Source organism: Podarcis tiliguerta (assembly GCF_965153285.1).
Source record: "Podarcis tiliguerta genome assembly, chromosome: Z".
NCBI classification, from domain to species: Eukaryota; Metazoa; Chordata; class Lepidosauria; order Squamata; family Lacertidae; genus Podarcis; species Podarcis tiliguerta.
The window spans coordinates 45,774,068-46,017,860 of NC_139553.1; the positions used below are offsets into that span (position 1 = coordinate 45,774,068).

Sequence of the window (243,793 nt, forward strand, 5' to 3'; positions counted from 1 at the left end):
GCAGCAGAGTTTGATCCCTGCCCACACTGTGTGGCTCCCATTTTGAACTAGGGGTGGGGAGCCTGTACCCCAGGAATCAAAAGTTTAGAAAACATCTCCTGAGCGTACAATAAGAAAGCATCAGTGAAGAGCAGCACCCATCCAATCAGTCAAAATCACGAGCTGCATTGTCTAGGAAAAGGAAGTGGCTGTATGCACACCATACTTTTAGAGCACATGTTAAGCACACACATGCACACACAGACTGTCGTTTACCCATCACAGAGGTACAATTCCCAGCATCCTTAATAAACTACAGTTCCTGAGATTCTTTGGCGGAAATCATGTGCTTCTCATGGTTCTTGAAGGGGGGGAATAAGATGTTTGAATGTCTGGTGTGTAAGCAGCTTGTGATGAGGCAGATTTGCAAAGCACATTAGTGAAGAAAAAGGCAGTTTAACTGCATATGATGGCAACCACTTAGATCAGAAGAAATGGGGGGAATGAGGAGAGAGAGAAAGCATTCTGTTAGAATATTTGCAGCCCATCTTTTTGACTATTTCTTTTTTAAACAACAACAACAACAAAGTTTGTTTGAACTCCAACGAAGAAAAATGTGCTTTGACATCTAGAACCATAGGACTCTCTACACAGTCTGGCTCACAAAGGCAGACTGTCCAATCTGAGTGTTTAATTTGGAAGCCCACAGCCAAGCCATCTTATGGGCTCAGAGGAAAGACTCCAATTGGCATGCTTGCGGTTCACATGACAGTCAGTGTATCTCATCTGGCCCTGCATGCTTTATTTATTTTTTACTTGGAAACAGTATCTGAGGGAAGGGCAGGGGAAGGGGAGAAGGATGACCAGGATCAAGTCCACAGAAAGGAGGAGGAGTAATTTCACCTCTGTGATGAAATCCTGGCAACACCCCTCCCCAAAAAGCTGAAATTTTTGTTGGAATAGAAACTCTCATTGACGTCAACATCACATAAATAATTGGTCAATTTATCAAGCATGTCACTTGGCAAACTGGTCAAAAAACAGGCATTCAAGCTAGGCTGATCTAAGAGATTCTGGTGCTCAAGGTAGAAAAACCAAATGGCACCATTCTCCTGCAACTAAGATGGACATAAGTATATCCCAGCTGAACCAGGCCAAAGGCTATCTAGTCTAGCATCTTACATTCCACACTGGCCAGCCTAATGTCTTCAGGAAGCCCACAAGCAAGCCATGAGAGCAGTAGCCTCCTCTTGCTGTTCTTCCTCAGAGATTGGTTTTCAGGAGCATCCAGGGGCAGAGGCAGCTGGTGCCCCTTGGAAAGGCAGGGACACCAACAATTGGTGGCACCAAAGCCAATGATAGGCAGATAAATCTGTATTTGTTGCCATCCTCTTAGAACTAAAAGGCAACTCTGAGAACCACCCCATGAACCTGAATGCAGTGGAAGCTGAATCTCCACTAACAGAAGGTAAATCTTGACCTGCAGGTAGATTCTTGGTGATTGGCGACAGATCCGGAAGAGTTTTTGAAGGTGAATGTTGGCAGAGTCAGAATAAAACAAAGCCCTGCATAGATTAACAGTGGACCTTCCTCCCAAAGGAGGCAGCGATGGCCACCAACTTGGATGGCTTTAGAAGAGGATTAGAGAAATCCACGGTGAAGGAGCAGGCTATTGAGGGCAACTAGCCACAATGACTATGTTCTGCTTCCGTGGTCAGAGGCAATGATACATCTGAATACCAGCTGAAGGAAACCACAGGCGAAAGCTTGTGGAGAACTAAAAGAATGGAATCATCTGTTGAAAGGTCTCTGTGCTCAGTTCTTATACTGAAAACAAATTCTTGGGCTGAGCATGCGTCCAAAAACACGCTGAGCACTAAGTATGTCTGTCCCCCATTGCCTGGAGTCACTATGTTGCCCTTGGCTCCTGTTGGTGGCTCTCAGAATTTCTACTGAAAACAAAGTCAATTCCACAAGCCTGAAGTAATGCTAACACTAAAGATCAATGTGGAGCATGATCCCATGTGTGTTATCCTGCCAAGATTCATTGAAATAAACAGGAGCGACCCAAGATTCATTTCACTGGGGCATTCATTTTAGTAGAGGTTTCAATGCAATGCCTTTGCTATCTTGGAGGAAGCCTCTTGGGTCGGCACTAGTGTCATTGTGATGTCGGGTGATTGACATCCACCCACCTGCCGAAGTTGACCCATGATGGGTAGGGCTGACACAGATCTAGCTCACTAGCAGTGAGGGTGGGGGAAAGTTTGCTACCCCTGTTCTGCACTGGGTAGGGTCTGCACTGTACATTTACAGCAGCGCCATTCCTCTTTAAAAAAAAACCAACCCATTGCTCCCCACAGATAATCCTGGGAACTGTAGTATATTTAAGGTGCTGAACATTCTTAGGAGACCTCCTATTCCCCTCACAGAGCTACAGTTCCCAGAGTCCCCTAGAAAGAAGGATTGATTGTTAACATAATCTGGGAATTGTAGCTCTGCGGAGGGAACAGAAGTCTCCTAATCAAATATTACGTTAAATAGATTATTCATAATCCTGTTTGGAGGAATGTAATCTGAATTCTGAAATACTGTTCATCGGGGAGGAGGTTAATTTGTATTTATATTTTAATCAATATTACTTTCGCAATACAGTTTGGTGTTGGAAAAATAAAAATTAGTAAAATTTGAAAGGGGTGAAGGGATAACAGGATTAGAAACATAAGAAACTCCTTCCTGGAATAAGTTGTTGGTCTATCTAAGCCTGTTTCCCACACTGGCCAATCGGATGCTTCCAGGAAAGGTAGTATGATGTAGTGGTTAGAGTGCTAGGACTGGAACTGGGAGGCCTGGTTTAAAATCCCCATTTGGCCATATAGCTCACTGGGGCCCCCAGGCCAATCACTCACCCTCAGCCCAACAGCCTACCTCACAGGGGTGTTGTGAGGATAAAATCAGGAGAAGTATTTGTGCCGCCTTGCACTCCTTGGAGGAAAGGTAGGAAAAATATGTGTCATAAATAAATAATGAAGGGTGCAAAGTTGCCAGGCCTTTCATGCTGGGTGTGTTTTAGGACAGTGGAGGAATTCAAATTGGTTTGCATTTTTAAAAAAATAGTAACTAGCTTTCCAAATAGAAATGCGGACCAAATCACAGATATCTATCAAGATTTGTACTTCTCTGAATTTTGCAGTGCTGTTTTCCAACAAAACAAAAGGTACAGAAACGAATTTGCTACAGGAAAATGTGGATTAGAATGCCTATATTGGTGAGTTTAATGGTATTAAGAGCAGTATAATAGAGAAAATTGCTTGCATAGATGTGCATGTTACTCGAAACAGCACCTGAATGTGTTTATTAGAATAAATTTGTACTAAAACATTTCACAAATATTTTATTTCATTTCGAAAACATTTGCAAATTGCTTCAGAAATGTGGAGATCTGAGAGAAACTGAAACTGACAGTTTTGCCCTTTCCTTATGGCAAGCTACACCTCCCGAAATCTCCCCTGTACAACCATAGGAAGGGCTATAGCAGCTGCCTTAAACTGAAATCAGACCTCTGGTCTATCTAGCTCAACACGGTCTACAACAAGAGGGCACTACCCCCCCCCCACACACACAGGTGCTGCTACTGAGCAAAAGGGTATCAAAGATCCAGGCACACAGGATTCCTCCCAACTTGTGGGTGCCTGGCACGTGTGCATGATGTCACACAGCAAGAGGAGGCCTGACAGGGCCCACTGCGCCCTCCAAAAGGCCGCAGCTGTGAGGGGCTCTGTCAGGTCATCCTGCAGCAGCAACAGGCTCCATAGGGCCTTTCGGGGGACACAAAGGGTCCCTTTGGCCCTGCTCCCACCATGTGGGCTGCAGAATATTGAGGGGGCCTGACCCCCTTATAGAAAATTGGTGGGGCTTGTCCCCCACAGCCCCACAGAGATGGTGTCCCTTAATAAGAGAGCAAGGGTGGAGCCCATGCTGTAGAAGACCTTAATATACTGTGAATGAAAGCTAGGGATCACATTATAGCAGGCAAAGCTCTATGCAGTAATGTCTACATTGGGAGAACTGTGCAGTAAGATGCTGGTTAATTTTCATAAGTGCTTAACATTTGCAAAGCGATCTGGAAACTTGGAGAACCGAACTTAAAAATGGAAAAGTGAGAAACAGAGAGAAACTGAAATGGACATATTCACTCGTTCCTCCTCAGGGGTCCCCTGTAAGAGGGTGAACAAAAATATAGGGAGGGCAAGACTGTTGCCTTCATACAAGCAATGCTAGAAGCAAAATTTAGGCAGAATCAATTGCAAGCTTCAAAAAATTGTGCAGAGTTACTGACTGGAAAGCTTGGCAGAATATTTGAATTCAAGGATAGCAACAACCACAGCAATCTTAGTTGCCTTAACCCATTATTATTTTTAATATACTGTTACTTTATCTATACTTCATTTCAAGTGCATTGATTCACCAAAGAGAGAAAAACAAGAATGCAAATATCACTATTAAACAGAAGTGCAAACTTTTTCTTTACTGGTAAGGTAAGCATTAAATAATCGCCCTCTTGTCACTTTTCAGAATATTATTGCCGTAATCTCTAAAGTCTGCCTTTTTATTTTTAATGGTCCAAGCTTATTTACTAATCTTCAAAGGACCTTTATTTTACCTAGCGTAGCAATGCAATCCATTAGAGGTCGCAACCCCGCAGGAAATATGGGTTGCCACGGTAACACAAAATGGCCGCTCCAAAGTGGAAAGTCTGTCATTCTCTCCTACTGAGTAATGAAAACAACAACAACAGGAGATCCTATATTTTGTAAACAATTTTGTGCTTGCTATTTGAAGCCCCCATATTGATCTGGTTTTATAGAAAAGAATATTACATCAAGGTGGAGTTTGTGCGGGGGGGGGTTGGAGGGAGGGCATTTCTTAGATCGTAAAAGCAGGATTAAAAAACATTGCCAGACATTTCACAAGTCTCTTGATATCACCAAACAGTAAACATTTCAAGACTCCCAGAATGTTACATTTCCAAAGCCAGCATCCAAAGAACCGTGTGATTAGTTCTGCACATTCAACAGAGTTTTTGAAGTCTTGGACAGGAGCTCCATGTGGGGTCATGGTAGACCCTCACAGCTAAATCCAGCCTATGGTCACTTCTGAAAAAACTTGCTTATTGCACATTCATCTTGAATTGTTTGCACCAGGGGCCCCAACCTGCACTATTCATTTAAAGCCATATCATACCACTTTAAACACTCATGGCTCTTATTTAGATCAATTCTGATCTTGGCTGGTTAAGACTCGATACATCAAATTTAAAGAGCGGCTGGCTGAAACTGTAAATCAACTCACTTCCTTTTGTTGAAAGCAGGCAGTTAGCAGCTCACTCATGAAGAAAACTACATGTATCTTTAGATGGGGCTGATTCAGCTACTTTGAGGGCTGTTTCAAATCTTAAGCTATAAAATTAACTCTCACAAGGCATTGTGATGGCCTCCAACTTGGCTGGCTTTAAAAGAGGACTAAACAAATTCCTGGAGGAAGATAAGGCTACCAGTAGCTGCTAGTCACGATGACTGCATTCTGCTTTCACCATTGGAGGCTGTGAATACCAGCCCAGGGGAACACAGGTTGGGAGAACATTGCAGTTGGGCTCAGGTTCCGCTTGTTGACAGGGTATTACCACATTCTCACCACAACTCAGACATCTTAGGAAATGGGGACGGGGGAGTCACGATACTCTCCTCGCCAATATCCAGAGATGTGATTTGCTCTCTTCTCTAGCCAGGGCCAACCCAAGATAAATGGCAACTCCAAGCAAAACTGGAAATGCCACCCCCTTGCCACTGCCAGGCAAAATGCAGTCCCTCCAACAGCCGGGAGGGGTGGTGCCACTCCCTGCCCGCTGCTCACTGCCAGGCACAATGCACCGAGCCTCCGCACACATGCCAGTACCTCCTCCTCCACAGTACCCTCCCTTCTAGCTGTCTGGAGGCTGCCACCCTGAGGCCACTGCCTCACCATGGGTGGGCAGTCCCTGACTGTAGCTGAAACTGCCATATGGGACACTTTTTAAGGAGGGTGCACACCAAATGGTTTTTGTAAGTCCTTTCTAAGTAAGACAGTTCCAGGATGATGGTGAAAGGAAAGTATGAGCATTACTGCCTTAAGTCCAACCATTGGCACACTCCAAGATTTCAGACAGGAGTATCTCCCAGTTTTGTCTGGAGATATTGGGGACTGAAGGTCCAGCCTTCTGCACTGCACAGCATGTGCCTTCCCATGACACTACAGCTTGGCAAACCCTGTACATTCAAACACAAGTATGTATTCTAAATACCAGTTGCAGGAAACGTCAGGAGTGATCTTGTGCTCAGGGTTTCTCAGAAGCATCCAGTTGGCCACTGTGAGAACAGGATGCTGAACCACATGGGTCATTGGCCTGATCCTGCAGTGCTCTTCTTACATTCTTAAGTGCATAAAGGTAAAGGTAAAGGTACCCCTGCCCGTACGGGCCAGTCTTGACAGACTCTAGGGTTGTGCGCCCATCTCACTCAAGAGGCCGGGGGCCAGCGCTGTCCGGAGACACTTCCGGGTCACGTGGCCAGCGTGACATCGCTGCTCTGGTGAGCCAGAGCCGCACACGGAAACGCCGTTTACCTTCCCGCTAGTAAGCGGTCCCTATTTATCTACTTGCACCCGGAGGTGCTTTCGAACTGCTAGGTTGGCAGGCGCTGGGACCAAACAACGGGAGCGCACCCCGCCGCGGGGATTCGAACCGCCGACCTTTCGATCGGCAAGCCCTAGGCACTGAGGCTTTTACCCACAGCGCCACCCGCGTCCCTAAAGTCTTAAGTGCATACAAACCATGAAAATGTTCCAAAATGTACACTCCAATTTCTTTCCAAGAAATAAACAAGAAAGAGGGATTTATAGCAAGGGATGGATCCCAGAAAATAGGAATTGTCTCTGATAAAGAAGTACAGGTTACTGTATTTTTCGCTCTATAAGATGCACCAGACCATAAGACGCACCTAGTTTTTGGAGGAGGAAAACAAGAAAAAAAATTCTGAATCTCAGAAGCCAGAACAAGAGAGATCGCTGCGCAACGAAAGCAGTGGTCCCTCTTGCTGTTCTGGCTTCTGGGGTACCTGCACAGCTTGCATTCACTCCATAATACGCGCACACATTTCCCCTTACTTTTTAGGAGGGAAAAAGTGAGTCTTATAGGGCAAAAAATACGGTACGTTGCTGAATGTGTAAGAACGGCAGTCATTTCTCTGTAAAGTGCCCAGAGTGTGCCCAGATTCCATGATTATGGAAGCTAAGCAGGTGTGCTTCTGGTCCATCCCTGAATTGCTGACCATCTCAGAACCTGCATGTCCACTCCCTTAGTGCCCATTAGGGAAGTAAGATAGAATGTGCATGTAAAAAAAGAAATAAAGGCACATAAGAAGCACAATATGCCCCATTGCATTTCCAAAATCGCATTTAAAAAAGAAACAGCTGTGCTACCGTCCATTCATGAACAAGCCGTTGCCTCAGAAACCAGGGCAGGGCAGGTTGTTGGAGGGGGAAATCAGTGCAGTATAAAAGATAAAGAAGGAGACGGGCTGTAGCTCAGTGGCAGAGCATCTGTTTTGCATGCAGAATGTCCCCAGTCCCTGGTATCTCCAGATATGGCTGCCTGCCTGAAACCCTAGAAGGCCACTGCCAGTCAGTGTAGACATTACTGAGCTAGATGGAACAATGGTCTTGCTTAGTATAAGTCAGCTTCCTGCGTCCCTAAGGCAGGGAGCAACCCAGTCAATTATCCTTGGTGGGGCTATAGAGGTATCCCCCCCACACACAACCATACTACAGTGCCTCTATTTTCAGCTATGATGTGTTGCAGGGTGTGGCCGTGTTGTAACAATCAGAGAGGCTTGGACACTGCTCCTTGGGGATAAGGATGGAGAGGCCAGAAGGTTGTCCGAGTGTTTTATCTGCAAAATGTTGGTGGTTCTGCATTTGTCAATGGATGAACTGAGTTTGCACACCATAAAATAGTTCTAAATCTTATTTTTGACACTTTTGTGTGAGGCTGCTCTCTGGTGATGTATAGGTTTTGATTCTTGGGGGGGGGGGGGAAGCTGGCAGGGGAAGGGTGTGTGGAAATGTGGTTTTAATTTATTGGCAGAGGTGCCACCTTTTAAATGTAAGGTGAGTGTTTCGTCATACTGAGCTTTGAAGACAAGAAAGAAAGAAAGAAAGAAAGAAAGAAAGAAAGAAAGAAAGAAAGAGGAATCTGATTTAAATTGTAGATCCTGGCATGAAGATACATCAAGCTCATGTATCAAATCAATTCTTCAAGTTGAAAAAGAAGGGCAATTTTTGTGTCAAAATGTGGCGAGTGCAACAATATTTGGGGATATTGGAGTGTTGGTTCTTCTTCTGCAAAGTAAAGGAACTCTTATGATTTGACTGATGGGTGCTGTGAGTCAGTAAAAGGTGAGAGATTTGTTCGATCTGAAGACAAACCAGAATATGAGGATACTGCAAATTAGGTCTAGTTTACATGCTGCCCTTTCGTCTAGATTTTGTGAATCACTCTGAGGTGTTTTGCAATCAAGCAGTATATAAATTTTACAAAATAAATAGATAGAAAATTTTTAATGCTATAAAGGAAAAAGTTGCAGGAAACTCCATATTGCCTGTCTTATTTTAATGCAAGTGAATGCAAGCCTAGAGCAACCCATTTCCTGTCCTTTTTTGGGTGGGGGAAGGATTCCCATTTGTCTCCATTGTAAATCATCTCCTTTCGGTGTTCTTTTTAGGGTAGGGAAAAGGAATCACTCTGCAGTTTGATAGCTAAATCAAGACCATAAAATGACAACTAGTGTAAAAGACAACTGAAACCAACTAAATGTGGTTTCTAAGCAGCCTCCAGAATGTTCATTAAAGAAAATAATAACCTTTGTGGAACATAAATATAATGATCTGTTTTGGCTATCTGAGAAACCAGAAAATATTCTCTCTCCTGTATGTCTAGGTGGTGTATTTTTCCCACCCTAACTCTGCTGCAATTTCCCTCTGCTGTTTGCGGCTTGATAAAAATTCATAGGGTAAGGTAAACATCTTTTGCTATGGCTAGCAGGGTCACAGAATCACCTGTAAAGAATTAGGTCACAAGAAGGATCAGGAAATGCGACTCGCTGGACTTAATTAGAGGCTGCAACTGAAAACCCTTAAAAACAAAAACAAAAAAAGCTTCTGTTCTGATTCAAAACTGCAAACTCCATGTTCTGTCATTTTTTGGGTGTTAAAAAACAAATGAGTTGGTTCATTTTTATCTCTCCCCCCAACAAATTGTTACTTAGAAAACCAGCAATTTGTGTCTGGATATATATCATATATTTCACAGTATCAATGCAAAGATATCACAGGTCCAATCCTGCCCTAGATGACGGATGTGTTGAAGCTAACTTCTAACTTCATTAATGTGGGGCCAAATCATTCTGTGCATTATTTCAAATTGCACATGATGGATGAATGAGTTTTCTTTCCTTTTCCTGACTCATCACCGACCCGCTCACACCCTGCCATATATGCACATTAAACACCGAACAAATGAAAACGACATGCAAAGTTAACAGTGTTTCCGCAGATTGTTACCCCCTTTAAGGGAGAATAAAATGACATTATTTATTTATTATTATCATTGTGCAAATATTTTTAAACATCTCTGCAGAGGCCCCCAATGGTTATTCATTAGAGGCCATAATCATTTTTAGCAACTCCCTGGGAGCACTAATATCCATATTAAATTAGGAAGTGTTCAGCATCCTGAAGATACAGGAAGCATTTGATCCTCCATTTATGTCAAACTGCATTAAACCTCTCCCCCTAAAATAGTTTATACATATTCCCCCACAATAGCTGTTTAGGTTTTTCTCTTTTAAAATGAAGACTTTCACTTCCAGCAGCATTGCCGGTAGTTGATGGAATATCTGCATTTTATTACTACAGTTTATTTGCAAACCCAAGGCCTGCCAAAGTGCTGATCTGCATATTAAAACAAAATATACAGTAAGGTACAATAAAATGCCATGAATCAATCATTAAAAAAAGAAAACACCACAGGACATCAAAATCACAACACAGAAGGAGAAAGCCTTTCCAAACAAGTGGCTTAAAGCATGCTCTCACCTGCCCTACTGCCCCCCACAAATGTAGGGGACAGAAACCCAAACAAAGAGAAATACTTTTTTTAAAAAAGGCTTACCCCTACTAGAAGAACCAAGGGTGCTCTGAGTATGATTTACTGTTACACATATCTGCGTTTCTGTACATCTTAGCCCCCAATTTTAAGTCTCCTCAAACAGTATATGCACATAAGCTTTAGAAAAAGAAAAGGAGAGATTTAGTTAAGTGATCATGCATCTAATCAGACTTTTTAACAGCAAGGCACTCACGGTGGAGACCAATGTGGTGCTTTTTAGCTGGGCAAGGCATCAACTGCAAGCATAGCAGCCCGTTCCAAATTTCTGGCCTTTAACTCAGAGCCATATTGCATTTCAGAAACAGCAGCGGGATCACTTCCAGGTTTCTCCTCTGCTGTCTGCACTCACATTTGAGAAGGACACAATGTGTAACCAGATATATTTACAGCCAGAATTGTGGGGTTTTTTTATATAAAGAGAGTGAGAGAATTCTTTAAACCCTGATCATAAACACATTGTTCAGAGGAGGATTTCCCAGTGTTTTGTGATCTCAACCACTGAGGGAGTCCGACTTTGAAGCAGAATGTTTCAGGGTAAGGTGCCAGCAAGTGGGGACTTTGCCCTAAATTACAGAAAACGTAAAAGTGCAAAAGTGGTGTGGATGAGAAAAGAGCACTGCTGGATCTCACCACGAAAGGTCCATTTCACTCAGCGTCGTGCTTCCCACAGAGGTCAATCCTGTAGGAAGTTCTCCCCCAAGCGAAGCAAATGGCAGTCTTCTTGCATCTTTCCCTACCAGTGGGGCTGCAGAAGGAGAATTTGCCACTGGATAGTCTCAAAATCCATTTGTGAAGGATGTTTAGAAAGAGAGGGGGAAAGAAAGAAAATGCACCAGCTGTACGTAATATTTTCAAAATAGTTTCAGAAAAGCAAAACATGTCCCTGTTTTTCCCCACCACAGAGAATCTGGGAAATGTGAATCCTTGCTTGGCTACACCTGGGGCTAAGAGGCGCATAAGGGCTCTTCTAACTGTGGCTGAACATAGCAGCCAAACAGCAACATCAGGTGTCACAACCAGCACGAAAAATGATCAAGGAGCCTTACATGATGCAGAGGCTTTATAGTCTCTCGTTAAGCCCAAATGCAAAAGGATCTTGACTTGAAATTAAAATCTTATTTAGAGTTCTTCTTGAGTTATTTTATTTTGTTTCCATTATTTTGCTATCCTTCGGGGCTAAGCAAAATCAAGCTGGTATCTGTCCCAAACTCTTAAACCTGGACAGTATACCAGTTCTTATTCAAGGAACAAGCCCAGAAATGTTAACCAGTCAATGCAAGCCCCATAAGAGCTGTGCAAGAACAATTTTTTGTATATTTTATTGTGGCTCGTGAGAAGGGGAACTACTGGCATATCATGCCCCAAAGCAGAATTGCTATCCTATATGATAATGGCATGGGTCAGAGTGTGGAATTTTGCCCAATAACTGTTGTGATCTAGCTGCTACGAATTTCAGAGGTGTTTGTACTGAGCAGTGAATACTGCCCAAAATGAATAAATAAGTATGTAACACGGAGGCAGGAAGGTGGAAACTCATCCTTAAAATGCATCAAGAATATACAGTAGGTTCTGATTTTAATTAACCAGCAGTAGAGGAAAATTGGGTTGGATTTAAATTGCAGGTTGCACCCAACACAACATCCATTAATTTCAAGCAGTTTTTCAAGAGGGATACAGTTCAGGATGCAAAATGTAGGAAGCAGAATCAGCACAAACCTATAGACTATCCCAAAAAGAAAAGATTTTTTTAAAAATATCCTTGGCCTTTCTCTTATGAAATGAAGACAATTTAATATATTTCCACCTGACCCCCCAACCCAACCCCCGCACGCACGCACTGAGGGGAAGAAATGTTCACAGAAAAGTATTTCCTTCTTTCACCTTTTTTAGGGAAGCCAAATTTCACCCCAAATGTTTTTGATATGAAATGCCTTTGTATATTCTATGACTGGGGAGTTTTGCATTTGGGCAGCAAATGTTTGATGGCCTTTCCAGCACGTTATTTAATCTGAATTTTCATGCAATTGATTTCTATGGCCTTTGTTGTCAATCCTTTTGCATCAAAAGGACCCGGAAGTACTTAACATGAAAGTATAAGTCGTGTTTTCCTGGGACTGGCAGATATTTTAGCTAATATTCAGAACAACAATTTATAATTGTTACTGCAGAGGAAATTCATGTTGGTTCAGCTGATCAACAGTCAATACGATTACAAACCTAAAAGTAATTTGAATAAACCTCAAATTGACAATTTAGGACCTAAGAGGCAATCTGCTTACGAAAGAAAAACACAGAATAATCTGTCTTTTTACCAGCTGCACTGTGGTCTGAAAGAAATCAGGAAATATCCCTGTGCTCATTATAAGTGTGCTATATCCATTTCATAAACTTGATATAGTTGACTCAGCGAAAGAACAAAGCTAATCATTTTACAAATGTAGCAGCATGTTCATTTTTTAAAAAAACACCTAAATAAAACTTATTTATTGGCTTTATATTTTGTTAACAAATCAAAATGCATTCTATGTAATCATCCCTCACCAATAATAACCACATCTTAAACGCTAGATTGCTGATGAATTATATGCATTTGGAATAATCAGAATTTTAGGTTTCAGAAACCAGTTTCTCCAATTTAAACAAAGAAATTAGGTATATTAATTTCAATTGTTAATGTAAATTTGTTTAGCCTTTCTTCGTATATTAAAATAGATAAGGATGTAATGGGGGGGGGAATACAAGAAATAAGCATTGGCTTAGGATGCAATATTAAATGGTAACATTTAAATGAGAACCACTTTATGTATCTCAGGTCATCAAACACATTTCAGAACTTAAAATGCAGGGTTCTTGTTCTCCCCCCAACATACAACCACATACACATACCTATGTGAAAGATACTGGGAGTAATGAAATTGTTATCATTTTAGCTTCATCTGGCATAATGAAAAGTGAAAATACAGGGGCACATTCAAAAAGATTCCTATTTCGACTAAATAGAACAAGCAAGAACAAAGTATTGCCTCTATGAAGGAAGACAGATCCCAGTACCAAACCTTGGAGATTTCCTATCAATTCACACAAAGACAATGTTATAACAAAAAACCTTAAGTGTAGCTACTCAGAATGGAGGCAGGGTACAAAATGGTTGCTGTGTTCGACTGTTAACTAGGAATAACACACTTTCAACTTTGGATTGTCACAACTGTTCAGTTCTAATTAGCACAATTTAAAAAGTAAAAAAGAGAAAGAAAGAGATTTCCCTCATAGTCAGTATGATTTCCTTTCGAATGTTCCACAGTAAATCATTCCCGTTTGAGAAATCATCACATTGATAATGACATCTGCCACTACACTGAAGAAGCAGTTAACACATATTTGAAACAGAAAGAACAAGAACATATTAAGACAGAGAGAAAATGGGTCCCAACTCTAAGCAATTAATTGCAAGCTAATGAAACTTTATTTTAAAGTGCCTTTAAAACAACAGCCCATTCTCATGTTCATTTCCCCCTCTGAAGCAAAACACACTCAGACTTTGCTGTTTATAAACTTGTAACAACTTAATAAGATAACTTAATAAAACACTTACTTAAGCATGCAGCTGCTTTGAATAAAAGAGTTGTTCCCCATATAAAAAACAACAAACCTTTAGAGACTTGTCTCAACTTTTACTGTGATTTCACACACCCACACACCCAAACAATAGCTAGAGAAAATGAGAAGTCAAGTCAAATATTAAACTTTAATTTAATGGCTCAAAGCAACACAACTTTTGCTCTTTTTTTCCTTCAATATTCTGGTGCCCCCTTTTGGCCTAAACTGCTCAAGACATTTTCTATTTAAAAAATTAATAATATACAGTAGTGTTTAACTTGTGAAGTCTTAATTTAGACTATTATTGACCCATCCGTCCATTGTTCTCCAGTCCTATTAGAAGCGACTTATCGACCATACATTAAAACAAAATTCTCCATTTGAAGTTCAAAGGCAGGTTCTCCCTTCTCTGATTAGGGGGAGGAGGAGGAGGAGGAAGCCTCAATACAGCTTTAAGAGCAACATTCCTTTTTTCCTTGATAGAGTTTACAGCAAACCACATAAAGGACACAAAATTGCCAGTCTTTACCTTGGCTACAGTGCATTCAGGAAGATAAACTGATTCCTTGTTGCCAGGTGTTTGGGTTCTACATATACAAAGCGGGAGGAGGAAGAAAAAAAAGACTTTTGAAAAGGTGTAAGAAATTCCTAGTGGTTAGATCCGGAGCTTCCCATGAACTCTGACATATTTGCCAAGTGAGCCTTAAAAGAACTATTCCTTTTTTAAAAAAAATAAATATTAAAAAGTCAAGTTTAGAGAGTTAAGCAAAAACAAAACAAAGCCCTAAAAAAAGGTGGGGTGTTGTTGTTGTTTAAAAAAAGAGAATCTCCCATAAACTTGAGGCTGGTTTCTTAAGAGGCAGTAATTATGTTGAAGAAGAGTAACAAGGTCTTTCCACGTTCAACACTGCTGTTCAGAGAGACAGACTCATTTCCTGCCGGGATATTGAGTTCCACTATCTGAAGGCCCAATCAAGTGTGAAGTACAGTATAGTTTTAGGCCAGACTGAAAGGGAAAGGGTTGGCTACTAGCTTAGAGCATGACAACTTTCATGGATTAGTTCAGACCCTATTCTGTTCCTTGAAAGGGTATCACAGCATGAAGAAAGTTCTCAATGCACTACACTTTAATAGCGGAGTAGCTGACCAAAAGCTTCCTTTCGGTATCTATAGAAACAGCCCGGCCAAAATTTGAGGCAAAGTGAAGAATCTTGAGCTAGGGTGCTCTGTTTACTCTTCATTCATAAAGAGATTCCATCTTTGATTTTGGAGAGGAAGGAATTGGGGAGTGAGGATATGGGAGTTACTCCACACACACACCTCTCTCTCCACACACACATATCCAAAAAATCCGTATTTTGTTGTTAGTTGCCTGCTTCCACAGCTGACTTAACACATGCAAAGTCTGAGCAAATTTATTTATTTATTTTTAAAAGAGAGAGCTTTCTGTGTACTTGGTGTTTTACCCAAAGTCCTGGCACAAGACCGCAAGTATGGGTGGAGGGGGTGGAGGAAGAATGAGGGGGATGGAATTAATCCCGGGAGAGAAAGAAAAGAATAGAAAAGAAAGAAGAGGGATTTCCTGAGTTTGTCCTTTTTTCTCCTCCAAAACCAGCATCAAAAGAGAACAACGCTCTATCCTGAAAGATTGCAAAACATTCAGTATAGGCAGCATTCGCCATCTGACTCTGTAAGCACAGTTATTATAGAGTTCATGGGCTGTACCCAACTACATTTTACTCAGAGTAGAACCCACTGATATTAAATCATTCGTTTCAGGGGGTCTACTCTGAGTAGGAACAGCATTACTTACAACCCCATGGCTATAACATCCAGTCTAGTTATTATAGTTTTGTTATTATTATTACTTTTCCTCTTTCAGACACCTCCTAACTTGTATAACGTCTTGTCCGGTGAAGAGTTCTGTAGAACTGGAAAGCTGGCCAAATTTCTGTGACCATTTTTGGCTGGTCCTAATAAAGGCATTGCTCAGTTATGGACTTTACAGGTGTAATTCTTCCTACTGCCCCCCCCCCACTGCCTCCACTTTACAAAAACCCTTTCAAATTTTCTGTGCTGAAAGGCAAATGGCTGTTTTTGTTTGTATGTTTGTTTGTTTTTCTTTTACATTATCTTCCCTTCTCTAAGCATCTAATAGTTAGCCATTAGTTACTAAGGGCACTTCCAGATTGTCGCTATTTTGGGACAGGATTCTGCAACAAAATGCTCTTCCCTCCGACTTAAAAAAACAGAGCTTTTGCAAAAAGCAAAAGGATGGGGCAATGCACTGGAAAAGGTAGGATAAGACTTTTTTGATGCAACATTATCTAACCTCCCCACAAACAAATTGGAATGGATGTTCAATAAATAGCTGGTGTTGTCTAACCTCCCCATGAGCTTTGTGCAAACAGGACGAACACTCAAAAAACAGGTCATCTGGAAAAAAAACTAAACTCTCCAACATTTTTCTAAGGGAATCTTTGGGTAGACCTTTGTTTCCATACAGGAGCCATTTATCGTGTCCTGATGCAGAAGGGAAGCATTTATGGATGCTTAATCTGCAAACAGGTTGTTAGCAAACAGTGCTGCTGTTGTTTTTCGGCTTATCGGTATCCCACCCCCACATGTACATGCAACAGGAAGGGTAAATCCGGACAAACAGAGGAGGGAAAATAGAGGCTGTCATTTTAAAGCTAGTGATATCATGTAGAATATATATATATATATATGCATAAGCAACACCAATCCCACAATAACCCCCCACCTAAAACCATTTGAAGACATCACATCTTTGTCCCCCTTGGCATCCTATGTTCAAAGAAGTATCATATCATTTTAAACAGTCAAGGATTTCCCCAAATATTCCAGCTGAGAATTTATTCCCCAAAGAAAGCTACAGTTCCCTGGGAAGAGTGATTGGTTGTTAACCAGGGGTGCCCCACCCTGTATAATCCATCACAAGACACACACCATCTGAATGGCAGTGCCCATCAACTTGGGGGGGGGGGTGCTCAAATATTTTATTGGGGGGACCGAAGGGACCTCAGCCTCTAGGCGCTGGCTCCTGTGTTTTTAACCCACTCTGAGAACTGCAGCTCTGGGAGGGGAATAGCAGCCCTCAGCCCCCTTAACAAGCTTCAATTCCCATGATTCATTGGGGGAAGCCATGAGTATTTAAAGTGGTGTGATAGTGCTTTAAATGCATAGCATAGATGAGCCTTTGTCTTTGGGGACACCTTCTATACTGGCCCCACTGGAGGACAAAGAGGAAAATATTGTTCAATTATTCTCAGGCATCAGCTCAATAACATCATAGGATACAGTTCTATGCAAGTACTCAGTTATGGCTGTGATGAGTATGATCGACAGGGCTGGCCCAAGACATTTTGGTACCTGAGCCAAATCTCAAAATGGTGTCTCCCTGCCTGCCAGGGAAGAAGGGGTGAATGAAGATCTACCTCAGGAACAAGGGGGAAATAAAGATCTACATCAGAATCTGCTGCCCCTGTGGAACCTGCCGCCTGAGACAGTCACCTCACCTTGCCTCATGAGTGTGCTGGCCCTTGTGATCAAGCATTCCTATTCCTTACAGCAGGTCCCCCCCCCAAAAAAAGAAAACCCCTAACCCAACAACAACACCACAGCTCCACCTCCTTTCAGTGCAGCTTGTCTGCACCTTCCCCTTTATAAGATTGCCAATTTATTTTGCTTGATTGCATATTGTTTCAGGGACTTGTGAATCATGTTCCCACCCTGTATTCAAAATGGCATACAGAGCAGTTGGATTTGAACAACTTTGTGCTATTAAAATGTTCAGAACTCGAAAGCACCAACTCAATTTGCAGCAGCAATTAAATAAAAGAAACACAAGGCTTCAAAGCTCTGTAAAAAGCCTTGTTCAACTAAGGGCACTTCCAAGCTCACAATAATTTCAGATGGGATTTGTATAGGGTTTTGATTTTGAGGTCTTTGCACAACAAGCCCACTTGGCCTCCTCCAAATTGGACTTGTTCTGCAAGGAAAGTGAAGGGGAAATGTCCCAGAAAGTGTGAGATAGCAATTGCTTGGCACAACATCCTCTAACCTCCCCCAAAACAAATAATATTGTCAAGAATAATAGACTCAATAAATAATAGCTGGCAGCCTCCCAACTGTCTACCAGCTTAGCACAAGCAAATCAGGATGAATTCTCTACAAGAACAATCCACATCTGGAAGCAGACCTTGTCCCAAGCGTTTGGCAGCAGGAAGCATTATCTTGATACAGGATGCTCTCAGAACATGTTGGGAACCAAATCTATCAAGCAACTATCCTTTCTTGTTGATCTTGGATGTCTCTCCCCTGCCATGTTCCGTCGAGGGTGACAGAAGACCCCAAACTGTCTGTGGCTGCCTGCAGACTTGGGCCACTTTCAGACAGCCTTTTCAACAAGCATTCCTTCTGATTTGCTTGTGAGAAGGTTTGATGATGATGCTTTCAAGCAAGTATTGCCCCACACTTTCCATTGCATTGCCCCCTTCACGTTCCTTACGTCAAAGAGTCTTATCTATAGGAGAAGAAGCAGGTTTGTTGCACAAGACCTCCAGGTCAACAATAATTGCATAACCTGAGTTTGCCATTACAGTACAGGGATTGAATGCTACCTGAAGGTAGCAGCAGTCTAGAAGTGCCCTTAAAGTCCTCCTGGGAAAGTATAGCGAGAGCTCTGCTGCAGGTTTGCAATGGGTTTGTGTGCCCAAATGCGAGAGGCACACTCACAGGCTCACCACCTCAAGCCGTATGAAATATGAAATTGCTGACATGCAGTCATTGAACTGAGGCAGGGGTCAGCAAACTACATCCCCCGGGCTGGATCAGGCCCACCTGGGTCCCAAATCCAGCCCGCGCTGTGAAGCCAGAACCCGCCATGAAGCCAAGATTCCTGGCAATGGCGATGGGAGGAAGAGGGTGAGTGGCGGTGGCTCTGCCAATCAAATGCCGCGCCTGGTTTACCTCAGTGGCGTTTGATTGGTCTGAGGTCAACCAGGTGTGGCGTTAGATTGGCAGAGCCGCCGTCTCTTGGCCTCTTCCTCCCATCGCTGTCACCGCCGCCCTGGTGCTCCTGTGGGCCAGAGAGTGGAGCAGATAAGCTCCCTCTGCCTACCTGCTTCACAAGAAGCATCAGCATCAGCGGTGGTGGTGGCGGTGGCAGCCCCTGGGAAGGTAAGTGCGGCACCTTCTTTCTCTAGGTGGGGAGGAAGCCTGTTTTGTGTGCCACCACTGCCAGCCCTTTGGTGAATGAGGAAGGCAGCAAACCGAGAAGGGGGCTGGGGGTGGGGAGGAGGACTATTTGCCCCCCTTGCAGTATACATAGGAATTCATTTTTTTAAACTATATAGTCTGGCCCTCCACAAGGTCTGAGGGACAGTGGCCCCCTGTGGAAAAAGTTTGCTGACCCCTGGACTAAGGGGACTAAGCTAGTCCCCTAAATGTTCCCCTGGTTCCTCCTTCCCATAGCCCAGGAAGCTTCTGCCCAGCTTAGGGACGGAGGCACAATGCTCATGTACATGACGCCACAACGTCACATGCCCCTTGCAAGCTTGCACCTCTGGCCCCAACTGTTCCCCTATTAAAAAATTCACCTCATGCCACTGGGGCACAGTCAGGGCTGGCCCACCCATTAGGCTTGGTGAGGCAGTCGCCTCAGGCTGCAAAGGGTGAAAGATTTGGGCCCCTGAGGTGCACAATGATCACCACCTCTTGAGCTTGTTATCCAAAGAAACCCTCTGAGAAGAGCAGGGCTGCTGCTGCCACCACCTGCTCCTCTCCAGATTTTTTCTCCCCACCACACTTAGCACACTGAGGGTTTCCCTGCACCATCTCCAGTCACCTCAAGTGGCAGCAGCAGAAGAAGAGGTGTGGAGAGGGAGAAGGAGGAGGCTGCAGGAGGCAGGGATGGCAGGTGCCATTTTATGTTTTGCCTCGTGGCAAAATGTATTGGGGACATTTCAGGAAACCCTCCTTCATGTGACCATTAGGGTTTAAGAATAATGTTCCAGACAGTCCATGTGGAGAGGTGCTTAGAGCACTGGCCTAGAACTGGGGACTTGGTTTCAAATTCTGGCTAAGTCAAGAAGCCTGCTGGATGACTTTGGACCAGTGACTATCTCTCAGTCAAGTCTACCCCGCAGGGTGGCCATGAGGAGAGAAATGGACCACATAACCCTCCATTAGTTTTTTTAAAGGGTAGTGGGATATTTTATTTTTTTATTTGTTGCATTTATATACCCCGCCTTCATTAACTCAGTCCTCGGGGCAGTTCACTAGACACATACTCATATCTGGTTCTTCTGGGTATTCAGGGTTACATTCCACCAAATCCTTACTCATGTCCATTAATTTCAATTAAATTTTATTCTAAGTGGCATAGCGGATTCAGCAGCCAATTCTCCCCTGCCTCCCTTTTTTGGGGGGAGGATATTGAGTGTGTTTTCCTTGGGGGTTGGGGGGTTGGGGAGGCATTCCCAGGAGATTGCAGGCATTAAATTTCATTTTGTTGTTTCTGCCTCTTTTATTTGTCAAGCTAAACAGGGGCCAGAATCTCGCACTCTTGCATAGGGGCATATTTAGTGTGGTGGTTCCCCCTCTCCCCTCACTAAAACCATGCCATGCACTCTTTATTCCCCCCCCCCTTCTGCACACAATCTCTATTCAAAGGGAATATTACACCTGCCTCCTTGCAGCCAGGAGGGTTTTTCTTCTCCTTGCCTTCCCTCCACTGCAACTGGGGGTATCTGGGCTTGGACACAGAGGCCCTTTTCTCCTCTTCATCTGCAGAGATCAGTAGATGCCTCCCACAGCGAGCAGCTCAAGGTCTAGATTGCCCCACAATGCTCTCCTCTGGCCTTTGTAGAAAGCACTAATCCTGAGTCGACTCAGACCCAGAAATTCTTCACACAGAGAATTGGGAGGGGGTGTATTTCCTCCCCCCTCCCCCTCCCAAACTTAATCCAGCTTGCAGGCATTGATGCCCTTTAATCACAACCCCAGCTAAGATATCAACAATCATAAACTCCCCCAGGAAAGGACTCAGCTCAGTCCAGACCCCCAAACGCCCAGTCCTCGGACAGTGAAGCAGACGCTGACCAGGCCACATGGTAGGACTCCCGGCCCTTATCCTGGTGGTGAACCTACTTGATTCACACTTTTCGAAACAATACTGATCCAATGCACAGCTTGCTTTTGAAATCTGCACTTCCTTGGAGTTTGCATTGCAGTTCTACAGCTGCAGGATGAGGGCAGAAATCAGAGAATAAAAGAATCACAGAGTTGGAAGGGACCACAAGGATCCACTACTCCAATCCCCTGCAATGTGGGAATCTTTTGCCCAGCGTGGGGCTCGAACACACAACTCTGAGATTAAGAGTCTCCTGCTCCACCAACTGAGCTACATGTCCTAAAGTAAAGTGTGTGTAAAGATGCACCTATTACTGAAAGAAGCACGCGCGCATACACCCACCAATGCATTATACTAGTGGGTGGTGGGGAGATTGCTTTGCACACAATTCAAGGACTCAGCTGCTCTCTCTTCTCTTCTTTTTTTCTTTCTTCGTGTGAAATAGTATTGCTCTGAGAAAAAGAATGCTAAAAACAAATAAAAAGGTACCTAAGAGTGGCACAAACCACCAGGTGTTCCAGGAAGAATGGTGTAAATTTGTAACATATTTAGAGACTTATTGTGTACATATAAAATCACTAGCCGGGCTGAGATAAAACTCACTATGTGAAGGAAATTAACATTCTAATAGGGACGAAAGTGAAAAGTTAGGTTAAATATAGGATGGAGATGTTATAAATGTGCAAAATAAGATTAAAACAGAAAGAAGCCAGAAGAGGGATGGAGGGAAGTCGCAGCTCGGCAGAGCAAATGATATAATGATGGTTATGTAATGGTAATATATAATGGTTGTATACTTTTGGAAAATCATATGGCAAAAAAAAGGAGTGGCACAAACCACATATGGCAAATGTGGCAAAAGAAAAGTTAACTCCAGAGTTCCAGGTCTTGCGGGAAGCCCATGTAAGTTGTTGTAAGTGGTGTTTATTCATGCACAAAACAGAAATTCTGCAAAACAGCACATCATGTGTCTGGTGTAGCCGTGACTTTCAGTTTTAGGAGGTGGGGTGTATTTTCCCCAATATAGCCTCGGGTTAAGAATTTAATTCGTTCCAGAGGTCCGTTCTTAACCTGAAACTGTTCTTAACCTGAGGTACCACTTTAGCTAATGGGGCCTCCTGCTGCCGCAGCCCCACCACTGCGCAATTTATGTTCTCATCCTGGGGCAAAGTTCTTAACCCGAGGTACTATTTCTGGGTTAGCAGAGTCTGTAACCTGAAGCATCTGTAACCTGAAGTGTCTGTAACCCAAGGTACCACTGTGTTCCAAAGGTTCTCGTCCCAAAGCATAAGGTCCAAGCCCCATTATGTTTTCCATTTCTGTATGATGGGGAAGCATGCAGTGGCCAATATAGAGATTACTAGATCATTTACCATAGTTCTCATGGACCACCCAGTGCTGGCTGTAACTTACTGGTGAAGCACATGCTTTGCATACAGAAGGCTCCAGGCTCAATCCCAGCATCTCTAGGTAGGACTGGGCATGTCCCCTGCCAGAAACCCTGGACATCTGCTACCAGTCAGTGTAGACAATGCTGAAGTAGATGGGCCAAAGGTCTGTCTCCATATAAGGCACCTTCCTATGTAGTCAGCTAGATCAGATCAAACATTTATCTAATCCAGCAAAGTGACTTCTCCAGACAGCAGAACAACTCTTCTTTTCTTATCTCTGCAGTTGCAATCTCCTGGGTGACACGGATGCTGTTGAATGTGCATGTGTACATCCGTTTCCCTCCCTCCCACCCTCCCATCTGCATGACCCAGGGCACTGGCAACAGATGCTACACCACTGCTTGCAGGGACCAATTGCCAGTGGTGGTCAGGACTGGAGGCAAAACTGGGCCGAGCAACCAATATAGATTTTACCTTTGCACAGTATGCTAGTTTCCACGCACACTCACGCAACCTTTTCTACCCTCCATCTTGTTAAATATATAAGCTCAATATGCATAAAATGTAACATTTGTATGCATTGAAGTTTGAATTTTTTTTGCAAAGGTCTGAAAAACGGGGGTTCACTCTGGCAAAGGCACCAGAAAAGTTTGGATGCTTCAGTTTCAGTATTCAAGCTAACTGATTACTTGTTACTGGAAAACCACGCAGAGTTATTTCTCACAGCAGGAAAGTGAAACCTGAGAACTAAGTGTTTGGCCAGTGATGGAGCCAGTAACAGTAGTAGCTAAGTTCTGTGATATTGAACAAGCAAGTTGCTAAGGATCTTTCTCTGGGACCAGAGAAAGTAAAGTTCATTGAAGTGTATTAAGGACCTAAAGGAAGATGGGACTGCCCTGCTAGTTTGTTAAAGAGCAATGTGTTACTTTGTATCATGTAATGTTTATTTGTAACTATTTTAAGGCTGTTTCCAGCAAAGTTTTGAAACTTGTTTTGTGGTGCAGAGCATTCATTTCTACTCTGCACAAGGTCCAGATTAGGGATTCCATTACAGCAACTCTTAACACATCCAGACAAGCAAGAGGCATATCAAAGTTCAAGAAAACAGGGGTGCCAACTTGAATAAGATATAGTGTGGGGGCCCAGGTAAGCCCCACCCCACATAACTGTTCACATGACACAGTGCGCACGCACCATTTGAATGGCAATGCACATAAACTTTGTGAGGGCCCAGCCCCCTCAAATATTTTATTGTGGGGGCCAAAGCCCCCACAGCCCCTGGGAGTTGGCTCATATGCAAGGAAACATTCCCCAGCCAGACAGAAAACAATAAAAGAGAGCAAGAAAGGGGGCTGGTGAGTGCTGTGACCTGGTGAGCTGAGGAGGGGGCCAGGCCTGGGGGAGCCAAGGGCTAGTCAGAGAAGCTTGGAGGGGCCCATGTGGATCCTGTGCCTGAGATTCCCCAACCCTGATTTAGGATCAAGGCTTTAAGGAACTGCTGGGTATGGTCTGAAACACAGCACAGAGTAACTAGCACCCAGCACTACGTTTCCTCAGTGCTGCCTTCAGGGCTTCCTTGCACATAAAGTCATACCTCGTCTTGCATTTGCTTCATGATATGTTTTTTCAGGTTGTGTCCCACGGCGACCCGGAAGTACCGGAAAGGGTTACTTCCGGGTTTCGCCACTTGCTCATGCGCAGATGCTTAAAATGATGTCATGCACATGCGCAAACGTGGCAAATCGCAACCCATGCACGCGCAGACGCAGGTTGCGTTCAGCTCTGGAACAGATCCCATTTGCAACCAGAGGTACCACTGTACTAGTCTAAGATACACAGAAACCAACAGAATGCAAAAACTGGCTCAAAGGCCATCAGATGCCTCTGAATACCACTTGCTGGGAATCACAAGAGGGGAGAGAGGGCTGCTGTACTGCACTCCTGCCAGCAGGCTTCCCATTAGAGGCATAGCTGAGCAGTAGAGCAGTTGCTTTGCATGCAGAAGGTCCCAGTTTCAATCCTTGGCATGTCCAGGTAGGGCTGGGAGAGACGCCTGCCTGAAACCCTGGAAAACCACTGCCAGTCGGTGCAGACAATGCTGAGCTAAGTGGACCAGTGGATTTGACTCAGTATACAGCAGGTTCCTATCTCCAAGGGCACCTGGTAAAAGCCACCGTGAAAGCAGGATGCTAGACTATATGGGCAGGGCTCTTTCTGCATTAATGTTGTCTTGAAACAAACTTTCTGTTACAGGGTTGTTGTTGTTTTCCACTTCAAGGGGCATGGGTTTCTTAATGAAATCCTTTTTATGCTTTGCATCTGAAATGTCAAATTGAGGCTTTTCAACATTTTGTTCCTCTGGCTTCAGCCATGAAGATACCATCAGTCAAAATGTCACAGTTTTGAAAGAGATCTTTTTAAAAACAACAACAACAACAACCCATTCAAAGCCAGAGTGATCATCCTATTTTGTTTCATTCTGGAGACAAGGAAAGGCGTGTTGCTGTTTTGTTTTGCTTAAGTCACTGTATCTCTAGATCTTTCCCTATATTTTAGGGAAGGCCAGACACGAAATGCTGAATGCTTTTGGGTTGTGGGGGAAGGAAGAAGACTTCTCATTTATAGTACAGAGGGAATTCTTCAAGACCAAGATGAGATGAGATTGTTTTCAAAGCTGCCCAACTCAGTGTTGGTGATAGAGCTTGAAATTAGTTTCACAGGGTTTTTAGTCTCACACAGAGTTGGTGCGGCAGGTACCAGTGCCATTAGGCGCCTCATCACACACACAATCACATAATTCGTTCTCACCATGTGCTGCATCAATGCTTCTTTCTGGCTGAACCTCCCTTCCACTGCAGCTCCAGGGTTTCTGAGAACCCAGAGCTCACTCTCCTGTGGGCACAGCATGGGTTGATACAAGAGGCTGGGACAATGCCAGTGAGAGCTTTTACTGCCTTGGTGCCACCTGCTTTCCTTCTCAACTTCATCGATCCGAAACCCAGAGCACCATGGTGGCATAGAGACTCCAAAACACAAAAAGGGGTGGGAAAAACCCCACAGGTTGATAATGGACAGGCCACGGGGGTTCCTCTTTGTTCTCTACCTAGGATGCACGTGGTGAAAAGATTCTGTTCACTATTGGACACAAATATAGGAGCATTCCCATTCTTAGAGGTACCAAGAGATGGTGTCTTCCTAATGACAGTGGAGGAAGGAGATCCTGTTTTCAACCTGTCCAAGAAAGCACATTAGTTTCCTCCCTGCTAAAGTTTCACAGGGAGATGTGGCAATTAAGGATATATGCTAATCTGAAAGTTCTTCCTTGGTGTGTTGTACGACAAGCACACAGAGTGCAAGAGATTGAGTGTTTGTGTGGGGGAGGCTCGGTTAATTTCATTGTACACAGGTTCTACATTGACAATAAATGTTGTTGTTGTTGTTGTTGTTTTTGTTGCCGCCTTGGAACTGGGGTGTTCATACCCAGTTTGCCAGCAAACTGTTTAAGGCTGCCTCAGGTATGCAGACTGTCAATATTTTGAAGGATGGATTCAAGTGCATATTGAGAATTTAGGTTTGTGGAGTTGAAGTGGATTGAAGTGCTCTTGTCGCCCTAGCACAACAAATCCACCTTTCCTTTTTTTAAAAAAAGGCTTTTGTGATTTGGAAAAGTCGCAGGGAAATGCACTGAAAAATGTGGGAGAAAGGAATGGATGCAAATCAGGATGAATGCAATAGGATGCTTATTGTCAAATAACCACCCCATAAACTAATGAGAACAAATGCTCAATAGAGAGTGGGTGTAATCTAACCTCAGCATAAGCTTTGTGTTTTCAAATCGATATGAATCGTTTGCAAATCAATATGAATGCTGAACAAAGGTTGTCTGGGGGAGCCCTATCCAAGCCTACGCATCTACGGTGATACCCAGTGTAGAATTTGGATCCATGACAACAGGTGTAGGGCAGATAGAGACACCGCAGGCAGCAAATCCCCCACCCAAAAAGCAGGGTTGAAATCACTACTCATCAGCTGATGGGCAGAGAGCTCAGCTCTGCTGCACCAGCTCCGTGTACACCTACAACACAAAGAGCTGTGCCATCCAGAGCCAGGTGCAAATGTTGGCTCAGGGGTTGGAGCCCAATATCAGCTGAGCTCCAAAATTCACCCCTGGTAAAAACCAGCATAAGTGAGAACAAATATACAAACTGTGAATTAGAAATTTGAACACTAAACAAAAACCCTCCCGCAGAACTGCCCAAAAATCTGGTCAAAGGCACCCAATTGAGAAAATTATTATTTTGAAGGAGGTCCTCACAAGGGTAGCCATGGCAGAGAATTTTTCTTCTTCTATTTTTTTTAACCCTGTGTTTTTTATTACTCTCGTTAAATTGCTGGGATCCAGAAACCCTTTCTGATCTACTGCATATCAGCTGGTAGATCCTGATCTACCTTGAAGCCAGCCCTGCATTACAATCAACCTGTCAAGATGTTGCAGGCTAAAAAACGGGGGGGGGGCTCAATTACTCTAAATGCATCCATTATACCATCACAGTGACCATCTCTGCAGACCAGTCTCATCAACTGCCATTCCAGAGCCTTAGCTCTGTTGACCGTCAGTCCTCCATGGCCAATGAACAACCGGCTGGGAGGATGTAAAGAGTGGCATAGTCCTTTTTTCAAAATATTTTGCAAATAAATAGTGAGCGGTAGGTACTCCTTTAGAACACACATTCCACTTTCTCTCTCTCTCTCTCTCTCTCTCTCTCTCACACACACACACACACACACACACACAGGAAAGAACGCTTCTTATTTCTAAGGTGGTATTCAGCATGCATGCACTCTTGCAAAACTAACTGAAGGATATTGATTTGGAAGTGTAATTTTTGCATGTATGCAAATGTTAATTAATTGATTGATTTGCCCAATTCACACATGAGGATTTATTTATTTGGGTGACAACTTTAGTTGAAGTGCTTCCCCCTCTTTCTTTCTTTTTTTACTTTCTCTTTTCCACGTGTTGATTGAAAACAGACAAAGAAAAGAAACAAACCTGATTGCTTTGCATCTGATTCAAAAGAGACAATTAAAAAAAAAAAGACATTCACACAGAAGTGCTTGAAACACCCCCTTGTAACAAAGTGAGCCCCCATTTGTTTGAATGCAGGACAAATTCACAACAGTTTCCTCCAGCCAAAGCCATGAAGATATTTATATATAATTTATCTTTCCAAGTTGTCATCCTGGCAAAAGACCTCATGCTGTGCAGCAAGATTCTCTTGCTACTTAAGAGAGAATTACGTGATTAAATTGAGACCTGAAAAGTATTGAACAAGTGCGGGGGAAGAAAAGGTTCCCTCTTAAGGCCTTAATGAAGTGGGCTCCGGGCTCCTCCAACATCAACTTAGCCTTGTGTACTTTGTTTTCATTCTGGTTAATCACCGGCCAAAGCTGCAGTGCGGACCACCAGTTCCCAATAAACCATAAAAGGCAGATCAGAAGGCATTGTTCTTTTCTGCAGAGCTTAGCAGACAGCCGCTGAATTAAACCTGTTCAAAGTCAGAACACTCAAGGAGAGGAAAGAGGGGCCATAGACGGCTGTGGGGATGGGGGCGGGGGGCGGGGGAGGTGGGATCTGAAAAGTACATTAATGTCTTAGGACATAATTGATGGTGCCCAGTACAAAAGAACCAAGCTGAAGCCTCATGCCGTCGTCAAAAATTAAAATATTGGACGGCAACCGCAATTTGGGAAATCAGGGCAACAGCAGCTACCCAGCAAACTGTTGCAAGAACGTTGCTCAGGGAGGCTGCACTGTGATTGTTTTGTTTTTGTTTTTTCTGTAGGGCAAAGAGACGCATCACTCTTTATAAAGAAACAAAGGTGTGTATCGCTTACTCCCCCCAAAAAGATTGAGGAAAGCACATGCTAATCTTGCCAAACACAGGTTTTAAAACCTGTGTTTGCCAAGATAACAGGAGTGCAGGAGAAGAGGTAACTGAATGAGAGAATCAGCAGGTGGATGAAGGGACTCTAAGATGCTCCCCTCCTCCCGCAACTGGGCTGGTTTTGGATTCCAGTCCACCCTGGGGGGAGTGTTAAAGCAACTGGGAAATGGGCATGTGCAGAAAGAATCTGTGTGACAGAAGAATTAAGATGTGCTTCCTACATGCCATGTCTCCCCTCCAAGTGCCCTCACTGCCCCCTGAAAATGTCCTTGCTTTGGAAAGAGATAACTGCTCTTTCAGAGTGTGAGATCTATTGCTGCTCATGACACTCATTCTTTTCTCTGCCCACTACAATCAATCCCAAATAGTTTGTGCATGTTCTTTGTAGTGCCACAAACCCTGCAAAAATTTAAGGGGTAGTAACACCAATGGGATAAAAGTGCATGACTGGACAGTCACTGTATGGAAGTGAATGGGGGTTACAGTCTCAATCCAGGGGCGTAGGAAGGGGGGCAGTGGGGGCAGTCTGCCCTGGGTGTCATCCCAGAGGGGGTGACAAAATCCCCCCTGGGCGGATCACCGCCATGCCGATTGCTGCCCCCACCAAGTGGACCACCGCCATGCCGATGGCCCCCGTGGGTGGATCACCCTGCCCAGGGTGCACGGTATGTGCGCCACTCCAGGTGCCCGAGCGGCTAGATCCGCTGCTGTCTCAATCCAGTCCAGATCTCCAGTGTCTTGTTTCATTTGGCCCAACCCCAGGTTAGAAACAGGAAAGAAATTTAGTTCAGCCCACATTTTAGTGCAACCTGACCTAATTTGCACTCCCTAAAACAATGTGCAAATCAAAGTCCAGCTGCTCCTTGAAATTTGTGCTTCCCCAAATTTTGTGAGGCAGTTCTCCAACCAAAAATTGTAGCAATAGCAAAGCCACACAACAGTAGCTTCCTGGCCATGGAGTCACTGTTGCTTACTCAAATGGGAGAGGTGGTGGCCCATTCGGGGCTGTGCTGGCATAGTGGCAAAGCCAGTCTGGCACTCCCACCGGTGTCCATGCAGCCCCAACCTTACCACCGCCTCATTCTTCCCAGTACGTGCCAGCAACTCCACAGCCAGGAAGCTGTTGTGACTCCAATCCAGCAAGTGAGCCATTCCTGCTTTGCACTGGGGCTCCCTAAGGGAGCTGTAGCTTCAGCAGTGAGCAGCTCAGTCTGACTCTGGGTGCTTATATGTGAGTGGAAGGCTCCACCCCTTCTGGCTCTCAGCCAGCCCTTGAGCCATACAGGTACTCCTCCTGGGCAGCCTCCTGGGCTCTGAGCTGACTTTCATGGAACTCTTGTCTGGTTTACCTGTGGCCCTCAGGGTATTGAGGGGAGCCTGAGGTTTGACCACTCCTGTCTGGGAGCATCAGGAGCAAGACAACATTAAATAATGCTGTGCAAGTTGCAGCTAACTCTTTATTAGCAAAAACGCATTCCCCACATGAGTGTCAGACCTAATGAGCTCAGCAACCCATCTCCAAGAAGTCTTGCCACCATGAAGCACTTGCTGAGGCTGAAGGTCCCCACCTCCCCACAGCTGTTTAAGTCCCTTCCTCGCCAGGGCTTTTCCCAACCAATCGGAAACTGTGTCTACTTGTCATCAATCTCTCCTCTGCCCTTTTCACTTCTGGTTCTGGGATGCAAGTGGGGAGGAGATCTTGTTGCAGCAGGAGGGGGAGACACCTGTGGCTCATCTCTGCCTCTTGGTCTTCCTCCTCTCGTGCTTCCAATTCTGAATTTGATTCTGGACTCCTCTCTGCCACTGACTCTCCCAGCTCACTAAGCCCTGTTACCGGTTTAGCTTCCGACACCTCCTCCTCCCAGTCTTCTCCCTCTGACTACTCATCATTGTCCCACCACCAATTCCCCAGCTCTGAGACATCTTCCCCTGGGAGTGCCCCACCATTCATCTGCGCCCAACCAGTCTATGACATGGACTGGGAAAGGGCACATCCCTTCTCACTACCTGAGGCAAAAGGGGAAGGCACCACCCTGCACTCCTGCAAAGGCTTAGCTTGCCAGGGTTATGCAGCTGCCCCTTGGATTCCTCTGCCTGAGGCAGCCGCCTCAGTCTGCCTTATGGACAGGCTGGCCCTGGGCCTTGGTTCACTGGTAAAGCACCTGCTTTGCATGTAAAGGTCCCAGATTCAATCCCCAGTATCTCCAATAAGACTGAGGGAAACATTGGAAAGCTGCTGCCAGTCAGTGTAGATAACATTGAGCTAGAAGAACCAATAAACAGCTTCCTATGTTCCTATGCTTTGGATCCAAGGGCTCCTCACAGTTGCTGCCGATGTGGTTCCAAGTCTGGGCAGGGCTGAACCTGGAAAAAAGAATGTGACCCTCAATTAATCAGGGATGCCTTTTCAGTCGATCAAAAAGCTTTGAATCTAACAGATGAATTGAGTAACTGAATCCTGGGAGTAAGCCCCATTGAAATCAATAGGAGTTACTTCTGGGCAGACACAGCCAGGGTTGTGCGGTAAGGCTGAGATCCATCTAAGCCAGCGGTTCTCAACCTGTGGGTCCCCAGATGTTGTTGGACTACAACTCCCATCATCCCTGAACTCTGGCCTTGCTAGCTAGGGGTGATGGGAGTTGTAGTTCAACAAACATCTAGGGACCCACAGGTTGAGAAAGGCTGATCTAAGCCATAAGCATGATAGGCCCACTGACATTTACGGGCATTCTCCATGTATAGCTAAACACTGAATATCATCCTATGCGTCCGTGGTCCTAATTGCTATCGAACCCTTTGTGAAAAGAAGCAAACTCATTTCTCCTTTCTCCTTGAAGTCCCAAATCGGTGCCCTTCCCCATTCCATCTGCCATTCCCACTGGATGTGCTGCCACCTACAGGGCAAGGGTGGATCAACAGCCCAAGCTGACTCCCATCGCCAGAGCTGGCAGGTGTCTCTTCCACGTCCCAAAACAAAACCTGTCCAACATTGGCAAGCAACTGGAGCCATAACATGATTGCATGCCAAGAGCAATTGGACCTGCATCAATGGAGACTTTGCAGCAATGCAGTGATCCCCAATAGGTGGAGTTGTGAAAGGCCAAAATGCTTCATGAGCAGGCTCACTGCTCGCTGTACGGATTGCCTTTTATAAAGCTGGGGGTTTAAACAGTGGGATAAAACAGGAGTGGGCAACCTTGGGCCTGGGAACCACATAGGGCCATACACTCTCTTCAGCCACACCACCCCTGCTTCATACCATCCTTGAGTGTTTTTGCCTGGCTGAACTGTGTCCTTGAACTCTGATCATGCCTCTGAGATCAGAGGGGGTGGGTGGGTGGAAGTTTAGAAACTAGCAACAACAGGCTGCATCAACAAAAGTCTAATGTCCAGATCAAGGGAAGTAATAGTCCCACTCTGTTCTGTCTTGGTCAGGCCACACCTTGAATACTATGTCCAGCTCTGGGCACCACAATTTAGGAAGGATGTTGGCAAGCTGGAAGGTGTGCAGAGGAGGGCAACCAAGCTGATCAAGAATCTAGAAACCAAGCTTTATGAGGAACACTTGAAGGAGCTGGGTATGTTTAGCCGGGAAGAGGGGAGACTGAGAGGAGATCTGATAGCCATCTTCAAATATCTCAAGGGCGTTACATGGAAGAGGGAGCAAGCTTCTTTTCTCCTGCTCTGGAGGGTAAGACTCGAGGCAATGGCTCGAGATTCTGACTAAACACCAGGAATAACTTTCTGACAGCAAGAGCTGTTTGACAGTAGAATGGACTCCCTTGAAAGGTTGTGGACTCTCCTTCCCTGAAGGTTTTTAAGCAGATGCTGGGGGGTCATCTGTCATGGATGCTTGAGTTGAGATTCCTGCATTGCAGGAGGTTAGACTGGATGACCCTCGGGGTCCCTTCCAGCTCAACAATTCTATGATTCTATGATTGGCAGCAGCTCTCCAGGATCTCAGTGGGGTCTTTCACAGCCCTACCTGGATAGCCAGGGACTGAACCCAAGACCTTTTAGACACAAGGCAGATGCTTTACCCCTGAGCTGTGGCTCTTTCCCAAGGTCCTCCTTAGCAGAGAAGCTGCTGACAATAATTCCAGCATGGAATGCGCCAAACTCTCCTTGGGAATGTTTTTATGGCTAAAGCTTGAATGCTGCAAAGTCTTAATTTTCTCACTTTCAGAGAGAGACTTCCCTCTGTCAATCCCCTCATATTATTACAATTAAGAAGACATCTTTTCAAAGGCACCAACACCTCGTGTTGAGCAGCCAATACACTGCTCATATCCACGCTACACAAAGCACATGGCTTCTCACAAAGAATCCTAGGAACTGTAGTTTGTGCAGGGTGCTGGGAATTATAGCTCAGCAACAGCTCCCTGGATTCCTGGGGCAGGGAGATCTACATGCTTTCCATGTATGTTAACTGTGCTTTAAATGTATGCTGTGGATTTGACCACTGTTTAATAACTTTTGCCAGACAGCAAAGTTCAGATTTGTTCGCCCTGTGCCAAAACTATGAGAGCGCCGTAGGAGATATTCACTCTCCCAGGTCTTTTTGCTGATGCACATATTGAACAAAACCAGTCACTTCCAAACAAAAGGAAGCTAAAGATCACAGCAGATCACTCCTGCCTACCTTCTGCCATCATATCAGGAGGAACATCGATGGCTGAGTTGAGGGAACTACAAAAATTCAACAGACCAGCTAAGCTGTGTGGCCATTAAAAAGAAACCCATCTAGCTTCCTTTTAACAAGTTCTTTTCTCTTTAATTGAAGACTATTCCTATCATGTATTCCTCTCTTTCTCTATCGCTCTCTCACCTGCACTGCATCTCCATGGGATGGAGGGGGGGAGGTCGGGATGCGGGGAGGGGTCAAAAAACAAAACAACACCTCTCCTTGATTGCTTTTAACTCCAACATTTGGAGTGGAACTCTTTCACCAAACTCTGCTGGCTGTGTGACTCAAAACGAAGCTTCTCTCTTTTCACTCCTCTCTACCCTTCTCCTCCCCCCCCCCCAACTTCTTTTTTCTTTTTCTCTTTTTTTCCTTCTCTTTTTTTTTCTTTTTTTGTTCTCACAAGAAAATCAATTCTCTTGAAGAGCTCCTTAATCCCACTTTTGCAATCAACAATTGCCACTTGTATATCGCTCTAATAGATTAAGAAGTGGGATGATGCGGTTGTCTGGTCTAATTCAACCCTATTCAGGTAACCGCCAGCCCAAGGCACTTTGTACTGGCCGGCTCAGAACACTACAGGAAGACTTTTGCTATCATAATTTCCTGTGGCGCTCGGCGCTGCCCCTACTGAGTGTCCTGAATTACTTTGAATTAGGCCCGACAACCACAGAGACCAGAAATACAACGAGCGACAATAACCAAGTCTTTGAGCTTGACTCGCGCGGCTTAGAGGGGTTCTTTTTTTCCCCTTCCTCTTCTTCTCCTCCTTCTCCTCCTTCTTCATTCGCCCTTCTTCTTTTTGCATTAGGGGCAGAAAGGAGGGTTTTTAAGACGCACATCTATTTAGAGCGACAGCAACCTGCCATAAATCAAGGGGGGGAGTAGGGGAACCACAATAGAGAAAACAGTTTAAGTGCGTGAGAGAGAAAGTTGAAGTGGAAGGAGAAAAATTAATCAAAACAGTTCGGGGGGGATTTCCCCCCCTAAAAAAAAACTTCATAGTTAAGGGCCTGTGAAAAATTTCAGGCCTGTAGCTTCACCATGGCAACAAGGGAGCAAGCACATACAAGTGCGGGGCAGGGTGGGGGCCTGTTGATTGCAGCTGAGGAAAAATGCCAAAATCATAAAAGATTTGGGGGTGGTTTTGTTTTTGTTTTTTAGATGAAAGAAACATGTGGATGGGCATAATTTTGTATTCATATGTGAAAGGTTCACCAGTATCAAGGGCACACAGACTCTTCCAGACAGACTCCTCCTGCGTTTATTAATTTATAAGAATCCATTATTGGTTAGAAGTTGCTCTGAAAAGGCGAAGCAAAATTGAAATATTCTGACTTGGGAGCATCTTCTTAAACAAGCAACTTGGTGTCTTCAGGCACACACAGAAATAGGTCTGAGTCATAAAACAACCACTACAAAGAAGCTACGGAGTCAAAAACCCACACAAAATATTGGCAGGGCTTGTGTCATTTACCTCCCTTCAGAAATCCGCTGATGTGTTTGTTTGTTTGTTTTAAACTGCATATACTCTCTCATGGACTATAAAGTTTTCTAAGTTGATGCAAACTCACCCCCTTCTTCTTCTTCTTCTTCTCCTCCTCCTCCTCCTCCTCTCAATCTCTTTTCTTTTATAATTGCCATGGCCCCTTCATAATTACCAACATGGCAAAAATGAATGAAATCTAAATAACTATCGAAGGTTACTCTTCTTAAGAGTTTCAATCGCTGTTCCTATTCTTTTACCTTTTCTGTGTTCCAAAAATAAAGGGAACAAAGGGGGAGCCCCTGCCGATTCAAAACCAGCAGAACAGAGAAACAAGAGGGGCGCAACTGCTCCCTCATGCATGACTGGGATTAGGATAAAAGCAGCAAAGACTTCTGAGAAAAAGAGAACAACAAAAGAGACAGGAGTACTGACAAAACTACGACTTTCTCCCCCCACCCCCTTGCTTTCCATGGAGAAAAAGTGAGGGGCAGAGAAAGGAAAGGCTTGCAAATTATCATCATCATCGTGATCGTTGTTATCCTTGATTCGGATGCTGATGATGAAGAATAACTGGTGCAATAATTATAATTTTTGTAATAATTAGTGGAGCCTAGGGAGATGCTTTATACTGAGTCAGGCTGCTGGTCTGCCTAGCTCAGTACTGCAGCAGGGTTTCAGGCAGGAGATATTCCCAGCTCCACCTGGAGATGTTGGGAATTGACCCAGAGACCTTCTGCATGCAAGGCAGTCACCCTACCACAGAGCTAAGTCCCTTTCCCTTGTCCCTGACTTATTCTTATAGCATATTGTTTTCCCCTCCAATATCCTGTCATGCATTGAACTTTGTTCTTTCCTTTTTTTAAAAAAATGAATATTCTAGGTTTTGTAATTCTAATGAAAAGGAATGTAAGAAGCTTCCCTAGGTTGAGTCAGATTCTTGATCCATAGAATGGTAGTGTTGGAAGCAACTACAAGGGTCATCTAAGTAATCCAGCCCCCCTGCTACGGAGAAATCTTTTGCCCAAAATGGGGCTCACAGCCCTAGATTGAGTCTCATGCTCTCCTGACTGAGCTGTCCCAGGGAGAGATCATATAGCTCAGTATTGTCTACACTGTGAGAGGCTCTCCAAGGTTTCAGGCAGGGGACAATTCACAACCCTACCTGAAGATGCAAAGGATCAGACTTGTGACCTTCTGCACACCCAGCAAATGTTCTGCCACTAAATTACAGAACTGTGGATTAGGAAGTCACAACTCACCTCTGCCATGAATTTACTCAATACCATTAAGCAAGGTCTCAGCCCTCCCCATCTGCAATATGGAGGGTGTTAATATTGGGTTGTCATAAAAGTTGCAACTACATCAGTTTTCCTTAACCTCAGGTCCCTAGATTAGGGATGGTGCCATCAAGTCCAGCATCCTGTTTCGGACCAGTGGCCCACCAGATGGCAAAAGGGAAGCCTCAAAGCAGTATTGTTTAGGTTGGCTGGCAAAGTCTCTCCATGACTTCAGGCAGGAAGTCTTTCCCATCCCTGTCTGGAGATGCTGGGGATTGAAACTGGGACCTTCTGCATGCAAAGCAGATGCTCTGCCACCGAGCTACAGCATTTTCCCAAAGATGACAGGGATGCACAGTGGTTAGAGTTTCAGGCTAGGACCTTGGAGACCAGAGATCAAACGCTCTCTCAGCCATGAAACTCACTGAGTGGCTTTGGGCCACTCTCCTTCTCAAACCTGGCCTAGCTCATATTGTTGTTGTGAGGGAGAGGGGGGACCACGTATGCCACCTCAAGCACTTTAGAGAAAGAATGGGAGAGAAATGTAACAGCAACAGTCATCATCTGGGGTTGCTCCTTCCAGGTAAGTGTCCTTTAAGGTTACAGCAGGAATTTATTGAAAGCCCTACCATTTATTGCATTTCCGCACCCATCTGCAAAAATGTGTCGTGGGCTAGTTGTGTACTTGGCATTGTCCCTCCGGTTGCCAAATCCTCTGCAGATAAAACTCTCTAGAATCTCATAACGGATCGGCAACCAGAAAGTCAATATTTCAGCAGATTCAGGAGATCACTGAAGTCCAGAGAGACTAGGCCAAGAGGAAGCATATTGATTTTCCTTTCGAGGGGAAATTGACCGGCAAAGAAAAGCTTCGTCCATGCCCATTTAAATCGGGACGGTCTTGGTTTCCTACCAACCTGCAACTCCCAAAGGCTGTTCCTGATGAAAACAACAAAGAGTCCTTATGGCACCTTAAAGACTCACAGATTCATTGTTGCATAAAGCTTTTGTGGGCTGCAGCGCACTTTGTCAGATACATGAAGCTGTTGAGCTCAATTGGCAAAATACAAACATACCCAAAGGGGAGGGGCGGTGGTGTAAAGAGCGGAGTCAAATGGTCATGAATTGCAAGAGACATAATCAGGGACAGTCCTAGCCACAGTTCAGTTGTGTGGTGGAGAGATGCAGTCACTATAATACAACCGCTTCCATGTAGACATGGCATAGTATCTGATTTCAGAAACTGCCTGAAGTGTTGAGCTAGGACCGGGAAGATCCAGGCACAAATCTCCACCTCATTCTTTAAGATCAGGGGTGGGGACCTTGTGGGCTCCAGAAATAGCTTTTGGATGCCAGCTTCCATCAGCCTCTGCCAGCACAGCCAATGACCAGGGGACACAGGAGTTGTGGCTCCTAGAACATCTAGGGAGCCACATCTCCCACACCTTGACTTCAGTCTCACCAGGTGACCTTGGGCCAGCTGGCCTCTTTCTACTCCTCAGCCTAATCCACTGTGCAGGGCCACTGTGAGGACAAAATTGCTGCACTGAGCAGATCCATGAATGGCACACACAGAGGTTGCTGAACTATAACTCCCATCATCCAAGAATATTGATAAGGTGGCTGGGGGTGATGGGAGTTGTAGTTCAGCATCCTCTGGAGGCCCAAGGTTGGAGAACACTGCAATAGGTTGCTCCAGGTATCATAAAATATGGAAATTCCTCACTCCTGTGAGACAGTTGTACACTCATAGAAATAAATTGTTCATTGGACTAAAAGGACAAAGATAAGATAATCTGGTAGCGTTTGTTTGTTTGTTTGTTTGTTTGTTTGTTTGTTTGTTTAATATAGTAAAGGTAAAGGGACCCCTGACCATTAGGTCCAGTCGTGACCAACTCTGGGGTTGTGACACTCATCTCGCTTTATTGGCCAAGGGAGCCGGCATTTGTCCGCAGACAGCTTCCGAGTCATGTGGCCAGCATGACTAAGCCACTTCTGGCAAACCAGAGCAGCACACGGAAATGCCGTTTACCTTCCCGCCGGAGCGGTACCTATTTATCTACTTGCACTTTGATGTGCTTTCGAACTGCTAGGTTGGCAGGAGCTGGGACCGAACAACGGGAGCTCACTCCATCGCGGGGATTCAAACCGCTGACCTTCTTATCGGCAAGCCCAAGGCTCTAGTGGTTTAGACCACAGCGCCACCCATGTCCCATTCAATATAAGTACAGGCAATATACATCTTACACTTCACTTATGCAATTGCAGCTTTGCATGGATGGGGGGGGGTAAATAAATAAATGGAAGTGGGGGAAACCCACTGTTCCCTGCTCTCCAGTTATTTATTTTCCTATCGCACCTGCACACCCAGCGGGTTTCCTTCCTTGCCAGGCTCTGGAAATATCATAGGAGGGTCCTGCAAAGCTGCCAAAGAATCTTGTGCCTACATATATTCCTGAAGAACATATGCAAAAATGTGCTACATCATGGGACATTGCTTTGCAAAAAATCTGCATTACATTGGGCAAAAAGATGTAAAACAAAATTGCATTAAGAAAAAGATGTAAGACAAAATTGCATTAAGAATGGGCATCTTTGGCAAAACTCACACAAAATGCTGGTGAATTTTCATGAGGGTGTGTGTTTGTTTGTTTGTTTGTTTGTTTGTTTGTTTGTTTAAAAAATACAAACTAATGTGAGGAACTGAACTTGAAATTGGAAAAAGCGAGGAAAATGGGAGTCACTGCAGTTGACAGATTCACCCACCCCACTTCCAGGGGTAAGTATAAGCCTCAGCAAACAGAACCAGTCAGCTGACTGGTGTCTGTAAGCAATGAATATGTATGGCCTGAAACATGGGAATGCACAGCTGTCCCTCACAGAACCTCTCAGCTTTACCAGAGAAAAAGACCAGGGATCCTATGTGAGGCTCGCATCATTTTCCTGCGTGTTTGAAACTGAGTGTGCATTTTAAGTGGCAAGTTCACCTATATTTAAATGAGAGCACTCTTGTTAATTCAACACCCATGTCAAAGAGCGGGTGCTATAGGCTCAATACAGGTCCAACGCCTTTCTTTTTTTTAAGATCCTCGCTTGCACATCCCTCAGTCTCCCGTGTGTTGCTCAGGAAAGCATCACCTGACCAAGAAGTGATACAGTTGAATGTTTCCAAGACTCTCTCAAGGTTTCTCGCATTACGTCATGTGGAAAACACAGTCTGGAGGGGGGGAGTATCATGGTATCTTGAACCCCCCGAAGGCAGCTTACTGCATGTTTAATGGTTGGTAAACTGACAGTTTTTTACACACTGTGATTCTGATGTGATTTGAAATTCACAAAATTGTTGATTACAAATCAAGGCCAGCGAAAGGTCAACGGATGCCCCAGATGGCTCCAGAGTGTACCAGCGCCTGCCTCTCTGCTCCAGTGCTTTGAAATAGGCACAGAGGAAAAAGTCAATTGTCCATTTGAATCAAATCCCCACCTGGATTTGCGACGTGGCGTGCGGAGGTCTTGCAGAGTCGGGAGTGCTAAGAAATGGAGTCTTGTCGATGTCCAAATGTGCCTTCGTGCAAACAAATTTGTGCGGGGTGGGGGGGACACCCACGCAGCAGTGTGCAAGGGGAGCGCTGTGCTGGCAGCGAAGGCCCACGGGTGTGGCAGGGATCCAAGATGGCCAATTTTCTTCTCGCCAAAGGCACAGAGAGCGCATCGCATTTCATCGGGCACACAACTGAAACATGCAAGCAGAGGGAGTGACTGAGAAGAGAAGGTCGCCAAAAAGTCATACGTGCCATGAGATTCTTGCACCAGGTGGAGGGTACAGCGTGGGCAAGTGGTACAGCGGCCACAAACCCAGCTGTGCTCCACATGCCTGCAGAAGACACTTGTCAGAGGCTGTAAGGGGTGCCCAGGGGCACTGGCTTTGCTTTCCTTTTATAACAACTGGACAAACTCAGGGAGAAGTGAGTGCATCGCGGGTAGGAATGTGGGGAGAAACTGGTTCATCTGGCAATTTGATGCAGACCTGCCTCATTTGCATTTCCCAGAACAATGGGCAAACTGAATTACACCTGTCCTTCCAAATTCCCAATTCTCTGAATTTGGCAGTGCAAATATCCAGCCAAAAGATTTGTCTAAAAAATGCATATGTTAGAGGAAAGTTCACATAATAATGCATATTTTATTGAAAATAGCACACTGGATGAATATTGCTTACATGTGGGGCGGGGGCAAAATGTCATACAAATGTGTATACTAGAAGAAATGTGTACATTTTCATGAGGCTATATTATTAGTAGTATTACTAGTATTATTAGTATTATTAGTATTATTAGTATTATTAGTATTATTATTAATCAAACTGATGCAAGAAGGTGACAAACCACACTCAAGACTAGGGAAATTCAGAAAAGGAAATTGATGTATTTCTTCAGCCTTGTTCACTGTTTCATAGCAACCTTCGCTTACCCTCTAGATGGCTTGGACTACAACTTCTATCATCCCCAGGCTGCATAGCTAATGGGGAAAGATGATGGGAGCATTGAGATGGGATCTCTGCTGCCGTGTACCAGAGAGTAGCACCCAAATGAAGCAGGCCATACTGGGCCTTATTATTATTATTTCCCCAGATGTCATGGGATCCACAGCTCCCATCAAACCAGATCATTGGCTGTTCTGGCTGGAGCTGATGGGAGCTGGCATCCAATAATGGTATCTGGAGGTTGGGGAAGGCTGGCATACATGAAATGAAACTGCCTTGAAGGCCTATCCATTCCAGGTGGCATCCTGACTCCCAGCCTTTTTCCATCCATGGTTGTCACCTCCACTTATGGACAGCTCCATCCAGCAGTGACACTGCTAAGATGCCAAATATCTTGGCCTATCATCCCTATTGTGGAAGCCTAGTTATGGGGCGGTGGAGGAAAGCACTGGTTACATGGTGGTGACTGAAAGGGGTCCTCACCTCATGTTCAGAAACCCTCTTTATTATCACAACTGGCTCCCTGTTCATTTCTGAGCCCAATTCAAGGTGCTCTCACTAGTGTCTCACTGGTCCTAAGAAATGTCTGAATGACTGCCTACTTTCCTCCAGGCTTCATGGGTGTTAAGATCAGCAGAGAGAAACCTCTTGCTAGCTCCACCACCCTCAGAAGCTCAGGAGAGGACAACCTCTGCGACAGCGTCTAAGTACAGAATTCCCTCCCCACAGAGATCTCTGAAAACTTCACTATACAGCTTTCAGCAAATGCTAAGGACACACCCTGGCTCTTGACACCTGAGGTGTATGGGGTTTGTTTTTTTAGCTCCCACCTTATTTTTATGATTCTGAGTTGTTTTGACTGCTTCTAATTTTGAATTTAAAATTGTTGCAACCTGCATGCTGGTGACTGTTTGGTATTAAATTTAATATTATAGTAGTTAGTCATAGTAATAATAGTATTTCATTATTGTTATTTCATGTTGTCTTTTAAGGGCAAGTCCCTTTCAGAGACGATATTGGAAGCCGCCCAGAGAGCAACCTAGTCAGTATTTATTATTATTATTATTATTATTATTATTATTATTATTATTATTATTAATGAATTGCTTCCCATGAAGCATCTCAAAAGGATTTCACAATGCAATAAAAACTTACGGGATACAATCACTTATTCATTCCCCTCCCCAATATTAGTACTTTGGCTTTTCTTCAAGGGGTTCAGGGCCAGTTGCCTCATGACAGACCTGCAAGGTAGGCTAGGAACAAAGTCAACTGGGGAGCTGTAAGTTCTGAAGGGACTTGAACCCAGCTCCTCCTTCTTTCCCAAGTCCAAGTCTCCATCCACCATGGCGGCTCTCCCCCAGTCTGGCACACTGCACCTGTTTCCCAGTCAGCTGATAAAATGAGATAATGGGTGAAAGATTAACATAATTAGCTGGAAAGATAAAGGTTTTCTCTTTAATAGTGTTTCATTGCCATTTATCTGTCTGAACAATATTCCAAATTAAAATACGAAAAAGAAGCCTACTAAGCGAGCGAGCAATGAAGCTTTCTTCCTGGGAGAAGCTGTCAGAGTTTATGGGTATTCATTAAAATCCTGCCTTAATTGCTCCCTCATCAGCTATGAATTTTAAGAAGCTTAGCTACTAAGTGTTTAAATTCCGTTTATTGACAGAAAATAGAATATTCGCTAATGACTGCTGGGTGATGAGTCAGTATTATCGTGCGTAGTGCTTGCTTTACATACCCGTACAAAGGATGCTGGTTTCAAGATTTCACCCTTCCTGATGAAAGCCATCGCTGTGGGTAGTCAGTCTGGAGAGCAAAGCGCCCAGACAATTTGAGCTGACTGGAGGAGGCCTCCTGCCTGTTTGCAGAAACTGAAGCGCCCTCAGAAAGAAACAGGATGGAATGGAAAAAATGCTGAGTGAGTCCTAGAGAAGGGGCCTCTTCACCTGTTACACAAGCAGGTGTGTGCCTGAGACTTTCTGAGAGTACACCTAAGTGTGACGGTTACAAATTGTGAGCTTGTTATGACGGATGGCTGCTCGGTTAAAGGAATCTGAGCCGACCACTGGGTTAATTAAGAACATAAGAAGAGCCTGCTGGATTAGACGAGTGGCCCATCTGGTCCAGCATCCTGTTCTTACAGTGGTCAACCAGATGCCTGTGGGAAACCCGGAATCAGGATCTGAGCACTGGAGCAACTCTTCCCTCCTGTGGTTTCTAGCAACTGGCATTCAGAATCGTTGCTCCAACTATGGTGGCAGAGCATAGCCATCACGACTGGTAGTCATTGGGAGCCTTCTCTTCCATGAATTTGTCTAATCCTCTTTTCAAGCCATCCACATTGGTGGCCATCACTGCCTCCTGTGGATGAGAGTTCCATAGATCATCTTGGCATAAAGAAGGACTTTTTCTCTTTTTTTTTAAGATGATCTTTATTTAAAATCTGGAAGACGGAAGGAGGGAAGTCAGCTCTTGAGAGCAAGAATAAATGTAAAATGTAATGTAATATGTGTATGTATAGTATGGAATTATAAGAAGGACTTTCTTTTAGCTTCACTGGATTTCCACGAGTTCCAGTGTTATGAGAGTGGGGGGATCTCAATTGAGCCATGCGTAATTTTATAAACTTCTATCGTGTTGATTCAGTTTGCATCTGAGTAAAACAATTGTTCTGAAACAAGCTGAATATTATTACTTTCTTTGACCTTAGTTGCTTAGGAAGGTGCCTCATACTATTGCCAGACTCATGAAGAGCTGGCCTGACCATCATAGGTGCCAACTCCAGTGGGAGCCTGGGCGCCCGAGCACCCACAAAATTCCACCTTAAAGGGGCTGGGCACCCACAAATTTCAGTGCCAGGGCCATGTAGGCTGCATGGCCCCAGGCACACACAGTCATGGGGCCAAGTTGGCACTCCTGTTGACCATTGTTCAAAGGGAGGCAGTTGCCAGGCTGCATGGGGAAGCAGTAGCTCCCTCAGTCACCATTCACTCATTCACAGGCTAGGTCCCCATGTTTCTCAACACTTGTGTCAAAGCCAGAGTTAATGAAGATGGCGCAGTGTTTGAGAGATGGGGAGGGAGTTGCACTGGTTTAAGCCTGGCTGCGATCCTTTGTTATATGGGTTGTTAATGTTGTTGTGCAAGCGTGGTTTATGTATGAGTAGCTGGTTGATTGTTCAAAACGTCTTTATAAATGACTTGGATGAAGGAATAGAGGGGATGCTCATCCAATTTGCAGGTGACACCAAACTGGGAGGGGGAGCTAATGGCGCAGAAGACAGAATCAGAATTCAAAATGATCTTAACGGATCGGAGAACTGGGCGCGAGCTAACAAAATGAACTTCAGTTGGGACAAAAGTCAGGTTCTGCACTTAGGCAGGAAGAACTAACTGAAGAAATTTAAGATGAGGACACCTGGCTGCCAGTAGTACATTTGAAAAGGATTTAGTGGTCTTAATGGACCACAAGCTTCACATGAGTCAACAGTGTGATGCAGCAGCAAAAAAAAGAAGGGGGGGGGAGCTAATGCTATCCTAGGCTGCATCCACAGAAGCAGATCAAGGGAAGTGGACTCTCCTTCCTTAGAAGTTTTTCAGCAGAGGTTAGGTGGACATCTGTCCTCGATGATTTAGCTGAGATCCCTGCATTGCAGGGGGTTGGACTAGATGGCCCTTGGGGTCCCTTCCAACCCTAAAATTCTATGATTCCTTGACTGGAGCAGTCTTTTAGTTGATTAAATCTTTATAAGCCAAATCTAATTAATCCGTTAAACCTGAGTTTGGAGAAAACACAGAGGCCACGTTTTTGTTGTTGTTGTTACAAAATGTCCTATAATAAATAAATAATGACCTTATCCGAAGAAGAAGAAGAAGAAGAAGAAGAAGAAGAAGAAGAAGTGATACTCTTGCCTTAACTGTTCTATTGCAAAATATATTTAAGTTTGAAAGGGGAGGGGATTTCTAAAAGAAAAGGGGGGAACCTTGCTACATTTGTTCACTGTTGTGGGACAAACTTTCTCAGGTTACTTGATGTATTTATGGTCCTCTGACTTCTGAAAATATGACCAGCAACAGGTCATAATTCTCTGGTGTGTGACCCTCCATTTTTCATCAGTGACCCAAACATATGAGCTATTGTGAAGAACTGTGTTGCGGGGGTGGGTTCCCTACCAAGTCCTCCTTTGAGACATATTTATTGAAACATTTTTATGACCTCTCAACGATGGTGTGTAATTTAAAGCTGTGGTTAGGAACTTGACTTTTAAGCAACAGGCATTGATCACTCTGACAGGGTTCCATTGTGAAGGAATCACATTTTCTCAAATGAGTCATCCTCTGACAATATCTTACAAAATCCCCCCCCAAAAAAAATCTCTCAGAAAAGGGGAGGAAGGGAGCAACCACCAATTTGCAAAGGAAAGGAGGGGAGGGAGCGAGGAGGGTTTTCAATTTAAAGGCTTAGTTTGAAGGTGAATCCAAAGCTTTAACTTTTGCCTTGGGAGCCGTTAGCAAAAAAAGGTAACCACTTCAGATGGGAAAAATGTGTGAATTTAATTAATGTTTTCTAAACAAGAGAAACAGTTTTAAAAGAGGGGGTTCTTTAAGCCATATGAGACCAATGTGTTGACTTATCAATGCAAATTTAATTAGCCCAATGCCAAATGCCCGTCTTCATCTAATTATCACATTTATACAAAGCTATTTTCACATCACTCTGAGCCTCGAAATGTTTTGTCATACAATCCAGCCCATTATTCGGGTGCAAAAGTCCACTTATAATAAGCCCAACATGCTCCTTTACTGGAGCAACTTTCAGGCACCGAAACTTTTTTAATTGAATGCAGGAGAAGTGATTAAATGAAATCTTTTCAGAAGGCCGTTCTGCCGTCATCAGAGCCTCCCAGCGCAAGCAACGTTAACCAAGGCTGAGCTCAAGTTACAAACGATCAAGGGTCCTGGAATTCTTTTTAAAAGCACACACATACACACGCACACCATTTGGAGTTGTCAAAGGCTCAGGATACAAAGTATTTTGGAGAACAGGAGCACCTTCACACATATATACATGTAGAAGTGCAACATAGTAGAAATTTATAAAGTGATGCATCATCCAGAAAGTGGATAAAGAAAAGTTTTCCTCCCCCTCTTATTACACTAGAATTCTTGCACAGAATTCCAAGAGGTGAGAGTGTTGTTGCACTTGGGTTCTGCTTTTGCATATCCTGTAGGCATCTGGTTGACCACTTTGAGAGCAAGATGCTGGATTAGACGATCCCTTAGCCTGATACAGCAGAAGGATGCTCATTGCATCTCCTCTGATGCCAAAATTCATTGAGGTCATCACCTGAGAGATTTTAAGCAAGTGCTGTGAGTGCCAATCACAAAGCGGCTGCAGAAAGAGCAGGAAAGTACCACGAAACAGTGAAAGCATACTCCTCTCTCATCAATAGAACAACGACAACTGCATCGGCCAATGCTGCAGTTGCTCTTTGCCTCTCTCTTCTGTTCAGAACAGAATGGGTGGTGAGTGTTAGGTCCTGTCATCCAGTGAAATGTGGGCATGTTTAAAAGGAGAGGTCTAGTGAGCGCAAAAACAAACTTGAGCGGGAAGAGCAAGTTCCTCATGTGCCTGGAAATTTTTGATGGGATATTTACTGAGACCTTTTGTGGGCACCGTAAGTAGGTATTGGCAGGCACCCAGGCACCCCTGGCCCGCTGCTGGGGTGGGGCATGGGGAACTGACTGGAGAGGCTGACCCAGAAGCAAGCTTTGAAGTGCAGGGGAAATCTCCAGGTGACAGTACAGCAACCCTCTTCACTGAGGAGGGATTTGAACCCAAGACTCTCCACACAACCTTAACCACTGAATCACATGGAAATATCAAGCAAAATGCTAAAGGAGGAAGAGGGTGGATCAGGGATGTACATAAGCCACAAATCTGCTATCTTGTATTAAAAGCTCTAATTTGTCTTGCTTGTTTCCCATTCTGTGCATTCGTGCAGAGACAACTGAAAGAAACCATGAGTCACTCCCTCCAGTAATGGCTTTCTTGCAGTTTCTTGCCCTTTAGTAGGTTTCCAGAGCACCACCTCAGATTCCTGTGCATCAATGAAGCTATTATCCCCATTTGCAGCTGTTCCCCTGTTGTCTGTAATATTGTCTCCCTTCCCCTCAGGATTTAGTTTAAAGCTTTCCTGATCAGGTTTGCAAAGACTTTTAGCAAACACATTCTTGCCCACCCCCATGAGGTGCAACCCTTCTCACCAGGAGTTCTTCCTCAAGAAAGTGGAGACCATGGTCCTGGAAGCCATACCCTTCCATACGACACCACCTGTGCTGCCAGTGGTTTACTGCCAGCATTTTCCTCTCTCTTCCTGGGTCACAACCTTCAACAGGGTGATGGGGGCGGGGAACCCACCAGTGCCCCAAGGCACAAGCTTCCTACCCACTCTCCATTTTTCAGACTCAGAGGGTTGCAGCTGCTGAGTTTTACTCTGAGTAGACCCACTGAAACTGGTGAGCATGGCTAACTTTGATCTATTAATTTCAATGGATCTACTCTGAATAGAACTTAATTGGTAGGAACCCAGAATTTGGAATACCTGGGCAAAGTGGAGTTTGTTTTTATTTTATGTTACTAAGTATGGTGTGTGCACACTTCAAAAATAAAGGGCTCTTGTCAGGCGTCTCATGTTTACCCATGGAACATCACTTTTCTGGGTGATTTTTATTTTTGTTACTTTGTTTATCTATATCACCTTTCCTCCAAGGAGCAGGAGCTGGAAAAAAACACTTCTCCTCATTTTATCCTTACAGCAACATCCTGCGAGGCTGGTTAAGCTGAGGGGCAGTGGCTGGACCCCCAAGGTCGCATCCAGTGAGTTTCAGGGCCATGTGGGGATTTGAACTCGGCTCTCCCAGGTCTTAGTCCAACGCTGTATCATAGTAATACTGTTCATTTCCAAACCTTTTGATTTGCAACATGGAGCCTCCAACTTCCCTTGGTTTGATATTGTGATCAAGCAAGCCTAAGCCTAAGCAAGAAATGTGGAACAGGCTGTGACAAAAATGAGGAGGCTATAATGTTTTTTTAAAAAAACAAACAAACAAAACCTGGATTCCCTTTCAGCAAATGGTTGGACAAGGCTTCAAGTTTAAACAGAAGGCTTTTAGAAGCAGCCTCGGCTTTAATTACAGAGGAGCGCCCTCTGCTGGGAGAAACAGCCCATCATTTGAGCGCTCTCACTGTCACAAAAGTCAAGCCTTTCTGCGGGACTCAGCACTCTCATCCTATATATTTCATATATAATTAGCTAAAACAAACACTTCTAAGGCTGCGCTTTATTGGTTTGTAAGCTGCAAAGATGGGCCTGCATGAGAAAGGAAACGAAAGTTAGCAGCGGGAGGACGAGGAGACGGCATTCACCTCGTGGCTCCTGTTCCACATCTGCCATTCAGTGTGAAGCTGTGTGGCTGTGGGGACTGTGGAAGTAGCATGACTTGTGTGCACACGCTGTACCTTGAAATCACATTTTAAAGCACATTGTTTCCTTCAGAGGATTCTGGGCACTGCAGTTTGTGAAGGGTTGTTGAACTGCAACTCAGTGTGGGTCAACTACAGTTAGCTACAGCAATCATTTTTTAACCCTGCAACAACGACTATGCCTGCTTCTGCTAACAGAAATTAAAGAATGTAAAGACTGGAGTCCTTTCTCTCTCCCCCCCCCCCCGCCCCCAATTCATTTTTACATGTAAAAAAAGGGAGGTATTCGTTTCTCCCTAGCCCAGAGAGTTGTAAGGCAATCTGGCCATTTCCCCTAGTTTGCAAATGATTCCAAAAAGCAAACAGGGCTGCAGCTTGGCTTTCCATGCATCTGACCCACACAGGCTGAGCTGGAGGCACTAGAGTAGAACACTGATCTCCCTGGCATTTTCTTCCTCCATCTGTTAGTTCCAGCTGATGAAGCCACTCCATGAACCAGTCACCTGAAGGATACAGCCCCACCCCTCACCACCTGATCGCATCCCTGTAACTTCGTTTCTCACAGGGAGGGAACCGCCAGAAGGCCCTCGGAGCTGGACCTCAGTGTCCAGGCAGAACAATGGGGGTGGAGATGCTCCTTCAGGTATTTCTGGGCCCAGAAAAAAGAGGTAGGACCACAAAAGGGAGAGAACATGTCCCCCACCCCATGTAGTGCATTCAGCATTGGCGAGCATGAGGCCATGCAAAGAAGAGCTGAGCAGAAGGAATGAACAGTCTCTCATGTGTTCTGGATTTTTTTAGGGGATATCTTCTGAAATGCCATAGGAGGCCCTGGCCAGCACACCACTGCCCAGGAGCACTGCCTTGGTGGCCTCTGTTTTAAATACTGTTATTAGATTAGCACCCACCATGTCTGTTAAATGGTGGATCTCAGAATGGAGCCAAAATGAGCCCTACTGTTGTGCTCTGCTGAAAGATTTGCAGGTAGGGTTTTTGATTTAAAGAATAACTGGCTCTAGTGCATTGAAGTATCGTGTCTGGGAAGACCCAGGTTCAAATTTCCACTCAGTTGTGAAACTCACACACTTAAGGCGGTCAGTGCTCTCAGCTTTACCTTCCTCACTGGGCTGTGTTGGAAGATAAGATGTGGGTGGCAGGAACAGGGAATCAGAAGTCCTGAGCTTCTTGGATGAACAGTAGGGCAGGAATACAAATAAATAAATCTGGCAGGACAGCAGAAGAAGCAAGAAGAATGTGGCAGGTCAGAGGAACCACAGGAGAAGGAACGTAGGTCAGTGGCAAAGCACATGGTTTGCATGCAGACAGTCCTGGGTTCAATCCCCAGCATTGACAGTTGAAAACATTCTGGGTAGCAGGCCATGGGAAAGATAATCTGCCATGTTCCTGGAGGGCTGCTGTGACTCAGGGAGGACAATGCTGAGCTAGATAGACAAACAGGCTGCCCTGGTGTAACACAACTTCTTGCATTGCAGACTGGAAGTGGCATGATCCGACCATTGCCAAAAACCCTGTTTGTGCTGCCTCTTTGCAGACAGCCATCTCAGCTATCCAATGGGACAGTTTTTAACATTTGTGGACTGTTAAAATAGTAAGCAATTGGCAAACATATTTGTTGCCCCATCAGCTCCTTTGCACAAAGGCACAGTCTTGTTCTTTGCCTAACCTTTAGCTCTCCCAAAGTGCAACTTCCTGTGTAACCAAAAGCAAACGTGCGCGCACACACACACACACACACACAGAGAGAGAGACTAACCACTTCCACCTTCTTTAACAATATGCCACTTTGAGTGACATACACACTGGTGGAGCTTGCACAGGGCCCTTCATGGCTGAAGGTCAGCTTGCTGCCGAGAGCTCAGGATCATTGTGATTAGGTGGTGATTCTGGGTAATCTTCTTACAGGACCACTCCACCCTATCAAGCTTGCCTGGATTTCTAAGCCACTAATTTCCACAAGGCATCTTACTTCCATATGTGCACCTTCTTAATATCTGATTTGATACTCCCCAGAAACAGGCTTGGCCTGGTCAAACTTTGAGAGGCCTCTTTCTACCAGCTCAAAGGAATCTTGGGGCAGATGTTTCAGTGCCCCACCAGCAACACCAGACCCTCCTGACCAGAAAATGTAATTGAAAGAAAACCAGGACCAAATATGCTTGCAACCCATCCACCCTCTGTGCTTCTTGCATTAGTGCCTGTGTAGTTGGCTCCTCTACCACTGAACTCCCTGTTCTGATGGCACGGTTGCTTAATGCCAGGTTGGTTCAGAGCAAGACTTCACTCATTCACAATTGGATCAGGAATTAGGGTGCCAACCTGGCATTCATTGCCAAGATCCCTGTAAGCCAAATCTCGCTCAGCTTTCTCTGCCTGAGTAGTCAGTGCAAGGCTAACCAGATTGGGGGTCAGGGAGGTGTTGCTGTAGCCCACAGGACATCCATCTTCAACATCAGGAAATGATTCTGCCCTGGAACTGGACTTGAGGGCCTGAATCTGGCAATCGGCCATAGAGACAGACTGGGGGTGCTGCTAGTATAATACTCTGAGGTGGAGTAGGAGGAACCCAGGGTGGTTGTTTGGGGCAACTTCAAGATTCCCACTGAGGTTGCCTGTTGGTCAGCTCAGGACCTTGTGGCTTCCATGACGAGCATGGAACTGTCTCTGGTTGTCATCTGCCCAACACACAGACTGGTTGTTGCCCCTAGAGGCACACAACTGGATCCCAAACAATGTGAACTAGGCTACCTCTGGAAATGCCTATCCTTGTCTTTGTGGGATGTATCCAGCCTCATATAACCAACATGCTTAATTGTGATTAATGCATGGAAGGGTTAAGACCATAGAGTAAGCTGTCCTGCCAGGCTTAGCTAGGTCACACATCTTGGCAGCCCTCCCAGGAAGGAGGGAGGGCTTCCCCCAAAGGATCCTGGGAGTTGAAGTCTGTTAATGGTGCTGAGAGTTGTTAAGAGACCCCAGTTCCATTCACAGATCAGAGTTTCCAGGGAAGAGGGATTGACGGTTAGACCACTCTGGGAATTGTAGCTTCATGAGAGGGGAATGGGGGTCTCCTAACAACTCTCAGTGCTGCTAGCAAACTACATTTCCAGGGGTTCTTTGGGGGAAGCCATGATGGCTGAAAATGATAGGCTACAGTTTCAAATGTATGATTTGGATGCAGTACTTAATAGTTGGCTCTCCCCATCATTGACTCTGGTTCCACCTGTGCTTGTCTTCCCTGCCTTCTGCCCTCAGCCCCAGCCACCACTGAGAAACTCACACCAAAATAACTCAGAAGCGGGGCTTTAGATGGCCGGCCCTGTTCTGTGGAGCAGCATCCCCTGTTGAGACACAGCAAGCACCCACTATTTGTCATTTCCAGAGTGAAATGAAAACACTCTTGTTTCAACGAGCTTCTCCAGCTTTATGGATTGTTGTTGTTCTTCTTGTTGTTGCTGCTGCTGCTGCTGCTTTGAAATCTATCTTGGTTGCTTTTGCAATTGGCCACAGCATCTGGAGACAATCAGTCAGATACCATATCCACAGCAGTGACCAGAGGAGAAATGACTGCTCGGAGGGGCACAGGAAGAAGAAACGCCACAGTGTACCTACATCAGCACAACCGGACACCTGCATCTGCCCCAACTGCAACAAAACATGTCTCTCCCATATTGGTCTCAACAGCCACAGCAGGAGCAGCAGCAGCAACAACAACAACAACAACAACAACAACAACAACAACAACGTATATTGGATTTGTTTTATGGATATAAACTTAGAGGTATTTTGTTGTTCATTGCTGTATACTTTTTCCTTAATGACGCAGTATAGACATTTTTGCAAACAAAACAACTAAACGGAACCACTTCACACTGCAGCATTTTGTGTAGGTTTCACAAGATACTGATTGGCTCCTACCTCCCAATGAGTTCAAAGGCCCTGGACTTACTAACAGGTACATTGAATTACCTGTTTCTCCTAATGTTAGTACTTTCATACACATTTGTTGCATCACCAACTTCAGAGAAGTGCTGATTTAAAAATAAATAGCTGTGTTTTGGTTTGCATATTGCATTGGGGAGGGCAAATTAGGTAGATTCGTATTCAAATGCAAACCAAACTGAACTCCCCACCCCACCCCATTCTTAATAAATATCTGTTATTTGTGGCTTTCGGTGTGCTGTTTTTCTTGGGGAGGGGCTGTAGCTCAGTGGTAGAGCATCTGCTTTGCATACAGAAGGTCCCAGTTTCAATCTCCAGCATCTCAAAGGATTGGGAAAAGATTCCTTGGCCCCATAGGAAACAACCTGGGGGAAACAACCTGGAACCCTGGGGAGCCTCTGCCAGTCAGTGTGGGCAATACTGAACTAATGGTCTGACCCAGTGTAATTCATCCTCCTATGTTTCTGCAGATGTGTTGCTCCAGAAGTAGCGCACATGACCTGCGTTCTGAAGGTCCCAGGTACAATCTCCAGAATCCTCAGGTTCGGGGTGGGGGGTGATATCCCCTGTCTGAACTCCCTGGGTGTTGCTGCCAGCCTGTGTGCTCAACACTGAGCTAGATGAACCAATGGCCTGGTTCAGTATCAGGCAGCTTCAGCTCAGTTTGCGGACCCTCTTAATCTCAGGGGTTCAAGCCCCAATGTGGGGTGATAGTTCTCTGCATTGCAAGGGGTCGGACTAGAGGATCTTTGTGGCCCCTTCCAACTCTGCAATTCTAGGATTCTCTATTTTTAACTGCCTACTGTGATTTGTGAGCTGCTTTAGAAGAAGACGTACTAAAGGCCAAGAGATTCATTTACTTAGGCTGTGTGCACACTTTGCCTTTACTGCACATTCAAAGCACATTCTTCCCCTCAGAGAATTCTGGGGCACTGCAGCTGACCCCTTACAGAGCAAACAGTTCCTAGCAACAAACTACAGTGCCCAGAATTCTTTGAGGGGAAAGCTGTGCTTTGAATGTGCGTTAAAGGCAAAGCATGTACACATCCTATAAGAGTAAGGTCAAAAGCAGGCTCCCACGACATGAACAAGACTTCACCCTTCATCAATTCCAGGGTGTGAAAAAAGCTAGATGCATTAAACCCCATCTTCATTAAAAGCCAAGCAGGAGTGATTGAGCAGGGAATATGGGCTCGGCGGCTCGCTCCTCGCGTGACGACTTTGCTCTGTCTCCGCCAGCGACCAAATGGCACCTTCTTGGCAAGCAGCCACTTAAATCCAGGAGACCATCTGCCTGCTGCTGAATCACACTGATCCACCCCCCTCCCCACCTCAACCCCACACGCTGCCCTTCCCAGGGTAAACACATGCAGGCAAGATGGTATGGGAATGGTGTTTTTAACAGAAGCAATTAGTTTAATCCTGGATTAAACTGTTTAAATGCCAGCTTGTTTGGAGCAAATAAATAAATAATGCCCCCTTGCACGCTGGTGCACGCACACGCCCCTCTCTCTAACCCTTCCAGCTTTCCTCTGAGCACACTCCACAGTGCAGGCCCATCCAAGAAATACTATGACTTCTATGGCTTCTGAGCTTAATAGCAGCAGGTACCATGCAGGCACCACAGCCAGCATATAGGTTTATGGGGGGGGGGGGTATGATTTGGGGGGAGGGGTTGTCTTCTGTGGAAAGAGGGGACAATTGCAGAAAAACTAGAACTCATACACAGATAGCAGCACCATGTTTCATTTCATTTTAAAAATTACTGCATTGCATTTGCCTTTCAGCAAACAATTCGGTTAAAAGACGCCATGTCTGTTTTCTCCTCGAGTAAAAGAGCTGCTCCCATATATTTAAAGCAAATTAATCCCACCCACCCGCTTGCAAAAGAACCCTGGGAACCGTAATTTGTTAATAGACAGTGTGAGGTAATGGTTAGAATGCTGGGCGAGAGCCTGGGAGACCAGGGTTCGGATTCCCACTCAGCTGTGAAGCTCCCTGGGTGACGCTGGGTCACTTGCTCTCAGCCTAACCTACACCACAGGGCTGTTGTGGTGATAAAATGCAGTGCAGGGGAAGAAGTCTGTAGGCCACCTTGAGCTCTCTGGAGGAAAAGCAAATGTGGGAACTGTAGCTCATTGAGGGGTAAACTATAGTTCCCAGGATTCTTTGAAGAGTGCTTTAAATGCATGGTGTGTATACAAACATAAAAACTGAATGCCCTGCATTTCCTTCCAATTTGCCAGTCATATTCAAATATCCACATTCAGCATTTAGGCCTGCGTATGTTTACTTGGGAGTAAGTCTCCCTGTGTTTCATGAGGTGTGTGTGCCTCTAGCAAGTGTGTTTAGGACTGCAGCTATAACTAATGAGCCGTACAGCCACAGGTTATATTTTAGGTAGAAACCCATCCTTGGCTTCCACATGTCCTCTCCAACTAACCTGATCTTGAACTTAAAGGCTCCTCCCTCTCTCCTCCCCCCAATACCTTTTGTACATTTTTTTAAAAAGAGCAGAGTGTGGGGGGGTGCTAATAAGATTCACCTCAGTGGAAATTCTGCAAAGGGTAATCCATTAATATCCTGGAAGCACTTTAAGAGATTTTATAGGAAAGAGGAACTGAGTTAGCGTACATTAACAATACTAGCTGATTATTACTTTGATCCCTGCTCCACAAATTATGTTTATTCCCTTGGAGTGTGTGTGTTTAAAGAAATGTTTTATTTCTGCCTCTCCCTCCCTCCAATATTACTTCTAAAGCTTTTACGGGGGGGGGGGAGGGAGGAAGGAGAGTATATGAGAGAGAAAGCTGGGTGGGATGCTTATTCACAAATAAAAGAAATTGCCTGTAATTTGTGGTGTTCCTTTTGCTATTACTGGAAAATTTGCATTTGAATAGGGGCTCTTTTTCCTCTGCAATCCAGCTTCACCTTGATCCTGCACTATAATCGCCCTCCCTCGTTTATGAAATCACAGCAGGCCGCCGTAGAAATTATGTCACACATTCAGCTTTATAGATTCTGCTGCAGGTGAAAAAGGGATGCTAAATTGTGCAGGGCGGAGTTGGGGGGGGGCCTTCCCTTTGTCATTCCTATATGAGAATTAACGATTTTTAACAAGCCCTGTTTTAAATATATATTTTTCAGCTTCTTTGTAAAGGCATTGTAAAAGTAGAGATCATCTTCCACCCCTAGGGATTACGCTGTTACACGTCCTAAATATCAGAACAATACTCGTTTCTGTAAAATAGGGGGGGGGGGAATGCAGTAAGCTCAGCCGTTCTCTATGCTCTGAATGCGGTCCCATGTGCGCTATGCATTCAAAGCAGGAGCATGCTGCTTTAAACAGTCATAGCCCCCCCCCCGACCCAAAAGAATCCCAAAGCTGTAATTTGCTGAGAGCTGCAAGGAGACCCCCCTATTCCCATCACTTGGCTACAATCCCCAGAGTCTCCTGGGATTGTTGAACCGCTTTAGGCAGCGGGATCTGCAACAAAATATTGCAGTGCGGAGTGTTCCTGTCTGCCAACCATTCCATTTTCTGCAAGACCTCGTTTCATTCCCACTCCTACCAGCACCAGATTTAGGGCAGTGCAGGCAGTTTGCCCACACAGCCAAGAGGGCTAATTAATAATAATAATAATAATAATAATCCTTTATTTATACAGGTACATACTGAGAAGATCCATAATAGAGCAACTGTACACAATTTTGAAATAAGAAATATTTTGCAGGCAACAAATTTTGTCCTTGCTCTGGGTGCCATATTACCAAAGTCCTCCCCAGTTTTCCCCTCCTCCCCTAACCATCTGTCAGGGGAAGCTGCCTTATACTGAGTCACGTCACTGGTCCATCTACATCTGTACTGTCTACACTGAACAGCAGCAGCTGTCTGGGTTTTCAGGCAGTGCTATCTCGCAGCCCTGCCTGAAGATGCAGGGGATTGAACCTGGGACCGATGCTCTACCACTGACCCATAGGGCTTCCTTCCCTGTGGTCAGTGAGCACACACTGTCGTTTCTGGGCTGTTTTGGGGGCTCCCTTGTTAGAGCTCCTTATCCCCCCCACCCCAGATAAAACCCTGTACTTCTGCAAACCCCCAAGATCCTCCATGTCTGTTGATTCCTCCCTCTTCCTGACAGATTACGCCATTTTATCTATATTGACTTCGTATACATGGGCACTCAAGCCTGAGACATCAGAAACAGAGGGAATTTCATATATAACAGAGGGAATCACTGTGGTGTAGTGGTTAGAGTGTTGGACTTAGGACCTGGCAGACCAGGTTTCAAACCTCTACTTGGCCAGGAAGTTCACGGGGTGGCCTTGGGACAGTCATTGGGCTCTAACCAGTCTTGTAGAGTTGTTGCATGAATAAATGAAGGAAGGAAAGAACCATGGGTGTAGCCAGGACTTTTTTTGGGGGGGGAGGCCTTTTGTTGGTGGGGGGGACAGAATCTCAGTTAGCTATGTATTTCTATTGATTTTTATTGATTTGGGGGGCAACTGCCCAACCCTGCCCCCCCCCCCCCAGCTACACCCATGGAAAGAACAGTGTATGTCACCTTGAGTTCCCTGCAGAAAAAGTGGGATATAAATGTTAAGAGTAATAGAGTATAACTGTCTATTGTAGCGATTTAAAAGAACTTTCAGAAGGCTGATGATTTGCATTCTGAATGTCCTTTGATCCAAGTTCTGAAGTTACCCACTGCCATGAGATAACTCATTAACAGGGAGAGCAAAGGATAGCACAAAGTATATGGGGCAGTGGATAAAAAAAGGCCAGCGCTACAGAACCCTAGAAGCAAAAGTCAGAAGCGGGTACTAATTGGTAAGGGACAGTTTTGTTCTCCAAATGGAATTCACATTTCTGAAGTTTAGCCATTGCTGATCCAAACAGATGAACACTTTAATGATGCCGCACACTGGAAGTTAACATGTTCATAGCAATACAGTCATCTATGAATGGATGTGATCCCCTGGGACTGGTTTTTGGGGAAGCATGCCATCTAATCTAACGGGGTGGCATGGAGTAGGGGAATGCTGAACATTAATTCTGCTGCGCTTTCCACAAATAACAACACAGAACAAATGAGCCCAGGGCTGCAGTCATCAGGTGGTAACTGCAACATCCAATGAGGATATGACTGTCAACAATTAAATTATAGCCAGGTTAAACCCATTTAAATTAATGGACATAAGTTAGTTATGTCCAGTAATTTCAATAGGTGTACTCTCAGTAGGACGAACATTTGGGCAACACCCGTGGGACCATGATTTCCAAATGTTCTCAATAACTTAAGAGAGTTGTGGGGCATCCATCTTTCTTGACAAAGTGGGCACATTTGGAATTTTGAGAAAGTGCCATGGGCACCAGCCACAAAATGGCAACCCCAGAAATACAGGAGCAACACGGGCTGCCCCCACCTGCTCCATCAACTTCTCAGCAATGGGAAAGCCATTACTCACAGGGAGTAATTACTATGCACCTTCCTTGAACAAAAGGAACAGGGATGTCCAGCCATAGCATTCAAGGTAGGTATGATGGGGGGGGGGGTGTTTAACACAGAAATGCCAGGCCAGTGTGTCGGGAGGGGAAGCTGTGCCTGTACTGCGGTGGGAGTGGACATTACGCCCGGTCCTGTCCCGAGAAGATGCCAGCCGCAGGGAAACCGCCAACCTCGGTAGCTGAAGGGCCTGGCAACCTGGGGTCCCAAACCATGCAAGAGGGGCCCACACCAGTGGAATTGCAACATCTCATGGTTCCGGTGCGTCTTTACCCTCCAGGTGGGCCCTGGATTCTTACCCATGCTCTGGTAGATTCGGGGGCAACCCGCTCCTATATGGACGCTGCCTTTGCTGCTCATCATCAGGTGCCACTGCAAGACTCCACCATCAGAGAACAAGGGACTACAACAAGTGTTTCTATATTCAAATAATACCTTCAGTGAAGTTGGCCGTTCACACATTTGGCTTGAAAGGAAAAGCTGAGCCAGAGAGAGATATATACCTATGTGTAAAGTCGCATGGTTGCATCAGGACTAGCATGAAATCCACCATCCGTGACAAGGTGTTGCTGCCACCACCAGGAGCCCTGAAATTAGGGCTGTTACATGCTCAGAAATCCCAGCACAATGAGACGCACTGGATTATACCCAAATGCAGCCTGAAATTTAATGCAATGTATATTAAGTAGTTGCTGCAAAAATGTAGAATGATTAAATATACTGCGTTTTAGGAGTCGATTACATATGCTATGATTGTAGTAATAGTGCATTCAAACATTTATACATGTTGCATACAATTATACATTACTCACCAATCCAGACTAAAATTCTAGACATTTCCTTCTTCAGAATAAATGAGCACCGTGTTGTTGAGGGTGGGCCTTGTGGACATGCATATATGATGGTGCATTCTACGTTGTAAGTGGAAGGGATGGTATGATAGTGATTGGAAGGTATACTACGTGTACTGATGAAATTACGACAAACTTGATAGAACAAAGGAAGAAGTACTAATTGCAGAGAAACTTTTAAAAGCAAGACTCCAGCCTTCTCCCTACCACCTGTAACACACAGCTCAGAGTTACTGTGCATTGTTATGGAGAGGAAAAAACCCCGATCCTTAATCTTTGTGGAACCAAATTGCTCAAGAGTTCGACCGCCAGCTTTCTTCTTTTTCCTCTTCTTCTTCTTTAGCCCTTTCCAAAGGTAAATTTTCCCTATTTTCCTCCTCTGCAATTGGCACCAAAGGCAGAGCAAGCTGTGTGTTTTACCCATTTGTGCGGGTGCCCTCGAGTGATAACGACACAAATGTTTTCTGAAAAGCAACATTACTAGTAAACTACCAGTTTGGTTCCAGTACTGTCATTTTCTCACAATTTTACGGTTAAGGTGTGCTTCTTCTCTCCTTCACACACATCCCACACACCCTCCCAAACCTTCTGGTAGAAGTTGCAATTTCAATGGGAGCCTTGATTCCATACACGGTTATTTGCCCATTATTCTGTGCCTGAAAAGGAGAATTCCCTGGAGATGTTTTTTTTAAAAAAAGGAATATATACGATCTCCAGGCCGTATAGTCTAAGGCATTTTGACAACGGCTCCATGGCCTTTCAATATATTAAGATGCCTGTCAACAAACAGCACAGGAGGGGGAAGTAAAGCAAAACACAAAAATATGGCCAACGTGCACAACTGATTAATCTGGCTCTTTATGGAACAACCCAGGGGCGCCCTCTGCTTCGCTGTTGCAATAAATCTGTGTTTTCAATGCAGCGAGTCAGACGTCCAAGTGTTTTTCCTCCAGTTGAAAACAGACAATAAATCACATTGGCTACTACAGATGCTTATGTCAACTATAAATCCCTGGCTCCATCACTGCAGAAGGGCGGACCTTCCTAGCCGTATGTAGTAAGCCAAAACAAAAGGAGGGGAACAGAGGAGAGGGTAGTAGACCTTTGCATGTAAAAGGTTCTGGGGTTTGATTGCTGGTATCTCTAGGTAGGTGTGGAACCAGGGGTGGAGAACCTATGGCCCGCCAGATGTTATTATTTATTATTTGTTTATTAAATTTATATACCACTCTTCATCAAGAGACCACGGGGTGGTTTACAACATGGAACACATAATAAAAAGGACACCACCACCCACTTTAAAAGGCCATAGGTTGCTTAACAGCCAAAGGCCTGGTTGAAGAAGAATGCTTTTGTCTGGCACCCAAAGATATGTTAGAAAGTCATCTGTCAAGCCTCCCTGCGGAGAGTCTTCCACAACGGGGAGCCAACACAGAAAAGGCCCATTCTCATGCTGCCACCCTCCAGAACTCTCATGGAGGAGAAACACAAAGAAGGGCCTCAGGTGATGATCTTAGGGTCTGGGTCAACTTCCATGTGAAGAGGCGGTCCTTGAGATATTGGAGTTCTGAGCCATTTAAGGGTTTATAGCTGAGCACTAGCACTTTGAATTGGGCCTGGAAACTAACTGGTAACCAATGAAGTTGGGCCAGGATTGACATTATAGTGGTACTTCGGGTTACATATCCTTCAGGTTACAGACTCCACTAACCCAGAAATATTACCTTGGGTTAAGAACTTTGCTTCAGGATGAGAACAGAAATCGCGCAGCAGCAGCGCAGTGGCAGCAGCTGGAGGTCCCATTAGCTAAAGTGGTGCTTCAGGTTAAGAACAGTTTCGGGTTAAGAACAGACCTCCAGAACGAATTAAGCACTTAACCCGAGGTACCACTGTATATGCTCAACTCGCCATGACCACTGCCACGCTTTTTGAGGCTGATGGGAGCCATAGTTCATCAACATCTGGAGGGCCAAAGGTTTCCCACGCCTCATGTAGGTAAACACTGCATTAGATGGACGAAGGATCTAACTAGGATAAGGCTGCTCCCTGTGATCCTTTTATTACAATATATAAACAAATGGTTTTGGGACTTCAGCAAACTAACTAACTCAAGGTAACTGATGAAGCAGCCACACACCAGTCTGTTGGAACTGTGCAGCTTTATTCAAAACAAAGACAGCGTGGTGTTTCTCCTCCTGCCAAGAGATCTGCACTTGGCACTAAATGCTTGTACATTTGTATAAGGTGACCAGCTAACCTGCAAAGGAGATGCAGACTATTATGTACAGTTGTACTTAAATGTTAAGTTTTTTAAAGTCACATTTTTTTTACATAGGATTCTACCGGACGGTCCTATACTGTGAACAGAATAATCAAATAACTGTGTAAAAAGAGAAGTAGCAAAGTCACAAGAAACCCCAGCTTGGGAGAAGCAAAGTGCGCAACACACACGTTGTTCTTTCAGCTGCAAACAATAATAATAATAATAGTAATAATAAACAACTTGGGATGCAGCATTTGTAAAAAGTGATAGAAGTCAAGTTCTCTGGGAGTGTCCAGCATTCCTTGGGTCCCATTCTGCTTTTTGGTGCCAAGATACCAACTCTGCATGTCTATTTTTAAGGTGTCATGTTTATCCCAGTACATGGTTAATATATATATCCATTGACTTGCTGGATATGTTCAAGAGAAACATGGAAGATCTTCAGTCGACTTTCACAACGCTGTAAATCTTACTAACGAACCAGAAGCACGCAAAAAATCCAATCGTTCCTAAAAAAGAAGGAGAGAAGTTGAGATGTTTACATGCTCCTGGAATGCAAAAGGCGCCCTTCCTGAACAGGGTGAAATGCTGGGTAGTTCTTGTTACACCACCTAGCACTTTGCTCAGGTAACTTTCTCTTTTGTCAGAGAATGGTGGGCTAGAGGGAGTGTTGGTTTGAGTTTGCAAGGCACATCTTACCTTCTTAAGCAAAACCACATGCTCAGGATCGCTTAACATGCACATCAATTACGTGAAAATTGTTAAAGAGATCCTGAGTGTGAAAAGTTGCCTTGAAAACTTAAGTCACATGCAGGGATTATCTATTTAAAATAATAATAGACCGCGTAAGGCTGTAGTTAACTATCCTCGCTCAAGAAGAAACAAAACTCCTGTTAACCTAGCAGCCAAATCCAAGCTGACTATCCACTGTATTGTTCACCCAACATTTTCTCAGTGGCAATGCCACTGGCCTAACCCTGCGACTCACTACCCAGAGTCACTTCTGGGAAGCTGTGAAGAATGTACAGTACACCACTATGAGAATGGAGACAGAAGGACTCAAGCCAATCATTCTGGACTCATAGTGTTCTGTGAGCCTGAAGAACAGCCCTGCTGGATCAGGCCAGTGGTCCATGTAATCCAGCATCCTGTTCTCACACTGGTGAACCAGGTGCTTCTGGGAAGCCCCCAAGCAGAGCCTGAGTGCAAAAGCAACTCTCTCCTCCTGCATTTTCCAGCAACTGCAATAAAGCAGCTCCCAGAGTCCTGGAAGGCACATGGAATTGCCTGCCTCTTTGTGCACCGACTCTATGTTACAAACGTGCCTGCAAACGTGACATGAAGGCTTGCAACATGAATCCTGCTGTATGGAAATTCCTTGCAGATGGCCGCAGTGCCTGGAGACAGTCAAGTTGTGCATCCATAGCAGTGACCAGAGAAGGAATGCAGAGAAAAGAAACGCCATGGTGCATCTGCAGCAACACAACCAGGCCCCTTCATGTGCCCCACCTGCAACAACACATGTCTCTCTCCTGTGTCAATCTCTACAGCCACAGCAGGAGCTGTAACTCTCCTACTGTTTGACTTTCCCCTGAAGGTGCACTCTTCCATTGTCTCCCAAAACAAACGGATGCCAATAACAGTATGCGCACTGAGGTCTACCATGGTTGAGCATAAAGCCAGAATTCCAATACTCCAAATAACTACAAAGCAATGCTCATCACATGTCTTGCCTCCAGGTATACACCAAACATGAAGAGGGAGTGGAGACGTGCCCTACTGGACACACCTGAGCTTGATTAGTTATGCCTGCCAAGAGGTACTTATGTGTGTGCAACAGTCTTCATGCATGCATCTTCCATGTGATCAAGGGCTCATGCACAGCTAGGTGCACACAGGTGTCTCTCTGCAGGTATTCAGCTTAGCACGAATTCATTGGAAAGAGGAGCACAACGACGGAGGTGAGAGGACACCAGACTGGGTCCCAACTCCCTTGCCACCCTGTACAGAGGTAGATGGCTCTTTGCACCATATGTGGACATGGCAAGAACACAACGACCTACCCCACATTCTTTTCAGGGAAAGGACATAGCTCAAGCATCTGTTTTGCACACAGAAGTATCTGGGTTCAACCCCCAGCATCTCCCGGCAGAGCTGGGAGAGACCAGTAACTGCGATCCTAGAGAGTCACTGCCTGGGTAGACAATACTGAGCTAGGCATGCCAACATTCTGATTCCTGCTACTTAAAATTTACTACTTAAATTTTGCATCTGTGGCCACTCTTCTGAGCTGCCTTGTTTTTAGGGGTGCGGGGGGGGGGGGTGTTACTGGTTAAGGGGGGGGAAGAAGCATTAAGAAATAAACTCTGGTTGCTGCCTGTTTCCAAGACATTCACATTTCTCACAGAACTATCTCTATCGCAAAGGCATCCCATACGCCTTTCTAGATAGCAAGCCATGAGAGAAGCACAATGGCTTTGCGAGCACCTCCTTATGAACTGAATCCTTATGCATGCATTCAGATTAGGCAGGTCAGTAGCTGCTGCTAACCAAAAGAAGGCACCCTTACAAAGGAAAAATAAAAGGGTTCACCCTGACCCTCTCCCCCTGCAAGCACTGCTGCCCTCTTCCCCACCACCACGACACACCTGGCTTGCTATTCTAGTCCCCTCATATTGCCACTTCTCTCTTTTTCCCCAGTTAAGGCCTTTTCCCCCACAGCCTGCTATTATGTTCTGCAGATTACCCTCTTCCGCAGGGTTTGCAGCTATCATCCTTTCAAACAGTGGGGGGACAGCAGATTTACTGCGCTTGATAGGAGATCATACGCCAGCCACAAAAGGATATTTAATTCCTTTATGGGCTTGACATCTCAAAGTCTTTCCAGTCTGCAGTCGATTCTCACTCCTCCCCACTGTGTGAGGGACTCCTATCTGGCGCTAGTGTGACCTCTGTGGCCTCTCGGATCTCACATTTAAAATTTCTGTTTTCTAGGGATCCTCAGATGGATAGATGGAGAGTTAGACAGACAGAGGGCATATAAACACACACACACACACACACACACACACACACACACACAAACACACACACTCCCCATGCGCACATAAGCATCAAGGAGTTCAAAAAAAGTATTTCCAATTCCTAGATGTTCCGACAGGCTTTACACATATTGCACTGGTGGTGAAAGATCTGCACTGGCTACCTATTAGCTACAGAGCCAAATTCAAGGTTTCATTGTTGATATTTAAAGTCCTAAACAACTGGGGGAGGGCAGCATAAGGGCATAAGCAGAGCCCTGCTGGATGAGGCCAGTTACCCATCAAGTCCAGCATCCTGTTCTCACAGCGACCAACCAGCTGCCAATGGGATGGATATCTAGCATAGCTTTCTTCTAAAATGATAAAATAAATCTATCTTTTTATTTTAGGAAGTAATGGGTGCATTATAACCTTCTGAGCTAAGAACACTCACTGAATCTGGGAGGGGTAGATTTGGGGTGGGAGGTAACCTCTCCTCTCACCCCTGGTAGTTCCTTGAAGAGCTTTAGATGGAACCCCAGAACTACACTTCCTCGCAATGAGACAATTCTAGCCTCCCTTAGGACCAAGGCTCTACAAACTCCCTTGGGATCCTACCATCTCAAGCAGAATAAAACACAGCCAAGAGTCTATTGGTGTTCCAATATAAACTCAAGCAGGCATAGGGAGGAGAGAGTGGATAAGAGAAAAGTTTTACTCCTTATAGAATACTAGGAACTCAGTAAAGCTGAGTGCTGCAAGACTCAGAGCAGGCAAAAGGAAGTGCCCCCCCCCAAACAATACAAGTTAAACTATGAAACTTGCTTCCACAAGAGATAATGATGGCCACCAAAAGAGGATTTGACAAATGCATGGAGGATAGAACTATCAACAGCCACTAGTCACGACGGCCATCTTCTCCCTACACTTGGAATATCCGCTGCTGGGAACTGCGGGTGGAGCAAGTGCTCTGGCACTCAGGTTCTGCTTGTGCGCCCCCACAGGCATTTATCTGGGTTGCCACTGTGAGATCAGGATGCTGGACTAGATGGGCCATTGGCTTGATCCAGTAGAATGTGTCTTATGTCACAAACATAATGCATTCCCAAGCTGAAGTTGAAGATTTAGACAAGTTCGAGCAACAGAGAGCCTGTGGATCTTAATACATGAATAATAAAATGGGCATTCCCATATTAATTATTTGGACTCAAAGTCAAAGTGTGGCTTCCAAAGGCTCCATCAAGGTAAAGAGCAAAGGTCAGAATTCCACCACTGCAGAATAACTGCAAACCAAGATCTCCTTTAGCAAAACCACAACGCCAGCGATTTAGCGATACGGTAGTGACTGGAAGGAAACTCAATAAAGCTGTTCAGCTATCCAAGTTCAGCCGTCCTTGCCAACACCAAAACCTGTGATCAATTAGTGCAAGCAAAAGAAATAATTGGAAACACAGGTCAAGAACAAAGCTGCATTCCCCACTCCCCGTGTTTTTGCAAACAGAGACCCTTCAACGCACCTCTCTCACTACAGAGGTAGCTGTCCAAATCCAACCTCCAACTTAAAAGTGCCTGGCTGACAAGGCTGTTTTGCATTATCAGTAGCTTTCACCAAGTGAAACAGGATGTTTTCCTAAATAAAAGCATTTTATGGAACATAAAATACCATTCTGATAGCTCATAGTAAACTGTCAGAAGGGTTCCTATCTTAAAGGTTACAGAATGACGTGAAGAGCAAGGAGGCTACTCTGTGCAGCTTGTCAGACAACACGGGGGGGGGGGGGAGGTGGGAGATCCATTAAGTTGCTCATGTCCTCCACCCAAAAAAAATTAAGCCTGGAAAAAAGGCCTTATCAGGAGAAGAACACCTTTTAAAAGCAGAACACCACATATCTCTTACATGGCATTTTATGGAACACTAGATAGTAGGATTTATCAGAGGTGAATATACTAGAATAAATGAACCACTTGCTCTCACCAGTAAGGGAGTTCTTGTTCTTTATCTGAAGAAAATATGGAATTCCTGAAGATGGAATTTAAGTTTCATGAAGCAAGTAAGTCCCTCTCCAGTGGTTGATATCTATTATTATAATTGTGCATTGCCTTTCAGCCAAAAACAAATACAAAATTCATAATAATAAAAACAAACCAGGAAATCCCCCAGGGCTATCTGGGAAACCATTAGATCCATCAAACTCTGAGAGCCGATTATCCTCATAGATCCCTCACCACTGCGGGGGGGGGGGGGGCGTGCTGAGAGCCTAAATCTCATCAGAAGTGGTGTGACCATGACAAGGGACTGATATCAATATTCGCTACTTTCAGATCACCCTCTTCCTGCCCAGCCAAGAAAACAAGGTCCAGAGTGTGACCTGCCCCATGCATTGGATCAATGACATGTTAGAGCAGCCCCGTGCTTGTTGTGGCAACCATGATGTCCTGAGCCACCTGCTTTGGCCTGGACGCTGAGGTCCCTCCACACTGCTTCATTCTCAGTGATACAGACTAGATCAGCCTCCTCATTCCCAATCAGATCAACAGCAGCAGCACCGCGGACCTGAGGGCTGGCTGATAAGACAACCACAACTCCCCAGATTTGAGGGAGCCACTAACTGCCTGTGCCCCTCACCAGGCTTGCCCCACACATGGTATCTCCCCCTTGCCTAGAACCACTGCAGTTGGGATTTCCCCTGCTCTCTTCAGCTCCTCTCTTTCCAGGAACACCTTACCTCCCCTTAATTTAGAAAAGTGGGGGGGGGGGACCCAAATTATTTTTAAAAAAACAAGATAAAAAGCAGTCAAAACAAATTTAAACATTTTAAAACATTAGGGCAAGGCCACCCCCAGAGAAAATAATGTTACGGGGATGGCGCTTGCCTCTCCCTGATGCCGCTCCCTATGAAGGGGGCAGTGTCAGCCCCTACTCCCCTGGTAGATTCAGCCCAGGTGGGTTCTCAGTCAGCCAGCCAGCAGGGGGTGGAACAGGGCAGTCTTCCCTCTGCTGGCCAGAGGTGCAAAAATGCCTGCTTCCTCAAGAGGAGGGGGAATTCCAGTGGCTGTGGAGGTGAGCCAGATGAACAGCTCTCTCCTCCATTGTTGATCTCTGGCTGCTGCTACCCCTGAGAGTGAAGTGTCTTGGGACTGAAAGGGCAGGTGGCTGGGAGGCTAATCATGGGTGGAGAAAGAGCCAAGGGCAGTTGGTGCCAGCTACTTCTGCTTTTGTCCCATCTCCTCCCTGCTAAATTCCACAAGGAGAAACCTGAGGCTAAGGAAGACAAAACTGACAGCCACACAGACCACCCACACTGCTTGTTGGTGGAGCCTGGTAAAAAGGTGGGGCAGCGTCCCATTTGCCCTAGTGGTCCAGCCTACACTTCCGCCCTCTGCAAATCTAGAGAGGACACTTTTTTCAATGGAACATTAGCTAAACTGGAGGATTCACTGCACCACACTGAACAAGGGGTTCGTGATGTAGACGGCAATGCCTTCTAGTTACAGGCCTGAGCGGAGGGAACCAGCTATTTCCAAACCATGTATTTACAGGGACCACTTCTCTAATTAAAACACCACATTGAAAGACAAGCACACATCTGGTAGCAGATTCTCTTCCTCATAATCTTGTCTGGATTACACCCCTCCCTCCCCCTTTATTGCATTATGGACATCACTCTAATAAATGTCTGAAGCAGCCTGTTTGTCCAAAGTGTCCTTTCTTCTAGAAAGGGCACAGCATTCATGTATCTCTTGCCGCAACATTTTGCAAGCCAGAGCCTCTGTCACTAGCTCTGGAAGCTCTGAGTGCACGAAGAATGCAAAGGGCATGATATTGCACAAAAAAAGGAGGCTCACCGGGCAGGATGCATCCCAATGAGGTTCGGCTGGAAATCTCATGTGTATGCATATGAATTGTGAATGTCTGCACAGTGTTTATAGCCAAGCTACAAGGTCAGTCAATTCCCTTTTCCATAACATCTTGGTGTTGTGTGAGCACGCATGAGATTATGGGTTGTATCCAGTACAGCAGTAAATTAAAGTCATTCAGTGGTATACCTGTTTCATCGGAGAAATGCTTTGCGCTAATGAAACGCTGCTGCGCAAGAGAACGGACAAGCTGGTTGCTGGTAACTCTGTTGCACAATATACTGTCCAATGAGTTTCCGCTAGATAAAAGAGTTGCATTTTATTCCTCTGTTGCACAACTTTGCAACTCACCCATATGCTAGTGCAAGAGCCTTGGTGGTAGTACGCAGATAGCACTGGATACAGCCCCAAATACACACACACACACACACACACACACACACACGTGTATATATGTTAGGAGGGCTTTTTTATGAAACATCCCAACCCTATTCCCACCAGTCTGGTCAGAGAATCGTTATGTTTGGCACTCAGAGACGGTCCAACGCAGTGAGGGCTGTTTCTTCCTTGGGTGTGCAGACATGTACTTCCAAACTTGTGGCACATCACTCTAGCCAAATAAGCAGCCCAGAGTTCATTAACAACAAAGGAGGAGCTCTGCTAGATCAGACCAAAGGCATACCTACTTCAAAAACCTATTTTCGACAGTGAATAACCAGGTGCCTCCCGGGAACCAAGAAAGCACAATGACCCTTCACCCAGAGGTGCCTACAGCTACCATGACTAATAAACCTTGACAGACCTCTCCTCCTCCACCGAGTGATAGGCATGTAGGCCTGTATGGTGGTGTGGTTCGAGAGTAGGAAGAAGACCTGGGAGACAAGGGTTCAAAACCCCACTCAGCCCCAAGTTCACGACCTCTTAGCCTAGCCCACTGCACAGAGTTGTTTCAAGGATGAAATGGGGGGGGGACCATGTACCCCACCTTGAGCTTCCTGGAGGAAAGGTGGGACATAGGTGTTAATAATAAAACAAGTAATTCCTTTTTAGAGCTATTCAAGATGGTGGCCATTGCCATAGTCTTGTGGCAGAAAATCCCACAAGTTAACTATGTGCATTTTACTGCCAGTCACTCTGCATTCCCCAATTTTATATACAGATGTAGGAACAGCCTTGCTCACTGAAGTGCTGCCCTGCCGTAAAAGTGTTAGATGGGATGTTTCAAACCACCCCCATCCCCAAGCCAAAGCATCTTCTCTAGTCAACATGCAGGCTCATTTTATTATGCTCAGACTAACATCCCAACCTCTTCTCTTTGATCTTTTGTTCTCCCCCTCCTCTAAAAACCATATGTCAGTAATGCAACAGATCAGGAACTACTTCCAGTCTGCATGCGCTCTATAGAAGTACTCTGTGCTGACATGGAGAAAAGCTGCATTTTTATATTTAGTGTGTTTCTTGGTTCCCCACCACCAATGACCATAACTCAGTGGTGAAGTATCTGCAAAGGATCGTAGGTTTCATCCCTGGCATCTCCAGCTACAACTGGGAAAGACTTCCGTCTGAATTCCTGGAGAGTCACTGCCTGTCAGTGTATACAATGGTTCATAAGGCAGCTTCCTATGTTCCTAGGTAATGTCGCAATACTTGAAATGAGTCTGTCTATATTGCATTGCACCTGACTTCGCAAACGTGCATTTAATGGAGAGAGAGAGAGAGAGAGAGAAGAACTCAAAGCTCTGGACAATTGCAAGAAAGCAAAAAACAGAATATATCCTGCACTCTGGCAACATATGTGTGTGTGTGTACGCACATTGGTTTTCTGCAGCCAAGAACTGCCTACATCATACCGCTTTCAATCACCACACAGTGGGGGCTGCTTTCGGAATCTGGAATTCTAAACACAATTTACCCAGGAGATCAAAACTCAATTTTGAAAATGGCATGAACTCACAAGTGAAAATGATGATCACAAAACAGAGGGTGTTGAGTAGCCACCTGCTTCCAACTAAATGCAGCATTTTCTTCTGTGTCCAAGCACGTAAGAAGGACAGTAATCATAAAGCTATCCCTGCACAAAATATACCCATTCACTTACCATATTATTACCCGGAGAATCATACTGAAAATTGCTAGCTACAAATTTAGAAGAACAGAAATAATAATTGCAAGAAGCAGCGTGGTATTAGGCCAGCACAACGAGGTCCTGTGTTACCCTCATGGGCTATTGGGGGAGCCCCAAAGACACCCAAGCTAGGGGCCCAGAAGGGGTGGGAGGGGGTGAAGAGTCAGACACACAAATCCAGGCACTGCCATCTCACCCATAAAACCACTTGTCTTCTGTGGAAGGGTAGAGCACCGTCCAGCCACATTCTCCTTCAGTGCTCTGGCTCCTGTTGCCTGGGCATGGGAACCCAGTTAGGATCACTGACTGGCAGCAAGGAAAAGACCTATAGCACAAGATGGCACAGGGCTCTGCTCTTTTGAAGGTCCCAGGTCAAATCCTGGCAGTCACAGAGCTGTGGGAAGCCCCTCCCCTGAGATTTCAGAGAGATGCTAAGACCAGACCAACAACGCAATGCTGGATGGAAGACACCTCAGCAAAGGAACTTTCATATAATGTAGGGATGGGGGATCTTTTTCAGCCAGAAGGCCACATACCCTAAAGGGGAATCTGCTTTGCCCCACCCTCCAGCCCAAGGAACCTTCAGGAGGGTGTTGCTGCTGGAGGAACAGCTGTGAGTGGTGAGAGACCCAGTGTTGGCCCGCAGGTAAAGGCTTTCCCCACCTGCCTTGCTCCGCCCTCCAGCCCTTGGAGCTTTCATAAGAGAGCTGTTTCCAGAGGAAGAACTGTTTGCCATCAGGGGGTGGTTGGTTTCACCTGTGCAGCTGCACCTCCAGCCTGAGGAACCTTTGGAAGGGGAGTCTCTGGAGTATGAACTTAGCAGTGCTTAGTTTATTTTTTGGCTGCTATTTTGTTAAAGATGTTTTATAGACTACAAATGCTGTATTGATTTGTTCATCATATAATATGACCTTTGCTTTTAATTGTGATGTTTAGCCCATTTTTTAAGTTGTTGCTTTGTTAACAGTGTTTTATGGATTGTAATTGTTCCACCGATTATTTGTTGATTATTGTATACGACTCACGCTGTACGTGGGATGTTCTATAATGTTATTGTATTGCTATTTATTGTTTTTAAACTGCTTTGGGATGCGTCAGAATGAAAAGCAGAATAGAAATAAAATAAATCAGCTTTCTGGGAGCCACATAGCAATGCTGGATTGGACCTGATGCAAAAGTGGGCAGAACAATGGACATAACTTACTGAAGTTCAGTAAGTTATTTTCCACTCATGCAAGCCACAGGTCTACACACACACACACACACACACACACACACACACACACTTCATTCCCCCTCTTACAGGCACGCAAGAGACATCATTATCATTCACGGACACATGCCAACTAGGCAAAAGCACTCAAAGGGGGAGCATGTTCTGGGGAGAGATGAGAAGGCAAAACAGAGAGGTCTGGATATCATGGTTGCTTTGTATTTTCCATGGTACTTGTTTGGTCAGACTGCAACTATTCGGTGAGTACAAACCTCCAACCCAAAGTCTGAAGGATAACCCATCTTCCTTCTCACAAGCTGATTACCTCCTCTTTTTCATGGTTTGCCAATGGTGCAAACCAGGAATTGCCTTCAAGCCATGATCAAAAATGTGGTTTGAAAGTGGGTTTGCAAGCCACAGTTTGGAGACAATAATCAGCACTCAGAGGGCTAGAACAGGCAAGCAAAGTGATATGTTCCTAAGCCTCCAAACTGTGATTGGCACATGACGTCTAAACCAGACCTTACTGCGAGAACACACAGGTGTAAACTTTGCCACGGCACATTTAAGCCTCACTGCCCTTCGTATCAAGGAGATCAGGGCCGACATATCTGACTATTTTAATCCCTTTCAGCAGCAGCTGTGACAATTTCAATTATCATTTCCTATATGAAAAGGATATTTCTGATTCCAGCAATTTATATCACACAAGCGAAACTGAAATTGGCAGCTAACCCAAGCTAAACCCAGACAGGCATTAGCATACTGCTTTAGTTCAGAATTAAAACATTTTTTTGTTTTAATGCTAGAATTTATTTGGGGTAAATTATAGGGGGGGCATCTGGAACTTGCCTGCAGAGCTGTGGACTTAAAGAAGGGTTTAGCTGGGAACACCAATTCCCATATTTACTTACTAATACTTTTAAATTGGTGAGATTAAATCCTACTCGCTTTCTACTTCCATCCGACTGAAGACAGCTAAAGAAGAAATCCTTCTGCAAGGCCACAAGCAAGGTTGAGAAAACCCTTTAATGAAAGCTTCCAGGAAAGCAGCCATGTTTGCTTTTTTATGCAAGGGAGAGTAGGGACACAGGGAGCTGCCTTATACAGATTCAGACTACAGTATTGGGTCCATTTAGTTCAGTAATATCTACACTGACTGGCAGCAACTCTCCAGGGTTTTTCCAGACAAAAGGCTTTTCCCAACAGCCCCACCTTTAACAGACTGATTTCCATAATTCTTTGGTGGAAGCCCCATGCTTTAAATATATGTCGGGAAGGTGGTTGATGCCTTTGTGCTCTGAGTGGGTCCCATGTGTCACGTACTAATCGCACCCATACTCCTATGTTGTGCCCTCCAGATGTTTTAGACTACAACTCCGAACATCGCTGACCATTGGCCTTTTGTAGTCCAGATCATATGGCAGCCACCCAGATAGAGAAGGCTGTTTAAACCCATATTCTGCCATACTGGGACTTTAAGATACCAGGGGTGGGGGAGAAAGGAAGAGCTTGCAGCTGAGTAGTAGAGTATGAACCCTGCAAGCGGAAGGCCTCACCTTCAGTCCATAGCACCTCCTGTTCAAAGGATCACAGGCAGGACGACTCACCTAAGGCAGAGGGCAGAGAATCCTGACTTGCATGGAACCAAAGTCTAGCTTGGTACGAGGTGCCTTCGCATATGTTCCTATACATAAAACATATCTCCCAACCCTGAGACGCTCAAAGACTTGAGAAATTGACTCACCAGTGAAAAGGAAGAAAATCAAGACCATGATCATTGTATATCCGAAGTATAAAATGGTGCTGGCAGTTCCTGTGATCTGAAGTTTTGAGAAGAAATAATGGATGGCGTAGATGAAGAGATAGACGGCGGTGAAGCTGCTGGTTAAGAATGACCTCCACCACCAATGATAATCCTAGAGGCAAATCAAAAGAGGTTGAGAGGCAAGGAAAGCATGAAAGACCCCCCCCCAAAAAAAAATGCTTCCCATGCTTATTTAGTGGACCAGCCTTAAGCTGTCCTTGCACCTGTCCACACTTACTAGTCTGAACTATGCTTTATTAGATTTGTTTCCCAGAATTCTATTTCACAAATTCCTGCAGGACAAATCTGGCCTACCAAGCCGCTTCCATGGCCTGCCAGCCCCTGCAAAATCAGGTGCTTCTTTGGTTTGCCCTTTTCTTCCTCCTCCTGACACTGTCCTGTTGCTGCATCTTACCAGCCAAGAGAACTCGCATCAACACTGCCGTGAGAGCAAAGTGCTGCAAAGGAGAGGCGAGATGAACAGTCTGTGCCACATGTTTTTCTCTGTGGGAATGTGTCTACATGTAAGTTTGGGTGGGTGAAAAAGAGAGATGTGTGCCTGCGCATTTTAGAGACAGAGAAAAAGCTGATCACCCCCAGCCTAGTGTCATTTGACCAAAGAGCTGTTCTTCTTCACAGCCCAGATGCACAACAAACGGTTCAGAACCCAGTTTGTGGCTCACCCATGTTATCTAGAAAACTGAAACTAATTCCTACACTTAAGAGCTTATTTGCATGGCAGGCCTCAGGTATCTTTACTCAATGCAGCTGGTTCCACAAGGCATCTGTTTGCAGCTTGCCTAAACCCCCCAAATCTGTCTACCACAAGTATGAGAATGGAGTGTTATAGACTGTCCACATAACGAAGCAACATCTCTCTGACTCCGCCACTAATATCAGCACCAAGATAAAACACCACCACTTTTATATTACACAATCTGCATACATTTGCATGACTTTTTTTCTGCTGCTCCTGCAGGTCATGGGGAGGAGTTTAGTGCAATCCACCAAAGCTTTGACCAAAATCATCTTTCAAAATCATCACGAAGCCTATACACTTTCAGAACTAATGTCACATTACACTCTCTTCCCTTTAGTTAGGGGCAAGAACCAGACTTGCAATTCTTTCTTTGACTAGCTAAACTTCGGCTTTCATGGTGCCCTAGATAAAAAGTAATTTTCAGGATGGAGCTACTTAGCAAGGGAACGGGACACAAAGATGGCAAATGTAACAAGGGGACAACAACCTATGCTTTTGGGGTTTTTTAATTCCAGCTGGTATGCAGATGCAATCGCATCTTGATGATACATTACAAAGACTGATTTGGCACTGAAAGCTGCAGCAGTCTGTTACGTTGGCAACAGCAAATAGAAAGGAGGGGATCCTCAGTTTCACTCCCCACCCCTTGGCATCTTGGCCTACTGCCACCATGCAGAAGTGTTATCCTCTGCCGCTACTCCTAAACAGTTGCCCTCACAGCCAAGCTGCTTATTCCACAGAAAGGAATCCAGGCTTCCCAAGCACAGCATCACCCACTTTCCCTTCCTACCAGCAGGTCTACTATGCACAGCTGGCAGCCACAACATGCATAAATCTTTCCAACACAATGGGGCACCGATGCACCAGCAAGCTGCAGGTGTTGGCTCAGCCTCCCTGATGCTGCCAGCTGGTGGCTGATTCCCGTCCAGCGACATACTAAGCTTGGCAATGGAAGTGGCAGGTCAGTTTTACCTCGGCACATAGATGAAAATAGCACAGCAAGACCGTTGCTTCTGAGCATGTAATCAGGAGGATGATAAAGACTAGGAACAAGAAGCCAAACATGTAGTACATCTGGTGAGACCTGGAATGAGAGAAGTCACTGGGTCAACCTTCGCCCAAGATCTCTGCACCCACCCTCCTTTCTCAAGGTTCAGCATCGTGAAGGCCTAACAAGGATTGCAGGTGGCATGGTCACAGCAGGAAGAGTTCCAGCCCGCCCCGGTTGGTTAAAGACTGCAGTTCATGATATGTTTAATGCCTGGCAATTAGGCTGTGGTTTTTGAGAATCCAAAGCCTCAAATTCTCAGCCAAACAAGTTTCCCTCTGTCAGGTTCCCACCTCTCACCTACCTGAACTCAGAAGCCTCTCTCTATCACATACCAACTTATGCACCTGTGCTTCTGAATAAGTTGCTGTTCTGTACATAGATTACCAACTGGAAGGCAATGGGTCCAGAACAGTGACTCAAACAAACACACAACAGCTTCAGGGTGTGATTCAATTTTAGAACCACTTTCTAAGTATGCAAGATCCTCTCTGGCTCCTTTCGTGGCTCAACTGAAATTCTATATAAAACATTCTATGGGACTTTATAAATAAACTTCCAGAATTGGATAACATCAACTACTGAATGATATATTTGTTAGTTTGGATGTTGCTACATTGTAAAATATATTCTTTTTTCCCTGAGCTTTTTGTTCCTTTTTCAAGTTTTTTTGAGGTCTCTCCCCTTTTGGAGGCATTTGGGAGCTGTATTTCAGCAACATCTGTATTTCATTGCACTCTCTTCCCTTCAGTTGGGGCAAGATCTTTAAGGGATCTGCACCCAGACTAGCGGCTGCTGTTTTGAAGAACAAATGAATGACCAAACCCCAGCAGGAGGCAATGGGAAGGAGGCAAACCCAGAGCAGTAAACCATGCAGAGAGCCAGCAGGCAACCTCTTCTATAGATGGGTGCTTTGGGCCCACACAGCAGCCTTTCTTCATTTAATTATTTCTCACAAAGAAACAGCAGTGTGCCTGGCATGTAGCTTGGTAATTTCGAATTCAGAAAAGGGGGAGATACTCACCAAATGCTGTTTAAAATGAAGAAGAGCTGGATAAAGATACATCCAAAGGGGAGGATGCCTCCCATGATGATGCCCGGAAGAGGCTTGGTGAAAAAGGACTGCTCCGGGATTTGACGAGGAATCTGGTTTGTACGCACCGGGTGCTCAATGGGCTAGGGAAAGTTTAAAAAAAAAAAACACAATTAACATGGCAGACACATCTAAGGAAACAGCAAAGCCACATTTAAAAGGTGCAACGATTTCAATATGTAAAAATATGATTATTCTCACAACAGGGAATAATTATGGCTAATGCACCCATGTACTTGGAGGGCCATTTCTGATCTGAGTGAAAGACCACTGTGTAAGAAAAGCAGTCCCAAATCCAGAGATGTCCTCTCTTTGCAGAAGACCCCCTCAAAAACTTTCCATGGGCTGCTGTAGTCGAAATGCTACAGCCCGGATCTTCTTTAATTCATGCTGCAGCACAACACAGTGGCGCTATACCGCAAGAAGTCTTCTGGCAGTGATTGTGCAAAGGTTGCCAAACAACATGAATATATTTTCTCCTGCTCGTCATCCTTTAGACCCAGGTCCATGGGTTCAGGAAAGGAAAGGAATTCTCAAGTGGTATAATAAGGAGCTTTAAATATGTATATATATAATAAACTCTACTGAATTTCTAACTCACCTTCTCCTTGAATCCAAAGTATGCACCGACAAAGGTTAATGGGACAGATATTCCAAACCACATGGCCAAGATAGCAACCAGAGTGCCAAAGGGAATAGCAGCTGAGGATCCTTTCACCCAAAGAATAAGGTTCATTATGAAGAAGTCAGCAAAGACAATTCTGAGGGAACAGAAGATGACCAGATTCAATGTTGGCATGGCGTTCCTAATTTAAGAACCTAACAAGAACCCAGATGGATCAGGACAAAGGCCCATCCAGTCCAGTAGCCTGCTTTCACAGTGACTAACCAGGTGCCTCAACAGGAAGCCCGCAACCAGAACCTGAGATAGCAACAGCTACTCTCCCTTCCTAGTACAGTGGTGCCCCGCAAGACGAATGCCTCGCAAGACGGAAAACCCGCTAGACGAAAGGGTTTTCCGTTTTCAGAGGTGCTTCGCAGGACGAATTTCTCTATGGGCTTGCTTCGCAAGACGAAAATGTCTTGCGAGTCTTGAGAGATGTTTTCGCTCCCCACCCCCTTTTTCTAAGCCGCTAATAGCCTTTTAGCAGCTAATCGGCTAATCCCGTAAGCCTTTAATAGCCGCTAATAGCCGCTAAACCGCTAATAGCGCTAATCCGCTAATAGGGTTGCTTCGCAAGACAAAAAAACTGCTAGACGAAGAGACTCACGGAACGAATTAATTTCGTCTTGCGAGGCACCACTGTATTCACAAGCATTACTGCTTCAGACTGTGGAGGCAGAACCCTGAGGTTCCCCAGCCCTTTCCTAACCAACAGGTGCATGTAAGGGCCCTTCAAGGGAAGGAATTCATTCAGCATCTATGCCTGCACCAATATACTGCATCCTACAGAAGCCATAGATTCACTGTAGCACAGCAGCAGCAGCTGAAACCACTACCGTGCAACAATCAGAAGGGAGTGTCAGTTGAACATCAGCTGGCTTCAGGCAAGGATGTTGCCACACTCTGCAGCCTGGGACTCATTGCAAAAGCATTCTTAGAGCCAAAGGTACAATGTTCCATGCACTGCCATATTGGACCAAAAGCAAAGAGGAAGCCAATTCTAATTAATTCATACAAAAATTATATCTTTCTTTTTTAGCCTGGAATATTTAGGGGGCAAATGTCATCTAATCTCCTGCAAGATGGATATCCTTGCAAACCTATCACTGTTGTGTATAAAGGCAGGTTGTTGTTGTTGTTGAGCTCTGCGTAAGCAAAGCAAAGCAAATCTCTCACTCCTCCAAAGGGAGAAGGGGGTTGGGAGCGGGGAATCCTGCTAGTCTACAAATTCTCAAAATCAATCCAGTGTACGTAACTGCCTCGGGCTGTTTATGGCATTATGCAAATTTTCTGAACTAGCACAGCATAATCAAGACATCTGTTCTTATTTTGTGCTCTCCCCACCACCCCAGGCAATTATTCAACTTCTATGAAATGGAATTTGCACACTGGAATTTAAACTATCAGCATGGTATTTTGCCATTTTGGACTTTGCCAAGATAGTCATCTAGATGACAGCCAGGATGTACATTTCTGGTTGGGATTTCTGGTATCAGGCTATTTCGCACCCTGCTGCCAAACAGTCTAATTTCTAGTCCACTGTCTATTGATATTTTTTAATTTTGAAATGAAAGAGTTAACACAACCATGCTTCCTAAGACCACCAAGTCCCACATGTCAGCTTGCAAGCAGAAACACTGGCAACACTGCCCTAACCATAGTTTGCTCAATGCAGAAGTGACTCTTAACCATCTCAGCATTGCTGATGTGGTCCAAACAAAAGCAGAGCAATATGTTTAGAGATGGCTGGGCTGAAGGAGTTGCTGGAAGGAAGCGTAAAAAGGTGCCACCCAACCGCCTCAGGGACTCCCACTCCAGATTTAGGTAGAGTTTACTCCTTAGCCTTTTCTCCTCCCAAAGATGTCCCCCAAGGCAGCGGAGGTTTTGAATCAGATACTCTTGAATTATTAGCTAATAATAGCTAATAATAGACTAAAAGCCAATGCATGACACCATAGCTTGAAGAGTTTGCAAACCACAGTTAAGTTTTGCTTCAATACTAAGCAAACCACAGTCAAGGCACTCAAGACTTTCCAAAGATAGTTAAAAAAAGGAGAGGGATTTTAAAAACAAGGTGAAACAGGAATATCAATGCACTTACAAACATGGGGATCTGGTTCATAGTTATATGCACTCAAGAACATGGAAATGAAGAGGAGCTGAATGTGTACAACTGGATTAGATTACAACTGGAGTAACTGAATATGCACACTTCTTCAGATACACTGAAACAGAAGTCACCAGACCATTATATATAATGGGAGGGTGGGTGGGGTTTTTCTCAGGAGGGTAGTAGGAGACGGGTGATTGACTCAATGGGTATGGTAAACCTGTTGACGTCTGGTGACTTCTGTTTCAGTGTATCTGAAGAAGTGTGAATGCACATAAAAGCTTATACCAAGAACAAACTTAGTTGGTCTCTAAGGTGCTACTGGACAATTTTTTATTTTTTTTATATATTTTGACTGTGTCAGACCAATGCCTACCTGAATCTAGAACTGGAGTAACTGTCAGTCATGTGAGGTAAGAAGCATAGGCCTTTGTGCATATTAACCAATTTGCAATGCAGAAAATGAGTTTTATAAAAAGAAAGGTGTGAGGAATACTAACCCTGGACACAACAGAGCTGTCAGCAACACATTTGTCTTCCATTTTTCACCTCTAAATGCTGAGAAGAGGAGAAAAAAGTAATCACTACATTTAACACATTTGAAGTAGCTGGAAGAAATTTATTTATTTTTAAGTCTCAATAATTTTAACACTAGATTGCTCACCATAGTACTATGAACTGCTCTGAATCTTCCCTGCTTATAGAATCTGAACCCCAAGGAGTGCTGATAACGATCCTCTGCCATAATTCAAACCGGCTCAATATCCTGCTCATAATTGACAGCCAGGATCCAGGAAAGCTTTTCAGGCTCTCTCCCCACCTATGTACTTGTGTTACATTTCAAGCAAACCTCCCCATGTTTCACAACCAATTTGCAAAGGGTCATGAGAAAGAGAGAGGGCACTGCAGTTCAGAAAAGGAGTGGGGAGGTAAACACTGCTAAGAACACCATTTTCTTATTCTGTTACCTCTTGGTCTTTCCTGTCCCTGCTAAACCAGTGAAAAATCACTGGCAGTTCCATTCTACAAAGGCAGAAGAAAGGCTAAGAGATTTGACCTAGGACAGCCAATCAAGGGCTGGGCAGGAACCACCCTTGGCATTCCACTTCCAAGTATGATCAGTGGAGGTGAATGGGGGCATGGCCCCCCTCGCCCCCAGCCAGCCCACACTTGCCTGCCTTCAACATATAACCAACCCAGGGGGTGGTGCTGTCTGTCGGCTTCCTTAGCCTCAGTGCTGCCCTTGTAGAATTCAGATGGGAGGAGCATGATTACAGAACTAGATTCAGCGGGCTCTGCCAGTCATTGGCTCTATCTCTGCCTATCATTGTCCGCCTACTGTTGCCCCCCACCTTCCGCCCTACCAGTCTCAATTGGGTACCACCGGCCACTGAGCACAATCTCTGTGGTTTCAACAACAGCCTGGCAACATTCCATTACACAAGGCTTGCACTTACTTTTGTACATCCGAGCAGATACATAGCCTGCTGGGGTCCCCAGCAAGACCCACAGCACGACAGCACAGGTCATCAAGGCCCCCCTGTTGGCTGGCGAAAGAAATCCAAGGCAGGCAAGGACTGAAAGTGTCAACACAGAGAACAAAAGTGTGTTACAAAAGAGGTTCCCTGATGTAAATTGGTGCAATGTTCCAAAAATACAAATGTGCCCCCAGGGTTAAAACTTTCAAAACACAGGGTGAAGACATTTCCTATTTGTCCAGGCGTTTAGATCTTGAAGTATATGATTTTCCAAGATATTTACCAACTGCTTGTTTTACTGTATTTCAACTGCAATATTGTGGCTTTTAGTGATGGGAATTTTTTCAATCTGGTTGCTTTATTGAACTGCTGTTAGCTGCCCTGTGCTCTATAAGGAAATAAGGGCAGGATATAAATTAAAAATAATAAATGCGCCCACCCAAAATCGGAATGTAAGGAGTTGCCTTATGCTAGGTTCAGACCATTGGGTCCATCTAGCTCAATACAGGTATCTCCCCACTAACGCAACAGTCAACGTTCCTGGGTACCGTGCATATACATGAAATCGCATTTAGTGGGGAAAGCCATCTAAGAAGCCAAACTCTGCCAAACTCCACCACAATTGCTCCCTCCAAACTTCCTTTCTCAAACTCCAACTTTCCACAGGCCTCAAAGGTCGATGCAAAGGCTCATGGGGTCAAAGCTGTAAAGGCCCCTGAGATTGCTACCCATTTCCCCACTCTTCTTATGCCATATTTGCAGTTTCCTGCTCTTTTCGGGCTGTTTCTGCCCCTTTCCAGCCATTTGTCAAAGACAAGAACAACTACCAGACTTTTAGAAGACATCTGAAGGCAGCCCTGTTTAGGGAAGCTTTTAATGTTTAACAGACCACTGTATTTTAATATTTTGTTGGAAGCCACCCAGAGTGGCTGGGGAAACCCAGCCAGATGGGCAGGGTATAAATAATTATTATTATTATTATTATTATTATTATTATTATTATTATGCAGTTTAGAACAAGTTATTTAAATATTTCCTGTGCCACACTTGTACACAGTTGTGGGGAGATAGCAGCTCTCCAGGATTTCAGGCCGGGGGCGGGGGGAGTCTTACAGCCCTGCCTAGAGACATGAGGGGGCCTTCTGCATGCAAAGCAGGTGCTCTACCATTGAAATAAGGCCCTCCCCTCACCCACCAAGCTTTTGAAAGGGGTGAGGAACCTGTGGGTCTCCAGCTATCATTGGACTGCAACCTGTGTCAGCCCTGACCAATGGCCACAGCAGCTGGGGCTAATGGGAGTTAGGAGCCCAGCAAGCTTTTGGAAGGCCAGAGGTTCCCCATCCCTGTTTTAGAGCAGCTTTATGTTCTGTGGGGAATCCTTTCCCCACGAGAATCACCTGACAAGGAAGACCCACTGCAGGACCCCAGTACACTGCAGAGGCTTCTGGGACATGCATGGGAGCACTAGGCAGCCTCACTGAACTGCTGGGATGGCTCGGTTGGCGGAGCACAGGGCTGCAAATCTCCAGGTTGCGGGTTCGAGCCCTACTCTGGGCAAAAAAGATTCCTGCATTGCAGGGACTAGATGACCCTTAGGGTCCCTTCCAACTCTACCATTCTGCGGTTCAAACTGAGGGTACAGATGATCAGTATTGATAGCATGGCTTCTTCTGAAAGGGAAAGCCTGCTTGCCAGTACTGATCCTCCCAACCAAAGAACCCTTGGCAAGCTCCCAATGAAAAGAACCATGGAATTGTAGAATTGGAAAGGACCCTGGCAGCCATCTAAATCCAACCCCCTGCAATGAAGGAATCTCAGCTAAAGCTCAGAGTTTCCTGAAACAACAAACAACGAAATACTCTGCCTTAGAAAACTGTACCATTCCTGTCTTTCTTTCTTTTGTGCGTGTGAGGGAAGGGTTGCAGCTAAGCAGTACACAGCGTTTGCTTTGCACAAAGAAAGCCCCAGGTTCAACCCCGCTGCATCTTCAAGTAGGACTGGGTATGCCTCCACCTTAAGCCCTTGACAGTCAGTGTAGACAATCAAGCTAGATGAAACAATGGTCTGACTTGGAATAAGGCATCCTCCTAGGTGACTAGTCCACAAGATCTCAGTTGGTTTTGTGACTACTCAGCTCCACTGTGCTTAACAGTAGGGTGATGAGCTTACGCAATTTTTAAAAAAAAATATTTTCTCCTGATGGCTACAGCTGCTGCCTCAAAGTATCTGTCTTCCCAGCAGCCAGCTGTCCCCAGGTTTACATGGGGTGGAATTGCATATGCAAAACAGGCAGCACAAGAACACATAGGAAGCTGCCTTATTCAGAGTCAGACCACTAGTCCCTCTAGCTCAGTTCAGTGAACACTGACTGGCAGTAGCTCTCAAAAGAGCCACTGACTATCCTTGCAGACAATGCTGAGCTAAGTGGACCCAAGGTCTGACTCGGCATAGGGCGGGTAAATATTAATAATATTGGTAATAACATAAACACAGAGAAAGCCAATATTGCATAAATAACGATGATGATTTCAGCCAACCTCCTGCTACTTACATAAGGTAATAAATGTCATTATGAAAATCTGCGTCCCTTGCCCCAGGAAGACAGAGAGCAGCATGCCCTTCCTGGGGGGCCTGAACACATCTCCATGGACCAGCTTCCACCCAAACTCCTCCTGGGCGTCCTCCTGTAATAACATCTCTTTATTAGGCATACATCATGCAACAGTGAATTAGTACAAGCCAGACGTGAAATTCACTTTCCTAGCCTGATTATCTTCCAGGTTTTGTTTCTGAAGGGGACTAATTGCATCAGCGTTGTTACTCACTGGTTTTACAACTCCCTAATGGACTGCTGGTTGGGGGTGGGGGACTTGCGTGTGCAGAGGATGTAGATATATTAAGAAACGCTTATGTTGAGGAGGAGAAACAAACATTAACATGCTTAGCTAGAGTGCTGCAATGTTAATTGATATTAAACAAAAGATCATGTTCAATTTAAGTGGTATCGCGAGCACTCAACGCATTTATCCATCTTTGTCTTCTGTTGCCTAACAAGCCAGTTTCAAATCTGACATGAAAGGAAAGGAAATACCATGCCACAAAACCAAGGCCTAGGTTCTATCAGGTGTCAACTCCTGTGGTTTCCACACACTATAGGCTGGCACTATAGGGAGCAACAAGGCAGCGGAATAAAACATGAAATCAAAAACGCTGTTCCAAATCAAAGATGCTGTTCTGCACCCCCAACACTGCTGAAGCATTCGATTCCCTCTTTTTCATCTGGGGTTAGTTACTGCACCAATGTGACCAAATGTTAGCTTAAGTTCTCTAAACAGATCTTTGTGGCAGAATACTCCTCCCCAAAACAAGTCACCCCTCTTTTCAGTCCATATTGTTAACATCCTTAACTTTTCTTCTTGTTCCCAATGGCAGAGAACAACACCTTCAAGGCAAAGGTTTAGTGGCAAACTCTCTTTTCCAAGCTCAAAATTCCCTTTCAACTCAAACATTGTGCAATGTATCTCAAAGCACTCGGCAATGGGCATCTCCATTTCTGTCCAGTTAACAAAAGCCAGTCTAGAAAAAGGAAGTGCCAACACTCACTTAAGAAATACTTGAGGACATATTTTGCTGAGCCTCCATGATGAGATAGCTCAGGGGAAATTATTTTTAATATTTTTAAAGGGTTGTTCTGATACTGTTAAAAAAAATGTTTTTCTAAGATGCCCCAATGAAGGCAATTCATCTTTCCAAAATGCACTGGGAGAAATAAAACATATTGGCAGTTTGCAAACATGTTTTTATTTCTCTGTTTCCACCTGTAGCAATGCATACACGTGATACACCACATATGTTCATGGTATATGCTATCTTTTTTTAATGGTGTATGCTATCTAAAGGCAAGGGAACCATGCCTGTTTCCCTTCAAAACAACAGTTCCAGTCAAAAACAAGTACATCAGAATTTCAATCAAATAAAATTCATTTTCTTAATCAACTGAGATGCATTCAGTCAGATGAGAACCCCACGTCAAAATACCAGGAGTCCTCTACGCGCCAAAACAGAGGGTATTACCTATCTGGTGGAATTAAAGAAAATGAGGTGAACATTTTGGACTCATCCACACAACTTGCTTACTGAGCATCTGTCCATATTTGCTGATAAGCAACTGGTTTGACTGGAGGCCTTTCTGGAAAGTGTGTGTTAGTCAACAGGCCACACAGCTATTCTGAGAGTAACTCCTCTTTCTCTAACAAATTTGTAGTTGGGGAAAACAATGAAATAGAAGCTCAGTAACTTTTCTTCACTTCCCTATCATTACCAATGCAAGCTACATTCCTTATTGAAACGTGGCCTGGGAATTGTTTCTTGCCCTCTGCAATCTTGTTCCTGCACTAAACAAAGACACTTTAGGTAGGGAAAACTTTAAGAAGGATGTTGACAAGCTGGAAGGTATGCAGAGGAAGGAAACCAAGATGATCAAGGCTCTGGAAACTAAGCCTTATGAGGAGCGCTTGAAGGAGCTGGGTATGTTTAGCCTGGAAGAGAGGCGACTGAGAGGAGATACAACAGCCATCTTCAAATATCTCAAAGGCTGTCACATGGAAGAAGGAGCAAGCTTGTTTTCTCCTGCTCTGGAGGGTAGGACTCAAACCAATGGCTTCAAGTTACAAGAAAGGAGATTCCGACTAAACATCAGGAAGAACTTTCTGATGTTAAGAGCTGTTTGACAGTGGAACGGTCCCCCACTGGAGGTTGTGGACTCTCCTTCCTTGGAGGTTTTTAAGCAGAGGTTGGGTGGTCATCTGTCGTGGATGCTTTAGCTGAGATTCCTGCATTGCAAGGGGTTGGACTAGATGACCCTCAGGGTCCCTTCCAACTCTAAGATTCTATGATTCAAGGACTCAGGCACCCAGCAATTCTTCAACCCTCCAAAGGTGGGCACTTTCCATAGAAGGGAGTGGCAGGACACATTCTACTCTATGTAGCCTTGGTTGGAATCTTGGGAGCCAAAGACCTGGGAAGCTGAAAGGAAAAGCTTCTATGGGGTTGGTTAAGAATATAAGTTTAAGGTTCCCCAACATATGAGATTTAGGTGTCTAAATCACTGCTCATGCAGCAAATCTGGGAAATTTAAGCCATGATTAAACTCCCCCTGCAAAGAGACAATGCAGCAAAAAATATTTTCCCTAGAAACCTGAGACATAGAAAGTTCTTGCCGCACCAACACTGCTGCCTTGAAAGCTTGATAGTGTCTTGCCAGAGAAGAAATCAAATTACCTAAGCAAAGCATGAGAGCTGAGCCCCTGATTTGTTTCATATGAAGCAAGGCACTCCTCACCTTGGGAAAGCAGGATTTTTGTAAGGCTGTTCATTACTTCCAAATGACAGCTGATGGAAAGTCTGTATTTTGCAGACTTTTGTTTTAATTAGCTAAGTAAATACAGCCTATTTGCTTAAAGTTTTAAGAGCTCTTCACTGAGGCGGCCACAGGAGCCACTTCCCAAGCAGACCACCTGTAGCTTTCTAGTGAGGCGCTGGGAAAATGGAAAGACAAAGGAAAGCAAGAAATGCCTGGCCTTTAGGAATATGGCTCCCAAGGAAGGCAAGAAATGGTTGCTGCAGAAGTGGCAAGAGTTCCTCTGTCACCTCCCTCTCAGCTCTGCATCATCTGTTCTCCTTCTCCCACAAGACTAGAACTTGGGTTCTTCCAGTTAAGCTGAAGATTCAGGGCAGGCAAAAGGATGTACTTCTTTCACGGTGCAACTATGGAATCTGTTCTCCCTAGGGGTAGCCATGGCCACTACATTGTATGTCTCTAAAAGATTAGAGAAATCAGTGTAGGTCAAGGCAATGAATGGATGGTAGCCATATTGCCTAGGTTCCACCTCCACTGTGGAAGGCAGAATGCCTCTGAATACCTACTGCTGGGGATCAAAATTGGTGAGAATTGATGTTGCACTCATGTTCTGCTTGCAGGTACCCCAGAGGAATCTTTCTGATCACTGTGAGAAGAACAGGGTGGTGGACTAGGTGGGCCTTCGGCCTGGCCCAGCAGGGCTCTTCTTGTGTTCTTGTGTTAAGGTGGGGAGCAAAGTGCACATCTTTTCTTTCCAGTGTTGCACCAGTTACAGCGGCACATCTTGCCCTCAACCGTGAAAGAGGACTGCTATGCTAGCCTCCCAGACTTCACAAACCTACTCAGAATCCCCCTTGCTCCAAGGGGCCTTGCAGCACCGGCACATTAGTACAGCTCTGCCCCACCCCTCCATTTCAGAACTTAAAAAGGCACCCCATTTTACTTACCGAGGAGTCGATCTGGTTGTATCTTGCAATATCTTTATGCAAAGTCCTCAGAAGGATCATGGCAACCATTCCAGACAAGAAGAGCACAATTACAAGGGAATTCATAATGCTGCAAGTGAAAAGCAAACCCAGAGATAGTAAACCGATCCCATGTGGCATCAGACAAAATTCTTAAGTCTATGATGTGGCACTGAACACTCCAAGCCCAGGGCAGGAGATCAGTGGCAAAACTAGCAGCATTGCAAAAGTGATTAGAAACTTTAAATAGGATTAAATAGTCAAAACTGAACAAGGGACGGTGCTATGATGAACTGCTTGATGAAAAGTATTTTAGGTTGGGTTTTAGGTTTCAGGTGTTGCCCTGAAATCTCCAGGCAGGACTGGGAAAGACTCACGACTGAAACCCTGCAGACCTGCTTTATGACAGGCTCTTATAATATTTGACCTATGCCTTATAACACTACACTAAGCATTTCATGATTAAAATATATGTATCAGAAGGACACGTGCATATGAACTTCATGCCCCTTTGAACTCCAACACAAACCATGATTTGCACTAAACAGAGTTTACATTCTAACCCATGAAGTGGGCTTCCAAGTACAGACAAGCCACAGTTTGGTCATTTCGCATCCAGCTGCACATTGCAGATGGTATCTCAAACATCAGACACCAAGTGCCTAGGACTTGCCGATCGTATGGTCGGCAGTTCGAATCCCCGCGGCGGAGTGAGCTCCCGTCTTTCGGTCCCAGCTCCTGCCCACCTAGCAGTTCGAAAGCACCCCTAAGTGCAAGTAGATAAATAGGTACCGCTTTATAGCGGGAAGGTAAACGGCGTTTCCATGCGCTGCGCTGGTGCTGGCTCGCTAGAGCAGCTTCGTCACGCTGGCCACGTGACCCGGAAGTGTCTTCGGACAGCGCTGGCTCCTGGCCTCTTAAGCGAGATGAGCACGCAACCCCCGAGTCGGTCACAACTGGCCCGTACGGGCAGGGGTACCTTTACCTTTAACAAACCAGTGTCTGGTTTTTCAAACTGTAGTTTAATGGTTGATACACGCTTACTTTGCACTGTGTGCCTCAAGACTGAGAAGAGGTTTCCTCTTTATCGTCATATTTTTTTAAAGGGGAAGGGGGAACTCAATCCATATTCACTGTGAGCTTTTTTCCTTAACAGTAAATACTAACTTCAGAGATAAAACTCCAAAGCAAATCACATGACAGCATTAAAAGAATGTGATCAACTGTAACATCTCAGAAATTCTCTGAAACGAGAAGATAAAAGTAAAATGTGCCGATTGCTTTTCTTCAGGATACAGAAGGCACATTCTTTGCATGAAACACAATACTTCGAGCAGCTCCCAAGAGGGCCAGTCCTGAGAAAAGTAAGTCCACAAATGAAAACATGAGACGTTGGCTGGCTTGAATGCTAGCTGCCTTCTTTCTAACCACAAGTTCCAATTCCCAAAAAATAAAGCAAGGTTCAGATCTTCCAAGTTTTGCTGCAAGCTATTTCTTTCAGAACTTTCAACATCTCTTACCTAAACCACTGGATGTTGGTATGGGGCATGGATTCCAAGATGTAGTCCCATCTCGAAGCCCACTTAATATTGTTGTTCTCCTGCATAGAAAAAGTATGAGATGAACAATAGAGCACTTCTCAGAAAACAAGTCTTCATACATTTAATTATCACTGGCTAAACTAACCCATTGGGTAAGCTAACCTGGGAGTAGGTGCAACTGTGTCTGTTAGCACCAGAAAACAAACCACTAGCTGTAACCGAAAGCTAAAAGGAGGTCTCAATCTATGTGCTCAAGAACTGTCCTTTTCTATAGAGAGGAATGTGCAATGGTGCTGCATAGAAAAATCTCTGATAGATAGAAGGGGGGGCAGTACCTGCATATACTGAGTTCAGTGTGGACACTACAGCTACTGGTGCAAGGTGATTTACCTGTAAAAGCTGATACTCCCACAGGGCACAACACATCTTGTGCTTTTTAATGAAGTTAACGTTACATACCCAAGTTAAATTAAGTCTTCTTAAAAAGCCAAATATTGACAGGCAGTTCATTCATGTTGTCAAATTAAGAGGACCGAGTGGCTCAATGGAATGGTAACAGGATACAGAAGCTTGCACTTCAAGGTCATGGGTTCAAGTCACATTCCATTTGGAAGGAAAAATGAAAGTTGTTAGCCCATGACGGCCATTTGGCTGCCTGGGCAAAAGCTAGCTAATGGTCTCCGCCGACTTCCTTGCAATACAGGTGTCTTGCATCACAAAAACCTAACTTTAATTGCCACCCTTTGGGGTTAGTCTAAACACAGCTATTGGGATTGGAGCGGATATGGAAATCAAGCTACTAAGCCCTCTCTGCAGTTGACCATGCTGTGTCATATTCAATCAGGACTCTCCTCTAAGCAGGCTGTCAATCAGTCGTTCAGTGCCAACACCAACTTTTCATTAAGAGATTAAAGCAGAGTCATTCCTTCCACCCCAATTTGGATCAGCAACTAAATGCGTGCTCAATATAGACTAAGCAACTAGAAGAGAAGGAATTGTTCCTTTGTGGCGAAAAGGCTCCCAATCTCCCTTAGAAAAAAAAAATCCAAGGTTATTCTTGGATAGCACATGGTATATATTAATCATAATCATGAAAAACAAGATCTATTTGGAGAAATATCAATCAACTATTTATGTCATTTGTAACTGAGTGCAGTGTATATTACGTGTTCAACTGTGGGATGTTTGTACGATTACTTATACTTCAAAAATAAAAAATGAACTACGTTAAACAACTTATAGGGGTTTCAGGCTAGATAGACTAAACTCTGAATTTAAAGTAAGTACCCAGGTTGCTCCCCCACTGCCTATAAAAACTGATAATCTGAACCATTTTAAGAAATTATAGCTGCAAAACATCTCTCTTGTACTTACTTCAAATTTCACAGAGTAACTGTAAATCAGATTCAGCTTGCTGTTAAACTCTGCAGAGATTTCCATGGGGGGGCCTTCACAAGACAAATTGTTTATATCCGTTTGTTTATAACTACAAAGATAAAATATAGTTTTATCACACATGATGATGCAAGAACCTTCGTTGCAATTTTTACAGATTCACTGACATAGTGTTAAATGTTTTCGTTTTTCTGAATCAATTTGCCTGAAGTGCCAAGTGTTCTTCAGAGTCCAGAGACATTTTGTGAATTAAACACACATTGCAAAAACCTCTCCATGAACAAAAACAATGAATATGGCTTCTGAGCACAAAAACAAGTCTGAATGTAAACTCCAGTGTTGTTTGGGGGCTTACTCCTTCAAACCACAAGCTAGCTTTATGCACCAGCCCCAAAATCCAGGGTCATAACACATGCTACTTCCCCCCCTCCAAAAAAAAGTTTATTAATATTCGTATTAGATACACTCCACGTAAGACGCCAAGAACCAGGCATTCCAGCATACATGCCAGGTATAATATGATCATTTCACAATTGTCCCCCACACTGTGTTGACTAATTCAAGATGGGTAGCCAAACGCAACCTGAAGAAAGTGAGATCCAAGAGGATCCGCAGAATCAAGAGCAGCGTTATAAGGTTAAGGGCCACTTTGCAAGTTACCAACTATCAATTTTTCCTTAAGAATTCGGACATTGCTATGTTATGAAGTACCAGCATCCCCTCCCACCCAGCACAACCCAAGAATACATAAGACAGCTATTGCACAACTGAGGAACCTTGAGCACCCCAGATGTTGTGGGACTACAATTCCGAACATCCCATACCATGCCGACTATAAGCCTAGGAACATAATGGCCCATCCAGTCCAGTATCCTGTTCTCAGAGTGGCTAGCCAGATGCCCATGGGAAGCCCAAAACAAAAACTGAAGCACAAGAGCATTTACCCCTCCTGCATTTTCCAGCAACTGATATTCAGAAGCATACAGCCTCTGGCTGTGGAGGCAAAGGATGGATGCAACCGGAGGACCACAAGTTTCCCATCCCTGATGTATCAGCTGCTTTGTTGTGATAAATTGCAGTGGAAAAGACACTTGAGCCATTTTTCATGTATGGCAATTGAAAGCAGCCTGCGGAATTTACTTCTGCAAGAAGACTGGGAACAGACCCCAAAGCAAAGGAACAGATCCCCAAAGCATAGGAATACAACTTGCAATTTATTTATTTATGTAGAAGAATCTGCAGCAAACAAAGCAATGGGAAGACATTTAAGTTACCCTGCAGCTATGAATTCAAAGGGCAGCTTTTAAAATTATTATTTCAAGACCAGGTGAGTTTTGTAACAACTTTCATGTTGTGTGAACCTAACAATTTGCAATGTGAGAAAAAAGAGGTCTGGACGCCCTGAATAACCTGCAACTGACTCATTGTGCCCCAGTTACAACACCTGCCCATGAATTGGGGGTTCCTAAACATGAAGGTATGCCCACTGAAGAGGTAAATGGGATTGAAATCTTAGGATTCCCTGACAAATAAGAGAAGTATTAATATCTGCATATTAATTCCATGCAAACAACTCAGCCTAAGGTTGTTTGATTTACCATGAACAGAGCTCACATACTTCTAAAGAGCAATACAGCTGGAAAAGGGTTCGCAAGATGCAACTTTCACCATCCCTGCAGACCTGCAGAAAAAGCAACACCTGTGGAGCTGCTTCTGACATCAGAGAGTTGTCAGAAGGGAAGGGAAATGACCATGGTAGAATCTGGACCACGTGGCTCCTAATGCGCATTACCCATCTGGTATCTGGTATCTAGTTCACACCCCTTCCCCATCATTCTGGCAAGGAGCTTCAAGACACAGGAAGCAGACCAACTAAAGGGGCAGGGAGAACAGAGCAGAGTTTAACCTAAGGAGGCTACTCTTGAGGCTGAGCCCTAGAAACAATGCTCTCTCAACAGTCCTCCAGGAGCTGTGGGTCAGCACCGACAGCCTGGGAACAGCTACTATAAGAGCTCTTTTGGACCCATTATACACTTACAGATTTCAACCCTCTCAGTTAATGTTTTGCTGCCAGTTATTTCCTTGAAATAGCTGTAAAACAAGGCTGGCCAATTTTAGTTTTATTTTTAGCCAAGCAGCACATGAAAGCGGAGGGTGTGACCACTCCACAATCTTGCACGCACGTTCTCATGACACACGTACAGCCCACCCTCCTCAGCTGACACATGCAGATTGGCTGGGGGGGGGAGGTATTGCCCCCACCGCCATTTTTGATCTGATGATTGGGATATCTGCATTCCCACCAGGGCACAGAGCTTTGCCCAACCAGCATTGCATCTAATTTATTTTTGGTGCTGCTTCCAAAACTGGGGAGCCAGAACATGGTATAAGGCAGCTTTTCGTGCTCCTGGTTCAGCTTGCTCAGGATTGTCCACAATGACTGGCAAATGGTATTCCAGAATTTCAGACAGGGAGCATCCCCAGCTCAACCTGGAAACACCAGGGACTGAACATGACATCTTCTGCTTGCAAAGCACTGTCACTGAGCTATGGCCCTTTCCCAGTTTGCTGGGGTGTTGGATCAAACAGTTGAATATCTCCCCACTGCTGTTTAATGCTAAGTTTCCAGAATGCAGAGCTTAAAAAAATAAAAGCAATCTTCATTGTGATTTGAGAAGCCTTACAAGATGCAACTCCATCCACATTTTGCCAGCGGGACGCGGGTGGCGCTGTGGGTAAAAGCCTCAGTGCCTAGGGCTTGCCGATTGAAAGGTTGGCGGTTCGAATCCCCGCGGCGGGGTGTGCTCCCGTTGTTCAGTCCCAGCGCCTGCCAACCTAGCAGTTCGAAAGCACCCCCGGGTGCAAGTAGATAAATAGGGACCGCTTACTAGCGGGAAGGTAAACGGCGTTTCCGTGTGCGGCTCTGGCTCGCCAGAGCAGCAATGTCACGCTGGCCACGTGACCCGGAAGTGTCTCCGGACAGCGCTGGCCCCCGGCCTCTTGAGTGAGATGGGCGCACAACCCTAGAGTCTGTCAAGACTGGCCCGTACGGGCAGGGGTACCTTTACCTTTACCTTTACAAGATGCAACTCCATCCACATTTTGCCAGCAGTGCCCTCCCGCTACTTGCAGAGCAGGTTCAATGCCACTGACAGCAACACAGGAGAAACACAGGCCAGGTCAAGCTCAATTCCAAAGGAAAGGGCTAACTTTTTCACTCTAACCCATCTCCTTCCCTTGGAGCAAAGTAGATCAGTACTCTTACAAGGAACTACAGGACCACCTAATGGAGGGAGAAAAGATTGCAGGCATTGCAGGTGAAGCAACCCGTATTTTCAAGCACCTCGAACCATTCTCTTACAATATATCTTCAGACTACGTGTGGCAGCAAACATCCGTTTTGTGATGATAGATAGATAGATAGATAGATAGATGATAGATATAGATAGATGATAGATATTGTAGATACACACAGAAAGAATGTGTTTCAACCTCTTTTTGAGCACAAAATCTCACGGTGCCTCCCATAAAGACAAACACTAGAGAATGAGAAATGGGTAGAAACAAGGCAGTGAAAGAAAACTTAACTATGCCCCCTTGTGGAATGCATTACCCCAAAACAGTTATTGCAAGCCATTCAGGAGGGCAGTGGTTCCCAAACCCGTTTTTTCCCCACCTGAAAATTGCTGAGACTCTTGGTGGATCACTTAATGATTTTTCTGCCTTGTTGTAGCAATCATAATGAGCTGTACTAAAGGCTGTGTGGTTTTTAATTACATTTTCGCAGCTTCCCCTCCTTCTTATATAATGCATTTGGATGCATTCCATAGATTTCAGATTGCAATACAATAAGAGAAATAAAATAAGCAATCGAAAATACCATTAAAAATCAATACGAGTATTTGGTGCAACATGCTGGTTGACTGACCAAACCCAAAGAGCGCTCGCTATTAGTTCCTCATCATCCTGGAAAAAAGGGAGAAGTGGAGTGGCACAGGATTCTGTGTCTTTATAAATGACTTGAACCAAGGAATTGAGGGGATGCTCATAAAACCTGGGAGAAGTAGCTAATGCCACAGATGAATCCCAGATTGGAGATTGGAGAAATGGGCCAAAACTAATAAAAATGAACTTCAATAGTGATAAATGGGGTTCTGCACTCAGACAGGAGGAACCAGCGACACAAATATAAGATAGGGGACACCTGGATTGCCAGTAGTACAAGTGAAATGGATCTGGGGGTTTTAGTAGACCACAAGTTTCACATGAGCCAACTGTGTGATAAAGCAGCAAGAAAAGACCTGTGAAAAAATCAAGAGCTTCTGGAACACAGTGTATCATGAGCTTAAAAAAATGTTTAAGTATAACTTTATGAAAAATACAGAAGCTTTTCTACTAGGGATAATGGACACAGGCATAGCAAGAGAAGATCAGAAAATATTCCTCTATGCCACAGGAGCGGCAAGGATCCTAATTGCTAAAAACTGGAAAAAAGAAACTGTGCCAACAAAAAAGGAATAAACTGTTAGAGTATATTGAACTGTCTAGATTAACAGAGACCACACTAGAGATCACACTAGACAAAAGTTTCAAAAAGCAAGGGGGAAATGCAGAGAACAATTCACAAAACAGTGCCCTAAAATACATACCTAGATTTGTTTTGATTAAAGTCTGCAGGAAACTTTGTGGATATTTAAAGTTATAACTAGAAAAAACTTAATAATTATTCATAAAGGACACAGTTTATAAGAAGTAAATAAGGAGGCCAGATACAGGATAAAGTAAGTCTTCTATTTGATTGTTTGTATTGTTGTATGTTATGTTCACTGTATGTTATGTTCATGTTTAATGTGTTTGGGCGGTGAGGGGTTGTGTTATGTTGTAAATAAAATTCCAGTTTTGTTTTTTTTAAAAAAAGCAGCAAGAAAAGCTAATGCTCTTCTAGGCTGCATCAACACAAGTATAGCATCCAGATCAATATACTGCTCTATTCTGCATTGGTTAGACCACAACTGGAGTGCTATATCCTGTTCTGGGCACTTCAGTTTACAGATACTGACAAGCTGGGCAAACAAGATGATTGAGGGTCTGGAAACCAAGCCTTATGTATGAGAAACGGTTGAGGGAATTTGGTATGTTTAGCCTGGATAAGAGAATACTAAGAAGAGATATGATTACCATCTTCCAACATCTAAAGGACGGTCACACAGAAAACAGAGCAAGCTCGGAGGGTGGGACCCAATCCAAAGGCTTCAAGCTACAAGTAAGAAGATTGCAACTAAACATCCAGGAAGAATTTTCTGACAGCAACAGCTGTTGGACAGCAGCATGGTCTCCCTCGGGAGAATGTGGACTTTCCTTCTTTGGAAGTTTTTAAGCAGAGGTTCGATGGCCAGCTGTCATGGATGCTTTAGCGGAGATTGCAGGGGGTTGGCGTAGAAGAACCTTGGGATCCCTTCCAACTCTACAATTCCATAATTCTCTAATGAATGTGCTGTCTCCCACCTTCAACCACAAATCCACAGGCACAGCACAGACCACCTGAACAACATTGAGGGTCCAACAGTGGTCCACAGATCACAGTTTTAAGAACCACCACTGTACGGTAAATTCAAATCGTACATCCATTGAGCAGATTTGAACAGGATGAAGAGTGTTTTGAGTCTGCACTTCCTTAAGGACAGATTTTAACAGATTAAGTATCCAGCATAAGCGGGAAAGCAAACATATATATGGGTAAAGAACAATGCAGGAGCACAAAAAGTGGAATGCTCCGAGGGACCTCTCGCCGCCTCCTTAAAGCCTGAGTAGACTCTGTGAATGCAAAGGCTTGAAGGAAAAATAAATAAATGGAAATCAGGGAACTGTGGGCTTCCCCTACTCTCCATTTCTTTATTATTCCCCACCTGCGAAAGGTCGCGACTGCATAAGAAAGCAGGTGCATGTTGCAGGCGTCTTGTTCTGCTTAGCACCCCAACACCAAATAGAGCAGGTAACCAAAACGGAACTCAGTACGAATAGTATCTGCCTGTGAACTGACACGCCGTAAATTGTCAAGTGCCCAGCAGTTACCTTTTGGGTTCCAAGCGAGCTGTAACCAGGCGAGCTCCGAGCCAGTTCTCATTCTGCGCACTGTGGTACGTGATCGTAATATCAACGTGGTTGAAAAGATAGTAGGTATTCTTCTTGTTGAACTCAGACTGGGGGTGTGGGGGAGAGAAATAGAGCCATTAAATGCCTAAAAAGGATTTATTATTATTTTCAGTATTATTTATTCAAATTTTTAAATACAGCTTAATTTTTTTAATAAAAAAGAAGAATCCCAAGAATTTTAGGAATTCACCCCTCATGGAGCTACAATTCCCAGCACCCAGAACAAACTATAGTTTCCAGGATGCTTCAGAAACAGTCATGCGCTTTAAATGTGTGGTGTATCTTGTGTCTGTATCTTGTGTGGATAGATCCAACCTTTGGAGTCGCACTGAAGGTTCAAGGAAATCAGAAACAAGTTCCGGAAACACAGATGCTTTTCTAGGAAGCACTACCCATTTCATTCACTCTACACTCTTCTCCTCCATTCAACTGTTCAGGCTCTACTTTTTCATGCACCTCCAGCCTTACCCAATAACACACACTGTTAATTTCCAATGCAATATGTAAAGCAGCCCTTTGTTTCTGGCATATAAAGGGTGGGCTTTGGAATAGTGGCTGCAGTTCCTCTAAGAGAACAATGGCCTTTTCCAGGCTAATGCAATAAAGCTGATGACTCTGGGAAGTCTTCTGTAGAAACTTTAGGAAGAGAAATGACAATTTCAGAAAGCTGCTTCAAGTACAGTGATACCTCTGGTTACGTACTTCATTCGTTCCGGAGGTCCGTTCTTAACCTGAAACTGTTCTTAACCTGAAGCACCACTTTAGCTAATGGGGCCTCCCGCTGCTGCCGCGCGATTTCTGTTCTCACCCTGAAGCAAAGTTCTTAACCCAAGGTACTATTTCTGGGTTAGCGGAGTCTGTAACCTGAAGCAGCGTATGTAACCCGAGGTACCACTGTACTTTTATTTTTTATTATTATTTATTATTATTATTATTATTATTATTATTATTATAAAAACCTACTTTGGAGAATGAGTCTCTCAATCTCTGAAAACCTACCGACAAATATATTTAATTACACTCTCACTACTTGACGCTGGTTATCTGCTGTTTACTTTTCATGGACGCAGCTCCAAAGCAAAGGAAATAAAAATGCACTCAACTATCCTTGCAAATTAAACTTTTAGTATACATCCCCATCAATGTGTTCCCCTGTGACCATCATTGATTGCTTTCTTGGTCCTATGCCTTGTTAATAATAATAATAACATGCAATAATATCTTTATAGCCAATGAAATTTGCCACTGTACAAAGAGACATTAAACAGCCCTTTCTTCCTGTAGATATTCCAATGCCCAGCAATACCTACTGAGAATTCTTCTGCAAGACCTGAACCATCATCGCCTAATTCTCACATTACTTGTGGGCACATAATGCATACTCTGGGATGGGCAGAACAACACACAGGAGCAAACAACACAGCATCTGAGCTAGCCATGGAATCAAAACTGCTTTTCTATTTTACGGCCAAACTGTTCCCAAGTGAAAGTGCTGGGAAAGTGAAATGTAGCTCTGCTCAGATATTTTAGGTCAACCAGAGACCCTCTGGCAGTTTTAGACAGATGTTTTAGGTATCTGTCATGTTGGCTGCAGCTGATGCCAATATCCAGAGGGCACCAGACTAGCAAAGGGTGGTTTTGGTTCCATGACGGAGCGAGCTTTGAACACCTAACAGATCATCTCATTCCATATAGACCCCAATCAAACCCTGTGTTGCAGGAGAGGGAATCCTGCAGCTACCATCTTATCAGGAGGTCTGTTCTGTACCATATTGTTAATGGGCCTATTATGTGGTGACGCCTACCCTTTGGGCCTTTTTCCCATTGCATATGGCCCTTGTGGTCTCTTCCAACTCTATGATTCTATAATTCTATGATTCTAGATGCTGTCTCTGTTGTCTTTGAGGTGCTTGTTGAGGACTTACCTCTTTCACCAAGCCTTCTAAGTGGAGTTTTGTTATCTCAGTTGGCATCTCTGTCAGATTTGAAACTGATTTTACATTATTGTTTAACTATTATATGCAAAAAAAAAAAAATTATTTTATATATGTAACTGTTTTACATGATTTTACAGCACAGTGGTACCTCGGTTTAAGAACAGCCCTGTTTACGAACAATTCGGTTTACGAACTCCGCAAAACCGGAAATAGTGTCCCGGTTTGCGAACTTTACCTCCGTCTAAGAATGGAAGCCGAACAGAAGAAGGGCACCAGGGGTGGGAGGCCTCATTAAGGAAAGCATGCCTCGGTTTAAGAACAGTTTCAGTTTAAGAATCAACTTCCGGAATGGATTAAGTTCGTAAACCGAGGTACCACTGTACTGTAAATTGCTTTGAGGTCCTTCATAGGAAGCAATTCTTAAATGCGATAGTAATGATCGTGATAGGAACATGGGAAACTGCCTTATACAGAGTCAGACCATTGGGTCCATCTAACTCAGCACTGCCTACACTGGCTGGCAGCAGGTCACCAGGGTTTCAGGCAGCAGTCTCTACCAACCTTATCTGGAGATATGAGGGATCGAACCTGTGACTGTCTGCATGTGAAACAGATGCTCTACCAGTGAGTTATTGTCATTCCCAGCTGAGTTACAGATGCTGATATTCTCTTGTCTACTTTCTTTATCTTTATCTTGTAATCTGTAGCCTACATTTATTTTTAATTCTCTTTAATTAAAGGCTCTCATTGATTATTTAATTTTGGCTATGTTTAGAGGGCCAAAAATTCAATCAAAATCAAGAGTCAGCAAGTGATAATCAACTGAGCCCTTCAATACACAGCTGGCAACCAGTCCAAATAAACATGCTCAGACTCATCCTTCATGACACACATTTTGTATTTCCTTCCCCCATCATATATCTTCTTAATTGTTCAGCAGGAGTTTTTGCACGTACCGACAAGGCATGTCTCAGGCATAACATTTGCACAACCAGCTAAACCACCATTTAGTGCAGGGGTGGGGGAACTTTTTCAGTCTGAGGGCCACATTCTATCATGGGCAATATTCCAAGGGCCACATGCCAGTGGTGGGGAGGCAAACAAGATTAGTGCAGCATGCACGAGGAGGAAAGAGCCGCTGTGAAGCTTGGGCGCATACACTCCCCCTCCTACTCCACCCATGACAAGGAAGGTGATTTTTGCAATGTATAGTTTCGGTTTCCTGAATCTTGGCTTATCATGTAACGTAACCAAGTAACTGCAGTTTATTCCCAACTATGGTCAATGTCAAAGACAAGCCACCCATCTTGCTAAACCATGATTTAGTGTGACACAAAAACACAGCCAACGCCAAGCCACAAGAATTCAAGAGCAGCTCTGCTAGATAAGACGAAAGGCCCATCTGGTCCAACATCCTGTTCTCACCAGATGTCTATGGGAAATTTGCAAGCAGGACGTGAGCACAACAGCATCCTCTCCATGTGTGCTCCCCAGCAGCTGGCATTCTGAGCGTACTCTGGAGGTGCTATGCAGTCATTGTGAGTAGAAGCCACTGACAGTCTTATAATCCATTAATTTAGCTAATCCCTTTTAAAAGCCATCCAAACTGGTGACCATTGTTACATTTCGTGGTAGAGACTGCCTTTTGTTAAGCATAGTTTAGACTTCATGCCATGGTTTGTGTTCAAAAAGTGCAAGCATGCTAAAGAGTCTTACTGTTTCGCTTTCCCCCGAGAATTCCCAGGCGCTATACCACACAATAGCCACTGAGGGCAGAGCAACATCCCAATCACTGTTTTCCTGTTCAGTTTTAATGCCAAGCCACTTTGTTCAAGCTCTGCTCTGCAAGCCAGCTTCATCCAATGGTTTCCAGGGTTATTTGGTGGCCGCTTCTAGACCACGTTTTGAAGGACACTGTGAGTTCAGACACTGCTCCAAGGTTTGGTGCTGCATCTCAACCTTCACGGGATTCTAAAAAATGCCAGAGGTCTATATCTAATACCTTATCAGAAAACATTAAGGAAATGCACCCTGACCACTTACATTTATAGTGCAGGAATCTTTAGCTCTGCCATCTGAAGCCACGAAGCATCCAACTGGAAATCCTGGATTACAGAATTTATGTAATTCTCCAAAATCGTAGCACCAAGTCACTGGCATGTTATCAATAATCCTATACAAGAAAAATTGCATGCAGATAATTCTGTTAAGAGTCAGAAACGCCCTCAAGTTTATTGTCACATTTGCTTTTAAAATGCATTTTAGAATTGCATGTGAATTACTTCGCTCTCTTTTATGAAATCAGTATTGGACAAAATTTGGGGTATCTTTCAAATCTCGATAGACAATTTCCATTCCTTCCTTCCAGAGACTATTGATTTCACAGAATGTTATGGACTCACCAGTGATGCTGGTAATTCAACCGCATTCCTTTCTTCAAGAATTCCAGCTTGTTTTTGTCATTTGCATTCTCCGGGTCATAAGACTTCATACAGGCCACTTGGCATTGTTGGTTTTTCTTAAATGTAAACTGATATAAGCAGAGAAGTGTTTTAACATTTTTACTCCATGCAGTTGGAAATGACACATTTTCTTTCATTCAAAATTACACTTTTGTAATCATCATTAGACCAACCCTTAACTTAAAAGGTGCCATTTAACATCTAAACACCTTTATGAATTCTGTGCAGTTTTATTTTATCTTCACTGCTCCCAAATTGAAATCTCTTCCCTCCTCCTGCTCCCCCAAACACACAAACACACCCCTGTGCAAATTCCAGGTGCAATGCATGCAACCATATAGGTATTTTCAGAGAATCCTTGCTTTCCCTTTCAAAAGCAAGTTTTCAATCCCTAAGCTAAAAAAGGAAAACACAAAATTAATTAACTGATTTTTTAAAAAAAAAATACAATTAGAAGGCCATGGAAGTTACCCCACAACAAAAAATTCTCTGGGCAGGATACAAATAAATACTTTTTTAAAAAGCTTTAAACACAAAATGAGGGACATAAAGCCACATCTAAAGCTACTCAAAGTACAACAAGTAATAATAATAATAATAATAATAATAATAATAATAATAATAATAATTTATTATTTGTACCCCACCCATCTGGCAGGGTTTCCCCAGCCACTCTGGGTGGCTTCCAACAAAGACCAAAAATACACTAAAATGTCACACATTAAAAACTTCTGAATATCAGTTAGTTGTTTATTTCTTTGACATCTGATGGGAGGGCATTCCACAAGGCAGGCGCCACTACCGAGAAGGCCCTCTGCCTAGTTCCCTGTAGCTTTGCTTCTCGAAATGAGGGAACTGCCTGAAGGCCCTCAGCTTCAAGAAAATGGCTTCAGGAAAAAACGGGGGGTGGGGAACTGGTTTTCCCCCCATTTGGGGGGGGGGGTTCAGGCCTTCCCATCTCTACTACAGACCAAAACAAACAAGCCTTCAGCATTTAGCCACACACCACACACACAGAGTCATCCAAATCATACTGAAAAGTTGCATGAACCTTGTAGGGCGATGATGCTATCCGCTCTCCAAACAAGACTTGTCCAAGATTTTCTGAAGGCCTTTTTTCTTCTGCATCTTGACAAAAGTCAAAACTATGAACAAACAAAGAAGAAGAAGGTTGTTTCTACTCTGCATTACAAGAATTGCACTTGTAACTAGGTTCTAATCTAAATCAAGCATGTGGTGTGCTGTTCTTTGACTACACCTCTCATCATCCCAGACCACCGGCTATGCTGGCTGGGAAAGATGGCAATTGGAGGCTGCAGGTTCCACGTCCTTGCCCTAAGCGTTTTTTAACTGATGGATTATGTTGTAGATACAACACAAAACATGGTTTTCATTCATTATAGTTCTAATGCCAAACCATGATGTATATCCTTAATGTACAGGCACATCATGATTTCTGTACTAACTCTCTTCACCAACCTTCACTGAGAACACCTTCCCAAGCAGTAGGCTCTGACAGGGAGTAACATCCCAAACCACAGTTGGTTGGTTTGGATGCAAAGTTAAACCACAGTTTGCCAAAACCATAGTTTCAAATCACGGTTTCTGGTCACTCATAAACCACCGTTTGTCAGATGGTGTTGGCTAGACCCCTAAATCATCTCAAAGCCAATTCTGCCCCTATCATTTACCCATGCAAACTATTCCAAAGAAGTTTTACCATTCAGTTAGCAATCATCTGAACACTCTGCAAATTAGATGACACTTTGCTTAAAAAAACTTTTTAATGGGGAAATGCAAACACTGGCTTAATGGTATCTGGATATACTTACGCATCATATTCATACGGTAGAACTGATTCAACCGAGTCCAGTCTGTTCACAAACAGCTCTATTTTTGACTAGAAGAACAGAAAAGCTGATTTAGACATTTTGAGTTGAATGTAATAATCCAAGACAGAATTTTTAAAAAGTTATTAAAGAACATTAGAGCATTCTCCACACTTAACAGTTCTAAAGAAGTTATCCCAACACTGTAATCCTAAGCATGTTTACTCAGAAGTAAATCCCACTGAGTTCAATGACTCCTACTCACTAATAAGTGTACTCAGGATTTCTGCACAATGATGTTATTCTAAGCAGGTTTAACAGGAAGCAAATCCTATTGAAATCAGTGGATCTTGTGCCCAATAAATACAGTTAGATCAGACAGTAAATTTAATTATTTCTGTGTGCAATCACAATGAGTCAAGTCCAATACCTGAGTGCTTAGGAAACTGCCAAGCCAATCAGGCCCTTGGGACTCTCCCCAAGCCATGCTACGCACTCCTTAAGTGCTCATGCCTGGCTGGAATAAGTGCCTTTATTTCCATGGATGCACAAAAGAGAGGCAGTGCAGGCAAATGAGGCGGCACCAGGCAGGCTCACTGTTGGAAATGCTATCCTATGTGCATACTTTACCAGCCAACCGAGCCACACCACAACCCCAGGCTAGGGATGGACAATCTAAGGATGGACAATTCTAGGCTAGGGGTGGACAATCTCTGACCTTTCAGATGCTGCCAGACTACGACTCCCACTACCAGCCATGCTGGCTGAGTCAGATGGGAACTGGGAGCCCAAAAAGCATATGGAGAGCCATAGGTTCCCCATCCCTGTTCTTCTGCACAAGCAGCATCTTGTTGTATTTATTTGTGCGCTCCCACAGTTAACTAGCAGGTCATTTGTAAGCATTCCCATTTCAGACAGACTAATGAGCTTCAGGGATCATGTCAGAGGGACTACGCCTCTGAATACCAGCTGCTGGGAATCTCAGGGGAGCAGAGTGCTCTTGTGCTTGGGTCCCACTTGCGGGTTTCCTACAGGCACCCTGTCTGCCACCATGAGAACAGAATGCTGGACTAGATGAGCCATTGGCCTGATCCATCCAGCTGTGCTCCGATGTTCTTATAAGCAGAATTTTCCTTGTGGGCCCAAAGCAGAGACATAATTTGAAACGAAGTCTTCCAATCCACCTGACCATATAATGCCTCTCGTGAAACCATGATGCACAGAATTTACATTGGCATAAATCTGAAGCCAGAAGTAGCCTGGGAATAAAAGAGGGGGAAACCTCAAATAGGTTTTTTTGGGGGGGGGGGTCACGTGGCTCCTTTTCCCCTGGTACCAGCACAACCAGTTACTCTCGCTGAATTGCTGTAGTAAAACAAATACAGCCTTGCTTCCTGTATCAGTAGCATACAGAGGAAATTCAGGTAGCTTATTAAAGGAAAGTAATGAAAGGAAGAACCAGGATTTTTATTCATATATTCATAAGCTGCCCTTCAGCCAAGTTTCTGAGGTGGGTAACAAAAAACAAGATAAAACACATAAAGACAGTAGGTAACAATGCTTTAAAAATATGTATTAAAATATTCAGTTCCTTAAAGAACTGATTGCTACAAATAATTATTTAAATTCTTAAATTAGTCTATGTAAGGGGGAGAGAGAAGGTAAAGAAGCCCATTCCACCAATTCTGCTGAGACACCTGAAACTTTTGGTTCCTCCTCTCCCTAAACAGTTTCTCCTTTTCACCTGATCCTTACAAAAGCTCTGTAACTAAAAACTAGCACCTGAGTGTGCTCCCCCCCCCATCCCTTTTCTTACTGAGCCGCGTCCTTTACAATGAAAGCCTGAATGCTGGCACTGCCTTGTTATCAATCTTTGTAAGCTGCTTTGGAAGATTTCTCCAGCTGAAGAGCAAGGCGAAACACTTCAAATAAATAAATAAATAAAGCAAGCAAGCAAGCAATGGTTAAGGAACGCCACCTCAAGGCTTCACGGCAGAGACAAGATACAAACTAGGGAGTACCAGATTCAGTCTCTCAGCAACTACACTACCTCTCTCATTTAACAGCCTGGCCACTGCCATCCATGTCTAGGTAACCTCCAGATTGGATTACTGCAATGTGCTCTATGTGGAGCTGCCCTTGAGGTCAACCTGGAAACTGCAGCCAGTGCAAAATGCAGCAGCTCCTTCACTCTCTGCAGCAGAGTATCCCCATCACGTTATGCTGCTGCTGAAAAAATTGCACTGGCAGATAATCAACTCCACGGGAAGGCTCAAAGGGCTGGCTTTGAAGTACACAGTCTCATACAGCTTGGGACAAGGATACCTAAAAGACCATCTCATCCCTTACATGCCCAAGCCATCACTGTGTTCTGCAAAAGAGGACATCCTGCAGATAGCATCCTTTCAGGGGGGCTATTCTATGCAATGTCAGTCAGGCCTTTAGTGTGGTGGCACCTCCCCTTTTGGAACTCGCTCCCATTACATCTCAGATAGGCACTTTCTCTATTGCTTTTTCGGCACCTACTTGCCTCTTAAAACAAGCCTTCCAAGTGGAGGCTGTTATCCCAGTCAGTGCCTATATTGAATCTGAAATAGTTTCTATATAATGCAACTGCTTTATATATTGCTGCAAAAGTTGGATGCCACCACCCCTCACTCTCAGCTGAGTGGTAGCAAGATTCCAGGAGGTTCTAAGAACTCACACAGGATCTGTGTTTCTTTGAGAATCAAGACACAGCACAAGCTGTCTTGGCTTTAAGAAATATGTCATTCACATATTTACACCCAAGTTTAGTTGGAGGGAGTCCAGACCTTACAGTTTCTTCTTTTACTTCTTTGGCAATCACTCCTTAGCCAAGTAAGATTGTCTTCCATGAACACAATCTTAATAGTGAGCCCATAACTGACTGTGGAGGCCAATTCTGGATCCACACGTCCTTCCACAGTGGTGATATAGGTTTCCAGGCAGGAGTTGATCACGGTGAGGATTTGCCAAACATGCCTTCCTCTAAGCACATTTCTCCCTTTCATCCTGAGTTCGAGCGTCTTCAAAGTCCATGACATCTTTCGTAAAGTCTGTTCTCCAGCTGGAGCACTTGTAGGCCAGTGTTTCGCTATTATCGCTATTTATACTACATTTCTTTAGATTTGCCTTGAGAGTGTCTTTAAACCTCTTTTGTTGACCACCAGCATTGTGCTTTCCATTTTTAAGTTTGGAATAGAGTACTGTAGTTGCTTTGGAAGATGATAATCAGGCATCCAAACAACATGACCAGTCCAACAAAAAAGCAATGTTGAAAAATCATTGCTTCAACACTGGTGATCTTTGCTTCTTCCAGTACACTGATATTCGCCTGTCTTCCCAAGTGATGGGTAAAAATTTTCAGGGACACCGTTGATGGAATCTTTTGAGGAGTTGGAGATGGCATTTATAAGTGGTCTATTTTTCACAAGCATACAGTAGTACAAGCTTTGTAAACAAGCATTTTGGTTTCCCTGCAAATGTCCCGATCATCAAACACTCTGCACTTCAATCAGGAGAGAGCTGTGCTTGGCTTATCCCCAGCTAGCTGTGTAAAGCTGCCTGGGCTTGTGATCCTAAAATGCTTGGCTTTTTAATTAACCAAACCTTGCTTCCTTTATGAACTTATGAGTTTGCTCAAATTCTAGCTCTTTACTGCATCTAGAGCAGGGGTCAGCAAACTTTTTCAGTCCACTGACCTTGTGGGGGGCAAGACTATATTTTGGGGGCGGGGAAAATGAACAAATTCCTATGCCCCACAAACAACCCAGAGATGCATTTTAAATAAAAGCACACATTCTACTTATGTAAAAACACCAGGCAGGCCCCACAAATAACCCAGAGACACATTTTAAATAAATGGACACATTCTACTCATGTAAAACACGCTGATTCCCAGACCACCCATGGGCCGGATCCGGCCCCCGGGCCTTAGTTTGCCTACCCATGATCTATTCTAGAGGTTATGGCAAGTCTCCCCCTCAACCAAACTCATAGCAACATGTTCTTACCACATTGTGAAACCACTTTGAGATGTTTCACAGGAAGCAACTGATAAATAAAATAACAATAGCAATAATAACAACAGAGCTGTGTGAGGTAAATTAGGTTCAGAAAAGGGCAACCAAGTGCAATTCCCCTATGAAGAGAAGGTGACTTTTGGGACTTTTTAGTTTAGAGAAAAGGCAAGAGCTGACATGATCGAAGTGTATAAAATTATGAATGGCATAGAGCAGTGATGTCCAACTTGTCAGCACCAATTGACAGGTAGACGCCCAGGTGATAGCGGTCGATTGCAGGATTAAAAGCAATGCATAATGAATGTTTCCGCCCCGCCCCCCTCGCTCTGTCCCTACGGCATGTTGTAAGTGCGATCCTTTTTAGTCTTCTTCCAAAGTTAGTTGGCTTCATTGTTTTGTGCAGTTGTTAGCGTCGTAGTTAATGGTTAGCCTCCCCCCCCCCTTTAAAAAAGCTCAACAACTTTTGCCTCTCTCAGTTTTTTTTTATACTGGGACTTTCTTCCTCTCTCATAACACTGAAAGTCGGAAGATTCAGGATAGATAAAAATGCTTCTTCACGCAGCACGCAGTTAAACTATGGAACTCGTTCCCACGGGAGGCAGCGATGGCCACCAACTTGGAAGGCAATAAAAGAGGTTTGGACAAATTCAGGATAAGTCTATCAGTTGCTCCACCCCCACACTTGGAGGTAATAATTACCGTATTTTTCGCCCTATAGGACTCACTTTTTCCCCTCCAAAAATGAAGGGGAAATGTGTGTGCGTCCTATGGGCCGAATACAGGCTATCGCTGAAGCCTGGAGAGCCAGAGGAGTCGGTGCGCACCGACCCCTCTCGCTCTCCAGGCATCAGGAAGCTCTGCGCAACCCTAGGGAGCCTGGCGCACACATGAAAAACTTAAAACAAATCCTTATTTCCTGATGAATAGCCTTTGGACTATAATGTAACTTAAATAGAAAACTATCTTTAGAAAGATTTTTCCTCCCAAAGCATTTTAAAAATCCGATTTAAATTTTTAAAAATCCAATTTAAATAAAAAAAACCTATTTAAATTTAAAAAATCCCATTTAAAATTTAAAAATCTGATTTAAAAAAAATAATCATTGATTTTTATCCACTCTGTAAAGCACTGTGCACACCTATGTACCCTGAATACATTTTACTTATTAAATTTGTATACTGCCCTTCATCCAAAGATCACAGCCTGGCTCACAACACAAATATACAAAATGAGAACACAAAATACATAAGAAAACAAGCACAACAAACCAATAACCCCCCTCCCACAAGCACATTTAATAGTCCATAGAATGTTAATCAGCCAAAGGCCTGTTTATAAAGAAGTGTTTTCACCAGGTGCCTAAAAATACATAATTAAGGTGCCAGGTGAGCCTCCCTGAGGAGAGCATTCCTCAAACAGGGAGCCACTGCAGAAAAGGCCCATTATTGTTTTGCCACCCTCCTGACCTCTCATGGAGGATGCACATGAGAAGGGCCTCAGAATGATCAAAGGGTCCCAGTTGGTTAATATGCCATGGGAAGAGGTGAATTGGGCCCAGAAACTACGTAATTGGCAGCCGGTTCAGTTGAACCAGGATTCATGTAATATGCTCAAGGTGTTTTGCCCCAGTGAGTAACCTGGCCAATGAATTCTGCACCAGCTGAAGTTTCTGAACAGTCTTCAGGGGCAGCAATAATAATAATAATAATAATAATAATAATAATAATAATGCATTACAGTAATCAGTAAACAGTGGATTGTTTTGTGGGAGCCAATTGAAACTAAATCCTTCGAAGACAGAGGTCCTATGGCTAGGTCGGGATGGCATGGGGATGAGGGACCAACTCCCTTCTCTTGCGGGGGCCCAATTAGTGTCATTGCCTTCCGTTAAGAGTTTGGGTGTAATCCTTGACGCCTCCCTTTCCATGGAGGCACAAGTTACAGCAACGGCCAAGGCGACATTTTTCCACCTTCGCCGCATCAAGCAGTTGGTCCCTTACCTTTCCCGCCCCGACCTGGCCACAGTGATCCATGCGACGGTCATCTCCAGGTTTGACTACTGTAATTCGCTCTACGCAGGGCTGCCCTTGAAGCTGTCCCAGAAACTCCAGTGGGTACAGAATGCTGCAGCGAGGCTCCTCACGGGGTCTCTGCCATGGGAGCATATTCACCCAGTGCTTTTCAAGCTGCACTGGCTCCCGATAGAGTACAGGGTCAGATTTAAGGTGCTGCTTTTGACCCTTAAAGCCCTCCACGGCCTAGGACCCTCGTACCTACGGGACCTCCTCTCCTGCTATGCCCCACGGAGAGCCTCAAGGTCCATAAATAACAACACCCTAGTGGTCCCAGGCCCTAAGGAAGCTAGATTGGCTTCAACCAGAGCCAGGGCCTTTTCAACTCTGGCTCCGGCCTGGTGGAACGCTCTGCCTCATGAGACCAGGGCCCTGCAGGATCTGATTTCTTTCCGCAGGGCCTGTAAGACAGAGTTGTTCCGCCTGGCCTTTGGCTTGGAGCCAGTTTGATTCCCTCCCTCCCTCTCTTTCTTTTTTCTTTTCCTTCTCCTCCTGCGATGAGGCTACATTTTAATATTTTAATGTTCCATTATTTTAATGTTGTATTTTACTTTTGTTTTTAAGTTGTAATCATTCATCTTGTTTTTATTATTGCTTGTAAGCCGCTCTGAGCCCGGCCTTGGCTGGGGAGGGCGGGGTATAAATAAAATTATTATTATTATTATTATTATTAATCCAGCCTAGAGGTTTGCAGAGGACAGACAACGGAAGTTAAGCTGTCCTTGTACACACAGGGGCACAGCTGGACAAATGGGGGCAAGCGCCCAGAGCACAAGCAGTCGCCTTGGCTGACCCAAGCACCTTGCCCATGGCTGACCAACTGAAACTCATCCAACACAGCAGGACTGGATGGTGCTCTGGACACCCCTTGAGATTCATCTGCTCTAACAGCAGAGTCAAAGTTCCCGGGGGATGCAAAAGCGATTTCACCCTTCAAAATGCTTTGCAAACTCCTCAGGAGAGAACTCCATCCTTCCTGCCGACTCCTTCAGACCAGACTGGGTAAAAAAAGGGGTCCTGCACTACCCGGAAAAGCTCTGCCAGTCAAGCTCCCAATGTGTGCGTGTGAATTTAAATGCTCGTTCTATCGGTATTTAATGATTAAAAAAACAACAACCATCGTTTCCTCCTAGGTTCTCATCTGTTTCTGCTTTTATCGGTAAGATGCCTTGAGCCCCTTGTCAGGGAAAATGAATATATTATAGAGGAACATATATACACATGAATTTACTACTACTACTAGGTATGAATTATTTGGGTTCTTCCCACCCAGGAGAAAAGCTTAAGAGGGGGTGTACACCTGGGGGAAGGGGAGGGGCTCGGTGTGTGCCCCCCTCCCCCACCCCGAGGAAGGGGCTCCTCCTCTCGACCCCCCTCCCTCTCTCCCACATACCTTGCATCCGGCTTTCTCGCCTCCCTCGTCGCAGAAGCTGACAGGAGCCAAGCCCGGCAGGTAGAAGGCGCCGCACAGGGACGCCCAGCCCCCCAGGAGCAGAACAACCAGAGGCAGAGGCGGCGGCGGCGGCGCTCTGCTCCTCATCGTGGCGGCTCCGGCTGTTTCCCGCGACCACCGGCCGGCGACCACCGCTCTTTTGCTAGGCACTGAGGGGAAAGGGAAGCCCAGCCGGGGTGGAGAGAGCGCACGCGCAGGAGGAGGGGGAAGTAAGCGCTCGGGCGGGGCGGGCCTTCCTCGGCGGCCTCGTCACAATCGCCTTGCGCTCGAGGAGTAGGAGAAGGAGGAGCGGAGGGGAGTGTGAACACGTGACCAGAACACAACGCCGCCGACGCCATCTTGGGTGAGGGCATCTTGCCCCGCCCCCTTCCTTGTCCAAAACCTTTGCGACGAGAGAAGGGTGGAAAGGGGGAGGAGCTTTCTTCCTCCCACCCCCACACCGCTTACGTTTGCTTTCTTTTTTTGCACAGACTGGTATAATTTTATACAAGATATAAATATAGATATGTGTGTGTGTGTGTGTGTGTGTGTATTGCAAAATTATTTAAAATTACGCACCGTATAATTATTTACACAAATATTAACATGCTAATACTTAGGTGTCAAAATATAGTATATAATATATAATAATACATGTAGGGGAACCATGCATTCTTTCCTGAATTTATTGGAGCAAGTATAAATAAATGTGATAGATATACTGTATAGAAATAGGCACATTTAAATTGTACGTATTTACTGTATTTACATAGATGTGTATGTGCATATACGTATCTATGGCCCATTTAACATCAACTGTCCCATAAGTGAGAGGAAGAGAAGGCATGTCAAGACAACATCCAGCATCTGCTCCTGACTGATTTGTTTTGTGTGTGTGGTTTATAATGTACCTGCTGCCTTTTACAGTGGTACTTCGGGTTAAGTACTTAATTTGTTCCGGAGGTCTGTTCTTAACCTGAAACCGTTCTTAACCTGAGGTACCACTTTAGCTAATGGGGCCTCGCGCTGCCACCGCGCAATTTCTGTTCTCATCCTGAAGCAAAGTTCTTAACCCAAGGTACTATTTCTGGGTTAGCGGAGTCTGTAACCCGAAGCATATGTAACCTGAAGCATATGTAACCCAAGGTACCACTGTATAACTCTTAGTTAATAAAATAATTTCTAGGTGGGCAGTCAGTCCTCTTACCAAAAGGAGCTACTAGTCATGATGGAGGCTATGCTCTGCCACTGAGTGCTCTTGTGCTCAGGTCCCATCTTGCCTGGTTTCCCATAAAGGGCACCTAGTTGGACACTGTGAGAACAGAATGCTGGGCTAGATAGGCCATTGGCCTGATCCAGAAGGCTCATCTGAGGTTCTTATGAGCTTCTCACCAGCAGATGCCTGACATGACATTATCTAGCCAAAAAAAGGCACATCACATGTTTACCTAGAAGCAAGTGCCACTGCACTCAATTGGGCTTACCCCCAGAGACATGTGCAGTCTCATAATGAGAAAGTTAAGTATTTGTTTAAAACTTTCCCACACCACAATTAAAATCAATCTTATTTGGACTGCATCTTGCCACACACAAGCACACACACACTTGTGAGTGTTGAAGAAAAGCAAACACATTCTAGTTTACACATGTGCTACTCGAAGCCCCACAAGGGCACTGTTTGTCTTGCAATCTAGCCAGCATTTGTTTGTAGTCTTTGCTTCGTTTAAGTGAATACCACCCCAAAAAGTGGACCCATTTATTGTTTGTTGTTCTCTCCCAGTTTGTTGAGGCAAGATGTCTGCCATCTCTCTCTCATCTCCACTCATCCTGCAAATAGTTCCTGCGTGAATAAATCCTTTGAATTCCAGAGTAAGCAATCTTTTCAATCCAATTCACCCAACCTGCAAGATCTGCTAACACTGATGCCCAGCAGCAGGCATTCAGAGGCATACTGCTTCCAACAGTGGAGGCAGAGCATAGCCTTCATGGCTGGTAGAAATTGGTAGCCTTATCCTTTGTGAGTACAGACCTAAGGATTCACAGGACTGGGCTGTATGAAATTAAGAATTAGGAACCAACTCGAGGCATCTGGTGATGTGGATGTTATTAAGATGCTAAAAGGAATGTGAGGTACTGCAATCCTAGTCATGTCTACTTAGCAGCAAATCCCATTCAGTTTGGGCTTACTCCTTAGTAAATGGATATCAGACCACAGCTTTAGTCTGGACGGTGATTCTCAGTATCAGTTGCTGGTAACTACTGGACAGGATAGTACTTTGTGCTTGCAGGTTTCTCACTACATGCCACATGTACTTATATATGCAAACATCTAGTTGGACTAGATGAACTAGATCAGAGGTCGGCAACGTGCGGCCTATGGGACGGATGCGGCCCACGAAGACTGTTTTACCGGCCCCCAAACTGCCCCCGAACCGAGCCACCCACTTGGCGAATCCCCTGCATGCTGCACTAAACTCACTGAGCGGCGCAGGAAATCGCATCTACGCACACACAGGTACTGAAAATCACGTCTGTGCATGTCCAGGCACCGAAAATCACTTCTGCACATATGCGATTTCCGGCATCTCACTGCGCCAGTCCGGCCCACGGACAATCTCCGTGGGAGTGATCTGGCCCACGGCCGGTAAACCTTTCCGACCCCTGAACTAAATTGGCCTCTTCTAACTCTACAATTCTATTCTGGGGTGGGGGAATGATACTAATATATACCTGCCAGCCAGTGAAGACTAGTCCATTAAGGAAAATGGGGCAATTCCCCATTAATTTCAATCTGGTCTCAGCTAGCCCCCATCATCCTGTCGTCTTACTTAGGGGAGAGGAGTTTCAGCTTCCTCCTCCATACAAAACTACGGTGTAACTCAGTGGTTTTCAACCAGTGTGCCGTGGCACCCTGGGGCACCTTGAAGGATGGTCAGGGGTGCTGTGGGCAACACTAGTCTTTGTCCCTCTTTCCTTCGCTCCCTCCTCTGATGCCCTCTCACATCTCTGCTTCCCAAAGGCTTGCACAGCTGTTTATTGCAGCAGCCCTGGCTACAAGTTCCGCAGGTGAATGGTGTCTCTGGGGCTGGCCAGGGGGTGCTGGTTGCCAGGAGCTGAGGTGGCCTTGGAGTAAGCAAGCAGGCGAGGGAGCCAAGCCAGCTAGTCCACCAGCCCTTGCTGTTGGGAATGGACAGACAAGTCCCAAATCGCTGGGGACACCTCTCTTGGGGGAGGGGGCAGCTCAGAGACTGGGGTGGCAGCAGCAGCTGCCCAGAGGACTCCCAAGGAGAGGGGAGAGGAGACAAGGCTCCACAAGGGAGGGTGTTCAATAAAGGGTGAGAGGCTGCCAGCTCTTCAGGCAAGGGGTGACAGAACTGGGCTCCTGAGCCCCACAGGGGTGCAGCAGAAAGAATGTAGTTGGTCAAGGGAGCTGCGGACTCAAAGAAGGTAGAAAACCTCTGGTGTAACTGCATAGTTCTGCACAGAACTGTTATAGTTCTGGTTGCCTCACCTCAAAAAGGATATTGTAGAGCTGGAAAAGGCTCAGAAAAGGGCAATGATCAAGGGGATGGATTCCTTCTGGTAGCACCTTACAGACCAACTAAGTTTGTTATTGGTATGAGCTTTCATGTGCATGCACACTTCTTCAGATACACTGAAACAGAAGTCACCAGACGCTTATATATAGTGAGAGGGTGGGGAGGGGTATTATTCAGAAGGGTGGTGGGAATGGGTGATTGGCTGATAGGTGTGGTAAACCTGTTGATGACTGTTAACGTCTGCAATTGGTTTTACAGGAATAAGCAAGGGGTGAGATGGCTAAAAATAGCTTTATATATGTATAATGTATGTGTATATATGTATAATGAGATAAGAATCCAATGTCTCTATTCAGACCAGGTCTCTCCATGGTTTTAAGTTTGGTAATAAGTTGCAATTCAGCAACTTCTCTTTCCAGTCTATTCCTGAATTTATTTATTTTTGTAATAAGACAGCTACTTTGAGATCTTGTATAGAATGTCCTGGGAGACTGAAGTGTTCTCCTACTGGTTTCTCTGTCTTGTGATTCCTGATGTCAGATTTATGCCCATTTATCCTTTGGCGTAGGATTTGTCCTGTTTGTCCAATATAGAGAGCTGAAGGGCACTGCTGGCATTTGATGGCATATACAATGTTAGAGGGACGTGGGTGGCGCTGTGGGTAAAAGCCTCAGCGCCTAGGGCTTGCTGATCGAAAGGTCGGCAGTTCAAATCCCCGCGGCGGGGTGCGCTCCCGTTGTTCTGTCCCAGCGCCTGCCAACCTAGCAGTTCGAAAGCACTCCCGGGTGCAAGTAGATAAATAGGGACCGCTTACTAGCGGGAAGGTAAACGGCGTTTCCGTGTGCGGCTCTGGCTCGCCAGAGCAGCAATGTCACGCTGGCCACGTGACCCGGAAGTGTCTCTGGACAGCGCTGGCCCCCGGCCTCTTGAGTGAGATGGGCGCACAACCCTAGAGTCTGGCAAGACTGGCCCGTACGGGCAGGGGTACCTTTACCTTTACCTTTACAATGTTAGAAGATGAGCAATTAAATAGTCCTGAGATGGTATGTTTGATGTTGTTGGGGCCAGTAATGGTGTTGTCCGGGTGTATGTGGCAGCAAAGTTGGCATCTGGGTTTATTGCAGGCTCTGGTACCAGTGTTAAGTCTGGTTGCTGTATTATTGTGGGTGAGGAGTGCTTTAAGATTGGGTGGCTGTCTGTAGGCAATGAAAGGTCTTCCTCCCAGAGCTTGAGAAAGAGAACTGTCATTGTCTAGGAGATGCTGTAGATCTCTGATGATGCGTTGAACTGTCTCATTGCCTACAGACCTTTCATTGCCTAACAATGTAACAGTTTTTGAGCTATCGAAAGCAGGTAATGGGTTTTTAATATAATAAGTCCATTGTTCTTGCAGCAGGCGGCCGCTCAGCTGTTTACTCAAGCGGGCAAAAGCTCGAGCTGAGCTACCTTGCAGAATGGTAAGAGAAAGGCAGTTTATGAGGGAAACGTGTCTGTCCACTAGAGGCCGCTATTTGCTTACACGCTATTGGCTGACTGTCAAATTTCAACACTCCTCATTGGTCCTCATGTGGTAACATGCAAATACAGAGTTCATTCACAAGCCTTTGTTTGTATTGGTACAGGTTTCAAGTATAAGAAGGAAGCCGAGTCTTTATTAACAAAATATATGTTATGCTTGGTGCGACGATCTATGTAAAGGGCTTTCTTGAGCTCATTGCCTCATGCCCTAAGTGTGTGTGGAGGGTTTTCTGGGTATGGTAAGACCCGAAACGGAACTGGGATCTCGCTTGTGTGCCCCCCCCCCGCCAGTAATTCCGTAACAGCTGCCCTTTCGGAGATAGATTTGCTTAAGGTTCTGAAAGAACCGCAAATCCTTTCTCCGCACCACTAACGTTCTCTAATCACATATTCTCCCTCACCCAGGTGTTGCATCTGCACATATTCAAGGAAGGTGGCTGCGGTCGGGGAACGGGAGTAAGCTCTAAAGGCTAAGGCACTACAACCAGGGTGTTGGGCAGTACAGCACAAGAGTGCAACATGGATTTAGACCAGGCAAACTCAGCCCTCCAGATGTTTTGGGACTACAACTCCCATCATCCCTAGCTAACAGGACCAGTGGTCAGGGATGATGGGAATTGTAGTCTCAAAAAACACCTGGAGGGCCGAGTTTGCCTATGCCTGATTTAGACAGTGTGCAGCACAACAAAACAGCAATATACATAGTACAACCACAACTACAGTAAATAAGATCCATTTAAGGAGTTGCCTGAGCCAGCCTAGTTTGGTAACCAATCCCGTAAATTATAGTTCAACAACCCTTCATGTTTTATGTCCGTTAGTTTTCCCGCTCATTCATGTATGGCATTCAAATATCCCATAATGTTCAGGGATTGGGCTGTCACATAGGTACAGCATTCTGAACCAATTAAGGCACATGTTCCGCCCCAACCCGCAAGCAAAAAATGAAGAGCAAGCCTGTTCTGTAAGCTGAGCTGTCTTACCTCTAAGAGTTCCATCACCAGAGATTCTGTGATTTGGTTGCTTTCCTGAATAAATTTCTTTCTTTCTTTAATATAATCTTTATTAGTTTTACATACTTTAAATACATGTATTACATTGTACATTTATAGTTTGCTCCTGCAAGCTGACTTCCCTCCTTCCTTCTTCTGGCTTCTTTATGTCACTTCTAATTTTTCACATTGTATTTATCCATTCTAAATGTTATTATTCTGATTACGCAATTGTCTGAGAATTGTCTATGAGTGTATAAACCCTTTTATACATACAATTTTTATTTTCATATTGTGGTTGTCTATCCATATACTGGATTTTGAAGGGGCAGAGGAACCAGAGACCAAATTGCAAACATATGCTGGATTATGGAGAAAGCTAGAGAGTTCCACAAAGACATCTACTTCTGCTTCATCGACTATGCAAACGGCTTTGACTGTGTTGACCACAGCAAACTATGGCAAGTTCTTAAAGAAATGGGAGTGCCTGATCACCTCATCTGTCTCCTGAGAAATCTGTATGCGGGGCAAGAAGCTACAGTTAGACCTGGATATGGAACAACTGATTGGCTCAAAATTGGGAAAGGAGTATATGCGAAATCATCATGCGAAAGACTGGGCTGGATGAATCCCTAGCCGGAATTAAGATTGCCAGAAGAAATATCAACAACCTCAGATATGCAGATGACACAACCTTGATGGCAGAAAGTGAGGAGGAATTAAAGAACCTTTTAATGAGGGTGAAAGAGGAGAGCGCAAAATATGGTCTGAAGCTCAACATCAAAAAAACAAAGATCATGGCAACTGGTCCCATCACCTCCTGGCAAATAGAAGGGGAAGAAATTGAGACAGTGAGAGATTTTACTTTCTTGGGCTCCATGATCACTGCAGATAGTGACAGCAGTCACGAAATTAAAAGACGCCTGCTCCTTGGGAGAGAGGCGATGGCAAACCTAGACAGCGTCTTAAAAAGCAGAGACATCACCTTGCCAACAAAGGTCCCGTATAGTTAAAGCCATGGTTTTCCCAGTAGTGATGTATGGAAGTGAGAGCTGGACCATCAAGAAGGCTGATTGCCGAAGAATTGATGCTTTTGAATTATGGTGCTGGAGGAGACTCTTGAGAGTCCCATGGACTGCAAGAAGATCAAACGTATCCATTCTTAAGGAAATCAGCCCTGAGTGCTCACTGGAAGGACAGATCGTGAAGCTGAGGCTCCAATACTTTGGCCACCTCAGGAGAAGAGAAGACTCCCTGGAAAAGACCCTGATGTTGGGACGACAGAGGATGAGATGGTTGGACAGTGTTCTCCAAGCTACAAACATGAGTCTGACCAAACTGCGGAAGGCAGTGGAAGACAGGAGTGCCTGGCGTGCTCTGGTCCATGGGGTCACGAAGAGTCGGACACGACTAAATGACTAAACAACAACAACAACATCCATATACTATTTGTAAATACATTTGGTTATATTGATTACATTGTACTTTTTGTGTTCCAATAAAAATATTTGTGATAGACATTATGAGGTTTATTTCTATTCTGCTGGTTTTTCTATTTCATACAAATCTTTCCTATGTACACCATAAATTTCTTCCATTCTTTTTGAAAAGTTTCATTGCCCTGTTGTCGAATTTCCCCAGTTAATTACAGTAACTGTTTCTGTGGACTGCATTACCTTCTGTTGCCAATCTTCCACTGTTGGCAATTGCTGTTGCTTCCAAACCTGTGCTAGCAATAATCTCGCTGTTGTTGTTGTTGCGTATAATAACAATTTCTGATCACTCTTTGCAATTTCTTCTCCAACCATACCTAACAAAAATGCTTCCGGTTTTTTCTGAAACGTGTATCTGAAGATCTTCTTTAATTCGTTATATATGTTATCCCAGTACGTTTTCACCTTGTCGCATAGCCACCACATGTGAAAAAACCCCGCCTTCTTTCACCCCACATTTCCAACAATTTTTACTTCCTTTTTTATACATCCTTGTTAGTTTGGTTGGAGTGAGGTACCACAGATACATCATTTTTAACAGATTTTCTTTTAATGGTGTACATGCTGTGAATTTTAACCCTGTATTCCATACTTTTGACCATTTTTCATATTCAGTATTATGTCCTATATCCATTGCCCATTTGGTCATAACATCCTTAATTTCTTCATCTTTTGTGTGCCATTCTAGTAGAAACTCATACGTTTTAGACAATGTTTTTATATTATTTTGTAGTACTGCAGTTTCTAATACAGTGCTACCTCGGGTTACATACGCTTCAGGTTAAGACGCTTCAGTAAATTGTCTTTTATTTTATTTATAATATTTTGGCTTTGTTTTTTCCTTAATTGCCAAGCCAGCAGTTTCCCAGTTTTGTTTCCTGATTGAAAATGTTGTTGTTTAAATACTTTTAATCCTTTATGTTTCATGTTTCCTTTAGGTTGGTGGGTTTTTTAAATGTTGTTTCATATATCCCCACTAGGGGTCGTATGTTACCTAATAAACTCAATAAATTTGTTCTCTTAGCTGCTATTCCCCCTTCCACCAGCGGACGTCTCTGAACTCCTTTCCTTAATTTCCTCTTAAGTACCTTTTTTAAATGTTCCTTCCTCCTTATCTAGATGGTTTTCTTATATTGAATCTCCCCACTTAGAAAATGCTACCCATAATTAAATACCCAAGAACATACATAATAATCACTAATTTTCAGGTTACAATCTGACTGCATCTAACCCCATATATCCCCCGGCAGTTTGTCTCCTCCAAGTCCTGGAGAGATCCTTTCTTTTTTAAAAAATAAAAAGACATTGAGCACCCCCCCTCTAAGTTCTTCTCTTTCCTCAATCTTCAGCCTCTTATTCAGTTTTCATTTACAACCTCTGACTGAGGCAGTGGGGGGGGGGGTCGGGCGATGCACATCACACATTTACTGGTTCAGTATCTTCAGTACGGTCTTTACAATGTTTTCAACAATGGTATAGAGAGAGGGTAAACCGTTGCCCAAAGTGATATTCCGAAAACTCCTCAGCAGGGATACAGTGGTACCTCTGGTTGCGTACTTAATTCGTTCCGGAGGTCCGTACTTAACCTGAAAATGTTCTTAACCTGAAGCACCACTTTAGCTAATGGGACCTCCCGCTGCTGCTGCCACTGCGCCGCCAGGGCACGATTTCTGTTCTCATCCTGAAGCAAAGTTCTTAACCTGAAGCACTATTTCTGGGTTAGCGGAGTGTGTAACCTGAAGCGTATGTAACCTGAGGTACCACTGTACAAAGTTCCAGACCTCTCTCGGGTACGCTGAGTTTCCTGGGCATTCGAAACATTGCCTTAAGTCCCCCAGTCAAATTTATTTCATCCACCTTTCATCTATGCCTCCTTTCCCCCCTTAGGGTACTGGGACTCTTTCCCCCTTATTGCTCACTTCTGGAAGCAAAGGCTTGGAGAAGCATAGCGTTGGGGTAATCTGGCTGCCAGTTGGCCCATGGCCTCCTTCAATGCACTGGTGAGGTCTGCGTAAGTCCTAGACTGAGTGATGTTAGAGACAGTCACTTGCCCTGTGATCAAGATGTCAAGGTTTATGTCACAGGTGCTTTTCCCAACAGGGGTTCCTTCCCCTGCGAAGAGGTGGCAGAGGGGCCCTTTTGTGGGTCCCATCAGGTATTGATGGGTAAGGTTCAGGGCTGTCAGGGTCCAGGAAGTTATGTCCCCAGAGGAGTATTTGTCCAAGGTCACAGCCACTGCTACCAAGGGCAGGCCTTGCCTCTGGTGACTTGGTGTGTGCGTGGAGATCCAGCAGTTGGGGCAGGGAGCTTCTCTGGCCACCTTGCTCCACATTTGAGTATTTCCTCCTGGTCCCAGGAGCAAAGAAGATATTGCTCCGGGTACAAAGGGGTTGGGCCAAAGTGCAGTGCCTAGGAGATGCAGAGGGTCATTGGTTTTCAGAAGTCTAATGTCCTTGGCAACCCCCCGCACCTCTGAGGCCCGGTGTGGTCCACTCGGAGTTTTGTGCAGCCCCTGCAGAGTGAAGCCAGCCTTCCAGGTATTCTGGCCCTTCCCAGTTGTTGGTTACTCCAATGTCCCAGAGGCAACAACATTGCCGTAGGAAAAGTCCTTGTAGGTGGGTTTTCTGGGGCTGAGAGTCCATTCAAAGGCATTGGAACCCCAAAATTAAGTTCTCTGGGGGGTGGTTGGAATCTGTGTAGATGTAAACAGCTCCCGCATTGTCCACCTCTGTCCAGTTTGGGTGCTTGGTAACTTCCCCTTGGCTGTAAAGGAAGTAGCTACCGTTCGTACATCGCAGGCGATTTTGTTGATTATCCAGGGTAAAAATGGCAGTACCCAGGCGGATGTAATGTCTGTCTCGTATAAAAAGTTCCCAATATTGAGTTCCTTGGAGCTGGGGTGTCAGTGAGTGTCTGAGCAAGGCTCGTAACTCAGGCTGACAGTAGTCAAATTCCCCCATTCAATCCATGTTTGACTTGCCCCCGCAGTCTACAGTGTCATAGTCAAGGAAATTGTTGTCCGTTTGTAGACCTGGGCATAAGTCCAAGGGGTGTGCATATGTGAAGTCCTGTTTCTGCATGATTATCTGTGCTGGTGTGAAGTTCTGCTCTGCATACTTTTATTAATTAAACTGATTTTATGTTGCATTTTGTGTGTATTCGCGATGTCATTTGTAGACCCAGTAGGTGGTGCTGTGGCGCTTGAAGGTATTTTGACAGTTTGTGAACGGCAGAATATTGACAGATCAAGTATACGGCAATGGAAAGTCAGACAGAATAGAAAATATTTTGGCTACATTCTTCCAGTTACATTTTTCTATTCTAGTTACATCTCCTAGTGTAAGAAAACACCTTTTAGAAAGATACAAAAGGGCAATACATTTGATAGAGTCCACAGTTGCATTCCTCAGCTACGTTCTTTAGTGGTATTACAGCGATACAGAAGTAAAAGATACAAGTAAAAAGATGTATTCTTTGTTAGCATAGAAATACGCAGCACTGAGAGGTTCATTTATTAACTCCCCTCTCTGATCAGCGCTTCTCTTATGACAACATACTGTATTCTTGTGCTGATTGAGCCCTCTTTCTTTCTTTCTTTCTTTCTTTCTTTCTTTCTTTCTTTTTCTTTCTTTCTTATGCACACACCCCAACAGTTCTCCAGAGCAAGCTGCAACACACCCACCCACCAACGGTTCGCCAGAGCAAGCGGCCCTCCTCCTATCTGAAAAGGCCACGCCTCTCTTGCCTGGTGTGTCCCTGCTTGCCCCGCCCCTTCTTTTCACGCCTACATCCGGGCTTTCTGGCCTCGAGACGAATGTGCTGACGTCAGATATATATAAGGGCCCTCGGCTCCTTTGTTCCTTCTCAGTGCGCCGTTGCTGATCTGCTGGCGGTTTGGAGGTAAGCTCGCGCGGGGGGGGGGGGGGCGAGAGAGAAGCGCACGCGCGCACGCCTTTCGAATCGCCCGCGCTTTACTGTCCACCTCCTACACACACCGATTGCTTACACCGGCGGCAGTGAGGGTGGGGGGGAGATTCGCCTTCTGCGATCTCCCGTTTATTCCTTTTTGATTCCGCACACGCCTTCTCAACGCCCGTTCCTCTCATTCATACGGAGGCGCCATTTTAAACCGTGAGGGAGGGGCGGGCGGGGGCCGATTGCCGCCTTGGGCCAGCCCTGAGGGGAAAGTGAGCCGGAGGGGGAGGGGAAGTGGGGCTGGGCTGGGAGGGAGGGAGGGAGGGTCGCCAAAGCCGCCATTTTGCGGTCGCCTTCAGCCCCTCCTTTGTGGCCCCCTCCCCTTTCTCCGAAGTGCGCATTGCGCGCGAGGGCGCCGGGTGGGCGCTGGAAACCGCGACTGCGCAGGCGCGACTCGTTCTTTTCTTGCGTCTTAATGGAATGCGCTTTCACCCCCTCCCCTATTCTTGGCGGTCTCAGCGTCGCGCATGCGCGGCCGCAGGGTTACCTAAATGTGGCCTTTTGTCATTTTGGGTATATTCAGTTGCTTGCTTTTCTTTAATTTCCGAGTTTCCCTCCCCCCTCTCTATTGTAGCCAAGAAAGGCTCTGAGAGCGGCTTATAAAATCACTACTATAAAAGCATAAATCTCTGGTGGCAGCCGCTGTCCTTGGGCTTAAGAGTCTAAAAATAAATTTTAAAAGGTGTAGGATGGAGGAGGGGAGAGCAAACGCCTCAAGTGCAAGTTTGGGGGAAGGGCTGTAGCTCAGTGGTGGAGAATCTGCTTGGCAGGTAGGAGGTCTCCGGTCCTGTCCCCAGCATCTCTAGGCAGGACTGGCAAAGACCCCTGGAACCCTGGAGAGCAGACAATACTGAGCTGGATGTACCAATCAGCTTACTGTGTTGGACCTTGTTGAACAGAGTTTTTTTAAATCCTGAAAGTTCCTCACTGAGCCTTTAGCCAATAATGTTGTGATGGTGGAGTATAGAAACATTGCAAAGCATACATAGTGGTGGTCTAATATATTCAGAAGTTACTTGTTTATATTATTGTTTAGTGAACTGATCGATAGAATTCTGAATGTATTCCTTGTCTCAATAAAGGGGCTAAGTAGTTTCCCCGCCTTCCTTTTAATGGGGAAAAAAAAATCAGGTGGGGGGACTATACTTAAATATCCCTGTGGGATATTTCTGTGTAATATACCAAAAAATAATGCAAATGGATACGAAAAGATGTAAGGAAGTATAAGATAACATAAAAAGAAAAAAGTAACAACTATTAGTACAACAGAAAAAAGAAATGGTAAATACAGTGGGAAGTGATGGGGGAGTCTTATGTATATGAATAAGAATGTATGGTGAAAGGAACTGTATAAGTTTGAATAGATTTTTATTAGTATATTTGGACATACCATACAAAAGAATGTTTTGTTATTAATCAATTTGAATAAAGTTTTCAAAAAGCAAAATAAATAAATATCCCTGTGGGAGACAGCTCCCTTGGTAGTAACCACTGTGGTGCATTTTCAACCTTTTTCAGTTTTAAAAAACCATAGGGGAGTTGTTGTATTTTCTTCCCCTGTGAATGTTTCCTTATCTTAAATTAGGTTTGCTTTTTTTTTTTTTTTTTTAATTGTAACAGTTTCTTGCATTAGAGCTTTTGCTTGCAGGTAGTAATTAAAGGGCCATTGTTCTGGATTTTGGGGCACCGTGTTTGTAGTGTCAATATTTGTTCTCAATTAGATGCGTTTCAGCAAGCCCTTGGTCACCACAGAAATGATGCTGCCATTTCTGTTTAGCAACTAAGGGCATGGACAAGCTGATAAGAACCATCAAGCCCTAATCAGATTTTTCAACATCTGCATATTGCTGTCTGAGGAATTATCCTGTTGTTTTGTCAAATATTTCCAAAGGACCCAAGCTTCTCCCATTTCAAGTTGAATGTGTGTTGTTCCAGATCCCAAACTGTGTCAAAATGGTTGAAGCAGATCGTCCTGGCAAGCTGTTCATTGGTGGGCTGAACACAGAGACTAATGAGAAGGCTCTTGAATCTGTCTTTGGCAAATATGGCCATATAGTAGAGGGTAAGCACACAGCCTTTTTAGGGCATGATATTAAGTTAAAGGTCTGCTTTGATGAACTTAACAGCTTTGATCAGTTGAAGTGATAGAGCTTATACGTCCTCTAAGAAGTTCTGAGCAGGCTTGTGTACAATTTGGGATACATCATTCTATGATGAAAGTGGAATAACACTTTTGTCTTTCTTCAGTTCTCCTTATGAAAGACCGTGAAACCAACAAATCAAGAGGGTTTGCTTTTGTTACCTTCGAGAGTCCAGCAGATGCTAAGGATGCTGCCAGAGATATGAATGGAAAGGTAGTAACTAATGTGTTAATTGCAGAGTGTCAAGCTGAGGGTGATTGGATTGATTGGTTGACAGAGTTGCTTTTATTCAGTTAATGAGACAAGTTCAGTGATGTGTTATAATGGAGTGAATGCTTGGGTAATAGCATTTAGGGAAGCTAAGGGAATTTGTTTAAGGATGTTAAGGGTTAGCTTTAAGACAAATAAAGCCTGATGGCATATTTTCTTCCAGAATGCTAGTACGGGCATTCTATGGGCTACTCTTAAATTAAGAACGAAACTGCTCAAGAACTGCCGAAATAATACAGCATTGTTTTCCTGATTGTGATGGCTCAATCAGTTATTTCTAGAACATACCTGTAGAGACTGTTACTTTTTAATAACACGCACATCATGGCAAAACCTTGGTTTGAATACACTTGGAAACTAAAGATCTAGAAGAATTGTATGTAAACAAATAAGATTGACATACTGAAAGCATGTAGCCGTAGAATATGGGTGTTCAATTTTTAAGTTGACCTTGGTTGGTTAAATCCTTGAGTGGTCTACAAAATGTGGTTAAAACAATATATTCATTTTTAAAATTAGGTTTTTTATCTGCATAATACCAAACCAAATGTATTTGCCAGAAACCAGAGCAGGGATAAGAACTAAGGCACTCTGTCCTACAAAAAACATTTGCAATTAATGCTGAGTTAGATTCCTTTGTTCAGTCTTTAGACGGAAGATCAATTAAAGTTGAACAAGCTACCAAGCCATCGTTTGAAACTGGTAGACGTGGGCCCCCTCCCCCTCCAAGGAGCAGAGGTCCTCCAAGAGGTTTTAGAGGCGGAAGAGGTGGAAGTGGAACACGGGGTCCTCCTTCAAGAGGGAGTTATTTGGGTATGTGTGTTTTCCCATGTGTAATTGTGCAACATACAAGCCACTGCATAGAGAATGCTGGTTTACAGCTTACTCTCAAAATCAAGACACAATTAGGACTGTGCAATACCTGGTTTTCAACATTCTTATACAGTGGTACCTCGGGTTAAGTACTTAATTCGTTCCGGAGGTCCGTTCTTAACCTGAAACTGTTCTTAACCTGAAGCACCACTTTAGCTAATGGAGCCTCCTGCTGCTGCGGCGCCTCCGGAGCACAATTTTTGTTCTGGTCCTGAAGCAAAGTTCTTAAGCTGAAGCACTATTTCTGGGTTAGCGGAGTGTGTAACCTGAAGCGTCTGTAACCCAAGGTACCACTGTATATCAGCAGCTAAATATTGTGATATACTGATACATTCCAAACATCATGATATATGTCAGCTGCTGCTTTTCTCCACCTTAGGAGAGGAATAAACAGCCTAGATACATATTCAATGCCCTGCAGCTAAGTAAGGCCCCATATTGCCTTAAACTGCTTGGCTGAGGGGCAAGAAGCCCCTCAAAATATCTGAAACAGATACTGCTTCAGATAATTTACCAATATATCACCCAGCTCTAGACATAATACAAATGATGAATTTCTGGTGGTTATTTTACCCTTTTTGGAAGTTTGGAAAAAGATTACCGTCCTGCTATTTCACAGGATGAATGCTGTTCTTGTGTTTGATGTACTCAGGTATAGAGATGAAGCGAGCGAACTTGTAGGCTTGCTTAAAACATTGAGGTGTATTTTGGAAATTGGTCCAGGGGTTAATCTCATGTTAAGCAAATTGGTGATAAGCCTTCACTGAAATTTTGCAAGCTTAGGCAAAAGTTATTCAATCGGTGTTTTGATGTTGTTCCTCAGTGTTTTGATGTTTTTTGATGTTGAAACAGTTTATACTGCTCCACACAGTTGGTTTTTTTAATGTCTTAAACAAAGGTGAGTTTCTTAGTATTTGCGTATAAGCTATTGGCAGCGATTTTTGCTGTTTATAGCTGTCCTGCATTATTTGCTGTTTTGAGATTAAACAGTAAATAGCAATTTGAATCTTTTGTAGTCCATGGTCTTGCTTTGTTGAACTCCAAATTTTAGAATCGAAGGTTTGATTTGATTGATATTTGTCTTCTACTTTTCCCACAACAAATGTTGAGCTCAAAGGGGGTCACAAAATTCATAGTAACATTAAAAAACAAGTATTGCAATCCCTGTAATAACAAACACAGCAGCAAATAAATAAACAACAAGTTCATTAAAATAGAACAATAAAATCATAGTAGTTCAAATTATTGGAAACAGCTGCTGAGAATCAGTTCTGTTCCAAATGACATTCTTTCTTGTAAGGGACAGTGCACGTATATTCTGTGTGCATCATGGGTACTGCCACAGTAGTACATTGTGCTCCCAGTGAGGCAGATCTGTCTGAGGAATCCTGTTTCTGTTATCTACCTGACACATTGCTGCTGTTTTAGGTTCTTCTAGAGGCCCTCTACCGATGAAAAGGGGTCCACCCCCACGTAGCGGTGGCCCACCACCTAAAAGACCTGCTCCTTCTGGACCTGTTCGTAGCAGTAGTGGAATGGGAGGCAGAGGTAATTTTTTTTTATCACTTTGTTGCCAAACAGCATGTAAATGTAATAAAGTATTTTTTTATTGTCCATTGCATGGATCCACAAATTTGTGGTGGTTGGAGAAAGGCTTTTACAACTGTGCTGAGTTTTACTGGTACTCAGAAATAGCAAGGTAGTTGTGCTGCTTCCAGGACCCTCCAGCAGTGCTAAGTTGGGAGCAAGTCCCCGCTAGTGTCTCTGTGTTAGGGCAGATATCCCTTGCTGGATTAAGAGGTGTGAATTGACACTCCTTAGTTATGCTGGATGACTGCGGTGTTCAGCATATCTCCACATGTGGGTCGTATGCAACACATTTGAAAAGGATTCTTGAATTGTAGAATATGGGCTAAATACTCACTAGTCAGCCCTTGTCAATGTATGCTTAGTTTGACTAGGCCTCTGTTTAGAAGAACTGAAAGCAACTTTACTTTCAGTATAATGTAGGACTTTGCTATCTCTTCATCTTGCTGATAGAGGTTTTATTGAATTTAAACCACCACAGAAAAGTTTGATCCAGTATGGTGTGGTCTTATCTCAAGGTAGGAACAACTTTCTTTACTAATACCTTGTTTTCAGAAGGCTTTATTTCAAAAATATTTCATTTTCTGCTTGATTACTTAAGCACCCCTTTCACGTGGTAGAGACAGTTATGGAGGACCGCCACGCAGAGAACCACTGCCATCACGAAGAGATGTCTATTTGTCTCCAAGAGATGATGGTTACAGTACTAAAGACAGGTAAAATCAAACCCTGTTGGATATTTTTCAGATCAAGGAACTTAATTATTGAACTTAATGCATTTTGATTGCAGAAGCAGTGATTTAATGGAAAGGGTGTAAGGGGAGCACATCTCTGGGACATTTTTTGGACTGGGCGTGTCCCATCTGTCTGGACAACCAGACAATTGATTTGTTCTGGCAAATCAATGAGATAATGAGGCTTTTGGCATTTACTGTTTATGAACAATTTGTTATCTGCATAAAGGAAGAATGAGGAGAATCAAAGTGGCCGGCTATTTTAATTGAATTTGTACTTAATGCTAGCCATTTAAATTGTGGCAAGTAATTGTAGAATTGGTTGTATTTCTTATTTAAAGCTAAATGCTAATCAGAGATGTTAACTCAGGTTTCTGCAACCTAAGTTTAAGATGCTAGTGGCTACACCACCTTTTGAAGTTCAGTATTCTATGACTTGTCAGCCAAGTCTAATTAGATGTTACACTACGTCTCCTCCACTGGTGGTAGGGTGTCGTCTGCTGCTGCATTAGGACTTTGCTGGAGCATATGGCTGTGAGCTGTTATGAGGAGCTCCTGCACTTCACTACCGGAAAAAATACTTTAGTTTTCATTTCCATAGCTATTCAAGTCGGGATTATCCAAGCTCCAGAGACACAAGAGATTATGCCCCACCGCCAAGAGATTATGCCTACCGTGATTATGGTCACTCCAGTTCACGTGATGAGTACCCCTCAAGAGGCTACAGGTAGCTAATGTTCGATTTTGTGTGTTGTTGAACAAATCTCTCATATTCCATTAACAAGCTAGTCAAGCTCATTGTTCAATTGGCAAGTTCCAGAGACACAAAGGAATATACTCCACCTCCAAGAGATTATGCCTACCGTGACTATGGTCATTCCCGTTCACGTGATGAGTATCCCTCAAGAGGTTACAGGTACTTAACGTTCACTTTTGTGTATTCTCAAACAAATCTTTTAATATTTCATTCAACAAGTTAGTCAAGCTTATGGTTCAGTTTGCAGTGTGCCTCTTTCTACTTGATTCAAACAATAAGCCCAATAATATAACAAGTGTCTTGTGGCACCTTGAGCAGCTTCATTATGTCAGAAGGTTTGGTGGACTACAGTCTTTTTCATCAGACACTTTTGAAGTCTTAGCATACCTACTTGCAACTAAGGATAATACTTCATGTGTCAGGTGAAGTGGAATGTGGTCCATGAAAGCTTATGTCATAATAAATCTTTATATTTAAGGTGCTACAAGAACATGTATATCCCTCTTACGTTACAGAAGAGAAACCAAATCTCCATACCTCACATGAACAATTGTTGGCTTTCTTGACGCAGTTCTAAAGCCACTAGTGAGCCATGTGAAGGTGAATAATGTAGGTCTATGGGAAGCTATATGTCATTATTTTCTAGAGCACCATCTATGTTTATCAGGGATGGGGCAGATTTCAGGCTTTTGGAATATACTTTATTTGAAACTAAAACCTAGGAATCTATTAACAGGAACCTAGTGTAAATGATGTACTTGGAATTAAAGAATTTTGAGCCCAGGAGTTCAACTGAACAGCGCTCATGTTCTACGCACAGATCCTTAATGGTTGCCACAACCGTTCTACATTTTGCTGCTATAATTGGGAATCACAAATCTTTTCTGATCTACTAATAGATCCAGATTTATCTTCTGACTACCACCCCTGATAGTCATGATGATCTGCAAAGAACAGCTTTGGCTACTTACCCCAAGCGACTTACGTAGAAACAAAGGAAATAGTGGGGAGGGTAACTGAGGCAAGGATAGATAGATCTTTGATTATTTTAGTTATGTGTACTTAGGCTGAATCAGGCAGGGTACTGGGACTAAAGGGTGGGTCATCTCAAAACCACTTGGATGGGAGACTACTTGGGAACCAAATCTAAGATTCTTTTGAGGAAGAACAGGGTATAAGTGAAAGGGCTACCTTACTCTGTGCAAAACTCACCTAGCGATTGCCTGTACTAAACCCCAGCAGTTATTCCTCTTACAGTGATCGTGATGGCTATGGAGGGCGTGACCGGGACTACTCTGATCACCCAAGTGGGGGCTCATACAGAGATTCCTATGAGAGTTATGGTAAGTGCTTATTTTGAAGGTCTTAAGGGACTCAGTAGGCTTCACTCTTGACTTAATAGACTGCATCTACTTAAGTGGGGCATTGGCATTCTGGGCTTGTCCACTGCAGTGAAAATACACCGGTACTTCATTTTTAACAAAATGATTGAATTACAGTTCCCATAAACTAACGAAGCAAAAGTTCAACTGTTCTGAAATGCATCTATCACTGGAAAAAAATGGTGGAATTTCTGCTGTAAAAATAGCAAGCTGTTCTGGAATAATCCCAAAAAGAGCTGCCTTGAGAAATATCATCGTCTTCAAACAGCCTTTATTTCGTTCACTATCCGATACTCCCCTGCCAAATGTCCCAACATGTGAGATTATATTAAAACTTTCAGTTAATACAAAAGAGTAACAGACACCATTGATACAAATTCTTTTAAACTCAGATGTAAAGTTGTGGTGATATGATTTATAGTGTTGTCCTATTACCTGACCATTGAACCTGCAGGTAACTCACGTAGTGCTCCACCTGCACGAGGGCCCCCTCCATCTTATGGTGGAAGCAGTCGCTATGACGATTATGGGAGCACCCGAGATGGGTATGGTGGAAGTCGAGAAAGTTACTCAAGCAGCAGAAGTGATGTCTACTCAAGTGGCCGGGATCGTGTGGGAAGACAAGACCGAGGCCTCCCCCCTTCAATGGAAAGGGGTTATGCTCCTCCACGTGATTCTTACAGCAGCTCCAGCCGCGGAGCACCCAGAGGTGGCGGCCGTGGAGGGAGCCGCTCTGATAGAGGCGGAGGCCGAAGCAGATACTGAAACCTTTTAAAGTGCTGGACCAAATCAGTTTTTTCCTCCAACAAATGAAATGTGGAAATTCTTTCCTTACTCCAGAGGACTACTGAAACATATGTTTTTATCTTTTTTATTGTTGCTTGTTAAGTTCCCCTCCATTACTTAATGTTTTTTTGTGAGGAGAAAGTAAACTTGTTTTAATTTCATTTCAAAATTGTTAATATTTGTCTCAGAAAGCAGATGTTAATGTATGACATTTTTAGCCTGTGTACTAGTGTTGTAACTTTTTAAAGTAAAGGTTAACCCTGAAATGCAACGCTCTCACCTCATCCATGAAACCGGCAACCCTAAGGCTTCCCGTACAACGTGCAGCCATCTAAAATGGCCATGGATCGTTCTACACATGCAAACATGTGCCTTCTTTCTAGCAAACCCATTTTGGCTTTTGGAGGGTGGTGGGATGTGTGCCAAACTAAAATGTTAAAACATCCTCTCCATGCTGAAATGCACACAATGCTCCAAAATAGAAAATTTCTTCAGTCTTGTATAAAAATTCAGGATACCATTCAGTCATTAAATCAAAACGACATACGGATAATGCTGAATGTACGTTGTTCCTTTCTACATATTTCATTTGGGAATTTGCAAGAACATCACCCCCCAAAATAACATATTAACCTGTAGTAATCAAGCTACAGATCTGTAAGTAAGAGGTTTGGCCAATTCCATCAAAGAAGCTGCAAAACGGTACTTGCTCTTACTGTTTCAAATTTTTGCAATCCTGTAGTGTCTCATTTTTAAAGGAACATCTTTGACTCCAAAGGCAAAATGGAGAAAATAAGATAAGCAAAGAAGTCTTTCTCTCCAACTTCTGAAAGGCTTATGGCTTCATATAAACAAGTTTCAACTTTCAGCATTCCACAACAGATTTAAAGCATCAAATGCGTGTGAAACAGCAAAGATGGTAAGCAAAGCAAACTAGTTTTTCAGTCTAGTCAAACTGAAACCAGAACTACTGTCCTTAAATACGGTAGGACATGCTGTACATCATGGCAATGGAAGCTTTTAAATTTTAAAGCAGCACCCAATGGAAAAACTGCTGGATAGCCTTAGGCGAAGCCTTACAAATTCAACATAACCTTATCTTAGATGAAACTGTATGGCACAAAGCTTTTGAAAGCAACACTAAGAAAGCAACTCACTGTAGACAAACATTTCTTTAAAGGGTTGGGAGGGGTTATTTTTTGCCCACTATGTTTCAATGAAGAACTTAAAAAACAACAACTGCTTGTACTATACTATACTAGGAAATTAAAATGCTAACAAATCAGAAATTGGCTTAAATAGCCAAAATCTATACCAGCTTGGGGAATTTCAGACAAGCCGTTAATACGAACCTGATGTTTAGTTGGATGCCTGACTTCTTTGTACTAAGTCGGGTGGGCAGTTTTGATACAAATAGCAGAACCTGTGGCAAGTTGTCATGACCCAGGTGCAGCCAGGAAGTCCAAAAGATGCTCTTGAAATGTAGTAAGACTTGAAGACCTCCAACTAAAGTTCTGCTATAATCCTCAAAACATATGCCAGTCAAGTTATGGATTTACCATGAAAAGCACCATTGGAAAGGAAATGAGAATCCATAAGCCATTCCAGTTCATTCCAATCCAGTGAACCTTCCACCTCTCAAACTTAAAGCATTAGCGCTTGAAGCAGGTTAATTGGCAAACACAGGGGTTCTTGCTGTGTTTCTGGGGGTGGTTAGGGGCTTGGGCAGTTTGTGCTAGAATAATTTTTCATGCCTGTTTTAATTGTTGCAGGATGACTGCTGTTTTTAAGATGTGACCTGGTGCATGGCAGTGCTGGTGGACAACATGGGTTTCTACTCTAATAGTACAACAGGTAAGCTGTGGATGGATGCAATGTTAGCAATACTTCATACTTTTTGCAAATTAAAGATGGGCAGATAGAATGTACAACTTAAATTGCTGATACCTTCAGTGAAATTTGTGGTGAGTTCTTGGCTGCTCAATTTGGGTAAATAAATAACCACCCTGTTTTGGAATCTAGCCTTTGCAAATTTCTGAAGGAAGAGGAGAGAATAAACTAGATATATTTTAAAGGGAAGCTGCGAATGGCATTTTGGTAAAAGAATATGCAGATGCCACTGATACAAGTTCAAACTTTGGAGAGGCTCTGCTAGGAATGGTGACTTCAATACCAGTGTAAATGAGTTAAATATGCTGTCAGGGTTCAGTTCACTTGTTGCCCTGATACCTGGAATGCCCATAATGGTGGCATAGAAAGCTGTAAACTTTAATCTCTGATGAAAACTGGTTAAAAGGTTTGACCAGGATTTCAGACATGCTGTTCAGTAGTCTTGGGAGTATTACTATTTTTCACCTTCCACATACATCCCAAGGTGATGTATGAAATAAAATAAAAACAGCAGAAAAATAGCAAGACGTCCGTGGCAAAGACATAGTCATCCATCTAGGGAAGCTTGCCGGAATTAAAAAAAACAACACTTCAGTTCTCTCTCTCCCCCCCCCACCCCACCCAAAAGGAAAGGTAGTGGGCAGATGCCATAGCTCAGGCACAGGCAAACTCTGCCCTCTAGATGTTTTGGGACTACAACTCCCCTTATCCCTGACCACTGGTCCTGTTAGGGATGAGGGGAGTTGTAGTCCCAAAACATCTGGAGGGCCAAGTTTGCCTAGGCCTGCCATAGCTAAACAGTTGCAAAAAACAAACATTAGCAGTGAGCAGAATAAGAATTCAGCAGTCACATTGCACATAATAAGGATCCTTGAGTATCTAATGTGTTTGGCTTTGGCTGTATTAGAAGAAGCCTCTTCTATCCCTTAAGGATCATGTGCCCGCTTCTGACTGTAAAATAACACTTGATAAACATAGCAGTTTATACAGTCTGTATTTTGAGTTTGTTATCTGCATCAAAGCATACCTATGCATGACTGTCCCTGAGCAAATCATAGTTTTTTGATAACTTGCTTTTGAGACACAGCTAATGTTACTCTTTTCATCTTAGGTACAAGGTTAATTGTGGCTGACATTTGAGGAATGGATGCCCATGGAGAATGCAGCTGCTGAGCAGCTTAAATATGTCTACAGTGTTTAATGAAGACGTTTCAGAGGGAAGTCAGATCTTAAATGCCAGTGTCAGTCATTGCTGTGAGCATTGGATGTTCAGAGAAGAGAAGAGGAAGAGGCCTAAATGTCAGAAACAGCTGGATACAGATTGTTTGTGTCCTCTTACAAATACTGTGTAGCAAAAGTTGTTGGCATGTAATGTGCTACTCTGGCAGTACAATACTATATGATCACATCTTCTGGAGGAGTTTGGTTCCAGTGGTTCCATATATACGCAAAAACACTTACTCTCTAGCCTGTGGAACTCCCACATACTTGAGCATCCCGGGGTTTCCAGAGCTGGCATGCCAAGAGGGCTTCAACACCCCCATCCCAAGCAAGGCAGAGAGCCTTTAACCCGATGCAAAAAAGAGCTCCCTGCCTTGCTTACTTTTCACTTTGCAGGATTTCAACCAGGAGTCTTCAACCATGTATGTTTGGTTATTGAAAATTTTAAAAACAAAGTTTGTAAAGATTGCTCAAATCCTGCAAGTTAAATGCTTGTAACATTGTATTTGAGTCTTTGGTATGAGGCAAGCTGAAGTGTTATCTATGATAGATGTAGGATAATTTTTACAGCTTGGCAAATTAATGTTTAGAGCTAGAAGGCAAATGAAATAAACATGCCTCAGGCATTCTCTAGAGCATTTTCAGGAAGCACAAAATTGCATGTGTTTTGAAAAAAGGGGTTCTGAAAAAGGTGTGAAGATTTGTAATGAAGAAAACTTGGGGTGTCTTTCTTGTGGTTCCAAGTGAGCTACTGTTACAGATGTAAGAAGTTGCCTTGTTCAAACAGACATGTCAACCAGAAAAAGGTCCCAACCCCAAAATGGAGATTCTGACAACTTTAAAGTTCCACTAATCAAGATAATTGTATTAAATCCATTGTTGGAATAAAAATGTTCATTTTTTCTAATACTCGTTTCATTGTTTCAAAGTTGTTTGTCTTCTAAATGGGGGTACTAGTTTCAGAATGAAGCACAGTGCCACATAGGCCGAACTCAAATGGATGGAGGAAATTTAGGGAGCGCACTAACCTCAGTGAGCCAAGAGGTCTGAAAGAGACTTCTAAACTTCTCCTGAATTTGGAATGTTGGTAATTGCACATTCTGCTAGACACCCTTGGGAGCATCAGATCTTGCTCGGTGGAGGAGGCGAGGCCCCTGTGTGTGTGGGGGGGGTCTCATACACATTTTTAAGCCCTCATACTGAGCTTAACTTCTGAAGAAAGCTCCAGTGATGGGCAAGAGAAGGCCTTTTGTAGCTCATGCTTTGTCTGAACCCCTTCTTACAGCTGCGAAAGTAGAGAGGAGCTTGGAGGTTCAGTGCTTACATGAGTGTGGCTCCACAACATTTGCAGCCTGTCCTTAGACAAGAATTGAGCTATAGTGCTGCAGCAGAGGAGAGTCCCAAGAAATTGACTACCCAGACAATCTTAGCAATAACTACAGTACTGATGCTTGAATTCTGGTGGAGACCAGCCAGGTTTAATGTAGTCAGCACTACTATTGTGGAATTGTAAACTGCTTGCTGTTTTTGAGGGGGTAACTGAAGAAAGGAAGACAGAGCCTGTTGCTGTTTTAAAAACAGTTGTAAGCAACCATTAGATGTGCCATGTGCATTACAAGTAGGATGTGCTGCTGCTAAGCTGAGAAATGTGTTGCTTAAAAGGCAAAGGAAGAAATCCTGTTAGGAAAAAATGGTGTTGACCAAGTCTATAAACACTTTAAAACAATTTTGCATCAATGCCATCACACTTCACTAAAAACAGGTTTTGCAATATATCACATATTGCCCATGTATTTGGGACTGTCCTAGCAATAAATTATTTGCCCTTTTCTAGCTTGTAAAGACTCATAAGTCTAGACATTTCTACACATCTCCATCCAGGCCTACAAGAGAAGGCTTTGTTCAGCCATGCATTCTAGTATAAAACACTGGAGAACAGGCCGGGTGAGAGTCTCAGGGGGTGCATAGGTCTGAAGGGCCACATTCAGTTCTTGGGTTTGAGGTTCCCACCCCTGGTTTAGGGTAACTGGATCTAAAGAGCAATTATCTGTTCATATTTCTACCTTGCCCAGCATATTTAGTCTGGGTTTGAGTTCCCCTTTAAATTGGGATTAAGGTAAAGGTACCCCTGCCCGTACGGGCCAGTCTTGACAGACTCTAGGGTTGTGCGCCCATCTCACTCAAAGAGGCCGGGGGCCAGCGTTGTCCGAAGACACTTCTGGATCACGTGGCCAGCGTGACATCGCTGCTCTGGCGAGCCAGAGCTGCACACGGAAACGCCGTTTACCTTCCCGCCAGTAAGCGGTCCCTATTTATCTACTTGCACCCAGGAGTGCTTTCAAACTGCTAGGTTGGCAGGCGCTGGGACCGAACAACGGGAGCGCACCCCGCCGCGGGGATTTGAACCGCCGACCTTTCGATCGGCAAGCCCTAGGCGCTGAGGCTTTAACCCACAGCGCCTAATTGGGATTAGGTACACATATTTTTGCATTATGTGAATGTGCACAGGTAGATGCATTCTTTACACACTGGGCAAGGGATCTCTTGGCCTCCAAATGTTGCTGGACTACAACTTCCATCCCTAGTGATTGGCCATGCTGGCAGCTGTAACCTGTCATGGGAGCGGAGTTCAACAACAAACCACTAACCTGCATGTGTGGTGGCTTATGCAAAGGAATACCTGCTGAGTTTGCCCTCAAGTGCAGTCAATAGTGAGTTTGAACCAAAGCTGTCCGATAGATGTTTCCTGTGTCCACACATTACAATTTTAGGGAGTATACAGTAGGAGCGGATATGTTGACTTTAAATGCAAATTTTGTGTGTTTTGTGAGCTGATGCCTAAAAAACATACTTTATTTCAAACTTAAACAGAATTACAGCTGCCTTAAATATAGTTTCTTAAAAGATGGCTGCTGTCTTGAAAGTTATAACACTTCTTTAACATTTCCTGTACAGGTCTATCTGCTGAGCAGAACAGAGTGAGAATGAAGTGACAGGGACTGAGGTAGACTTCCCTGTATCACCTCAGGACTGCAGGCGGGGGACCACATTTTTAATTGATTCCTGCATTTAAAGAGTTCTGCATTTAAAAAGCTAGTGCAGCAAGGCTGAGGCTGAGCTTAACTTGCTTGCAGCGAGATTTTTATTATTTTTGCACAGGGGAATACTCAAGGGCATCTCCCATGATCCCCTCTACTGGCTCATTCTGCTGCAAGAGTAGTCAAGGTCTCTGTTTTATGTTAGGCGGCATGCAAAGTAAACATTTGAGAGATGCAGGATAAGAGCACCTCTATACTTACAGCAAAACATCCGTCGCAAAAGCTCTTCCCCTTCCTACTTCTTCTGAAGTTATCGTAGAAGACCAGAAACTATCATGCAAATGCGCACAAACCTGTTCCGCCAGTCAGAGAAAAGTCTGTTTCTGGTAACCTCCCCCTACCCCCCACAATCAATCCATTTGTGGCTTTAAGTGCAGAGCAGTAAGTACGGTAACCTCTGCTGCTGCTCTGCTCACTCCAGTAGAAGCAGGAAGATAGAGTCACGGATGTGGGTTAGGCATCGTTGCATGCAAGATCTGCAAAGCTGAAGACACTAAATCTTCAACCATGAATCCAGAAGAGCAAATCGTAACCTGGCTGATTTCTCTGGGGGCTTTAAATTCTCCCAAAATGATTATTGACGACCCTGTGCAGTTCCTGAAAACGTCTCTGAAAGATGGGGTCGTTCTGTGCAAACTGCTTCACCGTCTTCTTCCAGGATCTGTAGGGAAGGTAAGACCATGAAAGTTTATTCTGGGCTTTGTAGGAGAGGTACCATTTGGGAGTGATCCTATATATTTCCCAGTGCCCTGCTGCAAGGATGTGGCCATTGCTTTAAATCTGAACCCCTGGTTCTTTCCAACAAACTTTAATATTTGCAAGAAGAAAAGAAAGTTGATGATGATAGGCATGCAGTGGTTGCCTTACTCTGCTAGTATGGGAGCAACAACAGGCCTGCTACACTAAGACAACAAGCCCCAGACTGCATAGAAGCAGCCAATGCTTTGTCAACTGGGTTAAAGCTGCTGTCAGAATCAGCCACCAGAGTGACTAAGGTGTCTTGGCATAAAAAAAAATATGCTTTTCATAACAGCAGTTATGAAACTTTGCAATAGCCCTGTAAAGTAGGCTGGTGGTGGTGTTGTTATCTCCAAATTGCAGAAAGGAGGGTGGCAGTAATGCAGCTGAGAAAACAGTGGTTTGCCTATTTCTGTCTATTGATTTCATGGAAGGTGGTGATATGAGAATTTGAGACATAAGCATCTGCTTTATAACGGGTCACATTATTTCCTCGACCAGTAGCTTTCTGGGGCCTCTGGCAGAGACGGCTTTCCTAGTTCTGTTGCCTCTAACTGACTAGGCTGAGGGATCCCAAATGCAACTGATCCCTCCCTAGAACCCACTGATTGGACACAGCGGTGAACCCTGCTATGGAAGGAAATTGGCTTCTGGGAGGATTTCAGTAGGGGCAAATGTAAGGTTCTACACTTAGGTAAGGTGTTGGATTAAACCCTGTGGAGGCCCCTAGGCAGTTGAAATCTCGGGGGTCCCCTTCTTGTTGGCGTAACATGGAACTAAGAAAGCTTGATTGTAATTTTCTTTCAAGATCAAATCAATAATTATTTTGATCCATTGTTACAGGGCTCGTACAAGGCATGGGGCTTATTGACCAGTGTCTATTCTGCCCATTTGGTAATCTGGCACTGGTTAGACAGGAAGAACCAGTTGCACAGATCACCTGGCTTGTAAACAGTACATGTGAAAAGGAGCTGGGGATCTTAATAGACCAAAAGCTTCACATGAGTCAAGAGTGTGATGCAGCAGCAAAAAAACCTAATGCAGTTCTAGGCTGCATCAGCATGAGTATAGCATCCAGATCAAGATACTTCTCTATTCTGCATTGTCATACCACACCTGAAATCTTGACAAGCTGGAAAATGTGCAGAGGAGGGTGACCAAGATGATCAAGAGAAATCAAGATGATCTGGAAATCAAGCTTTATGAGAAGCAGTTGGGGGAAATTGGTATGTTTAGCCTGGAAAAGAGGAGACAGAGAGGAGAAAGGATAGCCATCTTCAAATATCTCAAGGGCTGTCACATGGAGGAGGGAGGAGCTTGCTTTCTCCTGCTCCAGAGGCTAGGACCCAAACCAATGGATTCAAGTTACAAAAGATTCAGTGAGAACTATCTGACAGTAAGAGCCATTGGTAGAACAGACACCCACAAAAGGTGATAGACTCTCCTTCAGTGGAGATTTTAAAGCAGAAATTGAGTTGGGATTCCTACATTGCAGGGGTGTAGACTGTGGGACCTTTGGGATCTTTTCCACTCTACAATTCTGTTATTCTATGAACTAGCCCCAGCTAGACATGTGAGAGTGCACTTTAAAGTTCCTGGCTGTACTTTTGCAGCCGTCTCTCTACCAGCCCTCATACCTGATGTTGCATATGATGATGACGTATAGGGGTTGGGCAAATCTTGTCAAATCCAGGTTCTGTCGATTTATCCTTCTTCCATTCTTGAGTTCTGTTCTCCACATTTCCATATCTGTTTGTAATGGTAAGAAATCCTTTTGAAGTCCGCCTGGAAATCTGCCGACTTTGTACTGTGGGTTTGTCCTAATAGACACACTTAATTACTTAATTCGTTCCGGAGGTCCGTACTTAACCTGAAACTGTTCTTAACCTGAAGCACCGCTTTAGCTAATGGGGCCTCCTGCTGCTGCTGTGCCGCCGCCTGATTTCTGTTCTCATCCTGAAGCAAAGTTCTTAACCTGAAGCACTATTTCTGGGTTAGTGGAGTCTGAAACCTGAAGCGTATGTAACCTGAAGCGTATGTAACCCGAGGTACCACTGTATAATGCATTTTTTGTATTTAATAAAATACAAACGCAAGAAATAAAAATTCATGAAATTCTGAAGCACATTTTACACCACTATGAGCAATGTGTACACATGGTTGTGTTTACGTTTCAGAAAGTGCAACTTAGGTAGGTTCACCTTTAGACATGAACTGAATTAAGATTTATTCACTGTTCCTAGCTGTGTGTGGCCCAGATAGAGATAGGTGAACAGGCTCCCAGAGCAAATTGGGACTCCTACGGGACCAAATGCGGCTCATGGCTGGAGGTTCCCACTGCTGGTGGAGACAATATTGAGGCAGGTGGACCTCTGGTCTTGAAGCTTCATAAGTTATTGATCTGTATTGATTGCTTCCTGTCCTGGTTTTACCCTTTTAAGGGCTATGGACAAGGTTACCCGAAGGCCTGCTTACCTCCATATGAATCTGGCCAGGCACCAAAATCTTTCCATGGAGGTTGTCCTTTGTGTTTTCCAGATAGGGACTATTGCTCTATGGCAGAGGATTCCTCCCCCCCCCCCATGTATATTGTTAACTTATTTTCATAACGTGTAAGAAGCAATAATCAACAAAATACACAGCCACACTATTATCTCTTTGAATGGCACACTGTGAGAAGTTGTGCACATTTACTGAAATCACCTTAAGGAATCAAAGAATGATTGGAAGGGATCCTGAGGGTTATCTAATCCACTCCCCAACCCCGTGCCCAACACAGGGCTCAAAACCATGACCCTGTAGAGCAGGGGTGTCAAACTCAAATTCATCGGGGGCCGCATCAGCAGTTTGATCACCCTCAAAGGGCCGGTTGTATCTGTAGGACTATGTGTCCACTCTTTATTATCATAAATTATTGTCACTGCATTCAATTATTGATAATAATAAACAGCATCATGAAGCAAAAATATTTCCTGTTTGAAAACAAATATATTTACATCACTAAATTCTGAGCACATTAATTCTACATGATATATTGTCAAATTATTATAATGGCCACAGATCTTCAAATTCTAAAAACAAAACTTTGATCCCATGCAAGAAAACAAGGTTAGGGCAACTTTAAAACAATTTTAATGTCCAGTCGTTAAAAATATAGCAAAACAGGAAGGGGATGCACAAAACTAATAATTAAAATGGGGGGAGGGAATGGAAAACCTTAGCATCATGGGTGTAGCCAAGGGGGGCAGAGGGGTAGCTGCCCGTCTCTAAATCAATAAAAATCATTCCCTCACTTTCCTCCGCCATGAATACGGAGAACTTCGTGGCCAGCGAGAGGCTCGTGACGCGGCCTACGTGCGGCAGGGGTCGCAGGGGCGCCGCGCGCATGAGCTCCGCTTGCGGGCCTTACTGGAGCAGATAAAAAGCTGGGCTCGTCATTTCTTTCCCCGCTGAGGGAAAGCGGGAGTGGGGGCGTTGCTTCGTCTCCAGAGGCTCCGCCCACCCGCCTGCCTGCTTTTCAGGCCGCGCATGTGCTGAAGAGGCGGCTTTCTTGTGTAAAAAAAAAAGAAGTGAAAATAAAAGGTGAAGGCTGGCGGCCGGCGGCGGCTACACGGGCCACATGACGAGGTCTGGCGGGCCGGATTTGGCCCGCGGGCCTTGTGTTTGACACCCGTGCTGTAGAGTCTTATGCTGTATTGGCTGAGCTATTGCAGAGACAGATCCCTCCGTAGATCACCATGCATTGATTGTGGATGTAATGCATGGCCAGATCCATTTGCATGTGTAATGAAAAGCAATACCAATTGGTGGCTCTATGGCAGAACTGACGCTTTGCATGCAGGAGGTCTTGATGTGGTAGCAAGTGATGTGATGGGCAAATTCCTGGCCTGGTAAAAGGCAGCTGCCTATGCCTTGCAGTGGCACCGCCAGGGCAAGACTTTGGAGCGGAGTCATTGAGGTCACTCTTCTGCAGAATGAGCAGGAAGTATCCTCCATGCAGCAGGACTGGTGGCTTGCCACATTTTGGAGTTATGCACATTGCCATCCAAGAAGGAGTCCTCCATAAGGCCCCCCTTATGTCCAAAGCCTAAAATTATCTCACTGCACTGCTCTGTCTTGCCGGTATGTTTGCAACCATATGGCTCAAAAGCTCTAAGGGATTCCAATGACCCAAAGGGCCTTGTGCACACAGAGAGACACCTGGGTTCTCTTCTACGAGTCATTTGTCATTTTGTGCAGCCCTCAAAACACTTTTGTGACTGACTGTGGCTTAGGGCCCTCGTATTTACGGGACCGCCTCCTGCTCTCTCCTGCAAAGGACCTTAAGGTCCATATAGTTTAGAGGTCCCGGGCCCTAAGGAAGTCAGGCTATCCTCCACCAGGGCCAGGGCCTTCTCGGTGATGGCTCCGACCTGGTGGAATGCTCTGTCCCATGAGACCAGGGCCCTGCAGGATTTAACCTCCTTCCATCGGGCCCATAAGACGGAGCTATTCCGCCTGGCCTTTAATTTGAATTCAGCCTGATCTTTTATTTCCCTTCTCTTCCCTCCCCCTCCCCTTTTATGAAGATTACCTGCTCTGAGACCCCACAGCTAATTCTCCCCTGGCCTCCTCGCTGGCCCAAGTTGGACAAATTCAGCCAGCTAGCCCTGGGGATTATCTAATGCTTATTAGATGGATTTACCCTAAATTGATTTCTGAACTTTGAATTTTATTGTTATTCATGTTTTTATACTGTATTTTATGCTGCTTTTACATTTAAGTGTTTTAAATTTGTTGTTAGCCTCCCTGAGCCTGGTTTTTGAACCGGGAAGGGCGGGGTATAAAAAAAAATATTATTATTATTATTATTATTGATGCAATCAAGTCGATTGTGATCGTAACAGTGCAATCCTCAACAGCGATCCCACTCAATGGAATCTACTTTCCAGTAGGTGGGTGTCATTAGGACTGCAGCCTAAGCACCCTTAAAAACATGAGACCCTATGCATGTTTGTTTGGACATACTTCCCACTGTATTCAGTGGGGCTTACTGGTTTGAAAAGTCAGAAGGGTCATGGCTGGTCCTGCAGTCGGGGTACCCAAACCCATTTTTAAAGAAAATGATTGTGGTCCATTTAACAGCAGCCCTCTCCCTGCAGAGGCTAGTGCTGCAGAAATGAATCCAAGAGGCAGGGAGCTTGAGGGAAGGAATAGATCAGGGTGGGTAATCAGATATATTTTTCTTAATACACATCCTGTTTTCCTGTTTTCACCAGCTGTGTCACTAAGTATACTGTCAAGGCAATTTTGCAAAGCACCTGGCTTTGCAGCCTTATCTCCTTCTGCATCCCAGGGCAACTGCGTAGGATGATTAACATGAATGAAAAGATGAGCTGTTGCTGGCTGGTAGGTAGGCGCTGGGTGCTATCAGATCTCCAAGTGTCTCCAGTTTCCAGGGACAATCCAGATTTACAGAAGCCTTCCCGGTTTCTGATTTGATCACGGAATGTCCTGCTTTTTCTTAGGAAGTCCCTATTTGCATCAGATAAATATATTGGAGGGTATGGTAAAGGTAAAGGGACCCCTGACCATTAGGTCCAGTTGTGAACGACTCTGGGGTTGCGGCGCTCATCTCGCTTTATTGGCCGAGGGAGCCGGCGTGCAGCTTCCGGGTCATGTGGCCAGCAGGACTAAGCCACTTCTGGCGAACCAGAGCAGCACATGGAAACATGGTTTACCTTTCCGCCGCAGTGGTACCTATTTATCTACTTGCACTTTGACGTGCTTTTGAACTGCTAGGTCAGCAGGAGCAGGGACAGAGCAACAGGAGCTCACCCCGTTGCAGGGATTCGAACTGGTGACCTTTTGATCGGCAAGCCCTACAGGGTATGGTGGGACATCCCTATTTTCATTAGAGAAATGTTGGAAGGTATGGTAGGATGTCCCTATTTTCATCGAAGAAATGTTGGAGGCTATGTATTTTTTGCACATGATCCGTGTCACTGGCATATCAGAGGGTCAAGGACATCTTCTATAGAACTGCAGCATGCAGAGGTCTAACAGACACCACCTATGTGGCACAGGTAAAGTCTTTCAGCAGCTGTAATGTTTGGAAATGCAGCAGTTCAGATGGCAGTGGGGAAACAAGGCAATGAGATTGGAGTTTGGTGGAGAATAGCACATATAGCAGCAGCCTAAGCAACATTAGAGTTTAAACACTCACAAGCCCCCCTCCCTATTCCAGCTGTACAGGAGGATCTGTGGGTCGCAGTCTCAATCAGCAATATTTGGAAAGGCAAAATGGAAAGAACTTGGCAGGAAAGAGGAAACAGCAGTGCAATAAAAGACGGTTAGCAAGATGGGATAGTAAATATTCACCCACCCAGCCTGTCCTTGGCTGTTGCCTTCCAAGTTCCTCCCTGTTCTCCAAAAAAGGGAACCTTTTAGCTGCAAAATCACTCTGATTGGCTAAATGTATACCTCAAGGGCAGGCCTGTATACTTGAGAAATGCCCCATAAAAGGATGTGAGGGTCTGGGGCGGGACAGAAACTTTCAAGGTAGTGGTTGGTTGATCAGCATCCTAGACAATTTTGTTGTTGTCATGGAAGGAAGCTCAAGAGCAGGGCTGTGTGTGTGTGTGTGTGTGTGCGTGCAGCTCAGAGATATGGCATCGGTTTTGCATGCAGAAAGTCCCAGGTTCAACCCCTGGCATCTTCAGATAGGGCTGGGAATGTCTGCTGCCTGAAAACCTGCACAGCTGCTGCCAGCCAGTGTAGACAACACTGAGCTGGGTGGACCAAAGGTCTGCTTCAATATCAGGCAGCTTCCTATGTTCCTAGCTGAGAGGAAAGCCCAATTATATTGCACAATTAGTTTGAAACTGTATTTAATGTTGTACTTGTAAATTGCTGCAACCAGCCCTGAGACCTCATGGTGGAGGGTGGGTAAGAAATCAAATTAACTGCAAGAAATAATAATTACAAATTCTGCACTCTGGTGACCTAAAGCAGGATTCTGGATATGTGTGGTTTCCTCTTTATCTGTCACACTGACTCAGAAAACCGTTACTATTTTACTGCTTCTGTTAATTCTGATTGTCTTCCAAAGCAACTACTCTATTCCAAACTTAAAAATGGAAAGCATAATGCTGGTGGTCAACAAAAGAGGTTTAAAGATTGTCTCAAGACAAATCTAAAAAACTGTAGTATAAACACTGACAACTGGGAAGCACTGGTGCTCCAGTTGGAGAACAGCCTTTACCAAAGGCACTCAAACTCAGGACGCAAGGGAGAAACGTGCTAGGAGGAAGGCACGCTTGGCAAATCCACACCGTGATCAGCTCCCGCCTGGAAACCAATGTCCCCACTGTGGAAGGACGTGTGGATCCAGAATTGGCCTCCACAGTCACTTACAGACTCATTGTTAAAACCGTGTTTATGGATGACAATCTTACTCAGCTACGAGTGATTGCCAAAGAAGAAGAAAGAAGAAGAAGTGTGTGTGTGTGTAAGGCAGGCAGGCAGGCAGGCTGCAGGCTGCTGCAGGACACAGCCCTATCCCCCACCCCTCTAAGCAATGGAGCTATTATTAAGCAATGCCTGTGGCTTCTGAGATTTCGCCATGTCTTGCTTGCAAGCATACCTTTGCAGCCTCGAGGCTGCTGCTGCTGCCCAGAGCCTTGCTGTGGGGACTGTGCTTTTCTTCACTTTAGCAGCAAACTCATGGTCCTAATGCACATGTCCCAGGTTCAGTCCTCAACAGGTAGGACTGGAAAAACACTCCTGCAGGGCTGGCCCTACCATTGGGTAGAGTGAGGCAACTGCAGGTGCTGCAGTAGAACACAATTGTCTTCTATTTGAGGACGAACCTGCTTCCCCCCAGGGGAACATGCAACATGACGAATGAAGCAACAGCAACAACCAAAAAGTACAAAACCAATGTACTAAATAGCTTTAGGAAACAGCAACACCAGCAGCTAAAAAAGGAAAGTGTTCAAATGCTTTTTAAGACCTGGGTAAATAGAAAGGGTGGTCACCCAGCACATTGGGAGCTGACATCAGGCATATTCTCCTCCAAAAAATGCTTCACAAGAAATCTCTATGTGGGACAAGAAGCTACAGTTAGAACTGGATATGGAACAACTAATTGGTTCAAAATTGGGAAAGGAGTACGACAAGGCTGTATATTGTCTCCGTGCTTATTTAACTTATATGCAGAATTCATCATGCGAAAGGCTGGGCTGGATGAATCCCTAGCCAGAATTAAGATTGCCGGAAGAAATATCAACAACCTCAGATATGCAGATGACACAACCTTGATGGCAGAAAGTGAGGAGGAATTAAAGAACCTTTTAATGAGGGTGAAAGAGGATAGCGCAAAATATGGTCTGAAGCTCAACATCAAAAAAACGAAGATCATGGCAACTGGTCCCATCACCTCCTGGCAAATAGAAGGGGAAGAAATAGAGACAGTGAGAGGTTTTACTTTCTTGGGCTCCATGATCACTGCAGATGGTGACAGCAGTCACGAAATTAAAAGACGCCTGCTCCTTGGGAGAAAGGCGATGGCAAACCTAGACAGTGTCTTAAAAAGCAGAGACATCACCTTGCCAACAAAGGTCCGTATAGTTAAAGCCATGGTTTTCCCAGTAGTGATGTATGGAAGTGAGAGCTGGACCATAAAGAAGGCTGATTGCCGAAGTATTGATGCTTTTGAATTATGGTGCTGGAGGATACTCTTGAGAGTCCCATGGACTGCAAGAAGATCAAACCTCTCCATTCTGAAGGAAATCAGCCCTGAGTGCTCACTGGAAGGACAGATCCTGAAGCTGAGGCTCCAAGACTTTGGCCACCTCATGAGAAGAGAAGACTCACTGGAAAAGACCCTGATGTTGGGAAAGATGGAGGGCACAAGGAGAAGGGGACGACAGAGGACAAGATGGTGGGACAGTGTTCTCGAAGCTACAAACATGAGTCTGACCAAACTGCGGGAAGACAGGAGTGCCTGGCGTGCTCTGGTCCATGGGGTCACGAAGAGGCGGACACGACTAAACAACAACAAAACAGGGAATCATAGCTGACCTCCAATGGTTTAGTGACCACTTCTGGGTTCCTTTTAGAGCAGGAGTGATAACATCATCTGCTGGTGTATCAATCAGGATAATTGGCTGATCTTCCTTGCTCTGGCAAGAGAATGGGACGATAATGAGACTTCCAAGTTTGTTTTTGGGAGATTGGAGCAGACAAACTCAGAATGCAAGGAGAGAAGTCTGGATCCTAAATTCCATTGTCTTTAATGGCGTTCCTACTTCACACCAGCATTTTAAAGGATAGCACTTTGTTGCTGATTGTTTGCATTCCCAATCAAAAGCTAAAAGTGGCATTTTGTTAAAGCTCAAGGTGTTTGAAAACTGAACTTACTGGGTGTTAGGAACAAGCACCCAGGAGTTCAGTGAAGGTTACTCCCAGGCAGTTCTGATATGATTTCAGTCATGCGGATCCTTATAAATTGGGGGCTATGTACTTATATGCGGTGTTTATGAGGGTAGCAATAGACTAAGGCAACCAGCGGCATTTTTGGACTTTCCTTGGAAGAATGGCTATGGGAGGTGGGCATCACGAGGACCTCCTGTATTTCAAAATTTACTACTTCACCCCTCTCCGCTCACCATGCAGCTACTCTCTGATGGTCTGCCTCAGTGAAAGGGCTTCTGACAATCATTCAAAGCACATTCTTTCCTTCAAAGAATTCTGGGCATTATAGTTTGTTAACTGCTGAGAATGGTAACTCTGTAAGTGCAAAACTACAGTGCCCATAATTTTCGGGGGCGGGGGGAGGATGTGCTTCAAATGTTCTGTGAAGGATATAGTTTGTACACAGTCTTTGTACATGAGAAAAATATCTAACCGACCCTTCAAGTCTTTTTTTAAAAAATAATTCAGGAACAGAATAAAAGAACAATTTAAAATAGGCCCACAATATACAAAAAAGAGCAGCAATCATCTAGCATATTCATGTGAGAACAAGGGCTTTTCTGATATCTGGATCTCTGTGACCTTAAAAGTCTTTCAAGGTTAAAAAACAGCGCATGTATACCGTATTCCATGCTTTTGGTCTCCTTCAACAATCTAGCTACAGTACATCTTGTGGTTCAGCATAAAAAAACCCACAACGTGTTGCATCAATCTGAATGTCAGACTAAGACCTGGGAGTCCAGGGTTCAAATCCCCACTTGGTCAAGAAGTTCATTGGGTGACCTTCGGCCAATCACTGTCTCTCCCAGCTGCTCTGGGTAGGTTCCAACAAATTAAAAACTTTAAGCACAGTAAACATCAAATATTAAAAAAATTCCCTACACAGGGAAGGGCTGCCTTCAGGTGTCTTATGAAAGTCAGGTAGTTGTTTATCTCTGTGACATCTGGTGGGATGTCCGAATCGGATTTAAGGCGGTACGGGTGGTCCCTCCACACAGGGCACCAAGCCAAGGGGTGCAAAATGATGATAGTGATAAAAAAACCCTATATTTAAATGGGGACCTACTGAGAAGATCCATTTTAAAAAGCAACAGTACCAAAAGGAATCATCGGGAAAATATTTAGGGATGGTGCCAAGTTTTGCCCTTGCTCAGGGCACCATATTACCCAAGTCTGCCCCTGCCTTAACCTACCTCTTAGGGTTGTTGTGTGGCTATAATGTGGGTGGGGGAAACCATGGTGGGGGGAACCAACATACAAATAAATAAATAAATAAATAAATAAGCACTGCCGAAGGCATCTTCAAGGACAACTGGCACTGTATAGGTGCCTCGTAACACGCCTTCCACATTTATAAGTACCGGTAATTGATATTTTAGTGTGGCAGCACCTGCACGTTTGGAACTACCTGCCTATTCACCTCAGGCAAACACCTTCACTGTGAAGTGGCATATAAATTTCGAAAAGAAAGACAGCCCCACAAATCATGCCTCCCAGAGTTGCAGAGGGAGCGCCTCTGTTTGCCCCCTCCCCTAATTACTAATTAAACTCGCAACTATTTCTTGGGGTTCTTTTCTCTCTCCCCCTTCCCCATCTCTTGGTCCACCCGTTTCTGAAAGGATCCGGCTGCAATTTGGGCAGGAGGAGGGGAGATCTTCAGGGGCCATCAGTGTCACCCTCTGACGTTCAGAGCAGGGATGTGAGCTTGTCGCTTTCTGGTTCGCTCGCTCTGTTGCCTGTTTGTTCTTCCTGGGCTGACAGCTTGCCTCCCTCCCTCCTTTCTACCGCCCGCCACCCACGCCGCACTCCACCTTCTTCTGCAAAATCCATCCAGCAGCAAGCTTGCCTTATTGCCAACAAGCGGTCTAACATCTTCTATGGCTTTGCTGCTGAGAAGGAGCTGCGAAGGGCTTGTAATCTCTTTCTCGCTGCTCCTATAGGTGATGTTTTCCCCCTAACCTTTTGCAAAAAAATTTCTCTCTTTAGTTTTGCCGGGAGCCCAGGACAGAAGCCGACTGCATTGGCAACATCGAGGAGTTCCTAAACGGGTGTGCTGCACTTAAAGTCGAGGTAAGTGCCAACCCTTTGTAGCTGCCTCATACCACGGCCACATTCACGCCACGCATTTAAAGCGCCACGATACCACTTTAAACAGTCACGGTTCCCCGCCCCCGCCCCAATAATTCTGGGAGCTGCAATTTGTTGAGGGGAGCTGAGAGTTGTCAGGACTGCTCCCCTCCCAGACCTACAAATCTTAGAGTGATTTAACAGTCAACCCCTCTTCAGAGGGAGCTGTGGAAATTGCAGTTTTGCAGGGGGAATGGGGTTTCTTAACATCTCTCAACACCCTTAGCAAAGTACAGTTCCCATAGTTATTTGTGGGGAAGCCAAGGCTGTTTGAAGTGGTATCATAGGGCTTTAACTGTGTTGTATGAATGTGGCCCAAGTTAGGTTGTTAGTACCACTGCTTGAAGAAATTATGATTAATGATGTTCACTGAATCATCTCTGAATTACAGCTGAAAGTATCTCCCATAACTGTCGATGGAAAGGAATGTGATTTAAGTTCATTTTGGGGCAGAAGGATTTCTTATTCAAGTTTGTTCTCTTACACCTCGATAGCTCAGTTGGTTGGGCTGTGGTGCTGATAATGTCAAGGCTGCGGGTTCGACCCCCCTATGGGACAGCTGCATATTCCTGCACAGCGGGGGCGGAGGGGGGTTGGAGTAGGTGATCTACACTTCTGTGTGTTGTGGGGTGTTTTGGCTGGTTTTTTTTACACTTTAGACTCTTTAGGCCTTTAAGTTTAAAGATCACAATAGCTGAAGCAAATCAACAAAATAATTTACATTCCAGTGGTTTTTTTGGTTTATGTTTTCTTAGCATGCTGGTGTTTAAAACATTGAGAGCTTTTATAGTGTGGTTTGAGAACAAGGTATTGCAAGGCCTGCCTGCTCCTGGATCATAGTATCATAGAGTTAGAAGGGACCCCAAGGGTCAGCAAACTTTTTCAGCTGGGGGCCAGTCTATTGTCCCTCAGACCTTTTGGGGGGCTGGACTATATTTTGGAAAAAAGAAGAAGAATGAATTCCTACGCCCCACAAATAACCCAGAGATGCATTTTAAATAAAAGCACACATTCTACTCCTGAAAAAACACCAGGCAGACCCCACAAATAACTCAGAGGTGCATTGTAAAGAAAAGCACACATTCTACTCATGTAAAAACACGCTGATTCCCGGACCATCTGCGGGCTGGATTTAGAAGGCAATTGGGCCAGATCCGGCCCCCGGGCCTTAGTTTGCCTACCCATGATCTAGTCCAACCCCCTGCAACACAGGAATCTCAGCTAAAGCATCCATGACAGATGACCATCCAACCTCTGCTTAGAAACCTCCACAGAAGGAGAGTCCTCAACCTCCCAAGCAGCTCCTGAACAGCTCTTACTGTCAGAAAGTTCTTCCTCATGTTTAGTCAGAATGTCTTTTCATGCAACTTGAAGCCATTGGTTCAAGTCCTACCCTCCAGAGCAGGAGAAAGCAAACTTGTTCCCTCTTCAATGTGACAGCCCTTCATATATTTGAAGATGGCTATTATATCTCCTCTCAGTGTCCTCTTTGCCAGGCTAAACATACCCAGCTCCTGCAACTGTTCCTCATAAGGCTTAGTTTCCAGACTCTTGATCATCTTGGTTGCCCTCCTTTACACTTGTTCCCCACTCCCCCGCCCCCACTCTCAGAGATCATCTGAGTACGGTCCTCTGAAAACTATTGACTTCTGTGGTTCAGCTTGTGGGCACCAAAAAATGGACCTTCTCTTTAGTGCAGAACAGTCAGTGGACTACAAGTCCCATAAGTCCCAGCCAATGACAGTAATAATGGGAGCTGTAGTCCGTCATCATTTGGAGGGCCAAAGTATGGGCAGAATTTGGTCTTCCAAATTTCAGCGGTGTCCTGTGTGAGGCCAAAATTCTGCTCAATTCACGATGTCATAGTTGTACCAACCTACGTCGCTCCCTAGGCTTGGCACCCAGTGCAGCAGAACTGGTCATGTTATCCTAAATCTGCCTCTGTCAGCAGGTCCCTCACCTGCACTTGAGGGGCACTGCATGTTTTGAATACCTAGCTCTGTCAATATTTACAGCCTTCTAGCACAAGACAGAAATATTTTTCTTAAGGGGAAAAAAGGGATTGAATTCCTGTTTCTTGCCACGGTTTTAATCTCCAGCTGCTATTGAAGATTTATTTGGTTTTCTGTTTCTGTGGCTTTGTACTAGTTCTGTGATGAGTTGTTTTAAAATGCATATTTTGTTTGATTTCTGATCCTTATTTGGGCTTTTTCCTGGGTTGGGGTTGGGGTGGGGAGTTGTCTTCTACCTCCGCTTTCAGAAGCTTTATCTGTTTGGCCACTATGAGAAAAGGACGCTGGACTAGATGGGCTCTAGTTGTTGTTCTCTAGTGGCAGGATATAAATCTATAATGTACATAGCTAAGACAGTAAAAGTATGAGACTCTCAATCTCAGGGTTGTGGGTTCGAGCCTCAAGTTGGACAGAAAGATTCCTGCATTGCAGGGGGTTGGACTGGATGACCTCCGGGGTCCTTCCCAACTCTGATTCTATGTCCCTCAATTGTCATTTTGCTGCGGCACCACACTGAGCTAAGCCATGGCTTGGCTTAGTGTAGCTGCAGAGAACATTTTCCAGCTCAAGGGCTGCATTTCATCCTGGCCACATCTTCCATGGCTGCAATGGAGCCAGAGGCAAAAGAGAGATTTCACTGAGATTTGACAAGGCAAGTGGGAGGGATGCTCTGTGTGTGAGAACCCCATGGTTCAAAATAATGTTGCACACCACCCCAGTCTCCGAGCACTGCAAGATTCTAGGGGTTCCAGGCACTCACAAGGGGTTTGTGATTCCTTTTGGAAATGTGGGACAGCAGAGACTGTGGTGTTTTTATGATAGATGGTTTGTTTACACATATATACACATATCTTTTGATGGAGGGGCTCACAGCATTAACATCCCAAAAGGGTCTTGCTTCTCCGATAGCCACAACCTTGGATTCCAGCAGAAATCCAACAGTGCTCTCCGGCTCTCTGCTTACTCCTTTTTGTGCTTCTAGCTCACAGCACAGCAAACTGCCCTCAAACTCAGGGTTTGTCCTTCTCACTATGTAAGAGCTGGAGGAGGGCCCCCACCCATTTTGCATCTGGCACAGAGACCCATTTCCTTTGTTCTCTTAGTGGCCTGTCACCCGGGCAATCGGATGAACACAGGAAGCTAGCCTGATTTATGAAACTTTTAACTCTTGCTGGATCCACAGATTAGAATTGTCTGACCTGCAACTTAACACCCCATGCCTTGATTAAATTCTAACACTTGCCAGATCCAGGGATTAAAGGAGTTGGCACCCACAAACTCATAACAATAGATTCTGATGCTGAGTTGTAGCACAAATTATGCCCTTCTTTTGAGTCAAGCTACACAGGGTCCAGAATCAAAGGCACCACTTTTCACAGATGTGTTGTTGCAACATTGCAAAGATGTTGTTTCCAACATCTTGGGAAATGCTAGTCTTGCTGGGTTTAGGGGGGGGGGAGCCTCAGGCCCAGGGGCTCCAATGTCTCCTTCCGGGCCCCAGTATCTTTCAATGTCTCCTTCTGGGTCCCTTTAGGATTCTTCTCAGGTCACACCCCCTTACTGGCCTTGCTATGCACCCTCCTGGAGACCTTGCCTGGCCTGGAACATGTTCTTGGAAACTCTAATGATGCCCCTTGCTTGCATGGGTGGAGGATGGAGAGGGGCATCTGTGAGTGTGTGAACTAGCCTGCTTTGCAAAGGTAAAAAATTAGCATTTGTTGCTCTGTCCACTTTGGTCTTTGGCCCTGACCAGCACTAGCATGCAACCCCAGGAAGTTTGCCTGGAAGGGAATTGGGTTTTTTTGGGTTTTTTTAAAAGGTACCAGCAGGACAGCAGCAGGAGAAAGAGAGAGAGGAGAAGGAAGAAAATAATAGAAAAAGAAGTTAGTTGTAGCTACATATGGCAACTCCCACCAAGTGCCATATGTGGGGGAACAGTTAATTCTTCTAACAAGAGGTGGGGATGCGAGAAGTGGAAATGCTGTTTCGCAGCCTAATGTGACTGTCACTGAGGCAGAATTGCTTCTGAATATCCCTTGATTTCTGCGCCACAGCAGGGGCTTGGTAGAAAACCAAAGCAGATGCCTGGATTTTATCTAGCCATCAGAAGTGGATGATTTTGACATAATGTGGAATGGTGAAATGTCAATTGTGGCATTCCAGCATTCCCCCCCCCAAGGCCCGCTTTGCCCTCCACTGAGTCATGCTGGCAGTCCCTATCAATCAAGCGTAAATGGTTATTATTTATTGGATCTATACCCTTCCATTTACTCGGCCGCAAACAAGGATGCAACTTGAAAACAAAGCAAAAGCATGCTGGAACGGCTAAGGCATTCTAAACAAAAGCAATTGCATTTAAAAAAAAACCCTACAGGAGCTACAGCGGAAAACATTCCTCCATCCCGTGGTCACGGGGTTGCCAGGACCAGCGTTCTGCAGCCACCAAATGCCTTGGGAAACCCATGATTTGATTTTTTTAAGGTAATAATGCTGGAGATGTCCACATCTCACTGATGACCCAGCACCTTGTGGGATGCCAAAGCTTAGCCACGCACTGGCAGACCGTGAAGATAAATCCGACAGGGTTTTGCTGAGAGACGAAACAGGGAAGGTTGACAAGGAGCAGGCAGGTTGGGAGGAACTGCTTCTGAGCTGCGTTTGGCTGGTGGTGCTGGGTGCTTATAAATAAATCAGCATGCAGAAGGTTTTAACACATCCCCAGAAGAAAAGACAAGCCCCCTGGGTGTGGCTTGTTGGGCCAGCCACTGACTGCATACAGACTTTACCAACAAATTCTGGGAACTGTAGTTTACGCCTCACAGAGCTACAATTCCCAGCACCTTTAACTATAGTTCCCCCAGGATTCTTTCAGGGAGGGGGTTTGCTCTGGGTGTGCTTCAAAGGTATGGTGTGTACACAGCTGTCTTCTGGTCTAACCTTATGAGTGTAAAATGGATGGTGGGAAGCAACCATTGATGCCACTTTAAATATGGAGATATATAAATGATGGTGCATGCTCAGATGTACTCTTTGCTTGGCTATCCCTGGCCTTACATGCCTTGGAGAAAGCTAGACTCCTGGATGTCAGAGAATCCTAACATTTTAGAGTTGGAAAGGACCACAGGGGCCATCAAATCCAACCCCTTTGCAATCCTTTGCCCAGTTTGGTGCTTGAACCCATGTCCCTGAGATTAAGAGTCTCATGCTCTACCAACTGAGCTCTCTCTCTCTCTCTCTCTCTCTCTGTGTGTGTGTGTGTGTGTGTGTGTGGCAGGGAAGCACCCTACCTCTTCTTGAAATCCCTGTTTCTTGGGATACCTTTAGTACTCATAATGGACCTGATATGACAGTCTTGGAGCAACCTCTCTCTGCCTCTCTGGCTGTCCTACCTCACAGGGCTGTTGTAAGGGCAAAATGTTAGCGTGAAAGCCAGGCATGCCACCATAAGCTCCTGACAGGAAAGGATGACATGTGCAGACAGACACAGAGGCACCGCCCCCCCCATCAAACCCTTATTTCCAGCAAGTAAAACTCTGGGCAAAGGGTAAGAAGGGCTGCATCTCAGCAGTGGAGCTGCTTTCCAGGTCCAATCCCCGCTGGCATCTCCACGCAGCACTGGGAAATGAGTCCGTGCCTGACACCCTGGACAGCCGCTGCCATTCAGGGTAGACAATACTGAACTACACAGCTGCCCATGTTCCTGGAATCATAGAATTGTAGAGTTTGGAGGGTCCCCTGAAGGTCGTCAACTCCAACCCCCTGCAGTGCAGGAATCTCAACAAAATCATAATAGAACCCATATCCCGGCTCCCCGCAGGGTTCGTTAAGCTCTGACAGACCCTTGTGGAGAAGGAACCATTTGCGTCCTACTACTAACAGCCCAATGTGTGTGTGCGCGCGCGCGAGCCCGCGCCTTCGCTCTACTGCCTGCAAGAGAGAAGGCACTCTGCGCACGCCCCGACGCTCTTTGCTCCCGCCCCGAGTTTTGAAGCGACGCTGAAGGAGGCGCGAGGAAGGGGGCGGGTGAGTGCGCGCAGGCTTAGACAGCGGGCAGCTGGCTTTCCTTCTCCTCCTCCTCCTCCCCTCCGCACCTCGGGGACTCCCGGCTCGGCTGGGGGTGGTGCTCCCGAGTCCCGACCCTGCCTGCCTTGCCGCCGCCGCCGCCTGCCACTTCCCCTTCCTTGCGCCGCCCGCCTGCGATCCAGCTCCGGGTCAGAGCGCGGCGCCTCCCCGGCCCTCCGTCTGCTGCACCCAGCGGCGGCGATTGCTGCCAACATGGGACGTTCGCGGAGCAGAGCCTGAGCAGCCGGGTGAGTGCTTGGCCGCCCCCTCCTTCTTCTCCAACTTTTCCTCCGATCCCCCCTTCCTCCTAAGCCCCTCCGTTCATGGGCTCGGCGTCGCCCCACCGCCGCGTTCGCCTAGCCTTTCCTGCGCCCCCTCTTCTCCATAGCAGGGGCGCCCATACTTTGCGCGCCTCAGCAAGCCCCTTCTGCGCCCCCGCCATCTCCGCTTGCAGATACCCAGCCTGCGCCCTTCAAGTCTCTCATCCACCTTCCCTTTGCTTCTCATCAGCTGGTCTCTTCTGAGATCTGTCCCTCCGTTGGGAGGCTTACTTTCCCCTCTCTGGCCGGTGAGTGCTTGGTCTTTTTGGCCGGGCGAGCTTCAGCTCTTTCCTGCCCGGACCTACATACGAGGGGCAGCTTGTCCCCATGCTTCCCCCTCCAGGCGTCTAACTTCCTGCGCCCTCCTTCCTTCTCCCTCGCTAGGGTCTCTTGCCTCGTCTACTTGCCTTCCCTCCCCGCTTTATTACACCGCTTTCTACCCTGCAGCGGGCAAGAGCACGGGGCACTCCGCGCGGGGACTTTACAGAGCAGGAACAGGAGCAGGTCCCTGCCCAGATGAGCTTACAAGGCTAAAATTGGACACACGGGAAACAGCAGTGGAGGCACTGCTAAGCAGGAGCACAGTATGGGGCTATTTCAATTGCACATGCTTTGGGAGAGTTACTGCCTCCCCGTGTGGAGTGCCTTGGTCTCTATCACTTCTTTCTCGCAGTGGGGGATGTGAAAGACCACCAGAGAGCCCCACTTTGCCACACCCAAACCAACACCCCCAGTGAAACATCCCCTATCCATTGCATCCACAGATGTCTGCCTTTTCTGTCCATTCTGGCATGTGCTGAGTGTTTGCGTTTTCTGTGTCAGACTTCTTATGATCCACACCTCCCAGGTGTATGTGGCTTTTCTGCATGAAACTGCCACAGAGGTGGGGGAAATTTATGGCCCTCCAGATGTTGTTGGACTAAAAACTACAAGAGCAATACTGAGAGGGGGGGCTGACTGACTGCCAGGTCAACCCCTGGACTGATTGTACACAGGAAGGCAGGCGGGGGGGGGGTACCTGGGGGCCAAATGAGCTTGGTGGCCAATGGATCAGCCTGCATTGAAAGGCTGAAAATTCCAGAAACTGAGATAAATGTGTTTCTTCCAAACCAACCTCTGATAGACTCATAATTTGTGTGAGTGTTTTCTCAAAGAAGATTATACAGTATATGAAAGGCTGTCTGTATTCCACAGCAGCCCATATTTTGGAGTTGGGAACAATTCACTTACCTGAATTTCCTTTAAAAAAAACAAAAACAAAAAACCCCTGAACACAGCCAAGTTTCTAGCTTTTAGGAATACCTAGAAAATTCTATTTTATATACATGTTGCGGGTATGTGTGTTAAGTGCAGTGCACACCTAGCCTGGTTGTTTGTTGTTGGCATCTGTCTGTGTCAGCAGACAACGGAGGAGTGCGCCTTTGGGGGTGAGGTCAATCTGTTGGGAGGTTGCAGCGCCTGCTGTGATTGTAGAGACCAATACGGGAGAGACATGTTTTGTTGCAGCTGAGGCAGATGGAGGCATCCAAATCTGCTACTGCATAGAAGCAAAATGCTGAAAGGGAGCTTTCAGGAAAGATCTGTGAGCAGAATATTGTACTCCTGCTGGTTACTGGTGGGTAGTTTCTGAAAAAGAAAATCCACAAGACATGAACAGTTATGACACAGTGTCTTTTGTGTGAAGACCTGTACACCAGCCATAGGTAGGTTGAATTCAGTCTTGCTTCTCCATTATTCATGGGCCACATGTGAGTTTTAAAGCAGGAATGGTTCCTCAGGATCTCTGAACAGTTAAGGCAGTGCCTAATGCCAGTGCTTTTTTAAAACAAACAGGAATGCAAGAATAGCCCTCCTGGATCAGACCCAAAGGGGGCCCCATCTGGGCAGGTGGGAGCTTGGTGGGGTATTTAACATTTGTATGTTTTAAAGTCTGGTTGTGAGTTCTTTTTGATTCTACAGTTTTATGTTTTGTAAACCACTTTGAGGGTGTGTGTGTTTTTACACAAGGAAACGATGTATAAACACTATGAAATGAATGAATGAATGAATAAAAAACGCCATTTGCATCTTCTCTGACCATTGGCTAAGCCAGCTGGGGATTATGGGGGTTGTAGTCCAAGAACTCCTTGGGGGTTAAAGAACATTGACCATTGTAATGGATAGCCAAAACAGTGCCCTCTAGATATTGTTGGATCCCAGGCCTGATCAGCCCCAAACAACATATCCAGTGGTCAGGACACCACCATGTTGACTGACTCTGGTCGGCTGACTGGCAACCACCCTTTAGAGTCTCTGACAGAGGGAAGAAGAGGCCACGGACTGAACCTGGGATCTTCTGCATGCAAGACAGGTGCTCTACTACTGAGCTACAGCCCCTCCTCTAAATAAAGTGTTCATGTCAACACTGTGATGCAGCAGCAAAAAGAGGGCAAATGCTATTCTAGGCTGCATCAACAGAAGTCTAGCGTCCAGATGAAAGGAAATTATAGTACCACTTGGCTATAGTACCACTTCTGCCTTGGTCAGACCACACCTGGAATACTGTGTCCAGTTCTGGGTGCCACAGTTTAAGAAGGACGTTGACAAACTGGAAGATGTGCAGAGGAAGGCAACCAAGATGATAAAGGGTCTGGAAACCAAGGCTGATGAGGAAAGGTTGAAAGAGCTGGGTATGTTTAGTCTGGAGAAGAGGAGACTGAGGAGATATGATAGCCATTGTCAAGTATCTCAGGCGCCGTTACATGGAAGAGGGAGCAAGCTTGTTTTCTCCTGTTCCATAGAGTAGGCCCTGAACCAATGGCTTTAAGTTACAAGAAAGGAGATTCTGACTAAACATCAGGAAGAACTTTATGACGGTAAGAGCTGTTTTGTATTGGAACGGTCTCCCTCGGGGGGTTGCAGACTCTCCTTCCTTGGGGGTTTTTAAGCGGAGGTTGGGTGGCTATCTGTCTTGAATGCTCTTGTTGAGAATTCTGCATTTCAGTGGGGTTGGACTAGTAGATGATCGTTTGGGGTTTCTTCCAACCCTAAGATTCTGTGATTCTATGTGAGTAAACACCTGCCTGTTCCTGCTCCACAACTGCTCACATGGATGAAAGCATTTATGGCTGAAAAGTCACACAGAGAGGGAGAGAGAACACACAGGCATTTTTATAGAAGCATAGGGTGCACTTCAACCTAAACATCTCTAAAGGGTCACCTGCAGCTATTATTATTTAAATTAATTTATGTAGCCACTTGGGACGCGAGTGGCACTGTGGGTTAAACCACAGAACCTAGGGCTTGCCCACCTAGCAGTTCGAAAGCACGTCAAAGTGCAAGTAGATAAATAGGTACCACTCCGGCGGGAAGGTAAATGGCATTTCCGTGCGCTGCTCTGGTTCGCCAGAAGCGGCTTAGTCATGCTGGCCACATGACCCAGAAGCTATACGCCGGCTCCCTCGGCCAGTAAAGTGAGATGAGCACCGCAACCCCAGAGTTGGTCACGACTGGACCTAATGGTCAGGGGTACCTTTACCTTTATGTAGCCACTTATCGGTACATAATTCTTGTGTGACTCACAGCAGAACAATGTTTAGAAGCACAACATGGAGTAGTTCAAAATCATCAATGGACATCGAAAGACAGTGGGGAGGAGGAGCACTTTCTTTATGTAGGACCTTTGTTGAACTTACTGAACTGTTGCCTGTTTGCCTGTTGTTGCTGAGAGGTATCAGGTGAGGAGGGTGCTGCTACCAAAAAAGTCCCTTTCCTGGGAAAGACTCTCTGTTTGAAATCCTGGCGATCTGCCATCACTCGGCAACATGGAGCTCAGTAGACCAAGGCAGCTTCGTATAGCCCTAAACAGCTGGAGCAGGCCCCCTGAAGGTGGTCTTTAACATTTTGGGATTCCAGATGTTGGACTACAATTCCCGCCCGTCAGCTTTAACTGTTAGCCATGCTGACTGGGGTTTGTGGGAGATGTAGTTCAGCAAAACCAGGAGGGCTGGGTGATACCCAGCTAACTCATTAACATCCATTGACATCAAGGGATATATAAACCAAACCCATTGATTTCACGGGGTCTTGACCAACACTGACCATCATCTGACTACAACCATACATAAGAGTCTACAAGGGTCTTACAGTCATCTTCAGAAATCTAGCTCTTCGGCTCACTCACTGGGGAGATCAGAGTGGCCGGCTACCAGGCGCAGGGCTTTTTGGGTGGTGGCCCCATCCACATTTCCTGAATTCTCTTCCCATGAAGCTCTGTCCTGCTCTTCCCCCTCCTCCCTCCTTTCAAAGGGTGCTGAGACCTTTTCTGTCCCTCAAGGCCTCTTATTAGGGATTTCCACTGCCCTGGCATGTTTGGAGGGTAGAAGGTTTGCTGTTGCACTGTATTTAATGGACACAACTAAGTTCGGGTAACTTCACTGGATCTACTCTGAGTAGGACTCAATTGAATAAAACTTGTGGTCTTTACTTGGATTTAAAATTGGGTGGGGGTTTTTTTTTGTTTGGCATGAGCTGCTTTTGTAGGATGGTAATAACCGTACAGGCAAAAACCTTTTACGTTTGTCCGACATGTGCATGACGATTCGCATGTGCATCACCACAATCCAGAAGTGACTGGCAGAGCAGGGCAGGGGGCATAGCAGGGTGTAAGGAGCTCATGCATGCTCCACTGACATGCATGGGGCGGGGCGGGGCTCTGAATGTCCTCCCCACACAAAATGGTCGTTATCTGTAATAAAAATAAATAAAGCCAATTGCACCCTCCCCTCCAAGACTATCCCCACGTAGCTCAGGCCATGAGGAAACCCATGCATAGGGAGCAAGACACTACGAGATACGTGGCCCAAAATTCCCTGCAGCTTCATTAACTCCAGATGTTTCAAGGGAGCCAAATTGTGGGTGAAAGGGAGAGGCACATTGGCGCAAAATTACCCACAACCCAGCACACACTTCAGTATGATTTCATTGCCCACTTTGCAGTTGGCTGTGCAGATAGGCTGAAAATAAGCTTGCCCCCTCCCCTCCCGATTCAAATTATAGTTTGGAGCCTGAGGGCGTGGTGGGAGAAGCGCTTGCCTGCCTTGTGGTCTCAGCGTGGCCACCAAGGAGAGCCTTCGTGAAAGCCAAAGCCACGGAGGCAACTGGCAGTTCTCAAGGGGCACGGCTGCAAAATTGCTGGCATGGGGAGCGAGATGTTCCTTCCTCCCTGCCCTGCGCACATCTAGTATTGCACAAACCACTGAGACTTTTGTCACGAGGCAGGACATGGCTCGCTAACAAAAGATTTTTTTTCTAAAAAACTAACCTGTTGCTTTTAAAGAATTCGTTGATTGGTAAACTCTGCGTTTCCTTTAATTATAAATGTTTACAACTCACTTATTTGAGTGGCCACATTATTAAGGGCTAAAGGGTATGAAAAGTATTGTGGGATTGATGGGGGGGGCTTGGGGTATGTTATAAGGCACTAAATCAGTTTCTAACATGATTTTAAGCTTGAAATACACTATGGGTTCTGACCTACTCCAAGTAGACCCTTTGAAATTAATGGACCTAAGTAAGTTGCAATCATTCATTCTGATGGGTCTACTCTGAATAGGACTAGCATTGGATACAACTCGTTTTTGTTTCATTTAAAAAAGACACATGATGGCATTTAGAACATTTGCCCTCACAGCACCCCTGCGGTGCAGGCCAGTGTTCAGACCATGTGTCCTTTATTTGCTTAAAATGAAAGATCAGCACAAAACAGCCAAATGACCTGCGCAAAACATCATCAACAACAAAAGGTATCTGGTACTGTTGTGCGGATGGGAAGCTGAGGCTGAAGGCAAATGCTTGCCCACCATGGACTCTGAGCTCAGGGCAGAATGGTGGGTGGCTGAAGCTAGAGAAAGACTAGGGTCACATTAGCCAGGATTCTCCTAAGGGCATACTACAGTGAGGTCGTTACCCCCTGGCATCTCTGCACAGAAACCCTGGGAACTGGAGTGAAAGCCCAGTTCTCTTTTAGACCAGCAATGTGATGCTTATGATTCCAGTCTTTTTCGGAAGGCAGGAAGCAGTGATGCAGTTAAGCATTTTCAAACTCTGGACTTAATGGTCTTATGGAACACGCCCACCTGTAGGTGACATCTCCCCTCTTTGCTTTATTTAAAATGTGCTATGCCAGCCCCAGCTACATTTAGGGGGGGGGCAGGCTCATTGTCCTGAGTGCGGTCCTGGCAGCACCTAGGGAGAACCTAGGAGCTGCATTTTACCAGGGCAGGCAATTTGCCCATCTACTATGTATTTCCTGCACTGACTGGCAGCTGCTGCCAAGGGTCAAGCAGAGGCATAATATCTTCTGCTTCAATTTTCTTTTTAAACTGGAGATGCCAGGGATTGAACCTCAGATCTTCTGAGTGCAAAGCAGTGGGTCAAATAATTCTAGCCTCCCTTTTCTATATATTTTTAAAGCTTTTCTACCCCACTTGCCTGCTGAGGTGTTCTGGAGAACTTGAAAGCTTGGCACATTTTTATGAGTTTTAAAATGTATTTTTTGATTATGTCTTGATAGCTTTGTCTCATTCATTTAATATGGCTGCAAAGTGGGAGCTTGGATGACTGACCTGATGTTCCTTTCTCTCTCTCTCTTTTTCTGGCCACAGTTGTTTGATGCACACGATCTATACACGGGAGACAATTTCCCCCAGGTGCTGAATACCCTTGCAGCTATAAACAAGGCTACAGAAGGTAAGAAGAAGGGGGGGAATAGTTGAATTGAATGAAATGTTCGCTGTTGCGATGGAATGAAATTAAAGACACTATTGAAGTCATACAACTGGTTAAAACACATTTAAACTGAGAATCCAACAAAACATTTCTCCTAACCTGCACTGAAGTCAGATAATTTTTTTGCAACCTCCTGTGTAATATGGGAAGAAACATTCCTGAAGCAAAACAATTCCAAATCTGCAGAAGATCTTCCTAGCAGGGTTCTTCATAGGGGGAGAATCAGTCCCTCTCTGTGCTCTCATTATACAAGTTACAAAGCAAAAGAACCAGATCACCATACCGTACTCTGTTGCTGCAGCTACGCACAGAAAATGACATTCGTTGACCAGGATATTATTAAATCATCTGTTTATCAATGCAGAGAGTAGCACATGAATGCTCTCCTTGATTTGGAGACAGTCAGTTTATGCATGTATGAAGCGCTAACAATTCCGTAATTTAGGATATTATTAAGGAGTAATGGAGAACAAAATCCATCAGCTGCAGTTCTCAGATACTGTATATCTAAGCCTATCTATCTCTGTGATAATAAGAGAATTAGGCCTTCTTTCAACTGTCAGTTGTCTACACACCCAAAAGAGTTTTCTCCATGTGTCTTTTCGGCTGAATGTCTCTACCAGAAGCATCTCCCAGCCCCCATCATTGCAGCGTTTGCACTTCCCCACTGGTAGTTTCAGTGCGTGATCCAATTTCGGTTCATCAGGTGCAAAGCAGGCAATGTCCCTTGTGCCTTTAAAGAGGTGTGGCCAGTTTGCTGAAGCAGCCTGTCAGTGCAGAAGTGAGAAAGCGCAGCATCTTTTCCCTCTACAGCGCAACTGCTTCATGTACAACTGAGTTCTTTCTTTTGTTGTGAAGAAGCAGGAGCAATCAGAACACGCACACACAAACATCCTCATGCAATGGTACAGTCTTGGAGAAGCTGCGCCACCTAATTGTTGAGTACATAAATTGGCTTTTGCACCAATCCAACGAGGAGAATATATTCCTTTTATTATTGTACCCCTATATTAAATTTTATAGTCCTATTTTTTTTCCCCCTTTAACCAAACTCTCATGACCTGGACTGTTAAGCAGGGCAAATCCCATATCTAAATGCTAGGAAACAAACCTTACCCTTAAACAGCTCAGGACACAATACTCAAGAACCGCCTCTTCCCATATGAACTGACCTGCACCCAGTGATCATCACCTGAGGCCCTTCTTCACGTGCCTCTTCCATGAGAGGTCTGTAGGGTGGCAACATGAGAATGGACCTTCTCTGCAATGGCTCCCCATTTGAGGAATCCTCTCCCCAGGGATGTTCGCCAGGTGCCTTCATTATAGATATTTATGCACTAGGTGAAAATGTTCCTTTTCAACGAGGTCTTTAACTGATTATTGTTCTATGGCCTTTTACATGCGGGGGGGGGGGAAGAGTTTTTATCTTTGTGCTTTTATCCTGTATTTTTATCTTGTGAACTTCCCTGAGATCTTTGCATAAAGGGAGGTACATATTGCTCTGCTTTCCTTTGGACCACTTCAGCAAGGCCACAGGGTGTGTGTGTCTTGTTGTCAGGGTTGTGCCCTGGAGAGGTCACTTTGGCACTGCTAATGCAATGGTTTGACTTCACCCCCCAGAGATGCAGTCCATTGTCTCTTGAGACAGAAGGATGCCATCAGCCTCCTGGTGTGAGTGAAATTTACCGTGACATAGCTGTAAATTGGTACCCCGGTGTGAAAGGGGGCAGAAGCACTAGCCTTACAGGGTTCGTCCATACTTTTGCTTGATCTGTATTCTGATTGTGTTGTGTACTGATTGGGGGTTGGACTAAATGACCCTTTGGGTCCCCTCCAACTCTACCATTTTATGGTTTTCTGGGCCCAATACCTTTGCTCATTATTACATGGCTGTGCTTTGCAAAAATCTTAACTTATCTGCTGAATTGTGGAAAATCCAGAGAGAGGTTTTGCTTAACCAAGCTTCAGTTCAGCAGGTAAGACTGGGTTTTTGCAAAGTTCAACCATGGAACAAGAAAAGCGCTCAGACCAGGGGGGACTAATAGGTGTGCAGTACGATCAGCTTCTCATGCAAAAGTGTGGCTGAACCCTGAATAAGTAAAACTAACAAAATAAACCCCACGTGTGAATGCAACCCTATTGTTGCTGGAGAAGGCAGCAAATCCAGAGCTCTTATTATTGCCAGATATTTGGCAAGCAGTGCCCTTCCTGCCGAGTTGTCTGGCTGGCAAAGCGCAATGGAACCCAATGTTTAAAGTTTAAATCCTTACAAAATGCAAACAGTGAATTGTCAATGTATGTTGCCGAACAGACGTTTCAGCTAAATTCTAACCGGATTCTAATAATAGACTTTGGCTCCAGTGTCTCAGCATGCATCATTTTGCTTGCAGAGTTCTGTCTAGAATAAATCAATGGACTGTTTGGGAGAAAGCATGGCAGGGTAGTGCCTTGTTACGACTGTGAGTTCTGTATTTGTGGTTGGTATTTAGATACTGGTGGTTGCTGATCTTTTGTTTTCTGCCGGAAGGAACTGGGAAACAGGCAATGAAACCACAGACCTTTGCAGTTCAGTACAGCTTATCGAGAAATGGTGAAGAGATATCTTTTGGACAGAGAGGGGCATTGTTATAATACCTGAGGCATAGGCCCTCAACACAAAACCTGCATAGAATTTGCATATGCTAACGTAGATATATAAGAGGTTATATGCACTGTTACTCATACACGTAGGAGACCCATTGAAATTAATGGACACTATTAACTTAGGTCCATTAATTTTAATTATTTTTACTCTGAGTAACAAAAAGAAGGTCCCCAAATATGAATACCAAAAGACCAAAAGCAAAAGAAAGGATATAATGGAATCATAGAATTGTGGAGTTGGAAGTGACTATAATGGTCACCTAGTTCAACCCGCTAAATAATGAATAATGATTATTTAAACATGCACTTGGAGTATATGCATATTCAAATAGTCATTATTTTTGAAATCTTTTCATTGTATCTTGAATTCCTGTGACCTTGTATTTTTGTTCTCTTCTCTCAGTAAAACATAGTGGCATACAGCCATGTATATGTGTGTAATTATATTACTAGCAAAAAGTGCCTAGCATTGCTCAGGTATGATAAGAAAACAAATCAAAACAGTGCAATTTTGAAAGGGTCATCTTGATACCAGGTGGTGGCTTATGATATCCAAATATATCCCCACTCCTCCATTTCAGGAACCATCACAACATATGGGTGACTGCATCTTCAGAGGTGTCCAAACCAGTGAAGCTTGGAATGGTTTGGTCCACCATCTTGATTCAAAATGGTGTCTAGTGGTATTCAAATGTATACAGAAACCTGCTCCCCCCATGTTGGGCAACATTATCAAAATGCGTATGCTGAACTTCACAAGAAGATAATGTCTTTATCTCAGCAGTGAGAGCTAGCAACTTATGAGGAAGCCATGCATAGGTAATGTTAGGGGCTGCCCTTCCCCAGTTATAGATGTGCGCAGGAGAGGATCAGGTATCCTGCCCCGGGCAGAGTTCACACAGAGAACTGGGAAAGCAAAGTGAGAGTTCAAGCAAGGAACTAGACCCATGGAGACCTCTGGCTGGGTCTGTATGACCAAGAGAAGTAGACCAGCAAAATGCTAGAGCCAACTGAAGGAGGCTGCAGGCACGTCAAGATGGAGTCTCTGATGCCTGGGGATATCAATGGCCGTTGGACGAGCTACTGAGGGTCCCCTTACACTGAGGGTTTCAACAGGGTGGTGTCTTCTGGAGGTAACTCCTGCCCTCGGGACTTCCTTGTCTCCTCTTCATCACAGAGGGTCTGTCTTCTGGGGTGTGACACCTTGCTGGTAAGAAATAATAAAAAGGGGAAGAAATAATAATTAGGCCCCCTAATAATTAGGGTTGGTGATAGAGCATCTGCTTTGCCTGCAGAAGGTCCCAGGTTCAATCCGGGGCATATCCATAGACCTGGGCATGTCCCTGCCTCAGATGCTCCAGAGCTGCTGCCAAGTGGTGCAGATGCTACTGAGCCAAATGGGCCAATGGTCCGATTTGGAATAAGACAGCTTCATTTCTGGTACTAAGGCTCAATGTTAGAACACTTGCATTGCCTTCAGAAAGGGGCACCTCCAGGTCGGGCTGGGAATGTCCCCTGTCTCAAATGCTTGAGAGCAGCTGCCAGCCAGTGTAGTCAATACAGAGCTAGACGGACCCATGGTCTGTAAGGTAGCTTCCTGTGTTCCCATGAAACGACACGCTGGCAGCCCTTGGGCAGCAGGAACTGTGTGAGGTTGGATCATCTTTTGCCCTCCAACAGCAAGCCATCCTTGGCAGCATGCCACCCTGGAGGGAAAATAACGTGGGCTGTGAACGTGATGCATCTTCAGCAAGCAGCTTCCTTGGAGCGCACGATGTAAGCTCAGTATTTTGATCTTTCAGGATTCGCCTTTGAATCCGAGGGGGGAAATGAAACTCCAGAGTGTTGCCTTGCATAGAATGTGATTGCAAGATTCGGGGGGGGGGGTCAGTATATAGCACTGATGTGTTGTGGGGAGGGTTGCCTTCCACAGTCAGTGGAAGGAAGGCGGCAGTGCAAGGGCGGTGGGTTGGAAACAGAACCCCTCCATCTGCGATCCCTCCCACTTCTCCGCAAACAGCTGTGGTGACTTGCATCAAATGTCAGCATGTTTTTCAGTCGTGTGCAGAGTGTGGGTTTTGCGTACAATCCGTTGTTCTGCCAAAATCCAGGGTCCTGTTTGGCAAGCAAATCATGCAGAGCAGTGAGCAATTCGACCCGCTCTCTGTGGAGGAAACCCTCCCCTCCCCTGATCTTGGAAATGGCTTGCAACAAAATTGCTCTCCATAGGAGAAGCCCCTGGAAAGCTTGGTATAGCTGCAGCAAGGGCAAGAGCAGGGAGGTACAGATCAGGGTTTTCTCCTTCCACCCCCAGCCCACCCAGCCAAGGAATCTGCCACTTTGGTGTGCGAGCACATGCCCCATCTTATGTGGGAACAAGTCTGCACTTTGCTATAGGTCAGAGGGAGAGTGCATGATTTGAACGCCAAAAGTCCATCTCCAAGTAGGGCTGCAGATGTCTCCATCTGAAATCTTGGAAGGTGTTGCAAGCCACTTGTAGTGTTTCTCAAGCTTGGGTTGCACTACAACTCCCATCATCCCTAGCTAGCAGGACCAGTGGTCGGAGATGATGATGGGAAATGTAGTCCAACAACAGCTGGAGACCCAAGTTTGAGAAACACTCCCACAGTGTAGACACTACTGAGCTAGATGGACCCATGGGCTGATTCAGGATAGGGCAGTTTCCGATGTTCCTATGACATACTGTAGAGGAAGAGCTGTGGCTCAGTGGTAGAGCAATTGTCTTTCATGCAGGAGGAGGAGTGGGAGACACTTCCTGCCTGAAACTCTGGAGAGCTGCCGACAGTCCATGTGAAACGTTACTGAGATAGGTGAACCAAAAGTTCCATGATCCTACAAACTTTTTGTTACGAGATTTCCGATCAGTGCAAGGAGAATTTAAGCCGTCAGACTTACTGGGCTTTAAAAGAAAACCAAACAAAAACCATAGGGTTTGTATCCAGTGCTAATCCTACTCAGAGGAGACCCGCTGAAGTTAATGGACATGAGTAACTTGGGTTCATTCATCTCAGTGGATCAGCTGCATGCAACGCTAAATGGAGTAGGAATAGAAATCGAAACGTAACTTCTGCTAAAGAAGTGCTAAAGAGACGACTGTGCAGATTTTAATGCCACAGTAGCTAAAATATATTTAAATGACACAATAAAATAATGAATACAAATACTTAAAATGCAATAATATATCCAAATGAATTCTTTGATCCACAAATGAGTGTGAGAAACACTAAGACCAAACATGTTTCAACCTAGGGGTGTCTTCTTCAGTGGTCCACAATTCCTGCCTCCGTACAATTTATCACAGAAAGGCTAAAAGAGTATTAGGCAGATTCATGACACTGTGCATGTTAACCAAGATGGCTAAATTTATTTTAACTCATAAAATGCATATATATACTCCTTGATTGTTAAAAAAAGTCAAAGACGATTATGTAAAAAATAAAACAAAATTATCAGTAAAAATGATTTAAAACATTCATAAATCATTAATGATAAGCTAAAAACCAGATTAAAACATACCTCAACGTTCTGCATGTCTGGATAGACTTTTCTAAGCAAGTAATGTTTTTAACAGGTGGTGCCTGCCTATATCAATAGGCAGGGAGTTCCAAAGAATGAGTGCAATCACACTAAAATAACAACTTCTTATAAATGCAGAATGAGTATTATGTTGCACCTGTAACAGTGCAGGTTGCACAGATTGAAGCCGTTGAGTGGGCATATATGTGAGTAAAGCAATCTTGCAGGTGAGTTGTTAAGAGCCTGATAACAGTGGTTCTCAAAGGTGTGATGTACCACACTGGTGTGGTGGGAGAGGATGGCAAGTGTGGTAGGACAACCAACATAATATTTTGGGAATGATTCGTGTTCTTGCGTAGCTCAGCTGCATTGTTCTGGATGTCTCATGATTATAAAGTAAAAAAGGGTAAAGGGACCCCTGACCATTAGGTCCAGTCATGACTGACTCTGGGGTTGTGGCGCTCATCTCGCTTTACTGGCCAAGGGAGCCGGCGTACAGCTTCCGGGTCATGTGGGTACTCAGATATATTTTTCTTAATACACATCCTGTTTTCCTGTTTTCACCAGCTATAAGGTTATATCACTGAGTAGAATGTCTTTTGCAAAGCACCTGGCTTTGCAGCTTATCTCCTTCTGCATCCCAGGGCAACTGCGTAGGATGATTAACGTGAATGAAAAGATGAGCTGTTGCTGGCTGGTAGGTAGGCGCTGGGTGCTATCAGATCTCCAAGTGTCTCCATTTTCCAGGGACACTTCCAGATTTACAGAAGCTGTCTTGGTTTCTGATTTGATCCCGGAATGTCCTGCTTTTTCTTAGGAAGTCCCTATTTGCATCAGATAAATATATTGGAGGGTACGGTAAAGGACCATTTGGTCCAGTCATGACTGACTCTGGGGTTGCGGCACTCATCTCGCTTTATTGGCCGAGGGAGCCGGCATACAGCTTCCGGGTCATGTGGCCAGCATGACTAAGCCGCTTCTGGCAAACCAGAGCAGCACATGGAAACACCGTTTACCTTTCCACCGCAGTGGTACCTATTTATCTACTTGCACTTTGACGTGCTTTTGAACTGCTAGGTCAGCAGGAGCAGGGACCAAGCAACGGGAACTCACCCCATCATGGGGATTCGAACTGCCGACCTTCTGATCGGCAAGTCCTAGGCTCTGTGGTTTAACCCACAGCGCCACCCGCGTCCCTAGGACTGCAGCCTAAGCACCCTTAAAAACATGAGACCCTATGCATGTTTGTTTGGACATACTTCCCACTGTATTCAGTGGGGCTTACTGGTTTGAAAAGTCACAAGGGTCATGGCTGGTCCTGCAGTCGGGGTACCCAAACCCATTTTTAAAGAAAATAATTGTGGTCCATTTAACAGCAGCCCTCTCCCTGCAGAGGCTAGTGCTGCAGAACTGGATCCAAGAGGCAGGGAGCTTGAGGGAAGGAATAGATCAGAGTGGGTAATCAGATATATTTTTCTTAATACACATCCTGTTTTCCTGTTTTCACCAGCTGTGTCACTGAGTATAATGTAAAGGCTATTTTGCAAAGCACCTGGCTTTGCAGCTTATCTCCTTCTGCATCCCAGGGCAACTGCGTAGGATGATTAACGTGAATGAAAAGATGAGCTGTTGCTGGCTGGTAGGTAGGCGCTGGGTGCTATCAGATCTCCAAGTGTCTCCAGTTTCCAGGGACAATCCCAGATTTACAGAAGCCTTCCCGGTTTCTGATTTGATCACGGAATGTCCTGCTTTTTCTTAGGAAGTCCCTATTTGCATCAGATAAATATACTGGAGGGTATGGTAAAGGTAAAGGGACCCCTGACCATTAGGTCCAGTCGTGGCCGACTCTGGGGTTGCAGCGCTCATCTCGCTTTATTGGCTGAGGGAGCCAGCATACAGCTTCCGGGTCATGTGGCCAGCATGACTAAGCCGCTTCTGGTGAACCAGAGCAGCGCACGGAAACGCCGTTTACCTTTCCGCCAGAGCGGTACCTATTTATCTACTTGCACTTTGACATGCTTTCGAACTGCTAGGTGGGCAGGAGCAGGGACCGAGCAACGGGAGCTCAACCTGTCGTGGGGATTTGAACCACCGACCTTCTGATTTGCAAGTCCAAGGCTCTGTGGTTTAACCCACAGCGTTGTGTTCTATTATAAATCAAGCAGTGCTGGGAGTTCTTTCATTTTCCAATGTACTTCTTATCAATTAAAAAATCATTGTGGCATGAACAAATTTTTAATCTGAAAGTGTGGCGCAGAGAAAAAAAGTTTGAGAACCACTGCTTTGTTGTCTACCAGCTCCTTCTGGTATGCAGGCTGAGACCCTACCTGCCCGCAGACTGTCTCACCAGAGTGGTGCATGCTCTAGTTATCTCCCGCTTGGACTACTGTGACACGCTCTACGTGGGGCTACCTTTGAAGGTGACTCTGAAACTGCAATTAATCCAGAATGCGGCAGCTAGACTGGTGACTGGGAGTAGCCACTGGGACCAGATAACACTGGTCCTGAGAGATCTGCATTGGCTCCCAGTACATTTCCAAGCACAATTCAAAGTGTTGGTGCTGACCTTTAAAGCCCTAAATGGCCTCGGTCCAGTTTACCTGAAGGAGCGTCTCCAGCCCCATTGTTCAGCCCGGACACTGAGATCCAGATTTGAGGACCTTCTGGCACTTCCCTCCCTGCAAAAAGTGAGGTAACAGGAAACCAGGCAGAGGGCCTTCTCAGTAGTGGCACCTGCCCTGTGGAACGGCCTCCCAGCAGATGTCAAGGAAATAAACAACTATCTGACTTTTATAAGACATCTGAAGGCAGCCCTGTGTAGGGAAGTTTTTAATGTTTGATCTTTTATTGTGTTTTTAATATTCTGTTGGGAGCTGCCCAGAGTGACTGAGGAAACCCAGCCAGATGGGTGGGGTATAAATAAAATTATTATTTTTATTATTATTACACCATGAACTTGGCCAAGTAGCACATTGGCAAGCATTGCAGATTTCTGAACACAGGCATTGTATGCTGACAAGGCCTCATTCCTGTCAACAATTGCAGTGCAGCATTCTGCACTAACTGCAGCTCCAGATCAAGCGCAAGGGAAGTCCCACATAGAGCACTGCAGTACTCCAGCCTTGAAGTAACCAGTGCACGAGGCAGGATACCTCTGGATACTGGCCACTGTGAAGCAACAGCCAGGGTGGGCTCTTGCCTTCAAGACCCAGTTATGGGCTTCTCATAACAGGCATTGATTCAATAGGCTGCTGGCCTGACCAGCAGAGTGGCTCTTCTTACATTCCCAGTGCTGACTTTTACAGTATTCATGTTGTTTTCTTTGTCTTTAAACAGATCGGAGTGCCACCAGGCCATGCTTCAATCTGTTGCCGCCTAGTTCCGCTGCGGGTGACGGCCATCCCTCGATGCAAACAACATCTCCTAAGTCACCGAAAGCACTGCAAGGGCAGTCAAAAGTAGTGGTAGGTTTTGTTCAAAATCTACCCCAGGATCCTGGGGAGACAGAAAGTGAAGAAGAAGCAAGGAGTCTAAGGTTTCAGCCTATGCAAGTTCTGTGGCCTGGGGGGTGGGGGGGAGGTCTAAGGGGCAGAGAAATTTCCCAGCTTCAAGCCCACTTTCCCCAAGAATAAGCTGCTGCCTCCTCCCCACCCCACCAGAAAACCTCCCCCACAAATCTGCAGCCTGGGAATGCTAACATTGGTCTACCCTACAGGGTTGTTGCAAGGGCAGGTGAAAGTGCATAGCTGAAGCATAGAATGTAGGGATGGCCTTCAGCTTAGACAGCTACTGGCCACGATTGAGATGTTCTACCTCCACTCATTCAAACGTAGCTTTGCCTCTGAATGCTAGTTGCTGGGAGCCACAAATGGGGAGTGTTGTTGTTGAGCTCAAATCCTGCCTGTGGCCGTCCCCTTAGGGTGTCGACTGCGAGAACAGGATGCTTCCTGATCTGGCAAGGCTCTTCTAGCACTTATCATTTCTGCAGAGCACTTTTGAGAGTAAAAAATGCTGCTTAAAAGCTGAGGAACCTGAGATGGCTCAGTCAGGAGAGCACAAGACTCTTAATCTCAGGTTGCAGGTTCGAGCCCATGGTTAGGCGAAAGATTTCTGCATTGCAGGGGGTTGGACTCCATGAACCTCACGGTTCCTTCCAGCTCTATGATTCTATGATTTTATTTTTCCTGACCGCAATGACTTGCCTACCCAAAACATGCAGAACTTATTGTCAGGGGCTGGCAGGATGCTGTGTGCACGGGGCTGGAGTCTGACTATGGATTTGTGGGGAAGTGTATCAGCCAGGAGGAAAAAGTCACAGACAGGGGAAGCTTCAGAGCTGTAGGGTGCAGCACTGGAGGAAGAGGAGGAAGAGGCAGGTTGGGCAAGTGAAGGGCTGGGTGCTTCCCCGCCCTTTCTTGCACTGTTGTTTCCCAGAACCAGGAGGGGATTGAAGAGGGAGGCACAGCGGCAGCTTCCATGCAGGTGGAAGGAGTGTGTAGCCCCCTGTTGCTGCAGGTGCTCCATAGAGCACAGACCTTGGAATAGCTGCCTAGATGCTAGATTGGTGTGATTAGATATCCAGAGCTGTAGAAGCAGCTGTTAATGTTCTCCTTGACAACAAAGAGTTACCCTTCAGCAGTGCTGAGAAGCGGCCTTGGCATTTATTGCCCTGTTTGTTTGTTTGTTTGTTTGTTTGTTTGTTTCCATCATCATTTATCTTGATGTTCCTGTGCATTAGGAGATGACTGAAAATGGCAATCACCAGATGTTGGTCAAGGTCCGATTCCAGTTTAAGCAGACCAATGAAGACGAGCTGTCAATCAACAAAGGCGACATCATTAACGTCACCCGGGTCGAGGAAGGAGGCTGGTGGGAGGGGACCCTTAATGGGAAGACAGGCTGGTTCCCCAGTAACTACGTCAGAGAAATTAAATCTACTGGTAAGAGCACCGAATTGGTATTAATATTAACTGTTACTCTTTTTCTTCTTCCGCTTATGGGGCTGCATACTTTTTGTATGGATTTTGTACTTTTTGGGCAGGATGTAAGGTTAATAAATGAAATGCATTTTTTTTTGCTGTTTTCCCTACTATATGATTTTTAGAGCACACTTCCCCCTAATGTGTGCCTTTTGTGCACAATGGTTGGAGAACTGTATCACAACATTTGGAAAAACTGCAAATACCAAAGGATGGCTGTGTTCCAGTTCCCATGTTGTTTTGATAGGTACAAATCAGGAAGGTTTGCATTAAAATCTGTGGCAGACCAAATTTCTCCTCCATCCCTTACCAAAAAGGATGATATGAGTTGTAGTTTAGCAATATCTGCAGGGCCACAGATTCTACATTCCTACATTAAACCGTGTGGCTGCCCATATCTCAATAAGACCAGAACCTTCATATGGTCTGTCTCTTTGTATGTTCGTTGAAATTGGGATGGTGATGATATTGATTTAAGGATTTTGTTCCAGGCCCCCTGGCTTTGCTTTCATAGTTTTCAGTCTGTCACTGTAAGGAGCAGAGAATGCTTCCTTGTTTCTGTTCCAAAATGGACCATTTGGGTTTGTCACCCAGCTTTAAGGAAATAAGGCCAAACAGCCCCATTACAGCCATCGAGTCATGTGTTCCTTGTATCAGGGCAGCAAAGCTCTTACTGAGATGGTGATCATACTCCCGCCCACAAAGACAATGTCTCCAAGACAGGCTTTGATCTGTTCCAGCGTGGCTGTCATATGATGGTCATCTCTCTTGGCATCCTGGGATGTCCTGGGGGCTCAAAGGCTGGCTTGCCACTGTCCTGCTTCTAGGGACGTCTTGGAAGTGCCACAGGGGCGGAGCCAGGAAGCACTGCAAGGGAATGAGCAATAAATAGAGGCAGAGCGTGACCTTGGGGGGAAATCAGATGGCTCTGCTCATTGCTGCTTTCACTCCTGCCATGTTCTCTGGGCAAACAAACCATAGGCTCTTTATGCATTAGGTTTCTAACACTGGGTTGCAAGCTCTTCGGGGCAGGGAGCTGTCCTTACAGCAATGCTTTTTAAAAATGGCAATGCAATATATACCGTAATAACATTGCAATCGAACAGATACAAGTATGGATACAAATAAGGAAATAAAAGGAGCAAGTACATCCGAAACGGATAGCTCAGACCTGGGGTTAAACGAAGCTCTCGTGACTTTTTCCAGGCCACATGGCTTAACAGCCTTGCTCTGCGTTCTCTACAACTGCTTTTGCCTGGCTGGAATGTGCCCTTAAATAATGCCTTCTGTTTGTTTTATTTTGTTTAACTTTTAGAAGACCTCTGAAGGCAGCCCTGTTTAGATAAGTTTTTAATGTTTGAAGTTTTATTCTGTTTTTAGTGTTCTGTTGGGAGCCACCCAGAGTGGCTGGGGAAACCCAGCCAGATGGGCAAGGTATAAATAATAAAATTATTATTGTTGCTGTTGCTGTTTTGTTTGTTTGTTTTGTTTATTTGCTTCCTTGCTTGGATGAGAGATGGGCAGGGGGAGGGTTGAGATTTATTTATTTCATAAAAGTTACACACAGCTTGATTGTAAAAACCCAACCTCAAAGTGGTTTACAAAAAGAATAAAACAACGAAATTCTCAGCTAAAAACAACAATGTAAAAACCTTCAAAAATAATAAAAGCCAATGATAAACTAAAAACCAAATTAAGGCACATGTCAGCATTCTACATGTCTGGAGAGGCTTTCCTAAAGAAAAGTCTTTCTTAGCAGGAATCGAAAAGTGTACAGTGAAGGCACCCACCTCATGTCAATAGGCAGGGAGTTCCGAAGATTGGGTTCTGTCACTCTAACAGGTTGCAAATGTAAAAACCTCTGGCTTTTGTGTAGCTGGAATATGGCCAGTTTTACAAATGTGAGAGTCACCCTGGTACACCAGGGTTGTACTGGGTGGTTTAAAAAAATTGCTGTAAAATTTTTAATTTTTTTAAAATGCTGGTGCTGCTCCTTCAGGAACCTCTAAAACTACCCAGTTTTCTGGCTTTAATGAAAGGACCTATTGTCAACATCAGTCAATGCTACAGCCTGGCAATTGCAATCTGTTTCTTGCCTGCACAGTTGTTTAAATTTTGCTTGAGATGCCAGCTCTTCTCACCATCACCTGACAGAATAACAATTCCCACTGCTTCTCTTCCAGATAAACCACTTTCTCCAAAAGCTTTGAAAGCAGTTGAAAGCCCTCAGCTCACCAAAAATTACTATGCCGTGGTAAGTTCGTTAAGTCCCCATTATCACTCAGTGCTATTAATTAGACTTATTACTCTTATTATCCACAGGGGAGTTGTTGTTGTTGTTGTTTGGAAGACTGCAGGTATAGTCCTTGAGGTCTTACGATATTCTCATTTGAACCAGAGAAGTTACTAAGAGTTCCAAATGGGAGCATATTTCCCTCAAGGCATTTGAACATTTGCTGTCATCATTTATATATAAAGTAAATAAAAAAAAATGTAAATATTTATTTCTTTATTTTTAAGATGCATTATATGTTTTGCCACAAGATTTAGAGAAGTACCAAAAAACTTTTCGAGGGAATTATTTACTGAGCGTTCATTCTGACTTGTTTGCGGGGAGGAGGTTAGACGACGATGCATCAAGCAACTGTTACCTTACCTTCTAGTGCATTTTCCTCATCACTTTCCTTCCTGCAAAAGGTCCAGCTTTCCAAGGGGAAACAGGTTTTGTTGCACAGGGCCGTTGAATGAGCATTGATTGCTTCATCTAAATTGATGTGACTGAATCCCAAGATCACCACATTCTGGAAGTGACCAGAGAGCTCCCCCTGGAGGCATTTACACAAGCATTCTGCCGTGTGCAGAATGATTTAAGAGTGGAGCAAAGTCCACATGCTCCTGCTGAATATATATATATATATATATATATATATATATATATATATATGTGTGTGTGTGTGTGTATATATATATATATATATATATATCACACACACACATAATATTATCACATAATCTTAATATAAAATCATAATATCACACAATCATAATACACGACTATCATAATATGATATCACATAATGATATCGCACATAAAATCATCACACAGTCATATCATGTAATATGATCATTAGTGAAGGAAACTAACCCCTTCCTATATCCATTTACTCGATGACCTGGAGCATGGAAGGCAGATTGAGGCAGTCTATTGGCTGCACAAGCACAGTGTAACAGCCTGCCCATCTGTGTTAAATATTGGGGCAGGGGAACCTAATCTTCCCTTTGAAATCTGAAGTTCACTGAGAAATGCTGGCAAGCAGCCATCTGGGCAGAAGCTAGCAAGTTTGGCTACCCCAGTGATCTGCCCCAGGGCTCCCATTTAATGAGATCATTTTGTATGTCTCTGCTTACCCTTCCTTTCTCTCTAAATCTGCTTGACCTACCATTGAGACATCTTGGTGCTATGTGGCTGAGTTTGACACACAGGATGTGACACTAATGGGGTAGGAAAATGCTCCGGACTTAGAACAGAGTGGGCCTCGAGAACCAGGAGGCAGAATACATTGGCATTTAAAACAGATCTGTATCGTTGTGTTGAATTCCCTGGCTTGGTGGTTCCAGCACAAGCAGAGTCTTTTGAGCAGAAACCGAAGAGAGGAATGAACATTGGGTCCTAGCTGAGTGCTGCATTTTGTTGCATAGTGCTGGAGATTGTAGCTCTGTAGGGGAAAACTACAGTTCCCAATATTCTTTGCAGGAAAGAATGAGCTTTAAATGCATGTTGTGTGTGCAGCCTAAGATCCTGCCATGTGAGATGGGTGCACCAACAGCCATGCCTGAAGTTAAATGTGTTCCTACAGCGTATGCCAGAAAATATTTTGTTATTAGAAATAAGCAATAAAGGATGCCAATCTTAGACTTCTGAAACTCCTTACAAGACCTGATCTCTGCAGCTGGAGTATCCACTTGCCCTGTTTCATTATAGACTCAGCTCCTCCTCTGTGCCCTCACAGAAGTAGAGATTGAGCTGGATGGTGAGAGCAGGGATTGAATAGTGGGGGAGATTCTGCATATCCTTTTGTTTACCAATGGCCAGTGCCTTTTTAAACTATGGAGTGATTGCCATAGCATGCAAGTGGCATAGAGTTGGCTTACGGACAGCATCTGATCCCTGGAAAATTCTGGCCCTGATGTTAGCACCTTGGCTTCAGCTGGTTCCTTCATCGGAGCTACAGGCTTTATGGCACAGTAATTAGGTGCCCGGCCTGCAGAAATCAGTCCTCTCCCACAACACTAGAACTTGTGGAGACCCAAGGAAGCTGGATGTTGGGAGATTAAGGACAGAGAAAATAAAGCACCTATTCATGCACTTCATAGTTAAACTATGGAACTGGCTCTTCCAGGAGATGGTGAGGGCCACCAACTTGGATGGCTTGAAAAGAGAATTGGACAAAAGAGGAAAAAGAGGCTGTCAGGGGCTGCTAGCCATGATGCCTGTGTTCCACCACCACTGCCAGAGGTGATTCTGCCTCTGAATGCCACTTTATGGGGATTATGTGAAAGAAGGCAAATTATAGCTTCTGAAGAGAGACCACAGCAGGGAGGAAAGGGTTAAATTCTCCCTCCACACCACATGGTTATCACCTTCCCACCTCCCACTCCAGCAGCTGCTGTGTCTTCTCCTTTTTTTAAATCATCCATCTTAAATGCAATAAATAAATAAATAAATAAATCCAGGTTCGAACCCAGAAGCTTCCCAAAAGCAAAGTCCTTCATGCGTGATATGCTGGCCTCATGTGGAAATGAAGGAACTCAATGGCAGAACATCTGCTTTGCATGCAGAAAGTCCCAAGATTTAATCCCTGGCATCTCCTGGTTGTTGTTAGCATCCATCTGTCTCGAGAAACAACGGAGTACGCCTCCGGGGGTGAAGTCCAACTGCTGTGTTAGCAGCACCAAATTACTTTTCTGGGGTGCAATCCTGGTCAGGGGGTCTGGAGGTCCTGGGCTGCCCAGAGGACAAGACCTCCCCTTTGGCCTTGCTGATATGGTCCAAAGGAAAGCAGAGCAAGGTGTTTGGTACCCGCTTGGCTGCAGGAGTTGATGAAAAGAGGCATGCAAGGCACCATGCAACCATCTTAGGGTCTCCATTCTGGATTTGTGTAGATTTCTTGTCCTGACTATATCCCACAAGGCAGTGGAGGTTTAGGACCAGAGTTTCCCTTCTCCTAGATGGGCTACCTGCCCAGGTAGATGAGCCCCTGATAAGGCTGATACATCTCTCTCTCTCTCTCTCTCTCTCTCTCTCTCTCTCTCTCTCTGTGTGTGTGTGTGTGTGTGTTCAAAACACATTCCCCTCTCTCTCTCTCTTTCTTTCTTACACACCCACCCTCACTTGCTACAGGTACTTCAGAATATTCTGGAAACAGAACGAGACTATGCCAAGGAGCTGCAGATGCTTCTGGGAACATACCTGAGACCTCTCCAGTCCTATGACAAGTAAGATCCAACTTGCTATTGAGTTGATGTCTTCCGTTAAGATGGGTAGAGATTAATCCTTGATTTGTACAAATTCTTGAACGGTTATTTACTATTTAGATTTCCCCAGCTCCAGAGCCTGTCGCTGGTTAGACTTGATGCTTTAAAAAATATTTTTACCTGAATGTGCTCACGTCTCTGAATCCAAAAGTCATTAGTGATGGGCACAGCTTTAAAACTTTTAAACACCCTACTCACAGATTTTAAAGGTTCCTTTCAAATGTTACATTTCTTTTCCATTACTTAAGCTTATCCCCAAAATGGACAAAAGAGTCTTATTACAGGATGAGTGATACACACTCAAAATTCAAGTGTGTTGTGGAAATTGAGGAACAGGTTGTTGGTGATCAAAACACTGTAACTGATATGATCACAGTCTATTTCAGGGGTGGGCAGCCTCTGACCCTTGGACTGGACTTGACCCACCATGCCTCCCCATTTTAGGAAAGCCCAGCCATGCACCCTATGACAGGTGTCATGTGTGATGTCAGGGGTGGAGTGGGTAAGGGCAAGGCTTCAAAGGGACAACCAGGAGCTCAAAATAGCCTCCTGATTGCTTGTTGCTGAAACAGAACAAGGCAGCAGGAGCGCAAGGAGGGGAAGAAACTGCTTTTTCCTCCCAGTGATGCTCCTTGAAGCCTCCCCATGCTGATCCAATGTCCAATGCCCAAGGTTGAAAGGACCAGTGCAGAGTGGACTCTGCAAACCTTCCCATACACCCGCTTCCAACCTTCAGTGGAGAGCCAGTGTGGTGTAGTGGTTAAGAGTGGTAGTCTCGTAATCTGGTGAACCGGGTTCACGTCTCCGCTTCTCCACATGCAGCTGCTGGGTGACCTTGGGCCGGTCACACTTCTCTGAAGTCTCTCAGCCCCACTCACCTCACAGAGTGTTTGTTGTGGGCGCGGAAGGGAAAGGAGAATGTTAGCCGCTTTGAGACTCCTTCGGGTAGTGATAAAGCGGGATATCAAATCCAAACTCCTCCTCCTCCTCCAGTGTTTCCCGATTCCTGTAGCTTCTGTCCTCAGTGCTCCCAAAATTGAGACAAATTAGTCTGCAAAGGGTTGGGAACCCTGCAAAGGATTTTGACAATGTGCATGGCTTCACCCGCCTGTCAAATTTGACCCACAAGGCCGATTCTAATAAGGATTCAGCCTGTGGACCCTAAAAGGTTTTCCTCCCCATGCCCAATGGAAGCTTCCTATAATATGAAATGAAAGCGCCATATTTCTTCAGTGCTTTTTAATGAGCAGATTTGATTTGCCCATTGTCTTGGTATTTGAATTCTTCCAGGCTGAGTGCCATGGATATTGCATCTTTACTTGGAAATGTGGATGAAATCTGCACCTTTCAGCAAACTCTCAACCAGGTGCTGGAAGAATGTGCTCAGTAAGTGCTTGACATTGCATTCGGGCAAATGTTTCCCATTTCTTTGAAGCCTGCTAATTGGGAGGGGTGGGGTCAAGAGGAAAGGATTGTCCAGTTGGAATATATGTACGGAAGGGGGAGAAATTCGTATCAGTTCAGCTTTTAATGTGAGCCTGGCTAAGCCACACTTGCCAGAGCAATGCACAACCCAAAGTACTGCCAGCCTTTTAAAATTCTCACTTCTCTGAATTTTCCAACTCAGTTCTCCAACCAAAAAATGTTGGATGCATGCATTCATGAAAATCCCATCCATAAGTGCTTTATTCTAGGGGAAATCGCTCACAAGGAGATGCACACTTGGCAGAATTGTGCACAACTCTATCTACCAGGAGAAATGTAAACTTAACACGCTGACATATCTTTCGGGGGATCTTTAAAAAAACAATAATAAACTGAAATATGGAAAACTGAATTTAAGGTTAGGGGGAAAATGGAAGTGATTGCTTCATCCCTGCTTAGATATAAGAAAACCTGATTACAAAATGCTTTCTTGTCTTTGGAAAGGTTCTGTGACCTTTAGCAAATTCTTGGCCTTGCTTGCTCATATGCATGGTGTAGGCAAGGGCTTGAACTTGGGAGATTGTGCTTTGCTAACCAGGTGAGCTCCTGACTGAGGTGCAAGACGTGGCCTCCTGACCAACCCCCCGTTCCCTTAACCATTGCACACAAGCCTGCTCTGAAACCCTTCCCTTGTGTATTACTGCAGGCTCCCAGAGCACCAGCAAAAAGTGGGGAGTTGCTTCATAAGCCTGATGCCCCAGTTCAGGTCTCTGTACCTCACCTATTGTGCTAACCACCCTTCTGCAGTCAACGTCTTGACTCAGCACAGGTAAAAATTAAAATATTATTCTATTAGCTTTTCTCGCTCCCCGTCTTCTTCCTCTTCCTCCTTCCCTTTTAAATCCCCCCTTCTGCCCTGTGCAATCCAGGAACTCTAAAATCCTGAATTACGGAGAATATGAAAAGGCAAGTTAAACTTGGCACATCCTAGTTACAGGTAGGGAGCCGTGTGGGTCTGCCGTAGTCGAAACAATACCATAGATGGTATCTGAAGAAGTGTGCATGCGCACAAAAGCTCATACCAATAACAAACTTAGTTGGACTCTAAGGTGCTACTGGAATTTTTTTTTTTTATTTTGGCACATCCTGTTATTCCTCTCTATTACCTTGTTGCTGATTAAAGGTAAAGGTAAAGGTACCCCTGCCCGTACGGGCCAGTCTTGACAGACTCTAGGGCTGTGTGCCCATCTCACTCAAGAGGCCGGGGGCCAGCGCTGTCCGGAGACACTTCCGGGTCACGTGGCCAGCGTGACATCGCTGCTCTGGCGAGCCAGAGCCGCACACGGAAACGCCGTTTACCTTCCCACTAGTAAGCGGTCCCTATTTATCTACTTGCACCCGGGAGTGCTTTCGAACTGCTAGGTTGGCAGGTGCTGGGACCGACAACGGGAGCGCACCCCGCTGCGGGGATTCGAACCGCCGACCTTTCGATCGGCAAGCCCTAGGCACTGAGGCTTTTACCCACAGCGCCACCCGCGTCCCATGTTGCTGATTAGGTGTGATTAAATAATATTATAAGGTATGATACTTACGTTGATTGCTTATCCACATGTAGCAACAATAAGTTACCAGATAGGGGAATTATAGTATATTTTTAAACTCATAAACATTTTATTTTGTTTTAAAAGTGCCATTCAAAATGGTGCCAGCTGGAGACCCTAAGAGCAGCCATGTTGTTTCAGAGGAAGAGTCCATCTTGTTCAGTATGTCTTTTTTGTGCACCTGTCTTCCAGTGACGAGCTGGAGAAGTTCATGGAGATTCAGGGAGCCCCCTGCCCAGGGATACTGACCTTAACCACAAACCTCAGCAAACCATTCACACGACTGGATAAATACATCATCCTTCTGCAAGAGCTTGAGCGGCACATGGAGGTGAGCTCAGTGGCTGGGAGAGGCATACCTGCTAGCAAAAGAAGAGCAATCATGTCCCTGGTACTTTCGGCCAACTCCCAACACCAGGGTATGGTCAGCCATTCAAAGACCACATTCCCCAGGGGATTGTAAATCAGAGGCCACATGCTGAAAATGCACAGAGCCAAAGGCAAAGTGACCACACTCCTTTACTCTTCCTTCAACTGCTCTTTCTCCTTTTCATAAAATTGTAGAGTTGGAAGGGACCCAAGGGTCATCTAGTCCAATCTCCTGCCATGAAGGAATCTTTTCTTTCTGCCTCCCCCCCACCCCACTTTCCCCTCATTGCCACCCATGTGAAATTAGACCAAGGGCCACAGGTTGTCCACCCCTGCTCTGTGGATTTTTATTTGCAGCTCTTGCCGACACGAGTAAGCCAACTTCAGGCCTCAAATACTTGCTTGTCTTGTTTCACCTTACCTTCTGGGCACCAGGTAGGTCCAGAGGCAAAAGCAGGCAGAGAAATGAAGGTTCTCTTTGTATACAGCAGGCTGGTTTCTGCATGCACTCTCTCTCAAACCCTCTATGCTCCCATTCAGGCAAGTAAAAAAGCAGTTTCAGAGTCCAAGGCACATTCCAGTCAAGCAAAAGTGCTTCAGGAGGTGACACAGCAGGGCTGACAGAGGAGGCTTGGAGGAATCTGAACCCCAGCCCTGTGGAAGATTAGCAGCAAAACATAACTGATGCATGCTCTTGCAAGCATGAGAAGGGGCTCAGACCACAGAGCTGTATTGCTGAGAGGCAGATACTCAGACCATAGAAATGCAATGGGTAGAGAGGGTTCTCTGTGATGTCAGAGGAAGGAAGAGCTGGGATAACTCAGTTGGTAGAACATGAGGCTCTCAGGGTTGTGGGTTTGAGCCCCAGGTAGTGCAAAACTTTCCTGCATTGTATGGGGTTGGACTAGATGACCCCTGTGGTCCCTTCCAACTCTACAATTCTATAATCAAACTTCTTCCCTCTCTCTCTTCCTTTGACCAGTGATGGATGCAGACATGCCTCCACTTGCCCCAGCTTTAGGCACATGCCTGAAGCTGGTTATGCAGTAAATATAAGTATCTTGTCTGCATAGTTTTTATGGCTACTATTGCTGTGAACCAATGCATGATTATAAAGTAAGTAAATCATATTTTTAAACTTAGTTTACAGGTTGTTGCCCAGCTCTGTGTCAAGCGGTGTCTAAGAAAGAGAGAGCCAGCTTACTTCATTAACTGGACTTGCTCAAAACAAGATTTTAAAGTCTAATTCCTATGCTTTTACTTTTGCTGCCAAAGATGGGATTTTGAAACCGTCCAACCTATAGATGAGGACACATGGAGGGATAATTGCAATTAATATATCCTCTCTTATCCATTAAAACCCATCCCACAAGTCCTGAACTTCCCCACCCCAATTTTAGATGGTTGTAAACTGCCTTAATATCCCTGGGGTAAAAGTCAGTATATAAATGATTGCAAAAAATAAGAATGGGTCTTAATATACGCCCCCTTGACCTGCTGCGCTTTGACTTACACACACAGCTCCGTCCTGTGTCGCTGTTCTTTCTTTCAACTAGCAGCATCTTGGGTTGGGTGGGGAATGTGTTATGAACACACACACACACACACACACACACACACACACTTAGATATCTGCCCTTTTGCACTCACTAAAGCTTCTCTTTTCCTAGGAAGCTCATCCGGACCATGAAGATGTCTTGAGAGCAATCACCTCCTTCAAGTCTCTTGTGGTAAGTCTTGGAAGCAGGCTCTGTGAGCCACACATCACCAGGAGTGGAGCAACCTAGGGGGATGATGGAGGGTCAAAAACCCAAGACTATTTCTGCAGTTGGGTCCCCGTCTCCAATGTCTGCCCATTCAGCATGAAAGGGGAGTTTTTCAGCCACTGAGAAGGTGTCTTCTCACCCTGCAGCCAATCAAAGTGGAAGGAGGTGAGTCAGCCGCTGAGGATTGGCTCCTAGGGCCACTCTGGAGAATGTGCACAGGAAGAACACAGAGGACAGATTGTTCTGTGTGTTCCAAAGCTCAGCATTTAGGGAAACTGGGGAAAAACCAGGTTCTTCAGTTTCAAGAAGGTCGTTGCAAGTTCTGCTACGTACAAGGAAAACACAAGTTAAGCTACTCTGAAATAATCTATTGGAGCATATCAAATCGCCTGCCCATTCTTTTGCACAGAAAATAAGTTGATCTGTTTGAAAGGCAACACAGAAAGGTCTGCATTGACCAATATAATATTTTTATTTTTATTTCTGCAAACCTTGGGTCTTCCTAATCCTCCCTCTGACTTATGCATGGATGGTGCCCTGATATGGGTCTATGCTTGTAGAATGAATTCACCATTTGTATGGGATAGGAGTAGGGAACCCACCCAAGGGCCCAGTTCACTTCTGTGCAACCTCCCTGGGGCCACGTGCCAGTGGTGGGAGGGGGGCTGTAGACAATAATGGGCAGAGCAACAAATTCACATTCTACCTTTCCATGGCATGCTCCTTTCTACCCCCACCAACACCTCTATCATCCATCCAGGCAAGCAAGTTATTGGAGTTCAGGGCACATTCCAGCCAGGCAGAAAAATATTGAAGGAGCATATGAAGTGAGGGCCGTGTCTTACGGAGAGGTTGCTGGGGAGGGAGTGTGGCCTGCGGAGAATCTGACAGTGAGGGCCACATCTGGCCCCCAGTACAGACATTCCCACCCCTAGTATGTGTAAGGAGTGCCCCTTTGAATCCCACCCCCGTGCATTTTCCTAGGAACGTTCGCTCACATAAATTCAGAAGCTGTAGAGATTTAAAAGATTTAAACTCTCCACATGGGGGCACTCTTACTCCACTCAAAGCTCGATCTTCTGTTCTTAGGAAAGCAAAGATTCTTTCTTTCTCTTGCCTCTTCCGCTGCCTTCACTGTAGTCCAGTCTGGACAACCTGCTTCCTTCCTCATCAGAGAAGAAGCACGTGTTGTGGTGGGAAGGTGGGCAGGAGACGTCTGAAGCTGGGTGCAAAGAAGGAGGTGGATGTTGGTTGAAAACAGGAAAGAAAAGAGGCGTTGAGTTAGCTCAGACAGCTGGGGAGTGGGGGCATTGCTGTGCTTCTCCTGCACAAGCTCCCTGGTTCAACCCCCTACAGTTCCGCAAAGAAAGAGCAGGAAAGATCCTTCTCTTCTGCCTGAGACCCCAGACAGCCACTGCTAACCATAAGAACACCTGAAGAGCCCTGCTGGGTCAGTATAACGGGGGGATCTGGTCTTGCACCCTGTTCTCTCAGTGGCCAACCAGATGCCCAAATGGGAAACCCACAAGCAGGACCTGAATCACTTGTGATTCCTAGCAACCAACAGAGGCCTATCGACTCTGACACATAAGGCAGAACGTTGCTATTGTGTCTAGCAGCCACTGGAGCCACAAACCACCTTTGTTGCCACCCCTCAGTTCTTAAATGAGGCATCCAGAACCAGACATCTATTCCCTCTCATAGAATCATAGAGTTGGAAGAGACCACAAGGGCCATCGAGTCCAACCACCTGCCAAGCAGGAAACACCATCAGAGCACTCCTGACATATGGTTGTCAAGCCTCTGCTTAAAGACCTCCAGAGAAGGAGACTCCACCACACTCCTTGGCAGCAAATTCCACTGTCGAACAGCTCTTACTGTCAGGAAGTTCTTCCTAATGTTTAGATGGAATCTTCTTTCGTGTAGTTTGGATCCATTGCTCCGTGTCCGCTTCTCTGGAGCAGCAGAAAACAACCTTTCTCCCTCCTCCCATTTCTTTGTGGTTTTTTGGGAGAAGGAAGAAAAACGGGGGTTTGTGTTTCGCCTTGCTTTTTATGCTTGCCCTCTGATCTGTAACCAAAGCCTTTCTTTTCTCTCTTGGCAGTCCCAGTGTCAGGAGATGAGGAAGAGGAAACAGCTTGAGCTCCAGATCCTGTCAGAGGCCATCCAGGGATGGGAGGGCGAAGACATAAAATCAATGGGCAATGTCCTGTATATGTCACAAGCCTTGGTCCAGTATGGAGTCAGTGAGGTGAGAGCAGCAGGACTTAATATCCTAAACCTTGAGGGCTGGACTCTTTCTCCATCACCTCTTTGTCTATTTTCTGTGGTCAAGGGCCCTGATATGACCCTCTTCCCCCCAGCTCCACCAAAAAGGAGGTTTCTCTCATTTGCACATCTCAAGTCCAATATGGGAGAAGTGGGGAGGTGAGAGGGCAGACTAAAAAATAAAAAGAAGACCCGTGAATACCACTCGTGTTTGCCTCTGTGATTTCCATCCCTGACTTTAAATGAACAAGAGCATTGTGGGGATTTTCACTTGCATTTACATTTCTGGCAGAATTCCCCAGCATATCTAATTCATCCCCTTCCCAGGCTTGTGATGGTATGAGACTCAGGTAGCAGCAGGGTGTGCCATTTTAGGGGTGGTGAAACTTTATGTTTGCAAATTTCTACAGTGAGGAGTCTTTAAAAATGTGTTTTTAGGTGTCAGGAATTCAAATCTCCTAAAGTTTTTGGATAGAACAGTTAGCTTTGTAAACCTATGTTTTGAATAAGAAGTACGCAAACTTCTTTTGGAAACCTGAATAATTTTTATTTTGCCTTTTGAAAATGCTGGCCATTGCTAAATAATATTAATAATATTAATATTAATATCAATCTATAACTGTTAATACTTGGCAATCTTTTTAATGATTTCTGTGCAGTTTTTCACACCTTTTGCTTGCCGGCCAAAACAAAATTATATTAATTTAATCAAAATATCTTTTAGAATCCCCAAGTCATGTTACAACTTTTTAGCATTTTCCTCATTTCTGGAATTTGAAAACTGAAAAATTCAACATGCCCTAAGTCAGGTGGGCCTCAGCGTGAATTTCCCTTTTTTGTTTCAGGAAAAAGAAGAAAGATACCTCTTGCTGTTTTCTCATGTCCTGCTGATTCTCTCCGCCAGTCCTCGGATGAGTGGATTTATGTATCAAGTGAGTAGTGTCTTATTGGGATTGCAGCAATTTGGCTTTTTTTTTTTTGAAGGACAACTGTGCATTATGGCCACGTGTCGTCCCCCCCCACAAAAAAAAAACAAATCCACCAGAGGGGGACCTATGACTTTTTCTAGCCTTTTTGCTAATTGACCCCTGCCATTCATAGCTGCACCTGGAGTTGGACAGTTCTGTCAATTTCACTTTATACTCTTTATATTTTCCAGCCTTACATTTGGCTCAGTCCATTTCATCAACAATTTGTGGAGAGAGAGATGGCGTTCCTTTTAAAAAGTCTGCACAAAAATGCCCATACATTGATGCACTTGCACTTGTCCTAACAGGGGCATTTTTTCTGTAAGCAGGTTGCCTAAAATACACAGCTTTCCCTGAAATAATGTAGTTTTGTACATTATTTGCAGCAGAATATGCTTTTTTGTGTGTGCACACACTTTGCCTGGGGAGCAGCATGAAATTTCAAAGGAGAGCTCCGTTTTAGTTTCCTTATTAGTTCAGGAAATGTAAATGAGGTAGGTTTGCCTTAAGAAAAAAGAAATCTAATCATTTGACAATTATTAACAATAATCAACAAAACTGCTCCGGAAAAAAATACTTCAAATCATAATATTCTACAATAAAGTATGGCTTAAGATGAAATGACGATATTTCTTCCAAAAGAGCCCCCTCAAAATCCACTTAAATTTGCTTTTGCGGGAATAAATTATTTTCTTTACAATATTGTATAAGGGGCAACCGGTTTCCCCAAAATTTATTTCCATATTCACTTGCAATTCTCATCCTTAGATGTTATTTTTGACAGTGTAGCCAAATTCCAGACTTTATGAAGCCAATCTTTCCAAGGAGCAATGCAACTTTTTATTTTTTATTTTGTATAAATACTTATGGAAGCACCATAAACCTGGCACTAGATTAGAGCAGACATTCTCTCTTCACACTTACACAGGAAGGCACACATTATCTTCAGATGTGCTGATGTGTACGTGTTCCATTTAAGATCAAAGAAACCCAGCTCCCCTCTCAAAACTACTCTTTGAGTCATATGCCGATTTGGGCATATTCAGCTAATTGATTTGATGAGTTGACTTGGGTTTCTTTAATAAGGTGGCAGTCCCTAACTAAAATTTACATATTGCAAAAAAAGTCGGTCAAGGTTTCTCAGAAAAACGTTGACATAATACCTTTCTTTCTTTCTTTCTTTCTTGGGAGCAGGGAAAGCTCCCTTTAATAGGTATGATGGTCACAAAATTAGAAGATGTGGAAGTCAATGAACATGCTTTTGAAATTTCAGGTCAGTGTGCTGCTAGTGGCTTAGATGCATGCATTGATTAGATTAGATTGAATATATATACCCACTTTTCTACTGTAAAGATACTCAAAGCGGCTTGCAATAGAAGGCAAAAAAAGAAGAAGCAACATATAGCAATGATGCAAAATGCTGAATACAATATAAAATACATAGGAACGTAAGAACATCAGGAGAACCTTGCTGGATCAGGCAAAAGGTCTACCTGGTCCATCATCCTGTTCTCACAATGGCCATACCTACATCCTGTGAGGAAACCCACAAGCAGCAACTGAGTGTAGCAGCCACTCTCCCCACTTGTGAATTCAGAGCTACTGGTACTCAGAGAGATGTCAGGTGGCATTCAGCTAAGTTTTACCCATAGTATACTCTCTGAAAACAATTACAGACTGAGGTCCATGAGTTTCAGTGTGCATATTTTCAGTAACACTGAGTTGAATCCTTCTGATGGCCTCTGGCAGTGGAAAGAAGATGCTGCCACCATGGTTGGTAGCCTTATTTAGTGGAAATAAATGGTGTATTGCAATGGTGGTGAACCTCTGGCCCTGACCTGGCAGGGCATTCCAGTTTGGCCCATGGCGCCATTTTCCACAAGCCCCATCCTTTTGTCAATCAAGTGGTGTCACTTGTGGCAGCAGCTGATGAGCCGGGAGGGAGGGAGGGAGGGTGGGGTTCAATTCTGCCCTGGCTGTGCAAACAGGTGCTTGAAGCCAAAACAGAATGAGTGGGCTATTATTATTTTTTGTTGTTGTTGTTTTTAAATGAGTTAACCTGGTTCGTACAGGGAGCCTGATCGACCGGATTACGGTGCATTGCAACAGCAGCCAGGATCTGCACGACTGGCTTGACCATTTGCACAGGCTCACCAGGGTGACGGTTTCAAGCGGCAGCCTCTCCAAGACACACTCCTGGGGCTCTCATTCTGTAAGTTGATCTGCTTAGTGGGGCAATCTTGGTCTGTTCCAGGCTCCTGGGGAGGGTGGCAACACACCTTCTGTTCCTGCAGGGGGTGTTAGTGTGCTGGAAATCTACTATGACCAGAATCCTATGTAGGAGTTGAAGAAAGAATGGGTTGCCTTCACCCTCTGCCCTTCAGATCCCTTTTGAAGCCTCTTAGATTGTGTGCTCATTTATTAAACTATTTGGGTTGGCTAAAGCTGCAGCTGCTTGTTTTGTTTCCTTGATGTTTCCCTAATTGTTGATTTCCACATTATATCTGAGCTTTCACCAACTGTGAAAAGAAACTTCTGGATTTTTTAAATTTTAAATTATATTTTTTCAATGTTACAAAACCACATTCACATTAAAACAAACATTTCCCCACTCCTACCTTTCTTTAAGGGACACGGGTGGCGCTGTGGGTTAAACCACAGAGCCTAGGACTTGCCGATCAGAAGGTCGGCAGTTCGAATCCCCGCGAATGGGTGAGCTCCCGTTGCTCGGTCCCTGCTCCTGCCAACCTAGCAGCTCGAAAGCACATCAAAGTGCAAGTAGATAAATAGGTACCGCTCTGGTGGGAAGGTAAACGGCGTTTCCGTGCGCTGCACTGGTTCGCCAGAAGCGGCTTAGTCCTGCTGGCCACATGACCCGGAAGCTGTACGCAGCTCCCTTGGCCCATAAAGCAGGATGAGCGCCGCAGAGTCGGCCACGACTGGACCTAATGGTCAGGGGGTCCCTTTACCTTTTTATCTTTCTTTTTAAAAAGCCAGCCATTTACAACTTCCCTTCTTCCCTGGTTCCTTTAATTTTCCCACCTATCCTGCATATTCTTGTATATCCATTTAACACCTTTGCTATGTGTTAAACTGTTGAATTCACCCTAATCCTACCAATGATTTCACATGTTTACAGTTTTTTTCCAGATATTCCACAAAAATTTCCCTTCCTCTGCCACTTCTGGAAATTTAATAGTGCAAGTTTAGTGCAAGTTTCCAGAAACAAAAAAATAGGGGGGGGGGGGAGAGAGAGACTAGCAAAAAAAGTTTGCAAATACAGCGGTGCCTTGGTATTTGAACAGCTTGGCTCCTAAACAAATCGGCTTCCAAACGCCACAAACTGGGAAGTGAGTGTTCCAGCCTGTGAACGTTTTTCCGAAGCCGAATGTCCAATGAGGCCTCCATGGCTTCCATGGCTGCCGATTGAGTGCAGAAAGCTCCTGCAGCCAATCAGAAGCCATGTCTTGGTTTTCAAATCATTTTGGGAGTTGAACGGACTACCGGAATGGATTAAGTTCGAGAACCAAGATACCACTCTAGTGGAAATGAACAACATACATGTGCTGTGCTCGACTATATTTCCCTTTGTGGCTTTTATGTTGTGTGAAAGCTCAAGTGGAATCTGAACATCAAGAACACAGGAAATTGCCTTATCCTGAGTTGAGCCATCTAGTTCAGTATTGCCTACACTGACTGGAAGTGGCTCCGCAGGTTTGCAGGCAGTGTTCTCTCCCAGCATTATCTGGGGATAGCACCTGGGGCCTTCTGCTTGCAAGGCGGGTGAACCAAAATGGGCCCACTCTCCTTTCCTTGGAAGATGCGGGAACTCTCAGCAGATTAACAAGCTAAATCAATAAATAAGAACTGTTTTATCATCAGACTTTCAGCTCTACTGGACAAGCCCGTGGCCCATTGGAGCCGCCCAAAATCGTTAAGCCCTGGACCTTAAGTTGCCTCCGCCCCGCACCTCCCCTCAGGCCATCGGTGGCACTCAGCTACAAAGAGGTAATTATTGTCACAAATGGGTCTGGGTTGTGCCGCTGGATGAATACTGGGCATTTCTGTCTCGCTTTGTGGCTGGATGTGTAAGCTTAACACAGGAGTCTGGCCCCACTAAGCAACAAGTTTACAAATCCAGGCAGAAGGGCAAGCCAGAGGCAAGCTCTTCCACTGCCGTAGAATTTTAGCGTTGGGATCGACCTTAGAAGTCATCTAGTATAAATCCTGCTGTTCAATGCAGGAGCCGTAATTTAGGACACGCCTCCAGAATCCCTGAGGGATGGCTACTTGGCTTCTGCATAATACTTCCAGAGAGGAGAGCACCTCCTACCATTACGAAGTTTCTCTTGCCGTTTAGCTGAAATCTGCTTTGTTGTACTCTAGTCCAACAAAGACACCTGCTCTGCCTTCTTCATGACAACCCTGCAAATATTTAAGGGCTGCTCTTATGTCTCCCCTTTTTTCGGGGGGGGGGGTCATGTCAGTAGCTCAGTGAAGGTGTGGACCGAGTATGCGGCAGCTGCTGAAAAGATAAAATTCCATGCCAGGGATCATTATTAGGAAAGGAACCGAATAGAAAACTGCCAATATCGTAATGCTATTGTACAAATCTATTATGTGACCGCATTTGGAATATTGTGCACAGTTCTGGGCTTCTCGCCTCAAAAAGGATATTGTAGATTTGGAAAAAGTTCAGGAAAGTTCAGCCAGAATGATCAAGGGGGTGGAGCAACTCTCTTATGAGCCCCCCCCCATTTTATCTTTTGGGTGTATTTTTGTCTTTTTAAACCCATAGAAGAACTGGGCTTCTTAGGAATAAAGTATATTTCATATTTGGTAAAAAGGTAAAGGTTTACTGCTCCAGGAGCCAAACGTCTCGCAGAGAAAGAAAACCACTTCCCCATTTAATTGCATCCATCCAATTTCTTCTCACACTATAACAGTGTTCAAATCTAAGCCCACAGGAAACTGGGTTGGCATAGGGGAGTTATTTGCATCATACAGGAAACTTGTGTCACAACCCCCGAAAGGTGTTACTATAAAATCACTCTTCAATACTTTTCAGGGATTTTTTTTTTTTTAATGACTCATTTTTTACACGACTCACCCCTTACACTGCTTGTGCTGGAGGCTTGCTGGCTTCTGTACACGGGGGCTGATGGTCTATTTTTGTTCCTAAAATTTCATGAACATTGCCAGACATTGCCAAAGATATTTTGTTTTGTTTCATCTTGCTCAGTATTCTTGTGTCCATTTTTCTTGGGAGTATATTCCATTGCTGTCCATGGGTCTAAGTAACTGAGCACTGGTGTGGTCATCAGTTTTTAAGTGTGGGAGCTCATCATGGCAGTCAGCATTGCCCCACCGCAGAGAAATCTCAAGTGGGCATTGGAAATCCAACAACCATGCTATAAGATATTTGGATAAAGCCTTGCTCACAGGGAGGCTGTGCTGGCTTCTGTTTTGTGTTCTGGCTCCGCCCACCATGGCTCTGGCCCCACCCACCATTGGCCAAGGCTCCCTGACTGACTTTCCTCTGTGAAGCAATGACCCTTCTTTGCAAAAAGGTTATCTATTCCTACCCTTGAGTTTCCTGGATACAATTCTACTGTTCTTTGCAACTGCCTATTCATCTGCCCTCTTTGAGTGAGCAGTAACTCTCCTTTGGGGGATGCGTGTGGTGAAGCCGGGAGGTGAAGGTGGGTGGAAACAGGTCCCCCTGAGAATGCAGTGCCCAAGTGCCCCTCAAAACCTGGAGCCCACACCGACTCGTACAGAGACATGACAGGCAGACTCCCCTTTGAGGGCGGATGACCTTTTCTCAGGAGCAGTTGAGTGAGCTGACCATATGCAACATGGGTGAGTAGAAGATTTAACCCCCTTCCTGCAGCAGAGGCTAACTGGGAAGTGGGGAGACCCTGAGCAGTGAGTCATTCAGAGTTGCAGAAGGAAACTTCCTCCATGAATGGAGAGCCTCTGGTTCCACGGGAGTTTTCCAGTGTTTAATCAACACCTTTCCTCCTCCTTGTTATTATGAATAGTAATAGTCAAATTTGTCAGTTATTTTACAGAGCGGCTTAACAAGATAAGAAATGCAGTAAGCGAAAGTAAAACTTAAACAGTGAGCAATGCAAAATAAATAAAATGCCAATGGTGTATCAGTAAAGGCAAATCCTACTGACCCCGTTAAGATACCAGGCTGAAAAAAGGCAGCTGCTTTTTTCCATGAATCATGCTTACCTTCTCATGTTTGTCTTTGTCTTCTTCTTTTTATGTTCATTCGGTAGAGGATGACTTACATTTTAAAGGTAAGGATGGAATCATCGCCATGGCTTCCTGGGTCGCTGCATTGCATGCATGTTTTAACAAAGGGCAAGTGGGTTTTCCCCTTCTCTCTCCACCCCACCCACCCACCACCTTCTGCATTCGTGTGTCATATTTTCCCAGAGCAAACTCTGTGTTTGTTTGTTTTGAAATTCATTGCCATTCACTTTGCTGCATTGTCTTGGCTGCAAGCAATGGGACTTACTCCCTAGCACTTCTGCAAAGGACACCTAATGCTGCGGTTGAAATTCAGAGCATGGGGGAAAAAGATTCATCTGCTCTTAAGTCATCCTTCCCCAACCTAGTGCCTTCCAGATCATGGGAGCCCACAGGAATGTTTGGGGTGTGTGAGGGAGGAAGCTGATTTCTATCAAAAGAAAGCCCTGGGAAGAATAGCGGCTGTACGTTCTGCATCACATCTCAGGATCTGCAAATATTAGAAATTTCCTCTTTTTTTTTTCTTTTTTTTGAAAGCTGGAAATCTTGGGATTATGGTTCAGTAATGCACACAGAGTCCAGATGTTATGGACCAGTAAGCCCAATAGGAAAGATGGCTCTGGCCCTATTACCAAGTTCCAACCCTGCTTTTTGTCCTATAAGTATTGCTTTGTCCCACAACCCCAGATTTATCAGCTGAGACTGAGATGATTGTTAGCTAAGATTTCTCTATTCATAACCTTGGCTATCTCATTATTAAGTGAAGTATGTGTTGTTGTTGTTGTTTTAAAAAAATAGGACTCAAGCAAGAGCCCAAAGACAATGAAGAAGTTCCTTCCAAAAAGGAAAGACAGGAAAGCATCCGATGAGGAATTTGTCGTTAGAAAAAGTGAGCTGACTTGCATGACTTGTAGTGATTGCATTTAAAAGAAAACCCGCAGAATTCTCCAGTGTAATATCTAAGACCCCCCATCTGCACTGCACATTTAAAGCAGTATCATGCCGCTTTAAACAGCCATGCCTTTCCCCAAAGAATTTTGGCAACTACTAGGAAATGTAGTTTAAAGCTGTTGAGAGTTGTTACGAGACCCATCTCAGCAGGAGATTCCCCTCATTGAGCTACATTTCCCAGACTATCCTGGGAATAGAGATTGGTTGTTAACCACTCTGAGAATTGTAGTTCTGCGAGCAGGGGGTGGGGGTGGGGTCTCCTAACAACATTAAGCACCTTTTAGCAAGAGGAATGTGACCCTGGTCAGCCAGCAAGCAGATGGGTAGCTGCTGAACCACAGACTTCTGCTGGAGTTCTGCATCCCCTGAATCAGAGCAGGGATCCCTAGAGGTGATTTTTCACTACACTCTACCAGCACAGTGGAAAGAGCTGGTCAAATTAAGGACAGTGGAGTCCTGCTAGTTCTGGCCAAAGACTTGTGTAATCCAGTGTCCTGTTCTCACAGTGGCTAACTGTAAACTGCAAGCAGGACCCGAATGTAACGTGCTATCTCCCCACTTGCGATTCACAACAACTAGTCTTCAGAGGCACACTGTGGGTTATTTTGGGGGTCACGTATTCTGCATAATAGTGCATTAGTGATGGATTTATTATACTGGACAGTCCACTTAGTATTCTGCTTTATTAGTTGTTCTGTGATGCTTCCCCAGTGTTACTCTATGATTGCCATGCATAGGGACGGGGGGGAAAGTGAACGGGAACATTTGCAGTAAAACGAAAAGAAAAGTTACTGGGTTTCTGTAGGAAGTTGCAGCTCATGCAGTGCTTGGAAATGAAGCAGACCACCCTGAAACTTCCGCAGGTGTGAAAGGTATTGAAAGTGGGAGCACATATGACTGCCCCAATACCATCGTGAGCAGAAAACTTCATGAATACACAATACAAACTGCGTCCGGAAGGACTCTGACTGGTATAAAAAGATTTCTTGCTTCACTCAAGGTTACAGAGGCCAAGATAAATACAGTGGTACCTCGGTTTAAGAACAGCCCTGTTTACAAACTATTTGGTTTATGAACTCCGCAAAACTGGAAATAGTGTCCCGGGTTGCAAACTTTACCTCGGTCTATGAACAGACATCACCTTGCCAACAAAGGTCCGTATAGTTAAAGCCATGGTTTTCCCAGTAGTGATGTATGGAAGTGAGAGCTGGACCATCAAGAAGGCTGATCGCCGAAGAATAGATGCTTTTGAATTCTGGTGCTGGAGGAGACTCTTGAGAGTCCCATGGACTGCAAGAAGATCAAACGCATCCATTCTTAAGGAAATTAGCCCTGAGTGCTCACTGGAAGGACAGATCCTGAAGCTGAGGCTCCAAGACTTTGGCCACCTCATGAGAAGAGAAGACTCCCTGGAAAAGACCCTGATGTTGGGAAAGATGGAGGGCACAAGTTGAAGGGGACGACAGAGGATGAGATGGTTGGACAGTGTTCTCGAAGCTACAAACATGAGTCTGACCAAACTGCAGGAGGCAGTGGAAGACAGAAGTGCCTGGCGTGCTCTGGTCCAGGGTGTCACGAAGAGTCGGACACGACTGAACGACTAAACAACAACAACATGAACAGAAGCCAAATGGTGGAAAGGCACCGATAGCAGGAGGCCTCATTAGGGAAAGTGCGCCTCGGTTTAAGAACAGTTTTGGTTTAAGAACGGACTTCCAGAATGGATTAAGTTCGTAAACTGAGGTACCACTGTACCTGCTTCCTCCATTTTAAATACAGTGATACCCCGGTTTCTGAACTTCACCGTTGACGAGTATTTCTGTTTTCGAACGCCGTAAACCTGGAAGTAAATGCTTCAGTTCTCGAACACACCTCAGAAGTCGAACATGAAACACAGCTTCCGCTGACTGTAAGATCCTGAGGCCTGGCTGTCAGCTATTGGAGTTTTCAGTTTTTGAACATTTCAGAACTCGAATGGTTTTCCAGAATGGATTACATTCAAAAACCGAGGTACCACTGTATTAGAAAATCAGCAGTTTCTCAGGGTTGTATTCAACTACATTTTATTACTCAGAGTAGATCCATAGACCTAACTGATGGCTCATCCACACTTACCTTTTGCTCTGAGCTTTCCCACAGTCACTGCTCAAGGACTTTTCATTTTTATTTCGCCCTGCCCCTTTCCCCAGGAAAAACCTCTCTTTAATACTGGGTTTTTTGTAGATTGCAGTAAAGAGTGGGTTTTCATGGGGAAAGCACCACAGCAAAAAGAAAAAAGTGCTTGGACACAAAAAGACGTCTGGATGAGCTTAGTCATCGACATTAATTTAATTGGGCCTACTTTGAGTAAAAGTTAGTTGAATACAACCCTGCCTTGTGAGGCAGAGATGAAACATAAAGCAAATTGTGCCGCTCCACCTAACAGCAAAGCTAGAAATCAGTGTTAGATGCTGAGCTAAGTCTTCTCAAGTTAATAGAAGCCAGATTGGGTGAGAGTCGTCTCTTGCATTCACCTGCCTTTGCGACATTTGACAGGTACTGCTGCCTTGGAGGAAGATGCACAGATCCTTAAAGTGATTGAGGCCTATTGCACAGGCGCCAGCACCCAGCAAACCCACAGCTCAGGTGAGTGGCTTAAAGGCAGCCCCTTGTACCTAGAAACTTTTGAATGTGGGGTAGCTTTGAGATAAGTGAGGTGCACCGAGCTGGCAGCTTAGCATATGCCTGGTGCATTCCTCTTGCAATGCGTGGGAGGCTCTCTGCCAAGCGTTGCATGCTAGTTGGGGTTTGAACTTACAAAGATGTCTTCCAGTGAGCCAGAGCATTGGTCCTTATAAGCCTTGGATTATCTACCTTTGACGTCTTTAGCTCCTAGTGGGGCTCTTCTTTTGACCTAAACCTCTTCAGATGCTGTTGGACTCCAACCACCATGAGTCCCAGCAAATACGGGCATTGAGCAGGGGTGATGGGAGTTGTAGTCCAGTGACACTGGGAGGGCAAAAGGTTAGTGATCTGTGTTTAACCTTTCCCTTTCAAAGATCCCTGGAGGATCAGACCAAAAGGTCCATCTAAACCCATCTTCTTTGTTGCTCTCAGGGGCCAACTGGATACCTCCTAGAAGCCCACAAGCAGGGCATGAGAAATATGTTTACTTTCTTATTTATCTTCTTAACCCTTTATGTCCTTCCTTTCTTCCATCATGGAACCCACAGTAGCCTATCTGTGGTTCCCAGGAGGTCTCCCATCCAGGCACTGACCAGACCCAGACCTGTTTAGCTTTCAGCAGAGCAGCATCCTCACCTGTCTTAAGACCATAAACTGGGATTGGGCGATTGCCCTCCCCTGCTGTTTACCCCTAGCAATTAGCATTCAGAAGTAGACCATCTGTTCTATATGAATGTTTCACATAGGCTTCGTGGCTAAATAATGTGCCATGAATTAGCCCTCTCCATAAAGAGTGGTCAAAAATGCCTTTTAAGTCACAGTCTACTACAAAGCAGGTGTTGTGCATAAGAAGATCCTGCTGGATCAGGCTTATGGCCCATCTAGTCCAGCATCCTGTTCTCAGAGTGGCCAACTGGGTGCTTGTGGGAGATTTGAGCGCAAGAGGCCTCTCCCCTCCTGTGGTTCCCAGCAAGTGGGATTTGGAACTTTGACTGGTTCCAACTGTGGAGGCAGAGCAGAATTGTAGTGATGCGTATCCATTGATAGCCTTCTCTGAGAAATTGTCCAGTCCTCTTTTGAAGCCATCTTAAGTTGGTGGCCAACACTGTTTCTCGTGGGAGGGAGTTCCATGGTTTACCTGTCAGCCTTCAACCATCCCAGTCAGTGGTCGTCCTGGCCTCCTTGGGGAGCAAGTTCTTAGTTTATGTATGTGCTGCAATGAAGAAGGACTTCATTTTATCTGTCCAGAATCTTCCAAAACTAAGCTTCATTGGATGCCCAACGCTCTGAACTGGGGGAGAAAAACTTCTTCATATCTGCTTCCTCCGTGCCATGCTTAGTTTTTTAAACTTCCATTGTGTTTCCTCTGCATCTGTCCCAAATGCTGCATCTGTTCCTCTTGGGGGAGTTGCCCTTGATCATTTCACTTGCCCTGAGCTACAAGGACCGATGGTCTGCCTATAAATAAGGCAGTTTCCTATGTTTCCTATCCGCTGCCTCACTCTTACCTCATGCCCTGCGGCAAAGGAAGCACAGTAGAGGACGATGGCAGTCCCTTCTCGCGCAGCTTCCTCCTATTCCACTGTGCAAGCAAACTGATGGTTATCTTAGAATGCAAGAGATAGCTTTGACTAGGAAGCACAAGGCGCTATCATTTAATCTGCTGCACCTTTCAGAAAAAGCTGCTTCCTGAGTGAGGTGCTAACATCTTCTGAAGTGATGGAAATGCAAACATTTAGTCCAGGGGTGTCAAACTCAAATTCATCGGGGGCCGCATCAGCAGTTTGATCACCCTCAAAGGGCCGGTTGTATCTGTAGGACTATGTGTCCACTCTTTATTATCATAAATTATTGTCACTGCATTCAATTATTGATAATAATAAACAGCATCATGAAGCAAAAATATTTCCTGTTTGAAAACAAATATATTTACATCACTAAATTCTGAGCACATTAATTCTACATGATATATTGTCAAATTATTATAATGGCCACAGATCTTCAAATTCTAAAAACAAAACTTTGATCCCATGCAAGAAAACAAGGTTAGGGCAACTTTAAAACAATTTTAATGTCCAGTCGTTAAAAATATAGCAAAACAGGAAGGGGATGCACAAAACTAATAATTAAAATGGGGGGAGGGAATGGAAAACCTTAGCATCATGGGTGTAGCCAAGGGGGGCAGAGGGGTAGCTGCCCGTCTCTAAATCAATAAAAATCATTCCCTCACTTTCCTCCGCCATGAATACGGAGAACTTCGTGGCCAGCGAGAGGCTCGTGACGCGGCCTACGTGCGGCAGGGGTCGCAGGGGCGCCGCGCGCATGAGCTCCGCTTGCGGGCCTTACTGGAGCAGATAAAAAGCTGGGCTCGTCATTTCTTTCCCCGCTGAGGGAAAGCGGGAGTGGGGGCGTTGCTTCGTCTCCAGAGGCTCCGCCCACCCGCCTGCCTGCTTTTCAGGCCGCGCATGTGCTGAAGAGGCGGCTTTCTTGTGTAAAAAAAAAAGAAGTGAAAATAAAAGGTGAAGGCTGGCGGCCGGCGGCGGCTACACGGGCCACATGACGAGGTCTGGCGGGCCGGATTTGGCCCGCGGGCCTTGTGTTTGACACCCGTGATTTAGTCAGTCGCATTGACAGGGCAAATTAAAATCCGTGTACTCTTAGAGGGGAAAGAGAGGGGTAGTAAAACGGGTGTGGCCCTCTCCTTCCGAAATGTGGCTGCTTTGTACAACTTTTGTCAGCTGTTAAGCTATCAGAAAATACATGCCCATTTCCTGGTCTATTTTAAAGTGATGGTTTTAACCAACGAAGCTAGAAAGACTTGGAACCAGGTTACCTGAAATAGTGTCTTAGCATAGAAGAGCTGGCGGCTGGATCAGGCCAACGTCCCATCTTGCCCAGTATCCTGTTTTCACAGTGGCCAACCAGATACCTATGGTGAAGTCCACCTATGGTGTCGGCCCACAATAACAACAACACTCTTGTTATTTGTGATTCCTAGCCCCTGATATTCAGTACCTGCTCCATGTCTTGCCTTCAAGTGAGGTGAAGTGGGTAGCTAAAAAGGAAAGAGCCTTCTTGGTGGTGACACCCCATTTATGGAATAGCTTCCTTCCTTTTTTCCTTCCTTCCTTCCTTCCTTCCTTCCTTACTTAAAATAATTTTTATTAAGTTTTCCATTTTAACAATCCAATAAAAACCACATTAAAACATTCCAAATTATAATTCAATCAAAAAATATTCAATGCCGAATTATATATCTTTGGGTGACTTCCTATGCTCTGTAGTTCAGGGAGTGATGATCTAATATTTTACTGCATTCTTCATTTATTTTTAATGATCCTTCATTTATTTTTAACAGCCTCTGAATTAGTTTAGCATGCTAGTTAGTCCTTTGTAGTTCTGTGTGAAATATTTTTAATTTTCTTCTTCTTTATGTTCCTGTTGTAGTCCAAAGTCCTCATCGACGCCCGTTTCACTTTCTGCACACAAAGGCAAATCTCAGTGCATCACATCCAAGACAAAGGGAGATCTAGCCTTCTGCTATTAGCGCTGGGCTAATATACAAAATTCCCTTCTGTGATCTCGTTCCAGCTGCTAACAAGCTGATGTCTCAGGAAAACACCATAGCTCCCATCATGAATTATTTTTATCATTCTATTAAGAGTTGTGGCCAGAATCATAGTCAAAATTTCACACAATCGATTTTGTAGTCAAACCATAACAATAACAATAGCAAGATACTCTTTCAATCCTGCTTTCATATTTCAAACAGTCAGCCTTTCAGGCAAGATTTGCCGAATAAAACAGCAAATGCAAAGAATATCAAGAGAGAATAATGGAGGCTCACCTCCCCCATCATACCGATCCAATTACGACGAAAGTCCTTCTCCAGGTCGAATCCTTGGCACCCAGCGGCTGAATCAATTAGCAGAGTACTTTATCCCCCCTAGTTCAGAGCATGCCTGTTAATTAAGTTTGAATTTTATTTTAAAAAAACAGGTGTCCTCCGCTCATGGCGCAAGTTTTGGAGAGCTCCCGAAAGGCGCGGTGCAATGCACCCAGCGCCCCCTGCCACCCACATTCCTTCAGGACGGACGGCAGGTATCGGATGATTTGTGGGTAGAGCACCCCACCCCCCCGGCCCTGGGGGTTTTTTGGGAGGATAATTACCCCCATATTATCTTCATTAGCTGCACAGAAAGGCTCCCCTGGTCTGGGGACAGCCGTTTGCCATGGCGGCCAGACAGGAAGTCTTTTTCTTGCTGTTTTTTTCAATCTTGACAATGATGATGCACCAGTGGGGAAAAGAGCAGAGAAACGCTCTTCTCCTGTTAACGTTCTTGTTTATTTGTTGTGTGCGCCAAAACAGAGCTGTCCCCTGATTTGTCCTCTCTTGCCACCAGGTTCCCGTAAGGATTCCGTCCCCCAGGTCCTGCTTCCGGAAGAAGAGAAAATCATCTTTGAGGAAACAAGAAGCAACGGGCAGACTATCACAGAGGAGAAGTGAGTGAGATTGGGGTGGGCCCCAGAACAAGTGAGCTGAAGCCTAAGAAATTTAATTGTGGGTGTCCTATCCCCATCCACCCAATAACAAAAGGAGCAAGAGGAGGTCAGTGTGCGAGGCCGACTGCAGGGTGGCAAGAGTTCTGTTCTGGGGGGCAGAATATCTTGCTCCTGCCCTGCATTCGGAATCCATGTTTAGGTAAACAATTCAGTGAAGAAGGCATTCAATGAAGCAGCATTCAGTGTTTCCAGTGTCCACATCCTTTCCTTGATTGGAATGTTGCAAACCTTTGTACTGCGTAATTTCACCATGAAACCACACAGCACAAAGCTTTGCAACGTAATACAACTTGGGCATTTTGCTATGTAACTCCACAACACTGCACTTCCCTGCATATTCGTCTCATGCCTAAGCACGCAATAGGACCAAGCATTGCCTATAAAAGACAAAACGAATATGTGGAATTTTCTTTTCCCCCCTCAAAATGAGGGAGATTTGTGACTTTTTGCCACTTTTTAAATGCTATTTTGTTTCTGTTGCTTATCCCTTAAGCTTTGTCCAGTTTCTTCACTTGGGGAATCCTTTCCTTACAGGCTTGTTTGCCAACAAAGAAACAAAATGAAACGAAAAAACAAAACAGAACCCTGCAAAGCTGTAGTGCAGAAGGCCTGAACTTTGCAAAGGGAACGTGCTGTAGGGGCATCCATCCCATTCCTGTTGAGGTTCACTGCTTCTGCATATGACCTATAGAATCATAGAACTGTAGGGTTGGGAGGGACCCAGAGGGTCATCTACTCAAACCCTTGGGCTGCCCAATCCAAAGCTGAAAGAAAAACAGGTGGGGACAGGCAAACTGTGTTTTCAGCACATTTCTGTCTCTTTTTTTAAACCACAAACAGTCCTCCCCCCCCCCCCAGGGGATCTGTTGCTTTAGCAGGGTTCCCCAAACTTGGGTCTCCAGCTGTTGTTGGATTACAGTTCCCATCATCCCTGACCACTAGTCCTACTAGCTAGGGATGGTGGGAGTTGTAGTCTAAGAACAGCTGGAGTTCCAAGTTTGGGAAACCCTGGAAAAGAAGTGTTTTAAGTCGCTTTAATTGCACAAACCTAAATTTCCCAGAGCCCAGTTGAATCCCTCCCAGAAGATATGAGAGTCTGGGGGTGCCTTGCCACTACCTACCTGGCGGGCAGGCACTGTTGCTACGTATCTTTAGGCACCAGGCAAAGACATTCCTCTTCTCCTAGGCCTTTACACTAATTAAATAATCTGTAGGGCCTTTTGAAACTGCAGGGAGTGTGTTTGTCTATGAGTTCTCTTTGGTTGCTTCTTAGCATTTTGCTGCTGACTGTTGGGTTGTTTTTCCTAGGAGTCTGGTGGACGCAGTCTATGCACTGAAGGATGAGGTCAAGGAACTTAGACAGGTAATCAAAAGCATCACCCTATTCCAGGATCACATGTACATAAATGGGCATCCACCGAGGTGCGGGGAGACAGTTGCCCCATCTAGAATGAACCCTAACTCCATCTTTCACATAAAAAACAGAGGAAGTTTCAAACATTAGTAGAACCTAAGATAAGAAGTAAAATGTACAGGTGTTGTTCTTTTCAAAGGTGGAGGGGTTGTGAGAAATTAGCCTGCTCCCCCCTTTCAGTGTTTTAGTTCCCCCTCCCCCGGAAAAATTCTTATGTGCACCCTCGCATACATGCACAATATTGCAAGATGTGTTTGCAAGGTCCTGCGTAGCATAGTGGTGAGAGCATTATGTCAGGATTAGGAAACTTCCATTCAGCCACAAAGCTCATTGGGTGACACTGGGACAGTCGTCATCTCAGCTTAACCCACTTCGCAGGGTTGTTGTGAAGGTTGAAGAGGGAAGAGCTAGGGATAGACAACATGGCATAGCCTAGATGTTCGTGGACTGAGAGGCCTTTATTGAGGTTAGTGAAGCCTTAAATTAAATATGGTTTTAGCGTCATATCATTAGACTGCCAGTGTTGTGATGTGCACCTTCTGAATTTGTGCACTGAGGGTTGCTGGGACCTGTAATTGCTGAGAATGACAAAGTGAAGAGCCTGCTGGGTTAGACGCATGGCGGATCCAGCATCTTGTTCTCACAGTGGCCAGCCTGAAAGCTGAAAGCAGGACCCCAATGGGTATTCAGTAGCATCACTGCTTCTGATCACAGAGGCAGAATGTAGCCATGGCTAGTAACCCATCAATACCTTTCTCATCCACGAATTTGTCCATTCCTCTTTGCAAGCCCATCCAAGTTGGTAGCCCTCACTGCCTCCAGAGAAGGGAGCTCCACAACTTAGCCATGCGCTGTGTGAAGAAGGGCTTCATTTTTACCTGCCCCAAATCTTCCAGTGTTCAGCTTCTTTGGATACTCATGAGTTCCAGAGTTAGGAAGGGGGAAGCAAACCTCCCCCCCCCTTCTGTCTACTCCGTTAAAGCCATGCATTATTTTATGCACTTGCCTTTTCTCTGAACCAAAAAGTCCTAAACGTTGCAGCCTTTCATTTCTCGTTTTGTCAAAGGCGCTCCACCCTTAGATTATTTTCGCTTCCCTTTTCTGAACCTTCTCCTGCTTTGCAATACCCTTTTTGAAGGGAGGCAACCAGAACCGTACAGTTTTCCAAATGCAATGAGTGGGTGGGTGTGGATGTGTAAATATGGGTGAGGGGAGGTAGGTTGACTGAGATATGCATATGTTTGTGGGTGGGGGATTTGTGTGGGTACTGAGTGAGTGGAAATGTTCTGAGTGAATGGAACCCTACTTCATTGATGTTGATTTTTTCACCTCTTTTATTTAATTGCCGTATCTAATTGAATTTGAATTTCCTCCTAGATTGCTTTGTGACCTTTTCTGGTGGAAAAGCAATACAAAAATACTTCAAATAACCTGACCACTGAATCTGCTGGCCAGGGCTGATGGGGCTTGTTGCCCAGCTACATTTGGAAGGCACCATCTTGGCTGCCCTCCCCAAAAAAATCTGTGCCCCCTGAACATACACTAATGAATAAATGTATAAATCAGGGATCAAAGTATAGGCTGTAATTTCTATCAGTGTTGGAGAGGACTTAGCCTAGCAGGTGGCAAACAGGGTGGTATTCAGCAAGGTTTTACTCAACATAGACCCATAGTAATGAATGAGCATGACTAGGTTAGGTCTATAAGTTTAAGTGGGTACATTCTGAGTAAAAACTTAGTTGAATACCATCCTGGATCTGTCCAGTGGACCAGGGTTTCCTCCACCCTCCCTTAGGCCATATTTGGCATGAAGGCTGACTTTTCACCAGTCGATAGACTGTGGAACTCTCTCCCACAGGAGGCAGGGATGGCTGGTAACTTTGATCAGTTTGAAAGAGAATTAGACAAATCAGTGGAGGAACAGGCTTTCAGTGGCTACCAGCCATGATGATTATGCTCTTCCTCCACGGTCAGAGGCAGTAATGCTTCTGAATACCAGCTGCTGGAAACCACAGGAGGAGAGAGTGGCTCTTGGGCTTGATTCCAGCCTGCAGGCTTCCCACAGGCATCTGGTCGTCCACTGTGAGAACAGGATGCTGGACTAGGCGGACCATTGGCTTCACCCAATAGGGCTCTTCTTAGGTTCTCATGTTCTTATCTGACAATAGAATGACATCAGAGGACCTGTTTTGGCCCATGTGGAGCTTTGAAGTCCTGACAGTCAGCTGGCTATTGTGCTCACAAAGTACTGTGTACGGTTCTTTGCAGGCCATGGGCTTTGCAGGTTCTGCCAACCAGCTGATTGACGTTGCTGAAAACACCCCTTTTTTGGCTCAGATGTGCCTGACTTGGCTAACCACCCCTGTGGTGACCTGCCTGGTGAGCCTACTTAGGCTTGGCAGTCAAGATTTCTCTGTCGCTGACTAAGACATCATTGCAGATGGGTTGGTTTTGGGGAGTGGAGAGAAAGTGAGAAGCTTCTTATGTGGAATATTAACACCCTGCTTCCTCTGCCTACAGGAGAATAAGAAGATGAAGCAGTGTTTGGAGGAAGAGCTGAAGTGCAGGAAAGATCTAGAGAAGTTGGTTCGGAGGCTACTGAAGCAAACAGATGAGTGTGTCAGGGAAGACGCCGGGCGGAGGTCCTCAGTCCTCGCCTGATTTCTTAACCCTGCTCACACAGGGCGGTTAGCTCACAACGTCAGGTATTCCCTGGAACTGAGGGGTTTGGTCCCCTTCTCGTCATACTGGAGTTTGTGTTCTGCTTTTGTTTTGGGGGTTTTTTCACAGCATCAAAGACTTTTAGCATTGCAAGGGACCCCTTCTGAGGGTCATCCAGTCCAGCTCTCTGCAATGCAGGAATCACAGCTAGAGAATCCCTGACAGAAGGCCGCTCAACCTCTGCCTAAAAACCTCCAAGGAGGGAGAGTCCACCACTCTCCAAAGGAGTCCGTGCAACTGGCAGGCAGCTCTAGTTTTGTTCTGCTACAAACAAGAAAGGAAAAGGCTCTGCTGATTTCTTTATTCCCCTGCCCAATTCAAAGAAGCCAGCAACAGCCAGTGAGCAATTCTTTCTTTTAAAAAACAAGACCATGCTTTGGCCCCTGAGTCTCTATGACCCACCTTTGTAACTCTAGGTACCTCATTGCACCTTTTTCTGGGAACGTGGACTTTGCAACTGACCAAATGCCATTCGGAGTGAAGATCCGCTGAGTGGAAGCTGTAGAGGAAACGGCTTTCCCCCACTTTTTTTCTTTTTCTTTTTAAATGCCTGTTACTTAATTTATTGGTTTGGTGGGCAGAGAAAAAAGGGGGAAATGGTTCCTTGAATCGCAATCAGGAAAGAAAGTTAAAGGTGATTTGCACTTCTTTAGATAATCAGGAAAACCGAGTTAGGTTTCCCTTCACATTAAATAACAACTGTTTGTTACCTGCACCCTTGAGGCACAGAGCACAACAACACAGTGGTTTCTGAAATGGCCTTTCTATGGATATGAATATGCAACGGGCACCACAGTGCGTTGGTCTACATTTGCCTGGGTGCCTCTGATCCGGAGTCGCTGTCATGAGCTCCCTGGGAGTATTGCAGAGATCCCTCAGTAGTGCTTCTTTTGAGCAGCGAGGGCTTAAGAGCACAGCAGCAAGCTTTGCTCACCACTGTGGAGTGTGTGAGCTCCACATGCATTTGTGTGAATGTGTGTGCCCTTTGGGTTTTAACTAGGGCTTCAACATATTGGCTAGATGAATCAACTTAAAAACATCTCAGTCGAGTTAAAACAGTGGCCCCAATCAATCCGAGGGGCTGTACCCAGCATGAGTAATACCCAGAGTCGACACACTGAAATTAGCAGACCTAAGTTATAACTGTCCATTAACTTCAGTGGGTCTACTCTATGTAGTACTAGCATTAGATACAACCTTTAACAATGATGAGGGTGGCCTTGGATTGTCTTCACCAAGTTATACTCTGAATAGAGCTATTGATATTAATGAACCTAGGTTCGTTTAATTTCAGTGAGTTTACTCTGTGCAGGACTAGCACTGATTACCACCCTAACTTAAGCCGATGGATTTAAATTGGATCAGATTCACATTATACATTTAAAGCACCATACATTCCCCCAGAGAATCCTGGGAACTGGAGTTTCACACACAGAGAGAGCCAATATTCCCAGCACCCTTAACAAGCTATAGTTCCCAGGATTCATGGAATCGTGGACTTGTAGAGTTGGAAGGGACCCTGAGGGATCCTCTAGACCAACCCTTGCAAGCAGGAATATGCAGTTGTCCCCTTTGGGGATCAAACCCTGTAGTAAAACTTATTTGGATATAGCTCACAACTTTTTAATTATTATTATTATTATTTTAAAAATAGTTTTTGTAAAAACCATTTGTGTTGAAAACAATCAAGTGGCAAGGGGCATCTGAGAAGTGGCTTTGCCTCCTGTGTTTGAGAGAGAGGGAGATTGCATGAGCTTCACGGCTCAGCAGCACCAGGAAATGCCTCTGCTGGCTTAGAAGAGGCATTCATACCACACATGGAAAGCTCTCTGGTACCGCTTTCCCCAAAGCACCCTGGAAGCTTCCGTTTACTAAGGATGCTGAAAGCTATGCCTCTCCCAGAGTTGCAATCAAGCCTTCTTCCCAGGAGACTCAGGGAACTTGGAGGCTGGCAACTCTAAGCACTATCAATACATTAGATTTCCCAGGGTTATTTGGGGGAAGCCTTTGATTTCTTCAAATGTATGGTGTGGCCTCAGTCTCTCTCTCTCTTTGGATATGCAGAGCTTCTCTTCTAACAGGTCAGACCATTCTTATATAGCCCTATACTGGCTACTCCAGGGCTCTGGAGACTTAGAGGCCGCATGTCCGTGTTTTGTATTGGCCAAAGGCAAATGTAGGCAAGGAGACAGAGACAACTGTTTATACACACAGAGAAGACATGTACCGCTCACAGTTCAGAGACACAATCTAGCCAGGCAAAAGCAGTCAGGGAAGAAGTGAAGCAGGGCCAGCAAGGGACATAGCCTAGGGAGAGTCCTGATGGCCAGTTGAGGAGGGGGCACACAGGACCCCCGGACCTGAAGTTTCCCATTCCTAATTTGGACTCTCTAGCAAGGCCACTCCTTGGTCTCAGACTGAGAAAAATGCCCCTGTCCTCCTGCTCCTTGTGAAACTGGATTTAACTGGATCCTTTAAAAAATAAAATATTATAGTCCTCATTGCCTTGTATAAAGGGATGTGATAAATGGGGAAGCCACTGAAGACTGAGTGTGGCCATTGGTCCCTCTAGCTCAGGATTATCAGCACTGAATGAGCGGCTCTTTAGGGTTGCACTTGGAGGTTCCAGGAATTGAATCTGAGACTTTCTACATGCAAAGCAATGCTCTACTTTTGAATCTGCAGTCCCTTCCCTCTGCTGTCGGAAGGGGGTGCCTCTTCTGAGAAGACACTTACTGGACGAAAGGTACTTCTGACAGCTAAAAGCAAGTAATACTTTTCCTCAGAAGAGTGCATTTTGTTGCAAGCTAATTTATGTAGGTGGAATCAAAGCAAAACCTGTCTGTTTCAGTCGATTTTGTTGATCAGCTGATAGCCCTCGTGGTATGTTTCCTTTCCTCCTTTGACAGAGTATTTGCTGTTCACCTTCAGTGTGAGCACTGATGCTGAAGCGGTGTGTTGAGACTTAAAAAAATAAAATTAAAACCAGGATAATATATTCTGTGATCATAAGTGGGAAGGGAGATAGTTCAGATATTCACAACCATGTGAGGAATGTTTAATGGAAGCTGGATGAATTTTCATCCAGCTCCATCTAGGATAAGAAGAGATTATAGATACTTAGGGAACACAGACTAAATCAAATGAAGAATGAATCTCCTTTTTGTATGTGCTCTTAAAGGAAATATTTAACCATAACAATATGCAAGCCAGCCAGGTCTGCCTATAATATAACCTGCACATTTCATTTATTTCCGGGTTCCTCAAAGAGTAGTCCTGCTCCCTTTCCCCTGGCTTTATTTTATAATTGCTGACATAATTCCATTTTACCAATAGCACTATGAAACCAAACTTGGAATTTTAATGGTTGTTAACTGAGTCACCACAATGGCTGAACTCTGGCCTTCCTAATCCACCCATAGTCAGCTTTTAGCAGGGAGGGGAAATCCTTACCACTAGGTGACCCTAAACTTTGTAAGGGAAAGCACTTTTGTTGAAGCAGCTGGCACCATCTTGGTGCAGCAGAAGGGAAAGGAGGACACAGAGTTTCATGCCGTTAAAGGACTCAAGACTGGCTGTGCAAAGATTTGGAATATAGGCCTTGTGCTGAGTCAGAAAATTGGTCCAACTAGGTCCATCTAACTTCTCCTGCCCATTTCTTCTTCTTTCTTTTGAACATTGCATGAATGTGCATGTGTTTGTTTGCTCATTTGTCACCTTATAAAAAGAAACATTTTTAAAAGCACAAAACTGATCTAGGGGCTGGAGTGTCTTATTGACGTTACAGATACTGGTCAATGAGCCTTGTGCCTGGCCATCTGCTCCCAACATGGCTGCACCATCTCCCCCAGCTCCAGAATGCAACCCTGGTGAGGAAGAGGCACATAATGCAATGACGGAACTGACACAGAGTCCTTGATGCTCCAAAAACATTTTTGTGTGTTTTCAGCTTTCGTTAACTTGAAAACGTAGCAGGTTCCTTCCCTACCAGCTGGGAGCAGAATTGTTAAGGAGCTGGATAAATTCTTGCTTAGAAAATCCCAGACTTTGTGCCAGGGCACACATCAGCAACGGGACCCTCCAGGTGGAGCACAGCTCCCATGAGCCCCTGCCAGCACAGGTGTCCGGCACAAGTCCAGCTTAAAGGTAAAGAACCACAGGGAGTGGTGTCCCCCCATCCCATTTCACTACCTGAGGCAAACCATGAATTTGCCCCCTTCTGTCCCCACCCCCATGGCCCACTACCCACTTCCAGTGCTGCCAGAATGCTCCCCTCTTGCCGAATTCAGCAAGAGTGGCTGGAGCAACCCAGCCAGATGGGTGGAGTATAAATAATATCTTCATTATTCTCCAAGGCGTTTCCGTGCACCTTCTCTGTCCCAGGGGCAGCAAGGCAAGCAGTAACGCAATACGCCACAACACTTCTCCTCTCGCCGAAATTCGGCAAGGGGGAGGGTGTTCCACTGGTGGCAGAAGCAATAGGGTGGGAGGGGCCCTGCCTGTTTTCATTTCCAATGCCTGAGGCGGGTGCTTCACCCTCACCTTTGGGCTGGCTCTGGCCATAAGAAGGGAGACCAGCTAGGGGAAGCCTTCAAACCTGCTTGTTTTCCATCATGAAACGTTGGAATTTGGATATCTTTTAGGTTGAGGTGCGCACTAGGTGACTGTGTGTCCTACTTGTACAGGGCACGCTTCTCTGCCTGCAGGCATCCTCTGCTTGAAAGGCTGCCTGGTCCAAGACAGCAGACTGAGCAGGCACAATATTCCCCTCCCCTGCTCATCATCTCATCCATTGGGGCAGTATGTGTTGTATTTCTCTTAGGGTAATTCTTTCTAGATTTGCATCTATGCATATACTTTAGATTATGCAGGCATGTGTCTTCTTTCGCCTTTGTTTGTGGCAATGCAAAAGCAGGCCTTAGTCTCAAGGAGATTGCCTGCCCTCTTGTTTTGAGGACTAATATGTGGTTTCTTTATTTTTTTCTGAGTTATAGAGAGTGCCTACAGATTTGAATGTAGGAAAGCTGCATTATATAACTGAAGTCTGCTTAGCAGGTCCTGATACGGACCATGCCAGCCTTCCCCAATGGTAGAACCCTCCAGATATCTTGGACAACAATGGTCATCAGCCCCAACAAGCTTGTCCAGAACATCTAGAGCAGGGGCAGGTAAGGAGGAAAGGTACCAGCTGATAGTGGTTTTCCAAGGCCCTAGTTGAGACTTTGCCAGCCCTGCTTACCTAGGCTCTGCTTAAGAAAGGAAACTTGGAGAGTGCCAGGGGATGAATCTGGGAACCCCTGCGTCCCCCTAAAGTTAGGCTGCAGCCTCTCCCATAGATCCAGTTTAAAAAGCACTGTGACCGACCCAACCACCACCCCAGGTGTCAAAAGTTTGGGAAACTCTGGTATTTCTATTCAAATTCAGCATTTGCTTGCACTGTATGCACCAGGTGTGAATAAGTGTGTGTGTGTGTGTGTGTGTGTGTGTGTGTGTGTGTGTGTTTAAGGAAAATTAAGCCTGCAATCCTAAACACCCTTTCTCAAACAGAGGTCCCATTGAACTGAAAGGGACTTACTCTGAATAAAACACCCACCGGATTGTGCTGTAAAAACAAAGAAGAATATGCAGCTATCATAAAGGAGCAGAAGCCATGTGTGACTCTGACTTCAGTGTTCTCAAAAATATAGATATATATTCTTTGTTTACAGCTCTTTGTAAATAGGTTCCTGTTGCATCCCACACATTAACCCTTTGCCTCTCGTGTTTCCTTCCTGTCATACATGTTCTTATTTTCTGTCACGATGACTGGTGCGTGTTCAACTTTTTCTAACCTGCTTTTATTTTGAGCAATTTTTTAAATTGTGGTTTTCAACAAAAATAAAAAAGGGTTTTAAAGAAAAATAATTTTGTGTGTGTGCTTTTCCTTACGACTTATCTTCCAATCTCTTTTTAATTTGTTTGCTTTTTTAAAATTGTTTAATTAAAAAACCCTAGTACTCATTGCAAAATGTCCACATTGATCCTGAGCTGAAAAGGAAACGAGAACTATTTTTTTAAAAAGCAGGTGGATAGAGGCTGAAATTCTATACCCGTTTGCAAAAGAAGGGATGCAGGTGGCGCTGTGGTCTAAACCACTGAGCCTAGGGCTTGCCGATCAAAAGGTCGGCGGTTCAAATCCCCACGACGGGGCTCGGTTCCTTCTCCTGCCAACCTAGCAGTTCAAAACCATGTCAAAGTGCAAGTAGATAAATAGGTACTGCTCTGGTGGGAAGGTAAATAGCATTTCCGTGCGCTGCTCTGGTTCACCAGAAGTGGCTTAGTCACACTGGCCACATGAGCCGGAAGCTGTCTGCGGACAAACGCTGGCTCCCTCGGCCTATAGAGTGAGATGAGTGCCGCAACCCCAGAGTCGTCTGCGATTGGACCTAACGGTCAGGGGTACCTTTATCTTTACCTTTAAGTCCCAATGAATTCCCTGGTTCTTCCTTCTTAGCAGCTGTGCCTTGGACTGCACTGCACACAAATAAGCCACAGCAGTAGAACAACATGTTTTATTTAGACAAACTTCAGGTTCTTTTAAGAAGCACGACAAGATCTCAGGAGAGAGTAGCACAGAATATCATTTTCCATAGGTCACCTTCAACACAAAATTACTGAATTACGCATCTCTTTATCATCACTCCCTTTAAGGCAGATTACATAAGATAGCAAAATAAAGTCTGACTTATTTAGAGTGGGATCATATGGTGTCTCGGAAGCTATAGGATGCATCATCATCAGGTCTTTCTTTGTAAAGACAGAGGATTTGTCTGCACTGTATATTTAAAGCATTTTCATATCACGTTAACTCCTGGGATTTCCCCCAAAGAATGCTAGGGACTAGTTTCTTGAGGGTGCTGAGAATTTTTAGGAGACCTTGTGTGTCACCCTCAGAGAATCACAGCTCCCAGAGTTCCCTGGGAAGAAGCGACTGCTCATGAAACCACTTTACATATGTCTTGTGGGTGTGCTGAGAAATAAAAAATTCCAAAATCAGAGGAGATCCAATACGGAAAGGGTGGGGAACCTGATTTTAGCCCGGAGACTACATTCCCTATTGGGCAACCCTCTAGGCGCCACATCCCAGCAGTGGGTAACTCTCTGTGCTTTGGATACAGCCCAGCAACGTTCTTCTGCATGTACATCTCTCCATCCAGCCAAGGAGGAGGTGTTATTACAGTTCAAGGCAAGACACCCCAGCCAGGCAAATGAAAACTCAAGGGGAGAGTGAAGCAGCGTCAGTGAGCAGTGGGGCCTGGGGAGGAGGTATGGCCTGTGTGAAGCCCCCCAAGGGCCGGCAGAGAAGCCTGGAGGGCCACATCTGACCTCATGGCCTGTGTGTCTCCACTCCTGAAATACTGGACCTCCTGCTCCTTCTGCAGACACCCTGAAACAACTGGTATCAGAAGCCTAATGAAGGACCCAGTCCAGCAGTGAAGCTGTGCTGGCCTCCCCCACCCCCAAAGCAGGAGAGTGATTCAGGAGCTGGTCTAACACACACACACACACACACACACACACACACACATGCCCCAGGGATGCAAGTAAAACTGTTTAACAATAGGGGAAGGTGCTAAAGGGAAGGAGGAGCACAGGAATGTGTCTCCATTGCCACTCCTGCCTTGCCAGAGAATCTGGATTCCCAGCAGCAGCAGTAGTTCCTGGACCTCACCTGTAAACCTCTTAAAATATCCACTTCAATTAAAAACCAATAAGCCAATAAGGCACAGCAAAGATGCGTCACTTTTAAACTTTATCACCTCAAGAATTGAAGGCAATTTGAAAGAGGGATTGGCACTCATGGTCCGTAAACTCATTGCACATATGACCTAGGCTAAATAGGTTTTGTAGGGTTTTATGCTTTTGAAAGCTTGCCAAACCTCTTTGACCAGAGGTGACAATGGGGGCAAAAGAAGCATCTGAATATCTTGTGGGAAGTGAACCTTTTTCAAAAGACTTTTAGTTCTTTTAGAGACTGTTTTCTCTTTCCAACTTAACTTGCAAAGGAGGAACTGCACTAAATTAAGCAAGGTTTCAAACAATGTTCACAAAAATTATGGGAAGGTCATTATAAAAAGACTGATCATTAAGTACACTCATACATTTGGGGTGTGGGATTGCTGTGGAAGATCTGCTTGAGCTCTCCGCACAAGACCCACAAGCCAGCATATACTGCGCTTTCTGCATGCCAGTTGCGACTTGGCATAGTGAGATGCATATCATGGGATAGCTGGACTCGGGGGCATCCATAAAGTTCAGGAAGGGCTGCATGAACATTGTCATCTGCAGCTCCTTCTGCTTGTGACGTTCTCTCTTATTCAGTCAGATCTCTTGCACATAACATGCTCTTTCCTGTCTTGGAAAATAATGTTACACAACTCTGCATCATATGTACGTCAAGACTGTGACGCTAAAGGTGAGTTGGAAAATTGCTGCCTTTGCAGTGGTAGCTTCTAAAATAAGAGCTCAAAAGCTACAGCTTGATCAGTATTGTCTATTCTGACTTGCCGTGGCTCTCCAGGCTTTCAAGCAGAGGTTTCCCCTCGCCCCATTCTGAGATGCCAGGAATGGAATTTAGGACCTTTTGCATGCAAAGCATGCACCACTCAGCTATGGGCTTTCCCCCATGATATGTGTGTCATGTCTGAAAAGTATGAGTTGCATTTTGATTTTTCTAACTATTTGGCTAGTAGCTCTGGAAGTGGAAGCAATGTGAAAAGCAATCCCAAGACTTGTTGTGCCAGCACACAAGTGCTTAGGATGGAGCGTATCAACAAGCCCAGTGCAACTTCTGACACCTGTGCTGCATCTGTTGAAGCCTGGCTTTCCAGTATTGCATTTTGTTTCTGAGGAGCCATGCTCCAACTCTCATTAATAAATAAAATAAAATATACAGGGTGGAAGGAAAAATAAAACAAAATATGAAGTGGGTTATTATAAATAGGATTTGGGGGACCAGCTTTGTTCAACAAAGCTCCATCTTCTCAGCCTCTCCTAGGATAGTTCAGACATGCCGAAGTATGTATATCCATGGTCATAATTCACTCTAGATAAGTCCGTCACATTGACAAAGATGACATGACCTTCCTGGAGCTCAACAACTCTCCCTACATGAATTGACTGCAGGCTGCACAGATCGTCTGATGTGCCGTGAGTCCCCACTCCTTTCAACAGCAGCTGATCTGCCTCTGATGGAAGGTTCAGATATACGTAGAGGCTGAATGATGCATGTGTCTCTGGCTTGGTGCAAAAGGCAACCTGGGAATAAATATAGTACCGTCCTCTTTTGCCAACTTTGATTTTCCCATCTTGGTATGAAAATGTGTCATTATCCATTGGAGAATAGGGTGGCCTTTTCCACTGCAAAACTGTGGGGAAGAAAAGATAGGCTATATTTATTCGAGGAGCATTTCTATCAGCACTGCTGGGCAAGTTCGTGCTTACCATTTCAGCTCTATAGCTCACTTCTCTCTCAGCCTCATGCTAATCTTCTCTGTATTGTTTCAGTTTTAGCATATGGGCTGCTAAAGTGAAGACATCCCACTCAGTATCACAATAATGTCCACTATTCCCAGACAGAGATATGTTGTCTCTAGGGATGGGCAAATCTTGCCATAAGGACATAGGAAGAGCCTGCTTGGATTAAGCCCATGGACCATCTAGTCCAGAATCTTTCCCCCACCATGGCCACCCAAACGCCTCTGGGAAATGGGAAACCCAATGACCCCAAGCACAAGAGCACTCTCCCATTCTGTGGTTTCCAGGAACTGGGATTCAGAAGCATCACTGCCTCTGACCACAGAGGCAGAGCAGAGCCATCCTGGCTAGTAGCCGTTGATTACCCTCTCCTCCAAGAATTGGTCACTGCCTCCTGCAGGAGTAAGTCCCATAGTTTAACTGTGCTCTGTGTGAAGGAGGACTTTTCTGTTTTCTGTTCTGTATCTCCCAACATCCAGCTTCATTGGATGCCCACGAATTCTCTCTGAATTACTAAATGGGGCTAATTTCAAGAGTTCAGTGGGTAGAAGCTGACCCAAATTCCTCGTGAAGTATTTTCCTCTGTATTCAGTGCTGAATGCATATTCAATTTCTCACATGAAGAGAAAGAAAAGGAGAGGAAAGTGTTGCTCACTTTGCTCTTTCCGTCCCTCAAAAACCACACACTCTCCTCAACGTGGGTATGAGTGATAGACTATCACAAACTCTTACTCCTCACCTCTCTTGCTGCTCTTCCAGCCAGCCAGGTGGATGCTCGCAGCTTGCCTTTTGTCACCTGGAAGAGAAACAGCCTCCATATGACTTTGCCCATGTTCATCTCATTTCAGGGCCATCATGCATGCAGGAAGATGCCCTATACCAGGGGCAGGCAACCTAAGGCCCGGGGGCTGGATGCGGCCCAATCGCCTTCTCAATCCAGCATGCGGATGGTCTGGGAATCAGCATGTTTTTACATGAGTAGAATGTGTGCTTTTATTTAAAATTCATCTCTGGGTTACTTGTGGGGCATAGGATTTCGTTCATCCCCCCCCCAAAAAAAAATATAGTCCGGCCCACCACATGGTCTGAGGGATGGTGGACTGGCCCACGGCTGAAAAAGGTTGCTGAGCCCTGCCCTATACTGAGTCAGGCCATTGGTCTATCCAGCTGAGCATTATCTGACAGGCAGTTGCTCTCCCAAGATTTCAGACTGGTTCCCCGCCAGCCCTACTTGGAGATGCCCTTGAACATTCTGCATGCAAAGCTCTAATGCTGAGCTATGACCCTCTCCTTGAATTATGGGATTGAAGGTACAACCTAGGGGTGGACAAACCGATCAGTCTGCTTTCCGTCAGTTTCTGATGTTTCCAGTATTAAATTGAGTCCCTCACATTAGCTCAATAAACAAATGCTACAACACTCAGTTGGTTAGGGCATGGTGCTGATAACGCCAAGGTTGCAGGTTTGATCCCCAAAGGGGACAGCTGCATTTTCCTGCATTGCAGGGGGTTGCACAAGAAGATCCTCAGGGTCCCTTCCAACTCTGCGATTCTATGAACACCACCAGTCTCCTGCAGAGGAGTGGAGCGTGTGCAACATTGGTGTCAGAAAAGTAGCCCATTTTGGTAAGCATAGGAAGCTCTCTTTTCCTGAACCAGACAATTAGTTCCTCTCTGTCAACACTGGATAGCAGTTGGCTCTCTAGAGTTTTTTTGGAGAGGGGAAGTTCCCCACCCTACCTGGAGATGCTGGGGATTGAACATGGGAGTTTCTGGGTGTGACGCAGCAGCTCTACCTCTGAGCTACAGCCCAGCAAGGATTGCACAAACAAGAAAAAGTGGCCAAGTTTTCAGAAGACCAGCTTAGGTACGATGACTCAGTCTCCACCCAGAATGTGCAGAACAGATCACATTCATGTGCCCTGCCTTTAAAGTGCATTTATACCATTGTAACAGTCATAGCTTCCCCCAAAGCAGGGGCAAAACTAGATTTTATTTCCCTGTAGCTACAGCTCTGCCTGAAGAATCTTGGGTACTGCCACATACTCCTGACAAAGCTACAACCCTGCAGTCTTAACAAAATATATCTCCCAGGATTCTTTGGGGGACGCCGTGTGGTTTAAATGTAGGGTCTGCAGATGTGACTAAGTGCATAGCCCACCCAAACCTGAGCAACTTATACCCAACCCTCCTTCTTCAACTTGCTGCTTTGGGGGGGGGGGAGTATGATTTGCCCCCAAATTACATCACCTCTTTTTTGGTGCTGGAGTTTTTAAAGTGTCATCTCCACCCCAGCCCTGGTGCTTCAGATTCTGCCAGGGCACCCCCTCCCCCCCTTTTTTTTTTGCTCTTTGGCCTGATTACTCTCTATTTGAGTTTTCATTTCAAGAGTTCCTTACATACCTGTTCTCTTGGCTAGGAGGCTTTCTTGTTGATTCTAGAGCAATTTAAAGAGGCAGGAGATAATATTAAAAGAATGGCAGCATCTGTGTGATACAATACATGCTTCTCCAGTTGTCAAAACCCAGGAGCAGCCAGCCAGCACTGCATCTCTGTGGCAAGCCCATTGTTACATTCCTCGCTCTCTCAACCTGAATACATTCCAAATAGGTAATTGTTTTTTCATCAGCAGAGATGCAAAAATGAGCTATTGTGTATCTAGACCAGCCTTCACTAACCAGCCATGGCTGTTCTGGCTGGAGCTGATAGAAGCTGTAGTTGAAAACATTTGGAAACATTTGAGTGAAGCCTGTTCTAGATACTTTCATGTATCCCCTCCCTTCTGAAATACAACCGCTTCCTCTCTGCCCCCTTGCTGAAAAGTTTGATTCACACATTGGGCATCATCTTTCACTTTGCCACAGCTTTCAACTTCTCCTCTGTGGTTGTCCATCATCTCACCTCAGGCCCTTCATTTCTATGCAGCATCCCAAAGCTCTTATCACATGACCCCCCTCCTTAAATTCTTACACGGCCTTTGTTGTTCTCTCCTGGAACTAGGAAAGTTTCTTTTTCCTTCCTTGTCTTTGTTAACCCCTCCTTCAGGTGACATTCAGTTTGGCCACCTCCATTGCCCTCAGCTGCCCAGAAGATTCTGCTTTGCCTATTTCTCACTGGCTGCAAAAAATAAACCCTTGTGTGTGGCAGAGCTACTGCTTACAAAGCAGGTTTTCAAAAAGAAAGACAAAAGATTTTGCTTTTCTTGACTTTGCATGGTTAAAATGCTGGGAACAAGTACAGGAATGACTCAACAAGCTGAAGTAAAAATGAGGGTGCGAAAACGCAATGGGCATATTCTAAGAAGAAACTGAGACGCTGCAGGTTTCCTTGCTCATTAAAACATATAAGGAGCTAATTTTAGAATTGTCAACTTTCTCTCTCTGACAGAGATCCTGCACATTTGCAGCTGCCTGACTGGTGTGCATTCTGCAAATGATGCTTTTCTGCATTATTAATTTAAAAACATGTCTCAACAGCTTAATATTTTGAAATCTAAGCCGTGCACCCTCCACCCCACCTCAATAAAACAGGATCATAAATAACAGGGTACAATATTGTTGGTCAGTGAAAGCTTGTGCAAAAAGACATCTGAAGCAACTCAGGACATAGGAAACACCTTTTACTTAGTCAAACTGCCTATCCATCTTGCTCAGTATTATCTACATTGACTGGCAGCAGTTTTCCAGGGGCTGCTCCCAGCCCTACCTGGAGATGTCGAGGATTTGAAGTGGGGCCTTCTGCAGGCAAGGCAGATGCCCTCCAAGATGAGCTTTGGCCTTTCCTGGCATCAATGAACATGTGATGCTTGCCATTGATTGTGCTTTCCCCATCACTCCATCACCTCCATGGTGGGAAAATGCTTCTGTCCATCTATGTATGTGTGTAAGGAAGTCCCACTGAATTTAGCAGGGGCCTGATCCCAGGCAGATGTGCCTAGGAACTGTCCCCACATTTCTGTGCATCAGACTGCTCAGGAACCATTAGCTGATTATCATTTGCTCGGGTATTGTTCTTTAAATGTACGGCATATATGCAGTCAGTGAGGACCCCTATGAAGGGGAAGGGCAGGGCTGGAGAGCAGGCAATGGGTGTGGATAAGGCTAAAGGACTGAGCCTACCAGACCCAAAGCTTTGCATCGCCACATTCAGCCTTGCTCAACCTTTTGGTCGTATAGCAGAGAGCAAGAATGGGGAACCTTGGTCTCAGGAGCCACATGTGCCCTCCAGGCTTTTCTGCCTGGCCCTCATAATCCTCCCTAGGCCACATATTCCACTGGTCCTGCTTCACAATCTGAGTGTTTTTGCCTAGCTGGTCTGTGTCCTTGAACTCTGATAATGCCTCTTGCTTGCCTGGACAGAGAATATCTCTGTGTGAGTGTATATAGCACTACTGCTCAAAAGCAAAATCTGCATTCATTGCTCAGCTTACTTTTGCCCTTAGGCTTGCCCATCACTGGCATGTGGCCCTCAAAAGGTTATCCAAAAGGGAATGTGGCCCTTGGGCTGAAAAAGGTTCCCTAGCCCTGGTGAAGAAGAGCAACCCAAAGATGCTAAAATTGCTGAATGGGTAGCCAGGTTAGTCTCTTGCAGGGGAAAGAAACAGGCTTGCAACACCTGACACATTTATTACAGCACATGCCTTCATGGATTGCAACTAAAAAGGGGGGGGGGGGTTAAAGGGACACAGGTGGCACTGTGGTCTAAAGGACTGAGCCTCTTGGGCTTGCCAATCAGAAAGTCAGCGGTTTGAATCCCTGGGACGGGGTGAGCTCTCGTTGCTCTGTCCCAGCACCTGCCAACCTAGCAGTTCGAAAGCACCCCTAAGTGCAAGTAGATAAATAGGTACTGCAGCAACAGGAAGGTAAATGGTGTTTCCGTGCACTCTGGCTTCTGTCATGGTGTCCCATTGTGCCAGAAGCAGTTTAGTCATGCTGGCAACATGACCTGGAAAGCTGTCTGTGGACAAACACCAGCTCCCTTGGCCTGAAACCGGAGATGAGTGCCACACCCCATAGTCACCTTTGACTGTACTTAACCGTCCAGGGGTTCTCTTATCTTTTTTAAAAAATGAGAAGTCACTAGCTTTCACAAATAAGAAGGGAGGGTCATTTTGCAGAGATTGTTGCCTATCAAAATCAACTAGACCAGTCCTGGACAGGCGTTAACCCTGTGGAGGCTGATTCACTAGGGTGAACAAGGCACTGCCCCACCAACCTCATTCTTCGCCCCTCCTGCCTGTCTTCTTGCATAAAAACCAGCCCTGCTCACCAGTTTCTTCCTCCACAGTCTCAGTGTTCCTACCATGCAAGTGTCCTGGAAAAACCAGGGCATCCCATTTTATATTTCAAGAGGACGGTGGCCATTTCGAACTGCAATTTCCTCCCAAAAAACGCTTTTTCAGGGCTGTGATCTCACATAGCATAAGGTTACCAGATTTTTTTCCAATGGATCTGGGGACATTTTTCAACTTCCTACTAAACAGATGGATTTTGTCAGGGGACTGATTTGTAAATCTGGGGACTGTCCCCGGGAAATGGGGACATTTGGGAACCTTAACATAGCACCCCAAAACACACAATTTTAGTGGCTTTCTTCAATGAGAAATTTCTGCATGAAATCACATGAGATCATGGTGCCCAAAATGGCCACTATCCTTTCATGAGAAAAAATGGGAAGATGGCACACCAGTTTTTGCCTTCAATGTGTTGGAGGGTACGCAACATTCTCCTTGCAGAACTCAGACAGGAAGAGACTGGCTCTGGTTCCACTTCCTGTTGGCATTCCTGCCTTCTGCTCTACCAGTTCCAATAATCCCCCTCCCCCATGTCTCTTCTACCTTGCTCTTTTGATCCTGTAGTAGGTCCTGCAAGCTGCTCAATATCTTTGCGCAGTCCAGGAGGGTTGCATCACCGTCTTGTGGCTTCCGACACTTCTGTAGTCTTCTGAGGAACACAAAATCTTCCCGCAGGCTGATCTCATCTCCGACCTGGAAGATGGAATGATCACGAGAAGTCAGCTTGCCACCAGATAGCAGAACTAAGGACTCATTAGTTAGATGAGTTGATTGAAAACCCATTTCATAGTGTGCAATCCTACACATTTTATTTTATTTTAATTGGTATTTCTTACCCACCCTTTATCACAAGATCCCAAGGCAGGTTACAATAATAAAAAACAAAATAATAAAACAATTAAAATAGCTGTAGTAATAAAACAAGCTTAAAAACAGTTCCCTAAATATAATAATCAAAACAATTCCATATATGAAGATAATCAGAGGCTCCAGCTTGCAAGGGTTGATTGGGGGAGCCAACATCAAGCACAAGGTCAGGACATTGGGAGGAGCCAGGGGCGGAGCTGACCAGCAGCTCCTCCTCCTCCTGCCACCCTCACTCATGGGGGGCTGCTTCAACCCTCTTCCCCTCTGCAACAGCAGTAGCACCAGCAGGAGGAGAAGACCTCATCTGCTCCCTGGTTTTAGGGGACATTGGGGGGTTCAGCCCCCTCCCAAAAATATTGGGGGCCCCAAAAGGGCTCGACCCTGATGAGTTGGCACCCTTAAAGACAATACAATGCTTTTAAAGTAATTCAACCTGTAAAACAGTTCCAGTAATAGAATTGCACCCAAATTAATTCAGCGTACTCCCACCAAGTAAATCTGTATAGGATTGCTCTGCAAATTGACTAAAGAGGCATTCCCAGCCAACTGAGTCATACGGTTTTCTAAATGTTAATGTGTTGTTTACATATAATTTCTTACAGAAAAATCAGGCGGCAGACAGCGTCTTGGAAGAGGCCTCCTTTCCTCACTCTTACACAAGAGAGAGTATCTCTTCTGACAGTGCCATCTTATTATACCTGACTATTCAGAAGTGATTCCCACTGAGTCCAATGGGGACTACTCCCAGAGATGAAATACCAAAAAAGGAAAAGGGGAAAAAAGGTCTACAACTTATTCTTGTATGCAACATCAGCAGCAAGAATAGTGTACGCTAGAAATCGGAAACAAAGAGATTCCAGGAAAAGAACAATGATTGTAGAAACTGACAGAATACGCAGAATTAGCAAGCATTACTACTAAATTAAGAACTCAAAATGAAAAACAGGTGATGGGTGAGTGCGGAACTTTGGGGAATATCTACAATGATGTGACGTTAAATTTAACTTTAACAACAGTGATAGGGAAAGGGATAAAATAGGGTGGATAAATTAATGGATATGTAGCTAAATAAGATGTATCTGAACTGCCATGGAAAGAAGGTTGGAAGTCTATGTGGATTATAGTAGAAGGGTTAAAATATGATCTGTAAATAGAAAACTGAGAAAAACCCAATAATAATAATAATAATAATAATAATAATAATAGTAGTAGTAGTAGTAGAACCAGCATACAGAATAAGTATCCAACCAGGAAAGGTTGTTTTGTGGCTTTTTATGTTTGGAGGAAAGGCAACTAAGGGGGAACATGATGGAAGTTTATAAAAAATTAAGCACAGCATGGAGAAAGTGGTTAGAGAAAAGCTTTTCTCTTCCTTTCACAACACCAGACCTTGTGGACATCCAATAAAGTTTAGTTTTGTAAGATTCTGGACAGACAAAAGGAAGTCTTTCTTCATGTAGCACATATTTGCTCTCCCAGGAGACCAGGATGACCAACGATTTGGATGCCTTGAAGGCTGGTCTACTCACCAGTTACACAATGGGCCCCTGGTTCCACAGGAGGCAGTAATGGCCAACAACGTTGATGTACAGTGGTGCCTCGCAAGACGAAAAGAATCCGTTCCGTGAGTCTCTTCGTCTAGCGGTTTTTTCGTCTTGCAAAGCAAGCCCATTAGCGGATTAGCGGATTAGCGCTATTAGCGGCTATTAGCGGCTATTAAAGGTTTAAGGGATTAGCGGATTAGCTGCTAAAAGGCTATTAGCAGCTTAGTGCCTTAGAAAAAGGGGGTGGGGAGCGAAAAAAAAACCCCAGGAATTGCAAGACATTTTCGTCTTGCGAAGCAAGCCCATAGCAAATTCATCCTGCGAAGCACCTCCAAAACGGAAAACCCTTTCGTCTAGCGGGTTTTCCGTCTTGCGAGGCATTCGTCTTGCGGGGCACCACTGTATTTGAAAAAGCACCTGTAAGGAGCTGTCCCCCCTAGATCACTTAGCAATGGCCCTACTCATATCCTGGGGAAACTGCAGTTTACTAATTATTAACGTTTATATTCCCCCAACTCCAGTAGTGATGTATGGAAGTGAGAGCTGGACCATAAAGAAGGCTGATCGCCGAAGAATTGATGCTTTTGAATTATGGTGCTGGAGGAGACTCTTGAGAGTCCCATGGACTGCAAGAAGATCAAACGTATCCATTCTTAAGGAAATCAGCCCTGAGTGCTCACTGGAAGGACAGATCGTGAAGCTGAGGCTCCAATACTTTGGCCACCTCATGAGAAGAGAAGACTCCCTGGAAAAGACCCTGATGTTGGGAAAGATTGAGGGCACAAGGAGAAGGGGACGACAGAGGACGAGATGGTTGGACGGTGTTCTCGAAGCTACAAACATGAGTATGACCAAACTGCGGGAGGCAGTGGAAGACAGGAGTGCCTGGCGTGCTCTGGTCCAGGGGTCATGAAGAGTCGGACACAACTAAACGACTAAACAACAACATTCCCCCAACTAGCAAAAAACAACAACAAAAAACGGCATTGAGGGCAACTGGAATAGAGTGGATTCTTATGTCAGGTTACTGCTAGCAGATTATCCGGGAGCAAAGGTCCTGCTGGTGGGCGACCTAAATGCAAGGTTAGGGCCTGATGACCCCAGTTAGAAACTAAATACAGGCATAAAATAGGGTACCCTGATGCCTCTGGCCCGGAGGCGTTCCAACTACCAAGGCAGTCAAAGGACCAACATTCAAATTTTGCTGGAGCCTGCCTCTTCAAATTCTCTAGGCAGCTAAGTTTTCATATCCTAAATGGTTGCACCAGGAGCAATATCCCCAGGAATATACATTCATGTCAGGGGCAAGAACCAGCACAATTGATTATATGTTGGCTGATAGTGAATTGCTAACAAAAATAGTGAACTTAAAAGTGCTCCCATTCTTAGAGGGGGACCATTTCCCTTTGCACCTGCAGGTGTCTCCTATAAACGAGTTGCCTTTCCTGAGAACAGTATACCCTGCAGAGATCACCAAATTACAGTGACCTGGCTGCCAAGTCAAATGGACCCCCACACTTGACTCCAAACTGAAGGAGATTCTAACCTCTGAAAAACTCCGTACAATTTTAATTGGCTCTGGGGACCGAATTTCTGAGTATGAGAGCCTGCTCCAACAATTAAAACCCCATCTTTTTAATACCACAGAGAAAAGGCCAGCTAAACCAATAACATCAAATAAACCCTGGTTTGATGACACCTGTTTTGAGGGCAAGAGAGCCCTGCAAAATGCTTACAAAGCCACCCTGACAGCCGAAAATTCTGTCAGACAGCAAGCCTATCCGTGCCCTAAAAAAAGAGTAAAGGTAAAGGGACCCCTGACCATTAGGTCCAGTCGTGACCGACTCTGGGGTTGCGGCGCTCATCTCGCTTTACTGGCCGAGGGAGCCAGCGTACAGCTTCTGGGTCATGTGGCCAGCATGACTATGCCGCTTCTGGCGAACCAGAGCACCATACGGAAACGCCGTTTACCTTCCCACCTATTTATCTACTTGCACTTTGACGTGCTTTCGAGCTGCTAGGTTGGCAGGAGCAGGGACTGAACAATGGGAGCTCACCCTGTTGCGGGGATTCGAACCGCTGACCTTCTGATCGGCAAGCCCTAGGCTCTGTGGTTTAACCCACAGTGCCACCCGTGCCCCTAACTTTACTCAAAGCACCTCCTTAATAAGTTTACAGAATGGCTAGAGAATGATGATATCCTGGCAATAGAACAAGTGGGCTTCAGACCTGGAAGGTCCATGACAGATCACTGTCTAACGTTACAACATCTCATTGACAAATACAAATCAGGAGGGCAAGCCTCACTATACGCTGCCTTCATTGATCTAAAAGCAGCCTTCGATACAGTCACCATAACCAGACTCTGGGACAGACTACAGGGTACCAATACAGATAGAAGGCTTCTGCTCTTAATTCAGCCACTGCACGCAAACACAGCTCTTAAGAGTAGCCGCCTAGGACACCTAACAGACCCCATTAAAACCTTCAGGGGAGTCAGACAAGGGTGCCTTTTGGCCCTTCTAGTATTCAATTTCTATTTAAATAGTTTAGTATCTGTACTCAATGACTTAGAATTCCACCCTCTGAAGCTCGCAAATTGGCATAGCTCGGTCCTGTTATATGCTGATGATGCGGTAATTTTATCTAGAACCCCCATTGGACTCAAAAGAGCACTAAGAAAGCTTGCAGCATACTATGAAACTGAATGTCTCAAAATCAACTATCAAAAGACCAAGATACTCACTTTCGGGGGGAAACCAAAGCTTAGAAGCTGGGAACTCCAAGGCCATAAATTAGAACAAGTCATAAATTATAAGTATCTAGGAATGGTGGTACAGGCCTCAGGAACCAACAAACTTCACATAAACTCCATTGGGAGCTCAGCGGAAAAAACTGCAAACTGTACTCTTACATTTTCAGAGCACAAGGGGGCTTTTTTGTTCCCATGGCCCTAAAATTATACAAGGCCAAAATGTTGGCACAGCTCCTTTACTGATCCTTTCTGGGCCTGCCTTCCTCTGCTTTCTCCCTCCTTGAAAGAGTTCAATCCAAACTCTTTAGAGCTCTCCTACAAGTCCCCACATGTGTTTCAAATGCATGGCTTAGACTAGAAACGGGGATGATGAGAGTGGAGGCTTATATCTGCCTAACATCAATCTAAAAATGGCTGACATTGAATCTGCTCCCCCAAGGAATAGCCCCACTGATCCTCTGTGACCAGTTCCAGTCAGGCTGGTAGACAGCAGTCCTGAACACCCTTTAGAAACTGGTTTTTGCCCCTCAAGCCCTTCTAAGTCTAGGGTTGAGCCAGGCAAAAGCTACAATCAGGCAAAGAATCATAGACAGCGAGAGACAACAGGACTGCTCAAGGTGCCCCGACTATAAAATTGGAGAAATCAAGATATACATAGCCGCACCGGCAGCATATCTATTCTTTCTCGTATCCAAAAATGCAAGAAGGGCTTTTACACTTGCCAGAAGCTTGGCTCTGCCCTCACCGGTCCTGGAAGGAGCCTTTTAAAAAGTCCCATATGCTCAGAGACTTTGCTCCTGTTCATTGGGGGAGATAGGAAGCCCAGAGCACTTGTTCTTTAGATGTCCCTTTTATGAAGAGGCACGTAGTAAGACCATTGATCCCCTGCTGGTGAGGCTTGCTGACCTCCCAGAAAAGCAAAAAATTGACCTTTTCCTGTTAGGCAAAGATCAGAAGACAACCCGGATGGTCGCCAGATTCTGTGTACAGATCTGTAGGCACAGACCATCCCCCGACCCAAACTAGTTCATTAAGAAAACCCTCAAACTCGGTTCCATGGGTGACTCAGCTCTCTGCAGTAGTTTATCTTAAAGTTTTAAGTGTCTATACGCTTATCTCATTTATAAATTTTAAATTTATTGTTGTACATTGTTTTAAACGTTTGCTTTCCTTCTGGGATTGTATCCCCAAGTGTGTTTTATAAGCTGGTCTCCGACCGTAATAAATTATCTATCTATGTATTTGAAAAAGGATTAGACAGATCAATGGAGGAGAAAGCCATCAATGGCCACCATGGCTAGGCTATGTTTTGCCTTCACAGATGGAAGCAGTATTGCTTTTGAATACCAGTTTCTGGAAACCACAGGAGGGGGGAGCACTTTTGAGCTTATATCCTGCTTGTAAGCTTCCTGCAGGCATCTGGTTGGTCACTGTGAGAAGAAGGTGGTGGGTTAGATGATCCATTGGCCTGATCCAGAAGGCACTTTTTACGTTGGTAGGTATAGGATTGCAGCTGAAGATGGCACCAGGTGCAACACACATAGGCATCATCAATTTTTGGACTCTAAAACATGGATGGGGAACCTCTGACCCTCACTGGGGTGCAATGCCTATCATCCCTCATCAATTACCATGCTAGCAGGAGCTGGTGGGAGTTGGATCCCAACAGCATTTAAAAATAAAATTTGTCCTTTCGCTGCAAATGTATACAAATTTATCTTGGTTATTAATCTGTTAGCCTCGGTGACTCAGGGAAGGAACGCGCTCCAAGGACATAGGAATGCTGATCCATTTAGCTCAGGGGTGGGCCCACGGAGCTTGTCCATTTGACCAGTGAGGCCATTTGGGGCAAATCACACCCACATACCCTACGCATGAGGCTGTACATGAGAGTAGGTGCATTTCCTTGCTTTGCTCCAGATGGGAAATCATTTCCTATTGAAACCTTCTGTCCCAGATCTGCTCTTTGAACCTTTGACAACCAAATGTTCAAAGACCTGTGCAGGGCTGTCTGAAAGCCCTTTTGCAAACAGAACCATACAGCTCTTTGAGACTCCTTTTTTTTTTTTAGGTTCTAAGAGCAGCAGGACAAGGAGAAGGGCACAAGGAGAAGGAGACGACAGAGAACGAGATGGTTGGACAGTGTTCTCAAAGCTACCAGCATGAGTTTGACCAAGTTTGACCAAACTGCGGGAGGCAGTGGAAGAAAGGAGTGCCTGGCGTGCTCTGGTCCAGGGGTCATGAAGAGTCGGACACAAGTAAACAACTAAACAACAACAACAAGAAGAAGAGCAGCAGGGTATTTGTAAAAGGGCTTTTGAACAGTCCCACACTTTGTTTTGAAATCCTGACAACTGGAGCTTCAAAGTCCAACATTGCCTGATGCTGTAGTGGCATCAGGTGACAGGTGGGATGCCCCATCCATCTGTTAACATTGGCCCAGAAAGGGTGGGGACATAAGAATCTGGTAAGATAAGAAGCCAGCAAAGATTCCCATCCCTGATCTAGCTGCAATCAGTTCTCCAGAATTCCAGGCAGGGGACATTTCCAGCATTTATCTGGAGGTGCTGATAATTGCTTTTCTTCTTACAGCTTAAACAACAACACATATACAACAAAATAAATAGTCCTTCCCCCTTAGCAACTATGATATCACACAGAATGTAGCCATTATGTAGAACACAAAAAGAGAGTCCAGATTATCCAATCCAACACAATGAAATAAAAATAGTACAATCTCACAAATCAAACCAGCCAAAGGATTTCACTTGTCGTAGGAAGTCCTCTGTTGTCTGTCTTGTTCATGTTTAATAAAACAGTACCATTCTGCCAAGAATTTGTCTGTGGCTTTTTTTAGCTTCTACCACTCCCGTGCCATTTTTAGCTTATTCTTAAGCTTTTATTTTACAGCAAACTGCCACACCTTTCAGTACCATGACACAAGAGTTGCCCCTTCCAGCCTCTTCCAAAATCTGGTGATCAGCAACACGGCTGCTACCCAGACCCTGAGACCTTTTGCGTGCAAAGCAGTGCACTGAACCACAGTTGTCCCCCTAAAACATAATGTGAATTAATAGCACCAACCAAATTTGAAGTGATTTCACAATGGAAATGCCTCTAGGTAACACCTGTTAATGGAGGGGAGGGTCATTTGGCAAAGGTGGGAAATGCTTATAGTGGGCAAGATATCTGCGTAAATTACAGTGGCTTCACACCCTAATTTCAGACATGAGACTGATCTACACTGGGCAGTTATAATGTTAAAAGTGTGTTATAAAAATGTGACACCCGACTGGGAAATTGCCAGAACCAGATGGACTATCAGCTAAATGTTATTATATATTATATAAACAATTATCAATACCATTACAGGAAGCAAAGATGAAATTTTAAGACCTGGTAAGGTCCCAAAGACATGGAAAGAGGCATATATAACATTAATTCCTAAACAAGAGGCAGATCCAACTTAAATAAAAATTATAGGCCAATTTCATTATTAAATAAGGACTATAAATTGTTCGCACATATAATGGCTAACAGGATGAAAATAATCTTGAAAGAATACATTCATCATGATCAAGCAGGATTTCTTCCAGGGAGACAAATGAAAGATAACATGAGAAATATTGATATTTTAGAATACCTGGAAGTGAGAAATGAAAAACAAGCAGCAATTATGCTTATAGATGCAGAAAAGGACTTTGACAATGTCTATTGGGAATTTATGAAAAAAGTTCTTGAAATAATGGATCCTGGAGAAAATTTCATAAAAGGAATACAGGCAATATATTCAGATCAAAAAGCGGAATTAATTGTCAATCAGGTGGTGACGGACGAATGCAAAATACAAAAGGCAACAAGACAAGGATGTCCGCTATCACCATTGCTTTTTATTTTAGTCCTGGAGGCCTTGGCGAGAAATATAAGAGCAGAAGAAAATACTAAAGGAATTAAGGTAGGGAAAAACTCATATAAACTGAGAGCATATGCTGATGACCTGATTATTACAGTGGAAAAACCAAAAAATTCTCTCCCTGTGCAGGAGTTAGGGCAAGTTGCTGGTTTTAAAATAAACAAAAACAAGACTAAATTATTAGAAAAAGATAAGAAAGAGTTAACTCAAATTACAGAGACAGAGATTCACAAAAGAGCTAAATATTTGGGAATTTGGCTCTCTACTAGGAATGTTAATATCTATAAGGACAATTATGAGAAATATTGGAATGAAATAAAAAGGAATCAAAAATTTAGGGGAGAATGAATTTATCATTACTAGGAAGAATTGCAGAATTAAGATGAATGTATTGCCAAAAATGTTGTTCTTGTTTCAGACAATTCCTGTGATAAGTAATGCAGCCTGCTGTAAACAATGGCAAAAAGATATTTCAAAATTTATCTGCAAAGGGAAGAGTCCGTTGGGTTATGGCCATAGCTTGTTCATGATGAATCTGCAATCATTTGAGTTTATACTGAAATCCTGAAAAGGAAGTGGGTTTCTCTCTCTTTCTTAAACAGTCAAAACCCTTATGAGGGTTGGATTAAGGGTGAGTGTGAGCTATCAGGGCACCTATGTTTCTGTATGGCCGGGGCACAGCCGGCCCAAGACATTTTGGCACCTGAGGCTAACCACAAAATGGTGCCCCCTCTCCCTGTCAGGGAAGAAGGGGCAAGTGAAGATCTACATCAGCAACAAGCGGGGAATAATGATCTACATCAGGATCTGCCTCCCTTGTGTAAACCACAGATTAGGAAATATCCCATCAATTCCAAAAGGATGACAATGTGCTTGAAGGCAAGGAGAAAGCTTCCATCAGAAAACTGGAGCCTTGCAAAAATTAAAAGAAACCGAAGTAGTCATATTTAGCACATAAGAAGAATGGGGGGAAATCCATAGTAGGGCAGTTCCTTGCTAAGGGCCAACAAAATAATGAGGATGCTTTCAAGTTCTCCAGAACTCACCACCAGTCAAAGCAAGGAATGAAGACAGAATTGGATTGTTGTAAAAAATGGTCCTTTAGGTACCCTAAGCTATTGAGGGCTTTATGGCTATAACACCATGACAGTTTCTTCCTCCCACCTCCCACCCCCCACCCCACCTGCCAAAAATAAAAATAAGCAAATATCCTGCTTTGCTCAACAGCCAGCCTGATAAAGAGTTTTGGAGAACTCAAAAGCTTGGTCACACATTTTGGTGGGCCCCAAGAGGATAATTGCCTGCACTGCAGATTTTAGACTTGCCCAGATGTGTAGGAGGCAAACAAACTAACAAAAGAATTTGAGGAGCATTCTTTTCTTTTTCTTTTTTTAATGACCACCACTAAACATTTATTTAAATATGTGAAAAACAGGAAATCATTCAGGGAGGCAGTTGGACTGTTACACGACAAAGGAGTGAAAGGCATGCTAAAGGAAGATAAGGAGGTTGCAGAGAAACTGAATGAATTCTTCGAGTTTTTCTTCACTATGGAAGATTTTCACACCGCCCACCTCAACTGATATATATATATATTTAGGAAGGATGTCTAAAGAACTGAGGTAGACAAAGATGACAAAGGATGGAATTTAACGGCTCAGAGACAGTTCTTAACCCAAATATAAACTGCTGATTTTCTAATTATGTGGTATGGGAACCGTACCTACAGGGCTGGACTAGAACCTGGGATACAAGGGTTCAAATCCCAACTCAGCCATGAAGCTCATTGGGTGACCTTGGGCCAGTCACTTAGCTTAGCCTATCTGGGAAGGTCGTTATGGAGATTAAATGGGGGGGGGGACCATGCATCCCACCTGGAGCTCCTTCGGGGGGAAAGGTAGGATATAAATGCATTAAATCAATCAATAAATAAATTGGTATCAATATTAGAGGGCTGCACTTGGAAGGTAGCCAGCACAACGCCGTTTTTAAAAGAAAAAGAGAAACATTGCTGGCTGGTTAAGTAGCTTGAAAGGTAAAGGTACCCCTGCCCGTACGGGCCAATCTTGACAGACTCTAGGGTTGTGCGCCCATCTCACTCAAGAGGCCGGGGGCCAGCGCTGTCCGGAGACACTTCCGGGTCACGTGGCAAGTGTGACATCGCTGCTCTGAACAGACAGAACAGAAACACCATTTACCTTCCCGCTAGTAAGCGGTCCCTATTTATCTACTTGCACCCGAGGGTGCTTTCGAACTGCTAGGTTGGCAGGCGCTGGGACCGAATAACGGGAGCGCACCCCACCACGGGGGTTCGAACTGCCGACCTTTCGATTGGCAAGCCCTAGGCGCTGAGGCTTTTACCCACAGCGCCACCCGTGTCCCTGTTAAGTAGCTTAACCCCTATTAAATGGTTGGGAACTATTATTAAATAATTAGTTTGACTTACTGCAAAGACGCGCTCCTCAATTGTCTCCTGAGACAGACAGATGCCAACCAATTTTATTAAAGATAAATTTGTTAAGCATGTTGAAGAACAAGTCTTATTGCAGAAGAATGAGTGTGGCTCCTGCAAAGAGAAGTCCTTCCTCATCAACAATCTGCAGCCTTTTTTTTATACGTAGGTTTTGAGGAATGATTTGTTAGATTTTATACCAGGTGATCCGTCATTAGTTGTTCCTGAGCAAATTTAGTAAGAGAACAGAATGTCTTTTGAAAGGGGTAGAGAGGCTGATTCATTTATCAAGTCCTAAATGACTTGGGAGCTAGACACAGTGGAGTAGCATGGGGGGCAAGGAAGGTCATAGCCCAGGGCAAAGAATACTGAGGGGGGCTTAACCAGGTGCCCCCATGGCAGGCTCTGTCACCAAGACCACATGGCTGCCACCTTCTGGAGCCATGGGAACATGAGCTTTGCCCGGGCTGGGCCTTCGGGGCTGTGCAGTGGCTTCTTCCCCATGCAGCCAGCAAAGGGACACTTGCTCCTGGGTGGAACTCCTGCTGGCCAGAGCCCAGCCCTGGCCCACGCTGGCCCTTCCCTGGGGCCTCTCTCCTGGTGTGTGTCTTTAGGCAAGGTGCACACCCCATGGTGGGAGCAATGGAGAGGACAGTCACCCACTCAACCGGGACCTGCCAGTGCCCATCCTCGCACTGTGTGGCCAAAGAGAGGCAGACAGGCAGGGAGGGCTTCGCTTGGCGTCTCAGCCTGTTCTCTGTCACCCTCCATGACAGGAACTCCACCACCACTCCCCCCACCTGAGATCTTGCCAAGCGAAGAGGGTGAATGTGGCAACTGGCATGGAACCTCCATGAGGAATGGCTGGCCAAGACGTACAGCAAGGCCCACCTGTTGCCTACCATGCAATGCCATAAGGAGGTTAGAGGGAGCAATCATTGCCTTGCCCCGGATGCTGCCAACCCATGGTATGCCACTGGCTAAACATATACCTCTTCAGTAGGGATGGCGCAAGAAATTCAGTTCAGTACATATTTAATGGTGAACCTGCCTAATCCACACTTTCTGACACACAACCAGCCTTTGAAATTTGTACTTCTCTGAAATTTATGACACAATTCTCTGACAAACCAATGCTTAAAATATAAGTGTGCAGGAAAAATACAGATGTTAGTGAAAATAACATACTGACATTTCATTATATAGGGAAAAATTGCTTGCTAAAATGTGTACATTAGTCAAAATTGCATACAAAAATGTGTTTTCAGATAAATTCACCCTAAAATGCTGGTGAACTTTCATGAGGATTAAAGAAACAAAAACAAACTGCAAATTGCTGCAGAAATATGATTTTAAGAATGGAAAATGTGAAAGCAGGAGAAGTGAAAGTGACAGATCTATCCCCAGTCTTTATTCAGGCTATTGAAAGTGGCTGGTTTATTTCAGAGAAATGTTCCCCTATTGTACCATCTCATTTTGTTTTGTACCACCATTATGTATAAGCAATGTTTATAAACCTCCCTGAGTTAGGGATTTCAGTTTCCTGTGTTTCCAATCCTACATTTACTTCTACAAGTCTCTAAATCAGTTTGCAAATTTATTTATTTTTAAAGGTCCTCGTGATAATCCATCAAAATTTTAGTGTGAATTTCCCCAAACAGGCACACTAACAGGCACGGGATAGAAGCATAGTACAGTGGTACCACGGGTTAAGAACTTAATTCATTCTGGAGGTCCGTTCTTAACCTGAAACTGTTCTTAATCTGAAGCACCACTTTAGCTAATGGGGCCTCCTGCTGCCGTTGCGCTGCTGGAGCACGATTTCTGTTCTCATCCTGAAGCAAAGTTCTTAACCCAAGATACTATTTATGGGTTAGCGGAGTCTGTAACCTGAAGCGTCTGTAACCTGAAGCTTCTGTAACCCGAGGTACAGAAATATTTTTAATGTTTAATATTTTTATCTCTATAGAGCAAGCTTTTCTCCTCTCCACAGTCTGTCTCCAGCTTTCCCTAAATGGCGCCATCAGAGTAAGACTTTGGGGCAGACATTGTGGTCTGCAAACAGCAGAATGAGCAAAAAGGGCCCCCAAGTGCAACAGGACAGGCACACCATGTTTTGAGGTAAGTAAAGCACTTGTTTTAAGTATGTGAACTTAAAGCAGTCTTTTGACCACCCAAAATGTGATTAAAAGCAGCGTGTAAAATTACCGCAGCAGACCACTGCTTTATCCAGTGGGTTCTCACAGTTGCCACTGCGGTGCCCCCATTTATGTGAACCGGCTGCTGGTCACGATCCACCTGCTGATGCCCAATGTTCCAGTCAGCCATTCTGCCTGTGAGCACAGAAGTAACTACTTCATGTCCTGGAACACAGAGCTCGTTCCCTTGGGATGCTTGGAACTCCTGGTGGGTCTTTCTCCCGTCAGAGTCACACGAGAGAGTTGAAAGAGGTGGGTTAGAAACACAAGAATAGGGATGCCAGCTTCAATTTCTCAGTTTTCCAATCTTAAGTTCTTCACATTTCCATATCAGTTCGCATTTTTAAAAAAGACTTTATGAAAATTCTGAAGCATTTTGGTGCAAATTACTCCAAACAGCCACATTCTTGAACGCAGTTTTGTCTAATATACATGTTTTTGCAAAGCAGTTTCTCCTAATATAATGCATATTTATATGCAATTATTTACTAATAAATGCACACTTTGCCTGAGCATATCTACACATTACTTGGCTGCAGAACTACATTGCAAAATTCAGAGAAGTGTGGGTTGAAAGAAAGCTGTGTTTCACTGTGTATACTGTTTCATTTAGCTGCAAACCAATTTAATTTCTCACCGGTCCTTACCAAAGCTCTTCAGAAGTGCCCTGCCATAATTGCAAAAGACTGGAAAGGTGAAAATGGAGGTTCAATACAAAAATGGGCATAATTTTATCTGGCCAAACACTTTGGCAAAGAAACTGAACAAACAAATATACAAGAAAGACTTTGCAGCTTTGCAAAATAATGTTTTTATTCAATAGACTAATAAGCAAAGTGGCAAGGGCTTATTCCATCCCTGGATGGTTAATTCCAGTCACAGACACATGGCACACTATAGACTGATACACTATTATGCCATTGCTGTATAGCTCAGTTGGTTAGAGCGTGGTGCTGATAATGCCAAGGTTGCAGGTTCAATCCTTGTTTGGAACAGCTGCCTATTCCTGCCTCTCAGGGGGTTGGACCAGGGGGTCCCTTCCAATTCTATAATTCTATGATAAATAAGAGGCAATACTTCTATACTCATGAAGCGAACTAAGATTTCTTCTCCACCTACACTCGGAGAGGGAAAAATGGTGTACCACATCCTTTCCTAAAAATAAAGAAATAAATGCTTTGGTGTTTGTTTTTTAAGTGCCCTGTTGAATCAGACCAAGGGCCTATCTATTCTAGCCTTCTTCCAGCAAGGACCTGCCAGGTGTCTCTTAACAGCTCACAAGTAAGAGCTGGAAGTCAAAACCCCTTCCTCTGCTGTGACTACCTAGGAACTGGCATTCAGGGGCAGACTGCCTCTGATCATGGAGGTTTTACCTCATAATTGGAATTGTGTGCGTGTGTGTACGTGTGTGTGTAGAGGAATTGTGTTTGGGGGCTGCAAAGTGTGAGGAGGGTTTAACCCTTTTCTCCTCTGCCTTATCAGTTTGCATTTTTTCCAAAACTTTATGAAAATTCATAAGCCTTTTAGTGCAAATTTCTGCTAACAGGCACATTCTCAAATGCAGTTTTGCCTAATGTACATGTTTTTGCAAACAATTTCCCCATAATACAATAGAGTTTTCTGCATTGTTTTCACAAATATACTGCTTTTTGTGCAGAGAGCTTGGTTGAGGAACTGCACCACAAAACTCAAGAAAGTGCCCAATATCGAAGGAGTGCTTTGTTTCATTTTGCTCACGTGTCTGGGACGTGCAGATGAGGCAGGTTTACATTAAAATGTGAAGAGGAGAAATTATCACTAGTCCCCAAATACAAATGTCATGTTCAGCACTGTGTAAAATCTGGCCCCAATATTTATCTATTTAAAAGCATTTATATACAGCTTAATATTTCAACAATCTCTGAGTGATGGTTAGAGCCATTGATATGCTTCCTTTCCCCCATTAATTTATCCAATCCCCCCCCACACACACACACCCTAAAGCTAAGAACATGAGCACAACCTGTTAGATCAGGCTAAAATCCCACCTAGTCTACCATTCTGGTCAACTAAATGAAAGTGAGACCTGCACTCAACAGCACTCCCCACACTTGTGAGCATTAGGGCACAATGCGTCTGTTCACCAAAGGAAAGCTGGGCAGGATTCCTGCATTGTAAAGTTTTGGACTAGATGACTTCTGGGGTCCCTTCCAACTCTACAGTTCTGTGATTCTAGGATTCCTAGCAACTGGCATTGGGGGGGGCATACACCCTCCAATGCAGGAGATGGTACATAGCCATTGTGCATGAAGTGTTGTATCCCCTAAGCTTGTGGAACTTCCTCGCAACTCAGACTGGACAGCCACTCTCCTTGCTGAACTTCAAGTGCATGGTGAAGACTTTCTGATACCAGCAGCCATTTAAAGGAAGTGCTCAGGATTATATTATTTTTTTCGTTATTTATTTATATTATTTATATACTGCAAAGATCCCACCATCATAATTTATGTAGCAAAATCATAAAAGCACAATACAGAGCGTAATAATACGCAGCTTAAGGATAAAAGGATCAGTGGCTCAGAGTGCCTTCCGTCAGCTTTGGCTGGTGACCCAGTTACGCCCCTATCTGGACAGGGATAACCTAACTACTGTTGTCTATGCTCTGGTAACCTCAAGGGTAGATTACTGCAATGCGTTATATGTAGGGCTGCCTCTGAAGACGGTTCGGAAACTTCAGTTACTGCAGAATTCAGCTCACCAGAGCAAGACAGTTTGAGGATATTACACTGATCCTGGTCTGACTGCACTGGCTACCAATTAGTTTCCAGGTCCAATTCAAAGTGCTGGTTTTGAAAGCCTTAAACGACTCAGGACTGCAATACCTCAAGGACCACCTCTTCCCATATGAACCTACCCAGACCCTGAGTTCATCTTCTTGAGGCCCTTCTTCATGTGCCTCCTCCTCGAGAGATCCGGAGGGTGGCAACACGAGAACAGGGCCTTCTCTGCAGTGGCTCCCTGTCTGTGAAATGTTCTCCCCAGAGAAGTTCACCTGGCGCCTTAATTTTTTTTATTTTTTTATATATTTTGTGGTTTTATATTTTGATTTTGTTCTGTGAAACACCCTGAGACCTCTGGGTATAGTGTGATATATAAATTAATTAAATAAATAAAATAAAAACCATAATAACACCCCCCCCCCACATAAGTATTTAACAGGCCATAGATTGCTTAACGGCCATAGGCCTGGGTAGAGAGGAATATTTTCACCTGGCAGCTGAAGATATGTAATGGTGGTGCCAGGCGAGCCTCTCTGGGGAGAACATTCCATAAACGGGGAATTTGGTTTTAGGATTAAGTTTTACTGTTGTCTTATGGTGTTAATTTATGTACACAGCTTACAAATGCTAATGAAAAACACTGGAAATCAACGAAGGTTCCTATGTGGGAACCTTACGAATGTATGGAACGTTGCTTTTTCTGAACATCTGGTCAGATCCAGACATGTAATCTGGGTGAAGCCAAATCAGACAGTTCTGAGGCAGACTGCTTCCCATTTTCTGATTATATAAATTGGGAGAGTCATATAAGCAACTCCTCCCGCGACTCACTCCTAGAGTCTTACATATGACTCTTGCTAAATGTAATTGCATGTCTATAACATGCCTATAACAAAAAATGTGCCATCTGTGCTTCTGTTACTGCTTACATGGTTATGTGTTAGTTTGCTTCTGCGGCAAAAAAATAAAAATTATTATTTTAAGAAGGAAGAAATGCCAATGATTAAAACTCTTTAAATAAACTAACTAAGTATGGCTAATAGCCACTGAAGCCTCATGAATTTGTCTGATCATCTTTAAAAACACCCAAGCTAGCAACATCACTACATTATTGAGGGAGTGAACTCAATAGTTTTGACTATGTGAAGGAGGACTTTGTCTCTCCTGAATCTTCCCAACATTCATAATCATTTATTCATTCATTCCCTCCCTGCCCATCTGGGCGGCTTTCAACAGAACCTTAAAAACAGAATAAAACTTCAAACATTAAAAATTTTCCCAAACAGAGCTGCCTTCAGATGTCTTCTAAAAGTTGGATAGTTGTTTATTTCCTTGACATCTGATGGGCGGGCATTCCACAGAGCGGGTGCCACTACCAAGAAGGCCCTCTGTCTGATTCTCTGTAATCTCACTTCTTGGAGTGAGGGAACCACCAGAAGGCCATCGGAGCTGGATCTCAGTGTCTAGGTTGAACAATGGGGGTGGAGACGTTCCTTCTGGTATACTAGGCTGAGGCTTTTAAGGGCTTTAAAGTTCAGCACCAACACTTTGAATTGTGCTCGGAAACGAACTGGGAGCCAATGTAGGTCTTTCAGGACCAGTGTTATATGGTCTCAGCGACTGTTCCCAGTCACCAGTCTAGCTGCCGCATTCTGGATTAGTTGTAGTTTCTGGGTCACCTTCAAAGGTAGCCCCACGTAGAGCACATTGCAGTAGTCCAAGCGGGAGATAACTAGAGTATGCACCACTCTGGCGAGACAGTCTCCAGGCAGGTAGGGTCTCAGCCTGCATACCAGATCGAACTGGTAGACAGCTGCCCTGGATACAGAATTGACCTGTGCCTCCATGGACAACTGTGAGTCCAAAATGACTCCCAGGCTGCGCACCTGGTCCTTCAGGGGCACAGTTACCCCATTCGGGACCAGAGAGTCCCACACACCTGCCTGCCCCCTGTCTAAATTCTAGCATGAGGGCTAGAGAAACATTCTGCCTCTTCACTTTTTCTGCACCACGCTTAATTCTTTATATTTCTATCACTTCTCCTCTTAGTCATATTTTTTGGAAACTAAAAAGCTTCAAATGTTGTAACCTTTTCTCAGATGAGAATCGTACCACCTCCTTGGTTCTTTTGACTGCCCTTTTCTGAACATTTTACCAGCTCTACAACATCCTTTCTGAGGTGAGGTAATGACATCATAGCACTTTTTCAGCAGCAAATTGCCCCAAATTAGCTACACATGAATATATCCTATTATCTATCTTGACTCTCACCTTGGTCCTTGGCTGGATTCCAGCATAATGAGAAAGAATGAGGAAAAAAAATCTTTCTATTGACTTTCTCTACATAATGAAAAACTTTTTTATATATACGTACATCTATCATATCTGCCTGCTATTTGTTTCCCTCTGTTACATGTCCTATTCAGAGCAGACCCATTGAAATTAAACATGACTAATTGTCTTAATGTCCATCAAATTCAACGGGTCTTCTCTGAAGAGAATTTAGTTGGATGCAACTACACGTATTCTTTTCCCCACCCCTCTGTGCATCTTCCTCCAGCTACTGGATCTCAATTTGCTGGTTTAAAAAAAGACAGCAGATCCTACAACTTGGAAGTCTTGACAACCATGATCTGCAGCAGTAAACCCTGAAGTTGTTCTCACACTTGTGAAAACCCTTCCTTCTCAATTTGGCCCTTCCTTAAAGAGTGACACCAGAGCAAACGAGGAAGCAGCCTTACCTTGTCCACCTTCATGTGAAGATATAAGCCAAAAAGCACTGTCCCAACGAGCTGTGCGATAACGAACACTGCCATCAAGCTTGTGAAGGCTTTCATGGTGAAGCCAGCAGGTCTCGGGGTTGTGGATGGATAAGGCTCACCAGAGTCCATGTGTCTCTATCTCCTGAATTCTTGCGTCTCTGAGCCTCTTGAAAAGCACCTCGCTACTTACTCTGCGCAAGAGAGCAACAAGTGCTCTGTGTGTGTGTGTGTGTGTGTGTGTGTCTGCCTGCCCACCGCTTCCTGGGGAGGAAACTCATCTTCCATTTGTTCACACTCCTCTTCCACAACAACAGCGACAACAAAGTCATTTCCTGAATTCATCGTTTGCCATTCGCTTCCATGGGTTGTCACAAGTTCCTCCTCCAGCAACTTCATTCTTCTGCCCACCCCCCACCTTTTCCCCCTATCATAGACAGACTTTTTTTTCTTTCCTCTTCACGCACACCCCAACCTCTTCCTGGCTTCAAAGAAAGAAAGCATCGGTGACTAAGGACGAGCAAGTCTGTCAATTCTGGGTTCAGTTTCTCATTTTTCCCATCCAACACTAAATTCTCCACATTTCCACATCAGTTTGCAATTTTTGTTAAGTCCTTGTGAAAATTTGTTGGCATTTTAGTATGAATCGCTCCTAGTACATTTATATTTGTATGACATTTAATGTACACATTTTTGCAGAGCAATTTCCCCTAATGTAGTGCATCTTCATAATTTTCACTAAAAAAAATAATTATGTACACTTTACCCTAGTGTCTGCAATTTGGAACACATTGCTTGGCCAAAGAGCTGCATGACAAAATGTGGAGAATTTCAAAGAATGGCTGTGTTTCAGAGGTCATATGGTTTCAGAAAATGTGAATTTGCTAAGTTTGCCTGGATTCTGTTTCCCCTCCCCCTCCTTATTTATGGCAGCCTTTTCCAACATGGGGCCCTCCGTTTGACTCAGTCAGGGTTGATTGATCAACATTGGTGATCAATCTCTTCTTCATGGTATCTAAATAAAATCACAAGCAGGTAGCGTTATCGCCCCCATCCTGACTCTCATATCCTGCACATGGATGCTGGGGGCATAAGAATATAAGAAGAGCCAACTGGATCAGGCCAATGACCTACCTAGTCAAGCATCCTGCTCTCATAGTGGCCCACCAGATGTACCAATGGGAAACCATCAAGAAGGACCCAAGCCATAGCTGTCAACTTTTCCCTTTTCTTGCGAGGAATCCTATTTGGAGTAAGGGAGTTTCCATTAAAAAAAGGAAAACATTGACAGCTATGACCCAAGCACAAGAGCATTCTTCGCTCATGTGGATTCTAGTAACTAGTATCCAGATTCATTGATCCCTTCAACCACAGAACCAAAGCATAACCATCCTGGCTAGTAGACATTGATAGCCTTCTCTTCCATGAATTTGTTGAATCCTCTTTTAAAGCCATCCAAATTGTTGGTCATCACTGCCTCCTGTGGGAGCAGGTTCCCAACTGAAGGACTTTTCTTTTAATCTGCCCTGAACATTCATTTCCATTGGATGTCCACAGCTTCTGGTGTTAAAAGAGGAGAACAATTTTTCTCTGTCCACTTTCTCTGTGCCATGCACGGTTTTACAAACTTTGATCCCGTCACTTCTTGCTCACGTTTTCTCTAAACCCAGAAGTCTCAAATGTTGCAACTCCAGAGGGGAGTCTCCCCATCATCTTGGCCATTGTGGTTGCTGTTTTCTGATCCTTTTGCAACTCCACCATGACCTGTTTGAGGGAAGGCAACCAGAACTGTACACAGTATTCCATATGTGGTGATCCCTCACGTATCTTGATAACAGATCCAAAACAAGGATGTGTGAAAATAAATGGTTACCCTATCAGCCAATCTGGAGGGCATCAAGTACAGTAGCTGATGATTGATATGAATGATAATGGCAACTAAACAGCTGGGGGAGGGAGAGATCCACTCTGATGTTTATACCAAGCAGACACAACCATGATTAAATCTGGTCATCGCTGCTAAAAAAAATTGCAACAGCTAAATTGCATTCTTATCTGTTTTTCTTCTTTCTTGTTAAATGTGAGATTTAAAAAATGAATTTAAAATGAGTACTGCTAAATGGCTCATGTTTACTTTGCCCTCCTAGGCAAATGCAATTGATGTAATAAAGATAGTTTGTTTCACAGTGAAATGAGCTATATTAGTTCTATTAGACCAATCGCTTTTGAATAGTTTGCAGTGCTTTGAGGCATTTTGATTGATCAGCTGTTTTGTTTTGTTGTTTAAGTTTGTTGTATTTAAATTCATTTTAATCTCTATGGTGCATTTTGCCTTATGATGAAAATGTGGTCCAATAATATTTTAACAGATAAATAAGTACACATACACTAAACAGCCAGCAAAGCTTGCAGTATAGACCGTATTTTTCGCTCTATAGGACGTACCCAACCATAAGACGCACCTTGTTTTAGAGGGGGAGAACAAGGGAAAAAAATTTGCTCCATAGGACGCACACACATTTCCCCTTAATGTTGGAGGGGGGAAAGTGTGTTCTATAGAGCGAAAAATAACCCTCTGTAGAATTTTGCTTCATGTTTCAGAGGGCTTTTGTTTGCAAGTTTATACAAATATAATGGGTCAATTTATCTCCATTGAGTGGTATCCAAATAGCTTTACCACCTTTGGTTAGGCAAAATAAGAGACAAATCTAGGGGAGGGGAAATGGGGGGGGGGTAAAAATTACTTTACCTGGTGCAGAATGAAATGACTTCAAAGCAATCCATTACACTGGGTTGTTTCCAATGCTGGTCATACTCATAGAGTAGTCCCAAGGAAATTTATGAATCCAAGTTAGCAATGCACATTAATTTCAATGACTCACATCCTCCTCACCTGCTGAATTTCTGCCTGTCAGAAACCCAGCCAAAGAAAGAAAGAGAACAACAAATTCTGTTTCTCTTCCTAACAGAGCTTTGCTTCCAACATCCATCTCTCTCTCTCTCTCTCCCCCCCCCCCTCTCTCTCTCTCTTAATATTTATCAGAATTTTTTTAATTTTGCAAACTTTTACAATCACCAAATCACATATCATACACTTGACATCGACTTCCCCTCCACCCCCTCCATGGTTTGCTTTAGTTACCCTTTTCCACTGTTTATTCTAATCAATTCCTGGTCTTTTACTTCTCAGTTTCTCTCAGTTAACCCTTTACTGCTGAATTTACTCTAAAAGTGCTAACTTCTTAATTTGCTTACAACGGGTTGTTTTTTTTTAGATAACCTACCTATATTTTTCCAATCTTCCTTAAAGAGCCTTTCTTCCTGATCTCTTACTCTGTTAGTTAATCTGGCCATTTCTGCATATTCCACCAGTTTTGTCTGCCATTCCTCCTTTGTTGGTATTAGACCCTCCTTCCATTTCTGAGCATTTATGATTTGGGCTGCTGTTGTGGCATACATGAATAGAATAATTCTGATCACTAGGTGAAGGATGATCAGAGTGAAGGGCAGGTTAACAGCAGCAGCAGCAGCAGCAACCTAGGCACCTTTACCTTCCATCTAGGCAAACAAGAAGTGTTATCAGAGTTCAAGGACACTTTCTAGCCCAGCAAAGAACACTCAAAGGGTGTGCAAACTAGGAAGTGCAGTAGGGAAGGGTCTGTGGCCCTGAGGTTCCCCACCACTGACGTTTAGTGTTAAGGGTAGCTTTATGGAGAATGCATTGCAACAATCAGATCTGGAGACCATTCTTCTTTGCCATGGGGAACCAACCAAGCCAGTGGCTATTTGCAAGCCTTTCCTGAATTGATGGCCCTAATGCAAAAAAGGGGGGAAGACTGTGCCTTGCCACCATGCCAGCTTAGTGTTGCTCTCTGCTGAGTCAAGCTTCAGTGAGTCTAAAAGGTGGGAAACCGCAACAGTAGTTTGTTACGCACAGGAGCTGAGGTTTAACACCTTGAGGATCTTCAGCCCATGATACTTCATGATGCTGACTAAGTAGACCTGTTCTAGTCTGCTCATGGGAGAATTTCTTGTAACACTAAGCTAGTTATGGATAAAGCCTATGTAAAACAACAGCAGCATAGCTCTTGAGTCATGCTGGAAAGACAATGCATATCGGCCAAGAAATCTGGAATTTCAGCAACAACGAAAGAAAGAGACCAGGAGAAAAAGAGAGAGAGAAAGTGACTGCAAGATTTTCCAAAGTGATAAATTCTGAATCAGGATCACAGTCAAGTTTGATCTTACGAATGCTCAACCCTCAAACGTGTTTATAGTACCAGGATATGTGATATCATCAGTTACTTCAATCTAGCTAACCTTTATCATGTTCAAAACTCTGTTTTTAGGTACCAAGGCACAATGTGCCTCTCACTGTGTGGGTGTACATTTTTACAAATGTTGACTGTTGGTAAGAGCTTTTCAGAAATGCTCCCATCAACTCATTCCCTCTGAGTTGGGGAAGGGGGACCAGCAGGCCTCTGGGTATTTGCTAAACTACAACTCCTGTCATCCATAGCCGTTGGCCCATGCCAGTTGGGACTGATGGAATCTGGAGTCCAACAGCTATTGCTTCCCATCCCTGACCTGACTGTGTCACACCCACAAGTTTCTTAGGTTTCCTAAGAGTTTTTTAAAAGTGTAGATTCTCAGAAGGATTGAACAGACCAGAAGTGTGCAGATTCCTATGTACTATACATGTACCATCCATCTATAGATGTGAGTAATCTTAAAAACCATTTAGACAAAGGTGGGGAAAGATATTCAGCCACATTCCATTCTGGGCAACCTTCCAAGGGCCACATGCCATTGGTGGGCGGAGCCGGAGGAAAAAGTGGGCGGAACAGCAAGCGTAAATTTTACCTCCATACCATAGGCTAGTTTCTACATACACTCACACAACCCTCACTATCTTCCATCAAGCCAAGCAACCAATGTTGAAGAACACATTTCAGCCAGGCAAAGCATTCAGGTGTGAAGCCAGGGAGATGTATGGCCTACAGAGAGTTTTGAGGGCCGGCTAGAGATGCCCTAAAACCCCTGGACCTAAGGTTTCCTACTCCTGTTTTAGACCCCATCACCCTGATCCAACAATCTATGGAGCTCCACGAACGTTCACAGAACAAGCTCCACCCAAGCTGAGGCTTCCTCATTCACTTCCATTGCTGAGGTCAGTACGACTCATGGACACAAATGGGAAATCGGCAACCAGGATGCTTGCTGACCTAGTTATGGGACTTTTTCTGCTGATGAGTAGATTGCAAAACAGATACGCTGGTGGCGCAGCGGCTTTTGCGTTCTACGGAAATACTTATCAGCTTCCCGGGTGTTTATGACAAATGCTCACAGGCTTTGCTGTTGCTTGACAAGGAGCAAAGGCTGAGGAAAGGATGTGGTTGTCGGGTAGGCAACTTTTCTTCACTTGGTGTTGCTTGGCTACTTCAAGCAAGAGCTGCTAGTCCCACTGGTGCTTTTCACGCCCACGGAGAAGCAGCCGGGCCACGTGCCGCTAAAGTGCATTTTACTAGGAGTTGCAGCTACAATTTTAACTCCCAAACTACATGCCAGGAATAGCACAATGTAGCAAACAACTAACACAGCGTGAGAAAAAAACAAAAAACAGTAGA

At 44.7% G+C, this 243,793-nt stretch overlaps 4 protein-coding genes across 12 annotated transcripts; 2 read left to right on the forward strand and 2 right to left on the reverse strand.

Moving 5' to 3' along the window:
* Window positions 1–60,217: 60,217 nt before the first annotated feature.
* On the reverse strand, window positions 60,218–109,018 carry LOC310669018 (transmembrane 9 superfamily member 2-like). Its single transcript, XM_083422471.1, has 17 exons — window positions 108,666–109,018; window positions 101,161–101,228; window positions 100,380–100,473; window positions 99,269–99,396; window positions 98,910–99,039; window positions 94,849–94,976; window positions 88,756–88,867; window positions 87,361–87,440; window positions 85,823–85,931; window positions 82,068–82,200; window positions 79,496–79,615; window positions 78,539–78,596; window positions 75,866–76,025; window positions 75,196–75,347; window positions 74,096–74,207; window positions 72,304–72,475; window positions 60,218–60,849 (listed from the first exon to the last, which is right to left on the reverse strand). The coding sequence occupies exons 1-17, from the start codon at window positions 108,810–108,812 to the stop codon at window positions 60,782–60,784; spliced, it is 1,971 nt and encodes a 656-aa protein (XP_083278597.1). The 5' UTR covers window positions 108,813–109,018; the 3' UTR covers window positions 60,218–60,781.
* Window positions 109,019–120,006: 10,988 nt separating this feature from the next.
* Window positions 120,007–132,767, forward strand: RBMX (RNA binding motif protein X-linked). 7 transcript variants are annotated; one of them, XM_083422496.1, is made up of 11 exons: window positions 120,007–120,146; window positions 122,157–122,283; window positions 122,469–122,575; window positions 123,277–123,445; window positions 124,934–125,053; window positions 125,694–125,808; window positions 126,428–126,553; window positions 126,641–126,742; window positions 127,826–127,926; window positions 128,420–130,605; window positions 131,753–132,767. In XM_083422496.1, exons 2-10 carry the CDS (start codon window positions 122,175–122,177, stop codon window positions 128,728–128,730), a joined length of 1,260 nt encoding a protein of 419 aa, XP_083278622.1. In that variant the 5' UTR covers window positions 120,007–120,146; window positions 122,157–122,174; the 3' UTR covers window positions 128,731–130,605; window positions 131,753–132,767. The 7 variants fall into 7 exon arrangements, with proteins under 7 accessions (XP_083278622.1, XP_083278625.1, XP_083278626.1 ...); XM_083422499.1 differs by having other exon boundaries at window positions 127,841–127,926; XM_083422497.1 differs by lacking the exon at window positions 120,007–120,146 and adding an exon at window positions 120,215–120,377.
* A 2,616-nt stretch (window positions 132,768–135,383) lies between these two features.
* ARHGEF6 (Rac/Cdc42 guanine nucleotide exchange factor 6) lies at window positions 135,384–210,015 on the forward strand. 3 transcript variants are annotated; one of them, XM_083422465.1, is made up of 22 exons: window positions 135,385–135,632; window positions 147,141–147,224; window positions 160,320–160,404; window positions 169,960–170,087; window positions 171,362–171,563; window positions 173,786–173,856; window positions 177,004–177,098; window positions 178,428–178,523; window positions 179,269–179,391; window positions 180,356–180,494; window positions 182,203–182,262; window positions 184,403–184,549; window positions 185,412–185,498; window positions 186,729–186,807; window positions 187,607–187,746; window positions 189,417–189,542; window positions 191,825–191,845; window positions 192,597–192,687; window positions 195,285–195,374; window positions 199,817–199,916; window positions 201,285–201,339; window positions 203,911–210,015. In XM_083422465.1, the coding sequence occupies exons 1-22, from the start codon at window positions 135,468–135,470 to the stop codon at window positions 204,049–204,051; spliced, it is 2,325 nt and encodes a 774-aa protein (XP_083278591.1). In that variant the 5' UTR covers window positions 135,385–135,467; the 3' UTR covers window positions 204,052–210,015. The 3 variants fall into 3 exon arrangements, 2 of the variants coding, with proteins under 2 accessions (XP_083278591.1, XP_083278592.1); XR_014506968.1 differs by lacking the exon at window positions 203,911–210,015 and having other exon boundaries at window positions 135,384–135,632; window positions 199,413–199,916; window positions 201,285–201,334; XM_083422466.1 differs by lacking the exons at window positions 135,385–135,632; window positions 147,141–147,224 and adding an exon at window positions 153,310–153,603.
* Window positions 210,016–210,648: 633 nt separating this feature from the next.
* On the reverse strand, window positions 210,649–238,509 carry CD40LG (CD40 ligand). Its single transcript, XM_083422527.1, has 5 exons — window positions 238,149–238,509; window positions 219,463–219,612; window positions 216,030–216,063; window positions 214,367–214,423; window positions 210,649–213,518 (listed from the first exon to the last, which is right to left on the reverse strand). Exons 1-5 carry the CDS (start codon window positions 238,296–238,298, stop codon window positions 213,145–213,147), a joined length of 765 nt encoding a protein of 254 aa, XP_083278653.1. The 5' UTR covers window positions 238,299–238,509; the 3' UTR covers window positions 210,649–213,144.
* Window positions 238,510–243,793: the final 5,284 nt, after the last annotated feature.

Coding starts and splice junctions, on each gene's coding strand:
- LOC310669018 (XM_083422471.1), bottom strand. CDS start 108,812: ATGAGGAGCAGAGCGCCGCCGCCGCCGCCTCTGCCTCTGGTTGTTCTG. Junction 94,977..98,909: donor AAGATTCCTGCACTATAAAT/GTAAGTGGTCAG, acceptor CCACACCCCCAG/TCTGAGTTCAACAAGAAGAA. Junction 60,850..72,303: donor GATTTTCTTCCTTTTCACTG/GTGAGTCAATTT, acceptor CTTCTTTTTTAG/GAACGATTGGATTTTTTGCG.
- CD40LG (XM_083422527.1), bottom strand. CDS start 238,298: ATGGACTCTGGTGAGCCTTATCCATCCACAACCCCGAGACCTGCTGGC. Junction 219,613..238,148: donor TTCACATGAAGGTGGACAAG/GTAAGGCTGCTT, acceptor TCCATCTTCCAG/GTCGGAGATGAGATCAGCCT. Junction 216,064..219,462: donor TACAGGATCAAAAGAGCAAG/GTAGAAGAGACA, acceptor AAATTGCTCTAG/AATCAACAAGAAAGCCTCCT.
- RBMX (XM_083422496.1), top strand. CDS start 122,175: ATGGTTGAAGCAGATCGTCCTGGCAAGCTGTTCATTGGTGGGCTGAAC. Junction 122,576..123,276: donor CCAGAGATATGAATGGAAAG/GTAGTAACTAAT, acceptor TCCTTTGTTCAG/TCTTTAGACGGAAGATCAAT. Junction 126,743..127,825: donor TATCCCTCAAGAGGTTACAG/GTACTTAACGTT, acceptor AAACCCCAGCAG/TTATTCCTCTTACAGTGATC.
- ARHGEF6 (XM_083422465.1), top strand. CDS start 135,468: ATGAATCCAGAAGAGCAAATCGTAACCTGGCTGATTTCTCTGGGGGCT. Junction 179,392..180,355: donor AACGTCTTGACTCAGCACAG/GTAAAAATTAAA, acceptor CCTGTCTTCCAG/TGACGAGCTGGAGAAGTTCA. Junction 184,550..185,411: donor TCCAGTATGGAGTCAGTGAG/GTGAGAGCAGCA, acceptor TTTTTGTTTCAG/GAAAAAGAAGAAAGATACCT.